The 250,830-nt window shown below is 43.2% G+C and overlaps 2 protein-coding genes across 5 annotated transcripts; both read right to left on the reverse strand.

Annotated features, from left to right (window-relative positions):
* Window positions 1-5,890: 5,890 nt before the first annotated feature.
* On the reverse strand, window positions 5,891-45,956 carry HMGXB3 (HMG-box containing 3). Of its 3 annotated transcripts, XR_011854799.1 has the most exons (21): window positions 45,836-45,956; window positions 32,932-33,073; window positions 30,911-31,085; window positions 28,058-28,534; window positions 26,597-26,695; window positions 23,520-23,651; window positions 21,071-21,426; window positions 20,155-20,315; window positions 19,922-20,019; window positions 19,185-19,280; window positions 17,658-17,804; window positions 15,699-16,003; window positions 14,434-14,564; window positions 13,058-13,189; window positions 12,238-12,422; window positions 11,190-11,409; window positions 10,599-10,732; window positions 8,633-8,749; window positions 7,442-7,651; window positions 6,229-6,850; window positions 5,891-6,197 (listed from the first exon to the last, which is right to left on the reverse strand). XR_011854799.1 is itself a non-coding variant. In XM_072145602.1 (20 exons), exons 2-20 carry the CDS (start codon window positions 33,069-33,071, stop codon window positions 6,371-6,373), a joined length of 3,792 nt encoding a protein of 1,263 aa, XP_072001703.1. In that variant the 5' UTR covers window positions 33,072-33,073; window positions 45,836-45,956; the 3' UTR covers window positions 5,891-6,370. The 3 variants fall into 3 exon arrangements, 2 of the variants coding, with proteins under 2 accessions (XP_072001703.1, XP_072001702.1); XM_072145602.1 differs by having other exon boundaries at window positions 5,891-6,850; window positions 14,434-14,561; XM_072145601.1 differs by having other exon boundaries at window positions 5,891-6,850.
* Window positions 45,957-52,811: 6,855 nt separating this feature from the next.
* LOC140126318 (E3 ubiquitin-protein ligase RNF213-like) lies at window positions 52,812-215,939 on the reverse strand. 2 transcript variants are annotated; one of them, XM_072145603.1, is made up of 64 exons: window positions 215,831-215,939; window positions 211,263-211,360; window positions 204,813-204,965; window positions 204,303-204,490; window positions 203,097-203,365; window positions 202,505-202,764; window positions 200,257-200,442; window positions 187,197-187,386; window positions 186,176-186,228; window positions 183,218-183,371; window positions 182,987-183,118; window positions 181,230-181,313; window positions 180,939-181,061; window positions 178,848-179,031; window positions 171,792-171,959; window positions 171,006-171,152; window positions 169,238-169,851; window positions 167,793-167,958; window positions 167,495-167,712; window positions 164,464-164,604; window positions 164,150-164,311; window positions 160,875-162,021; window positions 159,119-159,312; window positions 158,795-158,947; window positions 157,012-157,086; window positions 144,436-147,975; window positions 143,560-143,696; window positions 142,216-142,311; window positions 141,932-142,050; window positions 140,786-140,893; window positions 138,403-138,524; window positions 136,655-136,793; window positions 133,966-134,098; window positions 129,211-129,393; window positions 125,864-126,003; window positions 123,884-124,038; window positions 122,579-122,788; window positions 119,797-119,978; window positions 115,532-115,646; window positions 112,159-112,253; window positions 110,415-110,557; window positions 110,051-110,147; window positions 108,199-108,301; window positions 106,107-106,308; window positions 99,425-99,606; window positions 96,952-97,074; window positions 91,957-92,067; window positions 91,622-91,864; window positions 91,461-91,539; window positions 88,499-88,533; window positions 85,905-85,999; window positions 84,336-84,495; window positions 84,078-84,252; window positions 83,107-83,189; window positions 81,874-82,131; window positions 80,654-80,786; window positions 79,120-79,203; window positions 68,217-68,397; window positions 67,601-67,802; window positions 64,555-64,632; window positions 62,848-63,045; window positions 61,123-61,212; window positions 60,443-60,621; window positions 52,812-53,492 (listed from the first exon to the last, which is right to left on the reverse strand). In XM_072145603.1, the coding sequence occupies exons 2-64, from the start codon at window positions 211,352-211,354 to the stop codon at window positions 53,351-53,353; spliced, it is 14,103 nt and encodes a 4,700-aa protein (XP_072001704.1). In that variant the 5' UTR covers window positions 211,355-211,360; window positions 215,831-215,939; the 3' UTR covers window positions 52,812-53,350. The 2 variants fall into 2 exon arrangements, with proteins under 2 accessions (XP_072001704.1, XP_072001705.1); XM_072145604.1 differs by lacking the exons at window positions 186,176-186,228; window positions 187,197-187,386.
* Between the last annotated feature and the right edge of the window lie 34,891 nt (window positions 215,940-250,830).

The raw sequence follows: 250,830 nt of genomic DNA on the forward strand, positions 1-250,830 counted from the left end.
TCTTTGTGTAACCAATATAAGCTGATCATACTTTATACATAATGAGATGTGTGAGACATGTGAGGAGCCAGTTACAGTACGATTTTCATTCGAAATAAATTATAATCTCATACAACGGCTGAATATATTTCTTCTCATGTGGTTGGTTGGGGGAGGGGGCTGAAGCGTAATACTGTATTACACACTGACCATGGATGGGAGATTCTGGCCTAATTCTAGCTGCCAGAGAGCAATTTTTTACTCCACTATGGCCCATCTGTTATCAGCAGTATGGCTTCTTTTAATTACTTAAGTTTGGCAATCCCTTTAAAGGACATCTACCACCAGGATGAATGACTGTATGCAAATGAGCCTGAGGGGCTCCATAGGTGTTAATGAAGTCTGGAGCCCCTCAGGCTCATTTGCATACAGTCTTTCATCCTGGTGGTAGATGTCCTTTAACGAAGAAAAAAAAATATCATCATTAAGGAACACAAAGATATAGTTACACAGATCTCCAGGGACAATACCTGTCTGTATGGTCATAACCGCTGTTGTCTTTAAAGGAAATCTACCACCAAAATGCATCATGATAAACCAGGGACACTTACTCATATATCCAGGCACCGGGACTGTTGTAATCTTCTTATATTAGTTACCCATGGCCTCCTTCCTTTTAAAATCAACTTTTACAATTATGCTAATGAGCTCTGGGGGGGGGGGGTGTTACCAGAGCCCCTCCATGCTGTAGCTTCACAGGCTGCTACACTGTGCAAGAGCACTTCCCCTTCCACTTTGTGAGATTATAGCAGGAAGACAGAGATGGGAGTGCTGAGTGAACAGGGGGTGGGGGAGACAGTGTAACAGCCTGTGAGGCTGCAGCAGGCTGCAGGGTTCTGGTAACAGTCCTCTTACCCTTTAGGCTCTTTAGCATAACTATAAAAGTTGATTTTATAAGTAGGGAGACGATGGATAATAAATATAAGAAGATTACCTCAGTCACGGTGCCTGGATCTATGAGTAAGTGTCCCGTGTTTATCATGATGGATTTTCATGGTAGATTTCTTTTAAAGAAGTTTTCCAGATTAACCCACAGGACTGTTCATCAATAGGAGATCTGAAACCCAAGATAATAAGAGCTGAGCTGCACTTCCCAGGATTGGCCACTACACAGAGGATGGAGCTGGACTTCCGCCTCGGTTTTCTGTATTAATTCCGGCATCAGAGGTTTCTTAGTAGTTTGGACTAGATGGATCTTCAAATATTTTTTGTGTTGATCACAAGATTGTCACCAAATCCCTCATAAATCAAGATCCCTCAAGATCAAAAGTCCCAGTGCACCCTTTTATTTTAGAAACAAAAAGAAATATGATAAATCTAAAATGGGTGATGGAGTTTTTCCAATAGGAATTTGGTCATCAAAAAATGACCAGAATTCCCATGCAGGTTCATAACTATTGGATCCAGCGCCTTCAGAACTATGGACAGCACCATATAGCTGTACATCACAGGGAACGTTCCCGGTCGTTGTTGCAAACTTTCTGTGTTGAGAACTTTTGGAGCACAAGAGATATTACAAATCTGATTGCAGTTATCAACTTTCTGCATCAACACTTGTCTTGACATTGACCCAATATGGCGACTTTCAAGATGGCGGCCGTGCTCTGGACACAGACTAAAAGATAGACGTCCCTCGCCCATTACTTGCTGGGGTATCACTTATTTCATTACCCTTTGAATTTCGGGAAATAAAAGTTGGTCCTGGATTCATCTTCTCTTGTAGAAATAATCTAATGGATCGAAAAGGGAGCAAATATGAACGGACCCTTAAAGGGGTTTGTCCATGAAAGAAAATTCTCACATTTCTTTCCCCTAGTGAGGTTTACACAATAAAGATCACTTTTAACCCCTTACTTTACAATTTTACTCAGTGTTATTGCTGTTTTAGCTCCTATCACTCAGTGATGGTCAGTGTAATATTCGAGGGTGTGGGCGGGGACTAAGCAGACATTTCATGATCCCGCTGTGCTATGAAATGCAGTGTGCTGACAATGTGCTTAGATTATCAGGGTACAGGGTTTATATACACTTTTATTTAGCTTCTGAACATTATACTAGCATTTGACACATGGGGGCTTATTCACTAAGGGTCTGGGGATCACACTTTCGTCGGATTTTTGAAGTTTTGGGGATTTGCCCTGCTGTGACAGGTATTTAACTGGGGATTTCATGTGACTGAAATTTGGGGGAGCTGGGCATGCTGTCGATGTGACTAATTCGGACTGAGCGCAGGATTTAACTTTCAAACTGTGTTGCAAGATCAAGCACTTACATGCACCAGGAAGAAGAAGGTGAATTCTGTTGGACGTGAGCGGGGAAGTGACACATGCAGGATATCGGACGCACGATCTTAGTGAATAGCGGCACAGTATATTATCGTCGGACAATGCACTTTCGGTGAACTCCGGGAACGGGTTAAGTAAATTGCCCATAGAAAGAGAAATGGGAGAGATCAAAGATGAGATCCATTAAATACACATCACATTCTAAACTCATCTACAACATACACTGTTGCTGTGCCCCTCTCCCCTGAATAATGACCTTATCTGTCTGTAGCTTGCAGCTTTACTCTCCTCACTCTGCCCGCAGGAAGTCTCTGCGTGAGCTCGTCTTGGAATGCAGAGTGGGGAGAATGCATGGAATGCTATGGTGCAAAGAGCAGCTCAGTACAGCGTCAGACAGGAGAACAATATGTCCTCCCTGACCCTAAAGTAAGAAGATTAATGGTCAGAACCAGGGGCGACCGAAATTCTGTACACCTCATAGAGACAGGTTTGACTTCGATCTTAAACCTTGAGCCTTGTCTTCGTGAGAATACCCCTTTAAGGATGCCAGGAAAAAAATAAAAACTTTTCCGAAATAAATAAAAATTTATTTTCACACAACAAATATAAAACAAACAAAAAAAAAACATAAATAAATGTGCATGAAGAGATAACGTTGCGGCAACACGTACAATTTAAGAGAATTTAAATAACGATTCCGATGCAATTTGCACCTCGATAACAAATTACACTTAAGGCAAAAGTTAATAAATATTCAGCATCCATCCCATGGAATATTAATCAGTCGTGATGATCTCAGAGTCCCCAATGCAACCAGAATACCCCAGGGGGCGCTCTCTTTCTATGTTTAGAGAATTTTTTTAGTTTTTTTCTACCTCCATCATATCGCAGAATAGTCGTTTTTATTTGTAGATCTAATGAATCTAAGAAGAAAGCAATTGTTAGTGTGATACTTTTTGCGTCTGCAGCTCCTATGCAGCTTATGTGTCTCCATCAGTCAGCCCCAGACTACACTTGAGGGAGACTACATGGAGACACATAAGTCTGCACAGGAGCTGTATACACTGGGATTAATGGCAAGGTTTACAATTTATGTGACCAAGCAAATGCATAACTTCTCTAGAACATGAAACTTTATTGCATTGGACCTACGGTACATATTTAAGGTATGGGCCAGAATTAGGAAAGGATCCAATTCCTGTACCAGAAACCACCCCAATCATTTCCATGCGCAGTGCATGACATTATAGCAAAACTCTTATACAGGAGAAGCATGGTCCTTATAATTATGCTAATGATCCAGAAGGGCTTTGGGGGGTGTGTGGGGGGGGGGGTATTGTCAGAGCACCTCGGTGCTGTAGCTTCATAGGCTGTTACACTGCAGGAGCACTCTCCCCTTCCTACTGTGTGAGATTACAGTAGGAAGTGGCGAGGGAGCACAGTGTAACAGCCTGTGAAGCTACAGCATGGAGGGGCTAAAGTAACACACACCCCCACCAGAGCCCATGAGATGATTAGCATAATTGTAAACGTTGTTTGTAAAGGAAAGGGACCATGGATAATGAATATAAGAAGATTACCACAGTCACGGTGCCTGGATCTATGAGTAAGTGTCCCTGGTTTATCATGATAGATTTTGAAGGTAAATTTCACAGATTAATCCACAGGTCTGGTCATCAATATGAGATCTGAATCCAAAGTTGAAAAAAGCTGAGCTGCAGTTCCAAGGATTGGCCACTACACAGAAAATGGAGCTGGACTTCTGGCTCTGTTTTCTGTGTAAATTCCATCATCCGAGGCTTCCAGAATCAGCATCTTAGTAGGGATCCCGAGTGTGGGAACTCCACTGATCTAATATTGAGCAATATCCTACTGGACTGGGTGTAAAAACTCTTAAAGGAGTTTTCCAATCTTAAAGGGGTGTCCTTACGTTCAAAATGTACGTCATATCCACAGGATATATCATAACTGCATTATAGATGTGAGTCTTTCCGATTAAGGTCTATATAAAGAGTGAAATGTTTTTTGGGTGCTCCCATAGACTTGAATGAAGAGTGTCCATGTGAGTACGGGGTCAGTGCAGCTTCATTCTCTACTTAAAGGTCAGACCTGCATCTATTGTGTATTTATGACACATCATGCGGACATGTAGCGAGACGGAGTTACCGCACTCTCGCTGATGGATGGTGCTCATTATCCAATTCTCACCCCAGTCCTAAAAGGTTTGATACTCGGTGCCGTGTTTCAAATCTTCTACATCATAAGGATATGTCATAAATAGTGAACACCTATATGAGAATGGAAAACACCTTTAAGAGCTTTTATCCCAAGTCCACAGTGCTGGATTCCTACTAATTGAAGACCAAACAACATATAGAATGTTGAGGTCACTTTCATACTTGGCAGAAGATCCACAAACACTTTGGACTGACAAGTTGAATACAACAGGAACAATAATCTGGCGCAAATCGCATCCTGAACTATGCGCCTGCGACAAGTCGCCAATACAGAGAGAGAAGTTCTACGATAATCCATCAATAATAACTTAACTTAATAAACTCCAGAACTTTTGTTCCTTTTTGCTCCGCCTCTCTGGCACGTGACCCCGACCTGATCCAATAAGTGACTGAGCCGCGAAGGGTCCTATAAAGGACAAGTGTATACGGTAAGAACCAGCAATACTTAGTCACCTACGGACTGCAGTCCATCTTAAAGGGGTTGTCCGATTTTTTTTTAAATTCTGGAGGCCGGCTAGTAAGGGATTTTAAAAAATAAAAAAAAAAACCTGTACTCACCTCCTTTGTCGTCGGTGTGACAGAGAAGGTGAGTACAGGTTTGTTTTTGTTTTTTAAATCCCTCACCAGCTCACCCCCAGAATTTTAGACAACCCCTTTGCAGGAAATCTACCATCAAAATCCATCATAATAAAAAACCAGGGGCACTCACTCATAGATCCAGGAACCGTGACTGTGGTATTATTCTTATATTTGTTATCCATGGCCTCCTTCCTTCTAAAGTCTACTTATAAAATGATGCTTTTGAGCTAGAAGGGCTCTGGGGGCGGCAACAGAGCCCCTCTGTTCTGTGGCTTCAAAGGGTTTTCCACTGTGCAGCAGCACTTCCCCGCAGTCTGAGATTACAGTATGAGGGAGGGGATGGAAGTGCCGAGCAGGGGGCAGAGGAGACAGTGTAACAGCCTGTGCAGCCAGAGCACAGAGGGGCTCTGGTAACATCCCACAGAGCCCCTCAGACTTATTAAAACCATTTAAAAGTTGATTTTAGAATGATGGAGGCCATGGATAACTCGTATAAGAATATTGGAACAGTCACGGTGCCTGGATCTATAAGTAAGTGCCCCTAGTTTATCATGATGAATTTTTAGGGTAGATTTCCTTTAATAATTTAGACATAATTTATCCAAGTTTTTGACAAAACAGTTATTTCATATGACTCTCCAATGCACTTGCACACTCGGCTTGGCAAATTGTGCATTTCTTTTCAATAAAAAGAGGGTAGTAAGATGCTGACAGATGCTCTTGGATCCATGCTAATGGGTCGTGTTCGAATCCATCCGTATCCTGGCGCCTTTTTTTTTTTTAGGGTAAATGTTGGGAAATGTTGGACCAGTGGTGGCCTGACACACAGTGATTACATGGATCATGAAAGACACTTATAATTCTCATGTGCTCAAGCCAAGAAAATTCAAAGGGAGTGAATGAGACTAAAAATACATGGCCACTTTCTACCGATTTTGCACAATGGCTGCATTCAGGATCACATTCCCATTGAAGGGATGGAAACGGACATGGACTCTACGGGAAGATGGGTGCCATGTCTTGCTAGTTCCATACCATCCCTTTAAATGTCGATGATCTGTGCCACACAGGCCTTGCTGAGCTTGGACATGTACCAGACCAACATAACAAAGTGCTTTGTTTTGTCCATTTTCCGCCACGAAAGAGACGCTCTGCGGACACGTGATTGTCGCTATAGTCTGTAGGGGACCTATGGATCCTGTAGTGCTTAATACTGTATTACAGGCCGCATCACCCAGAACTCAGCTGTTCCAACAATACATCATCCTCCAGGACGCCGTCGCCTATTTCGGTCTTGATTTGGGCCACGCCGAGCCGGTACAGAGCGTCTCTGATCACCACTTCTCCGGGCTGACAGCTCTGGACAATGTCGTGAATCTGCCGGTTGACAATCTCGCGGCTGGTCAGGAAGTCGATCAACCGATTGTAGAGGTAATAGTGGGTGACGTTGTCAAAGTTAATGGGGAGGTGGCGGATGTTGCTGGTTTTGCTGTCTCCGATGGCTGTGATGATCGCGCTGTATGGCTCCATCTCCCGGCACAAGGACATTGAATGGTGGCGGGCGGTGGGGTCACAGGCTCCATTCTGCTCCGCCACCGCGTGGACAATTCTTCTCGACTCCGACTTTGTAACAGGATGTAGAATTGAAGGTTCATTGCCCATGATGTCCACGCTGTAATGTCTGTCGAGTAGTTCTGGGCAGGACACGTACTAAGACAAAGGAACATATTGTCACAATTTTGTTTTTTTTTAGGATCTCTGCTTGCTGTATTGCTCTAACCCAATGCAAGTCGGGAAATAAGAATCACCCTTACAGGGACTTTGCCAATTAAAGCCACCTTGCAAGTGGAATAAGAGAAACATTGCCTCTTCAGCTACCTTGTAAGGCAGCCCCCTTAACATCAAGTGACTTTCAGGAAGCCTAAAATGCAGACATTGAAACAGCGCTTCCAGTCGGGCATCGTTTACTATTAGAATAATCTTGATGATTCTGTCTTTTATCCTGCATCATTTAATTAGGCTTCCTAAAAGTCATGCTTAATGTTAAGAGGGCTGCCTTACAGGGTAGCCAAGAGGCAATGTTTTCCTTATTCCATCCTGGCAAATGTATTTGCAAATTTCCTTCAACATGAATCTTTACTGTTCACGTCAGGAGCTTGCAATATGGTGAAGGTTTGCTATAGTATAACTATGAGCTCCCCCTTGTAATAACCAGTTAAGGTTTGCATTCAATTAGGGCAAGCAGAGTTCTTAGATACCATCACGAATGATTAAGCAGGTTTATGAAGCGTATACACTTACCTTTGGTGACTCTAAAGGGTCAGAGAAACATCCCTGATTCTTCCCCCACATCTGTTTAGTGAGATCTGGATGGCAGAGATCGGCACAGAGAGCCACCTGGGTGGCCACATCCACCACATAGACTGGAGGCCAGTGCCGGGATGAGGCCAAGAGATCAACGTGATCCCGGGGGCTTTCTCCACGCACAATGTATTTGGATCCACAAACCACCTTAAAAATTAAGAAATAAGATACGTTCATATTAAAGTAAACCTGCCACCAGGAATGTCATTTTAAGCTGCTGAGATGTTCCAGTAGCCTATGCCACGCTGATTTTTTTAAAAATCCTTTGTCAGCATTCTGCATGGTTTCAGTACTTTATAAAACTTTATTTCACTTTACCTGGCTCCCAGCCAGCAGCTTGTGCCGAGTCCTGGGAAAGGAAGGGGGCAGCTGCAACCTGTGACCCCTCATGTATTCTTCCACTCCCCCACATCATCCCCCTCCCTCGACTGCACATCAGAGCGAGCTGGATGAGTGTGGAGAAGAGAGGACTGAGACACAGAGGCTAAAGCAGCTTCACGTCCCCCTCCCTCTGGACTAACCACTTCCTCCTGGCAGGGAGCCAGTTAATGTGAAATAAAGTTTTATAAAGTACTGAAATGATTCAGAATGTTGACAAAGGCAATTTTAACATCAGCATAAAATGGACTATTGGAACCTGTCAATGATATTCCTGGTGACAGGTCCAAGTTCTTTTACCACATTGTATACATTGTTTTCACAGGCAAGCCAACGGGTAATATATACCACTATACAATGTCATACACAGCAGGCGTCCTGTGGGGGCTATATGTCCGAGAATCTTCTCAACGTTTCCCTATATGGTGGAATTTATCATACGATAGCACTCTTGTGCACCGGCGTATGTTGGAAACCACACACCTCCCTGATGCGGAGGATACATCAGGAGGCTTAGACGTCCTGGCTCTGCCGGTCATAGTTTTGCAGAAAAAACATGTCAACAGTCAACAGTGAATGTTTGCAGGCTTTAAAGAGGTCAATAACGCCCCACACCGGCTCACTCTGCCCCCCGTCCAGCCCACTTGGCGTTGAGGTGCCACTTCGTAAGTAATTGTAATTATTCCAGGATGCACAAGCCCTGGTAAATCTGCCCCATAACGTGCAGGTATTTACAGCTACTTTTCTCACCTGATGGGGGCAGACTTTGTAGAGTTTCCCTCCGGTTAGCTGCGGCGGAGGTTGCTTAGTCTGGGTGCCGTTCTGTACAAACTCAGAAAGAGCCAAGATGGAGTAACACATGTTATCCTAAAATACAGAAAAAACATTATGCCATACATATACTATAAAGTTTTTTGCTAATGCAACAACTTTTTTTTTAATTTCAAGTTACCCCAAGGGCAACATCACAACTAGGGAGCTCGATCAGTAATCTAATACACCGCGACGACACATGCAACATAAACAACTCACAAAACCATACGGATTTTTGGCTGGTCGGTAAAATTTCGGGATCGACCTAAAATGAACCCTAACCTTTACAGGTGAACTTCCTCTTCTCTTTTACATGCACAGGTCCAATTGTTCTATATTACGAAACTTTTTGCACGTCTTGCTGTTCTCTGACAAGGAGCTGAACGGCAAAACTCACAAAGTGTGGATTGCCTGTTTCATTTAGAATTGGTATTTAGACAGTCCTCCTTATCATGCTGATCACATCTTAACATCATGAGACCAATAGGACGCCTAACAATTGATTAACATAACCTCAGAATTGCAAGGCTGGAAGCGTGATTCTCTCAGACGGAAATGGCCACCGACCTTAGAGAGTCGGAGAGAGTCATCAAAAGGTCGTAACAGAGGTATAAAGAGACCGGAAAAGGCATAAAAGTGGCCACATCCCTAACTGATGAACACTTCATTGTGAACATTGTGCCCTATGGGACCGGATGATGAATGCCAGACACTTCCAGGAACATTTAAGGGAGGTGAGACACACCCAAGTGACCAAACAAAATCGTTTACTTCAGTGTGCCCCGCGTATGAGATGACCTGCATTGGAACCTGATCACACCATCATCTCCCTGCATGGGCCAGGGAGCGTCTGTGCTGGGTAAGGAATCAACAATGTTGGAAATCACCATTATATGCTTCTAGTTATTTGCCCTACATTCATGATATAATATCACTTCAGTGTGAACTTTTTTATGATAACATACACTGCAATAGACTACAATCTTTAAAAAGAAAAAAAGCAGCTTTAAATGCTTTTTTTAAAAAAAAAAAAGCTTATGTAATTTTAAGCTGGTGACCTATCGCCTATGCTATGCTGATTTTAAAAATGCCTTTGTCAGCATTCTGAAACACTGTAGTACTTTATAAAACTTTATTTCACAATACCAGGCTCCCTACTAGCAGCATGTGGTGAGTTCTGTGTCTCAGTCTACTCATGCATTCTTCCTCTATTCCACCCTATCCCTCTGCCTGCTCCAGGCACATGTCCGTAAGAGGGGAGGGGCAAAGTGTGTTGGATAAGTGTGGAGGAGACAAGACTGACACAGACCCTCCTCTGGGGACTCACCACACGCTACTGACAGGGAGCCAGGTAATGAGAAATTATAAAGCTTTATTTCTCATTACCTGGCCCCCTGTCAGCAGCGTGTGGAGAGTCCCTGGGGGAAGGGGTCTGTGTCAATCTGGTCTCCACACTTATCCTACTCACTCCGCCTCTTCCCTCTTCTGGACATGTGCATTGAGCAGGCAGGGGTGAAATAGAGGAAGAATGCATGAGGAGACTGCGACACAGAACTCATCACTTGCTACCAGTAGGGAGCCAGGTAATGTTAAATAAAGTTTTATAAAGTATTGAAAAGATTGAGAATGCTGACAGAGGCATTTTTAAAATCAGCATAGCAGAGGCTATTGGAACCTGTCACCCGCTAAAATTGACATTCCTGGTGACAGGTTCGCTTTAATGTGTCTTCTCCCGTTTACTGACATGTGGTGGTGACAACTACCGAAATGCATCTGATCCTGCAATAAGAAACTCTTCCCTAGATATAACACCAGGAATGGGAGCAAAGCATGAGGAAGTACAGTATCACACATAACACAATCACCCCAAGGCCTCAGAGAGAGATGTGTGATTGGGCTTTACCTTTGTATCCGTGTTATCCCAAGGAATACCGCAAAGAGTCAGGATTTTTTGCAGCTCCTCAGTATTGAGCTTGTTCAGACTGTCCAGCTTCAGGGTCTCGTCATGAAGAAGCCTCGCAAGAGCACTGCCATTACCTGCACCCAACAAGAAGAGACAAGGTGCTACAAACCAGCTGTAGAGATGAGGCCTCCTCTACCGGAGCTCTCTGTTCCTGCACTGCTAGTCCAGGCCGATTTAGCTGTTGCCATATGGTGTTTGAGGGCAAAACAATGCTGCAGCCAATTACTGCTCTCAGTGGTGACCTATGAACAAGTTACATTGTTCTGATTGGCTGCAGCAGTGACCTGCCCTGAACAGCACACCATGTGACAACAAAGGCGGCTCCAGACCACAGGTGCTGGAACAGAGGAGTCACATTAATTATTTTGTATTAAAGCAGCTGTGTACTTATGTTTGTAACCCTATCAGTAACATTTTATTGCCATCTCCAAGAAAAAATTTTTTTTTTCGTAGGAACCTTCATTCAACGGAAAGTAACGGGAATAATTTGGATTTCATTTTCGGCATGGAATCCTTTTAGTATATTCTCACCTACAACTTTCTTTATTTCCAGATTCTTGTAGTTCTCGCTGTTCACCACCACAGCTCCTCTCATGAGCGGAGGGAAGAACGGGGAGATGATGGAGGCGTCAAACTTTGTGATGGGAATACTGGAAGGAAAGGCGGCCTGTTCCAAGACCTCATTTTCCAGCGTGGACCAGAAAGCTTCCATGCTCACCTCACTGGTTGTTAAGAACTCCGGCCACGTAAACTGGAGACAAAGCAACAAGAGAAACGGAGTCTAGTATTAGGAGAAAGTTATAAATCACCAAGTAATAATGCGTAAAGGAAATCTACCATCACAATCCATTATGATAAACCAGGGACACTTACTCATAGATCCAGGCACAGTGACTGTGGTAATATCCTTATATTTGTTATCCCTGGCCTCCTTCCTTCTAAAATCAACTTTTACATTTATGCCAATGAGCTCCTAATGGTGTTACCAGAGCCCTTTATCTGACTGATGTAATCTCACTGCAGCAGAGCATGGTCAAGCACACAGTGCGAAAGGGAAGTGTAACAGCCTGTAAATCTGCATCACAGAGGGGCTCTGGTAACAACTCTAGGAACCCTTCAGGCTCATTAGCATAATAGTAAAAGTTGATTTTAGAAGGAAGGAGGCCATGGATAACAAATATATGAAGTTTACCACAGTCCCGGTGCCTGGATCTATGAGTATGTAGCCCCTCTATGATGTGGCTTTACAGGCTGCTACACTGTCTCACCCTCAGCACTTGTGCAGTGAGCACTTCCTGCTGTAATCTCAGTTCTGAGGGAGCAGGGGGAAGGGTGAGACAGTGTAATAGCCTGTAAAGCCAGATCACAGCAAGGGTAGCCACTCAGACTAATTAGCATAAATGTAAAAGTAGATTTTTTTTACAAGGATGGAGGTCATGGATAACAAATATAAGCGGATTACCACAGTCACTGTGTCTGGATCTATGAGTAAGTGTCCCTGGTTTATCATGACAGATTTTCATGGTCGATTTCCTTTAAATAATAGGCCTAAGACAGACCGGGAGTAAAAGGTATTCACCTCAATGTTGGTTAATGTCAATGTATTTTCTACATTTCTCTGAGCAATTTCCACTTTTGGGGCCACTCCGCATACACCACAGATCATGTCATTGTAATCCCGAATAGTGAGACACTCAAAGGCCCAGTACCCACAGCTCAGCAGCTCCTGCACCGTCAGCAGCTCCTCTGCATTCAGAACCTTCTCTAGGGGTGACAAAAACAGAGAACAAAAATGACACATATGACACAAAACCAATCCACAAGGTTTACCAAAAATTAATTAGGAGCAAACGAAGCAGAAACCATCCACAAGGTTTACCAAAAATTCTTGCACTGCTCCCTAGCCCCTTCCCTCTGAGCTGTCGGGCTTGACCAGAATCCTGCTATAGCTTTATTCAGTGCACAACCCCAGTCCAGCTACAATCCCGGAATGTGAATGCATTTTTTACAGTAGAAGGGATCTAAGAACACAGCAGCGGTGCTGAGCTCTGAGTCCAGCTACAACCCTGGAATGTAAATGCATTTTTCACAATCCTTCAGCTACTAACGACTCATTCTATGGCTACTTAACACTATATGAAGCCCTGAATGGTCAAAATTGATACATTTCCTTTAAACGGTGAGAATGTTTATAGGTCATCCCCGTGACCCCTGTACAATACTGATGCATTTGCAAATAAACACACACACATATGGATATATAGATAGACTGATGATGACTGGCCCAGTAGTTTCAGTTCAGGTTCTGCAATACATCCCGGTCGCACGGTTGGACCTGAACCGATACTTCAGGTCTGCTCATCTCTATACACACTCCCCCTACATGTATTCTGTGTTACCTGCTTGTCTCTGCACTGACTCCAAGATGCCGCTGATGGATGTTTTAGGGTCTTCTCCTATTTTGATTTGGTTCCGGATGGAAAAAAGAAGATCCAGGCTCACCAGAAGCTTATTCCCCACATTGAAGAGGCCTGAATACCAGAAGGAAACATAAGAAAATATGAAAACGCCGCCATCCATGCACGGTGTCTGGTATTCCAATGAATAATAATAATAATCGTAATTTATCCAATATATTTTAATATTTTTTAAAACTAAAAGACAGATTTAAAGTCAATATCCACATTGAAAGCGGGTTTTAAGAACCATCACTTACTGAAAACGATAAAGGGGTTGGCCACTCTTTTAAATAAGTTGCACGCATGCCTTTACTACCTTAATAATAATCCCTGAATGTTCACGGAGTGATTCAGTACTCCTTCTACATACTTGTGCTCTGTGCAGACTCTCTGTGGATCTTTGTTTACATGTCCGAGCTCTGATGAATAGGAGGAGCTGTAGTAGGAGATTATGACTCATCTTGCCCCCTCCCCCTTCCCTATCCCTGTGTCTGTCCGTGAGGACGGACAATGAAAAGGGAAAAACAATGGAAGACACCATGAGGAAGGCTAGAGCAGTGGAGAGAGAGGAAGTTGTGTATATGCAGAGGGCAGCATAGTAAGAACAGGGAAAGGCTGAAGCTCTCAATGGAGGCAAAGACACAGGTGCATATACATGCAGAGACATAATGGAAGAGATTTATTTTATTCCAAGTCCAGTTACAATGCCTGTCTGTATGGTCACAACTTCTTTTGCCTTTTAAGGAAATCTATCATCAGAATGTAGCATGGATAAACCAGGGGCTCTTTCTCATAGATCCAGGCACTGAGATTGAGGTAATCTCCTTATATGGATTATCCAGGGCCTCCTCCTTCTAAAATCACCTTTTAAAATTATGCTTAAGTTTATCATGATTGATTTTGATGGTAGGTTTAGGACTCCTGTATTCTGCTGGTCCTAAACATTGGCCAATAAATTGACAACAGAGATTTTAGAAATTGGGGATCTCCATTGCTCATTCTAACACCAGCCAATCAGTGCTTCCTGATGGGATATGTAAAATCCTCTTGGATGAGAGGGTCAGGGTGCGGTCACACGTCGCGTTTACTGCATGCGTTTAAAAACGCATTGCTACAGCTATAGGGAGATTTGCTTAATTAAACAGCTGTTAACAGTTGCGTTTACAAAACGCAAGTGTTAACGCATGAACAAAGGAACAATTAACGAATTAACGAAGGAACAATAAAAAGTCGAGATGCAAGACAAGATGACATAAAGAGATAGCAGACAGGCCAGACTCCAAGTAAATATATGGCTTTACCATCATCATACATACCTGTGCAGATGTCATTGAAGCTGTGCAGTGCCAAACACTGCGGGTTCAGACACACCTTGACCTGAGCGGTCACCAGCTGCAGACGGGTAGCGGTAAGTAACCAGCAGTCCTGAGCTCCAGCCAATGAGCTGCTAGATAGAAATACCAAAATGTAAAATCACTGATAGAAGAAATACTTCACAGGTAAACCCACCACCAAGGTTTGATCATTCAGTGTTTGGTATCCACAGCCTTCATCCCTCTAAAATCAACTATTAAAATCATGTTAATATAGTGGTGTTACCAGAACACCTCAGTGTTTCATCGTTTTCCCCTTCCCTGGCTGCTCCCTCAGCACTTCCTCCTCCCTCTGCCTCATGTAATCACAAGCAGAAGAGGAAGTTTCAGCACACAGTTGGAGGGGAGGGTAGTGCTCCCGCACCATGTAACAGTCTGTGAATCTGCTGCATGGAGCAGAAGAGCTCCTGGGGTGTTCCCAGAGCCCCTCTATGCTTTAGAGTGTGTTATATGGTCCCTTTCATCTCCATCAGCAGCCCACCCCCCCCCACCTATAATATCACAGCAATAGAGGATGTTTCTACACACAGTGGGAGTGGAGAAGTGCTGATGCACAGTGTGACAGCCTGTGAAGCGGCAGCACATAGGGACTCTGGTAACACTCTTGTAGCCCTTCAGGCTCATTAGCATCATAATTGTAAAAGGAAGGAGGCCTTAGATAACATAGAAGGAAGGAGGCCATGGATAACAAAAGGGGCACATTTACTTACCCAGTCCATTCGCGATCCCACAGTGCGTTCTCCGACGTGGATTCGGAGCTTGCCGGGATTCACTAAGGTCGTGCGCCCGATATCCACTAGGTGTCGCTGTTGCGATGAAGTCCGCCGGAGTTCACCTTCTTCGTCCCAGTGTATATGAGCGCTATTCATGCGACACAGGGGTTTTTTTTTTAAATTCCGCGGTTTTTCCGAATCCGTCAGGTTTTCCGACAGCAACGCCCCCGATTTCTGTCACGTGAAAGCCGGCGCCGATGCGCCACAATCCGCTCGTGTGCGCCAAAATCCCGGGGCAATTCGGCGCAAATTGAAAATATTCGGGAAATCCAACGAAAATGCGCGATTCGGACCCTTAGTAAATGAGCCCCATTGTCTGGATCTATGAGTAAGTGTCCCTGGTTTATCATGATGGATTATAATGGCAAATTTCCTTTAAAATGGATCAAACATATGAAAAATAATCCAAATTAGAATAACAAAAAAACAACTTACTTCTTCTCACCCTTAAATAACTGGGTCCCGCACAGAAGACATTGGTCGGATGGCGACTCGTAGACGTTGGCCCAGGAGGTCTGCTCTATGGTGAAGGTTCCATCGCTGACATCGGAGAGAACTAAACAGGAATTATTGAGCCCTTGGATCAAGTTAAAGGTTTCCGATAATTCGGACTCGTTCTCTGGGATCAGGACAGTTTTACGGATCAGCTGGAGGGTGGAGTGTCGCTGGATTTCTTTTTGCGTCTGTGTAAGAGACTCGCGAGTGCTCAGATTGGAGGCCGAGATACAAACGGGAGCTTCCTGGAATAAAAAGAGTTAATGGTCCATTAGGAATTGGTAGCAAAGTGATGTGAATGTGACAGTGGGAATTACAGCATCCGGCAGAGGAGACTGATGGTGATCCTGTCTGATGTGGTTAGTTAGCTGGTTACAATGTCATGTTAAGAAAAAATTGGGGTCCAGAAACAGGGGGGGAAGGGTTTGGCAATTATTGTACAACTTTACCCGGGTGAATATGAATACATAAAGTAATGTACAGTCCTATACAATAATAATTCCTTTATCTATATATGGCACACAGATGACGCAGCGCTGCACAGAGATAAGTCCCTGTCCCCATGGGGCTCACAATCTAATCAACCTACCAGTATGTTTTTGGAGTGTGGGAGGAAACCGGAGGACCAGGAAGAAACGCACGCAAACACGGGGAGAACATACAAACTCTTTGCAGATGTTGACCCTGGGACTTGAACCCAGATCCCCAGTGCTGCAAGGCTGTAATGCTAACCACTAAGCCACCTATCTAGAATTTTCAACGATCCCATGTGAATCTAGGACCGGCTTGGCATCAGGAATGGTTTTAGCAAACAAGAGTTATTTAAAGGAAATCTACCATCAAAATCTATCATTATAAACCAGTGACACTTACTCATAGATCCAGGCACAGTGACTTTGCTAATCTACTTATATTTGTTATCCATGGCCTCCTTCCTTCTAAAATCAATTTTTAGAATTATGGTAAGGAGCTTGAAGACCTGGGAGTGTTACCAGAACCCCCTCTATTGTGCAGCTTCACAGGGTGTTACACTGTACATGAGCACTTCTCCACTCCCACTGTGTGCAGAAACATCCTCTACTGCAGTAATATTACAGGAAGGGGGAAAAATTATGATGGAGCAGAGAGGGACAGCGTGACAGACTGCAAAGTTGCAACACATAGGGACTCTGGTAACACCCCAGGAGCTCTTCAGACTCATTAGCATAATCATAAGGTTGATTTTAGAATCAAGAGCAGAGAGGGACAGTGTAACAGACTGCAAAGTTGCAACACAGAGGGGCTCTGGTACCCCCCCTCAGGAGCTCTTCAGGCTCATTAGCATAATTATAAGGTTGATTTTAGAATTAAAGGAAACCTACCACTTCTGAAGGTAGGTATGAGATGCAAACACCGGGCACCAGCTCAGGGTGAGCTGGTGCCGGTGCTTAGTCTCGTTAGTGTTAAAACCGCGGTATCGCGGTTTTAACACTTTTTAAACTTTATAGTAGAAACTGCTTCGGCGCTGCGCGCGACCGTGCGCGCGCAACGCCTGGCGGCATTTCCAATGTAGGTGCGCGCACGATCGTGCGCACGCAGCGCCGAAGCAGTTTCTGCTAGAAAGTTTAAAAAGTGTTAAAACCGCGATACCGCGGTTTTAACACTAACGAGACTAAGCACCGGCACCAGCTCACCCTGAGCTGGTGCCCGGTGTTTGCATCTCATACCTACCTTCAGAAGTGGTAGGTTTCCTTTAAGGAGGCCATGGTTAACAAATATAAGAAGTTACCACAGTCACGGTGCCTGGATCTATGAGTAAGTGTCCCCAGTTTATCATGCTTGAGTTTGATAGTTGATTTCCTTTAACTTTAATGCCACTAAAGTCACTATTTTATTTCTATGCAGGATACTGACACTCACAGGTTTGGCTGCTTTTTCTACTTTGTCCTTCATAAGACTGAATCCGCAATTGGGGCAGGTTTTCGGCTTATGCCTGTTGGTGTACATGAAGTTGCAGAAGGGGTTTTTACACTTCCCTCTTCCGCGCTGTGTGGCCAGGCCCAGGTCCTGTGGACAAGAGAAAGGACAGAAGGCGTTATGTTATGTTTTCTATACTAGACCATAGCAAAGTAGAAGATGCATTTATAGAAGCATTTTTCTCTCAATTCACCATCTTGGATTGAGAAATGTTGTGGCCGTCAGTAGGGGAGGCTGCAAAATACAACAATGACCTTATTCGCGCCTCTCTGCTCCCCTCCATTCCAGCACCACGGTTCCCGTTGCTAATCTCTAGGTGTATACAGCGGCTGTAGTGTCCCAAACACAGAATAGGGGGATAACCAGCTGATAGGCGAGGGTTCCTTTTCTGGGACCCTCACCGATCATGGGAACCAGACCCCCAGCAGTCAGGAGAATGAGGGTCCCATTGTCAGTAATGGATGAAGTGGTAGAATAATCGTCCGTCTGCTCCATCCCATAGCATGGGAGTGTCCGCTCCATCCCATAGCATGGGAGTGTCCGCTCCATCCCATAGCATGGGAGTGTCCGCTCCATCCCATAGCATGGGAGTGTCCGCTCCATCCCATAGCATGGGAGTGTCCGCTCCATCCCATAGCATGGGAGTGTCGGAAATTGCGGATAACAGTGAATGGGCATCTCCGGCACTCACAAATTCATTATTACAATTTGCCTTTGACTTGGTTGTCTATGTTCAATTCCATTTTAGTTGTATCTGAATTTATCAAGCGAGTCTATGGGGGAGATTTATCATCAAGTTTCTGAGGTAAAACTGCTCTATTTGCCCTTGGAAACCAATCAGAGCTCAGCTGGGAAGATGAAAGCTAAGATTGATTGGTTCCCATGGGCAACTAGAACAATTCTGCTATAAGAGGCCTATGATAAATCTCCCCCTATGTTTGTTATTGTATTTGTTTGGGGTTTTTTTTGGTTTGCCTCATAATAATGTTTTTTCTCTTTTTTTGCGTTTGTCTCCTTTTTGGCGCTCATGACCTTTTAAGGAACAATTGGTCTTGATAAATTTGCTAGTGGTTTTGTCCTTTTTGTTTACACCCGGGAAGGGGAGGGGGGTGACTGGAGTCAATTTGCGTCAAATCGCAAATCATGAATTTAGTTTAGTATTGTGAAAACTAGTCTAACCAAATAATTAAATTTGGGTCTGTGTCAAAGTGACTTTGCTCTGTCCCATGTTATTTTGGCGCAATGGAAAGTCGCGAAACAGCATTTTTACCACTACTGCGCCAAAACAACCCCAAACATAGACAAAATAGACAATGATGATTTCCCCCATTGATTAGGGATGGCGGCTGAGTGCTGTGCTCGGCTATTTCCGGCATTCCCATACAATTGAATTGAGCGGCGAGATGGATCATTATGGGTCCCAGCAGTTGGTACAACTCCTTTTCGGATGTGTCAGGGATAGGTACATACCAGCCCCGCAGGACAGCTGTACTTGTATGACGGAAAGGACTCAGTCACCACTTTAAGCTGCGGCTGTGATACCGGTGCTTGGAGGTCCGCTCGTACCTATCGATAAAGAACAAGCGACAATTCACGCCTTAGAATAAATTTCTGTGGAATACAATGATAGCAAACTCTTAGAATCACACAAAGAATTTTAAAAAAATTTAAAAAATAAATACACAGTATAACGTACATTTACGAAATTACCACCAAAATTAAGCATGAGAAACCAGGGACACTTACTCATAGATCCAGGCACCAGGACTGTGGTAATCTTATTATATTTAAAAAAAAATCCTCAACAAATTCTATGGAAATTTTTTGTTTTTGTCCCCATGTATCCAAAAGAATGTTACAAAAAGTGATCAAAAAGTTGCACAAATCCCCAGGTGCTACCAAGGAAAATTACAGCTAAAGATACAAAAAAATAAATAAACCTCTAAACTAGCTCAGCCCTTGGAAAAAAAAAAAAAAAAAAAATCAGACTTTAGGAAGATGGCGATGCAAAAACTAATGTTTTAATAAACATTTTGGATTCAGAACTTTTTTTTTTTGTAAGGAAAAGTATCATATCGGTATTGAGTACCATCATACCGTGCCAGGTATCGTATCGCACTCACAATTCTGGAACCCGATGCAACCCTACTTGGAAACCTGCATAACCCTGTCTGAACACGTAAGAGGTTTAGTATGTGGGGTCTTACCGTAATGTCTTGAGACGCGGGCTGCTGTAACACCACCTGACCCAGCTGCTTCAGTGTGCTGGCCTTTAGCCCGGCGGAGGAGAGAAGGTTGTGGGCATCTACAAAAAATATAAAAGGAAAGTTTAAAAAAGGAGCAGATTTTAAATAGACGGTCCATAGTCTATACTTCCGTTTGTTGGAACCATGTAGAATTAAACGTTGGACTTGGCACCTATGAATATAGTGCACATTACCAGGTTTGAGTATGGTCAGGGAACTGCCAGCACTGTCCACGCCAATTCCGCGATTTGCATTGGCTGGGGCTGGGAGGATGGCTCTTATGGGCCTGGAGGCAGCGGCGAGCGGTTTGGTGACGCACTTTGTCTCCGCTTTGTGGGCTGAAGATGGATGCGTCCTGTAAGAAAGAATACAAGATGAATACTAAATACAAAACCAAAATATAAAAAGTAATCCATATTATGTTAAGACCCCATATCACTGTAAGACCCCCTTATCAGTGTGTCTATGACAGATGATCAGCTCCATATGTTTGGCGTGCAGGCCATCTTTGGAGTCGACCACCATTTCGTTGCAAGTTCTCTATGAGGTTTTACTATATACTAATATAAAAGGCTTTGTCTTACAATACACTCATGGGATGAGTAATGGGGGGGAGGTATTATCCCACACATGTATAATGGAGAAGCAGGGATCATGTCTAGTGCAACTCAATTCATATAGGGGCAGCACGGTGGCTCAGTGGTTAGCATTACAGCCTTGCAGCACTGGGGACCTGGGTTCAAGTCCCAGGGTCAACATCTGCATACAGTTTGTATGTTCTCTCTGTGTTTGCGTGGATTTCCTCTGGATCCTCCGGTTTCCTCCCACACTCCAAAAGATACTGGTAGGCTGATTAGATTGTGAGCCCCATGGGGAGAGGGACTAATTTGGCAAGCGCTGAGGAATCTGTGTGCACTATATAAATAATAGAATTATTATTATTACTATTCCTGCAGTCATCAGTTTCAGTCATCTCCCATGGTCTAGGGTGGCCACCGATGGGCCATAGAGGGTCCAGTGACCACCCAAAACTTTTGACTGGGCAGAGGTGCCAAGGAACAGATGAAGGAGCAGGGTTAGTATCCCTGCCCAAAATTATGCTACACTCACTTGGAAGATGACAAGGCTTTTGGACGTCCATTTGCAGGAGGTTTCTCAGTTTTGCTGGGATCCCTCTCCGCCTCCTGTGCGCTCTTCTCCGGTTGTGCCTCCCCCTGACTGGACCCTTGCACCATTTCTCCATCTTCAGTAACAAAATGAGAGTCGGAAATGACCACCTCTTCCCATTCATCGCCCGGGTTGGCCGGGGTGGCCTGCAGAAGATGGCTGACCGCTTCATTGTTCTCCTTCTCTGTAGCTTTGGACTCTGTGGCAGGGATAGAAGGCGGCCGCTGAGCCTCCACACCATATGATGGCGCTGCAGCAGCAATTGATAAGACTGGGTACTTTTCTTTCGCTTGTTTCCCCTGGATAAATTTATGCAGAAAAAAGTAGAATTTAGGTCCATAAAGATTGACTTGGGTTTGGAGAAGGTATTGTACCAAATATGTAGGTCATCCCCTTACAGCAAAGTCCTCATCCTTATTGACTGTAAGCTCTTGTGTCACCCCCTCATCCTCATAGACTGTAAGCTCTTGTGTCACCCCCTCATCCTCATAGACTGTAAGCTCTTGTGTCACCCCCTCATCCTCATAGACTGTAAGCCCTTGTGTCACCCCTTATCCTCATAGACTGTAAGCTCTTGTGTCACCCCTCATCCTCATAGACTGTAAGCTCTTGTGTCACCCTCTCATCCTCATAGACTGTAAGCTCTTGTGTCACCCCCTCATCCTCATAGACTGTAAGCTCTTGTGTCACCCCCTCATCCTCATAGACTGTAAGCTCTTGTGTCACCCTCTCATCCTCATAGACTGTAAGCTCTTGTGTCCTCCCTTCATCCTCATACACTGTAAGCTCTTGTGTCACCCCCTCATCCTCATAGACTGTAAGCTCTTGTGTCACCCCCTCATCCTCATAGACTGTAAGCTCTTGTGTCACCCCCTCATCCTCATAGACTGTAAGCTCCTGTGTCACCTCCACATCCTTATAGTCTGTAAGCTCTTGTGTCACCCCCTCATCCTCATAGACTGTAAGCTCTTGTGTCACCCCCTCATCCTCATAGACTGTAAGCTCTTGTGTCACCCCCTCATCCTCATAGACTGTAAGCTCTTGTGTCACCCCCTCATCCTCATAGACTGTAAGCTCTTGTGTCACCCCCTCATCCTCATAGACTGTAAGCTCTTGTGTCACCCCCTCATCCTCATAGACTGTAAGCTCTTGTGTCACCCCCTCATCCTCATAGACTGTAAGCTCGTGTCACCCCCTCTTCCTCATAGACTGTAAGCTCTTGTGATCAGGGCCCTCACTCCTATTGTTCCATATGACGGTTTGTACTGTGTAATGTAATATTATATTTGTATATGTCCCCTATGATGTATAAAGCGTTGCGGAACATGGTGGCGCTATATAAAGATTATTATTAGATTATTATGTTTCCTTCTCTCTACTCTAACGTATGGGAGTGCTGGATATTGCAGAGCACAGCTCTCACTTATCTCTAGCACTCAGATTCACTGTCTGTGATGCATCCTCATCCTGCTGCCCCCCCTATTAGTGAGAATGGGACCATTCTTCTCTAAATCAGAGGGGGTCCATTCTCATGATTGCGAGAATCCCAACCATCAGCTTGATAACAAATAGTACAATCCCTTGACCCTTACTAACTTTAAGTTAAAATTGATTCTATTTTTATATTCCTCCCGAATAACGTATTTACGGATTTCAATACATTACGATCATGTAGAAGATTAAATAGCGTCAATGAAAAATGCAACATGTCCAACAAAAAACATGGCATCAAATGTCTTGATCAATGGAAAAGTAAGACAGTTGTGTGTGGAGAAAGGCAAAAACTAAAAGTCTCTACAGTCAGACGGTCGTGATTCAGCGGCGGATTCTCCGTCGAGGATTCGGGTCCGGCCGGGATTCACTAAGGTAGTGCGCCCAATGTCCACCAGGGGTTGCTGCTGCGGTGAAGTCCGCTGGAGTTCACCAAAGTTCACTATCCCATCCTGGGTGCAGGTAAGTGCGTATCCCGCGACACTTTTTTTTTTTTAATAAGCATCCGTCGGGTTTTTCCGACGGCCACGCCCCCCAATTTCCGTTGCATGCATGCGGGCGCCGATACACCACCATTAGATCGTGTGCGCCAAAAACCCGGGGCAATTGCGCGCAAAACGTTAATATTCGGGAAACCCGACATAAAAAACGCGATTCGGGCCCTTAGTAAATGACCCCCAGTATTACAATCCATTTGGGACACTCATATATAGGACCACTCCTTTATAGGGGGTTGTACTCACTTTTCAAGCTATCCCCTATCCTACGGAAAAGAATGGGACCCAGCGATTACAAGAAAGGGGACCCCTCAGTAATCTGGAGATGGGGGTGCTGCTCTCACTAGTGGGTGGCTTCTGTACTATCCTATAAGTAGCGGATACCTTGTATAGTTGGCTCTCACCTTTGGAATCCATTTTCCACCAAGGAACTGATCGCAGAGAGGACATTTAGGAGGTTTGTGTCTGGTCACATAAGTAAAAGTGCAATTAGGGTTAGTGCAACTCCCGCGCCCTCTTCTGGTGTAAGTGGATGCCTGCAAGATAGAAATTAAATATCCAGCACACTGAACAAGCGACAGATTTTTTGATCATTTGCGCAAATTCATCTTTTCTATGTGAGAAAACTTGCACAAACATAAAGGTTACTCTCCTCATACACGCTGCATGATGTTCATGTAGTGAGCGCTCCCTAGTGGAAGCTACAGGTATTGCTATGGCAAGGAAATGAACCAATTAAAAAAGGTCAGTGCTCAACTCTTTTAGGTAACAGTTCACATTCAATAGGTAATCTCACCACCTTCCCTTCAGTTAGAAATTGAGGATCTCCTAGGTTTCTTGCTCTTTTCTCTGTTCCCCAAACACCGGATTCCAGCGCCCCCCTGTGTCACTTCTGTGCCCGTGGTGCACTATTTAGTCCTGTGCCAGAACGGAATGGAGAAAAGAGCAAGAAACCTAGGAGATCCTCAATTTCTAACTGTAGGGAAGGTGGTGAGATTACCTACCGAATGTGAATGGTTACCTAAAAGAATTGTGCACTGACCTTTTTTAACCGGTTAAGGACCGAGCCCTTTCCTGGTTTTTCATTTCCATTTTTCACTTCCCACCTTCAAAAATCTATAACTTTTTTATTTTTACACGTAAAGAGCTGTGTGACGGCTTGTTTTCTGTGTAACACATTGCGCTCCATAGTGATGTTATTGAATATTCCATGCCATGTACTCGGAAGCGGGAAAAAAATTCCAAATGCAGTGAAAATGGTGAAAAAACGCATTTACGCCATTTTCTTGTGGGCTTGGATATTACGTTTTTCACTGAGCGCCCCAAATGACAGGTCTACTTTATTCTCTGGGTCGGTACGGTCACTGGGATACCAAATTTGTATAGGTTTTATAATGTTTTCATACATTTACAAAAATTAAAACCTCCAGTACAAAATTTTTCTGGCGCTAATAACATTTTTATACTTTGGTGTAAGGAGCTGTGGGTGGTGTCATTTTTTGCGACATTTAATAATATTTTCAATGATCTAATTTTTAAGACTGTGCGACCTTTTGATCACTTTTTATAGATTTTTTTTTATATTTTTCAAAATGGCAAAAAGGTGCCATTATCGACTTTGGGCGCGATTTTCCGTTACGGGGTTAAACGCATTAAAAAAGCGTTAATATATTTTGATAGATCGGGCATTTTCGGATGCGTCAATACCTAATGTGTTTATGATTTTTACTAATCATTTATATTTATGTCAGTTCTAGGGAAAGGGGGGTGATTTGAATTTTTAGGTTTTTTTATTATAATTTTTTTTTTACTATTTTTCAGACTCCCTAGGGTACTTTAACCCTAGATTGTCTGATCGATCCTATCATATACTGCCATACTTTCCTCCTCATTCATTACAATGTGCTATCAGCACATTGTAATGAAGGGGTTAAAACGAAATAGCCGCGGGTCTTCGGAAGACCGAGGCTACCATGGAGAGGGATCGCCGCTCCCCGTGACGTCACGATCCTAGGCAAGATGGCGCCACCCATGCCGTGCTGGCACCGATTGCAGGTGTTACCGGTAAGTCTTTGCTGCAATATGCCCGTGAGCCCTCTCCATGCAGCGGGACCCGACCGCCGCCATGAATACACGGCGGCCGGTCGTGAACCAGTTAATTGTGTGAATTGGTTGCTATAGTGGGAGAGCGCCGGCTCAGTGGCTCCTCGGATCTTGTTTTACCCAGTTTTTTCGGAAATCGATTTCTTTGCAGTATCTATCAAGGAAATGAACCAGTCCAATGCCAGGTCAGTTACTATCGCATGTGCAAAGCTGGCAAAGATAATGGGGCTTATTTACTGAAGGTCATGGATCGCACTTTTGTCGGACTTTCCAGCGTTTCCGGGGATTTGCACGGCTGTGACAGGTATTTAACAGGGGTTTGTGCTGGGATTGTGTTGAACGCGATCCCATTGTGACGCAGCTGCGCCGGCTTTCATGTGACAGAAATCGGGGGGCGTGCCTTTGGACACGGACTCAGCGCGGGATTTAAAGAGAACCCGTCATGCAAAATAACCCCCCTAAACTAAATATATTTTCATAGACTGCCATTAGAGAGCATTGCCTCTATTCCTTCATTGTCCCTCTACATGCCTGTAAACCTAAGCAATGAGGTCCTAAAGCTGTATGCAAATGACCTGTGAAATGTCCAATGAAGCATTAGCATATTCAAGCTGTCCACTCTATTCATGAGTGGGAGGTACAGCCACACCCCCAGTGCTTGACTGACAGCCTGTATAATGATGTGAGGCTGTATAATGATGTGCTTCCTGGTGCTGGTGGCCACGCCCCCTGCAGCCTGTGTGTGGATGTGTGTGTGTGTATAGGAGAGATACAGCAGCTCCAGGCAGCCATGTTATAGCAGAACATGTCAGATTCATGTGTAGCTGATGTCTTTGTCTCTGTGTATTAGGAGGATGCAGCATGTCAGCATATGCAGTACACACACTAGCCATGCTTTACTATACATTACACACAGACATGAGCAGGGGGAGGAGAGGGGAGGGGTAACAGGGGTGACATCACTGCCTCTGACCATGTGACCAGCCTCATTTACATGATAAAGAATAGATGATTTTACAATGAATAATGTATGAAATAACTAGATAAAGGCTGGGATGGGATCCTTGTGAGCTGCTCCAACAGGTAGAGGTGACAGGACAAGTGGCAGAAACCTGATGACAGGTGTCCTTTAAGATTCAAATTGTGTTGCAAGACAATGCACTTACATGCACCGGGAAGAAGAAGGTGAACTCCGGCAGACCTGAGCGGGGAAGCGACACATGCAGGAATCAGGCGCACGATCTTAGTGAATCGCGGCACAGTGCATTATCGTTGGACAATGCACTTTGGGGGAACTTTGCCGGACAGGTAAGTAAATGTGCCCCAGTGTTGACATGTGACCTCACTGGCTTAAAATAGAAGACCTGCCACTACTCACCAGCTTAATAGTCCGGGAGGGTTCTGTGATGGATCGACTCGCCAAAGGCATCATAATATACTGGGAGGCGGGGGACGCAGTGCAATGCTCATCAGTTTCCTATGTGAGCCGGGGAAGATGAAGAATTATGAGAAACAAATCAGAATTTTAAAAAAACAGCAAAGACATCGGCCTGCATTTATCAGAAGTCCTGCAAGCGTCACTGTGTGCAGATTACTGAATAATGGAGCACGTTCTTCGTAAATGTGGCGCATCCAAAACGCTCGGGAAGTGTGCACCATTTTTTTTTGGTGCACCTTTAACATAGAGCGTGGGACACAATTCTTTCAAGAAGACATTGGGGCAGATTTACTTACCCGGTCCATTCGCGATCCAGCAGCGCATTCTCTGCGCTGGATTCGGGTCCGGCCGGGATTCATTAAGGTAGTTCCTCCGGCGTCCACCAGGTGGCGCTGCTGCGCTGAAAAGCATCGGAACGCGCTGGAGTTCACCGAGCCGCCGCATTTTTTTAAATGCAGCGTTTTTTCCGAATCCGTCGGGTTTTCGTTCGGCCACGCCCCCCAATTTCTGTCGCATGCACGCCGGCACCGATGCGCCAAAATCCGATCGCGTGCGCCAAAATCCCGGGGCAATTCAGGGGAAATGGGCGCAAATCGGAAATATTCAGGTAACACGTCGGGAAAACGCGAATCGGGCCCTTAGTAAATGACCCCCATAGTGTCCTTTTTGCGGGCAGAACATTTTAGAGCAGGAGGAGCTGTGCGGATTGTACAAAGTGTCCTATCTGCATGCAGTATGTTATAGAGCAGGAGGGGCTGAACAGATTGCATATAGTGTCCTATCTGCAGGTAATCATTAACAAGTTTGCTATTGAACTCCAAACAATTACCAACTAATGAGCTACCCACTACATATCCTAAAACCTATGTAAAGGACATCTACCACCAGGAAGAAAGATTGTAAACCAAGCACACTGACATACTGATGTGTGCCCCCTCTGGCAGGATCCAATCTTCTTTTAGCTTCTTACACCCTGGTTTTTGCATTAAAAAGCTTTATAAATTATGCAAATAAGCCTGAGGGGCTCCAGGCTGCATTAACGCCTATGGAACCTGAAGCCCCTCGGGCTAATTTACATAATTTTAAAAGCTTTTTTGTAAAAAAAAAAAAAAAAAAACGGGCATAAGAAGCTAGAAGAAGAGGGGGCGCACACCAGTATGTCAGTGTGTTGGGTTTACAATCCTTCATCCTGGTAGTAGATGTCCTTTAAGCAAAAGAAAAGGAAAAACATTTCTATGGAGAGGGAGATAAGTGGCTGCCCACCTCTCCTGATGAAGCTTATCCTGAGGAACTACAGGGTATGTAGAAAATGTATTAAATTTATGGCATAAAAAAATGAGATTGTGGTTAAAAATAATACTAATCCGAAAAAATAAACTTCTCTCTACTTTCTCGCATTACCTGGATGGCCATGACTGTGAGCACGGACATCTCTGACTGTGTGAGGGCGATGCCTCCGTCTTCCTCGATGACCACATTGGCGGCCGGGTAGGTGCTGCTCTCCCCGATTTCTAAAGTGCCATCATTCAGGATGATCTCCCCTGCCAGCTTCTCAGAGAGCTGGGTGTATATACCCCCAGGGAGAACTTCTTGTACCGCTCTGGCCGGCGTGACCCTCGCCCGCTCCTCGGTCAGACCCTCCACCTCAGAGATGTTAATGTGTCCGGGCTCTAGAGTAATGATGCTCTGACCTCCATTATGTGACAGGGCAGTAGCTGGAGCCAGGACGGCCGCCTCTCGGGGCTGTGTGACACATATATCCACGCGCTGACGCTCCTCCTCCGGGATCCTCTTAGGTATCAGGATGTATTCAGACCGAGGAAGGATCTTCCTAAACCCTGGGACATCCGATATGGTGGACGTGCTGGATTTAATGTTCTGTTCAAACAAGAAAAACTTTAAGCACGTTAACAATTTTATACGCTTTCGTTATCCTCCGTTAAGCTCTGTTCAGACTGACATTCAGACGCCACATCTATTCTTTTTATAGAGAAATAATATGCGAAAGAGTAGTTCTTCAGATGGGATGCCTTTCTACGGCACCGCAACATCAGCAGCAGGACATAGAGTCCTGCTGCTGCCGTGCTTGGCAGTGTTATTACAGCCCAGATCGGAAAAGCTCAGATGACGGGTGTTTAACGCTATAGAAACTGTGGTCCCTCTTCCACCCATTGACACCCTGCATCTGTGATCCCGGGGTACCAATGATGTCACAGGCAGCCAGGGGTCCTCTGAGGGAAACCCTGGGCTGCCTGCAGTATCTTTAAATTCACCCATGCCAGAGATAAGGACTAATAGAAGGCCTGTCATTCACTCTACATGAGTGCGCTACTCATGTAGAGTGAATGACAAAAGATATAAAAAAAGATATTAAAAAAAATAATAAAAAAATAATAATAATAATAGCTAAAAAAAATAAAATAATAATAATCGTAAGTTTAATAAAGTTAGAACAAAAAAAAGACACACAAAAATTACTCACCTCTTTAAAAAAAAAAAAAAAAAAAGAAATAAAAGCACACATTTTCACACCCCTTCCAACCTAAGCTAAGAAAAACATGAAAGTATTTATTCATTTATCCCATACAAGCAAAAACTTTCAACCAATATAGGAGATATAGGTGAAATGTTGCCCACGTTGACATTTTTTTAATCATCCATCACAAAAAAAAATGATCAAGATTAAAAAAAAAAAAACTTTATGAGCCCCAATCTACAGGTCCTTCATGCAAAAAGATAAGTCCTCACACTGAGCCACACTGACAAAACCAAAAAAAAAATTGTCAAAAGTTACGGAGCTTGGGAGGAGATGATAGAAAAGGTTTTGTTTTCACTATGCAATTGGAAGGCAATTTAAGATAAAACCCTTTACATTTGGTATTGCTGCGTTCAACATTGACAAAAAATTATTATTATTTTTTTTAAAGATACTACACAGAAAGGGTTAAAGGGGTTTTACCATGAAACAAGTTAGGCCCTTTTTACAGGAAAGGTCCTAACTTGCTAATCAGTGGGGGTCTCCATGATGAGACTGCCACCTATCATGAGATGAGCGGGGGAGGCAGCCGCGCATGACCGTTCTGCTCCACTCATCTCTATGGAGCGCTTGCCAATCTCCATCGGGATAGAACCTGACTTGTTTTGTGGGACAATCCCTTTAATAAAAGTTCAGTAGAACATATGAAACCATGAAATTGTGCTATTAAAAACTACATTTCACTCCAAAAACAAAAACCTCATACATATATTGAACAACAAAAAAATTATTATTTGTAGAGGGCATTGATGAAAAAAAAAAAAAAAACCTGAAAAAAATCCTGGATATTAAGGTGGAAAACAGGTGCAGAAGAAATAAGAGGTTAAATGTTTTAAAACCATAAATATAAAAAAAAAAACTTATGTAAATACATTGAATTTCTTGCAAGGATCCCAAATTGCAGCCCACATTATGTATTGGAGCTGTATGAACGAGAGTTAATCTTTACATATAAGCAACAAATGCGTGGATTTCTAGCATTCTATGATCTGTGAGGGTCTGACTATGGAGCCCCCTGAGATCCTGAGACAGTACATCCAATGCAATGATAAGATGGGACATGGTCCTTTTCCTTGGAGGTCGTCTCCAACAAAGAACAAAGAGAAGAAGTTGTTGTTGTTGAATATTGTTTCACACCTTGTGCACAGGATAAGGATTATTTCCCCTTTAATAATGTGATCGCTGGGGGTCCGACCACTTGGGCATCAATCGATCACAAGGTCTTATTCTCAATAATGGATGAAGCAGCAAGTTCAGCATCCATCCTGCTGCTCCGTTCAGTACTATGGGAGCGCCAGAAATTGCCAAGCACAGCGCTGAGTTATCTCTAGCACTCTCATTGACTGTCTATTACAGATAATCGGATGCACCCAATCAGGTAGCTTTACGCCCCTAGCAAACTAGCATGAGCGGCCAGGTAGACCTGGTGGACACACATGGCCAATCACAGCCATGTCTAGTTGCTAAGGGCGTAAAGCTGCATGATTGGCTGGGTTAACCCTGTCTGAGTTAGGCGGAGCTGCTGAATGGAGGTCAGGTCTGCTCATCTTTACTGCCTATAAGAGTGCTGGAGATTACTAGAGCTCTGTGCTCAGCAATTTCTGATTGAATGGAGTCCGCATCAGTCAGATTGTTATCCCCCTATCCTGTGGTTGGAAAATACAATCAAAGTTGGTACATCCCCTTTAAGACTGCCCCAGTAATTGCTGACCACTCACAGAGTCCAGTCCTTCCTTCTCCAGCTTTGCGCGCTCCAGGTAATAGCTCTTTTCGGCCACACTGAGCAGTTTCCAGCTCTCGCTTATCTTCTTGTTGATCTCAGATTGGGGCAGGTGCGGCACCTCTTGCTGGACCTTCAGGTATATGTCATAGTAGTAGAGGAGATAGGCGGACCTGAAAAATATACAGTACAATACAATATACATTACATAGTACAGCCTCTAGGGATTGTGCTAATGGGAATTGCACTGTATGTGTCACAGTATCAGTCAAGTTTAACTTTCACTTTAAAGGGGTTGTCCAAGATCTGGATAGTGAAAGGGACTATGAGCAATGTGGTCTCTTAAAGGAAATTTACCATCAAAATCCATCATCATAAATCAGGGACACTTACTTATAGATCCAGGCACCATGACTGTGGTAATATCCTTATATATGTTGTCCATGGCCTCCTTCCTTCTAATATCAACTTTTGTAATTATGCTAATGAGATAGTAGGTTACTAGATACCTTCTGTGCTGTAGCTTCACAGGCTGTTACACTGCACAGGAACACTTCCCTGTCTCACTGTGTGAGATAACAGCAGGCAGAGGGAAGAGGAAGTACTGAGGAGGCTGGGCAACACAGTGTAACAGCCTCTGAATCATGGAGGGGCTATGGAAACATCTCCTAAAGCCCTTCAGGGTCATTAGCATAATTTTTTTTATGTATTTTGTGCATGTGAAGCTGCAGCACAGAAGGGCTGCGGTAACACTCCCAGAGGCCTTCACGTTCATTAGTATAATTTTAAAAGTTGATTTTTAGAAGGAAGGAGGCCATAAATAACAAATATAAGAAGATTACCACAGTCACGGGGCCTGGATCTATGAGTAAGTGTCCCTGGTTTATCATGATGGATTTTGATGGCAGGTTTCCTTTAACTCCCTACCACGGACAGCACCCTACGTTGTAGAGTGGCTGTGTTTGAATATGTATTAGCAGCAATATCAACCAAACCGGAACGAGCTGCCACCAGGCCAGGAGACAATTGGGCATGGTGTCACGATCCACCAAGGATTTTGGAATCTTCAATGATGTAACATACATGATAACATTTTATTAGAAAATGATTTGTTTAAAATCGAAACCCCTTTAAGTATTTTATCAGAACCAGCAGAAAACTTTAAAGGACATCTACCACCAGGATGAAGGATTGTAAACCAAGCACACCGACATACCGGAGTGTGCCCCTTCTGCTCTTCTTTTAGCTTCATATGCCTTTGTTTTTGAAAAAAAAAAGGCTTTTAAAATTATGCAAAGAAGCCTAAAGGGCTCCTGGCTCTTCAGGTGTTAATGGAGCCCCTGGGGGTTATTTGCATAATTGTTAAAGCTTTTTTTTTTTTTGTTAAAAACAACATAAGAAGCTAAAAGAAGAGTGGATCCTGCCAGTGGGGGAAACACACCAGTATGTCAGTGTTCTTGTTTTACAATCCTTCATCCTGGTGGTACATGTCACATTACAACCTTCAGCGTCTACTTAAAGGACGTTTCGACACAGACAGCTTTTGTGGAAGAGCTGTGAAGGAATATACATACTTAGGCTACATGGACACACACGTGTTCCCGCCGTAGCGTACCCAAGGCGGACACACATCGGTGCCGGGGAGAGGAGGTGCTCACCCCTTACCCTCTCCATAGAGGATCATGGCGCACAGCGCCATATGCTGAGAAAAGATAGGACATTTCCTATCTTTTCACGGCTATGGAATGGTATAGTATGGTGCCACACGTGTGCTGCACCATATCGCTCCATAAGGCGCTGCACGCCCATTGCCGTCTATGGGGGACATATAACAGACTTGTATAAGTCGCCGTATATACGTCCCCCAGCGGCCGTGTGAATGAGGCCTTAAAAGGAGTTTTTTGCAAGATCTCGTGTGGGGGTAGGATTCGTAGCGGTGATCACCCACAATTGCTGTAGTGCGGCCGTATAACTACACATCTCAGTAATGTGTCAGACGGTGGCAGAGATGCCACTTACCTTGGTTTCCTTGCGGTGTCTCCTTGCTCGGAGCAGCCTCTATATTTCTTCTTCTTTACTGGAGGCTTTGCCGGCGCGTAGCTTTCATCCATCTCTTCCGATACCACTGTCACCTCAGTACCATCGAAAGGATCATCCATTTCTAAAGAAATTATTTAAAAACCGTGTATTAATAAAAGAGACCTTGGGGCAGATGTGCTCATACTTGGCCGGGCTATGCAACGTAGAGGCCGGATGATAAGTCACAAGATTCCAGTTCAGTTCAATGTGTTTGCTTAACAAACAGCAAAAATGTAACCAAAAAATAAAATGTAGCAAAAAAACCCCCCGTAAGCCCCCTCTGCTGTGAATTAAAGGAGTTTTCCATCAACTGTGGGAAATCACTTCGGTTTGGGAAATGAATGGCAAAAGAAAGTGCTTCTACCACCGCTCCGGCCCAGTCCAATAATCAATAACCCCTCCAGCGAATGAGTGTATACCCCAGTATGCGATTTGGGCCAAGCTTCTCCCTACTGCCTTTCAAAATGCTATTCTAGCGCTATGTGTGAACTTGGCCTTAAAGCAAGCCTACCACTTAGTATGGCAGGGGTAAGCTGTAAGTACCGAGCACCAGCTCAGGGTGAGCTGGTGCCGGTACTTACTTTCGTTAGTGTTATAAACCGCGGTATCGCGGTTTTAACACTTTTTAAACTTTAGAGCAGAAGGGGCTTCGGCGCTGCGCGCGACCGTGCGCGCGCAACATCTCCGCTATTTCCTATGCAGGCGCACGCACGATACCACGGTTTATAACACTAATGAAAGTAAGTACCGGCACCAGCTCACCCTGAGCTGGTGCTCGGTACTTACAGCTTACCCCTGCCATACTAAGTGGTAGGTTTCCTTTAAAGAATAACTGAACTTTACCCCTCACACCAGTGATACCTGCTGGTAAAGGATTAGTCCCCCCCCCCCCCATATCACCTTAAATCATGTGCCACTGAGGCACTGTGCTTCAATCACAGCTGTTTTTATGACATGCAAATGAGTTGACATGAGTCAACTTCTGAAGAAAAGAGTCATGTTTTCTCCAGGCTGACAGTGAACCCCACCTCTTTCTTTTAATTGACAGCTCATTGTGCCAGATCTTGATGACAGGTTCCCTTTAAAGCCACTAGTTATTACCATGTGTGGAGACTATAGATAAGAGATCAGTTGTCCGGCTAGGTTCAGACTCATGGAGAGATCTGCAGCTGTTCTCAGCCCCCGGGATTTATCCGACAATCACCGATGCATAAAACTGATCCAAGTTTTTGTTTTGCAGTTTCCATTTAAGAACGGGTGAACAACAGATTCCATGTTTAGTCTTTTCGTTGCATCTTGTATTTCATATTAACGGTAAATTTTGGCTGATAAGTTTTGTGTTTATTTATGAAAAAATGGCGACATTTTTGAAATTCAAAATAATCTTCTTTTCAGGCTGATAGTACGGTAACTTATTTGGGTGGTAAAACTAACATTTCCCTCCCTCGAAGACAACTTTCTCATACGTACTCAGGATAACAAAATAACACATTCTCTAATTCACTATTATTAACAAAAATACAGAATTTCACAGATATACCGTAAATATACTCGTGTATAAGCTGAGTTTTTCAGCACAAAAAATGTGCTGAAAAACGTCCCCTCGGCTTATACACGAGTCACAAGTCACCAATAGTCACTTAAAAAATACTTAAAAAATAATAAACTTATATACTCACCCTCCGGTGGCCCCGATGTGCAGCGCTGCTCCCCCGATGTCCGTGCGGGTCCTCTTCTGGCTTCCGCGCCCGTCTTCTGACTTCTGTACATTGCGCTGGGCGCTGCCATTGCTCTCTCCCGGGCGCAATGGCGGCGCCCAGTGCGATGTACAGAGGACTTATATACTGGTGACTGTGGAGGCCATTTGAGTACAGTGAACTCATTGTCATGTTCAAGAAACCAGTCTGAGATGATTCCAGCTTTATGACATGGCGCATTATCCTGCTGAAAGTAGCCATCAGATGTTACAGGGTACTTTGTGGTCATAAAGGGATGGACATGGTCAGCAACAACACTCAGGTAGGCTGTGGCGTTGCAACGATGCTCAATTGGTACCAAGGGGCCCAAAAAGTGCCAAGAAAATATTCCCCACACCATGACACCACCACCACCAGCCTGAACCGTTGATACAAGGCAGGATGAATCCATGCTTTCATGTTGTTGACGCCAAATTCTGACCCTACCATCCGAATGTCGCAGCAGAAATCGAGACTCATCAGACCAGGAAACGTTTTTCCAATCTTCTACTGTCCAATTTCGATGAGCTTGTGCAAATTGTAGCCTCAGTTTCCTGTTCTTAGCTGAAAGGAGTGGCACCCGGTGTGATCTTCTGCTGCTGTAGCCCATCTGCCTCAAAGTTCGACGTACTGTGCGTTCAGAGATGCTCTTCTGCCTACCTTGGTTGTAACGGGTGGCGATTTGAGTCACTGTTGCCTTTCTATCAGCTCGAACCAGTCTGCCCATTCTCCTCTGACCTCTGGCATCAACAAGGCATTTCCGCCCACAGAACTGCCGGTCACTGGATGTTTTTTCTTTTTCGGACCATTCTCTGTAAACCCTAGAGATGGTTGTGCGTGAAAATCCCAGTAGATCAGCAGTTTCTGAAATACTCAGACCAGCCCTTCTGGCACCAACAACCATGCCACGTTCAAAGGCCTCAAATCACCTTTCTTCCCCATACTGATGCTCGGTTTGAACTGCAGGAGATTGTCTTGACCATGTCTACATGCCTAAATGCACTGAGTTAGAAATTAAGTGTTAACGAGCAGTTGGACAGGTGTACCTAATAAAGTGGCCTGTGAGTGTATATATATACACACACATAAATATGTATATCACTCCATTTTCAAATCTGCACTCCTAGAACTATTAGGCTTGATTCACATTACACATTCACAAAACATAAAAAGAGAAAACCCATCTTAAAATTTGTTATGCAATTTATCCAAAATACAGAGACCCCCACACACACACACACACGTGGCCGTTACTTGTTTCATAGGTGCACAACTATACATTTGATTGCGAGCCTTTTCTTTGTGGGATATGTTGTTCTCTACTATAGTACCATTTTCTTATAGATATGTTTTTTGAATCACTTTTTATTGTATTTTATGGGGGACAAGATAAGAAAAATCTTTTTTTTTTTAATGGACAGAAGGATTAGAAATGGATTATCCACTGATGACAAAAAGAGCCCCCCCCACCCCCCAAAAAAAGCCCCCGGATCACATTCGTATGTAGGTAGCCATGGAAATTGTGTGTGTAATACACTACTTATGTGGGCGCCCTTTGGCCACGTTCACACATGGTGACTGCGCTGTGTTCCAGAACGTAATGCACAGACTCCTCCGGTGATAAATCTCCCCCAATGTTCAGTAGGTTATCATAAGTCTCTTAGAGCAGAACTGTTCTAGTTGCCCATGGCAACCAATCAGAGCTCAGCTTTCTTTTCCCCACAGCGGTTTATAAAATTAAAGCTGAGCTCTGATTGGTTTCCATGGGCAACTAGAACAGATTTACCTCAGAAACTTGATGATAAATCTCCCCCATTGTGTTTGTATCACATTTACTAAGTGCAATTGTAGTTCTATAGGTGATCGCATGACGAGTCTGCACGGTGCGTTTTGAAACGCAAGATAATCACCACATGGAAACTCAGCATTAGGCCTCAAAAAGCAAATCCCCGGCTGGCCTGTAAGTCACATGAGAATTTACTGTAGATTCCACAGAGAAGTCGTCTATTGTCATGAAGAGGAGAAAATCAGCAATGCGTGTGGAAAGATCTAGAAGTTTTAGGAAAATGTATTCATACAATTTCACTCTCGCCTAGAAACTCCCTACTAATCGGTCACTCAGTATTCTCTCTACTCTCCAATCTATTCTTAGAGCAGCAGCCAGGCTTGTCTTTCAGACTAAACGCTACACAGATGCCTCCAGTCTGTGCCAGTCACTGCACTGGTTGTCCGTCTTCTTCCGAATGCAGTTTGAAATAATAACCCTCATCCACAAAGCTCTGTATGATGCCACACCTCCCTATTTCTCTTCTCTCATCTTGGTCTATCACCCAACTCAAGCCAGTGATTTTAGATTAACCTCTACCTTAATTTGAACCTTTGACGCACGTCTCAAGGACTTCTCCCGAGTTCCTTCAATTTTCTGTTATGTCCTTCCCCGGACCCTCAGACTAATACCCAACCTCCAAAGTTTCAAAACGCGCTCTTAAAACCAATCTCTTTAGGAAAGCCTATCACACTCTCTGACTGCATAACTTTCAACTATCTCTTATCCATCCTGTGTCCTCCTCCTGTCTGTTATCCAGCAAACACCAGATACCAAGCGCCAGGATTCTCTGCAGTGACATTCACCTTGGGCTTTGTATAGAAGATGCGGCTGATGGTTGGTTCAAGCAGCAGAATATTTATTTATTAAATTAATTTCTTCTCCCTTATAAAGAATGGATGGACCATTATACAAGCTCTTATATATCTTGTGTCATCCCCTCATTCTCATAGACTGTAAGCTCTTGTGTCACCCCTCATCCTCATAGACTGTAAGCTCTTGTGTCACCCCCTCATCCTCATAGACTGTAAGCTCTTGTGTCACCCCCTCATCCTCATAGACTGTAAGCTCTTGTGTCACCCCTCATCCTCATAGACTGTAAGCTCTTGTGTCACCTCCTCATTCTCATAGACTGTAAGCTCTTGTGTCACCCCCTCATCCTCATAGACTGTAAGCTCTTGCGTCACCCCTCATCCTCATAGACTGTAAGCTCTTGTGTCAACCCCTCATCCTCATAGACTGTTAGCTCTTGTGTCACCCCTCATCCTCATAGACTGTAAGCTCTTGTGTCACCACCTCATGTTCATAGACTGTAAGCTCTTGTGTCACCCCCTCATCCTCATAGACTGTAAGCTCTTGTGTCACCCCCTCATCCTCATAGACTGTAAGCTCTTGTGTCACCCCCTCATCCTCATAGACTGTAAGCTCTTGTGTCACCCCCTCATCCTCATAGACTGTAAGCTCTTGTGTCACCCCCTCATCCTCATAGACTGTAAGCTTGTGTCACCCCTCATCCTCAGACTGTAAGCTCTTGTGTCACCCCCTCATCCTCATACACTGTAAGCTTGTGTCACCCCCCATCCTCAGACTGTAAGCTCTTGTGTCACCCCCTCTTCCTCATACACTGTAAGCTCTTGTGTCACCCCCTCATCCTCATAGACTGTAAGCTCTTGTGTCACCCCCTCATCCTCATAGACTGTAAGCTCTTGTGTCACCCCCTCTTCCTCATACACTGTAAGCTCTTGTGTCACCCCCTCATCCTCATAGACTGTAAGCTCTTGTGTCACCCCCTCATCCTCATAGACTGTAAACTCTTGTGTCACTCCCCTCATCCTCATAGACTGTAAGCTCTTGTGTCACCCCCTCATCCTCATAGACTGTAAGCTCTTGTGTCACCACCTCATGTTCATAGACTGTAAGCTCTTGTGTCACCCCCTCATCCTCATAGACTGTAAGCTCTTGTGTCACCACCTCATGTTCATAGACTGTAAGCTCTTGTGTCACCCCCTCTTCCTCAGACTGTAAGCTCTTGTGTCACCCCCTCTTCATCATACACTGTAAGCTCTTGTGTCACCCCCTCTTCCTCATACACTGTAAGCTCTTGTGTCACCCCCTCTTCCTCATACACTGTAAGCTCTTGTGTCACCCCCTCATCCTCATAGACTGTAAGCTTTTGTGTCACCCCCTCATCATCATAGACTGTAAGCTCTTGTGTCAACCCCTCATCCTCATAGACTGTAAGCTCTTGTGTCACCACCTCATGTTCATAGACTGTAAGCTCTTGTGTCACCCCCTCATCCTCATAGACTGTAAGCTCTTGTGTCACCCCCTCATCCTCATAGACTGTAAGCTCTTGTGTCACCCCCTCATCCTCATAGACTGTAAGCTTGTGTCACCCCTCATCCTCAGACTGTAAGCTCTTGTGTCACCCCCTCTTCCTCATAAACTGTAAGCTCTTGTGTCACCCCCACATCCTCATACACTGTAAGCTCTTGTGTCACCCCCGCATCCTCATAGACTGTAAGCTCTTGTGTCACCCCCTCATCCTCATAGACTGTAAGCTCTTGTGTCACCCCCTCTTCCTCATACACTGTAAGCTCTTGTGTCACCCCCTCATCCTCATAGACTGTAAGCTCTTGTGTCACCCCCTCATCTTCATAGACTGGAAGCTCTTGTGTCACTCCCTCATCCTCATAGACTGTAAGCTCTTGTGTCACTCCCTCATCCTCATAGACTGTAAGCTCTTGTGTCACCCCTCATCCTCATAGACTGTAAGCACTTGTGTCACCCCCTCATCCTCATAGACTGTAAGCTCTTGTGTCATCCCCTCATCCTCATAGACTGTAAGCTCTTGTGTCACCACCTCATCCTCATAGACTGTAAGCTCTTGTGTCACCACCTCATGTTCATAGACTGTAAGCTCTTGTGTCACCACCTCATGTTCATAGACTGTAAGCTCTTGTGTCACCCCCTCATCCTCATAGACTGTAAGCTCTTGTGTCACCCCCTCTTCCTCAGACTGTAAGCTCTTGTGTCACCCCCTCTTCCTCAGACTGTAAGCTCTTGTGTCACCCCCTCTTCCTCAGACTGTAAGCTCTTGTGTCACCCCCTCTTCCTCAGACTGTAAGCTCTTGTGTCACCCCCTCATCCTCATAGACTATAAGCTCTTGTGTCACCCCCTCTTCCTCATACACTGTAAGCTCTTGTGTCACCCCCTCATCCTCATAGACTGTAAGCTCTTGTGTCACCCCCTCATCCTCATAGACTGTAAGCTCTTGTGTCACCCCCTCATCCTCATAGACTGTAAGCTCTTGTGTCACCCCCTCATCCTCATAGACTGTTAGCTCGTGTCCCTCCCTCATCCTCATAGACTGTAAGCTCTTGTGTCACCCGTCATCCTCATAGACTGTAAGCTCTTGTGTCACCCGTCATCCTCATAGACTGTAAGCTCTTGTGTCACCCCCTCATCCTCATAGACTGTAAGCTCTTGTGTCACCCCCTCATCCTCATAGACTGTAAGCTCGTGTCACCACCTCATGTTCATAGACTGTAAGCTCTTGTGTCACCCCCTCATCTTCATAGACTGTAAGCTCTTGTGTCACCCCCTCATCCTCATACACTGTAAGCTCTTGTGTCACCCCCTCTTCCTCATACACTGTAAGCTCTTGTGTCACCCCCTCATCCTCATAGACTGTAAGCTCTTGTGTCACCCCCTCATCCTCATAGACTGTAAGCTCTTGTGTCACCCCCTCATCCTCATAGACTGTAAGCTCTTGTGTCACCCCCTCATCCTCATAGACTGTAAGCTCTTGTGTCACCCCCTCATCCTCATAGACTGTAAGCTCTTGTGTCACCCCTCATCCTCAGAGTGTAAGCTCTTGTGTCACCCCCTCTTCCTCAGACTGTAAGCTCTTGTGTCACCCCCTCTTCCTCATACACTGTAAGCTCTTGTGTCACCCCCTCATCCTCATAGACTGTAAGCTCTTGTGTCACCCCCTCTTCCTCATACACTGTAAGCTCTTGTGTCACCCCCTCATCCTCATAGACTGTAAGCTCTTGTGTCAACCCCTCATCCTCATAGACTGTAAGCTCTTGTGTCACCCCCTCTTCCTCATACACTGTAAGCTCTTGTGTCACCCCCTCATCATCATAGACTGTAAGCTCTTGTGTCAACCCCTCATCCTCATAGACTGTAAGCTCTTGTGTCACCACCTCATGTTCATAGACTGTAAGCTCTTGTGTCACCCCCTCATCCTCATAGACTGTAAGCTCTTGTGTCACCCCCTCATCCTCATAGACTGTAAGCTCTTGTGTCACCCCCTCATCCTCATAGACTGTAAACTCTTGTGTCACCCCCTCATCCTCATAGACTGTAAGCTTGTGTCACCCCTCATCCTCATAGACTGTAAGCTCTTGTGTCACCACCTCATCCTCATAGACTGTAAGCTCTTGTGTCACCACCTCATGTTCATAGACTGTAAGCTCTTGTGTCACCCCCTCATCCTCATAGACTGTAAGCTCTTGTGTCACCCCCTCATCCTCATAGACTGTAAGCTCTTGTGTCACCACCTCATCCTCATAAACTGTAAGCTCTTGTGTCACCCCCTCATCCTCATAGACTGTAAGCTCTTGTGTCACCACCTCATCCTCATAAACTGTAAGCTCTTGTGTCACCACCTCATGTTCATAGACTGTAAGCTCTTGTGTCACCCCCTCATCCTCATAGACTGTAAGCTCTTGTGTCACCCCCTCATCCTCATAGACTGTAAGCTCTTGTGTCACCCCTCAGCCTCATAGACTGTAAGCTCTTGTTTCACCCCCTCATCCTCATACACTGTAAGCTCTTGTGTCATCCCCTCATCCGCATAGACTGTAAGCTCTTGTGTCACCCCCTCATCCTCATAGACTGTAAGCTCTTGTGTCACCCCCTCATCCTCATAGACTGTAAGCTCTTGTGTCACCTCCTCATTCTCATAGACTGTAAGCTCTTGTGTCCCCCCCTCATCCTCATAGACTGTAAGCCCTTGTGTCACCTCCACATCTTCATAGACTGTAAGCTCTTGTGTCACCCCCTCATCCTCATAGACTGTAAGCTCTTGTGTCATCCCCTCATCCTCATAGACTGTAAGCTCTTGTGTCACCTCCACATCTTCATAGACTGTAAGCTCTTGTGTCACCCCCTCATCCTCATAGACTGTAAGCTCTTGTGTCACCCCCTCATACTCATAGACTGTAAGCTCTTGTGTCACCACCTAATCCTCATATACTGTAAGCTCTTGTGTCACCCCCTCATTCTCATAGACTGTAAGCTCTTGTGTCACCCCCTCATCCTCATAGACTGTAAGCTCTTGTGTCACCCCTCATTCTCATAGACTGTAAGCTCTTGTGTCACCCCCTTCATCCTCATAGACTGTAAGCTCTTGTGTCACCACCTAATCCTCATATACTGTAAGCTCTTGTGTCACGCCTTCATCCTCATAGACTGTAAGCTCTTGTGTCCCCCCTCATCCTCAGACTGTAAGCTCTTGTATCACTCCCTCATCCTCATAGACTGTAAGCTCTTGTGTCACTCCCTCATTCTCATAGACTGTAAGCTCTTGTGTCACCCCCTTCATCCTCATAGACTGTAAGCTCTTGTGTCCCCCCTCATCCTCATAGACTGTAAGCTCTGGTGTCCCCCCCCCTCATCCTCATAGACTGTAAGCTCTTGTGTCAACCACTCATCCTCTTAGGCTGCATTCAATGAACAAATGCGAGTTGGGCCGTAGTCAAGCAGGCATGGAGAGGAGTGGTGACCCCCCCCCCCCCCCGATCCATTGCGCACGGCACCGTAACATGGGAAAAGATAGGACATGTCCCATCTTTTTCCCGTGTACAGAGCGGTACGGTGTGCACGTGTGCAGCACTGTATTGCTTTGCGCGTCCATTGCCGGCCTACGGTCCCCCTACAGTCATGCGAATGTAGTCTTACTGTAAGTTCCTGGGAGCAGGGACTCATCCTATTGTTCCATATGACTATATTTGTACTCTGTCAGGTCTTATTTTGTTTGTATACGGTCCATATGATTTGTAAAGCGCTACGGAATATGATAACCCTATAAAATAAAAAGTATTATGCAAATTATATCTACTAGGGGCGGGTTTACAATATAACGGCACATAGAGAATTTTCTTGGAATGTACAGATCACTAGGAAAAAAGTTAAAAGTATCTATGGATTGTGTGGAGCAGATTCCACAGTGTCTGTCCCTAAATATGTCATAAACTCCACGTTCCAACTTATCATGGAAATAGATATAAGATATTTATCTCTGATTTTCCAAAATGTTTGATGCAAATGACAGCAAGTTTGTTAAAAGTCATCACCCGTTAAAAAAAGTATAACTCGAATTTTATTGAACCAACCTCCCAATGATAAACAGGATATTTTTCAAAATAAAAAAAAAAAAAAAATTCTAAAAATTTTATAGGGTGTAAAGAACTGAAAATGGTCACTCCAAAGCTTCCCAACAGGCCAAGTTACATGTGACATAGGCCCCTTCTCTGACATCACCGTCACAGTTCTTGCATTTATTGAACTTTTGAGATTTTGGAAATTTTCCACTTTCATTTCTTTATGATGTCAGAGTCGCCTCCAGAGCTGCTGTTTTGATGTTAATGGCCTCCACCCTCATAGATATTTTGCTTGATGATCCCCCAAAGGTTCTCTATAGGGTTGAGCTCAGGGGAAGATGGTAGGGCAGCTCGGTGGCTTAGTGGTTAGCATTACAGCCTTGCAGCGCTGGGGACCTGGGTTCAACATCTGCAAAGAGTTTGTATGTTCTCTCCGTGTTTGCGTGGGTTTCTTCCAGGTCCTCCAGTTTCCTCCCACACTCCAAAACATACTGGTAGGTTGAATAGATTGTGAGCCCCATTGGGGACAGGAACCAACTTGGCAAGCTCTGTGCAGCGCTGCATAATCTGTGAGCCCTATACAAATAAAGAAGTTATAATTTATGGTGGCCACTCCATAAGATCCTCCCCTTTAAGCCCATAGCAGCCAATGACACAACAGTAGTCGTGCAGTATGAGATGGTGCATTGTCCTGCACGGAGAGGATTTGGCTCCATATTCTTCTTTTTGTACCATGGAAGAAAGTGGTCAGTCCGAAAATGTAGATTTGTGAAAGAAGAAAAAAGTGGTTCTGCTCATCTCCCTAGTGAGAGATGTCCTTGGATAACCGATGCAGGGAGAACCATGTGGGAACAGCAGGGTAGCCTTCAGAAAAATCCAAAAGGAAACTCCAGCATCCACGCAAAAATTATATACCGTATATACTCGAGCATAAGCAGAGATTTTCAGCACAGAAAAATGTGCTGAAAAACCGCACCTTGGCTTATACTCCAGTCAGAAAAAAAAAACTTGCATACTCACCTCCAACGCCCCCGATGCTCAGCGCGGCTCCTCTTCTGTCTTCTCCGCGACGCTCCCATCCCTGCGGCTCCTCTTCTGTAACAACCAGCAGAGACACGGCCATGCGCTCTGCCAGCCGGCACATACTATAACGTCATCAGGCAGACAGAGCGCATGGCTGCATCTCTGGTGGCTGTTACAGAAGAGGAGCCGCAGGGACCGGAGCGTCCCAGAGAAGACAGAAAAGGAACCGCACCGAGCATCATGGAGCCACGCCAAACATCAGGACCACCCGAAGGTGAGTATGTAAGTTTTTCTTTTTAAGTGCTGGGCAAACTGTATACTACAGGGGGCTGGGCAGGCTGTACACTACAGGGGGCTGGGCAGGCTGTACTCTACAGGGGGCTGGGCAGGCTGTACACTACAGGGGGCTGGGCAGGCTGTACACTACAGGGGGCTGGGCAGGCTGTACACTACAGGGGGCTGGGCAGGCTGTACACTACAGGGGGCTGGGCAGGCTGTACACTACAGGGGGCTGGGCAGGCTGTACACTACAGGGGGCTGGGCAGGCTGTACACTACAGGGGGCTGGGCAGGCTGTACACTACAGGGGGCTGGGCAGGCTGTACACTACAGGGGGCTGGGCAGGCTGTACTCTACAGGGGGCTGGGCAGGCTGTACACTACAGGGGGCTGGGCAGGCTGTACACTACAGGGGGCTGGGCAGGCTGTACACTACAGGGGGCTGGGCAGGCTGTACACTACAGGGGGCTGGGCAGGCTGTACACTACAGGGGGCTGGGCAGGCTGTACACTACAGGGGGCTGGGCAGGCTGTACACTACAGGGGGCTGTTACCAACGCATTTCCCACCCTTGGCTTAAACTAGAGTCAATGGGTTTTCCCAGTTTTTGGTGGTAAAATAAGAGACCTCGGCTTGTAGATGGCTCGGCTTTTACTTGAGTATATACAGTATATAAAATGCAGAATTTTATTAGTGGAAAAGGACTTAAAACATGTCTGGGCCCACTACAACCGCTTCTGCTTGTGAGCACCGCTTGGGGGTGGCCGAATAGTAGGTTTATGCGCCACAGCAAGTCCATGAAGGATCCTACACCTTGAGGTTCGCGGGACCCCAGAGGCGCCAGCAGCTTCGAATATCTGTTTGCTGGTTTGCAAAGGCATTTTAGCAGCCGCTTTCTTAATCCGACGAACTCGCTGGGCCGATATCTTCCTCACGCTCCCTTTATCCGCCCGGACCCGTCTGTGCTCCGAATCGGCCACATATTTCTTCACGGTACGATGATCGCGGTCGAGTTTCCGTGAAATGTCTAACGTTTTCATCCCTTGTTCGAGGCATCGCTCTATTTGACGCTTTTCGGCAGCAGAGAGGTCCTTTTTCTTTCCCATGTTACCACTTTTTATACTTTGGGAACATCCTTTTAAGCAGTTTTCCTTTATTTGGGCTCACTGGGCAAACTAATTATCATCTGTGATTGATGTCAGTGATCCCGAGAGCCCAGAGACACAAGACTATCCATGAGTTTCATTGAAAAACCAAAAAATTTGTAACATTTATGCTCCTTAAATCCAATTAGCATAACATTTTTTGGAAGTGGTGTAATCCCGGTGATCTATGACACCCGGTGCAATGCCTGCAGCTCTCCTCCATACACCCGGTGTTCTCTGTGTCTCTCCCCCCTCCCCCTCTGCCTATTCATGTCTCTTCATACTGACTCGGGCACTCCCCGACGTCCAATGAGCGTCCGCCTTATTAACTCCCTACCGGACTTCACCTCCCGGCGCCCTCAGGAGCTCATAAGATGAACCTTTATCGCGCCGGTTACACCCTGAATCATACGGTGCACCCCCGGAGCCCATTCTCTGTCGCTTACCTGTCTGCTACGACAAGCCGCGGTGTTTAGGGCTTTGCCGCTCCTCCATGCCCTCTCCAAGATGGCGGCGACGTTCCTAAGGCGGAGCAACCAATGGGTGCGTGGAATGAAAGGCGACGAGCCAATCAGCGGCGGCCTTTTAGCCACGTGTGTCCTGATGTAGTAGTGGATGGCGAAATGGATTATCACGTTCTTTTTCTTTTTATCTCCTGCGGGGCTATAGTATCCGTAATACGCAGACATGTATAGACACACCATTGCTATATCACAGTAACTGTGTGCGTTTTATTGCTGTGCAGAAGACACAGACACTTTGCAGGGTATTGGAGGTATATTCACACGTTCAGGTTTTTGTTTTAAGTGCGGTTATGGAAAATAAAACCAGGAGGGGAGTCAAAAACGTGATAGCTCCTCTGCCTTGTGTAATCTCCTTAAACACAGGATGCGGTTTTGGTGCAAATTATTTTGTTACAAGTGAAACAGTGGAGGTTGGGACAAGTGTGACAAAAGTAAAGTGTCATTAATCAGTTCCCATGCCCCTCTGGTCCTTGACCTCCCTCCAGCCAAGAAGGGGGAACACTTGTGAGTTGATAAGGCTGCATTCACAAAGGTCGCACGTAGCGCTAGAATTGTATTTGCAAACGCACTTTCGTATGCGGTGAAATGCATGCGATCGGTAAGCAATCACATGCGTTTTACTGAAACCACTAATGAAATCGTGCCGCAGCAAGGTCTGGTGCGCTTGTGGTGCGTGTGCTTGTTCTCATAGGGTGATGCCACACATGGTGTTTTGAAACCGTTTTTGGTCCGTTTTTAAGCAATCCGTTAAAAAAATGCATGCATTTTTTGAAAACGCTTCCAAATTTGCACAATAAAAACGGACAAAAACTGATGCATTTTCAAAAACCCCATGCGTTTTTAAAAAATGGATGCATTTTTTAATGCTTACGTTTTTTAATGGAATGCTTAAAAACGGACCAAAAACGGTTTCAAAACGCCATGTGTGGCATCAACCATAAGCTGCGGCGAGGAGCTAGGTCACAGCGCATATGCAATGAATCACTTGCAAACAAGTACTGAGTGCACACAAAACACTCAGTACTCATTAGGCTGCGGTCACACGTGGCGTTTTGAACCCGTTTTTTAAGCAGTCCGTTAAAAAACACATGCGTTTTTTAAAGCCACATCCGTTTTTAACCGGTTTTTCCAATTATCTTAATTAAAACCGATCAAAAACAGATGCTTTTTCAAAAACTGCATGCTTTTTTTAACGGACTGCTTAAAAACGGGCAAAAAACATGTTCAAAACGCCACTTGTGACCGCAGCCTCACCAATCGCATGTTTCATATATAACTCTCCCTGTGTGTCTCGGCTGCATTCAAACGTTCCAGAAAAGAGGAGATTTGACTTATTACATTGCTGTCAACATTGCATTAACGTGCGCATTTTGTGAACGCAATATTGACCCAAAGGTGTCAAAAGCATTTTTTTATTTCACCACAATCGGAATGTTTTTCCAACTTCCCAGTACACGGCATGGACAATAAAACACTGACACTAGGAAGTGCATTTTGTTGCACAGAAAACAAGTCCCCATGCTGCACTGTGCACAGAAAAATAAGAAAGTTGGGGATTTTTAAAGGCAAAAAATAGAAATGCATCATCCCCCCTTTCCTCCCCTTCATATTCTGGCCTCTCATCTCCCTCTCATATTGTGGTCCCCTCATCTCCCATCATAATGTCTGTTATCATCTCCCCCTCATATTCTGCCCTCTTATCTCCTCCCTTTATATTGTGGTCTATAATCTCCCCTCATAATGTGGCCCCCGTCATCTCCCCCTCATATTCTGGCCTCTCATCTGCTCCCATAATATGGCCCCCCTCATCTCCCCATAATAATAATTCTTTATTTATATGGCACACACAGATTATGCAGTGCTGCCCAGAGCTTGGCAAATCCATCCTGTCCCCATGGGCTCACAATCTAATCATCCTACCAGTATGTTTGGGAGGAAACCAGAGGACACGGAGGAAACTCATGCAAACACTGAGAAAACATACAAACTCTTTCATATTGTGTCCTGTTATCTCTCCATCATATTGTGGCCCTTCTCATTTCCCCCTCATATTCTGTCCTCCCTTATATTGTGGTCCCTGATCTCCTTTCATATTGTGGCACCATCATCTCTCCCTCACATTTTTGTCTTCTCCTTTTCTCTCATATTGTGGCACCTTATTTGTCCCTCACATTGTGGCCTCTCATTTCCCATTCACATTGTATCCGCCTCATATTGTGGCCCTTCTTATTTCCCCCTCATATTCTGTCCTCCCTTATATTGTGGTCCCTGATCTCCTTTCATATTGTGGCACCATCATCTCTCCCTCACATTGTTGTCTTCTCCTTTTCTCTCATATCGTGTAACCTTATTTGTCCCTCACATTGTGACTTCTCATTTCCCATTCACAATGTATCCACCTCATATTGTGTCCCCTCATTTCCACTTCATATTGTGTCCCCTCATTTCCCCTTCATATTGTGTCCCCTCATTTCCACTTCATATTGTGTCTCCTCCTTTCCCCTTCATATTGTGTCTTCTTATCACCCCGCATATTGTGGCCCCTCTTATCTTCCCTCATATTGGGGGATATTTACGCCGGCGTATGATAGCCCCGCCGCTGTCGCAGCGCAATACATCAAGAGGCTTCAGCCTGCCTGGCGTAGAAATAAATGCCGCTGACGACAGTCGCCGACAGCGTGAAGGTGGCGGATTAGGACAAATGATCGCAGGTGCTAACATTAAGTAGAGCAGAGGCCCTGATAAATATGCCCCATTGTGTCCCTTCATCTCTCCTTCATATTCTGTCCTCTAATCTCCCCTTCATATTGTGTCCTCTTATCTTGTGGCCCCTCTCATCTCCCCCTCATTTTGTGGCCTCCCCCCCCCCCTCTTTTTATTTGTGGCCTCTAATCTCTAATATTGTGTTCTCTAAACTCCCCTCATATTGTGGCCTCTCTCTCCCCATCTTTTTTGTGGCCCTGATCTCCACACTCTATTAGTGTGACTCCTCCTCTCCTCTTTGGATTGTAACAAAAAATAATAAACACTAGATACTCAGCTTTCCACATTCCCCAGCAACTCCTCTCCTATTCTTTCTTGCTGTGTACAAAAGGCCGGCAACAAAATGCTGACAACTCTCTGCAATATTAGTGATTTCAACTCTATCTGTTGATAGAGTTCAAGTTATTGACGGAGTCATTAGGGGCGGGGTCACTGACAACGGGGGTTGAGTCAGCGGCAATCATGGGGCAGAGTCTGTTGGTTCTAGGGCCCAACGGTAGATTTACGAGCACATTGGTAGGCAAGTCCAAAGTTGCATGGACCACTCCACGCTACAGTTTATACACAGTCCCTATATATTTCCCCATAGATGTCACTTGATGAAAATTTTCCCTTCTGATTATTATCCCAAATATGTTCAAGGGTGGGGGCAGGTAATTATCGTTTGTCGCTTTGATGTCAGATTCAAAGGTTTTGGACCTTGGTTAGGGATTTTACTTTCTCCCACCTGACCAATTTTGTGCCCATCACGCCCCAGTGGATGATCCTTTAGACCACCAATTCATGAGAGGTAAGACTTTTACACTGTGTGGCTGCACCAATGTTAAAGGCCATTCTGCAACATTGGATTATATTCCCCATGGATTGGGTTGGGTTCACATTAAAAGAAACAATGGTGGAAAGATTTTTTGAGACATGGAAGAGTTTTATCAAGATCTTACCAGTTAGGATACAGGATAAAATCTGACAACAGATCTGCCTAATCACCTGGTACTTGCATTGTGAACTGAGATCTAACCCCCCACCCCCGCCCTTTGAAGAGATTTACTGTTCAAACAATCCCTTCCATGGCATGACTAAAGCATGGGACCTCCAACATTTTTGGTGTTTGCCACTGTGAAGAAATGGAGTCTCTTTTTGACTGCAGATTTTGTTTTATGATGTTTGTTTATGTTCTGCCCTGCTGCATTGCTAATGACGAGCTTCTGCATCACAGGATACGTGACTGTGCAATTTTTACACACTATTATGCCTGCCAATCCACTCCATTCTCGTAGGGCTCTGAATTCCATCCAACATCTGTTACATTGGATAACATATGGATTGGATATTGTCCTGAGGAGTGGATATGGATCTCTGACAACGATCTGCATGCTCCACGCCTCCTCAGTGTAACATCCATGCCAAGATGTCCCTCTATCCTCCGTTGGCTGTCGTCTTGTTTACTATTCTGTGTTTTTTTACCTCTGCTACGCTCACCAACCATTCTATTGCTATACGATTCTGTACCTTTGCTGCCATTTGGGTTTTGATCTAGTTTTGTCCGACTCTGCTTCTCTGTCTGGATCTGTTAATTGTTCATCAGTGTTGTCTATTTCCAAGCGTGAACCCGCTTTTCCTGTTTCAGACTTGTGTTGGTTTTTGGTTTCTGTGTACCAGTGTGAACACTGCTCAATATCAGAATTCCTGTAACCTGTCCACTCCACCATCCAGCAGCTGCCAGACGAAGTCAGTCTTTCCTGTCACCTTGTAGGGTCGCTCAGGGACCGGTGGTTAGGTTCCTCATAGTGGGTTTTACCTTGTCAGGGCGGCTTATCTGCCACAGGCTGGGCCTTAGCCCCCAGGAATGTCGCAGGGTGAGGTCGCCACCACTTACCCAGTCTGACAGCTAGCGCCAAGCCTGGTTGTGCTGTTGCTGGACAGGTTCATTACTCTCAGGTTATACCATAACCAGAATCCTTTCAATCCTAGTGGGATTAATAAGGGTCCAGTGGCCCCTCATAAATGGGGGAGGGGGGGTTTACTGTAACATCTGTGTTGGTGTCATCTTCTATTTGTCTGATTGTGTCTTACTTGAACATTATCAGTGTGAATATGGGTTTAGGCTTGGTGGCTGTTAACATTGATTAACACCACCCTCATCACTTGCCTGCAGCTTGGGCTCTGCAGCAATCATAGAACCTGTTAATAACAGCGGGTTAACGAAGTCTGCTCCCTTTCTCCTATACTTTGTCCAGATTTTAGAGTCCTGGGCCTGGGACTCTGATATCACAAAATAGTTCTGCACAACCCTGCTTGCTATATAGGTATCTTAGTAAGCTCCAGACTATTCTTCTGATTCTGGTATCTCCTGGTATCCTGACTTTTTGCTTGTGTTTTGACCATTCTCTGCTCTTGTGATTTGGTACTGCATTTGTCCTTTTGCTTCTGACCCAACTTTGCTGACTCCTCTTATTTATTTGTATTGTCTTTCCTGTCTTTGTGATTTGCACTTTGATGCTAGGAGGGAACTTCTCCTAGTTGTCCCTTACCACTATGATTGCTAGGCAATCAGGTAGAGAAAATGGGGAAGTGAGTTATCTTTAGGGCCTACCGTCGTTGTCTACTGTTCTAGTCTGTGTCCAGAGTGTGCATTACACTGTCTTTATCTCCACTTCTGTAGGTGACAGAACCACGGGACGATGGCACAAGCCGACACCTGGGACCGGAATCTAAGTGACACCCGATTTTCACCAGAGTCCGCCACAAAGCAGGATGGTCTTGCTGCGGTGTGGTGCCACCATGTCGTTCCACCAGGCGCAAGGTCAAAGTACAGAAACACCAGGCAGTCTCAAGGTCGGGGACAGGCAGGTAGTCAGAACACGCGGCAATGATGCAGAAACAGGAACAGAGCAGGAGGTCAGGGCTGGCAGTGAAGTAGCAAAGTCAGGGTCAGGTCCTGGGTCACAACAGGAGGTCAGAGTACTGAATGCTTTCTCTTAGGCATAGGCTTACAGATCCGTCAGTGGTTACTGGGAGAAGCCGACACTGGTGTGCCCGCAATCTTAGATGTGGATCACTGGGGCACCCGTGACACTCATCTCAGGCAAATAGGACTTTTCACTGTTCATTGTAACATTAATTTTGAGCATTTTTTAATTGATAAACTGGTAAGATTTCCCATAAAATGAGGAGTTCTAGAAAGGACATTTCATTCCGTACCTGTAGGACCTAGTGGTTTTATGGGGTAAAGTGTAATGACAGATTCCCTTAAAGTAGTTCTAAACTTCCTGAACGATTCCCGAGTCCTTCTTTTTCCTCTGCCTTTCTTCCTTACTGTATTTAAGCAGTTTGTGTAAATCTGCTTTCTGATGCACCACTGGGAAAGGCAAACATGGCCCTGGCTCCAACAGATCGCAGGAGATCGGAAGTGCTGGGGGAGGTGAGTAAAGATTTCTTTTTTTTGAAAGCCCTCCCCAGCCTGCCTGCTAAGTTTTTAAATTGTTGGACAACCAATGACTTAGAAGACAGTCTGTGGATAGTTTAATCACCTAAGAGAGCGGAATCATCAAGGAAAATATTCTTTAGGTATGGTAAGAGTTAATCTAGCCTTCTGTCCTTCTCTCTATACTGTGTATGGGACTTCAGATACACTGCTCACTGCAGGAGAAAGAAGGGGCATACAAAGTCACAAAGATAAATTGAAGGATTTCCAACACAGGAGAAAAATTTAATTGAGTTCCGGCACTGGTTAAAAAAAAAACTTTAAAGTTTTATTAGAGTACATTAAAAGAGTGACTACATATATGCAGACAAGCTGACACATTTCGGGCAAGAAAATGCCTTTAGTCATAGCATGCTATGACTAAGGGGGTTTTTCGCTCCAAATCAGGTCAGTTTCTCTGCATGCATGTAGTCACTCTTTTATTGTACTCTAATAAAACATTAAAGTTTTTTTTTAACCAGTGCCGGAACTTCTTCAATTTTTCTCCTGTGTTTGTTTGTTGGTGTCCGGACAACTTGTTCCATGGCACGGACCTAAAATGTGATCAGACACACAGCTACAAGGATCTCCACGGGTGAGCTGAATTGGACTTTCAATATATTTGCCAAAGTCACAGAGAATCTGCTTTACATAATGAAGTTGATTACAAAGTTTACTATTATCATCCGCAATGTTTATGTCTGAAATAAAATCTGCTTCAAAGGTTATGCTTTAATCTGGAGCACAGATATTGTATTCTTGGGTAATATCCAACTATTTTAAAGATTAATATCTTATTGTAAAACTCTTTAGTGATGATTAAAAAGCATGTGTACACAAGAAGACACAGTTTTCTGGGATAAGAGCCCCAAAATAATCGCAAGGCCACCAGGCTTTGCGATTCTTTTCCACTTTACACCACCTATATGCCAAATGGGTGTAGAGGGGTGTAAAGGGGGCGGCCGGCACAATTCTACACCAGGCAAAATTGTAGAATTGTACACCAGGGGCGTCGCCCCTGATGTATCCGGAGGGGGCTGAATTTCATCATAGCGCCATCGCAGGATAAATGCCCCCCATAGTTTCAGAATTTTATTGTTTACATTAAAAATTTGTCCATCTTGCAGATTCAAATGAACAGAATTCATATGTGTACAACAGGGTACAAAGGCGATTAGTTCAGGGGAGCAGCAGCTATCACTTCCACATCTTTACAGACGATCCCATTTCTTAGCTGCAGCAAACTTCCATGCGTCAATGCATTGGGCAAGTAAAATACTAGCCGGAAAATCTTCAAATTTCTTGAAGTCCGCATCTTTCCATGAAAATAGAAGTTCCAGTGATTCCTGTATGCTGCATTCATGAAATACAGACAGTTTATCGTCAGGAGGAAATACAGCAAACTGGTATAATAAGACCTATAACTGCTGTCACTTATTCCAACGCTCAGATTTCATGTATAGTGGCAAATATTCCCTAATATCCCCTTTTTGTACAACTTCAAAGCCTCTGGAAGATACTGTACTTTTCAGATTATAAGACACACTTTTTAGCAAGAAAAAAAAATCTTGCTAAAAATTGTCTGCGTCTTATTGTCAGGAGGATCCAGCACTGCCAGACCCTCCAGACCGCTGTCCTGGAGATTGGTTGAGGGGCTGATCCCTGGCATCCCAACAAGTGTTTCTGCAGGACCAAGAGGGATGTCAAAAGCATGTGATTCATCAAGGTCTTTTAACTCTCTCATGTTCCCATTGATGGGGACAGGGAAGAAGGTGTGGTTGGGACTGGATAAGAATAAGAGGTTTGTGTGAGTATAGCAGCGCTGAGTTTGTTCGTGTGAGTGAATGTATGTAGTAGACCTAAGTGAATGAATGGATGAAGCAGAGCTGTGTGTGTGTGAATGAATGGATGAAGCAGAGCTTTGTGTGTGTGAATGAATGAATGGACGTAGCAGTACAGCAGATTTGGCTGTGCCTTTTAAGCAGTGGGTGGATAACTAGCTGCTGTAAATTGCTACTCTCCCTCCCCTCTTCATAAAGCTATTATGTTCTATGAAACCTCAGGGAGCTTCTGACTTGCTGCTTGTGAGACAGATCTTATAGAAAGAGTAGGGAAGATCAGTGGCGTAACTAGGAGAGGCTGGGCCCCACAGCAGATTTCTGCGTGGGGCCCCCTTCTCCTTAAAAAATATATATATATACATATTTGGCGCCAGTTGGCATATTCATGATTTTAATTGCAAATTCTTGCTTTGTGCAAGAATTCACAATTATGTCACTGCTTCTACACCAGAAAATTGGCATAGAAGCTGTGATAAATCTCCCCCATATAGAATTTATGTACATAATATACTTATACAAAAAATATATACTAACCCTATATATACACATACATACATACAGTATAAACACACCATATACACACATACTGCATAAACATACACATAGCAAATAAATCATGCATATAGTATATACACATCATACATCGTATACACACACACATATACAGCATATACAGACAAACATACAGTATATATACATCATTTACACAGATACAGACACTCATACATTATATACACACCATATCACTTACACACACAGATACAGACACATATACATATCATACATTATTTACACACAGATACATACAGTATATACACATCATGCATCATTTACACACAGATACAGACACACATACAGTATATACACATCATACATCATTTACACACACATACATACAGTATATACACAGCATACATCATTTACACACAGATACATACAGTATATACACATCATGCATCATTTACACACAGATACAGACACACATACAGTATATACACATCATGCATCATTTACACACAGATACAGACAGTATATACACATCATGCATCATTTACACACAGATACAGACACACATACAGTATATACAAATCATATATCATTTACACACATACATACAGTATATACACATCATACATCATTTACACACAGATACAGACAGTATATACACATCATGCATCATTTACACACATACATACAGTATATACACATCATACATCATTTACACACATATATACAGTATATACACATCATACATCATTTACACAGATACATACAGTATATACACATCATACATCATTTACACACAGATACATACAGTATATACACATCATACATCATTTACACACAGATACAGACAGTATATACACATCATACATCATTTACACACATACATACAGTATATACACATCATACATCATTTACACAGATACAGACAGTATATACACATCATGCATCATTTACACACATACATACAGTATATACACATCATACATCATTTACACACATATATACAGTATATACACATCATACATCATTTACACAGATACATACAGTATATACACATCATACATCATTTACACAGATACATACAGTATATACACATCATTTACATACAGTATATACACATCATGCATCATTTACACACAGATACATACAGTATATACACATACATCATTTACACACAGATACAGACATTATATACACATCATACATCATTTACACACATACATACAGTATATACACAGCATACATCATTTACACACATACATACAGTATATACACATCATACATCATTTACACACAGATACATACAGTATATACACAGCATACATCATTTACACACATACATACAGTATATACACATCATACATCATTTACCCACAGATACATACAGTATATACACATCATGCATCATTTACACACAGATACAGACAGTATATACACATCATACATCATTTACACACATACATACAGTATATACACATCATACATCATTTACACACAGATACAGACAGTATATACACATCATACATCATTTACACACAGATACAGACAGTATATACACATCATACATCATTTACACACAGATACAGACACACATACAGTATATACACATCATACATCATTTACACACAGATACATACAGTATATACACATCATGCATCATTTACACACAGATACAGACAGTATATACACAGCATACATCATTTACACACAGATACAGACAGTATATACACAGCATACATCATTTACACACATACATACAGTATATACACAGCATACATCATTTACACACAGATACATACAGTATATACACAGCATGCATCATTTACACACATACATACAGTATATACACATCATACATCATTTACACACAGATACATACAGCATATACACAGCATACATCATTTACACACAGATACAGACAGTATATACACATCATGCATCATTTACACACATACATACAGTATATACACATCATACATCATTTACACACATACATACAGTATATACACATCATACATCATTTACACACATACATACAGTATATACACATCATACATCATTTACACACATACATACAGTATATACACATCATACATCATTTACACACATACATACAGTATATACACATCATACATCATTTACACACACATACATACAGTATATACACAGCATACATCATTTACACACACATACATACAGTATATACACATCATACATCATTTACACACACATACATACAGTATATACACATCATACATCATTTACACACACATACATACAGTATATACACATCATACATCATTTACACACACATACATACAGTATATACACAGCATACATCATTTACACACACATACATACAGTATATACACAGCATACATCATTTACACACACATACATACAGTATATACACAGCATACATCATTTACACACACATACATACAGTATATACACAGCATACATCATTTACACACACATACATACAGTATATACACAGCATACATCATTTACACACACATACATACAGTATATACACAGCATACATCATTTACACACACATACATACAGTATATACACAGCATACATCATTTACACACACATACATACAGTATATACACAGCATACATCATTTACACACACATACATACAGTATATACACAGCATACATCATTTACACACACATACATACAGTATATACACAGCATACATCATTTACACACATACATACAGTATATACACAGCATACATCATTTACACACATACATACAGTATATACACAGCATACATCATTTACACACATACATACAGTATATACACATCATACATCATTTACACACATACATACAGTATATACACAGCATACATCATTTACACACATACATACAGTATATACACATCATACATCATTTACACACACATACATACAGTATATACACAGCATACATCATTTACACACACATACATACAGTATATACACAGCATACATCATTTACACACACATACATACAGTATATACACAGCATACATCATTTACACACACATACATACAGTATATACACAGCATACATCATTTACACACACATACATACAGTATATACACAGCATACATCATTTACACACACATACATACAGTATATACACAGCATACATCATTTACACACACATACATACAGTATATACACAGCATACATCATTTACACACACATACATACAGTATATACACAGCATACATCATTTACACACACATACATACAGTATATACACAGCATACATCATTTACACACACATACATACAGTATATACACAGCATACATCATTTACACACACATACATACAGTATATACACAGCATACATCATTTACACACACATACATACAGTATATACACAGCATACATCATTTACACACATACATACAGTATATACACAGCATACATCATTTACACACATACATACAGTATATACACAGCATACATCATTTACACACATACATACAGTATATACACATCATACATCATTTACACACATACATACAGTATATACACAGCATACATCATTTACACACATACATACAGTATATACACATCATACATCATTTACACACACATACATACAGTATATACACAGCATACATCATTTACACACACATACATACAGTATATACACAGCATACATCATTTACACACACATACATACAGTATATACACAGCATACATCATTTACACACACATACATACAGTATATACACAGCATACATCATTTACACACACATATAAAGCATATACATACACACACTCATAAATATACTTACCAGAAGATGTTTCCTCTCTGCAGCCTCCTCCGATGATAGTTTGTGCTGCTCGGGAACTCCATCCTCCTGGAGCCTGGTCTCTGCTCCTCACTCCCCGGGAGCCCATAGCTCTCTGCCCGGCCTGTGTTACCTGCTGTCTCCCTGGGGCTGCTGCTTCCTCGAGGTCCCAGAGGCTCAGCAGCCCTGTACCTATGCAGTACAGCAGCACTGTGTCCAGACAGTACAGCAGGGCAGGGAGCAGCCCGAGCCTCGCTGCTGCTGTATGAGCACTGGCCGGGAGAACAGTACTCTAAGGAGGAGGAGAGCCGGGTGCAGGAACTCTCGGGGACTTAGAGCATACGGACCGCCGGACCTGTGCCAATGTATGTGGCAGGGCAGGGACCATCATCCACCTCCAAAGTGAAGTTGTGAAGTCAGGAACGGGAGCGCGGGCCCCTGGACCTCCCGGGCCCCGTAGCAACCGCTACGGCTGCTACGGCTGTAGTTACGCCACTGGGGAAGATAGTAAATGGAGAAGGAAGACCTTTCCTCTGATAAGCAGTGGCAGATTAATCGTCTCATAAGCCCTGGGCTGTTCACAGGACTAGGGCCCCCCAGCTTCCAAACCAACATGTTCTCAGATGTTAGGACTTAAGTACTACTCTATATCCATAAAGGGGTTGTCCAATTTCAGCAAATATTTGATATGGTTTGTGTAAGGAAAAATTATAAAATTTTCCAATATACTTTCTGTATCAATTCCTTATGATTTTCTAGATCTCTGCTTGCTGTCCCACTATAGAAAGCTTCTTTGTTTACTTTCAGTGGATATAATCTGTCCATGTGATGTGATGGACATGCATGTGCACGAACCATTATTATTATCTCAGAGAGTAATAGGAGATGTGTTAAAATAATGGTTCGTGCACCTGCCTGTCCATCACATCACATGGTCAGATTATATCCACTGGAAGTAAACAAAGAAGCTTTCTATAGTGGGACAGCAAGCAGAGATCTAGAAAACCGTAAGGAATTGATACAGAAAGTATATTGGAAAATCTTATTGTTTTTACTCACACAAACCAAATCAAATATTTGCTGAAAGTGGACCACCCCTTTAATCTTGTACTGTTCCTAAAAGTAATTTGACACCATGAAACCCTCCACCTCGACTGCCATCCAGACCAGATCTGCCGGACAGTCCAGGATCTGGATTGCTGCCCCTGGTTGGTCCGGCCTCTGTGCACTCTGCAGCTGAACTCCCCCCACCCCCGGGATCATGCCCCCCTAACATCATGGTCCCCTGGAAAAAAATTGGTTGCCCTTAGAAATACCCCATAGCTAACCTCAACCCACATAAAGTGCCATTTCCAGCAGCCACCGCTCTAAAATGCCCCATTTCCTGCAGCTGCCCCCTTTTCTGTAGCCCCTGCTGATAGACAACAGAAAAAGCTGCACTGTCTATACAAAAATATATGGAATATAAGCCCTGGGGTAGGAAATGCAGCCGCTACTCTAATAAAATGTCCAGCAGCAGCCGCACTTCATTAATGAAATGTCCACAGCAGTGCCCCCCTTTAATGAAATGTCCATATCAGAACCCCCCTTTAATGAAATGTCCACAGTAGAGACCCCCTTTAAAGGGGTTTTCCCACGAAAGAAAATTCTCACATCTCAATCCCGTAATGATATTAAAACAATAAAGATCATTTTAACCCCTTACTTTACAATTTTACTCAGTGTTATTGCTGTTTTAGAGCTCCTATAACTCCCTAGGCTGCTCAGTGCAAAATCCCAGGTTGTGGGTGGGGACTCTCTAAGCAGACACATTATGATCCATCTAGTTTTGTGTGGTGACAATGTGGTTACATTATCAGGGTACAGGTGTATATACACTTTCGGCTTCTGACATTGTACCAACACGTAGAAAGAGAGAGAAGAGACAGATCAGAGATGATGACATGTATGAGATACCTATTACATAGAGGCTGACAGATTTTTACACTGTTACGCTTTTAGCTTTGCTACATCTCAAAGATATGTGTCTACCTTCCCCCGGATCACTTATCTCCTTGTAGTTTGTAGCTTCTCTCTGCTCACGATGTGCTGGCAGGAGGTGAATCAGTGTATGTGTCAGTGTAATAAAGTGGAGCAGGCTGTAACTTACCTCCAGAAGGGTCTCCAATCCTCAGTGCTGTCCTTTTTCTTTAGTTGCAAGATGATCATTTCATGCACTTCAAACAAAAAGGTATTCACTCCATGTTGCTCCAGGAAAATATTGAGTTGCTGCTGCATTTCCTTGTCCAATTCCATCTTATAGGCCTGGTCTACATCAGCAAAGGGGTCCTGAAGAATAAAGCATGGGGGCGGCGTTGGTCTCCAAAATTTAAAAGGGTGTAATGAAGAGAAAACCTTTTTAGTGTAGAACACGTTTTACATAAAGTGGCAAATTTACTTACCTGGTCCTGTTGCAATTACCGATCCGGACGGTCCGACGAGGATGAAGTCCGGCGCAATTCATAAAGATCGTGCGCCCGAGTTCCTGCATCCGTCGCTTCCCTGCCGAGGTCCGCGGGAGTTCACCTTCTTCTTCCCTGTGCTTGTAATTACTTGTCTTGCGACACAATTCTAAATGTTAAATCTTGTGCGTTGTCCGAATCTGTGGGATTGTCCGACGGCCCGCACCCCGATTTCTGTTGCGTGCAAGCCGGCGCCGATGCAGCAAAATCCGATCATGTGCAACACAATCCCCAGCGCAATGTGGCGCAAAACGGAAATCTTCGGGAAACCCAACTAAAAATGCGCTCCGCAGACCCTTAGTAAATGAGCACCAGTGTTTCGTCTTACTCTTTTCAGGTGTAGAAGATGTGCGGACTTCAGAGCGGTGAGTAGTTGCCAGAGAGCGATGGCGTTCTTCAGGCTACAGCGTTCTAACGCCTGCAAGCAATTCAGATTTAAAAAAGAAAAAAATTATTGAATTTCAAACTGCTTAAATGTAACTGGTCTATAATATATATACAAACAAAGTGCTTACTGGCGCAACTGAGTCTAATTGGTGCTGCAATATACTAAATACCTCCTATCATGGTATTGATAAGAAATGCAAATGAATGTGGGTTCTGTATATCGCGCTCCTCCAATATGAGGATGGTTATTTACCTTTTGCTGCGGTGTTCTGCTCCCGTTCACCAACCTGGGGTAAAGGATGAGGGATAGATGCACTTTTTCTTTTTCTTCTGCCACGGATTCGGAGCAGCCCCGGCCGGTGACCGCGTTCGGATGTGCGTGGACGCTGTTCGAAGTTCTCCGGTGTCTGCTTCGGTGACGTCACCACTGGAGCATGTGTGAACAGACCACATGGAACACGGAGTATTCAGGACCTGTTCACACATGCTCCGCAGCAAAAGGTAACTAACCATCTTCATATTGGAGGAGCGCGATATACAGAACCCACATTCATTTGGTCTATAATATTGGCACTGTACCTATTTTGAGTGTCTGAATTTATAATTTTGGTCTAGGTCTTCAAGCAAATCTACCATCTGGATTCTATCTACTGAAGTAAATCCAGTGGTAGACAAGTCTCTACTTCTCATGTACAGATGCTCCCTTGCGTGCCCACGATGTTGGGAAAGCCATCACATGCACAAAGCTTGGCCATACCAAGCTATGGAAACCAATGGATTTATGGATCACGCTGCCCAGGGGAAACTTCCAATGGATCTACTTTTGGTTAGTAGATTCAAGATGGTAGATTTCCTTGAATTAGTTTTTCATGATAGGAATGCAACATTTATTGGAAGCAGTCTGTGCTTGCTGGTCCGACAGTGGCCTGTGCTAAAAAGTTGTTGTATGCACAGGACTCCTCAAAACGCATTTTTAGCGTTCCTGTACCATGGCTTAGCCACTGTATTGTACATATTAAGGGTTGATTGAAGGTAGTTCTGGAATATTGGTTCTGGCCACTCACAGCCTGGTGAGTCTTCTAGAACTGTTGGGGTGGGGGTCCTTGTCTGCATGAATGGGTACTTTGCTAACACTTCATGGCCAAAAGTTTTCGTTCCTGTAACTGTTTCTACAACTATTGTGCGTAACCTCAGATGTAAAGAGATATTTTAGAACTTTATATAACTAAGGAACCCTTTTGTAGCCTTGGGTATTTGGGTCTACTGGCAGATGTGCCTAATCCGACACAGGGGAGGACTAGCTATGTCGGTTTCAATCTCTTCCTCTTCTGTACTTCATGAAATGTGCCTCCAAGAAGAAGAATAAACGTCTGTATCTGGTTTTCAACCCCTGTGTCCCTGTACTTCTGCCACACCACACCATGGTCTACCACATCTGCCACCAGCAAGGGAGCCCCAGGAATTGATCCCTACAGAGCTGTTACCACCCGCGACTGAGGGCTGGTACTGTTAAAATCCACCGTGTACAGCTCATAGACTCTGGAGGACCTGAATGACCCTCTTCACCTCTGTTGCTGTCATCCTCCACAGAACCACCTTCAATTATGTGGCCACCAGTTGCTGTTCTAATTAATATTACGACAAATAAAAATGGAAAACATAGTACCTTAAGAACATGATCACTGCCCTGGTCTTTCATTTGAAGGGTATCCTCTATGTATGTCGTAATTGGAAGTTCTGGATTTTCCTCTGACAAAGTAATGAATCCCAATGTGACCTCAACAATGTTTAGGGCCTCACACACATCGCTGAAGGTACTCAGGTCCTTGCTTACAAAATCTATTGTTGAGTTTGGTATGGCATCCTTTAAAACAGATTCATAGGGGAAAAGAGTAATTATTGCACATAGCAACCAATCACATTGCAGCTTTAAGGGTGCGGCAACTTAGTTCAACATGTTCTGTGGTTAGTAATAAAAAACTAAAACGTGGTGATTCTCAAAATTTTACATTTTTCTTTATAATATATTATTATATTTTATGTTAGGGCGTTTAATATTAGACTTCACATAATGTTAAAGACTTGTCATACCATAGCTTCCATACATTTTTGGAAAGCATCAGGATAGCCTCTCCCTTTATGCACTATTTGAGTATCAGAAAGTTTGCTCCAAATGAACAAAGTCGCCCTCTGGTGTTTCTCACTAAAAATAAAGACTCCCAAGGGAAGACTCTTTGGCATTTTTCTGTTCTGAAGCTTCTTGTCTGAAATCTTCCTCAGCAGCAGAGAAGTGGGCATAGACTGACCACCTACTGTCGTTGCCCAGAGCTGTCTGAACTTTAAGCTGCCCTTACTTCCCTTAATGTCTTTTGGTCTCTCTGCATAGTGTGTACATACAGGACTATATAGTGGGTATCCTAGCAGTTTTCATCATATGGAGGAGCTTGAATCATGGAATAAGTGGTGAAAACCAGCAGTGAAACAGTTATAAGAGGTGTATAATCTATGCTATGTGAGCTCCAAGGATCAACGCCTTCCCTGCTGTGATGATACAGTCAGAAGAGCAGGAGCTGGGTGGTGAGTTGCTACAGAGGAGAATATGACCCAGCTTGAGGTTCAGGTAAAGAGACAGAGAAAGTTCAGCAGAATCACAGACTGTGAAGGGGGAGGCCTGATATGGAACAGTGGAGATCTTGTACCTGACTATTCTTTGCAGGAGACTTCTGCCTTCACATAGCTAAAGACACAAGGCATTCCTGCAAGCTACACAATAGGAAAAAACTGCTGGGCCTAGGTTATAAAATGAATAGGGAAAGTTGTTCTCCATCCCATGAGTTACTGGTTTCTGAAAAAATATATATTATCAGAGTTGCACTTTAACCCCTTCGTACACCATGATGTACTATAACGCTGTGGTGCTGCAAGAGGTGTATGGAAAGAGCTCATGGGCTGAGCGCTCTCCATACACAGAGAGTGTCAGTTTTATTATGCAGCTGACACCCGCCTGTAACTGCCAAGGTCAGTGCTGACACCGATCACGGTAGTTAACCTGTGGTGAAACCCAACCATGGCACCTTAGAGCGTTGCCGGTGGGCGCCACCATAATAGATGGCCAATCGTCGCCCTTTGTGACATCATCGGAAGGCGCCTATCGGTTGCCACAGTCTCATAGAGACTCTTAGGCCTGCCACAGGTACTGGCAGGCTATTAGAGATCAGCAGTAAAATTTACTATATACTGCAATACTATAGTCCTCAGAACCTCCACGGTTAAAAGTACTCTAGGGGGTCTTAAATAATAGTAAAAAAAAAAATGATTAAGAAAATAGTATAGGGTTTGCAAAGCAGAAATTCATGGAACGCTAATACCATACCTGTTCAACCATAGCCCGTATATTTTTAAATAGGGTTTCATAGTTACGCTCTTGGGTAGATACAATTGTCGATAGGTCCTACAGTATTACAAAATAAAATTTGTGGTTAATATTTCTTCTTTTGCAAAACAAAAGATTTATCGGCAAAGTAGTATATAGGTTGAAGGAAATCTACCAATATTACAATATTACTCATGGGTCCAGACGTCATGACTGTGGTAATCTTCTTATATTTGTTATCCATGGCCTCCTTCCTTCTAAAATCTACTTTTATAACTATGTCAATGAGCCTGAAGGGTTCCTGTGGTTGCTGTTGCTTCTCAGGCTGTTATAATGAGCAAATCATGTTTCCTCTCTCTCTGCACATTCTGCTGCACCTAGATTATACAGGCAGACTGAGAAAGCAGGGAATTTGGTGAGAAATGTTCTGCTCATTGTAATAGCCTGTGAAGATACAGCTGGGAGGGGTTCTCTGTAACGCCCTCCAGAGCATAATTTAAAAAGTTAATTTTAGAAGGAAGGAGGCCATGGATAACAAATAAAAGAAGATTACCACAGTCACATTGTCTGATTCTATGGGTAAATGTCCCTGGTTTGCTGGATTTTGATGGTAGATTTCCTTTAAAGTAAATATAACAACTGGATGAAGGATTGTAAACCAAGTACACTTATATGCAGGTGTGTGCCCCCTCTGGCAGGATCCACTCTTTTTTAGCTTCGTATGCACTCATTTTTCCAAAAAAAAGGGGCTCTGGGCAACACAGCTGTTAATTAAGGCAGGAGTCCCTTAGGCTCATTTTTTAAGCATTTATTTGTAAAAACAAGGACTTATGAAGCTAAAAGAAAAGCGTGTACTGCCAGATGGGGATCACGCCTGCATGTCTGTGTGCTTGGTTTACTGCTTGGTTTTAGGTGAAGTGTCCTGCATTACAAACATTTGGCCTAACTGAAGGGTGGAGGCCTATCCCCAGTGTACGGCATCAATTTCTAATAGGTGTTGGACCGGGCGCTGTGATGGCCCAGCAAAATACAGAAATCGGGAAACAGATGACTCCACCTTCTCCAGAGTAGCTGAGCTTTGTAAATGCATAGACTGTGATTTGTTTTTTGAACAGTGGGGAATGATCATAAATTAAAGGGGATCTGTCATCAGTTTTTCTCCATTAAAGCAGTATTCTTGGAATAAGCATAATTCATATTCAAATAAGCCATTAAAATATAAGATAATATTTAATTTGCTGTTTAAACTTTGCTCCCCATAGCAGAAAAAAGTTGTGGACATACACTATAACTCAAATGCTGCTGGCCCTTTAATCAGTCCATTGATTTTGTCCCTGTGGAAGAGGCACAGGACAGAAGATGGCAGCTGGTCACATGTCCACATAGGCAGGTCAGGTGATCATCACTATGTTTGGCTGTAGTTGGTTGTTTGCAGTGCTTCCAGTATGGCCAATGTTGTGGTGAGACCCATCTAAGCGAGTTATGTGCAGTAATGGCAGTTTTACATAGTTATAGTAACAGAGGAAATAGTCTGTTAGAGCATAACTGGTAACAGAACATAAGCGGGAGGAGCTGTTACTGAGAACTGAGGGATCATGGGAGTTGTAGTTGTAGATGATGGCCCGTCTTGGAGATAACTCTGCCTACTTTAGATTCACAGAACTATGGATTTGTATAATAAAAACTGAATAGGAAACAGAAAGAAAGCCTGCATTCTGTCATTAGGTTTTATTGGTGAAAACCTGATGACAGTTTCCCTTTAAAGGGTTTTACCATGTTTGATTCATATTCCCTTTTCAGTTCAATAAGCTTTTATTGAAAAGCTTATAACATGCATGTGTAACAAGCAAAAGGATGAAGTGCTAACAATGTTTCAGAAATAACTCACAATTTCAGAGAAGACATTGCCAAGGTAGCAAACAATGAAAAAATCATCAGACAAAGCAGATCTCTTATGGAAAAAATAACACAAAACTACAATGTGAGGGCAATTGCCGACTCAAACCAACACATACGAAGCACACATGGACACCAAAATAACTGACAGGAAAAAACACAAGGGCAGAACAAGAGGTGGGAGGGGGGACAGTCCAGGGGTATGGGCGGAGCAACAGAAAGGGGGCAGAGCACAGAAAACGGTCACCGTGTGACCCAGGGGCCAAACTCATCAGAACTGTAGAAATTAATCCAAACTCGAAAATAATCCAAGCTTGAAATCTGCAGCTCTGCCAGACGCTCCGTGGGTCTCGTCTCCTCCATTCTCATAATACCATTCAAGGCCTCGTAGGGCATGTTGTAGATTTCCACAATCTGGGAATAATTTGTCTAATAGCAGAAAGGCAGTGTAATAAAAATGTCATTCTTTTTCATTAAAGAGATAGACCCCGGGAGCATGGAAGGAAGGGCAATCTCAGGTGTGGCAGGCACATGAGCAGACCACAAAGGCCAACGGTCCCTAAGCCCAGGGCACAACCCCCAAATATGCACCATGGGGCCCCGTGCTGCCTGACGATTCTTATTCCTTTCTACTTTACAGATACCTCTTGGAAATACAGAGTAGAGACTGTGGCGCACATTTATTAAAGCCCCTGCACCATTTTTTGTTTGACTTTGTACTTTCTTTTCAGTGCAAACTGCTTGCACTTGTATTTAAAAAATGTCTTGTGTGGCACCTGAACTATACCCGACCCATATGTTAAGGGTGCACCCAAAAAATGTTGGGGCACTCTGTCTGGGCAGTGCAGGGTGCACCAGATTCATGAAGAATGGGCGCCACAAATCCTGAATCTGGTGCCCTCTGCAGTTTGCACTGTTTTTGGTAAATGTGGGCCTGTATCTTCCATTTTGGATTCTACAGACCATTAATTAAAGCCATGACTTCTAATACAGGCAGTCCCTGTGTTAAGTACAAGATTGGTTCCATAGGTTTGTCGTTAAGTTGAATTATTATGCAAGTTGAAACTGTATATTTTATAATCGTCAATCCAGACAAAAATTTTTTGTGCCTCAGTGACAATTGGAGTTTCAAAATTTTTTTGCTACTTACATGCATGGAGATAAGGGGTTTTCCTTGGAAAAATCTCATGGCGATCTGATGCTGGATCTTTGGAAGATCAAATTCCTGTAAGGTCTCCTTACCGCTCTCTAGGGTGTACTGACAATTGGAGAGGATTATCGGCATAAAATCCTTCTCCATATCATAGCTGATGACGTGCAGATCTGTTACATCCGAGGTCTTAATGATATACCTGAGAATAAGGGTTGTACATCAGATCTCGGGCGTCACCGCCAGAACCCACACACACAACATAATGGGGCAAATTTACTTACCCTGCCCTGTCGCGATCGGGACAGTCTGATGAAGATGAAGTCCGGCGCGATTCACGTAGCTTGTGCGCCCGAGTTCCTGCATCTGTCGTTTCCCTGCCTGAGTTCACCTTCACCTTCTTCTTCCCAGTGCATGTAAGTGCGACACAATCTCGAGCGTAGTCCGATCAGTCGGATCGTACGTGTTGCGTGCAAGCCGGCGGCGATGCGCCAAAATCCGATCTCGTGCGACACAATCCCCGGCGCCACGTGGCGCGGATCGGAAATCGTCGGAATATCGAACCAAAGTGCGGCCGCAGGACCCTTAGTAAATGAGCCCCAATGATGTCACCTACTTCTGCTCATTGTTGGTGTATTTTTCCAGGGCGTATATGAAGCGGTTGTGTAGAGTAATGAGGTAGCTGACCAGGGCTGTCGCACATAAGCCGTCTCCTTGCCTCCGGGGCAGTAGGTAGGTGAACTTACTGTCCATGGTGAGGGGATTCTTACTCATGTCACCTGGAAGTTCTATTCCACCTAAAAGAGAAAAACAAAACCACAAAGATGGCATCAATATGGTAGCTCTCGGATCTAGTAGTAATATATATGATTTAAAGGGATTTTCCACGAGTAGGGGAAAACCTCCCAGGGGGTGGGGCTTCATGACCGATGGTCATTGGTGGCTGAATGTCCAGGTCAGTTTTTCACATTCTGCTATGCGCTTCTTTAAATGATGACATCTCTGGAAAAGCTTTACATATCATAACAATTTTTACTTTGTTTTTTTCATGACATGTGAGACTTTAACTTGATAGCATAGTTTTATTAATTACATATTTTTTTTTATAAAACTTGTCAACAATTCACTACAAATATGAAAAAATAAACTTTTTTGCCATTTTTCAGATTAAAGTTTTTTTTAATTAATTAGTAACTTTTACCAAACTATGTCATAAATATGTGCAGCATTATTCCCTTTCTCAAGTTCAGCTACAGATGCAGAGGGTGCGTGTACTTTTGCAAAGTGAAAGTCTTGCAGCTTCTTCTATATTCTGCCTTCAGACTGGAGGGGGCATACTTCTCGCTCTCCACCTTCAAAAATCCATAACTTTTTCATTTTTACGTGTACAGACCTGTGTTAGGGCTTATTTTGTGCGTAACAAATTTTACTTTCCCGTAATGTTATTTATTTTAACATGCCGTGTACTGCGAAGCTGAAAAAAATTCCAAATGTGGAAAAATTGAAAAAAAAACGCGTCAAGTTCTTGTGGGCTCAGTTTTTACGACTTTGACTGTGCGCTCCAAATAACACCTCAGCTTTATTCTTTGGTTCGGTGCGATCGCGGTGATACCAAATTTATACAGGTTTTATTGTGTTTTAATACATTTTCAAAAATTAAACGAATGTGTACAAAAAAGAAAAAAAAAATTTGCCATCTTCTGATGAAAATAACTTTTTCATACTTTGGCGCAAGGAGATGTGTGAGGTGTCATTTTTGCGAAATGAGCCGACGTTTGCATTGCTACCATTTTGAGGTCTCTGTGACATTTTGATCATTTTTAATTCCATTTTTTATGTGATGTAAAAAGGTGTAAAAGTCACATTTCGGACATTTGGGCGCCATTTCCCGTCTCGGAGGTCACCGCCGGCCATAACCGTTTTTATATTTTGATAGATCGGGCGTTTTGGGACGCGGCGATACCTAATTTGTCTGTGATTTTTACTGTTTATTATGTTTTATATAAGTTCTAGCGAAAGGGGGGGTGATTTGAATTTTTAATATTTTATAAAAATTTTTTATTTTTTTAAACTTTTTTTAAACTTTTTTTTTTCACTAATTCTTAGACCATCTAGTGTACATTAACCCTAGATGGTCAGATCGTTCCTACCATATACTGCAATACTTCTGTATTGCAATATATGGCATTTTTGCAGCTCATTCATTACAATGAGCCACTGGCTCATTGTAACGAATGTGCAGAAGCCATTAAGCCTCGGGTCAAACGAAGACCCGAGGCTACCATGGCAACCGATCGCCGCCGTCTTTTAAATGCCGCCGGCGACATTGCCGGCGGCAATCAAAGGGTTAATAGCCGCGATCGGTGCAAGCACCGACCGCGGTTATTAGCAGTGGGGGTTTGCTGCAATATGCAACAACCCCCACCTCTGTATGAAGAGGACTCAGCCCGTGAGCCCTCTTCATACATTCCCTGTACCTCTGCGCCGTAGAGCTACGGCGCAGAGCGTTAAGGGGTTAAACAGGAGAGTCTCCTCTCTAATAGGACTGTGTATGGATGCTTCACGCAATCAGAGATATCCATTCTTAAATTTAAAATCGGAAAGCTGGACATAAATATAAATTTTTTAGTACAACTTTAAGGGTGGATATCTCCGGTTCTTTTAAGCATCCATACACAATCCATAAATCATATTAAAAAATCTTTCTAGTTGCCATGGTTCAGAAGATATAGCAGCTTGAAGTTAGTCACTATCATAGCGTTGTTTCTCCGTATGGCAGCCATGAAGGGGTTAAGAAAAAAGTCGCTCCGGTAATTCCAGTTTCACACTAGTGTCTGACCATAAATTCCAGGAGTCAAGGGACCCACTTCATCCAATGAGCAGCTTTCTTGGACCAGGGGACAACACAAGAAGGGAAGTCACCTAGGAAAAGGGAAGTGACATCCCATGACCCACTGAAACTTCCAGTCTGGTTCAATTACGGAAGCGTAATTGCCGAAACAGTGGGGGTCATTTACTAAGGGTCCGATTCGCGTTTTCCCGACGTGTTACCCGAATATTTCCGATTTGTGCCGATTTCGCCTGAATTGCCCCAGGATTTTGGTGCACGCGATCGGATTGTGAGAAAACCAGCGGGTGTAGCACAGCTACAATATTGGCGAGCCAAATGCACAAAGACAAAGTCCAACCCCTGAGGAAGTTGCCCTCCTTGGCGACGAAACGCGTGGGGAGCCCGGTGCCCCTGTCCCTACTTACCTCCCGTCTTTCTATGCTGGTCTGCTTGTGGTAATCCTTCATCTTTTTTGTCCTGCATGGCTTTGACTTGTTACGCTTACCAGCATATTGATAGGCACCTTTACCGCAGGTTATGGTCATTGTTTTTCTCTCCAGCCTTGGAGATACGGAGCATTGTTTGATCTCTATGCACATAGCACTTTCTTGGCACCTTATATCTATGACATTTCCAGGCTGAGAACTTTGGGGAGGTACTCTATCACTAACTTAGTGATTGACAGTGGGCAGTTACGGTGCACCTATACCAGGTCACTGTACATTGCTTTTGATATGTACATTTTTGTATTTTAAATGTTTTTAGAGCACTGGTCATTGTCTGTTGTGTATTAATAAAATTTGATGATTGTTTTTGCACTACCTTATGAGCTCTTTTGAATGCATTCTTTCTCTTTTCGTTTTGGCGCGATCGGATTGTGGCGCATCGGCGCTGGCATGCACGCGACAGAAATCGGGGGGGCGTGGCCGAACGAAAACCCGACGGATTCGGAAAAAACGCCGCATTTAAAACAAAAAAATCTGTTGCGGAGCTTGCACTTACCTTCACTCAGCCTGGCTCGGTGAACTCCAGGGCGTTCCGATGCTTTTCAGCGCAGCAGCGCCACCTGGTGGACGGCGGAGGAACTACCTTAATAAATCCCGGCCGGACCCGAATCCAGCGCAGAGAACGCGCCGCTGGATCACGAATGGACCGGGTAAGTAAATCTGCCCCAGTGTGTTTTACTTTTCTCTCTACCCCAGGTCGGCCCCTTGGGGATTTTCATGCAAAATTGTGTAAAAGGGAATCTTTCCCCAGTCATTCTCTAGCTGTGAGAGGGCTACTTCCAACCATATAAGACTAAGGTTTTATTAATAAAATGCAGAAGGCGAACATCTCTTAAACTAGCTGTTCTTTTGTATGAGTGGCTTACTTTGTAAAGATATTCCATCTTTAAGATTTACAGATTTACATAGGACCACTGATGCGGGGACACTTGTTCTATGTATTAAGAGGTGCAACTGTCTCATTTCTCATAAAACTTAACTTGTACCATATTTGAACTCCATAATTCGGCAGCCATTTCTCAAGAAACAGTTTCTGCTGCTTTTTTATGACACATTTTTTTTTTTAATTTTTTTTAAATCAGATACTTTTTTATTTGGTGGTGTTTGTGGTGAACACAAACAAACAGATGGCCATGCATTGCAGTTCTGTTGACAAGGTATGTTACATGTGAGAAGTTGCACTAGTATTACAAAGAGCCTTAATCAGTCACAATAAAAAAATAAAAAAAAAACTTTACCAACAATATTTAGCAGTATTGGATCTATGTTTTAGAGCGAATTGCAATGACCAAGAAAATACCCCCCTGCCACCCCATAGTCAGCTCCCGAGGACTGGGCTATTACGCCCAAAGGCACTTCATTCCAGGTGTCCACTTAAGTGGCTAAAGACAGTTGGTATTTCAGGCTCGCTCTGAGTTGGAGCAAGGATCGTGATGGCAGTCCGGGTACATCCATCCATTTCCCCCATATTTTTTCGAATTTGGCTATAGAATTTCCTTTTCAAGTAAGTTCCATATTCAAGTCTAATAACATTATTAACCCTCTCTATATATTCCCTTAGCGCTGGAGGCTTTGGCTTAATCCAATGGGCAGCAATTCGCTTCCTAACCTGGTATAGAGACCGTTAAATCCCTATAATATTGGAGGACGAAATATTATTTATATCAAGGATTCCTAATAAACAAGCGAGGGGCGTTGCTGGTATGGCAGCTGAGTACACCTTACCCAGGCGTTCTAGCACCTCCTTCCAGAGTCCTTCTAACTCCCCACACTCCCAGATCATGTGTAGAATACCCGCCTCTTCAATCCCGCACCTTCAACCCCTATTTTACATAATAGTTGTGGCGACCTGTATGCTCTATGCAACATGAGTAGATGTGACATTTATGACACCTTTTAGATGTAGCATGAGGGAGGGGGGCGGAGCTGAACCTTTGCATTGTGATCTATGTGACAAGGGCATTCTAGTGGCCCCATTCCACAAACTAAACACTATCCCAAGGAAGACCCCCAAGGGTAATAGCTATACACTGGAGACCAAAATTAGAGAACACAAAATTTCCTAAATGTAAAGGTCATTTGGTTGTCCTATGTGAATATATAACATGAGTATTTTAAGCTTATTTCATAAACGGTAAATATTCTACAGAATAGAAATGTAAAGGAGACAATTGTTAAAGAACACTGATCAAAATTAGAGAACACTTTCAGTTATCAGTGTTAATCTGGCACCTGGTGCTAATTTCCTTAATTATCTGACAGACCCTATGTAACTGGCGGCCTGACTTTCCAGAGTTTACGGACTTTGCAAAAATGTTGTGCAGTTCCAAAGTGACTGAAACACTCCAGCAGCAGGTTGTCCAGATGAGGACCAAAGTTATCAGCCATAGCAGGAGAGGATGGTCATTCCAAATCTGTGATTTCTAGAATATAGAATCTTTACAACATCACAAACTCGTTCAAGTCCCCCAAAATGGCAGGTCTCCTCCCAAAGAAAAAAGCAAGAGAGGACAGGATAATGCGGAGAATCTCCATGGGTAATTGTTTCAACACTGCAACTGGAAATGCTCGCCAGTTCAGCACTAAACAGGGTAAGGATCTGTGTTACAACATTTAAAAGCATTTGGACTGAAAACCCACTCTACTGTGACCAAACCTCTTTTTAGCAGAAAGAATCAAAGGCTAGACTCATCTTTGCTAAGGAGCATGTTGTGGGGATAGAAGAGAAGTGTTCCCAGTTCATTTTACTGATCAAAGCAAGTATAATTTATTTGGATCTGATGAGAAACATAACGTTTGTCAACAAACTGGGAAAATACTGAACCCAAATTGTGTAAAGAAGTCAGTGAAAGGTGGTGTAGGAAGTGTCATGGTTTGGGGAATGTTTTGTGCAGCATGAAATTGACCTCTGATATAGCTACATAGCAAAGTGAATGCAAGTGTGTATCAGAATCTGGTTCCTATCTCAAATTCTTCACTAAGACTGCAATTTTCTTGCAAGACAATGGATAATCCTTGGAGACAAAGTTATGGCCATGAAAGTCACAGAACTATAGAGGAGACTTGAAGTAGAGTTGACCAAGATCACACCAGAGCAGTGTGAGAGTGTACACTTTTTAATGTTTTCCTTTTCTACTTTTTTTAAATCTTTTTTAAATTATTTTTAAAATATTAAAAATTTTTAAAAATGGAACATAAACTTTTTTACTGAGCTGGTCCTGAAGAATCCATATTTTTTCTATTTGCCGTTCCCACTTGGGACCGCACAAAGCCTTTTTTTTAGGTGTTCACAGTATTATAGTATCATAGTATATAAGGCTGGAAAAAGTCCATCAGTCCAACCTTTAAGAATTAAATAAATGTTTTATCCCCATAACCCGTGATATTTTTGCTCTCCAGAAAGTCATCCAGGCCTCTCTTGAACATGTACATAGAGTCGGCCATAACAACCTCCTGCGGCAGAGAGTTCCACAGTCTCACTGCTCTTACAGTAAAGAACCTTTGTCTATGTTGATGGTAAAATCGCCTCTCCTTAGGCGCAGAGGATGCCCCCTTGTCCTGGTCACAGGCCTAGGTATAAAAAGATCTTTGGAGAGATCCTTGTACTGTCCGTTCAGGTATTTGTACATTGTAATGAGGTCTCCCCTCAGTCGTCTTTTTTCTAAACTGAATAATCCCAAATTTTGTAATCTGTCAGTGTATTCTAATCCCCCCATTCCCCTAATAATCCTGGTTGCTCTCATCTGCACCCGTTCCAGCTCTACTATATCCTTTTTATACACTGGTGCCCAAAACTGTACACAATATTCCATGTGTGGTCTGACCAGGGATTTGTATAAGGGAAAAACTATGTCTTTATCATGAGAATCTATTCCTCTCTTGATACATCCCATAATTTTATTTGCTTTAGCAGCAGCTGCCTGGCTCTGGTCACTAAAATTAAGTTTACCATCCACCAATACCCCCAAGTCCTTTTCAGCTTCAGTTTTACTAAGTAATTGACCGTTTAGAACATAATTATACTTTTTGTTTCCATGGCCCAAGTGCATAACTTTACATTTATCTACACTAAACCTCATCAACCATTTCTCTGCCCACTCCTTAAGCTTCCACAAATCCCTCTGTAATGCTAAACTATCGACCTCAGTATTTATTACTTTACACAGCTTAGTATCATCTGCAAATATTGAAAATTGACTGTGTAAACCCACTACAAGGTCATTAATAAAAATATTAAAAAGAAGTGGCCCCAATACTGACCCCTGTGGCACTACTCTGGTAACGTCAACCCAATCTGAGAATGTGCCATTAATGACCCTCTGTTTTCTATCACTAAGCCAATTACTTACCCAAATACACAGATTTTCTCCTATTCCCAGCAGTCTCATTTTATATACCAACCTTTTATGTGGCACGGTGTCAAATGCCTTTGAAAAGTCCAGATATACAACATCCACAGCGTCCCCCAGATCCAGTCTTGAACTTACCTCCTTGTAGAAACCAATCAGATTAGTCTGACAGGACCGATCTCTCATAAACCCATTCTGACGCTGGGTTATAAGGTTGTGCACAGTGAGATACTCAAGGATAGCATCTCTAACAAACCCCTCAAATATTTTCCCCACCATAGCAGTTAGACTCACGGGTCTGTAGTTTCCAGGATCGCTTTTTGATCCTTTTTTGTATATTGGTACCACATTTGCTATGCGCCAGTCCTGTGGAACATAACCAGTCCTCAGTGAATCTTCAATTATTAAAAATAACGGTCTATCTATCACGGTACATAATTCATGCAGAACCCGGGGGTGTATGCCATCTGGTCCCGGTGATTTATCTATCTTAGTGGTTGCGAGGCGGCGTACCTCTTCCTGGGTTAAACTGTTGACATTCCAAAAAGAATTTACATTATTCCTCATTGTGTCTTCCACCAGGGGATTTTCCTGGGTAAAGACAGTTGAGAAGGCAACATTCAGTAGATTGGCCCTTTCCTCATCTCCTTCCACCATGACCCCCATGTTATTTTTAAGGGGACCCACAATCTCTGTTTTTAGTTTCTTATCATTTATATACTTGAAAAATAATTTGGGATTATTTTTGCTCTCCCTGGCAATATTTCTCTCAGTCTCTATTTTTGCGGCCTTTATCTGCTTTTTACAGGATTTATTTTTCTCTCTATAATCCTGTAATGCCTCATCGCTACCTTCACGTTTTAGCACCTTAAACACCTTATCTTTCTCGCTTATTGCTTTCCTTACAAGACTAGTTAGCCACATAGGCTTTTTCTTGTTCCTCTTTTTCCCATAAGGTATTTGTTTCTCACAGGACTTTTTCAGAATATATGAGAAAAAGTCCAATTTTTTTTTGGGGGGGGGGGGCTTTTGTCTTTAAGAACATTATCCCAGTCTATGCCTTTAAGGTCTTCCCTTAGTTGCAGAAAATTTGCCCTCCTGATGTTTAGAGTGTTGGTTGCCCCTTCCCTAACGCTCTTAGTAAAGCGTAATACAAAATCAATGATATTATGATCACTATTCCCCAGGTTCCCCCCAACCTGTAGTTTTGATACCCTATCAGGTCTGTTGGTAAGGATAAGGTCCAGCAGTGCCCCCCCTCTTGTTGGCTCCAGGACTAGTTGCGACAGGTAATTGTCTTTTGTTGTTGACAAGAACCTGCTACCTTTGAAGGACCTGCAGGTTTCTGCCCCCCAGTCAATATCTGGGTAATTGAAGTCCCCCATGATAAGTACTTCACCTTGCTTTGAAGCCGCATCCATTTCACTTATCAGCATTTCCTCTGCTGCCTCCATTATATTTGGAGCCTTATAACAAACCCCTAGTAATATTTTATTATTCTTTTTCCCTCCTCTTATCTCCACCCATAGGGACTCCACATTTGCGTTACTGATGTCATCTCGCAAGACGGGCTTGAGGAAAGAATTCACATATAAACAAACCCCTCCCCCTTTTTTATTTATACGATCCTTTCTAAAAAGACTATAACCATCTATAGTAACAGCCCAGTCATAGCTACTGTCCAGCCATGTCTCGCTGATACCCACTATATCATATTTCCGCTCCAACATCAAGAGTTCCAGTTCCTCCATTTTGTTTGTGAGGCTTCTGGCATTTGTGTACATGCACTTTATATGGTCCGTATTCCTTTTGTCCTTATTTTCCAATCTCATTCCAGCCCCCCTTCCTCCCCCATGGACTATGACTCTTCCCAGCTCTCTATATACACTGTCTATTTGCCCTGCACAAGTGTAGTTGCCCTCCCCCCAGGTCTCTAGTTTAAACACTCCTCCAACCTTCCAGCCATTTTTTCCCCCAAAACAGCGGCCCCCTCCCCATTGAGGTGCAGCCCATCCCTACTGTAGAGCCTGTAGCCGACAGAAAAGTCAGCCCAGTTCTCCATGAACCCAAAACCCTCCTTCCTACACCAACTTTTGAGACACTTATTTACCTCCCTGATCTCCCGCTGCCTTTCTGGTGTGGCACGTGGTACAGGCAGTATTTCGGAGAAAATTACCTTTGAGGTCCTTGCCCTGAGCTTATGGCCTAAATCCCTGAAGTCATTTTTAAGGACCTTCCACCTACCTCTTACTTTGTCATTAGTGCCAATGTGGACCATGACCGCTGGTTCCTCACCAGCCCCTACCGGTAATCTGTCAACCCGATCCGCAGCATGCCGAACCCGAGCACCCGGCAAACAACACACTGTTCGGTATGCCCGGTCTTTGTGACAGATTGCCCTGTGTGTTCCCCTAATAATGGAATCTCCCACTACCAGCACCTGTCTGACCTTGCCTGTGCTCCCATTACCCTTCTTAATGGAGCAGACAGTCCCCTGGTTGCTAGAGGCCATGTCTTTCTGCAGCATTGCTACCCCAGAGCTGATATCCCCCTCATCCACCAGCCTGGCAAACTTATTGGGGTGCACCAGATCAGGACTAGACTCCCTACAACTCTTCCCTCTACCCCGCCTTCTACATGTTACCCAACTAGCTGCCCCCTCATTCAGCACCTCCATACTTCCCTCCCCACACCCATCTTCCCCAGAGAGTTTGTGCTCCAGGAGCAGCAAACTTCGCTCCATATTGTCAATTGCCCTCAGCCTTGAAACTTGCTCATTTAGATCCAGAATCTGGGCTTCCAGATGAGCAATTTTCACACATCCCACACAGCAGTATTCCCCCTCGAATGGCTGGTCAAGGAAAGCATACATGGCACAGGATGTACACCGTGTAGCAATGCCACTTATGGAGTCCATTGTTCTAATGAGTTACAATAGAATTATGCACAGAAAGAAGAATTTACAGTCAAAGTAACACAAAATACAGCAGTTACCTGCTAAAGCCCCTCAAACTTAAGTCCCTTAAACGTAAGTCACACTTAAGACACTGTGCACACTTCGGATCAATGCACACTCGCCGCCAAGCTCCCACACTCGCTTTTCTGATGCTTTTTTTAAAGGTTATCTGCCACAAAAATGTGAAGATTTTGAAGATACAACTCATGTGTAAGCATACCCTGTATTTATTTATTTTTTTCTGTGTGAGAGATTAGTTGCCGCAGAGGTGCTGAAATCATTCACAGCAAAGGCCTGTTCAATTCCTACTGATCAGTGACTGGTGTAACCTTCAGAAAATTTAATTATAATCTTTCTCTATGCTACAGTCATTGCTGTTCTCTAATTATGAGTGTAACTTTTTTTTTTGCTAACTAAAGGTTTTATGTTGATATGACCATATATACTCGAGTATAAGCCTAGTTTTTCTGCACAAAAAAATGTGCTGAAAACCCAAACTCGGCTTATACTCGAGTAAAAAAATATAGGTTTTACCAGGTTTTTATGGTAAAATTAAGGGCCTCGGCTTATACTTGGGTCGGCTTATACTCGAGTGTATACGGTATATAGCCCTTACAAAAAATCCATCAAATGTTGATCAGGGAAGATAACAGCAGTGCTCCGGGTGCCGGGCATACGTCCTGTGTGCACCAACTGTCTCATTAACTTACGGATTTAACTGGGAAATGGCATAAGGTAAATTGGAAATCACAGTCAATTCCTCTAGAACATGCTGACCGCAGATTATAACACTTGGTGGAGGTGGTAGACTCATTTTAACACACTTTCCACAAGGGGCTGTCAAAAATTACATAAAATTTTCCAATTTGGTCACTTACCCTCTTTTTTAATGGAAAGCTGCAATTTATTCCACACGAATAGAAAATCCTCTATCCGCTTCTTCATTAAATGTTGAGCACTCGCTGTATCATGAAAAAAAAATGGTGTATGGATTACGAGCAATGTGATTAATACTAATACTAAAGACAACTAGACGAACTCTATGAATTGTCATCTGAGCCAACTTTATATCAGGTGGAAGATTTTGGAGAATTTTGGGGTTGCATTTGAAAAAAAAAATTTGAATCCTTATTTCTGTAAGGGAAAAGCAGTCAGATGGGTGTGATAGTTATAATAAATAAATAATAAAACATTTGAATGTGAATTTTTAGGCTAATCCTCGGTTTACAGTCACAGCATAGTAAAGGGATTTATACAATTCCCATCTTCACACAACACCATGGAAACTGATTTTAGATGTGGGTTTATTACTGTCCCTGGAGAATGAAAAATGTAATCAAAGAGTTTGATACACCCTAAATAGTGTCATTAAAAACTACAAGGCAATCCAAAAACGCAAGCCCTTCGTAGGGCTAACCATCTTACACCCACTTCTGGCTTTTGTTAGCCCCAGGTTGATGTTGCAAACCAACAGTACACAACTGTGTCGTTGGGTTATCATGGGCTTTTCTAGATTTCAGCAAAATAACAATGGGGGGGGGGGGGTGTATCCCTTCACCATCGTATTGCACCCGATTTACAAAGAGGAGGTGTGCTGTGCCACCAGAATGATGTAGTCATCACCAGTTTTCCGGTCTATAGTAAATACACGTGGACTCACCCCAGCCTGCCCACTTGGTGAAAGTATGCTCCTGCAGGGACGTACTATTACGCCCAAGTGCAGGAAGGGGTTAAAGAAAGTCTACCATCAAAATCCATCATGATAGACCAGGGACAATTACTCATAGATTCAGGCACCATGACTGTGGTAATCTTCTTATATTTGTTATCCATGGGCTTTTTCTTTCTAAAATCAACTTTCAAAATTATGCTTATGAGCCAGAAGGGTTCATTTCTCTGGTTTCACAAACTGTTACACTTTGAGGGGGCACATTTCACCCCCCCCCTACCCCCTCAGCACTTGATCCTTCTTCTATTTGCTGTAATCTCATGGCAGCAGGGAGAGGGGAAAGTACTCTGGGTACATTAATAGAGCCCCTTTGTGCTGTAGCTTCAGAAGCTGTTACAGTGTGCAGGAGCACTTCCCCCTCCCACTGTGTGCTAACACTCCTTGCTGCCGCGAGATAACAGCAGGTAGGGGAGTGCTGAGGGTGAAGAGGAGGCAGTGAAACAGCCTGTGAAGCCAAAGCCCTGATAATACCCTCAAAGTCCTTGTGGCTCTTTAGCATAATTTTAATCATTGATTTTAGAAGGAAGGAGGCCATGGATAACAAATATTAGAAGATTACAGCAGTCACAGTGCCTGGATCTATGAGTAATGTCCCTAGTTTATCATGCTTGGTTTTGATGGTAGATTTCCTATTATATCACATTTCTCAGTATATATTCAGTATGATGTACAGGCATACGTACCAGAGTGGATTGAGACTATAAAATCTTGTATTGTTTCATGCACAATCTCTCTGCAGTTCTGGAACCTCTTTACCAGCTCTTTTTGAAGGCTCAGAATTTCTGGCAGGAATTTCACCATCTTTAGTTCAGATTCCTGTGAAAAAAAAAAAATCAGCATTGGATTATGTTTTTTTTTTAGAGCAGGAGCCAGCTATATGATTAGGCATCTACCACCAGGATGAAGGATTGTAAACCCAGCACACTGACATACTGGTGTGCGCCCCATCTGGCAGGATCTGCTCTTCTTTTAGCTTCATATGCGCCCTGGTTTTTTGCAATATACACAAATTATTTTAATGACTTTGTAACGTACATCAAGATGTGGACCCACTTTGATATACAACTGGTTTGACCTTGGAATACACCAAAAGGAGATTTACCCCAAAACTCCCTGTTTTTCAATCTTTCAGGCCTATACAGGGATCTTGTCGTAGTGCTAAAATAACTCCTTTTGTAGTATTGTTGAATATTGTTGAGGAACCACCCCTAATATACAGTCAATACTTGGCACTCAAAACTATGGTTGAAATAGAATCTTCTTTTATTATTATGTTATCATTAATTGTCAGCAATCCAAATCACATTAAACAAAACGTTTCGGTCTGATTTCTAGTCCTTCCTCAGTTACGGATTGCTCTGGAAGAAACTGGAGAAAAGGTAGATGTACTTAGGCTTTGAGGCTGTAGGGTCAAGGGTCAGTGATGTTGCCACAAAGGAGAAGAGCGTATATAGAAGTCAACACAGTGGCCAAGTATCCAGAGCACGTGAAGTGTACAGTCTTCAGCTTCAATGGGTGCACTGTGCATGCGCTGGAGGAATCGTGTTGACCCATCTAAGCTAAACCCGCTGACCTTTCCACCAAGTTTTCTCTACGACGCAGTAATAGGCAGAGGTGAGCTATAAACCACAATGATTGCATCACCATGAGCTGTAGGGTCAAGGGTAAGCGGCATTGCCACACAAGAGAAGAGCATATATAGAAGTCAACGCAGTGGCCATGTATCCAGAGAATGTGTGGTGTACAGTCTTCGGCTTCAATGGATGCACTGCGCATGCGCTGGAGGAATCGTGTTGACCCATCTAAGCTAAACCCGCTGACCTTTCCACCAAGTTTTCTCTACGACGCAGTAATAGGCAGAGGTGAGCTATAAACCACAATGACTGCATCAACATGGGCTTACCTTCCTTAAGAACTCCCACAATAGTGACAGATCATCATTTCCACTTTTCTGCTCAACAATATGCATTAAATATTCGATAGAGATCCGTTCTCTGCAGCTCCACATTTTGGAACACTCTACCGGACTGTTATGAGGCAATTCTAGTTTCTCCCTGATGCTCAATGGGTCACCGTACACAATCCTTACTATAGGGTTTGAGCTTATTCTCTGATCCTGGCTGATGTCATTCTTCACATTCAAAAAATCCTTGTCTAGACTCTGCGTGTTCAGAAAAGAATTAGAATTAGCCGAATAATATTTAAAGGAATGATAATAAGCATTATTCTATAAATAATTCTTTAAATGGGTCATCCATTTCTTTTTTTTCCAAAATGAATCCCCTAGGAAAGATTATAAATTTGAGATATCTGGAGGGTCCCCTTCCACCATTAATTAACTACCTAGTGGTGCTGTATAATAGTAATTCAGAGGTAGGGTGTTTGTGTTTGCAGGGGGTACAAAATGATTATGATTTGTTTATTAAAAAATACTCCTTGCATAAGTGGTCAGTATTTTCAGGGGCGCAGTGTGGAATTGTGCAACAAAAGCTGAAGACATTTGGAGAGAAAACTCAGCATAAAATACTGGACCAGAAAGAGCACAGACGTCAACTTTATATTGCTAGAACCTCTGTCTGATTAGCACTGTTGTCACTGACTGACCTTCTAGCGTGTGAGACAACTGTGTATTGTCATTCACAGTGTATCTTCCTTTTATATGGAAGGCTCATCAGTTATTATTAATGTCAACGGGAGTCGGACTGAGGTCTCTTTAGTAAAAATTATTCTGGTGGCCAACCCTTTGTCATCCTGAAGGAAGTGGACCCTAGTAGGCTCCAAATTAGGGTGTCTTCTGATGTTTCTATGTGCTCCAATATAAGGTAAGAGTCTGACACCCCTGGAGGATCCTCTGGTGCTTTGCGGGGCCAGTCTGACACTGGTGTCATTAACATCTTTTGATCAAGGTATCCATAATCTGGATATTTTTGCAGACATGATATAGCAGGGGCTGGGAATTTTGGAGAAATAGGAGGTCTTGCACCAAGCGCCTTTAGCTAGGCCCTGTTATTTTATCAGAGTGTCAACAGGAAAAGTGAATAGAAATTTTTTATGAAAGGGATTGGAGTACTTGCTTTTGCTTGAGCTTGTGTTACAATACTGAATACGTTACATCTACAAAACAAAATTTTTTTACCATCAGCACAGGTGCAATGAAAGCTTTTGTAAACTGTTTCTCCCAATCGTTTCGTATTTCCTTTGTTGGCCAATTCACAGGTCCTGAAGGGATATATTAGAGCAAGATACATACATTTAGGTGTGGATGACAAATGCAGGAGAGTGTAACATATTTTTTAATATGTATTAAATGTATTTTTAATTTTTTTTAATTTATGTATGAAAACATTCTAAAACCTATACAAATATGGTATCTCCGTGATTGCACCAACCCAAAGAATAAAGTAGACATGTCATTTGGGGCGCACAGTGAAAGCCTAATATCCAAGCCCACAAGAATACGGTGCAAATGCGTTTTTTCACAATTTTCACTGCATTTGGAATTTTTTTCCCGCTTCCCAGTACATGGCATAGAATATTCAATACCGACACTATGAAGTGCAATTTGTTACGCAGAAAACTAGCCTATACGTGGAAAAATAAATAAGTTATAGATTTTTGAAAGTGTGGAGTAAAAAATGGAAACGAAAAAGGGTCTCAGCGGGAAGGGGTTAAAAGTTATGTTTTATACACTTCACCGTTTTGGATGTACACATTATTATGAGTATAGGAGAATTAGGTTGGGTACTGACTTTTCCCACCTATCCAGTTGTACCTATAAGTGGTTTGGGCAGCAGGCTTGGGCCCAAACCTTCTAAGGGGCCCATAGCCACCCAAACCACCCACCAAGTTTTATACTGAGAAGGACGCATCCTCCATTCTCCAAGTAGCTGATCCTAGCACCATATGTAGGAAGTGATTCCAGACTTGTAGGGGCAATAATATTCTTACAACCTGGGCTCATGGCAGTCTTGATCCGCCCCTGGGTCTATGGTGCTGGACCCTATTGACTACAATAGAGCTTCTGGTATGGGCTCATCCCGGGCAGCTAACGAAGACTTGTGGTTTCCAAGTTCTGATCACAGGGGGTCCATCAAAATAGTCCCTTACCTTGTCCTTGTTGATCTTGCTTCATGATTTCACAAAATATAAGATGTGCAATTGTAATGGTGTCATCTGTACTTTTTCCAAGAGAGTTTATCAAATTTTGTAAATTTTTTTCAATGTGACCAAAAAGGAAACTTCCAACATCTGTTGGGGGATTTTTCACAATTGCTTTCAGATTCTGACAAGGAAAACAGTAGTAAGAACATGCGTCTATAACATAACCCGCTTCCTTCAGCTATCCGAGGTACATGTCATCATTACCTCTAGGTCCTCCTCTGATCCCAGGAGCATGGCTAGATGTGTCACCAGCCGCAGAAAAATAAATGCAGAGGTAGGTACATTACGGTCTGGAGCTATAATTGGTTTTTCTTTTTCTGGAGAATCCAAGACGTGTCCAGTCTCTGTAGTATCCACCACTGGCCTTTTTACATATAGAAATGGAACAGAAACATACACTTTACTGTGTAGGCTCACAGGCTGGAAATGTACAAGCTACATGCAAAATGGATTACATTGAGGCACATTAACGGCATGGAGCCCCTGGCCATCACGTGTTAGAGGCGGGAAGGCTGCATTGTCTTACTAATGTGTTTGCTACCTTTAAAGGAAATCTACCATCGAAATCCATCATCATAACCAGGGACACTGGCACCGTGACTGTAGTAATCTTCTTATATTTGCCTCCATCCTTCTAAAATCAACTTTTATAATTATGATAAATAGCCTATAGGGCTCCTGGGGGTGTTACAGTAGCCCCTCCATGCTGTAGCTTTACATGTTGTTACACCATCCCCCCCTCCACTTATCTTCCCTTAGCACCCCCACCTTGGCCTAATAAGGACACCATATGTAATTTAATCAATTCTAAGGGGGTAGCTGCTGCTCTGATTTCTGGATAGATATTACAGAAGATTTAAAGGAGACCTATAATCAAGAACAGGCATAATGAAACTGTAAGAATAATCCGATGGTCCAGCCAAATTCCGAAGTGTATTCAAAATGTATTAAGTTCAATCTTTACATCCACAGTGTAATTCCTTGTCTCCACCAATGCGTTTCAAACGGTATAGCCGTTCTCAATCATGGTCTTTAACCTACCTTAGTGGCTCTTGCTACATACTTTTTGTAGGTGCATCATAGCGAGGCCAGCCTCTGCAGCTCCAGATATTCCCCACATTATTCTTAGAGTAAGATACTTACACCACACTTTGCCTTCAAGTCAGACACATGGGGGGTCATTTAAAAACCGAAAATGTGTCGCTTGGGAAGCGCTTACCTTCCCCTGGTCCAGCTCGGTTTATTCCGGCGCGTTCCGATGATTTTCAGCGCAGCAGCGCCACCGGGTGGACGGCGGAGGAACTACCTTCATAAATCCCGTCCGGACCCGAATCCTGTTTAGAGAACGCACCGCTGGATCGCGAATGGGACGGGTAAATAAATCTGGTGGGCAAACTACACATCCAGAACCCCAGCCCCATTCATCCAGCAACAGAATGTCCTCAAGCCTGTGCATGTGATTGTCATTAATCCACAAGTTTTTCATGTGTTTCATAGAGGTCCCTGTAAATCTACTGAGACAAATCTAAGGTATAAAGAGACTACCGGAAACAGACAGACAGTCACTGAAAGAGACTGCCGGCAACAGACAGACAGTCCCTGAAAGAGACTTCTGGCATCAGAGACAGTCTGAGAGTCTATAGATACACATAAAATATTTTTTGTTAACCCATTGTATTTTGTTGTAGCTAAGAGCAATTTATTTACTATCCCGGGCAACGCTGGGAGCTACAGCTAGTATAAAATATATAAACGTCTGAAATATTAACGTACCCAGATGCTGTGAAACCTTGCTCGGGATTATGGTTCTGACCACCGACTACAGCTCCACAGTCTAAGCATTTGCCCCTTTCCATCGGCCTACCACACTGAAAGACAACATATAGCACATAGGAAAACGCTGAATAGTTGGTTCTGAAATCGGGAGGCACTGTAGCCTTAATATTTGGATGACACAGAATAGAACAATGTAGAACTAACGTTACTTAGAGCTCCATATTGTAATGTTCCATCAAAAAGTGTAAGTTGCCACGATACACAGTGTTTTTCAATTTTTTTAAAAAATTCTGATGAAATAATTTCAGACAAAAAAAATAGGAAGTAAAAAAAAAATGTGTTACTCATGCTGTCTTAAAGTGAAATAAAATGGTCTTTTCATTGGTGGTCATCTTGTATAACCCATCCATGCCGGTATTTGGCTTTCGGTGCGTGTTCCTCGCCTTACAAGAGGTTTAGTTTAATTGCTGGTGACATGACACAAACAAAATCTGATAGCTCACAAATACAGCCACTGCATAGGGCCTTTATATATTTTTGGGGAGCCCTACTTTAAGGAAATGTACACACTATAGAGCTTCATATTTAAAGGACATCTACCATCAGGATCAAGTAATTTTAGACCAAGTACACTTACGTGCTGGTGTGTGTCCCCTCTGGCAGGATCCACTCTTCTTTTAGCTCTTTATGTCCTTGTTTTTACAAAATAGTCTTTAAAAATGATGCAAATGACCCTGAGGGGCTAGGGACTCAATTAACAGCTATGGAGCCCTAAGTCCCTAGGGTACTTTTGCATAATTTCTATAGCCTCTTTTTGCAAATACAACAGCATGAGAAGCTAACAGAGGAGCGGATCCTCCCACAGGGGGCAGACACCAGTATGTAAGTGCACTTGGTTTACAATACTTCATCCTGGTGATAGATTTCTTTTAGAATAGTTCTTTTTTAAGAGGGGATCAAAAATCTCATCAAATTCATCAAAAACAAATATGCAACAGTTCTTCATTATGACAACTAACTTTATTACAGGGTTTGGCCATGTTTCAATACATCTCTTCCATTATATGCACCTGTGTCTTTGCCTCCTTTGAGAGCTTCAGCCTTTCCCTGTTCTCACCATGCTGCCCTCTGCATATGTAGACAGCTTCCTCTATCACTGCTGTGGGCCGTCCTTATGGCGGTTCCCACTGTCCTCTTTCTCTCACAGTCCATTTCATTTACATACACAGGTAGAGGGGAGGCTGGAGAGGTCATAATCTCCTGCAACAGCTCCTCCTATTCATCAGAGCTCATACACGCACACCATGATCCACAGAAGGTTTGCAGACAGCTCTAAAGTAAGTAGCAGGAATGCTGAACCAGTCAGGGATTATTATTAAAGGACATCTACCACCAGGATGAAGGATTATAAACCAAGCACACTGGCATACTGGTGTGAGCTCCCTCTGGCAGTATCTGGTCTTCTTTAAGCTTCTTATGCCCTTGTTCTTTTTAAAAAGGCTTTAATAATTATACAAATGAGCCTGAGGGGCTCCAGGCTCCATTAACCTATGGAGCCTAGAGCCCCTTAGGCTTATTTGCATAATTTTAATAGTCTTTTTTTTTGTAAAAAAATAGGGCATAAGAAGCTAAAAGAAGAGTGGATCCTGCCTGAGGGGGCACACACCAGGATGTCAGTATGCTTGGTTTACAATCCTTTAAGGCAGTTAAGACACATGAGCAACTTATGGAAAAGAGTGGCCAAACCCTTTAAGTTTGTTGCACTGTATTATCTGTTACAATTTTTAAAAATGATTATTATTGTCTTCAATAATTATCATTAATACTATGATTATTGTCATTATTGAAGGGACTCTGTAGCCAAGTTTTACCCTACTACATTACCAGCACCCTCAGACAGGATATGAAATCGTCTCCAGCTTTGCATATTTTATGTGTAATCTTACCCATTTATCTATAAAAGTTACATCCAAAGTAATTTTCAAATGACCCGAGAAGAGTCACTTTTTGCCTTAGATGGGGGTTTTTTAGAGACTGACGTACATAGAGCCTTTTGGTGTCATGTTAAAGGTAAGAATCCCATCTTTCAGATCCATCAGACTTCTGGTCTTGGAAATACAGACAGTACAAAGTTTGAAATGTGAGCTGTAAATGAAAATCTAGTTCCCGCCTTTTTCTTTAACTACCTGTATCTTCTGTGGATCACAGAACCACAAGCCTGATGTAATTTGAAAGATTAGATTCTCATCTTTAATATAACACCAGCATGTGTCTAGTTTCTATAATACTGAACATAGGGACATCTGAAGTGTCACCCACCAGCCTCGGCTTGGGCAAAAGAAAACTCTTCTCTGCTCATTTGCATATGACTGTGGAAGGGATTTTTTTTTAAATAGGTAATCTGGGAAAGTGTTTTTTTTTAAAAAAAGGGTATGTCTTGTAGTCCCCTACATGATGGGGATAGTAGTTTTATGGGGTAAAATCTGTTGACAGGATCCATTCATTAGTATTATTAGAACTAATTATTAGTATTATTAGAACTAATTTCAATTTTAATACTGTATAAGTAAGGTAGCTGAAAAAAAACTCACCTGACCAACAAAGCAATAGTGACCATTTGGACAACCTATTGGAATGGAAAAAAAACATACATGTAAAATAGCAAGGGGTAAGAGTATTTAAATAGCTCTACAGGCTTATAGTTAAAGGAAATCTATCATCAAAATCCATCATGATAAACCAGGGACACTTACTCACAGATCCAGATCTATTTGTTAGCCGTGGCCTCCTTCCTTCTAAAATCAACTTTTAACATTATGTTAAGGAGCCTGGCGAGCTACTCTAGCTCCTGTGTGATCTGACTTTACAGGCTGGTACACCGTTTCACTTTCCCTCCTGCTCCCTCAGTACAGGCAGTACAATATAGGTCTGTAGGTTTGTTCTTAAGTTGAATTTGTATGTAAGTCGGAACTGTATATTTTATTGTTGTAGCTCCAGCCAAATTTTTTTTGGTCTCTGTGACAATTGTATTTTAAAAATGTTGAATTGTCATAAGAACCAGGATTAACAATAAAGCTTTATTGCAGACACCTGTGATAACTGTTATAGCTGATTATTGTAGCCTACGGCTAAAGTACAGTAAATTACCAATTACCAGAGGTCCGTTTGCAACTAGGGGTCGTCTGTAAGTCGGGTGTTCTTAAGTAAGGGACCGCCTGTATTTTTGAAGTGAAAAGTCCATTAGCATAATCTGTGGTAATCTTTTTATATTGGTTATCCATGACCTCATTCTTTCTAAAATAAACATAACATTATGCTAATGAGTCTGATGGGCTTCACACTGCATTAAATCACAGCCGCCTCCATGGACTTCTAATCCTCTCCATGCAGGCTGCTGTGATTTCATGTGCCCATATATCTGCATGGTGTACAGTTTGCTAATGTTAGGAGGCTAGAGGACCTGCGATGATGTCACCCTGGTCACATGACATTACAGCTGCATGCTGGGAAAGCATGGGGAGGAGCTGCTGGATTCAACCTGAGGAGGCCACACCCACCTCGACTCGCTATAGATGTCACTGGATACCAAGCAAGTTTATAACTTATTTTTTTGAAAAATGTGGTGATCGGTTTCCTTTAAGAATTAACCTTTCCATTAATATTTCCATGGCACATGTTGTCATACTCCAAAAACATTCACAGCACCAGTCTCTGAAGTGTTCATACATTACACACATTTTTAGATGGCTTATCATTAAAGTTACAATCAGAAATAGAAAGCTTTAAGGGTGGATATCTCTGGTGAAGTTGGTCACCGTCATGACTTTTATAAAGATCCTTTCTGCATGGGGCATGTGCAAACAGGACGTGTATATGGCAGTCGTGAAATGGTTAAGGAAACTATTAAAACCCCCAGGAATTATTTGTTGCATATTGCAGGAAACATATGTGGCCAACAAGCACCAATTGGTAGTGTTCACCCCTTAAATGCTTCTGGCATTGCTGCCAGATACATTTAAAAGCCAGTGGCGCATTGGCTCAAGGTTAAAGTACCCCCAGGGGGGGGGGGGTATCCCTGTCCTTGTACCAACCTGAAGAATAAAGGGGAGGAGTCCTTCAAAAGATTGCAGATTTCTAGTCTAGGTAGGAAATTTTAAGTAGTGTCACAAGGACGTACAGTTTGTGACACAGAACATGCCAGCGCTCATTCAGCTCTGTACACAGAAAAATAAAAAGGTAAAAAGCAAACCTACCATCAGGGATCGACCTAATAAAATAGATCCGGTGGCAAGTTTCTGTATTTATGGGCAGCCCAATGTTTTTTTTATTAAAAAATTTTAGCGCCCGAGATATATATATATATATACACACATACAGTACATATATAATGTTTATTTTAGAAATATGCTAATTTTCTATTAAGGTTACTGGGGCATGGAGTAGCTGCGGAGCTACAACTAGTCTACGCCACAGTAGCCTCTTTCGATACCTCCTACATTCATTCTTCAATGTGCAGCTTAATGGAGCTGCGCAGACTCATCTGTGAAGATGGAGTTCTGCGCATGTGCGGCAGCTCCGGATTTGCAGACGAGTGTGCGCAGCCACAGAGACACGGCCTGGTCTCCAAAGCCAGAGCCAACTGCGCATGCGCAGAGCTCCAGCTTCGGTGACAATGCTACATCGAGCTGCATGCTGAAGACTACCTATGGAAAGAGGCTACATTGGTTTGGAGTAGCCATAGCTCCTGCTCCAAAGTGCGGCTACTTCACGTCCCAGTATCCTTAAAAAAATTATAAAATAAACGTTATACTGTATGTATATGGATCTGGGGCACTAAAAAATTTAATTAAAAAGCATTGGGCTGCCCATAAATACAAGAACCTGCCACCAGATCTACCTTCATAGCTAGATCTGTAATGGTATGTTTCCTTAAACAGAGGAGAGCGAAACATGAAAACAAAAATGGGCATTTGAGGGATGGGGTTAAAGATCACCTAGTAAGATAACACAGGACCTTAGTTTCTTTGCTCAGTTGGAAAATAAATTTAAAAATGTACACCACGCTCTTCTTTAAAGAATTAAGAACTATAATCAGACCAGAGAGAGTGACCATGTTTAGGAGGGAAATCGTGGTGAATGTTTTACAAAGTAGTTTTCTGATATTATATTCCCTTTAATCATTTTCGGGAAGTGCCACAGTCAGGGGCGGAAGCCATGGACCCTGGGCTGTGAATATTATAGCACTTACAAGTCTAGAATTACTTCCTATATATGGTACTAGAATCGGATTCTTGGGGAATGGAGGATGTGTCCATTCTGCCTGCTTTCAATCAGCGGTTTCTGGACCTTTGGAGGACCTTCAAAGGTCCTAAAATGGCTCTTGTGTGCATGTGTATTGAGACTAGCTACAGATGTACAAAAATTTTGTGGGTGGTTTGGCTGGCCATGGGCCCCCAAGAAGGATCGGGCCCGGAGCTACCACCCAAACTGCCTATTTTATAATCCATTACTGGTCACAGTGTTATTATATCCTAGGAGATAGATTCCACTCACGGTACCACTGCCCTTGTTTCTCCAGGGCAGCTTTGGCATAGGTAAACAAGTCTTCTGGCATCGTTGGCAAATAGGAATTCTGGAAATCAAATATATGTTCATTATGAATACGTAAGGCTATTCAAAACAAAGGCTACATAAATTCTTGAGTAATTAAATACCTTCATTTTTGAAGGAGAAAAGGACAGGTTTCTCAGTTGTGAAATAAGTGGATTGTTACAATTTATTAGTACGGCAGCCAAATGTATGGCCAGTCCAAACACAGTGACTTGTAAACTTCTCGTGCCAGGATCCGCAAAAAGCATTGGCCGACTGTTTTCCAGCAACGTCTCCATAAAGCGTCTGTTTTCTCCACCTTGTAGGACCTTTATGTTCTTTATAAAATCCTTAATGCCTTCACGTTCCTATTTTGAACATACAAGTGAATATATTGTCCTTGTCAAGTAAATATTACACATCCAAAATAGTTGCTATATTTGTCCAAGCAAACACTTACCACCACTGTCCTAAGCTCTAGATCATTTGGGGCTCCATAAGATAAGGTTATTTCACGGAACACAGCAAGAAGCATGTAGAGGGCCACTTCATGATCGGGTCTTTTACACTCCTTAGGACAGAGGAAAAGGTTTACTGCCCAAGATTATTAGAAGTTAATAAAAAGAATCACATGAATCATAGAAATTCTAGAATACCCTGTGGGGGCTGGGGTACCAAAAAAGTGCATTTACCCTGCTCCCACTTACTGTGTCACTCCAGTCCTTGTGGTTTTTGACACCTCTGCTCTACCAGAAACTTATCAGTGTCCTCCTTGGACCAAAAGACCAAAAGAGGTCACTATTGTGAATTGGAATTGTGATCCATTGAGGCCACTGGGGTTGGAGTCAGGAGTTGGAGCAAAGCAAGTACTTTCTTCCTTTTTGGCATCCCTGCTCGGACCTAAATCTATATATATATATAACTAATCTATATGATAAACCCCTCCACTTATACATTCCATAAAAGTTGTGGGTGCAGTTAAAAACCTTTAATATAGCTGGTATGGCGCCACTGGGACATCACTCCACGGATTAAAGAAGAATGCTTTAATTTCCAAAAGTGTAAACGCGTTTCGGGCTAGAAAATCCCTTCTTCAAGTACAATTGGAATGAAGATAAGGAAACAGGAAGTCAGAGATAATGGGATGATCTCCTGTTTCCTGGTACTTGAAGAAGGGCTGTTCTAGCCCAAAAATCGTTTACCCTTTTGGAAATGAAAGCATTCTTCTATAATCTGTGGAGTGATGTCCTAGTAGTGCCGTACCAGCTATTTTAAGGTTTTTAACCGCACCCACAACTATATTCACCGATGTCCGATTCTATTATGAAGACGGTGCCGGAAAACTGAAGTGCGGCTACAATCTCCTTATATTTGCTATACGCTTCTAATAAAGCCTTTTTAAGGTGAGCATGTTTCTTTAGGGGGAGTGTTACTCCTTGTTCGCTATTTATTTGCCCTAATAATATTACATGAGGCGCCGTCCTCTTGTTGTCTCCATTTTATTTTTTAGCAACAAAATTCCCAACAGTTGTGGCCATTCGGGCTTCAGCTCCATTCTCTGTCTGTGGACAGCATTAAATAGCAGAACCCAAGGTAAGAAAACATATCTGGACATTAAAGGAGATCAACCACCCGGATGAAGGATTGTAAACCATGCTCACTGACATCCTGGTATGTGCCCCTTCTAGCAGGATCTGCGCTTCTTATGACCTTTTCAAAAAAAGAAATAGAAGACACAATGGAAGCGCCACATGTGTAAATCTGGTTTAAATAGTTGCGATGAGTTGTATTAGAAATGGAAATATGCTCACCTATTGTGGTTGTACAGCCGGTACAACACGAGAGAAGCGTTTGAGGTTATATCCAGAGTTGTATTAGGCAGCTCACCTGGTTGTCATTTGGACGGGTTGTCTTCATGAAAGGGATGCAGTGGTTGGGTAGGATGTTCCAGGGTAATGAAAGCGCCAATAACTCGTAGTGAGGAAGGTTGCTTTAAAATCGTATGGTATTTATTCCAGAAGGCTTTAAAAGGCTTTAAAAAGACGCGTTTCGAGCCCGGACCGGGCTCTTCATCAGTTAAAATAAAGCTTGGTATACAGAGAGCTCATGGGTTTAAATAGTAATTTTTGGCGCGAGTTTCCAGCATTAGTGTGACGTCAAGGTAAACAAAAACATATAGTAAAACATATAGTAGAAGTAGGTCCATTCATAAAATTCATAAAGTGACTGTAGCATAGTCTAAATGAACGGTTAAATACATAGATAATTGAATGACAGCCATTTAGAGGCAATTAGAAGAAAAATGGTTAATAAATTCATTGAGTATAAAATATAATTATAAATATTTGGTTATATAAAAACATAAATATAATATCACATGCTGAGGGTAAATGTTTTTAAAATTGATGAATAGTGTTACCGTTTTGGAGATATGTATCGGATCTGTAGCAGGATGGAAAGAATGTTGCCTGGTATAGCGGAGATCCAGTATATGACGATTTGGAAGCTACGGAAGCCGCTATGGGTCAGAATTCTCAGAGGGCGAAGGTGGGAGCATCGCCCTGTTAGGGGAGGGTAAGGACGAAAATGCATCTGGTGGCGAGTAGTAGGTAGTGTTGTTCTAGGTGAGTATGGTTTCTGTAATTTCATTTAAACCGGCCGGTTTGAGTGTATTTAATCGATATATCCAATATATCTCTTTCTTTTTCAGTTGTTCGAATCTATTATTCGCTTCAATATTTATATGATCAATAGGGGTGATTGTGATGGTGCCCTCGCCCTTGTGTTTAAGGGCACAATGTCTTGATAGGCCGTGTTTAAGGATTTTATGTTTGATATTATAACGGTGTTGATTGATCCTACAATGTAGGGGTTGGGTTGTTCGCCCTACATACTGCATGCTGCATTGGCATTCAATAAGGTATATGACATACCTGCTGCCGCAGTTTAATTGGTGATTGATTTTGAATGTTTCTTTTGTGCTATAGGATTGAAAGGTATCTCCTGTTTTTATTATGTTACAACATAGGCAGAGTGGTTTATTACATTTGGATATTCCTTTCAGGTTGGTCGCTCTGGTTGCAGAAAGTTTATATTGTTTGGGGATACTTGGAGCTAGAAGATTTTTAATTGTGGGTGCTCTTCTGTAGATACATGAAACATTGCTTGGCACGATTTTCTTTAGTATGGGGTCAGATTTCATCAAATCTGACCCCATACTAAAGAAAATCGTGCCAAGCAATGTTTCATGTATCTACAGAAGAGCACCCACAATTAAAAATCTTCTAGCTCCAAGTATCCCCAAACAATATAAACTTTCTGCAACCAGAGCGACCAACCTGAAAGGAATATCCAAATGTAATAAACCACTCTGCCTATGTTGTAACATAATAAAAACAGGAGATACCTTTCAATCCTATAGCACAAAAGAAACATTCAAAATCAATCACCAATTAAACTGCGGCAGCAGGTATGTCATATACCTTATTGAATGCCAATGCAGCATGCAGTATGTAGGGCGAACAACCCAACCCCTACATTGTAGGATCAATCAACACCGTTATAATATCAAACATAAAATCCTTAAACACGGCCTATCAAGACATTGTGCCCTTAAACACAAGGGCGAGGGCACCATCACAATCACCCCTATTGATCATATAAATATTGAAGCGAATAATAGATTCGAACAACTGAAAAAGAAAGAGATATATTGGATATATCGATTAAATACACTCAAACCGGCCGGTTTAAATGAAATTACAGAAACCATACTCACCTAGAACAACACTACCTACTACTCGCCACCAGATGCATTTTCGTCCTTACCCTCCCCTAACAGGGCGATGCTCCCACCTTCGCCCTCTGAGAATTCTGACCCATAGCGGCTTCCGTAGCTTCCAAATCGTCATATACTGGATCTCCGCTATACCAGGCAACATTCTTTCCATCCTGCTACAGATCCGATACATATCTCCAAAACGGTAACACTATTCATCAATTTTAAAAACATTTACCCTCAGCATGTGATATTATATTTATGTTTTTATATAACCAAATATTTATAATTATATTTTATACTCAATGAATTTATTAACCATTTTTCTTCTAATTGCCTCTAAATGGCTGTCATTCAATTATCTATGTATTTAACCGTTCATTTAGACTATGCTACAGTCACTTTATGAATTTTATGAATGGACCTACTTCTACTATATGTTTTACTATATGTTTTTGTTTACCTTGACGTCACACTAATGCTGGAAACTCGCGCCAAAAATTACTATTTAAACCCATGAGCTCTCTGTATACCAAGCTTTATTTTAACTGATGAAGAGCCCGGTCCGGGCTCGAAACGCGTCTTTTTAAAGCCTTTTAAAGCCTTCTGGAATAAATACCATACGATTTTAAAGCAACCTTCCTCACTACGAGTTATTGGCGCTTTCATTACCCTGGAACATCCTACCCAACCACTGCATGTCTTATGACCTTTTATCATAAAAAGGTTTTAAAACGTATGCAAATTAGCCTGAGGGGCTCCGGGCTCCATTGATATCTATGAACCCCCAAGCCTCTCAGACTCATTTGCAAAATTTGTAAAAAAAAAAATTTTCTGAAAAACCAGGTCCTAAGAAGCTAAAAGAAGAGCAGATCCTGCCGTAGCGAACACACACCAGCATGTAAGTCTGCTTGGTTTACAATCCATCATCCTGGTGGTAGAAGGATTTTGGCAGCTTTTACCTCTGCATGTTTTTTTATGTGACTTTCAGAGTTGATGGATAAAATTCTTGACCACACAGAGCTACAGACAGTGTTGTGTACTGTTCCCGGAGAGCTGTATTGCCATAACTCTGTGTGTGCTATTGTTAGTAGCAGCAGGACTATGAAAAATGTATTTATGTTTCTGGATTGTAGCTGAGTCTCCAAATTCCCTCCCAGCCCCTTCCCTCTACTATAAGACCTAACCAGAAGTCTACTACTCCTCTTACTTACAGCAGAAGGAGCGTTGCTTTGAGATCTAACACATGAGTTCACCAGGCCTAGAATATAAATGCATTTCTCATAGTCCTGCTTATACCAACAACACACACAAAGGTATGATTACACTGGTCTACAGGGCCAATATCCAATCTGCAGCTTTTTATGTTTATGACTGCTAGTAGGTTCCCTATGAGGCTGCATATTGACCTTGCAGATTTACATGCAAATTGTTTCATTAATTTGCTGAAAATTCAAAAATCTAGGTAGAAAGTACAACGCATTTCAGTCCATTTCCACATGTAACATCTCTGCCATGTGACTTGTAACGTAATTTAGGGATTTTCTTAAGAATAGGCCAATAGTTTTGGAGAAGCCCCTTTAAAAAGATGTGTGGTTTCTGAAAATATGTTAATTTTTATCAATAGTTATTTTTTCTTGTGTAAGTAACCAGTCTCTTGATATTGTTTCTAGTTACCTCTAGGGCTTTTTTAATAGCTTCCTTCTTGCCCTCTATCATCGCCTGCCCAATACCATCCCGGAGTTCTTTGTAGCTGTCACCACACACCAGGAACTGATCGATTTCACTTGTTTGATCATCCTACAGTGAAAAAAAAAAGAGAAAAGTTTGTTTTGTGTTTTTATATGTCATAGAAGCTGGGCCGGCTCCAGGTTTCAGTAGGCCCCTGGGCGACAGATCCTCAGTGGGCCCCTTTGCAGTCAGCTATTCCCTAAAATAGTCCCTAGTTTATCATACCAAACAGCCCCCTTGTGGTTATTTTATATAAGCCCCCATCACACCCTATGGATTCAGAGGATACAGTCCTCCCCCTCCCCCCTGGATTCCTTATGTACACCTTATGTGGGCCCCCCAGCAGCTATGGGCCCTGGCATTTACCCAGGTATGCCCAGTGCTGGAGCCGACCCTGCATAGAAGTTTATTAGGCTGTCCATGCAAGTGAATTAGAAGCCAGATACATGGATACATGGTGTATGCCCCTGATTCCTCTACAATCCAAATAAACAACTTAGATAGGTTGTCAGGGTATTGAAAAACATGGCTGCTTTCTTCCATAAACAGCGCCATACCTGCCCTTGGTTAGTGCTGTAACTGTGCTCCGTTCATCTCTACACAGTCTATAGAGCTGCAATTCATCCCACCACAAACCATGGTTTGGCACTGTTTATGATAGAAAGCAGCCATGTTTTTCAGCTATTGGACATCCCCTTTAAGTAGGACCTAATTGGTAGGGTTAGATGGAACGTTTGGTCTCTTTGGTCTTTTCCTTGTAAGTTTATCAGGGCAAAACTTAATAGGTAATGATCAATGTGTGATCAATTGTGAAGAGTAACTTGTATTTTGAGTGTGTACATAGCAGTATCAATGTGTTAAAGTGTAACAAACTTTTCACAAACTTTGTAGAATATCGGTAACCTGGTGTGTGTAATGCGTAATGAGCAATAGTACTTATGTCTGATCAGGGCCCGCGCCAGCACTGGGCATACCTGATCAAGTGCTGGGGCTGGGTGGAGCCCACTTAATGAATCCATAGGGGCTACCTACGAGGGAGCTGTTTGAGATGAACTAGGGAATATTTGAGGGAACAGGAGACTGTTTTAGCTTCAGAATTTTTAATTTCGCCATGTGGGTTCACTGCAAAGGGACCTACTGCCCAGGGGCTCTGCTGCCCAGGGGCCTACCGAAACCTGGAGCCGAACCTGTGTCTGGTCATGTGACTAGTCCTCTCATCTCTGCTGATTTTCGGTGCTGCTGGGTCCTGTAAGATACTATTAATATTAACCCCTTCACGCTCCGTGGGGGATATATCCGCCACGGAGCTATGAAGGGTGTATATAGAGGGCTCACGGGCTGAGCCCTCTTCATACAGAGATGGGCTTTGCTGAATATCGCAGTAAGGACCCATCGCTAACAAGCACCGACCGCGGGTGTTAATCTTTACTTTGCCGCCAGCAAAGTCGCGATCAGTTGCCATGACAGCCACGGGTCTTTATTTGACCCGAGGCTGAATGGCTTCTGCCTATTCATTACAATGAGCCAGTGGCTCATTGTAATGTATAGTGAGCAGAAATGCCATATACTGCGATACAGTTGTATTGCAATATATGGTAGGAACGATCTGACCATCTAGGGTTAATGTACCCTAGTGGGGCTAAGAAATAGTGGGAAAAAAAAGTTTAAAAAATGTAAAAAAATTAATATATTAAAATATAAAAAGTTTAAATCACCCCCCTCACAGTAAAAATCACAGACACATTAGGTATCGCCGCATCCCAAAATTCCTGGTATATCAAAATATAAAAACGGTTATTGACGGCGGTGACCTCCGAGACAGGAAATGGCGTCCAAATGTCCGAAACGCGATTTTTACACCTTTTTACATGACATAAAAAATGTAATAAAAAATTATCAAAATGTCGCACAGTCTTCAAAATGGTAGCAATGAAAACGTCGGCTCATTTCGCAAAAAATGACACCTCACACAGCTCCATGCGCCAAAGTATGAAAAAGTTATTAGAAAATTTTAGATTAATTTTTTGAAAATGTATTAAAACTCAATAAAACCTATATAAAATTGGTATCACCGCGATCGTACAGAAACAAAGAATAAAGTAGAGGTGTTATTTGGAGCGCAGAGTGAAAGTCGTAAAAACTGAGCCCACAAGAACGTGACGCACATGCAGTTTTTTTTCAATTTTTCCACATTTGGATTTTTTTTCGGCTTCCCACTACATGGCAGGGAATAATAAATAACATCACAGGAAAGTAAAATTTGTTACGCACAAAATAAGCCCTCAGACAGGTCTGTACACGGAAAAATGAAAAAGTTATGGATTTTTGAAGATGGAGAGTGAGAAATGAGCGAAAAGAACCCTGCGTCCTTAAGGGGTTAAATATAGACAGTGATAATGATGGATAGAGAGAGATTTACCTCATTCTGCAGAATTCCATGAGGGAAAAGCCATGCATATTTAGGGTCTTTAAAAAGGCCTCGGACAGCGTCTACACCATCTAAATTTGCCAGGGTACGAATTAAAAATATTCTATACCAGTCATTGCCAGACATCGAGCATAGCGTCTTCACAGAATGCAAGTAATTTTCGTTAGGGACGTCTGAAATATAGTATAGAAAAAGATTTAACAACCAGGAGATAATCTGTACAAAAGTTTATTGGTAATTTTAAAAAGTTTGGGCTAAAGTGAGGACAAGGATGCTGTCAGTAGTGGATTATAATGGCGGTAGCATTTGAGCCCAAGACTTCTAGGAGCCCATGGCCACCCAAACCACCCACCAAATTTTATACTAAGAAGGAGCTTTACCCATGAAATCCTTGTACATCTGTTCTTGCTCTCAATACACATGTACACAAGAGACATTTCAGGACCTTTAAAGTATAGGAGAGAGAGAGTTATAATGGAACTTCAACGCCGATATGAAGGTCCTCCAATGGTGCTTAAACCACAGACTGAAAGAAGGCAGAAGGGACACATCCTCCATTCCCCAAGAAGTGTGACTCTAGTACCATATGTGAATTTCGGACTTTAAGGGGCTATAATATTCATACAGCCAAGGGCCAATGACAGTCTTTATCCGGCCCTGATGCTAGATGTGCTGCCAATGTGCCACAACACAGTCTATAAGAAAAATATCAGTGTGTAGGCCGTTCCAGGTCAGGTTGGGAGTGAAGTATTTGGAGGTCTCTCAGCAGACTATAGAGAGACTTGTGACACTAGTTCACATTCATTTCTGAAAGAAAACGTAACATCAACTTCTATGAATTTGTAAAAGGAGACCTAAGGTACCAGTGGACCTTAGTTTCAGCAGCGAGGCTTTTGGTTCCATGTAGTACGAAATTACCTGGCTGTCACTGGCTGCTGTATATCGATCTCACCCAGAGAGCACTTTTTTTTTCCGATGAAGCATTTTAATTGTCTATTCGAAGATCCACCTGTTAAAGGTCCAAGTGCTGGACCGAAACGTCGTCTATCCACAATATCAATATCTTGTATGTAAGAAGTGCCTCTGGATTTTCCTTGTCCAATCTTGGCATAGATACATTGGATGGAATTCATCTTCTGGGGATGATTCTCCTTCACAGTAATTATAAGGCTTGCAACTCCCGTTCTTGATGTTTTACATGCTCTACTTCTTGAAGGTATCTGGTAGAAGATACAGGTAGTGGATGCGCTGCCTTAGTGACACCATAGGAAGGACGTAACCGTAAGTTCAAACACTTTATTGGGTGGGACTACTCTTTTCTGGAGATGACCACCACCTTCATCAGGTCCAAAAACACAAGGCACTATAAAATTATATACACATTCGTACAGTAAAGGCTACTCCACACCCCAGTAGCCCGATCTGCCCCCCTATTAGCACGTCTTCAGCTTCAGCTGGACGGCCTTCTCCCGAAGCTGATGATATGCGCATGCGCTAGATTCATCTTTTTCTACTGCGCATGCGCATATCGCCAGCTTCCAGATCAGACCGCTGGTAGGAGGGATCAACTCAGACTACTGGGACTTGGAGTAGCCTTTACTCATGCTCCACATTGAGGCTACCATGCTACCGAATGCAATGGTTATAGAAATTCACTATTGGGGTGAGAATTATAGCAGGAACCAACCATCGGATCTACCTTATTAGGTAGATTGGTGATGGTAGGTTTCCTTTAAACCTTTAATCCCATCTGATATATCTATTTATAGAAACTTAACCATTTACATACAATTATATCCATATTGCAACAAATTAGGGCCAAAATGTTAACCCTTTGTCTCCCCAATCCTTTTTGCTAAATATATCACAACTATCAATACCAATTCTATTAATACTAGTCTATGTAAGTTACTAATTGTAGTAGACTAGCAAGCCCCTTATCATGGGTTCACGCAATAATAAACATTATTATAAATGTCATACATTGAAGCAAATTTACTAAGGGTCCGCAGATCGCACTTTCGTCGGATTTTAGACGTTTTCGGGATTTGCGCCGCTGGGACAGGTATTTAACTGGGGATTGTGTTGCACGCGATCAAATTGTGGTGCAGCTGCACCGGCTTTCATGTGACAGAAATCGGGGGTGGGCCACCAGACGACCCGACTGATTCAGACTCAGCACGGGATTTAAGATTCAATTTGTGTTGCAAGACAATGCACTTACATACAACGGGAAGAAGAAGGTGAACTCCGGCGGACATGAGCGGGGAAGCGACACATGCAGGATATAGGGTGCACGATCTTAGTGAATCACGGCAGATGGGCATTTCGGTCGGACAATGCAGTTTCCGGGATCGCGCAGGACGGGTAAGTAAATATGTCCCATGTATTATGTATTACTTTTATTTTATATATTTCAGTTCTTTGTATTGCGCATTATTTTATTATATCGCTACATTTATTTTTTTTACTTTTATTGTATCGCTACATCTATCTCCCCTTTTTTGTTTTTATATTATATTAATTACTACCCATGTTTAGATGTACATAGACATATATGTGTGTATATTTTTAGAGTGCCTTGTTTTTTCAGACCTGATGAATTGGGTGGTCTGTCCCCGAAAAGAGTAGTCCTACCCAATAAAGTGTTTGAACTTACGGTTGCAGCCAACCTATTGGGTCATTAAGGCAGTGTGTCCACTACCTGTATCTTCTACCGTATACCTGTGCAACATGCCCCACCAGGGCTAGCCTTTTCTTGGGGCCTGGAGGCAGCTGGGGCCCAGAATACCGGAGTGGCTGGCAGTTGAGGCCTAGGCACGCTAGTGTCACGGCCTACAGCCTGGCAGGTCTCCAGCAGGTGGTGTATGCAAGAAATGATATGGAGGGAGAGGCTGTGATGCTGGTTCTCCCTGGGGCAGCCCTTAGAGTCTGTAGTGTGTGTCCCTGGTAGATGGATGGGGCGCCCTTGATGTTACAGCCGTAGCAGGGACCAGCCGGAGGCAACGTTGTGCAAAAATAACTTACAGTTCTTTATTCGAACCAACAGCGACAGCAGGCAACGTGCCCAACGATTCCTTACAGAGGTAGGATACTGGGAGTGCTCTTGGAGAGGGAACCACAGGAGTCTGTTCACCAGCCTGGATGCAGGGGCAAGCTGGGATGGAGCTGTGTTCAATGTAGGAAGCTTCAGCTTTATCCTGGAATGGTTCAGTGTTAGCCCTTAAGGTAGACTGACACTCTGTAGAGCTGCTGAGGCCTAGGAGGCCTGTGGTCAGAGCACGAGCTCTGAGGTGGTGCTTCTTAGTCAGAAGCTGGGTCTGAAGAGATCTGCCCTCTTCAGAAGTTTCTGAACTCTCTAACTCCTCCCCTGACTAAGGGTTTAGTTAATCCCTGGTCAGGTGGTCTCCTCCTCCAATCACACTCCAGTTCACAATTAAGTGCATTGAGGCATATCATTGGATGACAACAACAAATAACATTTAACTTTTACCTATCCAGGCAGAATCTACCGCTGCACAATGACCTAACTATATGTGTAGTGTCCTGCAGAGGAGCTGATCAGACTCTCTATCAGGGGAACACACATATTAGGGGCTTATTCGCAACAACTCCTCTGCCTTGCATTGGCAGGGATGTTGCACCTGCAAGAAATAGAGCATGTAATACATCAAGATAGGGAGCTGCAAGCGTCATCCGTCTACTGTGAAGGAGAATCTTCCCCAATAGAGGGGTAAATGGATCTATTCCACAAAGAAAAATTGGAAAATGGGGGTCATTTATCTTAACTCTGTTTGTTTTGGCTACTTTTTGCCTGTCCTTTTTTCCATCTGCTTCTTTGGTAATTTATCAATCTCAGTTTTTCTATGTGTTAAATGTTTTTTTTCAGACTTCATTTTGAGACATTTGTTAGAAATCTCGCAAAAAAATGTCCCACAAATGTCTCAAGTCACTTCTTTCCATTTTATGTTTTCTAAGTATGGCTTCATCTGGAGTTATTTGCGCCAAAAAATGTTGAAAATTTTAGACAATTTGAAATGATAAATGTCATTTACGACATTTAGCACATCTGGAGTAGAAGATAAATGTGTCTGAAGGAAAACAAATGTCCCCAAAAAGGCGCAAAAATTGCAATGCACCCAAAAAAGTCTCAAAAAAGACAGGAAAAACGGATAAAAATAAAGACAAATGACCCCTAGTGTGTTTCAGTCAGACACTGTGTATCTTCAGTATGTCTATCTTCTACAATATACCTTCTCTATCCTCATTCCCCTAGCCACAGATGACTAGGGATCATAGGAGCACTATGTAAGCTCTAATTAGAGTTGTGCCTAATTGGGCGCAACCACATAAGGTAAGCATACTCCGCCTGACTCCCAATTCTTAAGCTGACCATAATATTCTATGGAGCGCCGTTTGTTCCTTTATCTATACTCTATTTCTTCTACAACAAAGTGAGAGGCCAAGTGGTTATTTCAAATCAAATGCACAATTTTCAAAATGATTATAGGGACAACTTTTTGCTTAAACAGGCAGTTCCCAGTTTCCATACAAGATTGGTTCTGTAGGTTTGTTCTTGTCAGGCTCCAGGGGAAGTGGACCCACTGGACCACCCCGGGCGATGACGTAAGCCGACACCTGGGACCAGAATCTAAGTGGCTCCCGGTTTTCACCAGTGCCCGTCGCAAAGCGGGTTGGACTTGCTGCGGCGTGGTACCACCAGGTAGTTCCACAAGTGCGACTTTGTCCGTGGTGGCAGCCAAAGCAAGGTACATAGACGTAAAGCAGGATCGTAGTTGGGGACAGGCAGGAGGTCAGGATGGGCAGCTTGGTGTCGGAGACGAAGCAACAGGTCAGGGTAGGTGGAACAGGATCAAAGTCTAATACAGAACCGGGAAATCCAAACACAGGCACAAGGCAGGGACACAAGCTTTCTCAACGGCAAAAGCATAAAGATTCGGCAGGGAATGCTGGAAGAGGCTGACTTTTAACAATTTCCTGGAAATGGGCAGCACCAATTAGCGGTGCGCTGGCCCTTTAAATCTTCGTGAGCCGGCGCATGCGTGCCCTAGGAGTCGGGGACACGCGCACACAGCCACGGGAGCCGGAACAGGGACAGATGAGTGGTGTGGGTGATATGGGTCGTGGGAGCACCCGTTACAGTTCTTAAGTTGATTTTGTATGTTTGTATATTTTTTTATTGTAACCCCAGCCAAAATTTTTTTGGTCTCTGTGACAATTGGATTTAAAACTTTTGGATTGTCATAAGAACCAGTATAAATCTTAATTGCAGACACATTTGATAACTGTTACAGTCCGTTTGTAACCGTTTGTAACTATGGGTCGTCTGTAAGTCGGGTGTTTTTAAGTTGGGGAACACCTGTACATATAAAGCTTACTTGTGCTGACAAACTCGGCTTATACACGAGTATATATACGGTAAGTCAGCAAAAAATGTGCTGAAAAACCTCACCTCGAGTCAATAAAAAAAATCAAATCAAAATGTTCGGCGCGGCTCCCCGGTGTCCGTGCGGCTCCGCTTCTTTCTTCCTCGCGGCTCCTCTTCAATCTTCCATCTTCTTTAAAAGCCTGTAGGGAGCGGCCACGTTATCTCCGGGCAGGCGCATACTATGGCGTCAGCAGCGTCCACGTCATAGTATGCACCTGCCAGGCGGAAGACAAGATGGCTGCGCCCTGCAGGCTTTTAAAGACGACGGAAGATTGAAGAGGAGCCGCGGGGACATCGGTGGAGCCAAGCTGAACATCGGGGCCGCCAGAGGGTGAGTATATAAGTTTATTTTTTCATTATTAGGGTGGGCTGGCTGTATACTATAGGGGTCAGGCTGGGCTGGCTGTATACTATTGGGGGGCAGGCTGGGCTGGCTGCATACTACAGTGGGCAGGCTGGGCTGGCTGTATACTACAGGGGGCAGGCTGGGCTGGCTGTATACTATTGAGGGGCAGGTTGGGCTGACTGTATACTATTGGGGGGCAGGCTGGGCTGGCTGTATACTACAGTGGGCAGGCTGGGCTGGCTGTATACTACAGGGGGCAGGCTGTGCTGGCTGTATAATACAGGGGGCGGGCTGGGCTGGCTGTATACTACAGGGGGCAGGCTGGGCTGGCTGTATACTACAGGGGGCAGACTGGGCTGGCTGTATACTACAGGGGGCAGGCTGGGCTGGCTGTATACCACAGGGGGCAGGCTGGGCTGGCTGTATACTAGAAGGGGCAGGCTGGCTGTATGGTACATGGGGCAGGCTGGCTGTATACTACTTGGGGCAGGCTAGCTGTATACTACATGGGGCAGGCTGGCTGTATACTACTGGGGGCTGTCTAGCTATATACTACTGAGGGCTGTCTGGCTATATGCTACTGGGGGCTGGCTATATACTGGGAGGCTGTGACCAATGCATTTCCCACCCTTGGCTTACACTTGAGTCAATAGGTTTTCCCAGTTTTTGGTGGTAAAATTAGGGGTCTCGGCTTACACTCGAGTATATACGGTACATACACAATCAGAATCTACAGAATCTATTTTGTCCTTAACCCGGGGCTCGCCGGTATTTTATTTGATATATTTTAGGTTATGTGCTACATTAATATTAAAATAAGACATATTCTATAGCTAGTAATTTTTCATGTTTAGAAATGCTGCTCACTCCCCACTTACCTTTGAACCTCAGAGACAATAATTTGGCCGCTGTGTTTAGTCCTAGCCTTATCCTTGCCACATCCTGAAGAAACTGTACCGTCTCATCATTCTTTCCATTTCTTCTTTGGATGTATTGTTCCAGAAAAGATCCTTCTTCTTTAAGGTATTTTTCTTTGTCTATGGGATTACATTGGAGTTGCCATTTTTCGAAAAATAAGTCCTAGAGTGGAAAACATAATAAAGTCATATTTAACCATTTCCGGCAGATGCAGAGGTCGTTGTATAGTTTGTACACCACAAACCAGGTAGTAGACAATAATTTAAAGACACACAGAACAGTATATACAGTTCTCTAGGGATTATTCTAAACATTACTAATATGTTTCGGAGATTTTAATAATATAGCACAATGTAACACAAGGTACAGTTAGCTTAATCTAACAACGTAAAGTTTGTTTGGGGATTATTCATTGTAGGGAATTTAAGGATGCAGTGTTTTTATGTTCACCTTCCATCTTCTAAAATCTATAAAGGTTTCATTTTTCCTTGTACAGATCTGTGTGAGGCTTTTTTTCTGCATAACAAACTTTACTTCTCAGTGACTTTATTTATTATTCCATGCCGTGTACTGGGAAGCTGGAAAAAATTCCAAATCTGGGGAATTGTATTTTAATACATTTGCAAAGATGAAAACTTTTTCATACTATGGTGTTGGAGCTGTGTGTGGTGGCATTTTTTGTCAGATGAGCTGATATCTTCATTGCTACCATTTTGAGGACTGGGCGACTTTTTGATCACTTTTTATAAAAATTTTTATGTGATGTAAAATGATATAAAGGCGCCTTTTTGGATAATTGGGAGCTATGTTCCATTATTGGGTTCACCGTCAGGAATAACAGTTTTTATATTTTGATCAGACATTTTGAGACACAGTGATGCCTGTTTTTATGATTTTTACTGTTTACTTAGTTATATATCAGATAAATTAACCCTAGATGGCCTGATCACGCCTACCATATACTGCAATACTACTGTATTGCAGCATATGGCAATTTTACATAGGATTCGTTACAATGTGTACATGTAAGGTGTAGAGCGCTGGTTAATTCTTGGATCAGCTGACTAATTATTCATTAAATTGTGTGTTTCTAATGTCGCCACATGAGTTTACTTCTAAGGGGCCCACTGAGGCTCTGTCGCCCAGGGGCCCACTGATTCTTGGAGCCGGCCCTGTATTCGGCCATGCTTGGTTGAGGCAGATTTGTTTTTCATGAGTTTAATAACATTTTTGTTAAAAACTTAGTCATTGCTCCTATTTCCAAATTCAATCCACCAGTCACAGGGCACTACATTGTAATAAATAGGAGAAGAGAGTAGGACACTAGGAGTAACATCTCTTGCCATATTCCACAGCAGCTTTGTTTTGTTAATGATATCTTTACAAGGAATGAGACGACCCTTTCAGGTTTGGGTTTGCCGAGTTTGGCCAAACCCAATCTTGAAAGTTTGGTTTGGTACCTGAACCCGGATGCTCACTCCCAACAGTACTGCCACTGATCAAGGGAGTTACTCTTTCAATACCAGCTGAGCTTCTGCGCCACCATTTTCCTTAGGATTGTTGCTCCTGTGATGTCATCAGGGAGCGACAATCCAGGGAAAAATGGCAGTGTCTGAATGCGCTGCTGGTATTTTAACAGTTAACACCCACAATTAGTGCTAGCTCCGATCACGGTTCAGGTCCGCTCATCCCGAATCTTTAAATATTTTGTTGTTGATTTGGCACAGAAGCTTTATGGCTAGACACTGATTTTAATTTAGTCTCCGCTCCAGTCATGAGTTGGATGTTCTTGCCATATTCAAAAGTTTTCACCAAACTCTTTGATTTATGTACACAAACTGAACTGCTGTGAGACTTAAAATAGAAAGAAATAGAATAGAAAAGAAATAATAGAATAGAAAGAGAAGCTACAACTTGCAGATGTAATCTAGCTACAATGAATAGGACACAAAATATATCCAGTATATACTATTTCACCCCCATCCTGTATCCAAACTGAAAAACCAGAGGTTCCTTCTAGGTTTTTTATTATAGTAAGAAAATGTGCCTTACCTCTAGACAGTTTACAAACAGCAGATAGACTTCTGTGGTGTCCAGTTTGTTCTTCTCCATCGCACTGAAATACTTCTGAGCATATGCCATAAGGTCTGAAAAACTGATATACAGGGATAATACAAGAGTTTGTAAGCATATATTATACATAACACTCAACTGCATGTGAAAAGTCAAAACATGACTAATTAAGAAGTGTTACCAATAAAGTTTTTTATTCAAGTTTTAAATGTGTGTACGTTACTACATTTAATAAAAACTACTATATCCGGCAGCTTCTACTACTAGGATTAATAATAGACTGTTAGATGGTAATCCAGATGTTCTATAAAGCATTCCCCTCAATTGTATTTATTCCCAGGCAGAAGAATTGTAGATAACACATGACTCAACATTACATCACTACTGACAATAGATGATGTCACAGCTTATCTCCTCCCCCTCCCTGTACAATGACCTCTATATAGATAACACTGACCCATCATTACATCACTACTGCCAATAGATGATGTCACAGTTTATCTCCTCCCCCTCCCTGTACAATGACCTCTATATAGATAACACTGACCCATCATTACATCACTACTGCCAATAGATGATGTCACAGCTTATCTCCTCCCCCTCCCTGTACAATGACCTCTATATAGATAACACTGACCCATCATTACATCACTACTGATAATAGATGATGTCACATCTTATCTCCTCCCCCTCCCTGTATAATGACCTCTATATAGATAACACTGACCCATCATTACATCACTACTGACAATAGATGATGTCACAGCTTATCTCCTCCCCCTCCCTGTACAATGACCTCTATATAGATAACACTGACCCATCATTACATCACTACTGCCAATAGATGATGTCACAGCTTATCTCCTCCCCCTCCCTGTACAATGACCTCTGCATAGATAACACTGACCCATCATTACATCACTACTGCCAATAGATGATGTCACAGCTTATCTCCTCCCCCTCCCTGTACAATGACCTCTACATAGATTACACTGACCCATCTTTACATCACTACTGACAATAGATGATGTCACAGCTTATCTCCTCCCCCTCCCTGTACAATGACCTCTATATAAATTACACTGACCCATCATTACATCACTACTGACAATAGATGATGTCACAGCTTATCTACTCCCCCTCCCTGTACAATGGCCTCTGTATAGATAACACTAACCCATCATTACATCACTACTGCCAATAGATGATGTCACAGCTTACCTCCTCCCCCTCCCTGTACAATGACCTATATATAGATAACACTGACCCATCATTACATCACTACTGACAATAGATGATGTCAACGCTTATCTCCTCCCCCTCCCTGTACAATGACCTCTATATAGATAACACTGACCCATCATTACATCACTACTGACAATAGATGATGTCACAGCGTATCTCCTCCTCCCTGTACAATGACCTCTATATAGATAACACTGACCCATCATTACATCACTTCTGACAATAGCTGATGTCACAGCTTATCTCCTCCCCCTCCCTGTACAATGACCTCTATATAGATAACACTGACCCATCATTACATCACTTCTGACAATAGATTATGCCACAGCTTGACTACATGTCATATCAGCACTGTCCAGACTATTTCTACCTATGGCTAGAAGGCTGCAGGAAAGTAAAATACTCTATGTTGTTACTAGAGGTAAGGCAAGATGGCAGCACCCATAATCTGAGATAGGAAATAAAAGAAAAAACCTACAAACAGAAAATTAAAACACATTGTATTACATTTTGTTATCTGTTTTTAAAAATTGTAAAAAACAAAAATTGGTGACACATTCTCTTTAATATTGACTACTGAGTTTACCTGTATTTCAAAAGTAACTTGAGTATGACCGATCGAAGCACTGGGGTTTTGTCTACTACGTCCTCAAATGGGGAAAGAGATCTTGTGCTACTCCCTCCTGAGATTACAGAAATAAATTTAGAAATACAATTAATAAATTCTGCAGTAATTACCCCCCTTCAGACACAGTGAAGCAGATTTATCAAGCTGTCTGAAAGTCAGAATATTTTTTGGTTGCCCATGGCAAGCAATCACAGCTCCCCTTTGAAATTTTCATGAGCACTTGGAAAATGAAAGCTGAGCTGTGATTTGTTGCCATGGGCAACTAGAAATATTCTGACTTTCAGAAAGCTTGATAAATCTGCCCCAGTGTTTAACCACTTACCAATGTTTCCATAGAGTAAAGAGAGAAGATAGTCAATGACCTCCTTGTCAGGGGGAGTGTTGTCTTTGAAGCACATGGTGCATATAATATCGACAAAGAATCCATTACATTGTTTCTGAAACACATTGCGCTCTGCTGAATCCCTTCAAATAAATAGAGAAGAAATGTTAAAATAAGAAATATAATACTGTACATATCCACATAGAATTGTTTGTTATGAAAAAGCAATTTATATGATGGTCAAATAAAGAAAATGGCGCATGGTCTGGGTTTTGGAGTGGTTGAGCGTACAAAATGGCATATAACGTTTTAGAGGGGAAGTTCGGTCCCTTATTTGGGTATTATTAATAGAAAGGGGAGTGACCAACTTATGTGCATGGTGGAAATCATTTAAACTTTGGAAACTAAGGCTTGTACTAACAAAGGCTTGTAAGACTTGTATTAGAAAACCATGTCTGACCATATGGGAGCTGCCACCCGTAAAGGACAGCTGCATTGTTCTGTAATCATGTTTACAATCGGGAAATGGGGAGACTCCTTGCATCATATACACAGGCGGTCCCCTACTTAAGAACAAATGACTTACAGACGACCCCTAGTTACAAACGGGCCTCTGGAGGTTGGTAACTTACTGTACAGGCAGTCCCCAGGTTACGTACAAGATGGGGTCCGGAGGTTTGTTCTTATGTTAAATTTGTATGTAAGTCGAAACTGTATATTTTATACTTGTAGATCCAGACAAAAAATAATTTTCGCCCCAGTGACAATTGGAGTTTAAACATTTTTTGCTGTAATGGGACCAAGTATTATCAATAAAGCTTCATTACAGACACCTTACAGCTGCTTATTGCAGTCTGGGACTATAGTAAAGCATCCAGAGAGCTTCACCAGAGGTCAGAGGGGTCTGTCTGTAACTATGGGTTGTCTGTAAGTCGGGTGTCCTTAAGTAGGGGACCGCCTGTACTTTAGCCCCAGGCTTCAATAAACAGCTGTAACAGTTATCAGAGGTGTCTGCAATTGTGCTTTATTGTTAATCCGGGTTCTTATGACAACCCAACATTTTTAAAATCCAATTTTCACAGAGGCCAGAAACATTTTTCACTAGGGTTACAATACAAATTCCGACTTACATACAAATTCAACTTAAGAACAAACCTGCAGAACCTATCCTGTATGTAACCCGGGGACTGCCTGTAACCATGATTCTGGTAGTATCCAACCTTGGGGGTTGAAGCCTCTTGATGTATCCGGCGGGGTGCGAAAATTCGCTGGCTGCACCGAGTGTGCAGGTATGGGGACAATAACGCCCCACTACCAGCCGGCTGCGGCCTCCGCTCATTTGCGATTATTTCAGGGCTTCTACACCACTGACGTGGCGCAGAGGCCCTGATAAATATGCCCCACAGACTGTATGGTGGCCACATTTCACGAACCAATCACTGCACCAGGTTTCACTCATCCAAAACATGCACATACACAATAGATTACTGTCATAAGAGAGATCTATGGCACTGGCCCACTGTGACTTACCACATCATGACCTGGCCAGACGACTGCACCGAAAAAGATAGGTCATGTCCTATCTATTGCCAGTTTGCGGTGACTCAGCTTTCTATGGAGAGGGCAGGGGTGAGGAGCTCTCCCCCCTCTCCTCTTCTGTAGTTGGCCCGGAATCAGGCCTAGTCATTTGCATGTAGCCAAAATAAAAGCATAATGGAAATACTACAATGTAATTTTGAAATACCTTGAAATAGAAACTTCATCTCTGAACTCTTGAAGGACTTTTATTAACATGAAGAAAGCCTTGACAGACTTTATATCCTTAAACTTCCCCAGGCACTGAGAAGAAAAGTACCAAGAGCTTGTTAGCTGTTAAAGATCTTTCAATAAAAACCAACATGAAGTTTGCTGCTCTGTGATGCAGTGACCAGAGCAGGAGAGGATTAAGTGCTTGTCAGCTGTACTGTACTCATTGCTCCCAGGTCCTCTCATGCTCTGGGCGCTGCTCTTCTATGGGTCCTAATGTCACGACCCAGAGTAGAGCGATGCACAGATAAATAAAGAGTGCACACTGCGTGAAGGAAAAGAGGATGAGCAGTCAGAGATAAGTAATTTTGCAGATTTTTTCATCTCTTAATAAAAAGACTAGGTAAGAAGTGTTACATTCCAAAATAAATAAAAAGAAGAATGTTACTTACCACCCCCTGTCCTATCACCTTCAGCACCACATGTAACCCACAATATAATGATGTCATACACATCATAAAAAAACATTTACCCATCTTATATCAAGATAAAATTTTGTCTGAAGTTTTGGATAAAGGGGTACGATATGTCTCCAGAAATGCCCCATCTCTGGGAAAAAATTATAGCTCCTAATATGTTTGTCTCTCAAAATGCCATGTCTTCTTGTCTCCAGTATAAAGGCAGTACCATATGTGCAACATTTGCAAGTATATAGTAAAAACTTCTTCTTTCTCCTCTTTTGTTACCAAAAAATCTTTTCCTATACGCACCCAGCGATCACGTAGCATACTTAGCGTCTTGCTCATCATGCAGTGTTCAATATGTAGGTTGCACCATTAGACCGCTTAAAAAACGTATTGCTGAACATATAAATGGTGCCACCAAACACCAACTTACCTTGTCCTCAGGTTTATCTGGTCTTTCTTAACATTTTCAAGAGACTCATCGTGGTGACGTCTCTACATTGTTTGTCATTCCCATAGAGTGCATACCGCGCCCCCGTAGAGGAGGGGATTGGACCAGACAGCTGCGATCCCGCAAAGCCTTCTGGATCCTCACCCTCCAGACAAGGTTCCCACTTGGTTTAAATTATAAGACTGATCTAATGTATCTCTATTCTTTTAATACTATTGTGTTTTTCTTGTTCCTTACATTGTTGTTTTTTGCCGATTGCCAAAAGTGTTCTGCCATGTTGTACCATGTGATCCTTTCACTTATGCTTAAATACTCTGCACTATGTTCTATAGACTAGGCTACGACTAAGGACATTTTCTCGTCCGAAACGCGTCTCCTCTCATGGAAGTCCGTTGATGTTTTTACCATGATTTATTTTTTCTAATAAAAGTGGATTTTTAACTTACTCTTTTGCCTTTCATTGGAAGCTGGACTACACCTTCTTTTTTTTTTGCTGTCATTGACTGGTTCCCCAACCCAGGTGTCCGTGCAGCCACGAACCGCAATCCATATTACCAACATAGGTGAGCTGAAAACTGCACATTCTTTTTTGTATAATTTTTATCTGCTCTGCTTTGGATCTCCATTATTATCTACTCTGGGGTCTCCATTATTATCTACTCTGGGGTCTCCATTATTATCTACTCTGGGGTCTCCATTATTATCTACTCTGGGGTCTCCATTATTATCTACTCTGGGGTCTCCATTATTATCTACTCTGGGGTCTCCATTATTATCTACTCTGGGGTCTCCATTATTATCCACTCTGGGGTCTCCATTATTAATCATTTCTTTCCTCTGGTCTCAATCATTCCTGTGGTCTCATCATTAATATTTATTTGCTCTGGGGTCTCCATTTGTATTGTCTTCTCTGAGAGTGGTTCTCCATTATTATTTGTCTGCTCTAGCTTCTATATTGTTAATTGTCTGGTTTGGGCACTATTTTTATTGGTTGGTCTTAGGTCTATATAAGTATTTATTGGCTGGTGTGGAATCTGTATTAGTTATTGTCTGAATACAGTATTTGGCTTCTGATGTAGTATTGAATACCTTACTGTTTTTTTGTGGTGGCATTTTTGCTGTACAGTGGTAAATGCTAGGGTTACCAGTACAGTTCCTTGAAGTTAAGTGGCATGACAATGCAGTCCTTGGACCACCACCAAAGGTTGTGTACCATTGGTCTCATTGGTTAAGAGGCTACACCATGTCGGCTCAAGAGTTGGAGTCAAGTAGACATAATCTAAAAAATTCCAAGGAGTTCCAGGTATGGTCAAAATGTATGTAATTAGCAAGCACTTGTAGACCAGTGGTTGGACTCCCAGAGATCAGAGAACTTTCCCTTTTCATACATACATCTTAAAATAAATCAGATGTGTATTAGGTCCTCCTGGCTCTACCCTAATGTTGAAGAAGGATCAGGCAGTAGGAACTCAGTCTAAATGTCATAGCTGATCACCAACTTCACATTGAATACAATGGGGCACATTTACTTACCCGTCCCGTCGCGATCCCCGCTGTGCGTTGTCTGAAGAGGATTCAGATCTTCCGCGATTCACATAGCCAGGTAGCCCGATTTCCTGCATGTGTGGCATCCCCCTCTGAGGTCCGCCGGAGTTCACCTTCTTCTTCTTCCCTGTGTATGTAAGTGCTGATCTTGCAACACAATTTGGTTTTTAAATTCCGTGGTTTGTCCGAATCAGTCAGGTTGTCTGACGTCCACACCCCCCCATTTGTGTCACATGCAAGCCGGCGCCAGTGCGCCAGAATCTGATCGCGTGCTCCAAAAACTCGGGGCAATTCAGGACAAAATGTTAAAAAGTCGGGAAACCCGAAGAAAATGCAGTGTTTGGACCCTTAGTAAATATGCCCCATTATTTAGGAGGCACTCCATGTCCCATCTCATATTGGACACCACCAATTTTACATAGACCCCATTCAGCCTTATAATGGTGCAAAGGCACCATAAAAATCAGTGGATATGAATACAGCCCAACCTGTTTTACATTTCGGCTCTGTGTTTAGCCAGAGTCCTTGGTTCAAAAGAGATAAAGTATAATATCTACATGGAGTTTTTATTTTCTTCTGTTTACATGAGTTTCCTCTGGATGTTCTAGTTTTGTACCATGCTGGCTCCCAGGATCACACTAGTACGTCCGGTCTTCAGCACCGGTGCTCAGCTGGGGGTGGCTCATGGAACCCTCTTCAGCCAATCTGACCACACGGTATCACTTTCTCAGACTTAACATGTCATGGTCCAAGAAAGCTGTGGCTTGAGTGGATCCGATAACCCCCTGAAAATTATGACTGGATGCAGATTTTGATAGCCAGAAGTATGACCCAACCTGGGTAAGTAGTTCCCATTCTTTAGAGTGCATAAGATGTCATATGATGGTTACAAGAAACAGAAAATGTTTTACCTGTCCAAGTAAGTGTGCATGTTTTATTACAATAGATTCCAGGTCTCGACGCTTGCCATCCTCCAGCATATGCTCCATAAAAAGTGCCATGAGAAATACACAATTCCAGTCAGACCTGTGTTATTAGTACATAAAGATAAATGGTTATGATTACAGAATAGGTCATGTATCTTCACCTCATCTACAGCAAACAAAGAAAAGAAGGAGCCACCTTGTAGATGGAGGCCCTATGCAGAAATACAGGGTCACATTAAAAGGTTTTTAACTCATGAGCACTTTCAAGACTACTTTTGAGATTGCCCATGTATAGACTTGGACACAGAGTTTAATATTCTGATACTGGATCATCTCCAAAAAGTTGAGCCTGAAGCAAGAGACATCAAGTAGAAATGGCAACCGTAAAAAGATCCTGAATACTTAGGTCTCTTCACCACACTTGATTTGAGACCTAAGTAGCTTGCAAATTGTCATCATCCTTCTTTGTTAGCCAATATAAGGTATCAACAACTGCAAAATCTCAACTTTTATCTGTTGTAATGGATTTACTCCCTTTTGTCTAGCACGAACCTGCCTTGACAACTATTGCGAACTCTGTCTGAGGTTTTATTTCTTCCGAGACTTGTCCCTCATCCAACTTATCCATGTGTCCTTTGTTTTCGCCTGCCTGTGCACTTTTAGTCTGGCACCTTAAGCTGTAGCGTCAGCCTGCATCATTTTTGGCTTAGTTCAACCCTACTGGCGGGAGATAATGGTGAACCCTAAAAGGCAGATTAAGACTCACTTTTCCTGTGGACTTTTTCCAGTTTCAGTTTTCTGCAGACTTTAGAGAACCAGGGGATTACAGAACCAAGCTTATAGGTGGAGGTCCAACTACTGGGGATCACAAAAACAGACCCCCATAGTTCATAAGGAGGGAAGTCCCATTCTCAATAATTAAATGAAAGGTTGAGACTTTAGTTTTTGCAGGGCTAGGCAAAATATCTAGACCAACCTTTGAATGATTCCCTATGAAAACTTAAGCTCAAAACATAAAAATATAGAAAATGGAGTAAATGCTCATCTGTACATAAAATACAAAGTCTAATTCATAATAATTAAAATTTCATACAAAGGACACATATTGGATTACTATATAATTTAGTATATTAGTAAAATTATTGCGAATTACAATTCATATAATATGTATGGATGAATACAAACCCTTTTTATTTATTTTTGTAGCTTGAGCTCGTAATTATACAAGTGTCCTGGGCATGCATCCTGCCAGTCCGTTCACTGCTATAGAAGTGTCGGAAAGTGCAGAAACTACAAGCACTCATCTCTCTCTGTCACTCCTATGCAGTGTCTATAATAATGTAGGAGACAGTTGAGTGCTGTGCTTGGCTATTAACAACACTCCCATATTAATGAAGTGGCAAGATAAATGTGGCTCCACCCATTAGTATAACGGGACCCCCTTTCTCTGGATCGCTGGGGGTCCATGCTCATGATTAGTGGCCGTCCCAGCAGTTGAAACCAATAATAATTGTCAGGCTCCATGGGTAGTGGACCCACTGGACCATCGCGGACAATGATGTAAGCCGACACCTGGAACCGGAATCTAAGTGGCGGGTTGGACTTGCTGCGGTGTGGTACCAAAAGGTTGTTCCACAGCTGCGACTTTGTCCGCAGTGACAGCCAAGGCAAGGTACAAAGACGTTGAGCAAAATCGTAGTTGGGGACAGGCATGAGGTCAGGACGGGCAGCATGGGATCAGAGTCGGGGACGTAGGAATAGGCCAAGGCAGGCAGCGGAGCAGCGTAGTCAGGAACAGAGCCAGGTTCACAACGGGAAATCACAATAACAGCAGAGAGCATGGAACACAGCTTTCTCTAAGGCACAAGGCACGAAGATCAAGCAGGGTGTACAGGGAGAGGCAGATTTATATAGAATTCTGGGAAATTCTCAGCGCCAATTAACGATGCGCTAGGCGTTTAAATTTCCTGAAGCCGGCTCACACACGGCCGGAGGACTGGGAACAGGATCAGGGACAGGTAAGCACAGGCACCATGCTGGCAAACACAGATGGGCACGGGTGAGCACCCGTGACAATAAGAATGTTGTCCACTAATATATAAATATGACTTAATGATCTTAATGAGCTATCCCACTCAAGAAATGAATTTAATAGTTATTACTTGTGTGGAGCAAACTGAAACCGCAAAGTTCTGGTCCGTGCCAAACGCTACTGGTTTCGGTCACCCAGTGTCAACCTCAAATCGTTAGAGGTTTGAGTCCAACTCAAACCTCCAACCACCATCAATAACACCCAGGATCAGTGCTGGCACATTGCAGATGTTAACTGTTTAAATGCCGGAGGCAAAGTCACCCGTGGCATTCAAATCACTGTGGTACACTGTGGAGGTCCAACTACTGGGGATCACAAAAACAGACCCCCATAGTTCATAAGGAGGGAAGTCCCATTCTCAATAATTAAATGAAAGGTTGAGACTTTAGTTTTTGCAGGGCTAGGCAAAATATCTAGACCAACCTTTGACACTGGACCATCGCGGACAATGATGTAAGCCGACACCTGGAACCGGAATCTAAGTGGCGGGTTGGACTTGCTGCGGTGTGGTACCAAAAGGTTGTTCCACAGCTGCGACTTTGTCCGCAGTGACAGCCAAGGCAAGGTACAAAGACGTTGAGCAAAATCGTAGTTGGGGACAGGCATGAGGTCAGGACGGGCAGCATGGGATCAGAGTCGGGGACGTAGGAATAGGCCAAGGCAGGCAGCGGAGCAGCGTAGTCAGGAACAGAGCCAGGTTCACAACGGGAAATCACAATAACAGCAGAGAGCATGGAACACAGCTTTCTCTAAGGCACAAGGCACGAAGATCCAGCAGGGTGTACAGGGAGAGGCAGATTTATATAGAATTCTGGGAAATTCTCAGCGCCAATTAACGATGCGCTAGGCGTTTAAATTTCCTGAAGCCGGCTCACACACGGCCGGAGGACTGGGAACAGGATCAGGGACAGGTAAGCACAGGCACCATGCTGGCAAACACAGATGGGCACGGGTGAGCACCCGTGACAATAAGAATGTTGTCCACTAATATATAAATATGACTTAATGATCTTAATGAGCTATCCCACTCAAGAAATGAATTTAATAGTTATTACTTGTGTGGAGCAAACTGAAACCGCAAAGTTCTGGTCCGTGCCAAACGCTACTGGTTTCGGTCACCCAGTGTCAACCTCAAATCGTTAGAGGTTTGAGTCCAGCTCAAACCTCCAACCACCATCAATAACACCCAGGATCAGTGCTGGCACATTGCAGATGTTAACTGTTTAAATGCCGGAGGCAAAGTCACCCGTGGCATTCAAATCACTGTGGTACACTGGAGGATCATCAATCCCTGAATATCAGCACCAATTGCAGTTGTTACTGGTGGGGGGTGGGATTCGGGTTCAGTGCCCGAACCTGGATTCAAGCAGATTTTCAGGTTCAAAAGTTTAGGTTCAATCATCACTGGTCATTACATTACACCATGACCTTCCACCATATGGTCTTATACAATGACTGACAATCATAGCTGCCTGCTGAACCCCTAACTAACAAAAGAGCAGACATGTTAATTAATCATGAATAATAATTTTCCTCAATTTGTTTTACCTGCCTCTGCACTCTAACACTTTCAAAAATATTTAAAATAATGGGTTTTCTTTAAAAATAAATATGCAAGATAATGTAGCTTTGTAATCTAAATACTAATTTGGCAAATTACATTTAACCAAATTTATTAAAAGAAATCTACTCTGGAAATCAAGCATGATAAAACATGAGCACTTACTTGTAGATCCAGGCACTGTGACTGTGCTTCGGGGGGCATTTCCAGAGCCCCTCCATGGTGCAGTTTCATAGGCTGTTACATTGTTTCGGAGCACTTCCCCTCTGCCACTGTGTGCTAATAATCAATGCTGGAGTGAAAGTACATCAGGGGGTAAAGAAGAAGGGTTAAGGGAGTAGGGGAGGGTAAGACAGTGTAGCCGCCTGTGTAACTTCAGCACAAGGGCTTCTGTTAACACCCCCAGGAGCCCTTCTGACTTATTAGCATAATTGTAAAAGTTGATTTTAGAAGGAATGGGGCGATGAATACTAAATATAAGAAGATTACCACAGTCACGGTGCCTGGATCTATGAGTAAGTGCCCATTGTTTATCCTGATGGATTTTGATGGTAGGTTTCCTTTAATTTTTCTTTGCTTTAGTTTAGATAACTGTACCTGATTTGCTCAACTGCTGCTTTGCATCCAGGACTGTAGTCTTTCAGATATTCTTCTGAACATATAAGTTCGATAGGCATTTGCATTTCCTTCACTTTGCACATCCAGGCTTGTGGGCTTAGGTATTTCACGCTGTCTTTTAGTATCTCCATGCATACAATAGCAGCGAAGATATCAAGAGCCTAGAAACAAATGACATTTATTTCGTAGACAAATCTTTGTACCAACTAAACATTTATTTATGCCAAATAAAACATAAAATAAAAATTTATATAATATACTTGACTTGAGGTTATGGCAGACACAGCAATAATAATTTTGTGTTCTTATTTTTCTGTTTCCATTCCAAGTGAAAAGGGGATTTACATTTTTTTTTTCTATTTTAATTTTTTGTATTTAGCCCTGTGTAGGGGTATATTAAAGGAAACCTACCACTTGTAGTGGCAGGTTTCCGATGGCAATACCGGGCACCAGCTCAGGGTGAGCTGGTGCCGGAGCATATTTTAGTTAGTGTTTTAAACCGCGGTATCGCGGTTTAAAACACTTTTTAAACGTTATAGCCGACGCAGGCAGGTACGCGCTCGGCGCTTACCGTGCACGCGGCTCTCATTCACTTCCTATGTAGCCGCGCGCACGGTAAGCGCCGAGCGCGTACCTGCCTGCGCCGGCTATAACGTTTAAAAAGTGTTTTAAACCGCGATACAGCGGTTTAAAACACTAACTAAAATAAGCTCCGGCACCAGCTCACCCTGAGCTGGTGCCCGGTATTTCCATCGGAAACCTGCCACTACAAGCATAGTTTTTAGGACATATTGTAAATATTGAGCACCTATATTGATAACAGGGTATGCCGATACCTGTCCCGTGGCTGGGCCTAATGAAGAGGTGGACGCACATGGGTGGGTGTCACCATTTGTCATACTCTATTCCAGTTTATAGAAGGGCCCTACCATGTAGCCTGGCAAAATGGGAGCCAGCAGACCACAGTTATCTAGAAAAGTGCATATCCTGAGGATATGTCATACCACTGATGGGAAAACCCCTTAAAACATACAATATATGCTCATAATGAATCATTTTCCTGGATTTCAAGGCCATTACTTTAATACTTTTTCATTGATCCAGATGTAAAAGGACTCAATTTTGTGATAGAAGTTGTATGTTTATACTAGAATTAAAAATTGAGTAAAAATATATGTGGGGTAAAGAGCAAGAAAATGCAATTATTTTTTTCTGGGTTTCATATTATCGTAATAGGGTTAACTCTACAGTTGAAATTACTTTTTAACTTTGTGCTTTTTGTTATGTCTTACTACTTTTAAAAAATATAGAAACCCATAACTTTTTAATGGGGATGTGTGAAGATTCATAGTTATCCCATGTCCACAGTATAAGCCTATGTGAATAGAGGAAAACAATCAATCAATCAATCTTCATGTAGACTTTTTAGGTCTTTGTGATATATATATTTTTTGTTTAACAAATATAATTTTTAGTGCTGCCTTTATGGGATACATATAACAATATTGATATCAATTTTTTATCAAACATATTTTCCATATTATGTTTTGACATTTTGGGACATTGTAATACACTTTTTAAAATTTATGTGTAAAGTTTTAATCTCTAAATTCCTTTTTTTTATTTATTTTTTTTAAACTTTTTTTTAGCTTTTCTAATTTCTTTAGTTCCCCTAGCTGGCTTCACTTTTATAAAGAACTAGAATGTTTTATATTCATGACTTAGGCCTGACAAACACACCCATTTTTGGGGGCTCTGAGTTACCCGCAAAAACAGGAACTAATTTACCATCACCCCCTCACCCGCCTATGTTCACCTGTCTGAAACGGGCTGCAAAAAGGGGATCATTTTCCCCTGATTGCGGCCAACGGTCGTATGCATGAGGCTTACTTTGCCACATTTGGACTCGAACCATGTGTTTTCAGCTTCCATACTAGCCAACCAGCAATCTTGTCGCAGCCTGTTTGGGATATTTATATTTGTACAGCGCTGCAGAATATGACAGCGCTATATAAATAAAGCTTTTTTGAAAATTATTATTAAAAACTTAAGATTCAAAACTATGAACAGATCTGGACCCAGAATAAAGCACTGGCACCAAGCAGAATTAAAATTTGGGATATGTGGTGTGATTAAAGTTAGGAGGGCGTTTTTTTTCTCTCTTTTACCCTACCAGCGGGACAAATTGTGGAAGGGTGGGAAGGTTGGGGTATTGTGTTAGAACTGGAAGAAGAAAATATGCAAATAAGATCAAAATGATAACTAATAGAGATATTGGGCTATTGTTTTAGTAGAATATATATATTGTATTTTTCGGACTATAAGGCGCACAGGAATATAAGGTGCACCATAAATAAATGCCTGCTAAAATGTCTAGTTTCATATATAAGGCGCACCGGATTATAAGGGGCACCTGATTATAAGGATGAATAACCAGCAGGTGGCAGACCTGTGCACAGTTCAAGGCAGCTGTTGTCTGTAAATATGGTTCATATATGAGGCGCACTGGACTATAAGGCGCACCTTTGATTTCTGAGAAAATCAAAGAATATTTTGTGCGCCTTATAGTCTGAAAGATACGGTAAATATCTGTATTTGTAAAGGATGTACTATTTGAACTACTAGCCTTATGTAACAATTTTCTTAACATATAAATATAAGAACAAATTCTTCTTTTGAATTGTATTGTTAAAAATCAATAAAAAGTTTTTCTATATAAAAAAAGAATAAAAATAATATTAATATTAGTACTAATACTTACCATTTGATCTCTAATCATAGGATGCTGTTCCTCAATTTTTTCACAAAGAACATCAAGTATGGAAGGAATAAGTGCCAAAATCCTGCTTAGGTTTTGTAGTCTGTACTGAAATATATTGTATCCAATGTGCACCCATGGAAGAGTCAGCTTCTCTTCAGTTTTATCACCTCTTAAGTCCTGAATACTTGTTGATAGAGCATGTTCCATCACCTGCAACATATAGGAAGTAAGTGGAATGTAACATGTAACTTACAGGGGGAGATGTACTTACTAGAGATGAGCGAGCACTAAAATGCTCGGGTGCTCGTTACTCGAACCGAACATTTCCCGATGCTCGAGTGCTCGTTTCGAGTAACGAGCCCCATTGAAATCAATGGGAGACCCGAGCATTTTTCAGCAAAATTACAAACTGACCGAGCACAGTGAAATAACACAGTGCAGAACAGATTGCAGATGTTCGGGAACATCTGCGATCTGCTCCGGAGACACCCGTGCAGAACGGTGTTCTCCGCAATAGTATTTGAAGAACAATATGTGTGAAGAACAACTTGCAGATGTTTCCAAACATCTGCAAGTTGTTCTCTACACATATTGTTCTTCAAATACTATTGCGGAGAACACCGTTCTGCACGCGTGTCTCCGGAACAGATCGCAGATGTTCCTGAACATCTGCAATCTATTCTGCACTGTGTTATTTCACTGTTTTCTTCAATTAAACGATTAAATTAAATGTTTTATTTGTATTTTTTTATTGTTCTTCACTTCTATTTTTTTAATTAAATGCTCGTTATCGAGCAGGGCAAATACTCGTCCGAGCAACGAGCCGGTCCGAGTATGCTAATACTCGACCGAGCATCAAGCTCGGACGAGTATACTCGCTCATCACTAGTACTTACCCATCCGACTGAGTTTAGCTAAAGTGCATTGTCCGACGATCATGCACTGTGCCGCAATTCACTAGGATCGAGCGCCCGATATCCTGCATGTGTCACTTTCCCGCTCAGGTCCGCCGAAGTTCACCTTCTTTTTCCTGGTGCATATAAGTTCTTTGTCTTGCGAAACAATTTTAAAGTTAAATCCCGCGCTCAATCCGAATCAGTGGGATTGTCCGACGGCACGTGCCCCGATTTCTGTCACATGAAAGCCAGCGCCGCTGTGCCACAATCCGATCTTGTGCGACACAATCCCAGCGCAGACGTCTGTCAAAGCCGCGCAAATCCCAAAAACGGTGAACAGTCTGAGGAAAGTGCGATCAATGACCCTTAGTAAATAAGCACCACAGTCTTTAAAGGTTGCTAATCTCACCATCAACTCTTTAGGAGAGGATATATTCACGCTCATAAGGATGAAGTCTCGGCAATATTTGGAGAACAGGCTCTGCTGCTCATCTGTTTCTTTTGAAGTAATAAAATCGCTAAATGGAGTCTGTGAGAAGATTTTTAGGAATTGTATTTCAGGACCTAAAAATGAGGGAAAAAAATTACTTTAAAATTTCAACACAATCCAAATGTATTGCCACAGTTATTTGATTCCTCTACTTTCTGGTTTGCTAATGGTCATTTTAAAATTTGACCAGATATTCATAAGATCCACACTAAGGTTACACATCAACTTAGATGGAACCTTAGATGTTTTAGAATATTTTTCCTAAAGTACAGTTTATAGTTGTTTATGGACAGATGCTTCATATGTCAACCACAGCTTCCACTATGTGCCATAGTGACAAGTCCAAGTAGCGGCCAACGTTTCCCACCATGAGAGTTTACATGGAACACCTTATTTGGAGAAAATGTGGCAGCTAGGTATTATCGAGGCTGGGAAGTTACCACCTTTAGGCGGAGAAATCCATTAAGGTGACTTCAGTTTGCGGACAAGCAGATGACTCAATACATATAGTTTATTCCCGCCCATACATTCTATTCTGGATGACTGTCACTGGAGGACGAGATGAAGAGGAAGTTAATGCTCATGACAATACAGATCTTCTACTAGAAGTGGATGAGGCCTGGTTACTAAAGTGGCTTCAGGGAGGTGAGAGAGGTCCTAGCTCGCAGTAGTGGCCAATTCTTGTTTAGCATGTGTGCTGATGATGCTGCCTCGTGGACAGAAGTAGAGGCGTTCTTACATTAGATCACATTTGTCTTCTAGCAACGTTATTACAAATTCTCACATCGGAAATAGCTGCACACATCCACCGCCATCTGGCACATACAGGGGGTCATTTACTAAGGGCCTGAATCACGTTTTTTCATAGGGTTGCCCGAAAATTACTGTTCCGGGTTTTTGGCGCACGTGATCGGATTGTGACGCATCGGCGCCGGCATGCACGCGACGGAAATCAGGGGGCGTGACCGACGGAAAACTTGACGGATTCGGAAAAAACGCCAATTTTTTTAAAAAAAATGTGTCGCTTGACACACACTTACCTGCACCCAGCATAGCTTGGTGAACTTCAGTGAACTCCGATTGACTTCAGCGCAGCAGCGACACCTGGTGGACATCGGGCCTTAGTGAATTTCCGTCGGAGTTCACTGAAGTTCACCGCCCTACTCTGGGTGCAGGTAAATACAGTGGTTTTTCCAAATCTGTCGGGTTTGCTTATGGCCACGCCCCCCCCCCCACGGATTTTCGTTGCGTGCATGCTGGCGCCGATGCGCCACAATCCGATAGCGTGCGCCAAAATCCCGGGGCAATTCAGAGAAAATCGCTGCAAAACGGAAATATTCGGGTAACGTGACGGAGAAACGTGATTCAGGCCCTTAGTAAATGTCCCCCAATGTCGGAAACAGCAAAACCCTATTCCATTTGTATTTGTCTTGTCATAAATGTGGCTGATGACACCAGTGCAGAGATGATCAAGATGACGGAGAAACTCGTCATTGTGGTTGATGCGGCCCCTTGCCCACTACACAGGGGGTTACAATAATCTCGCTGAGAAATACATTGCCCAGCACCACTACATCACCATGTGATTTTGGCTATCTTGCATGTGTCTCCCCTTGGTCTCGTTTTTGAAGGGACAAGACACCTACATGTGAACCCAGCCCAACATAGCAACGTGACAATTACACTGATTGTTGAGACTTGTCTGTAAAAAGTCACAGTTAACTCTTACACCATTATAAAACATTTTTGTCATGCCTCATGTAAACAGATTTTCTCTTAGGGGACTTTCCAAGAATTATGCAAAACTCCGTGAGGACTGGAGGACAGGTGTCCAAAAAAAAAACATTCCATGGTCTGAGGAGGCCATTTTAAAAACATTGCATGCAGCATAAAGATTACCTTCAATACAACCAATGTACCGAGCCTGAGTATACATTTCTTCTAAATAACCTTTAATAGCCCAGCTGAAAGGCAAGAGGTTTTCTCCGAAATCATCAATATTCATTGTATTCTTCACCGGAATTGTTTGAGTCTTTGAGCTGTATTTAAAGGAAAAATAGCTAGTTACATGCACACAAAGAAATTTCTGAAAACCTAAAATTATAAAGAACATGGAATATATAAAATGTCAGTCCCAGGTATAACCCATACTGCTGCATATTTGTTACACTGTTTGGTTTTATCCACTCATGATCTCAACTAAACCCTCACCCGAATGCTCATCCGCATGGGTTATTACCATTAAATTGCCATGCACCAACATTTTCCACCTGTCACCGGGGAGCGAAGATGCTAGAGTAAATGGCGGAAAGCATGCCGGCAGTTAAATGGTAATGCCTTGCCAATGGCACTTCAAAAGTTAATACCTACCTGTTAACAGTGGTGGGTTAAGCCTCTACGCTGAGCCCAAACTTCTGCTTGAAGCTTTGTTTGGTGACCAAAAACTGCAATGTTTGGGTCCACTCCTCACTAATATCAACATTTCGACCACTGGTGGTGAACCTATAGAATGGACGGGTGGCTGATGTGGCACTCAGAGCCCTCTTTGTGGGCACCCGGGCTATTAACCCCCTCCTGCAGTCTGAGGCAGCCGAGGAAGTGCCATGCTAATTGATATTTCTAAAAGGTTTGCCATCACCGCACTAGACTTTCATCAACGCACCTACCTATATTGAAAGCACATAGAGAGTAGAGGGATGAAGCGGCACTGTGAATCCGGATTAAATCCAAGGGTAGGGTGCAGACTTGTGGAGGTCCGACTCAGGGATTCCAAAATTCCAATAGGCAAAAAATAGAAAAGCAGCACTCCGTGACAAATGGGTGTTTATTTCACCAGTGGGGATTACAACGTTTCAGCTATCTCAATGTTCTCATTTTCAAGTATATTGAAAGCACACATGCCATCTGACTTGTAAGTATGAAACATTAAAGGGAACCTGTCAGCAGAAAATGGCATAGCAATAGCTACCACTATGTTGACAAGTAGCTCAACACCTTTCAGTTCATGGCCCAGTGTGTCGACCTCATCTAAAAAAGTCAACTTTAAAGTCGTTGTATAAAGTCAAAGGGGGCGGAGAGCTCAGCACTGAAGTCAAGCTTTCCTCACCTTAGAACACTCCTCTGCTGTGATCGATAGCCCTGTATTAAGGGACATCACTTATTGGCTCTCCTGAAGTCCAGTGTATGATGATCACAACAGTGGGGATGTTCTGAGATGGGGAGAGCTTGGCTTCAAAACTAAACTCTCCACCTCCTTAACTTGATAAAACACATTTATGCCTGACTTTAAAGTTGATTTTCTAGATGATGCCACCATACTGGATCATGAAAGACACATGGTCTGGGACGTGTTACGATATTTGACAACATACTTGTAAGGGTTTACTAGAGCAATATCTACCAACAGGTTTCTTTTAGGTTTCTGCTACTAAATTCTCATGCCTTCGCTACAGCTAATTAATTAATAAAAGTATCTTGAAATATATTTGGGAATGCTAAGGGTCTCTGAACTAAGAAATCAAATCTAAAACATTCTGGAGTCACCATATTCGTCAGAACTACCAATTTGTAAAGTTTTTATTTCATTTTTTGACCCTATGAAACAATTTTAATGGCAACAATTTTCTAAAATCCCCTGCTTTCAGAGTTACTCTGTGAGGTAGGGGGGGGGGGGGTTAATGCTTGAATGGTTTGCTCGGCTTTCATTCAGCATCCTATAAAACACCTATTCTGCTTCATCTCCCTGTCTGAGACTTCCTGCCGCTCATTCAGCGTTACCATGTGGTCTATTGGTTATTTGTTTGCTTGCTGCCTGACTGTGACCATTTGACTATTGTCTTGTATTCTCGATTTTGTACCTCTTCTGATATTTTGTTGTGAACTATATGCATTGTACTATTCACCCATCTGCTCCATCAAAGAGCAGCTACCAGGTAAAAGCAAGTTCTCTTCTTGGCCCTGCAAGATGACTCAGGCTCTGTAGTCAAGTTCCAGATAATGGGTATGCCTCTATCTTTGTTGTAAATCCTCTGCAGGAAGGGCTCTAGACTGCAGGATCATTACAGGGTGAGTTTTACACAAAATTATGGATGAAAAAAATTTCAAAAAACCCTCAAAAAAATTCAAGATAAAATATTATGCTACTGATATCTACATTCTATACATGGGCATAACTACCACCAAAACCATAACAGCTGCTACTAAGCCCATGTGTCAGAGAACCCAGCCCGACCTGACAAACTAAAGAACGGAAGATGTGCAGTATTATCAAGGGGAGGCGACAGCAGAACTAGGAATCTCTAACTTTCTGCTGTCTACTTCCTCCATCTCTACTAAGCAGAATACAGTCTCATCTCTGGCCCCCTGACACCCTGGGCTAAAAAGATGTCAGCATGAGTGAGAAGTATATGTGTATAAATATATTTGTCTGTATAAATGTGTAGATGTGTATATACTTTATGTGTGTATACTGTATGTGTGCATATAAATAATGTGTATATTCACTGCATGTGTGCATATATGGTGTGTATATTTACTGCATGTGTGCATATATGTTGTGCATTTAATGCATGTGTGTGTATATATATTGTGTATATACAGTATTTATGCATATGTGTATAGACTGTATGTGTGTATATATGAAGTGTATATGCTTTATGTATGTATATGAGTGTATAAATGTATACATGTGTATGTTATGGTATAAATGTACATACAAGTGTATATGCTATACCAATATATATATCTATATAGTGTATATAAATACAGAATTTTTTGATCTTTAAATAGTGTATATGCTATATAAATTCATACACGTGTGTATTAGGTTATAAATGTATTTATGAGTGTATTTATATATGATTTGTTATCATGGCTTTTATAATAAATATTAAATACAGAAATGTATTTTACCATTAATATTGTTTTCTTTTTTATGTTTTTACTTTGTTATCATGTTAACCCACAGAAAAAATAGTTGGCATGTTAATTATATTGAACAGCACAAAATTTTTAATTCAAAAGCAAGTGTCAGATTTTGTTTTCCTTTCATTCTCTGCCCAAGAGAGTTGATAAATGTTGTTTATGATACACAACATTTATGAGCTGCAATGCCAGCAGAAACCATAGTCAGGTGTGGCGCAGTTTTTAGAGGAAAGCAGACATGTTTTTTTAACCTCTGGACAACCCCTTTAAGGTTGTGTACCCAAAGGGGTTGAATAAATAGTTTTTCTTAAATCAAAGGATACCTGGCATCGCTGGACAAAGGCAGAAGTTTGTCATCAGAAAAAATGAACATCCAAAGTGATTTTGACAATTCCTTCTCTTGATCATTCACAAGAATTTCTAGGTTGCCGTTGCAATCAATAATAGACAGAATGTAGGCGAAAAATGGCTTCACATCTTTTTGAACACACCTCCAGAGGCTTTGCCTGCATAGAAAAGTATAGTTATTATTTCTACTAATACCCCAAGGACCGCCTCCCTGTCATTCAACTCCCACAATAACACCAAGCTCATTAAAAATGTTCACAAAAATTTTACTTTAATGATCAAAAAGTCAGGTCTATTTCTGCAACACTGAAATATATCTTGTAAGCTGAAAAGGCTGGAAACCAAGTGGATTGTTCTCTTGACAAAGCACAATTTTTTGTATTTTTTGCCACATTCATGAATGTCAAACAGTTTAAAATAATAACCTTCATCCACAAAGCTCTGCATAATGCTGCAACTCGCTATCTTTCTTCTCTCAACCAACCTGTGCTCTTCTATCTGCCAGTGATATTAGATTAATCTCTACCTTAATTTAAACCTCTCACACATGTCGCCAGGACTTCTCCCGGGCTGCACCTATTCTCTGGAATGCCCTTACTTGGACTCTCAGACTAATACCCACCCTCCAAAGTTTCAAACTTGCTCTTTAAGCCCATCTTAAAACCCATATCTTTAAGCAAGCCTATCACACTCGCTAACAGCATAAAAAGTCAACTCTCTCTTTGATAATCCATCCTATGTCCCCCTCCGTCTGTTATCCAGCAAACACCAGATACCAGGCTCCAGGATTCTCTGCAGTCATATTCAGCTTGGACTATTGTTTATTAAATTATTTTATACTGTTCCTTTATAAAGAATGGCTGGACCATTATACAAGCTCTTATATCTCTTGTGTCACCGCCTTCATCCTCATAGACTGTAAGCTCTTGTGTCACCCCCTCATCCTTATAGACTGTAAGCTCTTGTGTCACCCCCTCATCCTTATAGACTGTAAGCTCTTGTGTCACCCCCTCATCCTTACAGACTGTAAGCTCTTGTGTCACCGCCTTCATGCTCATAGACTGTAAGCTCTTGTCACCCCATTAATCCTCATAGACTGTAAGCTTTTGTGTCACCCCCTCATCCTCATAGACTGTAAGCTCTTGTGTCACCCCCTCATCCTCATAGACTGTAAGCTCTTGTGTCACCCCTTCATCCTCATAGACTGTAAGCTCTTGTGTCACCCCCTCATCCTCATAGACTGTAAGCTCTTGTGTCACCCCCTCATCCTCATAGACTGTAAGCTCTTGTGTCACCCCTCATCCTCATAGACTGTAAGCTCTTGTGTCACCCCCTCATCCTCATAGACTGTAAGCTCTTGTGTCACCCCTCATCCTCATAGACTGTAAGCTCTTGTGTCACCCCCTCATCCTCATACACTGTAAGCTCTTGTGTCACCCCTCATCCTCATACTGTAAGCTCTTGTGTCACCCCCTCATCCTCATACACTGTAAGCGCTTGTGTCACCCCGTCATCCTCATAGACTGTAAGCTCTTGTGTCACCCCTCATCCTCATAGACTGTAAGCTCTTGTGTCACCCCCTCATCCTCATACACTGTAAGCTCTTGTGTCACCCCTTCATCCTCATAGACTGTAAGCTCTTGTGTCACCCCCTCATCCTCATAGACTGTAAGCTCTTGTGTCTCCCCTCATCCTCATAGACTGTAAGCTCTTGTGTCACCCCCTCATCCTCATAGACTGTAAGCTCTTGTGTCACCCCCTCATCCTCATACACTGTAAGCTCTTGTGTCACCCCCTTCATCCTCATAGACTGTAAGCTCTTGTGTCACCCCTTCATCCTCATAGACTGTAAGCTCTTGTGTCACCCCCTCATCCTCATACACTGTAAGCTCTTGTGTCACCCCTTCATCCTCATAGACTGTAAGCTCTTGTGTCACCCCCTCATCCTCATAGACTGTAAGCTCTTGTGAGCAGGGACATCACTCCTATAATAACATATGACTGTTAGTACTTTGTAATTTCTCATTATTTTTGTATATGTTCCCTATGAGTTGTAAAGCGCTACAGAATATGATGCCGCTATGTAAAGATATAAAGATGCATAGGATATAGGATACAAGCTGGCATTAGTGGGAGTCCGATTGCTGACAAGACCCATCAATCATGAGAATGGACCCCAATGTTGTCCTTCTGACCTATTCAACCCTTAGGCCCATTTCACACAAGCATTTTCCACGCGCAGAACTCTGTCCAATTGTATTCAATTGGTTTGTTCATATTTGCAAGTATCACGCAAGTTTTTTGCATGTCAATGCATGTTTTCACATGCATAAACACACACACACACACAACAGGTACACGAAAAATACTAGTGTGAGGGGGGCCTTACTTCTCTAAGAATAGATATTGTACCATCTTCAGCTTGTACTCCAAGCTACACACTTCCCCCTTAATTGCTAAAATAACAACTGTAAAGTATAAAAACTTTTTCCTAACTCTGCGCTAAGCAAAAAAAGCAATTTTCTAATTTACTCTAATTAGCTATGTGCAAGTGTTTAGCAGCTAGCAGGGGTTTTACCTTGTCCCCCCAGTCTGCTCTCCTTTTGCCATGCTTTCTAGTAACTGTGGGAAACCATATAGTATGGCTGGAGAAGAGAAGAGGCTTGGTAAGAGGGGCAGTAGTAGAGGAATGCAAGAAAATAGGACCTGGAGTGATGAGGCAAGCATGTGATGAGTCAAGTTGTCCAATTACAAGTATGCTGCCCTGATTCATGTGAAAGACCTTAGGACCTTGAGTGATGTCACAAACACTTTACTTATCACATGCTTCAGGTCATCCAATTACAAACATGCTTTCTTGATTTGCCCTCAGTGCTCAGGCCTCACTGCCCTTAGCTGATGTCACAACAAGGAGGTGCCGCCCACTTCAGGAATAGCGGAATATGATTTTATAAGTAGGGATGATAGATATATCAACCCTTCTATATATATTTCAAGATAGGAAGAAGCCAAAAGCATAATGGATGCATCATTGGCATTGTTCTCAAACTCTCTCTCCAGCTGTGCTAAAACAGCAACACTTTAAGCTTCATCATTAGTTTTAAGAGAGCACTAATGTAGCAGTATGTGAACTGTTCTGTGAACTTAGGGTGCGTTCACATGTTCAGTATTTCAGATGCAGTTTTTGATGCCTAAACAAGAAGTCGGATGAAAAAAAGAGGAAGAGCAGCTTCTCTCAATGATATGTTCACACTCATTATCATCCACACCTGCTTTTGGCTTCAAAAACTGCATCTGAAAAACTGAACGTGTGAACGTACCCTGATGTTTAGCCTATAAGGGACAGACTCAGGATTTAACTATGAAGTAACTTGGATGTTCTCAGAGAGGTGGAGCAGCAAGATATCACTTGTCTTTCTGTTGCTCTTCCCAACCACCCCCCTATACCTCCTCTATCTCTGTTTGTTACAATTTCACACCCATAGACAACCGGTCAAGTTTCTTTCAACAACAACAGCATAAGAAGTTGTCCAGCACAGCATTCAGCTATCTCTGCCATCATCATACACAGTTGGGCAGATTTACTTACCCGGTCCATTCGCGATCCATCGGCGCGTTCTCTGCGCTGGATTCGGGTCCGGACGGGATTCATTAAGGTAGTTCCTCCGCCGTCCACCAGGTGGTGCTGCTGCGCTGAAAAGCATCGGTACACACTGGAGTTTACCGAGCCGGGCTGAGTGAAGGTAAGTGCAAGCTCCGCGACAGATTTTTTGTTTTAAATGCGGCGGTTTTCCCGACTCCATCGGGTTTTCGTTTGGCCACGCCCCCCGATTTCCATCGCGTGCATGCCAGCGCTGATGCGCCAGAATCCGATCGCATGCGCCAAAATTCCGGGGCAATTCAGGGGAAATCGGCGCAAATCGGAAATATTCGGGTAACACGTCGGGAAAACGCGAATTGGGCCCTTAGTAAATGACCCCCAGTGAATTGTAGTGCCAGAGATAGCCAGCACGGTGCTGAGCAATTTCCAACACTTCAATAGTGGTGAATAGAGCATAACAACTCACCATCTGACTGCCGTTCCATCAGTTTGTGAGAACGAGGCCCCAATTTTTAATAAGAGTAGGGGTCCATTCTGGTACAACCCTTTAAAGGAAACCGACCATTTGAGTTCATGCATTATGAACCAAGCATACCTTGAGAATGACCTAGCTACACTGATGCAGAAACATATCTTGTTTAATCCCTGAACCGAGTGGTTTTGCTCAAAAAACAAACATAAAATGAGTATAATGAGGTTCTGTCGCTCCTGTGGCTGCTCTGGAGCTTCTTTTTTCACGCTAAATATGTACTGCTCCAGAGAATGATGTAATCACTGTGTTGTGCCTGACAGGCAGAAGTAATCAATCGATGCACCATGCCCCCAGCTGCTGTGTATGAGGCTCAAGTTTATTAGTCCTGTCTGGACAGTTCAGGGAGCTCTGTGTAATGTATTTATGTAAGCAGCATGCATGCAACCGAGCTTTCCCAAGGGCCTGAATTTTAGTTTTTTGAGCAAAGCCAGTTGGATGAGGGACTAAACAAGATATGTTTCTGCATCAGTGTCGCTACAGCATCCACAGGATATATGATATAATTCTTATGATTTCTACCTCCAATCTGTCATGTAAAGTAGATAATTGTTAAATGAAATGCAGAACTGAACCAGCAGACACTTTTCCTTGCAGTACCTGAACGTTCCGGCTTTCTGCAGTGCGTCCAGGTTTTCAGCTGCTCGTATAACCCAATTTCTAAGTGGCAATTTCTCTTCTTTAGCTTTCAACAATTTGTATAGATGAAATGTAAGATGTTTTAGGAAGACGTCTGAAAAAAAAAGGAATCATTTAAGAGAGTATAAAAATGTTTGCTGAGACAGAAAATAATTTATGGCAATATAATAATATTGACGGATCAGTGGGGGTGAGAGAATGGATTTTGCCAAATACAATCCTGGAGGAAAACCTGTTAGTATTTATAAAAAAAACCCCTGAGATTGTGGTAGGTTCACCCTCCAACAGGACAACAACCTGCGCCCGAAACCTGTCACCTTTCTTCTGCTATAAGATGTGATTGCTCGCTAATTTTTTCATTGTTTTAACGCCTTTATGTGTTAAATTTATTTTTATACCTACCTTATCATTGTTTTCCAACCTCTCCTCTCGATACATCAAGAAGCTTAAATGGGTTTGCCCATGAAACTAAATTCTCAAATTTCAATCCCCTAGTGAGGTTTACACAATGAAGAACATTTTTAACCCCTTACTTTACAATTTTACTCTGTTTTTTGCTCTTTTAGCTCCTATCACTCAGGTCAGTGTAAGTTTCCAGAGTGTGAGCAGGGAATCTCTAAGCAGACACTTCATGATCCCTCTAGTGCTGTGAGATGCCTTGTGTTGACAATGTGCATAGATTATCAGGGTACCGGATTCATATACACTTTCATTTACCTTCTGAACATTCAATAGTATCTGACACATAGAAACAGAGATGAGACAGATCAGAGATGAGATGATGAGTTCCATGAGATGCATATTACACACAATGACACAGCCAGCGTTGCTACATCAGATCTGCTGTGCCTCCCTCCCCCTCCTGGATAAAGAACTTATTTGCCTGAAGCTTGTAGCCCTCCTCAGGCTGTGATGTGTTTGCCAGCAGGAAGTCAGAGTGTGTGTATAAGTGTGAGCTCATCCTAGAATGCAAAGGAGGGGCCCCTGCAGAGAGCAGAGAGAGAAAGAAGCTCCACAGTGTCAGGCAAGATGGCTGCCGATGTTGGACTTATATTTATTAAACACTTTTTTTTAAATTAATAACATTGAATTAGAGAATGTGCTATTTTGTTATCCTCAGAGTATTTAAGAAAGTTGTCTTCGTGGGAGGAATACCCCTTTATGCATCTTGATGTATCCGTCGGGTGGTGCTTCCACTAGGCAAAACTATGTCACGTCTGACCTGGCGTAGATTGGTATTAAGGAATACAGGCATAGGGCAGAAGTGACCCGTGTCTCTCCACTCCACTGGCCGCTGCGCAGATTTATGCCACCTCCACACCCACTGCTTGTACTCCTCACCTCCCTGATTGAGTGTGCGCAAAAAAAATTGCCATACACCCAAAGATACAATGAAATGGTTTACATTAAATCATATTCATGTGTTAAGAGGACCAAATTACACTCCAGACCTAAATCACATTGAGAATCTGTCTTGACATAAAAAATCTACCATCAAAATCCACCATGATAAACCAGGGACATTTACTCATAAATCCAGGCACCGTGACTGTGGTAATCTTCTTATATTTGTTATCCATGGCCTCTTTCCTTCTAAATTCAATAAAAATTTATGCAAATGAACCACAAGGGCCCACAAGGTCTCCCCTCTCCCCTGCTCCCTCAGCACTTTCCCCTCCGGATTTAATCTCATGGCACTAGGGGAAGTTTCAGCACAGGGGGAAGTGCTAATTGCACTGTGAATCTGTAGCCTGGGGGGTCTCTGGTAATGCTCCCAGAGCCCTTCTGGTTCATTAGCATAATTTAACCGTTTATTTCAGAAGGAAGGAGGCCATGGATAACAAATATAAGAAGATTACTTTTCTTTAAAAATGTTGACAAATATTCATCAACCCATGCTAGAGCCATGCTGCAAATGAGAAAAAGCAAAAATTGCTCTAGAGCCCCCTCATGTGCGAAGCTAGCAAAGGCAGCTAAAGGTGATCCTAAAAAATATTAACACAGGGGGCTAATTACCTACTTGCACATGTCACTTTTCAGAGTTTTATAGTAAAAAATTTTGTAGGTATCATTTTCTATACCCTTTACAAATACAGACAGTCCCAAGGTTAAGTGCAAGATTTGTTCTTTAGGTTTGTACTTTAGTTGAATTTGTATGTAAGTTGGAACTGGTATATTTTAGAATTGTAGATCCAGACAAAATAGTTTTTTGTTCAAGTGACAATTGGATTTTCCAAATGTTTTTCTGCCATGGGAACAAGCATTATCAATAAAGCTTCATTACAGACACCTTACAGCTGATCATTGCAGTCTGGGACTAAAGTTACATCCAGAGACTTCACCAGAGGTCACAGTGGGCAGAGGGGTCCTCCTGTAACTAGGGGTCATCTTCTGGGTGTCTTAATAATTTGAATTTCTCTATCACATAAAATGTTGCAGTATTTTAGAAATAAGAAAAAGTCAGGGGTAATCACATGGTTACTTCTTTACTGATAAACATTGGCTTTTACCTCCTTTCTTTTGAATACCCCTTTTTCTCTTTATTCTATGATTTTAACCCTCTTCATGGTATTAGATTATTGGTGCGTGCCCTCCTCTAGTTGGGCTGATTTATCAGAAGGCTTTGGGAGAGGAAAGGCAGTAACTTTACCTTTCAAGTCGTTCTCTGCACTTAATAATCCCATGAGAATTTCGATCCTCCTGGTGTTGCGGCTTTGAATCTTCTCATCGTTTAACAAACCTATAGCATTCTGGAGGCAACTTCTGATAAGAGTGGTAATATCCAACATCTGCAAACATGTGGAAGGGTTTAACATCACATTAAACATTTTGTCAGTTATCCTTATTTATATGTAAATCAGTTTTGATCTATAACTTGCAGTGTGGTGTGGTGAGACACGTTGTACTCAACACACCAGGACCGTACACAATGGGGCAGATTTACTTACCCGGTCCATTCGCGATCCAACGGCACGTTCTCTGCGGTGGATTCGGGTCTTCCGGCGATTCACTAAGGCAGTTCCTCCGACATCCACCAGGTGTCACTGCTACGCTGAAGTCCGCCGAGGAGTTCACGATCCTATTCCTGGTGAAGGTAAGCGCATGTCCAGCGACACTTTTTTTTTAAATGCGGCGGTTTCTCCGAATCCGTCAGGTTTTCGCTCGGCCACACCCCCCGATTTCCATCGTGTGCACGCCGGCGCCGATGCGCCACAATCCGATCCCGTGCGCCAAAAACCTGGGGCAATTCAGGGAAAATCGGCGCAAATCGGAAATATTCGGGTAAGACGTCAGGAAAACGCAAATCGGGCCCTTAGTAAATGACCCCCAATAGGTCTCAATGAAGCTTGTGAGTTAACTCCTATTTTTCTGACTATTTCATGGCCCTCATTTACAGTTGTGTTCATGAGGCCCAAATGAGGTACTTAAAAAATGCAATCTTCACTTCCATAGACATAACAAGAGGTTTCTTGCGTCTGCACTCATAACCCTTCAGTGCACCATCTTGGCTTCCATATTTCCTTTTCTCAGTGCTCTGTTATTAAACACAGCATATTTTAGCACAGCATCACATGGGCAGCTATCTTCTGGAAAGGGTACATTTATTTCTCTTTGTATTTTTTTCTATGTATTAAGCAAACAATGGGCCACATGTATCAACAGTGAGATGTGCAATGATAAGCTGAGTGCAAATTTTTTTTTGTACTCTCAGTTTGACGGACGTGCACCACAATTCTGTTAGACTTTTGACAGAATGTGGCACACGGTCCAAATCGGCACCGGGATGACCTTTAAGGTGAAGAGTTTTGTTTGAGCTACAACTGGAGCAACTTCACAACTTCATAAATACATGTGAAAACTGCATTTGCATCAGTGACCCCCATCCCACAAGACACACAAGACCTTTTCTCTTCCTGAAGAGAATTCCTGAGGGAGGGATAAATGAAGGAGTTGAGAGAGATGTTGGCTGTGTGTGACTCGCTGAAGAGAATTCCTGAGGAATTGGGGAATGAGAGAGCTGATTTCTATTCAGTGACTCACGCAGAGCCAATGTCTCTCTCAACTCCCTTATTCCTGAGGGGGGTGGGTTTGCAGTGTCAGCATCAATTAGGAAGTGGGTTAGCTTGACTGTGTGCTGGAGCTCTCCCCCGTCTCCATTACTGGATTTTTAGTAACAGAGGGCATCAATAAAAGGGCATCAGTGAAACATGTATAATTACATCTAAATGGTACCGTGTGTGGTTTGTGGGAGGGGTTTCTAATGACAAGTTCCCTTTAACTCATATTCAATACAGTATGTAATTCTATACCCAACTGTCCTTTCGATCTTTTCAGTATGCTACAATTTTAAGGATTTTTTTTTTAACTGTAATTTTAACATGATATAAATTTTCATACACTTTCAGAAGTGTCTGTTGAGATATCTGTCTGCTTTTCATCGTCTTCACCGGTTTCATCTATGATCTCTTCGTTTTCTCCTTGATCTGATTCCATTGAATTATTATCCTTCGCAAGATTTGCTAAGACAAAAAGAAAAGTTAGAGCTCACATGTGAACATAAAAAAAAAAAAATACCCAACTGGAGCTGTGTATCATGTGAGGTGTCAGTGCATAAGATTTAACCCTTTAACTATGAGGCCTAAAAAAGTTTTAATAACTGGGGATCTTTAGCTAATTTTTGAACGCAATGGTTCAAGGACCATTACGTCATTTTTTGTGAGCTACCATAATTCTTTTTGCAGTGTTTTTTTGTGACACCTAGGGCTAGTAAAATATTAAAAAATGTCATCAGAAACCCCTGGGGGGCATAACTGGGGCATCTAGAGGTGGAAACAACCCCCTGTGGGGACAGATGTAAGGATTAGAGCTGTACTGATCAGACCCAGCAACTTTGATTTTGACCCGATGAGCACTGTCTCCTCTATAACCGCTTCTACCTTCTCCCCATGGTCTCTGACTGTCCTGTTCCTGCAATCTGTGCAAGCGCAGGAGAAACTGCAGTGATGCAAAAAGACATTGCTTTAGACTCGGGAACTGCACTCCCACTATCAGTAGACAGTCTTTATGTTATGAGTAACATCAGATTGCTTATGTTCTTATTAGTTTTTAGTCATGATTTGGAGTTGCTAGCATCTTTTTCATCAGCAGAAAAAAATATAGGGTACCACATTCTCACAAATACAGCCATTGACAAGTCCCCATAGAGCCCTATAGAGTAAGAACTAACTTACTATTAACTAACTTCTTTTACATAAAAATTGCTTCTCTTAGATCCCCATAAATCAACTTTTTTTATATAATCTTGCAGCAGAGGGAACCTATCCTGCTCGCCAAGTCCCTCCCATCTTCTCCTCCACATGTCCCATGCCTCTTCTCAGCATGTCATGTGACAAGGGCTATGTCATCTAAGGTCCTTTACAAAGTTACGTTTGCAACGTCTACCCCATTTATGTATCTGATCACATGAAGTCCATGAATTTAACATACATAGGGTAGACATTGCAAATGTAACAGTGCCTAACATGACATCATATAATAAGGGAACAATGCTCTACTCCTTTTTAACAATCAACAATAAGTTAGATTGAACGCTTCTCTCACCGCACCAATGTAGTCAGGGATGGATAATTTCCTTGTGGTGTTTCATGCACCTCATGCACTAGTAGTCCTGAGGTGCATGAAACGCCACAAGGAAATTATCCATCCCTGACTACATTGGTACAGTGAGAGAAGCGTGCAATCTAATTAGAGCATTGTTCTCTTATTATATGGTCTAAAAAAGCACTCATTTTGAGAGCATGTTTTTCTGTTCAATTGCTCATCCAAAAAACTAAGTTTCTAGAAAAAAAACTAAGATGACATCACCTTGGTCACATGACATGAAGTGCCTAATGATGTAACAGAGCTCTCTCAATGAGAGCTGAAACGAGTGGCAGGAAAGTACAGTGAACACTGAATATAACGGACCCCATTACTATCTTTGGACTCACATCAGATGATTTGGATATAAATTTACAATTTTTTTAAATTGCAGTCATGGAAAGGAACAATTTAGGGATAAGGCAATGCTTATTAATTTGGGTATTTATTTTGGGTGAGTTAATTTAAGTGAAAGATTCTCTTTAAGAATACATAATTAAAAGCCTAGACATGCAAAAGTTACCGGTTAGACCTTGGTGCTGCACCTACTTAGAGAAGAGTGGGGTGAGCTGTTTCTGGTTTCCTCCAACACTGTGCTTGGTGTGACCTCGCCCAGAAAACACCAGCCACATATCTTGCACAGAAAATTAACTCCTTTTTCGGATGCTTCGGGCTTGCCCTTGTGAGGGTCTGAGCTTCCCTCTTCTTGGGTCGGGTAGATAAAATACCCCAAATCAAGGATGGATAAGAAGGTCGTTACTGCTGCAACCATAGCTGGTCGGGTGCCCATCACGTTTGGAGATAAAACACTAGTATGCTTCAACTAGGAGCTTTGCATATTTCCCCAACCCATGGTCCTGGGACATATCGAGACTCAGAATTAAGAAATGAGGGGTCCCTTTGAAGGGCTCACTTTAAAGTAGGGCTGTTTTTCACAGAAAGATCCTAGTTCCATCTAGGCTGCTAAATTGTATGAGTATTCCCACTTTGAGTTTTTGAAGTTGGACCACCTTCTAATCCAAGCGTCCTGCGTTCAGTAAGCATTTTAAATGAGACTATAATCCCTGACATGATGTTATATCCCTCATACCTCCATAGATATTGTTTAACTGTTTTACTATTTGACATTTGTCTCACTTACCTGCAGTATAAAACAAATGGCTCATGGGGAACTTCATAAATGTTGCCAAATCTGCAACCATATTTTTTGACTTCCTCAAATCGTCAATGTGCACAGACTGCCACAAACCTAACAAAAAAGATATTTTTAAAAGTTTTTTTCAAGGTTGTCCAAATTTTTTGATTTGATCTGACCTCTGGGGATCCAATGCACCGATCAGCTGTTTGTGCCCGTTACTTGTTATAAAACACCAAAGATTTCCTTCTACCCAGTCAAAAACTGCCTACATGTTCTGACAATTATCCCATTATTTAGCAGCGCTAAAATGGGAAAAACAACCCTTCATATTAATGTAGCACAAAATACTAAAATACCAATAAATATACAATATTTTTTTATGTACAGTTTGCTTAAATTGGGTATGGAGTAGAAATATTTTGCTAACAAACATTTATGACCAGAAGGCCATGTAGGTCTACTCTGTAACGTCCAACTATGAAGGGGGGTAAATTACATGCAGGGATGTACCATCCATGAAGTGAGTTGAGCCTCCTACCTCAGGCAGCACCATTTGCACAAAGATGGGGGCAGCATCAGAGGCTCGGTCATGTACTACCCTGGGACATCCAGCCATAAAGGGGGGTTAATTATATGCAGCGATGCACCATCTGTAAGCCGAGTTGAGCCTGTTACCTCAGGCAGCACCATTTCCACAAAGATGGGGGCAGCATCAGAGGCTCACTCACCTGCTACCCTGTGACATCCAGCCATAAAGGGGGATAAATTACATGCAGGGATGCACCATCCATGAGGCGAGTTGAGCCTCTTACCTAAGGCAGCACCATTTGCACAAAGTTGGGGGCAGCATCAGGGGCGCAGTCACCTGCTATAAATCAGGACCAGACACCTTCTTCGCACCTGATGTCAACATGGGTGTGAGACACTGCATGGAGAACCCACTTACTTAAAAAAATAACCAGATATGCTACTCTGAGTTGGGGTAGAGGGCACCATTCTACTGGTATATCTCGCCTCAGGCAGCAGAGACTTTCGATTCAGCTCTGATTAAATGGTCTCCCACCTGGATGAACCTTTTTTCCCCCTCTCTACTTACCTCTGATCATATTGTGTAATCCTTTTGTAAGAATCCCTCTAACCATGACTTACCGCCCTGGAAGCCCACATAGGAGGTTCCTCCATTGATTCTTGGTAGATGCGTTATGAAGTAGACGAAGACACACTTTCCATGCAGATGTAACTTGCTTATTTCATTTACAGCAGAATATCTAAGGGTAAAAGATTATAAGTAGGATCCGAACAAATATTACAAAGCCATGTCCATAATATGCTGTGTTACTAGATCAGTTTTCTAATGATACAATTCTCGTCAAATATTAAATGCTAAGTATTAGAGAAAACATTTTTATTATACACACGTCAGATGAACGTACTTGGCAGATGCAACGAGACTTGCTCCCTGAGGCCCTTCTTCCAAATTAGTTTGTATAATCAGTATGATATTGCCTGGAGAAGATCCTAGAGAACTCCTAAATTGGGGAATAAAAGCATTTTATTTTAAAAAGTCATGGTGCTTTGTAGTCCTTGCTTGGGCCAGATCTTTAGCCTTAAAGGGGTTGTCCACTTTCATGAAATAATTGATATTACTTGTGAAATGAATAATGAGATAGGTTTCCCGAATGCTTCCTATAGCAATTCCTCATGGTTACCTACTTCCCCTCTGTTTGTTTTATTCATTCTTTTAATTCATAACAGAGCATTATTATTTACCATCTGTAGATACAAACCTATCCATGGTTCATACAGGTGAATGTCTCATTACTGCACATCACTCTAATTACTATCTGTGATTTTAACGAGCCTTGCACCTGTAACCCCATAATTAAAAGGAAACTGTCAAAAGGGAGGACATTTTTACTTAAAGACAGGTTCCAATAGCCCATGGCATGTTCATTTCAAAAATGCCTTAAAGGGGTTGTCCAAGACATATGGGGGCGGGGGCTGGCTAAAAAAATAAACTTGTACTTACCTCTGGGGTTGCTCCCAGTGTCCCACACTGCTGTCTTCCCGGGTACAAGCTGTGCCCAGACCAGCTTCCAGCCGGGCGAGGTGGCCGGCCATGCCCACCTGACACCATTCCAAGTGCTGTATACGGCGCTTAGATATGGAGACGGTGGTTGTGGCCATACACCACGGGTGGCCGGCAGCTGGTCTGAGCACAGCTTCCAAAACAAACAGGGGCACGGCACGGAGAGAGCGCAGCGCGGGACAGCGAAACCTACTGCGGAGGTAAGTACAAGTTAATTTTATTATGTATCCAACCCCACCCCAGCCACATATCTGTATTTCAATGGTCTTGGGCATCCCCTTTAATATGAAAAAAATCCAGTGCTCTTTAATTGATTATTTTACACGTGTGGTGAGTCAAGGGGGAGGGCAGTTCAAATGAAACAAGTCATCTTCTCCTCAATCCCTCCTCCCCTTCTCTTCAGGGAGCAGAGGAGAGGAAGGACCTTAAGTGAGGTGGAGAGATTGAGGTGTTTGAACTGCCCCTCCTGGGGGCATGTACATTTGTGGGTATTACTATGTTGGTGTTATTTATTGATACTTTTTCTTGATAATAACTACGTGTTGTATTATGTGGGTAAGTGAAAGTGTTCCAGCAGCAAAAGGATGACAGGAAATCTAATCTATCTGGTGGCACTACATGCTATGTCCTTATCCATCCTATTATGTCACATCCATTTATCCAGCCATCCAATGATGTTACAACTTACCTGATTTTTTTCAAGAATGAGAGTTCTGTGTCAAACTGCTGAAGGGACAATATTTCAATGTTGCGGATACTGTTTTGTAAATCAACTTCCAAAACCTCTTTGTCAACCGAGGTGAGAAGACGTGAAAAGGTTGTGATCTAAACAAAGAGTTAGTGTACCATATGTTCAGATACATGTTAAAATCTCTGTCTGCTTAAAGGGATATTACCACTAAAAATGCCTAGACAAAAACAAAAACATTCTAAAGCTACTGTAGATAAATTCTATGACGTTGTCCTAATATGAATAAATCATTGCTTTTTAGTTGATTATTTTACATACCTTGATCATACCTTGGCTGAAACTTAACCACCCACACATACCCTACCTAACATTTGCAATGCTTGCTACAATTGTTATTTCATATCCTTTTATTGCTCATAAGTGTAGCTATGTTGTTCCTTAGAAACAAGTTAGATGTCCTTGGATATGATCATCCCCGCACCCTGGACACGGTGGCCAGACATGCACTATTGAGGCGCCTGACCCCATTTAATCAGCGTTCATTACCACAGAATGGCTGTGGGGCATGCCATAACTCTCAGACATTACATATGCAAAAACAATTTGCTTTAATGTGCAAGCACGCCAACAGAGGTGGCCGTATCCAAGGACAACAGTCTTTTCAAGGAACCATATGACTACATTTATCGTAAATTATCTTCACACAGGTACATTTTTTAATAACATCCAAATGAAGAAATGTTTCTGTATGGCAGGTGAATTAAATTAAATGCCAATGTCCAGATGAGAATACCCCTTTAGTTATAACTGCAGTCAGTACTACTAAAGATGTAATATTTAACTCCTAAATACAATATATATAATAAATGTTACCTCTGTGAAAATGATGTGATTGTCACGGACAGCAATTGTGTGTGAACAGATCAAATCTTGTAAAGATCCATGATATTGCATCTTGAAGTACTCGTCAATGAGATCTTGGCTGCCTGATCTAATGACAGAATCTGGTGTGGCACAATTAAGCAAAGCACTTCTTGCCTTCTTCCTGACATCTTGTAAATCTTCAAGATCAGACTGTGTTTGATTCATATTCTCTAATAAGTGTAGAAGCACAGAGGAACATGTGTCTGAGTGGTAGCCAATAAAGACATCTGAAGGACTGTATTCATGATCTTCTCCTTTTTGTGTTTGTAATTTTATACAAGCGAACATTTCTACCCAGTTCTCAAGTTCTTGAACAATGCCCATATGTTCTCTTTTCAAAAATGTGCTTATATCCAGATAATGTTTTTCCAGTCTGTTGATGAGTGGGATTGGAAAGTCTTTGTACACAATATCTTTTTCTTCAATGACGATCAGTCTGAATTTTGGATGAACTCTGCACTTTACACGATGGGTACCAAGGCCTAAGTCTACATACTTCTGGCCAGCTAGGTAGACATAATATTGGTTTAATGCATCATAGAGGCTTTCATACAAGTTTTGGAGATTGAGAAGAATGACCATCTGGCCAGTTTCCATACAGATTTTAACGCGGTTAATATTTCGGCAAATCTGAGTGTATTCCTGGTCCTTTGGAAAGCTGGATCCAAAAATGATTTCATGTTGTTGATTTTCTTTTAGAAATTCTTGCTGTAATATCTGTAATGCTGCATAGTTTTTGGTCAGAATTAAAAGGTAACGGGATTCCAAGTCCTCACTGTTACTTTTAATATTTTCCATCACTAGATCTATTGTATTGACTGCTAGACGTTTATGCTCATCTTTCATAAAAATTTGCAAAGCATTTACATCTTCTCTCCCACTAAAATTCCGGAGGACAGCTCGGGCAATTTTAGGCCGTGTTAAGACTCCTTGAGACTCTTTGGTGAAAGAAAATACCATTTTTATCAAACTGTAAAAGTCACGTAAACCAAAAAATTCCTTACCCTGTGTCTTACAAACTTGCTGATAGGCCTCTACAAAGTTTTGGAAATAGATGGAGACCCTCTTAAGAATAAGTTGATCAGATGAACAGATTCCCTGTGCAGTTTCAATAAGTTCTTGAACATTTGGATCACCCCGAGATACAAAGATTCCTCTGTTCATTTTTGCAGGGTCTAAGGCCCAGTTAGAGATGCCGATAAATCCAACCTTTTTATGTGGCAAAGGGTCATCGTCAATGCAACCATCCTCCAGCAAAGGGTGAAGTGTCTTTAAAGCCATCTTTGCCGACTCTTCAGCGAGACCTATTTCGTCAAGTACAACCACGGACACATACTCTTTCAAATTTTTGCTTTCCTGAAAGCGAGCACACTGCTTAAATGTGCCAATTATGCCTTCCGGAGTTGAGTGAGGGCTACACTGAAAAGATACCAAGTGGATCTGCTTAAGGTCCTTGTACAGTTCTGTATGCGATGCTTGACCTTGCATTGCGTCTGCTACAATGGTCTTTGCAAGCGACTTTGAGCTTCCAGGTTTTCCAACAAGAAATAATGGGATTTTAAGTTCAATACAAATGACCATCATGAACAAGTTTTCCTTTAAGGCAAGGTTTCTTGCAATGGCGTTTCTCAGTGGAACACCGGATAAAAAGAGATCCTGAATGACACTTATTTCATGTAAAATAGCAGCTTGTTCTTTGTATGGCTGAGGGAAATGTTTACATATGGCCTTTCTGTACAAATCCTTTCTTTCTAAAGATGCATGATAGCATACACCGACAGCTAGCACCAAAGACCAGGGTACTTTATCTTCTCCAATAGTAGTGCTCTTTAACATGTTTTTCTGGTTCTTGAGAAGCTTTTCATGATGGTTATAAAACCACTTGAAGACTTCTATACAGCGTTCAACATCCCTTAGGCTCACAAAGCTGCATTCATCATTTTTCAACCTCATGTGGGTCTGAGAAGCTGAGAGCACATCTGTTAGCATCTGGACATCACTAGCGGAAAGCTGAATCTCTTCTACTAAACGCTGAACAATTTGCTGTATATATTGCTTCTCAGTTTCATTATTCAGTTGTCCAAAGTCCCAGACAAGTGGCATCATGCTAGGAGGCAAAGCGTGGACCCGGTACACAAGCTGCCTCAACGGGATGGACCCAAGTCTTTGTTTGGTCTCATCTGCAGAGACTCTGTAACCAAGACCAGCAGATTCTAAGCGTTTGATCATTTCATCTGTGTGCTTTCGATACGGGTTGCAGGCTGCAATAATGTGTAATCCAGAATCTTCCTCTAATGGTTCTCCATCTACAGTGTGATCACAGAGAACTTCCTTGATACTACTTATGGCCTCAGTTGTATTAGCTTCATCGAAAAACAACACAGTATCACATCCTTTGGTTTTGTTAGAACGCGCAATTGCTTGAGCCTCCAAAACTTTTTGGTAGATCATCTCAGCTGTGGTACCTCCATGAACTTTCACAAGCTTCATATTTTCAGTATCAACAACAGAGCCCTTGCACAAATGGCATAAGAACTTAATTAGCCGTGTTTTGCCACAACCTGTTTCTCCCATAACGACAACAGGAATTCCACATCGGAATCTCATCTTAATGGCTAAAATCTTGAGATAATTGTCCATGGTAAGCTGATATGTTTCATCAGGATCAAATGGCTCGTTGATTCCTAGGACCCTGCACAATCTGCTTATTTTCTCCTTTCTGGGCAGGTTGTCAAAGTCACTATTGAATGGAACCTTTTGAAGCACCAAACCATTATAGAGCTGCATGGTCATGACATTCTGTTCAATTATAGAATGATCTCTGGGATTGATGGCATCTAAACCTCCTGCATTATTTGTTTGTAAGTGAAATCCAATAAATGTTATGGAAGTACGATCATTATTGAAGAAGATATAGGGATGTGGTTCAGTCTCCCACCTTTTGCGTAATAACAAGCCTGCCAGTTCTTTTTCCTTAGGTCCATCAATTTTAACATTTTTCCCTCCAAGACTTTGATCTGTAACACTCAACGATGGTGTGGCAAAGTCTTTTGCCATGATTATCATAAACTTGACAACAAACTGTTTGAATCCTGGCAATGAATCCCCAACATGCTCAAATTTACAAAAAACGGAAGATTCGCAATCTTTGAGTTGAAGATTTAAAAACCAGGCAAAATTTCTGAGTTCAGACCAAGCAGGATCAGCAATATCACAATACAAAAGGAACATCTTCAGACAATTGAGTGGATCCCCTTCTACATTTCCATGTGTATATGTAAATGTATCTAGATTCTCCCCCCTATCAAAACGTATTAAATATTGGTATGTTCTCTGGAAACATTCACTGCAGAATTCCTCAAAATCCATTCCCCGACTCTTGGTGACATCTGCCACATCTTCTGTGTACTTTTTTAGAACTTCTTGTGGTGAAACACATGATATTTTGGGAAAGAAGTCAATGCAAATTTGCTGAGCCTCTTGTGGAGCCTGTATAAAAAATTAAATATATTCAGTAAAATGCAGATGAAAGAATTACACTTTATATTAAGGATAACATATAACTTCATATGCATATAAAGTACATTTTAGAAAGGTTTATTTTTATTTTTTACATTGTGTTGCCCCATCTCCACCGTATTGCTTTGTTAGCGCTAAAAAAATCTACCATTACATTTTATATGTATTCATGCTGATTGCAACTATATATTTATCTAGAGCTTGGCTCAAGAACTTATGTTAGAAAATAAAGTTTTATGCTTGATGTTAATGAAGCATAAGTGCTTTGGGCATGTCACCAAAGCTCCAGGCTCCGAGAATCATTCTATTTCCAATGGCGTTTTTGGGACACTTTGAACTTTGTATCCCATGTACCGATTGGTGGATAGTGTGGAATGAATTGGAGTTAAATGTGCAAACTAAGAGTATTTTAGAAAATATAATACAGAATAAAGAGTTCTTGTCTTTCGAAAAGCAAATGTCAACTCATCTAGAGATTGGAAAGTGATTTGGAATTCAGCCCATGAAAACTTCGATTAATCACAAATTTCAGAGACAATCTGTGGACTGATGACTAACATACAGCTGAACGCCAAAATGAAAAGCCTGGTAACACTACATCACACGTCAGTACCTGCAGATATTCTATTGATACAAATCAGCATTAAAATCCCCATACACAGAAATATATGTTACCGTATATGGTAGGATTGTTCAGATACCCTAGGGTTCAAGTACCGTAGCGGGGCCAAAAATAAAGCAAAACATTTTTTTCTTTAACTCCTTGCCACCAAAGCTACTTTTCACCTTTCACAGCCTGACATGTGTCACTATAAGTGGTTATACCTTTGGAACACTTAGGCCCCTTTCACACTTGTGTTGCAGAACACGTCAGAGTCTGATCAGGGTGCGATCAGGGTTTGGTCATTTTTCAAAAACATTTTTCATCAGAGATCAATCAGTTTTCAGCCAGAATTTGTTCAGTGTTTCAGTATTTCACACAATTTTTTTTGGTGTTTTCAATGCATTTCCAATGTGTTTTTCAAGCGGCGATATCATGCATGAAAAAAAACACACTTGAATTGGACTTGCATGTGTCTCAGAGTGCAATGCGTTTTTGATGCATCTCCATATACGTGCACATGAAGTCTGAAGTGTGAAAGGGGCCTCAAAAGGGGCCTCAAGGGGCCAGATGATTTTAACCCCTTAAGGACGCAGCCATTTTACAGCTTAAGGCTCAGCCCCATTTTTTGGATTCTGACTTGCGTCGCTTTATATGGTTATAACTTTTGAACACTGTTACTTATCAAAGCGATTCTGAGATTGTTTTTTCCCCACATGTTGTACTTCATTTTAGTGGTAAATGTTGACTGATAAGTTTTGCGTTTATTTTCCAAAAAAAGAAAAAATGATGAATTTTTTGAAAAATCTCACTTTTTTGAAATTCAAAATCATTACATTTTCATGCAGATAGATTTACCACCTAAATAACTTGCTGAATAACATTTCCCATATGTCTACTTTACATTTTCATAATTTTTGAAATGTCTGGATAATTTATTTTGATGTCACGCGGCATACAAATCGAATAGCGATTTTCCGTATTTTCAGAATTTACTCTTTTGCGGATAAATACAGTTTTGAATGAAATGTTACATATTTAGTATCAAAACCCCCGTATATAATCAACCCATTTTCAAATCTGCACCCCTCAAACTATCAGAAACAGCTTTTAGGAAGATTGTTAACCCCTTGAGATCTTCATAGTAATTGAATCAAAATGGAGGTGAAATTTAGATTGGTCAAATTGTTCCGGTTATATGCTCATTTAGCCCTAAAATTTACACATTTCCAAAAGATAAAAATAGAAAACCCACCATACAATTTGTTCTGCAATTTCTCCCGAGTACATAGACCCCCCACATGTGGACGTTACTTGTTTTATGGGGGCACAGTGAGGCGCAGAATGGAAGGAGGGACCTGCAGCTGCCAGGATTTTAGTTTCCTCTTTGGTCCCTTTTGTAGGCTATAAATTTTCGCTTTTTCGTTATTGGGGCCATGTGATGCCATTTTTTTTTGCGGGATGAGATGCTTTTTCCAGTGTTGCCATTTTGGGGTTGGTATCACCTATTGTTGAAAATTTAGGAACTCGTTTTTGAGGGTATGAGTAGAAAAGCATCAATTCTGTACTGGATTTTTGACTTTTTTTTTTTCGTGTTCACCGTTTAGCCTAATAATCATGTTATCTTTATTCTATGGGATGATACGATTACGGGGATACCAGACTTGAATATATTTTCTTACATTTTACTAAATTTGTCAAATAAAACCGTAATGTGGGAAAAAAATCTATCATTTTTGCATTGCCGTCTTCCAAGTGGCATAACATTTTTACTTTTTTGGCTACGGAGCTGGTTGATGGCTTGTTTTTTGCGGGAGATGTTGTACTTTGCAGCAGTATCATTATGGAGTACATATGTTTTTTTGATCACTTTTGATGGCATTTTTTGTAAGATTGAATAGGTAAAAATGTTAATTTTTGGTGGGTTTTCAATAGTTTTTTTTAACGGCGTTCATCGTACGGGTTCAATAATGATTTACTTTTATTCTACGGGTTGTTACGGACGCGGTGATACTATATATGTGGGGTTTTTGTTATGATTTAGACTTTTTTGGGGTTATATGTCTCTTTATATGTTATGGGGCTTATAGGCATTTTTATTGATTTATTACTTTATTTTTTATTGAATAACATTTTTTTTTTACTTTTTCACTTTTTCCACCATGGGAAATGACCAAGCAATCATCTGATTGCTTGTTCATGATAATACTCTGCAATAATCATGTATTGCAGGGTATTATCAATGTTAGCCTATGCACTTGCATAGGCTGGCACTGTGCCAGTAAGATGACGTCACAGACGCCATCTTACTGGCAGTGCCTGCAGGCAGTGCTGGGGACCAGATCGGACCCCAGCACTTCCATAGCAGCGATCGGTGCCCCCCGAAAACGGTTCGGGGGGGCCGATCGTGGGGGAAAGACCCCCCAGAGACATGTTAGATGCCGCGGTCGTGCTGACCGCGGCATTTAACGGGTTACACACCCGCGATCGAAGCCCACTCCGACCGCGGGTGTTACACTGGGGTGCCGGCTATTAGTTACAGCCGGCACCCTGTGTTTCCCGATGCCGGTTCGGCTCTGATCCAGAGCCGAGCCGGCATAAGCGCCGTGGCGGATATATCCGCCACTGAGCGCTAAGTCATTGCGCTCCGTGGCGGATATATCCGCCACGGAGCGTGAAGGGGTTAAGATTGTTTTTTGGTGACACATTGTACTTCATGTTAGTTTAAAAATTTGGGTGATATGTTTTTCCCGTGACACAATGGGGCACATTTACTTACCCGGTCCTGTTGCGATCCCCGATCCGGACTGTCCGACGAGGATGAAGTCCGGCACGATTCACCAAGATCATGCGCCGGATATCCTGCATGTGTCGCTGGAGTTCACCTTCTTCTTCCGGGTGTATGTCAGTGTATTGTCTTGAGACACAATTTGAATTTTAAATTCCCGTGCTCAGGCCGAATCAGTCGGGTTGTCCGATGGTCCACCCCCCGATTTGTGTCGCATGAAAGTCGGTGCGATTGCGCTTAAATCCAATCGTGTGCGCCAAAAACCCCTGTTAAATGCAGCCCAAAACGGAAATAGTCGGGAAACCCGCCGGAAATGTGGTCCGCGGACCCTTAGTAAATGTGCCCCTTTGTACTTCATGTTAGTTGAATGTTTTGGGTGATATGTTTGGTGTTAATTTATAAAAAAAAAAACAATATTTGGCAAATATTTTGAAACATTCTCGATTTTTGAAATTCAAAATTTTCAACTTTTTCAAAACATAGTCATTACAGCAAAATAACTTGATAACTAACATTTACCAAATGTCTTCTTTATGTTGACCTGTTTTTTTTTATACGTGTCCAGGGCCGGATTATAGGCGGGGCTCCCGGGGCTCGAGCCCCGGGGCCCCCACCATCCTGCCCCCACAGGGGGCCCCCACCAGTTCGCGCCCCCCGGGCCCTGACTCCTGAGCCGCCACCTTCCTGAGCCGTCCGCCGGACCCCGGCACAGGTGACCGCCTCCCCGCATATCCCCCTGCATGGCCGAGCCGTCCGCCCCCCGGCAAAGGTTCCCGCCTCCCTGCCCGCCCATCCCGCTGCATGGTTAAACCTTCCCGCCCGCTCGTAACCCCGCTCGCGCTACCTCCTCCCCTGCCCGAACAAGCGGCCGTCCTCTGCTCTCTCCCCCAACCCCCCCCCCCTGCCCAAACAAACGGCCGTCCTCCGCTCGCCAACCCCGCCTGAAAAGCGGCCGTTCTCCGCTCCCCAACCCCCCACCGGCGGAACAATCGCCCGTTCTCCACTCAACCCCCTCCCCGGCACTAGCGGGCGTCCTACGCTCGTCCTCCCCGCCGGAACAGGTGTCCGTCCTCCGCTCAGCACAGCGCCCAGCCCAACCCCCGCCGCCGCCGCTGAAAGAAGCGTCGATCCTCTGCTCGTCCCGCCCCCCCCCCGGCGGAACAAGCAGCCGTCCTCCGCTCCTAACGCCCCGCCCCCCACCGGAACAACCGCCCTCCTCCCCCCCCCCCCTGAAACAAGCGGCCGTCCTCCACTCCTAACGCCCCCCCCCCCCCCGTCGGAACAAGCGCCGTCCTCCGTCCCCCCTGCTCTCCCCGGCCTAACGGGTGATTCCCCCCCCTTCAGTCCAAACCAGCAACTGACCGACCCCACGCCGAACAAGATCCACCCCGAACACCCGCCTGACGCGACTGTTGGTAAGTATACTACATATGTATTTATCTGTGTGCATATATGATGTATATTCTATGTATATACAGTGTATGTACAGTGTATATACTGTGTGTATATATGCATCTACTGTCTATATATTTATATACTGTTTATATATGCATTTACTGTGTATATACTGTGTATATGTGTATAAACTGTGTATATGTGTATATATGCATCTACTGTCTATATATATAATTTATATACTGTGTATATATTCATTTACTGTGTATATATGTATATACTGTGTATATATGCATTTACTGTCTATATATGTATATACTGTGTATATATGCATTTACTGTATTTATTCACACATATTTTTGTATAAGCATATATATATATATGATGTATGTTTATGTTTATATGCTGTGTATGTGGTATGTATGTATATGTTCTGTATACTGAATGTGTGTGTATTTCCCGTATGTGTGTGAACATACTGTATATACTGAACGTGTGTGTATTTGCTGTATGTGTGTATATTCTGTATGTATATGCAGCATGTGTATATATGGTCAGTGTATACTGTATGTTTGTGTATATATATACTGTATATAATGTGTATGCCGTATGTGTTATGTATATATACTGTATGTGTGTATATACTTTATGAGTTTGTGTTTTAGTGTATAAATGTATATGGGTACATAAATGTGTGTGTATACTTGTATTTATATGACTGCAAGCATACGAGTGTAGAACTTTATGTGTGTATATAAAGGTGTGTATAAATGAGTGTAATTGTATAAACTGTGGGACTGCACGTCTGGTGTGGGCTGAGGTGTATGTTAATTGGGACTGCATATCTGTTAGGAGAGAAGGTAGATACAAAGATGTGTTACTGGGGATGAGGCGGCTGTATGTAGCTGTGTTACTGGGGGCGAGGGGGCTGTATGTAGCTGTGTTACTGGGGGCGAGGCGGCTGTATGTAGCTGTGATCCTGGGGATGAGGCGGCTGTATGTAGCTGTGTTACTGGGGGTGAGGTGGCTGTATGTAGCTGTGTTACTGGGGGTGAGGCGGCTGTATGTAGCTGTGTTACTGGAGGCACGGCGCCTGTATTTAGCTGTGTTACTGGGGGAGAGGCGGCTGTTTGTAGCTGTGTTACTGGGGGTGAGGCGGCTGTATGTAGCGGTGTTACTGGGGGCGAGCCGGCTGTATGTAGCTGTGTTACTGGGGGTGAGGCGGCTGTATGTAGCTGTGTTACTGGGGATGAGGCGGCTGTATGTAGCTGTGTTACTGGGGGCGAGGCGGCTGTATGTAGCGGTGTTACTGGGGGTGAGGCGGCTGTATGTAGCTGTGTTACTGGGGATGAGGGGGCTGTATATAGCTGTGTTACTGGGGATGAGGCGGCTGTATGTAGCGGTGTTACTGGGGGCGAGGCGGCTGTATGTAGCTGTGTTACTGGGGGCGAGGCTACTGTATGTAGCTGTGTTACTGGGGGCGAGGCTGCTGTATGTAGATGTGTTACTGGGGGTGAGGCGGCTGTATGTAGCTGTGTTACTGGGGATGAGGCTGCTGTATGTAGCTGTGTTACTGGGGGCGAGGCTGCTGTATGTAGATGTGTTACTGGGGGTGACGCGGCTGTATGTAGCTGTGTTACTGGGGATGAGGCGGCTGTTTGTAGCTGTGTTACTGGGAGTGAGGCTGCTGTATGTAGCTGTGTTACTGGGGGTGAGGTGGCTGTATGTAGCTGTGTTACTGGGGGTGAGGCGGCTGTATGTGGCTGTGTTACTGGGGGTGAGGCGGCTGTATGTAGCTGTGTTACTGGGGGCGAGGCGGCTGTTTGTAGCTGTGTTACTGGAGAGGCATCTGTATGTAGCGGTGTTACTGGGGATGAGGTGGCTGTTTGTAGCTGTGTTACTGGGGTTGAGGCGGCTGTATGTAGCTGTGTTACTGGGGATGAGGTGGCTGTTTGTAGCTGTGTTACTGGGGTTGAGGCGGCTGTATGTAGCTGTGTTACTGGGGGCGAGGCTGCTGTATGTAGATGTGTTACTGGGGGTGAGGCGGCTGTATGTAGCTGTGTTACTGGGGATGAGGCGGCTGTTTGTAGCTGTGTTACTGGGAGTGAGGCTGCTGTATGTAGCTGTGTTACTGGGGGTGAGGCGGCTGTATGTAGCTGTGTTACTGGGGGTGAGGCGGCTGTATGTGGCTGTGTTACTGGGGGTGAGGCGGCTGTATGTAGCTGTGTTACTGGGGGCGAGGCGGCTGTTTGTAGCTGTGTTACTGGAGAGGCATGTGTATGTAGCGGTGTTACTGGGGATGAGGTGGCTGTTTGTAGCTGTGTTACTGGGGTTGAGGCGGCTGTATGTAGCTGTGTTACTGGGGATGAGGTGGCTGTTTGTAGCTGTGTTACTGGGGTTGAGGCGCCTGTATGTAGCTGTGTTACTGGGGATGAGGTGGCTGTATGTAGCTGTGTTACTAGGGATAAGGTGGCTGTATGTATCTGTGTTACTGGGGGTGAGGCGGCTGTATGTGGCTGTGTTACTGGGGGTGAGGCGGCTGTATGTAGCTGTGTTACTGGGGGCGAGGCGGCTGTTTGTAGCTGTGTTACTGGAGAGGCATGTGTATGTAGCGGTGTTACTGGGGATGAGGTGGCTGTTTGTAGCTGTGTTACTGGGGTTGAGGCGGCTGTATGTAGCTGTGTTACTGGGGATGAGGTGGCTGTTTGTAGCTGTGTTACTGGGGTTGAGGCGGCTGTATGTAGCTGTGTTACTGGGTATGAGGTGGCTGTATGTAGCTGTGTTACTAGGGATAAGGTGGCTGTATGTATCTGTGTTACTGGGGGTGAGGTGGGTGTATGTAGCGGTGTTACTGGGGGGATAGTGGATAGTGAGCAGGAGGACGTGTATGCACGCTACACTCAGTTGGGGCCTCCACCAGATTTTGCGCCCAGGGGCCCCCACCAACCTTAATCCGGCCCTGTACGTGTCCTCTCATTTTTGTAGGATGTTATGGGGCTTAGAACCTTAGGTACAATAGTAAAACTCCATAAATTACATCACTTAAAAAAACTATACCCCTCCATGTACGTAAAACAACTTTTATGAAGTTTGTTAAACCTTTAATTGTTTTATAGGGGTAAAAACAAAAATGGGTGCAATTTTGAAATTTTTTTTTTGGCTACATGAAAGGATTTTTTAAAATATTTACACATTCTCAGTGGATAAAATACCAAAACTATCCACAAAGTTTGATACCCAATTTCTCTTGAGTGTAACAATACCCCATATGTGGTGGTAACCTGCGCCATTCAGAGCAGATTTGCATTGTTACTTACAAATGTACGTTTTTTTGTCAATTTGAACAAATAATACTTATTTTCCAAGAGATTAGATGCACCTTACGAATACTTCATTTTCGTGGATCTTTAGCTTATTGATGAGATTGTATTAACTCTTGAATGTATGGAGGAAAAGAAAATCGCCAATTCTGGATTCCTATTTCCTATATAAAAACTATATGTTACATTTATTCTATAGATCACTATGATTATGGTGATATGTAATTTATATAGTTTTTCATTTATTTTTACAATTTTATTGAGGAAAATCTCTTTTGCTTCTCATCGCCCTCTTTTCATAGCTGGTTTAGGGCTTTTATAAACAATGAACATTTTTGGCAAGTTTTTTTTTTTTTTTTTTTTTTTTACGGCATTCACCGAGCAGGTCCAGTAATGTTTCCGATTTATTGTACAGATTGTTACGGATGTGGTGATATGTGGGTATGTGGTATGGGAGTATGGGTATATGTAGATATTTGGGTTTTTTTTTTGTGATTTTGCATTTTGGTTATATGTATGTATATGTATAGGGAATGTTGGTGTTTAGGGGAATTTTACTTTATTTAATTTATTATTTACTAAAAAAATGTATGTTACAGCCGGGTCCTGCCTAGAGGCAGTGTCTGGCTCTCAGAGGACATCACGTAGATCCGGGGGTTCAGTGGGTGGATCCATTTCCCCGGTAAGCAACGCGGGGGTGGGGAGCGATTCAATCCACTTCAGAATCCCCTTAAATGCCATGTAAGGGATTAACACCAACTATCAGAGCAATCTTTGAATGCGGGTGATAGAGGTAGGTGTCAGCTGTAATATACAGTTGACACCAGCAGCCTCTGGAACCAGCTCTGCTCATGGGTTCTTTGCACTAATAAGTGTACAATACAGTTCATCCTATGACTCACCTGTAATGTCTTTTCTGATTGGATACTTTCACCTTCCTTTGATCCTTCATCTGAAATCCCTGCATCTGCGTCCACCTTAAAAATGAAAAAGACATTAGATAAGTAAAAATATCTTAACCAGTCATTGAATACCAATCACCCAGAATACCAGTTACCAACATTTAGCCAGTTTTGAGTTTATTACCTTTGGAATCTGCACCCCGAACCCCCCCCCCCCCACCACCACCACCACCACACACACATCGCTGGCACACAAGAAGTTGCCACTAAGAAAGGACACGGCTGTTGACAACGCTCACGTATTGGTGACAAGAGGTGAGAGTCCATTCATTTACCTGTCACCACTTAATAATAAATGGCCGCAAGATTCCTATGCCGCCAACACACTTTGGTGCGCAGTTGGAAATCTCCGGCACTCCTAAAAAAAATAGTAAGTCTCCTCTACACCTTTTTCCCTATACTCCATCATCCTGATTCCTTCAACATCCCTAATCCGACCACCTTTTCCTCCAGGTCCCCCATTTTTAAAGAATCGAAGGACTTTACAAACGGAACCATAAGTCCCTTCAGTTCACCATCGCCACAGTTACCTTAAATACGCTCCCACTTACCCATCACGCGACATCCTCTGCCAGCAGGTCCCCTTACCTTCCCAACTCTATTATGGGACTACCCCTATCACCTTATCACCACATGTACATATTATTCCCTAGAGACATTACTAATTACCATTCTCACCTATGCATTTACTATATCCTCCCCGTGTGTCCCACCATCCCTCTCACCCTGGCCCACCACCCTGACCCTACCCTCAGGTCAACTACACCCTACTAGCAGGTCTATTTGCATCCACTCACTCTTCCGATTCTTAGCCTATCTCTACTGCTCCCAGGTAAGCCGAACCCCCCCCCCCTTCTCTTTCCCATGTACCCCACCCTCCCCTCCCCTTCTAACTCTCTCTGTTGGCTCACATTCTTCAATGTAATTTATTTACTTTATTAATTAATTATGACTAAGGAATATGCTTTTTCATCTTGTATATGTGTGTATATATATGAACTGTTATGTTTATATTTATTAATTCTGCTAACCATGATACTTTACACCGACCATTGCCTGTTCATTTATCATCTTTTGTCCACCATGTTTCATGCTTATGGTTTTTTAAGTTTTTGTCATTATAATTTCATTTTAGTGCGCTTTTTTAATCTATATTGGACCTGATGAAGAGGACGATATGTCTTTGAAACGTGTTGCCCACTCAAAGATTCCAATAAAAACTACTTCTTACCTACTGATTTGGTCTCACATTTCAGTCTTAGGGATAGCGAGCAAACAAAAGTGGAAAAAATTAGCTTTAAGAGAGACACTAGCTGTGTGTTTCGCTAAAGAGAATTCCTGAGGGAGGGGGAATGAGGGAGTTTATAGAGAAGCTGGCTGTGTTTACTTGCTGAAGAGAAATCAGCTCCACCATGCTATAGGCAAGCCTGTGGAGGAAAATGTATGTAGAATTTTTAGAAAACGAAGACCTTTTTCAATCACGCTGCTCAAGAGAGAATTCTTTGTAACACGGCTTATAAATCAATTGGGAATGTGGTCTGTAAATAAACATCCAATGATATATCACGATTATATAGCTGGTGTAGCACCAGACTAGTGTTGTCAAGGCCCGCAACACACTTAATGAATCCCCCCCCATGTCTGTTTCTTTAACAAAGCTACAATGTGTTCCCAATCTCTTTAAAGCAACCAAATAATACTTAAATAAATTATGTCATCTCACCTCTTTAAGCAGTTTTGTAATTCTTCTTTCCGATTCCAAAATTTCAACAATGTACAGGTGATTCGGCAGCCGTTTCCATATTCTTCCCTCTGAATCCATGAGATATTGCAGCACCAAAAGCTTAAACAGGAATTCTGGAATACCTCTTTTCACCTGTAGCAAACGAAAATATGATAAGTACTAGTCCTTAATAATCTGCAAATGTGTCACCTCACCTGACATGTCTGTTTTTAAATACTTCTATTCCCAATTAAATCGTAGTCCATCTTTTTAGCTCTATGTTAATTTTTTTACAAATTTATTCTATAAGTATTCTATACTCACAGAAGATGTAATATCGATGTGGAATATGATAGGGCTATTCTTTACATTGCGATCAAGAAAAGGAAGCAAGGTGTTCAATAATTTTCTTTCATTTACATCGGAGTTATTAAGCCGGATAGTTTTTAGAATTGGATTTTCAGTGTCCAGTGTTGACACAAGCTTTTGATAAATCCGTTTCACATACAAAGATTTTCCTGGAAATAAATGAAAGTTATAGTTTCACTATTACTCATGAATAAAACTAAACATTCACTATTAAATTTCATTGAAAACAAATGTAAAGTTTTGAATTAGAATCTGCTAAAATGTAGTCCTTGATCAAGGGGGTTGGCAAATGGTTGGACCACATGTGGACAGGGGTGTAGTAGTCATACCAGCTACTACAGGGGCTGCAGTGTCAGGGGGCCCGGACACACTGAAGAAGTGCACATCTTCCACAGTAAACAGCTGAACCAGCAGCACAGATAAGAAATGTTGGGGTAGGGACAGCAGGACGACAGGAATAACTATCTCTCATCTCTACCTTCTACTGTCTACTTCTCCCACGTGGTCAGAAGCCACTGGGCTGTATTTAGTAATATCTGTGGCCTCTTCATGTGATTAAGACTGGCTGGCATTAAATATATACTTGTGTATGGATGAATGTGCATATGTCATGTGTATATTGTGTGTGTATGCTGTATATATGTGTATATGGTGTGTGTATGCTATATGTTTGTGTATATGGTATGTGTATGCTGTATGTATGTGTTTATGGTGTGTGTATGTTGTATGTTTGTGTATATGTTGTGTGTATGCTGTATGTATGTGTATATGTATATGGTGTGCGTATGCTGTATGTATGTGTATATGGTGTGTGTATGCTATATGTTTGTGTATGCTATATGTATGTGTATATGGTGTGTGTATGCTGTATGTATGTGTTTATGGTGTGTGTATGTTGTATGTTTGTGTATATGTTGTGTGTATGCTGTATGTATGTGTATATGTATATGGTGTGCGTATGCTGTATGTATGTGTATATGGTGTGTGTACGCTGTATGTTTGTGTATATGTTGTGTGTATGCTGTATGTATGTGTATATGGTGTGCGTATGCTGTATGCTTGTGTATATGGTGTGTATGCTGTATGTATGTATATATGGTGTGCGTATGCTGTATGTATGTGTATATGGTGTGCGTATGCTGTATGTTTGCGTGAATAGGTTGTATGGGTTGTGTGAGTGTATGACTAAGGGCAGTATATCTGCTTGAAACGCATAAGCTGCTGTTGTCCACCACCATGGGATGTTTTGTATTATACATGCAACAATAAAGGATTGAAAATGCAAGTGTTCGGAGCCTGGCTGGACCGTGTACTATTTTCGTCTTAGTGTGTGAGTGTATACACTGCTTCTGTGTATATAGTGTGTTTATACTGTACGTATGTGTGTATATTCTGTTTGTGTTTGGATATTGTGTATAAATGTATATATAAGTGTATAACTGTAATTGTATAAACATGTGTGAGTGTATAAATATGTATATTTTCATAAGGAAAAGGGGGGGGGGGGCATGCATAGGTCAAACTGGGGTCCATCCTCTCCTAATTACACCCCTGAGTATGGAGGTAATATTTAGGCCTTACGTTATCATTTATAAACATTTTAAGTATATAATGTCTTAGAACATGCTACTTAATTGACAGTCATAATAATTATTGAAAAGTACAGTATATATAATTAAAATCATACAGACTCACCCATACGTTAACTTACCCATTCCTGCCCGTTTGGATGCCACAATGCCAGCACTGAGTCCATTCTCAAATACGTGAGCGGCTGAAATAACTGTAGGATCCACAGCAAAGTGAGTACGTAGATATTGTTTTATCTCATGAAGGGGATTTTGAGGAATCACATGCAGCTTGTGCTGGCTGAAGACAGAGGGAATGTAGCAATGTTCTCGATCAGAATTACAGATGATCACCAGGCAGTAGTCATCATTCCCTGCCTGCAGCTGCTGGAATAGCTGCTCGGATTTGTATGCTGTGTCATAGTTTAGTTCATCTGCATAGATTAGACTGTAAATCTTTTTCCCTTTGTAACCCGGTGTTACACATCTTCTGAAAAACAAGGCGACTTCTTCGAAGGAAGTCTGAGGCGTGCACAGCAGCACTTCATCATAGGATGGCAAAGGCTCCGTAGCGCTGTGCATATACATTGCCAGAGCACAGGACAAGATCTGGGATGAGGGGCATAAAACCAAATTAGGGCGACCTTTACGCAAACCAGGATGGAATTTGCGCGAAACCCATTTTTTATTTTGTTTTGCTAAAGAGGCTAAGCGAGTACCTAGAGCATCTAAATCTAAGCATCCTGGGAACAGGGAATTCATATGAGACATTAAATACTCCCAAACCATCTCTAACTTCTCCAATATACTTTTACATCTTGCTAATTTTAAAGCAAAATGTGTCTTGCTTGGATCCTTTTCAGTCGAATAAGCTGTAGAACGTTTTGTACGACAGGCGTTAGTGTCAATTTTTTGACAGTGCGGCTTAATAAAAGATAACATGACAAGCGCCTCCTCGCTGATGTCTTCTTTCTGAAATTCTTGGCTAAGGAAAACCAGCTGCTCTGCCGTGTAATAGTTTAGGTAGTAATGCTGAGACCGCTTCTTCTTCATGAACTCCAGCCAATGGTCCAATAAATTCTCCATGGTCCTGCAGATATCTGGAAGTAGACTGGTAAGAGGTCCTTCTTCCTCAAAGTCATTGATACCGCTGTCACCAAATTTCATGCAAATACTGACAAGTGCATTGTCTAAACAATAGATTTCTGCTTTCCAGGATCTAAATAACATATTTCCAGCTAAATAGAGGTTAATAAAGGATCTGGCCAACCTCTGCACATTGGAGAAAGTCTGTCAGAAATAAGAAAAAAGATGGAATTAATGGCTGTATGTGGACATCTATAATATCGAGAGTAGGGTGTTTGTAAAAATGTCATAGTGCTCCTACATTAATTGTATAAAAATATAGAATGAAACCAAAACATCACCTGGAATATAAGGTATAAGGGTATAAAGTGCACCTTAAAGGAAATCTATCATGTACTTTGACATCAACAAAAATCATCCACTGCTTTATAGATGTCAGCAGCTACATTGGAGCCATACCTTAAAGGAAACCTACCATCTCGGATCTACCTATTAAGGTAGATCCGGTGGCAGGTTCAACTAATGAATGACATGGGAGCCCTTTTTATGGCTAATCCTTGAGTGGCCTGTAACTTTATAAATTACCTAATATCCAAATATCTAAAAGAGGCTACTGGGGCGTGGAGTTGCCGGAGCTGAAGCTACACGGCACGGCTACTCCACACCCTAGTAGCCTCTTTGGATCCTCCTGCTACGAGATCTTCAGCGCTTAGCTCCTGGTAGCTGCGCGCACTCGTCCGCGCTCTACATAGACTCTCTATGCTGAGCCGGCGGCTGCGCGTACTCGGCTGCAAAGCAGGAGCTTTTGCGCATGTTTAATAGCTCCGGCTTCGGTGGCAAGTATGCCCAGCCGCTAGCTCTGCATGGCTCTGAAAATCTCATAGTAGGAGGATCCAAAGAGGCTACTAGGGCGTGGAGTAGCCACGCCGTGTAGCTTCAGCTCCGGCTACTCCACGCCCCAGTAGCCCCATACCTCGGACCCCACTGGCACCACCGATAGCTCTAAAGTGTGTGGTCTGGGAAATTCTGAAGAGCCAAGACTCTGGACGCAAAACAGACCATTTACACCAAAACTTGGTATTCCTACTCTCATAAATGGAAACCAGGATGGGATTTTCGGATCGGAGCCACGTAATAATGTTTTTAAGGAGAAATCAATTGAGTCTTCCCACAGTAAGGTCGATTTTCCAATGGACGTGTGCAAACCTGCGGTTCCGTTGTTGTATGGGTTGCATACGTTACCATGCCTTGCAATGGGTAATATCCATTTTGATGGACATATTACCCACCATGCCGTACCGTACCTGGGAGGGGGGGGATAGAGCAGGCTTTCTTCCACCATAATGGAGAAGCGCTGCCATATTCTTACCTGGGCTACGGCCAGGTGAGCACACGTTAGTGTAAAAGGAGCCTAAAGGCAGAAAAGGCTTTTCATAAAGTGAGTTGGGCTTTTCTCAAGGCATCTCTTGTTAATTGCAAAAGAACTTTAGCTGTATGTGACCTCACCTACAGTTTTACTGCCTTCCATTATGTACGAATTCCAAAAATACAGCATGGTCAGAAACTTAAACACCTACAATTCCAAACTATCAAAAAATTACTTGCCAAAAAGTTGAATTAACTGAAACATTAATTTCCTTTCAGATAGTCCTGGTTGTCTATACAATACTTAGGGATTAATTTTTTGGCAAACTTTAAAGACCTATATGATATCAGTTACAGCCCATTGCTACAGAAAATTGAGGAGCACCTCAAAAAAATGGTCTTCTCTCACGCTTTTGTGGTATGGCATCCTCAAAATGACATATTGTCATATTTTTTTTATATCCATTCCAACTTTACCAATCCCAAATCCATACTTTGACAAAGTACGTTGACAACCTTAATTCTTTACCTGGCATTTCTCCAAAATGCTCAACACTGATATTGCCTAAGCACAGAGGTGGTGCAGGAGGTCCCGATTCTAACCCTCTACTTATAGGGCTACTATCTGTGCATTCATTCTATATTCATTCACCATCAAGCGTAAAACTGTGGGTAGACAAGGAGCTAACCCTAACCTCCCTATTAGGCTAGGCCAACATGGATTACCAACCCCACACAAGACACCTCCCCTATTATAACCATGTTACTGATCATTTGGCACAGATTTGCAGTGACCCAAACATTCTGCTACTCAAAACTTATGCTATTCACACAACAAAAATAATGTTTGGTCATCTTTGATAGATTTTGTTACCTTATGTATTTTTGGGACAGCTGTCTTTATTATCTAGAAACTGTGAGAAAATGTTGCAACATGTAAAGACCATTGAGGTTTTTGTTTTCTTACCTCTGAAATCTCTTCAATATCCTCATTTCTCTGGTCTTTTTTTGCTGACATCAGCATAAGTTTATTCAGTAATTCCTTCAACTCCTCCAATGTGTAAATGTGATTATTTATGCTGTCTCCTTCTTCAGGAAGATTCAGTTGTATCACATTGTCTAGGGCAATCTGGACAAAGTTAGAGTATCGTGTCAATAGTTGTATTTGAAATTATTAAGTCGCGTCATCTGAAATCCTTATTATTAGGGACATCATGAGCCATACTTTACTCGATGAATGGATAACAGATAACATGAACCTGTTGTTTCCAGAATATTTACCTTTTTGTTTTCTTTTGGTGATTGGATAATGTACACCCCCCTTTTGTTTATTTTAGTTGCTAATGACAAGGAGGACAATTCCACTGATCCATGACTTTCTTTTACAGTTTTCAACCACTCGATGTGGCGAGCAGAGTCTCTCTAAAGAAGTAAAATCAAAAACATCTAATTAATGATTCATTTTCACATATTAACTTAGTTATATAGTTTGTATCACCAAAACCCCTTGAAGCAATCACCAATTTGCATCATATTCGCAAAAATCTTGGACTTTTATTTTTGGAGGGTTGGTCTGATCTAGACAGCCACTAGTCAATAGCATGTGATCTTGAGAAAAAGATGCTATTCACAACGGAGGTTGGCCCCAGTCCCTTCTGTTATGGTAGAGGATATTGGGAACAAAATACAGAAAAAGAACAAATGCCCAAGACACAAACCCTCAAGTGCCAAATGGTAAACATGGCCTTTACTGTTGCCAACACTATTTTCCTCTAATTTTATTCCCTTAGACACACCCAATCCAGTTACTAGGTCCTATTAAACACTAAATCCTTATTGTCATCATCATGATCATGAGGTCCTCTAGATGCTTTTCTTTTTGCTCTCCTCACCATGGATTCCAGTTTCCTTGCCACCGGCAAGACTACCTATTCCACTGAAACTACTACCAGTGATGACCTCTCCCATGTACACCTGCTTATTCGGTTCTTAAACACACTGTACACTTTGTAGTTTTCCTAGTACTGTACTAGACAACACTTGTTACAGAATTACTATGTTTGGGCATCTAGTATACTGTATTAGGAAAGCTGGTTTGGTAATGCTTGCACATTAACACAGAGCTTCCTGAACTGTCCAGACAGGACTAATCAACCTAAGCTCGATCACTCACACACAGCAGCTGGGGGATGGTGCAGCGATTGATTACTTCTGCCTGTCAGGCACAACACGGTGATTACATCATTTTCTTGTGCAGGGCATATTTAATGTGAGAGGAGAAGTGCTGTAGCAGCCACAGGAGCAACAGAACTTCATTATCATAATTTTATAATTGTTTTTTCAGCAAAACCACTCAGCTCAGGAATTAAACAAGATATGTTTCTGCATCAGTGTGGCTACAGCATTCTCAAGGTATGTTTGGTTCATAATTCATGAAATCAAATGGTAGGTTTCCTTTAAACACTACAAATAACTTAGCATCTTCAACTGTGCAAATATGCTAAAACTATATATACACTTTTTAATTTTCCCAAAACTGCAGTAAGAGGCAAAGTTCAGCAGTACATTTTATCAATATACCTGAAACAAATCCAAAATGTTCAGATTCACTGAAATACAACTTTTGAGAGGCTTCAAGTTTAACCTTAAAGAGAACCCGTCATGCAAAATAACCCCCCTAAACTAAATATATTTTCATAAACTGCCATAAGAGAGCATTGCCTCTATCCCTTCTTTGTCCCTCTACATGCCTGTAAACCTAAGCAATGAGGTCCTAAAGCTGTATGCAAATGACCTGTGAAATGTCCAATGAAGCATTAGCATATTCAAGCTGTCCACCTTATTCATGAGCGGGAGGCACAGCCACACCCCCAGTGCATGACTGACAGCCTGTATAATGGTGCGAGGCTGTATAATGATGTGCTTCCTGGTGCTGGTGGCCACGCCCCCTGCAGCCTGTGTGTGCATGTGTGTGTATAGGAGAGATACAGCAGCTCCAGGCAGCCATGTTACAGCAGAACATGTCAGGTACTTGTGTAGCTGATGTCTGTGTCTCTCACCTGTATATTAGGAGGATGCAGCATGTCAGCAGATGCAGCACACAAACTAGCAATGCTTTACTATACATTGAAATAACAACAACAGAGTCCGACAGATGGTGTAATTACCGTCTGAAGGGAAACGTCGGCACTACCAGGCTCGCATGGGAAATTCTTGGACAGCCTCGTATTGTGGCGTTCAGGTGGGGGATAAAAAATCCTAGTACACGGGTGGTGCTCAACCAGGAAGATGTGTACATATAAGCAAAAAGGTAAAAAAGAAGAGGCGGCACTCACCCAACTAGGAAAATCTTCTTTTATTCAACACCAAGGCATGGGGCAGAGAGGTGCTACACGCTGTGCAATCGGCAACGGGCCGTTTCGCGCTCTCTTGCGCTTCGTCTGGCACCTCCCTGCCCCATGCCTTGGTGTTGAATAAAAGAAGATTTTCCTAGTTGGGTGAGTGCCGCCTCTTCTTCTTTTTTACATTTTTGCTTATATTAACTTTACTATACATTACACACAGACATGAGCAGGGGGAGGAGAGGGGAGGGTGACATCACTGCCTCCCACCATGTGACCAGCCTCATTTACATGATAAAAAATAGATGATTTTACAATGAATAATGTATGAAATAACTAGATAAAGGCTGGGATGGGATCCTTGTGAGCTGCTCCAACAGGTAGAGGTGACAGGACAAGTGACACAGACCTGATGACAGGTGTCCTTTAACTTATATCAACTGATTCACTCATCTTTATTCCCTGTCCTTATGCTTCATGGTTATGAATAGAAACATAATTTTAAAATACAGTACTCTATGCCATATGGGGGTAATGTTCAAGGCTCATAGGCTGAAGGCACCATGCCGCACTCCCCAATCTGGTACATTATGTCTACCAGCCACTAATAACAGGCTAATATAAAAAAGTGAAGACTACAATTAAAAAATATAATAATAACAGATAATAACCCCCACACCACCACCAACATGGCGTCAATGGCGTCAATGGCTTGCATACAGAGGACTTGGTGCACTGTCACCCTATAAATTAACTAGGCATACGGAGAGTTCTCTCTCATACTAGAAAAATACCGTAGTGACTACAGTACTGATAGGACACATGATAATAACATTAAGGAGATAAGGAATCTACTTCATCAGGTGCAGAACTTCCTGGTGACTTCTTCCAGCCATTTTTACCTCATGTGATTTGAGGGATTACTTGGTTTCTTGTTTTTGACTTTCTGTAAACACATCTAATATACTTACCAGTTTTTTGGGGAGTCTTGGGTCATTTTCTAAAGCTTTCCACAGTTTTTTCAAACATTCCATTAAGTCATTAAATCCCGAACGTGAATCAAGTTCATATAGTAAAGATTTATAACCCAGAACTGTGTCATGGAAGCAGGCGACACGATCCACGTCCATGTCATTCTCACCAGCGGAGATGGTGGCCAGGTCAACAAACACTTTCAATTCATTGACATCTAAAAAAAAAGTTCAGAACCAATAATGATATTTGAAACTGTAGATGAATTACTACATATTTACCAAATGTGTACAATACCTGTCAATGCTTCTTTCACCCATAGGAAAAAGTCCTTTCCTAATAGAACTTCCTTAAGACATACGATGTGTTCATCTTTTATTTCTGACAGAAGTTTTCTTGTTTCTACAACTTCATTACTCATGAAAGAAAGAGTCTTTTGTTTACAGTTCTCAAAGTCGTCAGCCTAAAGTATGCAATAAAAATGCAATAAGATTAACTACTTCGGTATGTTGGTGTCAGTCTGAAGATACTAAATTTGTATGGATTTTACAAAAGCAGTTTTTTTCTCATTGTTTGTTTGGGCTTGTTTTTATTTATGTGCATTTGTCTTTTTTTAACTCCTTAAGTACGCAGCCACGGACGGTGCTGGGAATAACAGACGATGGAGGGGGGAGGGGTGGTGTAATAGTGATTGTGCAACAGTATATATGTGGTGCAGGACAGATCCCACTTATCTCTCCAACACCATCAATTGGCCACAAATGGTGGTGTCGGAGAGCAGCAGATCTGTCCTGACTTACAATATGTCATGACATGATCTGTCATGACTTGCATCACTGAAACAGGCCAGTCTGCATTGTCTGGCCAGTTTCAGCGATCAACATCGTAGGACCAATGAAATTGGTCCTGTTATGTCAGCGGGTAGGTGTCGCCTTGCGATCCCCACCCGCATAATACACTCGTCACCCTGTCGCGAGACAGGGTGACATCACAAAACCAAGAAACACTTGCGACCGATATATTGGACGCTGAGTGCTAAGTCACTGCGCTTTGTGTCCGATATAACGGGCGCAGAGCGTGAACAGGTCCATGTGTCCAGCTTCCCTGTCAGATGTGTCTGTAAATGGCCACTGACACTCCCCTTTCACTGCCCTGGACCTAATGGTGGGAGCATGTCTGAGGCAGACAATTTCCTTAAAGAAGTCTGAAGACATTTTACAACAGACCCAACGGGGGAGCCATTTAAACAATGGGCTTAACAGAAGTAAAACGGAGGGTGCTAGGTAAGGTGACTATTTATACCTAATATTTTGCAGTCAGGGGTAAGAAGGAACCCCTCAAGGAAGTATCCTGCTGGAGACAATATGTGTGGGGAACTCTACACCTCCCTTTGACCATTGTCCCTCCGATGTTTTAAACTTGAAATATTGATGATGTAACCGCTGGAATGTTTGTGGGTATATTACTTTCACTTATCATTTACCATTCCCCTATTTTACATCCTTTTTATACTTGTACTTTGTTATTTATTATCTTTTGGATGTGACATTTTTTGGGGTTCTTGTACTCCTGCCTGGATCTATGAGTAAGTGTCCCTGGTTTATCCATGCTGGACTTTGATGGTAGATTTTCTTTAAAGAATGCCTATGCTCCAAAATGATACACTGAATATACTGAACAAAGACAAATAACAGTCTAGAATCTATTTACATTCTTAAAAGTTATGATTAAAAAATACTTACGAATTCCAGCAGTGTTGTCAAGGTTTGAAAATCTCCGGAAAGCTTTAATAAAGTTTTTATTTCATCTATGACTTTTGCTGAGCGGAAAGCCAAGTCAAGCTGGTGATACTGCTCGATCTGCTTCACACGCTGAGATATCCATCTACCGCTGTCATTGTGGTCAAGACGACACAAGTATTTCAATTCATCTTCTAATTGTTTGGATCGATTTTTGAAATCTTTCAAAAAATTGTCAATAACTTCAAATGTAACCTCCCCTGTCTTTAAATTATTGTAGATTGTTTTACAGAGATCAAGGCAGGGGGAATAGAGTTTATCCTTTAATTCTTCTAATGTTATTGCAGGTCCTTCCGCAGATTCACTTTCATCGCTGCCTGAAGCTTGTAAACTTTTCACTAATAAATTCTCTTGTTGCTCCCAACAAGTCATGAAAACATGGCTGTTCTGGAAATTGTGCACATGGCAAGCCATGTTCATTAGGTCAGGTGAAAGTCTATAGTGGGACACAGCATCTGCTTCACCGTCTTTACCGAGAATCTTTACCGGTATGAGATCATTGAGTTTCTCTGGTCCTAGATTTTTTAAATATTTCCCGTAAATTTCAGAAGTATTTACTGCAAAAAATAAAAATAAAATCTGCCTTAATTTAATGTAAACCTGTAGCCAAAAACTATATAAATATTGATATTTCATATACTGACCAATGAAAAGTGGAATAGGTCTCTGGACCGAAATCCACATTATAATGTTAACCTCATCTACATGTTCTGCTGACATACTGTATACGATGGCCTATAGGTTGCTCGTTTGACTCATTCTGAGTCAAGGACACAACACAAATGAAATCTTACTTCATCATCTGCATTATTTTGTTATACAGGGTGAAACAAAAATGTTGGGACAGTGGAATATCTCGTAAAATACACATTGGTAATTTCTCTCATTTACTATATTTAGCAGCTAGCAGAGGTTTTAACTTGTCCCCCTAGGCTGCTCTCCTTTTGTCATGTACTGACCAATGAAAAGTGGAATAGTTCAATGGACCGAAATCCACATTACATCTTTAACCTCATCTACATGTTCTGCTGACATACTGTATATGATGGCCAATAGGTTGCTCATTTGACTCATTCTGAGTCAAGGACACAACACAAATGAAATCTTACTTCATCATCTGCATTATTTTGTTATACAGAGTGAAACAAAAATGTTGGGACAGTGGAATATCTCGTAAAATACACATTAGTAATTTCTCTCATTTACTATATTTAGCAGCTAGCAGAGGTTTTACCTTGTCCCCCTAGGCTGCTCTCCTTTTGTCATGCTTTCTGGTAACAATGGGAAACTGTATAGAACAGCTAGAGAAAAGAGGAGACTAGTTGGGAGGGGCTGTATGAGAGCACTGCAAAAAAATAAGACCTGGAGAGATTTCACAAGCATGTGACTCATCACATGCTTCAGGTTGTCCAATTACAAACATGCTGTCCTGATTCATATGAATAATGAGGCTTCACCGTCCTTAGCTCATTTCACACCAAGCAAGTGACGCCCACTTCAGTAATAATTGAATATGATTTATAAAAAGGGATGAAAGCTACATGAGGCTTATTAGCAATTATTATTTAACAATTTGTAGAGAAGGGATACATTGTTGTGTCCTTCTCTTTAAGAGGTTACTACTCTACTACTGTTTTTTTCCTGGGACCTCAATTTGGGCAAACCCAGCCCTTTGAAAGGAATATAGGCTAGTATTAAAAAAAATCAGTACCTTTAACACGCAAGGAAATTCTCCGCACCAATTTGAGGAGGCTGTCCAGCCATTCATGTTCTTCCTTCAGAGTGTTTAATTCTTTCTCCCTCCACTCCAGAACTTTTTGGATTTCCATCAGTGAAATGCCGTCTCCTTTTTCCACATCTGAAAACAAAGATGAATTTATTATTACATTTCTTGCTAAAAAAAAAAAGGTAATCAACTAAAACTAAGTGCAATCCGTCGTCTTGTTCTATACTGAAAGACAGTGTCGGACTGGCCCACCAGAGTACCAGAGGATCCTCCGGTGGGCCCAGGCTTTTCATCAGAAAACAACACAATTTGAAGGCTGCTAGAGTATATTTCCTGGGGGATAATGAAGAGTGGGCCCCTAGATTGATTTTCTCTGGCGAGCCTAATGAAACCCAGTCTGACACTGCTGAAAGAAGAGAAACAACTGAAAATTTAGACTACAGGCAGTTGAATTTGTATGTAAGTCAAAACTGCATATTTTATAATTGTAGATCCAGACAAAAAATTTTTTTTGCCCCAGTGACAATTACTTTTTCAAAATTTTGTGCTGTCATGGGAACAAGAATTATAAATAAAGCTTCATTACAGACACTTTACAGCTGCTCATTGGGAATAAGGTAACATCCAGAGACCTTCACCAGAGGTCACAATGGGTAGAGGGGTCTGTGTTTAAATAGGGGTCATCTGTAATTTGGGTGTCCTTAAGTAGGGAACCACCTGTACTAAATATACAAGCAGTGGCTTACAGCAAAGGGCATTCCAATCACTTACTGTGTTTACATATATCCAAAAACTTTTTTTTGTTATTCAAAATGTGTTCCAAATGCTTAACAATCACAGATCCGTCAATGAGGCTTTTTCTACATTCAAGAAACACAGATTTTGAGATCTCCACCAGCTCCTGAATCTCCTTTTCAGAATGCCCAATGATACTCGAGTCTGTTCATATAAAAAATAATTAATAAGTTAATATTGCTTTAATTTGCAGAGAATAATCTGCAATTTGCATTCGAGAGAACAGTATCAATCCTTTTTTTTGTATTATTTGATATCAGAACCTCCTTACCATTTTATATGCCTTTCCTCCTCCTGTTTTATGTATTTGCATTACAGCCCATCCTATTGTTTATTCCATGAAAACTTGGTTACACAAATATAGGGGTTGGTCACTTTTTTACATAAGTTGCCCATGTGCCTTTATAATTACAATCCCTATTCATTCAGCATTCTTGCTTCCTACTTTAGTGCTGTCTGTAAACTCTCTGTGGATCTTTTTTACATGTCTGTGTACTGATGAATAGGAGGAGCTGCAGCAGTCGATTATAACTCTGCACTCCGCCCTCCCCTCTTCCTGTGTCTGTCAGTGAGACAGACTGTGAGAGTGAGGCACAGTGGGAGATGCCATTAGGATGGACTAGAAGTGAAAAAGAAGAAGTTGTGTAGAGGGCAGTATGGTGCGAACAGGGGAAAAGCTGAAGCTCTCAAAGGAAGCAAAGACACATGTACATATACATGGAGGGACATGTCTAATGCAAGAGATTCATTGAAAGGCAGCCAACTCCTTGCCACCGATGGCTTTTTCAATTTTACTTTTCCATTTTTTTGCTCCTCTCCTTCAAAATTCCATAACTTTTTCAATTTTCAGTGTATAGAGCTGTTTGGCAGCTTGTTTTGTACTACACATAAAGCATTTCATAGTAACAGTATAAAATATTCTATGTCCTGCACTGGGAAGCTGGAAAAAATTGGTGAAAATGATGAAAAAACATTCACATTATTTTCTTGTGTGCTCTGTTTTTATGGCTTTTACTGTGCGCTCCAAATGAAACTTATTAAGAATTAAAACCTTTTGTACTGAAAAATATTTCTTTGTATCACCATATTCTGAGACTAATAACTTTTTCATACTTTGCTGTATGTAAGGGAAAAGCCATTTTTAATGCCTCCATTTTGGCGACTTTACAAGCTTTTGAGATTTTTTGGTACATCTGTTACAAAATGGCAAAAATTTGGCCAATTTGGACATTTGGGTGATTTTTCCCTTATGGGATTCACTGACAGAAGTAGTTCTTTTTATAGATTTATAGATAGGGACTTGTGGTATGTGTCATTGTTTTAAAACTGTATGATTTTCTTTGTTTTATTTGTGATCTAGGGAAAGAAGTATGATTTGAACTTTTAATTTTTTTTTAATTACCGTATATTCCGGCGTATATATGAAATATGAAATATGAAAAAGAAATCATTGACGGTAAAAAACAAAAATTTATGAGGGATAAGGAAGACTACCGTCTGGACAGGGCGTATAAATGGACACATCATGGAAACAGACGTATCCCCTATAGAGGCAATGCCAGGCAAACACAAAAACAACACAGGGATAGCTCAAATCCCACTGAATCAGCTACAAGTGATTTTTTGTCCACGGATACCAGCGACCAGGACACTGGGCAGGAAAGGGTCAATACAAGAAAACGAGGCTTCAAACAAGGGGAAAATTCACCAACTCACAGGAAATACAGGAGAACTTACAAACGCCGTCAGTAATACATGACACATCAGGAGTCAAAACAGATGAACATCAACTACAGGTGATCAATTTGTCTGATTATGTCCTGTCTGAAACCGAGCAAACTGTACTACAGAGGCCTGACCTTCTCCCCCACCAATAAACTGGACAAATTTGAACTTATCAAAGACCTTTATCTCTTTTGTAGGAATCTAACTTTCAAGAAGTTTTTTCACCAACCATCGACAATAGACACGCTACCTGAAAACGATCGGAGGGTTTTTAGGGACCTCTTGGATCTATTAGAGGAAAACGAAGACAGCACAGGTAAGAAAAACAGATTCCCTAGGCGGACACCTTCACAAGCCACACCCTCATTCAATTTATGCCCAGCCATCAATATCTTCTTTCAGAGCACCTATAGGGACATTCTGGCGTTACCACTAGACAGATGCAAAAACAGCAATCTCACACAACAAGAACAACAGGTGATAAGAACACTACAAAATAACCAGTCCTTCCTCATCAAAGAGGCGGACAAAGGAGGTAACATAGTCCTTTGGCCGGCACACATGTATTTGGCGGAGGCCAAAAGGCAGTTGGGCAATCAGTGCTTCTACTCTGTTCTACCCTCAGATCCCACTGATGTATTTAAAAGAAAACTGGATCGACTGATTGACGAGGCCCTCATGCAAAATATAATCTCCAAGCAGGAGGCAAAATACCTTACAGTGGACCATCCGGTCATACCAACTTTTTACCTTGTCCCTAAGGTACATAAATCCCTTGAGTCTCCACCTGGAAGACCAATAGTGGCAGGTATCGGTAGCATAAGTGAGAAGGCATGTACTTACTTGGATCATTTCTTGCAGCCCTTCGTACTCGAATTGGATTCGTACCTGCGTGACTCCATGCACCTTATGGAACGTTTGAATAACATACAGATTCCCACAGGTACGTTGATTGTAACAATGGATGTAGAGTCCCTCTACACCAACATCTCGCATGATGTTGGTGTGGGGGCAACCACCTATTTTTTGGACAAGCAGACCAATTCAGATAGGGGACATGACTCTTTTTTATTGGAGCTATTGGACTTCGTCCTTAGGCATAACTATTTCACTTTTGACAGGACATTCTACCGCCAGGTCTCGGGGACCGCAATGGGGGCGCGTTGTGCTCCTTCCTACGCTAACCTCTTTTTGGGGTGGTGGGAGGAGACCAGGGTGTTCCCATTGCAGTCCTTTCAGACAAAGGTACTACATTGGTACCGTTTTATTGACGACATTGTGTTGTTCTGGCAAGGTACACATCAGGAATGCCTAGAATTCGTGATGGAACTCAATGATAACCCGTACAATATCTACTTGGTTCCACAGATTTCGGAAATAACGGCTGACTTCCTGGATCTTAAATTGACAATTCAAGACTCGAGTATTACAACCACACTATTCAGGAAGAAAACAGCCACCAATAACCTACTGCATTTTATGAGCTTTCATCCAACACACCAAAAAAACGGCATCCCAGTGGGGCAATTCATGAGGATACGAAGGAATTGCAGCGACGACAAGGAATTCAAGAAAAACGCGCTAGAATTATCAACGAGACTAAAAGCGAGGGGCTACCCTAAGAAAGTAATCTCTAAAGCCTATATGCGAGCCAAAAATGCCCACAGAGAGGAGATTCTAAAACCAAGATACCGAGTACCGGAGAAGAAAACAAGACTCATCACCACATACAATAACCAGTGGCAGGACATATATCGCATATTGGGCAAAAACTGGAATATACTCCTGACCGAACCCAAATTGGAGTCCTACATCGACGTGAGTCCAACAATAACATCGAGGAGGGCACGTAACCTTAAAGACATCCTGGTGAAAAGCCACTACACCCGCCGGGGAGATTCAACGGGTGGAAAGAAGTTAACAGGCTCATATGCATGTGGAAATTGCAATATATGCCAATATATGTTACCATCCAACGACTTTGAAGATCCTATAGACGGTAAGAGACATCATCTCAAACATTACATTAATTGTCGTACAAGGAACGTGGTATATGCAATTACATGTTCTTGCCCCAAGGTCTATATAGGGCAGACATCACAGGAGCTGCGCAAAAGAATCCAGAAACATCTTTCCACAATCTCCACAGCAAGACGGGATATCAGCAAAGACAGAAGCTTGACCTCAATTGCCTCACATTTTCATCATTTCCACGGAGGTAAGTGTGGAGGAATTAAAATCACGGGTCTGGAAAAAGTTTTTTCTAATATAAGAGGAGGAAGTGTAGTTCCACAACTACTACAAAAAGAGACCAAGTGGATCTTCCTAACTCAGGCCATGACCCCCAGAGGACTAAACGAGGAATTCCTCTTCACTGGTTTCTACAAAAAATAACAATAATGGGAATCAAAAAATTGCATCACGTTTAATTAAAACAACTTCACACACTCACTAATTATATGATCGTTGACATATATGGAGGGCATTGAATTTTCAATGCAACTATATGTCAACACTCATACATACACTTACACGGATAAGCACACCCAAGTCACCGTGTGGTTTTTTCTTTTTTATGAAGGTCCTATGAATTTATTTTGTTTTTCTTCCTTCTCTTCCCCCCTCTCCCTTATTCACTATAGGTGGTCCCTTTCGACACCATGAAGTTCATGCACAACTTACACCTTGCCTATACACATCTTTATCCACTGCCAACTCCAGAGAATGGTCCTGAGAAGTAAAAGACAAAGGAAAGGAAGAAAACAACTGGAGCCACAGATATAAATTTATTAATATATTTTTCTCTGCACAGGTCACTTTAATTTGCACAAGATTCCGATTATATATGAATTATTATAACATTGTCATCAATTTGAGTACCGATCTCTTTGTATATTTTTATATATATGTCATAACTATATGTATCCCCATCAACTCTTTTATACCACATGACTGTTCCCCCTTCCATGCATACTATGATACGTATCTATACTCCTACCTGTGGTGTGGCGATCGCGGCACTACTCTCGCGATCGTCGCTCGACCCGCGCGTGCGCAGTCCCCCGTATTGGAGGAGGAGGAACGGGGTGACTGCGCATGCGCGTGGTTTGAGTGACGGCGCGGCAGGTTCGCGGTCGCCGCAATTGCAGGCGGAAGTCAGGTAAGAACGGCCGCAATTGGCGGACAACTTAATTAGGGTTTTATATAAATATCCCCGACACCCCAGTGTTTAATCACCCCTGAGGAAGCCACACATTGTGGCGATACGCGTGGGGCTCGCAGCCACATACCCCCTGAATGCAGTCCCAATTGGGTAATATTTGGCTTTGATGTCAGCATGATATGGCTTATGCATTGATCGGCTATTTGTGCCTTTAATCTAGATTGTGATCCGTATACCTACCTGCTTTCTCTCAGCCATTCTTACATCTGTACTTGTACGTCTGTGATTTGCTTTTTCTGCATTGTTATACCCAGGGGGTAATGTGGAGGGCTTTCTTTGGTTGCATCATAACCATTCCCTCTGTATGCATGAATCTTTTCATGCTGTTTTAAATGTTTTTAATGGTGTCTTCAATAAACTTTGTACTTACTATTTGAACCAATTCGAATTTTCTTGAGGATCTTTCATACACACCACACTGGTTTGCTTTTGACATTGTTGTTGTTTTTGGTGTGGATCCTCCTCTACATGCTATTATTCGCACATCCTGCCACCCTCCTTCTATATCATATTCCGGCGTATAAGACGACCTGGTGTATAAGACGACCCCCCTACTTTCCTGTTTAAAATATAGAGTTTAAGATATATTTGCCGTATAAGACTACCCCTTTTCCAACGCATACAAAACACCGGTAAAAATTTAAAAAAAAACAGATTTGAATTTAACATGGTCCTTTTTTTAATGTAAATTCTTATGACATGCAGGTATATAGCAGGAAAACTGTCGCTCATAAACATAAGGCATACAACAACAACATTACCATTACAGCACAGCCCCCAGTAGTATACAGCACAGACCCCAGTAGTATACAGCACTGCCCCCAGTAGTATACAGCCTGCCCCCGGTAGTATACAGCACTGCCCCCGGTAGTATACAGCACTGCCCCCGGTAGTATACGCCTGCCCCCAGTAGTATACAGCACAGCCCAGCATTAAAAAAAAAAAAAAAAAATTTACTCACCCTCCGGTGGCCCCGATGTCTGCGCGGCTCGTCTTCAGTCTTCCGCGCCGTCTTCTTTCTTCTGCTGGGCGCCGCAATTGATCTTCCCCGGCAGGGGCCTAGTATGACGCGCCGCTGCTGACGTCATACTAGGCGCCGCCCCGGGGAAAAACATGGCGGCGCCCAGCAGAAGAAAGAAGACGGCGCGGAAGACTGAAGACGAGCCGCGCAGACATCGGGGCCACCGGAGGGTGAGTATGCGCCCCGATGTCTTTTTGAGGCTGCCGGCAGCTTTTTGAGGCTGCCGGCAGCGCACGCTGTGAAAGCACCCCGGGTGTTACCGGTAAGCCTTTGCTGCAATATGCAGCAAAGACTTACCGGCTATGGAGAGGGCTCAGCCCATGGACGGGATTACCGGCGTATAAGACGACCCCAGACAAGACAGAAGATTTTTCTGTCTTCAAAAGTCGTCTTATACGCCGGAATATACGGTATTTTTACATCTTTTAATTACTGTTTATTTAGCCCCTTAGGGTACTTGAACCTTAGGGGGACTGATCTCTCATAGAATGTAAAACTGTTGTAAAACTACTAGAGATCTTTATCATTCTGCCATAGACAGACTGTTAGAGACTTATCTAAATGACATTCATGGGTGTCTCACATATACTCTGGGCTGTCATGGACATGGATAGTCATTCCCGGACATCACTGCAGAGACAGTGGGAGGCAGCAATGCCTAGAAGCCTTTGGTGGTGGCATTTAAAGAGTTCACACCCATGGTTGGTGCCAACGCTGACCGTGGGTGTTACTGATGGGTGTTTGCTGCATTATGCAAACACCCTTACTGTATATAGAGCATTCAGAGGACTTAGCCTGTGATCCCTCTACATGCAACCTTAACAGTCATGTGATGTAACTGTATGTCACATGTTATTAAGGTGTTAAAAAGGAACACAAAGTGAGGCCCTATTTGTGGTAAATGATTTCTATGACCATTTATCTACACAATATTATAATCACACCTCAACCAGATACATAACACTCATAACACCATACCAGACAGACAATGTAGGGTAGTGAATGAGAAATACACAGCATATATTTTATTATGAACTGGTGGTGAAAAAACAAAACAACTTACCATAAAGTTTGAATATATATATTGCATCGTCCCACTGTAACAGATGCTCCAAGACTCTATCATTGTCCTTAACACATCTTCCAAGGTTATCTCTGGGCCAACAATTCAGTATGATACATGATGCAAGTCGTGGAAAATTTTTCAAGTTATATGTATCCAGTTTACGGAGGATGTTATTTTCTGACTATAAAAAAAGTGGGAAAACAACAGTTAAGACCTGTCCTGACAGAAGAACAGAAAAACTGGACTGACCTACCGCAAGCGCACCCAGTGTAACTGTAGCAAGGCATAGTTATCATTTCCATTAGGACATTTGTTTAGATATTTTTTACTATTTTATTGATACTATTTTGCAACTTAAGTACAGTAAATGTATCATCTAGGGTTGGGTCTTAATTGAGACTACCACTGTCCAACTCAACCGCATGTAAAACCAGCATTATGTAGGGCATTGTATAAGCTTCTATACATAAATTTCATGTTTCTAGGTCATCTGTTATTGCACTGAAACTTCAGTTTTAATATTTAACCAAAGTAGCTTGCGGATGCACCAAGTGTAAGTTGTGGTTTCTTCTTTTTATGTTGTCCAGCACCATAAAATGACATTCGTTGCAGAAAGGAAATATATGTGCACCAGCAAATGTGTGCCCACCTTGGTGCACCTAGAAGCCAATTTGTATAAAGATTAATAAATAATAACACACTAGAGAAAAAGCAAAGTGTCAAGACAGAAGTGCTGTGCTTCCCACAACCTCTGTCCATGCCTACTTGCCAACCCTGTGCTAATGTAGGCAACAACTGAATGATGTTCCCTTCTCTTGGTATACGCACAGAACAGTAGGACAGACAAGAGACAAGACAAACAACTAGACAATATCAGACAAACTGTCCAGAAACAAGATGGCGGCGAGATATAGAATCATAAGGGAAAAGAATGGTCAGGTCTAGGCAAAAGGTCAGAATCACAGCAGAGTAACACAGAATCACACAAGCTAAAAGGATAAAGCAATTAGCTAAAAGTGACATCACTGGTGAGTTAAATAGAGTATCTGGACACTGATTGATGTAGCCATCTCATTCCAACTGCAACCTGTGACACACCCCCAGTCAAAGTGAAGCTACAGGCTGTCAAAGCTTCCTGCACATGATCGTTGTTTCCTAAGGTAATATGGCTGAGGTATTTGCGGCTGTTTTACGGCTCCATGTATTTCCATCCTCAGCCTAGTGGCACATAGCCAGGTGCAGGAGAGAGGAGGGGTGAGCCAAGTAGCTAAGACACAGGGGCAAATTTAGTTACCTGATCCTGTCGCGATCCCCGATTCGGACGGTCCAGCGAAGTTGAAATCCGGCGCGATTCACGATGCCCGTACGCCCAGGTTCCTGCATCCGTCGCTTCCCCGCAGAGGTCCGCCGGAGTTCACCTTCTTCTTCCTGATGCATGTAAGTACATTGTCTTGCGACACAATTCTAGAGCCGAGACCGGAGGGGAGTATGCGGGGAGTGGGGGAACCCGGAGCAGACAGGTGGGGCTGCACTTTGGCCTGGGGCCGGAGGATTGATGTGCTGGCTGGCGGGAGGTTGCAAGTTCCAGCAGGCGAGTGGATGTGTCGGCGGGAGCACAACGCCGCCACCTCATCCAGCAGGAGGCACGCCGCCTGAGGCGAGATTCACAACTCGCCTCATGGCAGGTGCGCCCCTGTATATGAGGGCCGTGATTTGACCACCAATTTTGCGGCCTCCATAACGATGTGCATCAGGCCTAAGACAGTATAATTACCAGTTTTGCACATTCTGCCCATTGTTAACAAATTCAAAATGGCAAAAACCATTATATATTATCATCAGGCCTCTTTTATTGAACACATAAAGTCACAAAAATCCTACCGTAGTAAAACCTACCAAAGTCACCAAATTCTACCGTATGAATGGGATTCTTTAAAATTAAAATTCTTGAAAAAGAATGTAATACTATTTCCACCAATTGAATTTATTGTATTGAGTAAAATCTGATTTGCATATCTCATTGTGCGCTATTTCTGAATTGTATTTTGATGTTCTCCTTTTTATGTCATTAAGTATGGCTGAATGTACCTGACATGCCAAAGGCACTGCTTCGACAGCACAGTCCTCGAAACAATTACGTATTGATGGAAGAAGGTTTTTAAAGAGCCTCTGCTCTCTGCAGTAGATCATAATCTGATTTATTGGCTCCTCCTGTAACAATTAAAAGAGAAACAATATAAAAAAAAGATGAATTACAGACAGAAGCCTAACATGCTCCATTTGGCTGTTCGCCAGGACACCTCGTATGTTAACATAGAGGTCGCCTTTATAAGACAATCTCTTTAACAATATTAATAGTTACAATTTATTTTTTGTTACCTGCTTAATTTTTCTGTACAGCATTGGCAGGAAAGAGTCTGACCACCTCATATTGTTTCCAGCCTTTAAGATCTCATTCCATTCCTAAAAGAATAAATATATTTGATAATGTATTTGGTAATTTCCGTCAGCTCCATTTAGATGTATGGAGCAGAATCTTCATGCGCGGCCGTCTGCTCCATTAATCTCCGGGAGCGACAAGAGGTCCGAAAGAGGGACCCCATCAGACCCCTCGTTCTTGAGACCCCCACCGATCATCAAGTTAGACCCTATCCACAGGATAGGGCCTAACTTGGTTTGTGGGAAAAACCCTTTAAGTTATGGGAAAAAAAATCAGAAGCATAGACATTTGTTATTTTGTGCTGGAAGTAAAGAAAAAAATACTAAATAACAAAATTACAAAAATAAACAATTCCCCCAAAAATGCAGGAGTGGATTATGTGCTTGACTACTTGCTCTCGATCTTTTCCTGAGACCATATGGAATAGTGAGCATTCAAGACCTGTTCACAGTGCAGTACGGCATGGTGCATCCATTGTAGTGCAGTTTGTGTGGGGTGCTAGAGCCATAGGGACTTTGTCAGTAGGGGTACTGCAAGGCTTCTGTTGGTGCTGAGTTCCAGCAGTGGTCGACACCATGACCCACGAAAAAGGAGGTCACCATAATGAGGTTATTAGGCTTACGCAGTTTGATCAAAATGTAATCAAGGCCCCTTTCACACTTGTATGTTTCATGCGTGAGTTCTGCGCATGTTTTTGCGTGCAGAACTCACAGTACACCAGGGGCGTAACTACAGCAGTCATAGCACCTGCTATGGGGCCAGCAGTGTCAGGGGGCCTTGGAATGTTACCTGCCAATCTATAGAATGGAGGATATATATATATATTATACTGCACATTGGACAACATAAGATGTATATGACATAACGTGTCGCTTCCCCAATCAGGTCCGCCGGAGTTCACCTTCTTCTTCCTGGTGTATGTGAGTGCTTGGTCTTGCCACACAAATTCAAAGTTAAATCCCGCGGTTTGTCCTAATCCGTCGGATCGTCTGACGGCCCGCCCCCCAATTTCTGTTGCATGAAAACCGGCACCAATGCACCAAAATCCGATCGCGTGCGACACGGGAGGGGGTGCTATTTTCAGTCAGCATCTGGCAGGAAATAGACAGGTTCTCTCTATACACAACTGTCTATCATATTGTTTAATTGTTTGTAAAGTGTGTTTTATTGTTTCATTGTTTTTCATCATGCCGTTGTTAGTCCATGGACTGTTCACGGACCAACAGCACTGCTTGGCACGGGACTCCTTACATCATTGCGATATATGATGCAAGGAGCCCCTGTTTCAGTGCTAAATAGCAGCGCTGGCCTGCAATCATCTTTACAGGGTTGAGTCTTGTATTATATTTCGCTATGATGCAGAGTCTCATCCTCAGCAGTGTTGTCGATCCGTAAAACAGGACATTGCACACTCCGTGGTTCGGGGACCATCAGGGGCGTAACTTGAGGAGGTGCAGAGGTTGTGATCGCACCCGGGTCCAAGAGGTTTAGGGGGCCCATATGGTGTCACTTTCCCATATGAGAAGACTATTACTGTAAACCATACATTATAGTCGGGGGCCTGGGACAAACTTTGCACTGGGGCCCATCAGCTTCTAGTTACGCCACTGGGGACCATTTACGCCACTGGGGACCATTTATGACAGTGTGAAACTGCTCTATGGTTGAATTGAACAATATGGAAGCAAAAGATTACCTGCAGTTCAACCGAAAAAGTTACACGTTGATGAAATTTATCTCCATATGAATCTTCAAGCCAATCTTTTGTTAGCCGGACGGTGGTGTCAAAGACTTTCTCTATTTGAGGTTTCACCGATTTTGGTTCATCCTATAGCATTAAAAATAATTAAGACAACCCAATAAAATACTTTGTCATTTCAAATAGTGAATCTTTATACTGTGTCACTTATACAATGTGTACACTTACCGACAAACCGGCATATGATAGTAAAGTTAAGACAATCGACGCAGACACAACCACTAGTTCAACGCAGTTCTTCAGTGATCTGTTCGTGAGGATAACACGGTGCAGGTCTACAGCGACTTGACAACACAACTGAAGCAAGTCATCCCTCAAAAGCCTGCAAATGGAAAGATAAAAACACAACAACAAAATGGAATATGACTCAATCTAGCCAATCATTAATTATAGATCACTTACAAAATGCCAACTTTTGGGCCATATTGTCATGTTATCTAAGGAGATTTTGATAAAATTTGGCATAAGAAGTTCTGCATAAGAAGTCCCATGATTTTTTGGGGATGTTTTGCAAGAATCATTCCATTCTTCTGGTTTACATCTCCCCAACCATGCCGATTATCACGGCTGACTCAATTCATTTAGTATCATATTTGCAGTGATCCTCATAAATATGTGGGATTTATGGTACACTGGTACATCAGGGGTTCTTTTGTTGGCTGCATCTGGCTCTCAGACATATCTTTAATAAATAGTGATGGCTGCTGTGTGTCTCTTAGACTGTTCACTGGACACGGACAGCGATGTTACCTCTGCCTACGTCCTTTGTACGACCCAGGCGCCATCTCCACCATCGTCTAAGCCTGGGTCAAAGAGAAGAGCGTGGGAGCGATGAGGAGCTGGCTGCAGGGACCGCTGGTAAGTGAATATTCTTTTTTTTTTTTGCTGTGGCTACCTATCTACTGGGAGTATGTGCTGTGGCTACCTAGCTACTGGGAGTATGTGCTGTGGCTACCTATCTACTGGGGGGGCATGTGCTGTGTCTACCTATCTACTGGGAGTATATGCTGTGTCTACCTATCTACTGGGAGTATGTGCTAGGGATACCTATCTACTGGGGGGGCATGTGCTGTGTCTACCTATCTACTGGGAGTATATGCTGTGTCTACCTATCTACTGGTAGTATGTGCTAGGGCTACCCATTTACTGGGAGTATGTGCTGTGGCTACCTATCTACTGGGAGTATGTGCTGTGGCTACCTAGCTACTGGGAGTATGTGCTGTGGCTACCTATCTACTGGGAGTATATGCTGTGTCTACCTATCTACTGGGAGTATGTGCTAGGGCTACCCATCTACTGGGAGTATGTGCTGGGGCTAGCTATCTAATGTGGGGATGTGCTGTGGCTACCTATATCCTGGGGGCATGTGCTGTGGCTACCTATCTATTTGGGGGCATGTGCTTTGGCTACCTATATACTGGGGGACATGTGCTAGGGCTACCGATATGGCAGTGATGGCGAACCTATGGCACTGGTGCCAGAGGTGGCACTCAGAGCCCTTTCTGTGGGCACTCAGGCCATCAACCTAGGACAGAGTTCACCAAACAGGACCAAATCCATTAAATCTTCCTGTAGTCCTAGGCAACTTATGAGATGCTGCGCTCGGCACTATTTTACAACGACACTTCATTGACTGTTTGGAACTGCTTGAAAAGTGAGAAGGTGTTAAAAGAAGTGCATTATCTTTGTGGTCCTCCTGCTGGACCCACCATTCTTCCTAAACAGAGAGAACCTGGAGAGAAGCTACAATGATAGTCTGAATTTGCCCACCTTCTTTCAACTGTATTGGTGGCCTCATGGGGCCGATACAATTAAAAGATGCTTAATATGGCACATTGGCACATCAGGGTAAATAAGTGGGTTTTGGTTGTAGTTTGGGCACTCAGTCTCTAAAAGGTTCGCCATCACTGCTATATGGTATCCGCTGATCTTTATAAGAACCCAGGAAGTGGGTAGCGCCAATCGGTGGCGCACTGCCCCTTTAAATCTGTGAGTGCCCGTGTGCGTGCTGGACAGCCGGAACGGGAGCCGGAAAGTGGTGGGTTGAGTGAGCTCTGAAAGGGGCGCCACCACGGAGACCTAGATTGCAGGGGCACCTGTGACACTGGGAATACCTATCTACTGGGGGGCATGTGTATATGGTACAGCTCTTAAAGAATAACATTTCAAAATATGTTGCGTTCATGGCTCCCTCAGCCAAAAAGGTTCCTGACCCCTGGTCTAATGCAACGCCCATTGCGGCCCCCTTCATGCCCTTCCTGAATGTAGTTTCGGGATGTGTACTAGCTCTGGTTTCCATGAGCTGACTGCTGGAGCTGAAGCATTTCTTACTCCTGGTTAATGGCTTGGCCAGTCTTTTCTCCTCTCATCGGCATGTGAATGGACCTCATGTGCTATTGACACAAAGGCAGAAAAGAGCCGAACAGCGTTTGCACCCGGAGTGTGCATGATGCCTTAGCGAGAGAATTTTGGCAAGAGCTTAGCCGGAATATTTATAATAAGGGGAGCGCTGCATATATCATTTATTTAGTGGGGGGAAATATATACTATATATATATATATATATATATATATATATATATATATATATATATATATATTATATATTCAGGGGATATTATATAATAATTTATTCAGGAGTTATTTTATATATACTATTGTAATGAGGGATCACATATACAGATGAGACAATCTATTAGTTGATTTGTAGATTTTTTGGAAGGAGTCGAATCCAAAATTATTCTGATTCTGTTTGGACAAACCAAGTTCTCTAAAACACTGATTTTTTTCAGTCCTCTCTCTTTTCATACTGTTTTGGCTAATTATTTCGTTAGGGTTTTAGTGTTATACTTGGGAAAGAAAAATGCCAAAGCAAACATTTGGTTTCATTTACATTTTTGCAGCACAATGGGGCAGATTTATCAAGCAGTCTGAAAGTCAGAATATTTCCAGTTGCCCATGGCAACCAATCACAGCTCAGCTTTCATTTTACCAGTGCTCATGAATATTTTAAAGGGGAGCTGTGATTGGTTGCCATGGGCAATTAGAAATATTCTGACTTTCAGACAGCTTGATAAATCTGCCCCAATATGTCACCCTGATAAATGCCAAATGCACAGTACTTACTCGTCTTGGTTATCTATAATCTCGAGTATTTTTGTTAAAATCTTTTCAATGTTCTAAAAAAAGAGAGAAAGTTTTATTAATGTTTTTCCATCAACATTCAATCAGTTTTCAGTGTTTGTTCAGTGTGTCAGATTTTCACATGTTTTTTGTTTAGTCCAATGCAAGACCCCCACATCAGAATCAAACACATGGTAAACGCAAATGTTAAATGGGCCTAAAACTCAGGTCATATAGGCAACTCAAGTCGCAAAACAATGCAGTATGTTTGGTAATTCAGTTTATATAAAATATGAATGTACGAAAATAAAGGAAGAAAATGTTCATGGCCCTGATCAGCATTAAAGAAAGGGGTTTTCCAGTAATAGTGGAAAATCCCTTTAGGGATTGGGCAGGCGTGGAAAATAAACAAACAAAGTGTACTTACCTTGCACAGGCTCCTGGTTTCTGGGTTGCCAGGTGTATTCAGTCATTTGTCGAAAGAGGACGCTAACCAAACCAATATACAGTATGTAGTGTAGCTGATCATTATTTATTTGAAAATACATAATATAATAATGACTACTATAAAAAAAAGGGCAAATAGAGATGAGAGGACCTGCTGTTCCTGTTCGCTGTTCGGGTTTGGCCGTCCCACCCGGATGTATTGCCAGATTGGCGGCAATCCAGCATATAAATACCCCTGACTACTAGTCATGGCTGTGATTGGTCAGGGGAACTAGCCATGGCTGTTATTGGTCAGGGGAACTAGCCATGGCTGTGATTGGTCAGGGGAACTAGCCATGGCTGTGATTGGTCAGGGGAACTAGCCATGGCTGTCATTGGTCAGGGGAACTAGCCATTGCTGTGATTGGTCAGGGGAATCAGCCATGGCTAGTTGTTGGGGGCATTCATTTGCCAGATTGGCTCTTCAGCCGCCAATCGGGCAATACGTCTTGGTTAGGCAGCTGGACCCAAACGTGACCGGGATTGGCCGATCTCATCTCTAGTAGTAAATTAAAAGTTACAATATTAAGGAACTAACCTGTGTGTCTTTAAATTCAACACCATGAATTTTGAAGTAACAAGCTTTAATGACACCGACAATTGGTATTGAAGGTTCATCCAAAAATCTCAACATTTGGTCAAGTGGGATGAAACACAGCCATGACTGGATCACCATTGGATGTGACTGAAGCAGATACTTCTTTTTAAGCATATATCCTAAAACGTCCCTGTTACAGAATAAAGAAAGAAGTTAAAGGTTGTCAATGTAGCTCCGAACTAATGCTTTACTTTATAGGGTTCAGTTTTTTCTATAAATTGTGCCATGCCTGACCATGGCCAGTGTTGGTATTGCAGCTCAGCTGTGTATAAATGAATGTAGCTAAGCTGCAATAGCACAGTCATGTTTTTCAAATATCGGACAACCCCTTTAAGACACAGTCCGCTTTATTTTTTTTGCAGGAGTCAGTGTAATAGTATCATTATGGAATGCAATAACTATTGCACAATCTTCTCCTAACTGAGAGGTAAAAGAAGAAAAAACATTTTAACAAAACATTATTTACATTTTTGTCATTTGTTTTTAAATCTTTTGAAGACTTACATAAATATTGCACCCCTGCGCCGAAATGTAGTGCAATGTATTATGCTATCAGTTCAGCACTGACAGTCTCTCCCTTTACAGACAGTCCCTGAATTACATACAAGATAGGTTCCTTAGATTTGTACTTAAGTTGAATTTATATGTAAGTCGGGACTGTGTATTTTATAATTATAGCTAAAGACAAAAAAAATTTTTGTCCCAGTGACAATTCGATTTTCAATATTTTTCTCTGTAATGGGACCAAGGATTATCAATAAAGCTTCATTACAGACACCTTACAGCTGATCATTGCAGTCTGGGACTAAAGTAATGGATCCAGAGAGCTTCACCAGAGGTCGCAGTGGTCAGAGGGGTTCTTCTGTAACTAGGGGTCATCCGTAAGTCGGGTGTCCCTAAATAGGGGACCGCCTGTACTGTCATTGACATCATTGTGCCAATGCCCCAAGGAGGTTGAGATCTTTTTCCTTTTAGACCCATCATTGTAATGGTTCATAGCACCTAAACAGTGCATTATGTCTTTCTGTCTTTGCTTCCCACTAATGAACTTGCAGTGGGTGGTAAACGGAGTAAGAGGAGAAACCTTCTCCCAGAGGTGTGCCCCAAATAGAAGCAGACCACACATTTGGTTTGGGGCCTGTTGGTCCAGGAGGCTTGCGGGTAAGTACAGAGTGGCCAAACGTTATATAATTAACTATGATTGCATTTATCCAGTACAACAAAAATTTGTTAAAAAAATAAAGGAAAAACAATAGCCAAACTAACATTTTTAAATCAACCATCAAATAAAAAAAAAAATTTAAAGGGTCGTGAATAGAGATGAGCGAACACTAAAATGCTCGGGTACTCGTTATTCGAGACGAACTTTTCCCGATGCTCGAGTGCTCGTCTCGAATAACGAACCCCATTGAAGTCAATGGGAGACTCGAGCATTTTTCAAGGGGACCAAGGCTCTGCACAGGGAAGCTTGGCCAAACACCTGGGAACCTCAGAAAAGGATGGAAACACCACGGAAATGGACAGGAAACAGCAGGGGCAGCATGCATGGATGCCTCTGAGGCTGCTTAATCGCACCATTATGCCGAAATTATGGGCAACAGCATGGCCATGACAGAGTGACAGAATGAAGCTAGATAGCATGTAAAACATCCAATAATTGACCCTGACACTATAGGGGACGGCATGCAGAGGCAGAGGCAGCGGCAGCAGGCTAGAGAGTGGCATGGCGACATACCCTAATTGGACTCAGGCTTCAAACCAATGGGTGTCAGAGAGGAACCAAAGGAGGTGAGCAAGAAGCGCTCAAATAATATCGGTACATGATAAAAGTTTGCCAGTATATTTTGTGGATTACACAGCAGGGTGGCGACAAAGTTAACATGGAAGCCATGAAAACAACCCAAAATTCTGCCTGACACAGCTCGTTTGATAAGGGGACCATGTATGCTTACAGTTCATGCCAGTCGCTGCACTGGCTGCCAGTCTCCTTTCGAATACAGTTTAAAATAATAATAACCCTCATCCATAAAGCTCTGTATAATGCTGCACCCCCCTACCTCTCCTCTCTTATCTCAGTCTATCGCCCAACCCGTGCTCTTAGATCCGCCAGTGATCTTAGATTAACCTCTACCCTAGTGCGGACCTCCCACTCGCGTCTCCAAGACTTCTCTAGAGCTGCACCAATTCTATGGAATGCTCTGCCCTGGACTATCAGACTAATACCTAACCTCCAAAGTTTCAAACGTGCTCTTAAAACCCATTTCTTTAGGCAAGCCTATAACACTCATTAACTGCATGAAGTTTTAACTCTTCTACTAACCCGTCCTGTGTCGTCCTCCCATCTGTTATCCAGCAACCAACAGGCACCAGACTTCTCTGCAGTCCCATTCACCCTGGACCTGGTATATAAGATGACGGCTGAGTGGTTCAAGCGACAGCAATTCCATTTATTATATTTTGTTCTATTCCCTAAGAAGAATGGCTTGACCGTTAAATATTCTTTTACCTCGTGTTACCCCATCATCTTCATAAACCGTAAGCTCTGGCGAGCAGGGACCTCACTCCTGTTGTTCCATACAAATGTTGTGCTCTGTTACAATACATTTGTATTTGTTTCCTATGATTTGTAAAGCGCTACGGAATATGATGGCGCTATATAAATAAAGATTATTATTATTATTATTATGGAGGCAGTGAACTAGTAGTAGATTAAAGGTGCTGCAACTATGTTAGTTGGATCTTGGCATGGAGCTGGCGCTCCGCTGCCAGGCGAGCTTTCGCCAATCCAAGCCCCTGTCTCTAGGCTACTCCCCAAACAGCACTTCTAAGAACCTTTTGTATAAGATCAAGTGTAGTAGCGTTCTTATAAGTTTAGGATATGGCGGGTGAGGGGAATGTAAACAGATGCGCAAGAAGCGCTGAAATAATATCCCTAAATGGTAAAAGTTTGCAAGTATATTTTGTGGATTACACAGCAGGGTGGCGACAAAGTTAACAACTTTGATGTGGAATGCCCTGTAATAGCTCTTGGGCGGTGTGCCTTTTATCGCCTAGGCTCAGCAGTTTCAGCACCGCCTGCTGTCGCTTAGCGACGGCACTGCTGCTGTGCCTAGAGCTACCGACTGATGGCGCCATGCCCACGGATGGTAATTCGGAGGAGGAGGAGGTGGAGGAGGGGTGGGAGGAGGTATAGTAGGCCTTTGAGACCTGGACCGAGGTAGGCCCCGCAATTCTCTGCGTCGGCAGTATATGACCAGCCCCAGGGTCAGACTCGGTCCCAGCCTGCACCAAGTTAAGTGTAGTAGCGTTCTTATAAGTTTGGGATATGGCGGGTGAGGGGAATGTAAACAGATGCGCAAGAAGCGCATGATGCGCATGGAGCTGGCGCTCCGCTGCCAGGCGAGCTTTCGCCAATTCAAGCCCCTGTCTCTAGGCTACTCCCCAAACAGCACTTCTAAGAACCTTTTGTATAAGATCAAGTGTAGTAGCGTTCTTATAAGTTTAGGATATGGCGGGTGAGGGGAATGTAAACAGATGCGCAAGAAGCGCATGATGCGCATGGAGCTGGCGCTCCGCTGCCAGGCGAGCTTTCGCCAATTCAAGCCCCTGTCTCTAGGCTACTCCCCAAACAGCACTTCTAAGAACCTTTTGTATAAGATCAAGTGTAGTAGCGTTCTTATAAGTTTAGGATATGCCGGGTGAGGGGAATGTAAACAGATGCGCAAGAAGCGCATGATGCGCATGGAGCTGGCGCTCCGCTGCCAGGCGAGCTTTCGCCAATTCAAGCCCCTGTCTCTAGGCTACTCCCCAAACAGCACTTCTAAGAACCTTTTGTATAAGATCAAGTGTAGTAGCGTTCTTATAAGTTTAGGATATGCCGGGTGAGGGGAATGTAAACAGATGCGCAAGAAGCGCTGAAATAATATCCCTAAATGGTAAAAGTTTGCCAGTATATTTTGTGGATAACACAGCAGGGTGGCGACAAAGTTAACAACTTTGATGTGGAATCCATGAAAACAACCCAAATTTCTGCCTGACACACCTCGTTTGATAAAGGGACGATGTATGGAGGCAGCTATATGGACGACTTTTGGAGGTAGCAATGGAGACAACGTGTGGAGGCTGCTATGGAGACAATTTAATTTGGATAGTGCCTGTATGTGGCAGTCCCAAACATTTTTCAAACCAGAGGAGCAGGTAGGTGGCCCTCCAGTAAAATGGAATAGATTGAGTGCCTGTATGTGGCAGTCCCAAAAATGTTTCAAACCAGAGGAGCAGGTAGGTGGCCCTGCAGTAAAATGGAATAGATTGAGTGCCTGTATGTGGCAGTCCCAAAAATTTTTCAAACCAGAGGAGCAGGTAGGTGGCCCTCCAGTAAAATGGAATAGATTGAGTGCCTGTATGTGGCAGTCCCAAAAATGTTTCAAACCAGAGGAGCAGGTAGGTGGCCCTGCAGTAAAATGGAATAGATTGAGTGCCTGTATGTGGCAGTCCCAAAAATTTTTCAAACCAGAGGAGCAGGTAGGTGGCCCTCCAGTAAAATGGAATAGATTGAGTGCCTGTATGTGGCAGTCCCAAAAATGTTTCAAACCAGAGGAGCAGGTAGGTGGCCCTGCAGTAAAATGGAATAGATTGAGTGCCTGTATGTGGCACTCACAAAAATTGTTTCAAACAGAGGACCGGGTAGGTGGCCCTCCAGAAAAATTAAATGCATGAAGTACTATAGCAAGAGCCAGTGGGCCCTGTCAAAAAATAGCCATTTTCCTCTGCTTTACTGTACAAAGAGGAGGAGAAGGAGGAAAATGAGGAGGAGGAGGAGTGGATCAATTATTCAGGTTGAGCTTCCTTCACCTGGTGGAGATTGGAAATTCTGAGAAATCCAGCCTTTATTCATTTTAATAAGCGTCAGCCTGTCAGCGCTGTCAGTCGACAGGCGTGTACGCTTATCGGTGATGATGCCACCAGCTGCACTGAAAACCCGCTCGGACAAGACGCTAGCGGCAGGGCAGGCAAGAACCTCCAAGGCGTACAGCGCCAGTTCGTGCCACATGTCCAGCTTTGAAACCCAGTAGTTGTAGGGAGCTGTGTGATCATTTAGGACGATGGTATGGTCAGCTACGTACTCCCTCACCATCTTTCTGTAAAGATCAGCCCTACTCTGCCGAGACTGGGGACAGGTGACAGTGTCTTGCTGGGGTGACATAAAGCTGGCAAAAGCCTTGTAAAGCGTACCCTTGCCAGTGCTGGACAAGCTGCCTGCTCGCCTACTCTCCCTCGCTACTTGTCCCGCAGAACTACGCACTCTGCCGCTAGCGCTGTCAGAAGGGAAATACTGTTTCAGCTTGTGCACCAGGGCCTGCTGGTATTCATGCATTCTCACACTCCTTTCCTCTGCAGGGATGAGAGTGGAAAGATTTTGCTTGTACCGTGGGTCCAGGAGAGTGAACACCCAGTAATCGGTGCTGGAATAAATTCTTTGAACGCGAGGGTCACGGGATAGGCAGCCTAGCATGAAATCTGCCATATGCGCCAGAGTACCAACGCGTAAGAATTCACTCCCCTCACTGGCCTGACTGTCCATTTCCTCCTCCTCCAACTCCTCCAACTCCTCTTCTTCTGCCCATACACGCTGAACAGTAAAGGACTCAACAATGGTCCCCTCTTGTGTCTCACCAACATTCTCCTCCTCTTCCTCCTCATCCTCCTCCACCTCCACCTCCTCCGATATGCGCTGAGAAACAGACCTGAGGGTGCTTTGGCTATCAACAAGGGAATATTCTTCCCCTGTCTCTTGTGACGAGCGCAAAGCTTCCGACTTCATGCTGACCAGAGAGTTTTTCAACAGGCCAAGCAGCGGGATGGTGAGGCTGATGATGGCGGCATCGCCACTGACCATCTGTGTTGACTCCTCAAAGTTACTCAGCACCTGACAGATATCAGACATCCACGTCCACTCCTCATTGTAGACTTGAGGAAGCTGACTGACCTGACTACCAGTTCTGGTGGAAGTTGACATCTGGCAGTCTACAATCGCTCTGCGCTGCTGGTAAACTCTGGATAACATGGTCAGTGTTGAATTCCACCTCGTGGGCACGTCGCACAACAGTCGGTGAGCGGGCAGTTGGAGGCGGCGCTGCGCTGCCCTGAGAGTGGCAGCATCTGGGCTGGACTTCCTGAAATGCGCACAGATGCGGCGCACCTTCGTGAGCAAATCAGACAGATTGGGGTATGTCTTGAGGAAACGCTGAACTATCAGATTTAACACATGGGCCAGGCATGGCACATGTGTCAGTCTGCCGAGTTGCAGAGCCGCCACCAGGTTACGGCCGTTGTCACACACAACCATTCCCGGCTTGAGGTTCAGCGGTGCCAGCCACAGATCAGTCTGCGCCGTGATGCCCTGTAATAGCTCTTGGGCGGTGTGCCTTTTGTCGCCTAGGCTCAGCAGTTTGAGCACCGCCTGCTGTCGCTTAGCGACGGCACTGCTGCTGTGCCTAGAGCTACCGACTGATGGCGCCGTGCCCACGGATGGTAGTTCGGAGGAGGAGGTGGAGGAGGGGTGGGAGGAGGAGGAGGCATAGTAGGCCTGAAACACCTGGACCGAGGTAGGCCCCGCAATCCTCGGCGTCGGCAGTATATGAGCAGCCCCAGTGTCAGACTCGGTCCCAGCCTCCACCAAGTTAACCCAATGTGCCGTCAGCGATATATAGTGGCCCTGCCCGGCAGCACTCGTCCACGTGTCCGTGGTCAGGTGGACCTTGTCAGAAACGGCGTTGGTCAGGGCACGGATGATGTTGTCTGACACGTGCTGGTGCAGGGCTGGGACGGCACATCGGGAAAAGTAGTGGCGGCTGGGGACCGAATACCGAGGGGCGGCCGCCGCCATGAGGTTGCGAAAGGCCTCGGTCTCTACTAGCCTATAGGGCAGCATCTCCAGGCTAAGCAATCTGGAGATGTGCACATTAAGGGCTTGGGCGTGCGGGTGGGTTGCACTATATTTGCGTTTCCGCTCCAGCGTCTGGGGTATGGAGAGCTGAACGCTGGTGGATGCTGTGGAGGATCGTGGAGGCGACGATGGGGTTTTTGTGGCAGGGTCCTGGGCAGGGGGCTGACTAGCAGCTGACACAGGGGAAGGAGCAGTGGTGTGCACGGCCGGAGGTGAACGGGCTTGTTGCCACTGAGTGGGGTGTTTAGCATTCATATGCCTGCGCATACTGGTGGTAGTTAAGCTAGTAGTGGTGGAACCCCTGCTGAGCCTGGTTTGGCAAATGTTGCACACCACAGTCCGTCGGTCATCCGGTGTTTCCTTAAAGAACCTCCAGACTTCTGAAGATCTAGCCCTCGCCGCAGGAGCCCTCGCCACGGGAGCTTCACTAGTTGACACATTTGGCGCTGATGCACCAGCTCTGGCCCTGCCTCTCCGTCTGGCCCCACCACTGCCTCTTCCAACCTGTTCTGGTCGAGGACTCTCCTCCGTCTCAGAAGCACTGTGTTCACCCGGCCTCTCAACCCAGCTTGGGTCTGTCACCTCATCATCCTCCGATCCCTCAGTCTGCTCCCCCCTCGGACTTCCTGCCCTGACAACAACTTCCCCACTGTCTGACAACCGTGTCTCCTCATCGTCGGACACCTCTTTACACACTTCCACTACGTCAAGAAGGTCATCATCACCCACAGACTGTGACTGTTGGAAAACCTGGGCATCGGAAAATTGCTCAGCAGCAACCGGACAAGTGGTTTGTGACTGTGGGAAGGGTCCAGAAAACAGTTCCTCAGAGTATGCCGGTTCAAATGCCAAATTTTCCTGGGAGGGGGCAGACTGGGGGGGAGGAGGCTGAGGTGCAGGAGCTGGAGGAGTGGCGATTTCGGTGACATGGGTGGACTGCGTGGAAGACTGACTGGTGGTGGACAAATTGCTCGAAGCATTGTCGGCAATCCACGACATCACCTGTTCGCACTGTTCTGGCCTCAACAGTGCTCTACCACGAGTCCCAGTAACTTCAGACATGAACCTAGGGAGTGTAGCTCTGCGGCGTTCCCCTGCTCCCTCATCAGCAGGTGGTGTCTCACCCCGCCCAGGACCACGGCCTCTGACCCCTGCAGTAGTTGGACGCCCACGTCCCCGCCCTCGTCCTCTACCCCTAGCCCTCGGGTTAAACATTTTTAAAATGAGAGTTATAACTTTATTTTTTTTTTTACTTTTTTTTGTTTTTTTTGTGTTTTTTTTTTTTTTTTGTGTTTTTTGTGTTTTTTTGAGTTTTTAAAACCAAACAATGCTATCCTATTGCTATGGCTATTTTCTAGCCAAGTATCAAAGCACACTACTATGCCAGATGAGATGACACTGAGTTAGTGCCTAATTGAAATCCAACCCCTACTAAATTTTCCCACTTCGGTCTTTGCTATGGATATGTGCGTCACTAAGCGCAGAACACAGCGGTCGCAAGTCTCACTACAAATTGCTCAGAATTGGCTAGTACATGCACTGCAGAAAGTACAGCCACCAGCAGATCAACCAGAAATCAAATATATAGAACGCTACTGTATGCGTAAGTAAGCTCTTTGTATTCTCCTATGGCTATTTTCTAGCCAAGTATCAAAGCACACTACTATGCCAGATGAGATGACACTGAGTTAGTGCCTAATTGAAATCCAACCCCTACTAAATTTTCCCACTTCGGTCTTTGCTATGGATATGTGCGTCACTAAGCGCAGAACACAGCGGTCGCAAGTCTCACTACAAATTGCTCAGAATTGGCTAGTACATGCACTGCAGAAAGTACAGCCACCAGCAGATCAACCAGAAATCAAATATATAGAACGCTACTGTATGCGTAAGTAAGCTCTTTGTATTCTCCTATGGCTATTTTCTAGCCAAGTATCAAAGCACACTACTATGCCAGATGAGATGACACTGAGTTAGTGCCTAATTGAAATCCAACCCCTACTAAATTTTCCCACTTCGGTCTTTGCTATGGATATGTGCGTCACTAAGCGCAGAACACAGCGGTCGCAAGTCTCACTACAAATTGCTCAGAATTGGCTAGTACATGCACTGCAGAAAGTACAGCCACCAGCAGATCAACCAGAAATCAAATATATAGAACGCTACTGTATGCGTAAGTAAGCTCTTTGTATTCTCCTATGGCTATTTTCTAGCCAAGTATCAAAGCACACTACTATGCCAGATGAGATGACACTGAGTTAGTGCCTAATTGAAATCCAACCCCTACTAAATTTTCCCACTTCGGTCTTTGCTATGGATATGTGTGCCACTAAGAGCTAAACACAACGGTAGCAAGTCCCCCTGCTAATTCCTCACAAAATGGTACTAGATGCAAATTAAAATAAAAAAAGTATAACGTTATTGTAGCCCTAAGAAGGGCTGTTGGGTTCTTCTTGAATCACTCCTGCCTAACAGTAATCTACTAGCACCCTAACGCTGTCCCTGACCAGCAGCAGCTCTCTCCCTAGCGGCATCCAGACACAGAATGATCCGAGCAGCGCGGGCAGCGGCTAGTCTATCCCAGGGTCACCTGATCTGGCCAGCCAACCACTGCTATCGACGTGTAAGGGTACCACGTCATGCTGGGTGGAGTGCAGAGTCTCCTGGCTTGTGATTGGCTCTGTTTCTGGCCGCCAAAAAGCAAAACGGCGGGAGCTGCCATTTTCTCGAGCGGGCGAAGTATTCGTCCGAGCAACGAGCAGTTTCGAGTACCCTAATGCTCGACCGAGCATCAAGCTCGGACGAGCATGTTCGCTCATCTCTAGTCGTGAACCCAGAGGTTATACAAATGGAAACTATTGGTCTTTACACAAAAAAATAATCCTTCACACAGCTACATTGACAGAAATGTTTAAAAGTTATAGCTACTAGAAGGCCAGCCATACCAAAAAAAAATGTTCAAAAAGTATTTCATTAAATAGATTTGAACATTAAACATATTTTTTTAAATATACAAAAAGCTTTAATAAAAGTTTATCAGTAGGACATGGGCAACCCAAAATGTGCTATTAGAATCTACATTTTACCCCGCAAAAAAACAAGATCCCATGCAGCTATAGAGACAGAAACATGAAAATTGTAGCTTGTAGAAGGCATTCACAGTCGAAACTAAGAAACACCTTTTTCATTTAGGTGGAAAAAAGGTGAATATCTAAGGGGTTAATTTACAACTCTCCGCTGGTTACCTTATGGCATAAATAACATCTTACCTTCCTTCTGCAGTTCAGTACGGATGGTAAATAAAAATAAATAAATATATATATATAGTATTTTGGGAAGAATGGGGAATAAATATACCAAGAATATGAATATCGTGTCACACATCTAAAAAACAACTGAAATAAGATATAAGACAAGAGATGTGCAAAATAGACACTAAGAATTTTATTGAGTACAACATTAAAACACACTTAAAAAGCCCAGTGAAGGGTACAAACCACATAACAATCCCCAGTACAAAATTAATAGATAAATCTAAAGGTAAGTAGTTAAATATTAAAGTGCACAGTGTATATGTCACACATGAATCCGGACCATAAATATATATATATAATAGAAATTGAATATGCATAGGTAGCTGTCATAGACAATGGTACATATAATGGGTCCAGACCTAAATAAAGTGCAGTGCATAGACATACAAACGGCTACATTACCATAAATAAGCAATTGAATCTGGGGATGGATGAACGCCCCACGCGTATCGCCCGGCTTGCGGGCTTCGTCAGGGGATATTGACATTTGTGTGGTGGCCTGTTTATATATGCCGGCCGTATCACCGCAGCCCAGCCCTCTCCACTGTCATAGTGAGGTAACATCCGGTCACATGGGCCGGAAGTATCAGTATGCGTGTCACCTAGCCGGAAATACTCAGGGAAACCAAAATACAGGCAGTCCCCGGGTTACGTACAAGATAGGGTCCGGAGGTTTGTTCTTAAGTTGAATTTGTATGTAAGTCAAAACTGTATATTTTATAATTGTAGGTCCAGGTAAAAAAAAAATTTGGCCCCAGTGATAATTGGAGTTTAAACATTTTTTGCTGTAGTGGGACCAAGGATTATGAATAAAGCTTCATTACAGACACCTCACAGCTGATTATTGCAATTTGGGACTATAATAAAGCATTCAGAAAGCTTCACCAGAGGTCAGAGGGGTCTGTCTGTAATTATGGGTTGTCTGTAAGTCGGGTGTCCTTAAGTAGGGGACCACCTGTATATATATATATATATATATATTTTTTTTTTTTTTTTTTTTTTGGGGGGGGGGGGGTTGATAGTGTTATACAATAAAACAGTGTTACAAAACATCATGCTTTAAAAAAACATTCATTTTTGCATTACTGTCTTCTTAAAGGGAACCTGTCACCAGGAGACCCATTTTTAGCATTCCCCCAGTCCCCACAGAGCATAGTACATACACTGCCAAGGTGTTTTTGTATTAAAAATTGGTTTTTCAGAAAAAAAAGATATGTTATATTGTACCTTTCATTAGCATCAGCTGTGTGACCAGGCAGTTGCCCACTGGGAGTGGCTGGAAAGGAGCAGTCCCCCCCACCCTTGGGAAACAGCTTCTCCATGTGACCTTTTCAAATATATGAAAACACCCATCACTGGGCTTAGTGACGCCCCCTGCTCCTCTACAGCCAATCCCGAGTGTGGGGAGTTATTCATATATTTGAAAAGGTCACATGTTTCCGAAGGGTGAGGGGGGAACTGCTCCTTTCCACCCCTCCCAATTGGCATGAAAAGCCTCCTGGTAACAGGTTCCCTTTAAAGTCGAGACTTTTCCACCAATGGAGCTAGGTAAGAACTTTTTTTTTGTGTGATGTGCTCTAATTTTAATTGTTACCATTTAGGGTTATGTGTGACTTTTTGATCACTTTTTGCTAAGTTTTTTTTTTTTTACAAAACCACCACTATTTATGTTAGGAATTTTTTATATGGCGCTCACTAAGCAGCTTAAATGATGGATTATCTTAAGATATTGGGTTGTTACGAATGCAGCAATATCAAATATTGTGAATGTTGGTAATTTTTTTAAAATGTTTGGCATAATCAAATTATTTAAATGCATAAGGGGGATTTGTAGTTTTCTTTTTCTTTATTAGATTTTTGACAATTTTTAACATTTACTTTTTCATTTTGTCCCAGTAGGGGACTAGAAGGTTAATGGCACCATAAAACCTTTATTTCACCTTCAATATACTGCTATACTATGGTGTTGCAGTGTATTATAGACGTCTGCAAGACCTAAAACATGGTTAACAATGGCAGGCCATGACAATCTCTCCCTGCCAATCGTGGTGCAGGGAGTTGTCAATGTGGGGGAAATCGGTGAACATCTTCAATCAGAACACCACAACATGTTGTGCCAAAACAGGTCTCGCCAAGACGTACGCATCCTTCCATCGTACGGCTAGGGGTTTCTTTTTATTTCAGGAATTAATACTATAGGTGTAAAAATTAAACATATTAGTATACTTATTAATGAAAACGGCTTATCTGTCCATTTTTTCTGCTTCTATCTTCCCCTGTAGTAATAGGGAAAGGAGACTAAAGATTAACTCCTTATATACCTAGAGAATATTTGACTGGATTCAGCTATGTGAGGAGATAACAATACAGAGTTTCTGAAGCACATTTATGATGAGCCTCTTGATGTATCGGGCTGCACAGAAGGGCCATATCCTGTCGCACAAGCATTGGCGTTTGATAAATAACCCCCTGCTGTCTGTAAAGAGTCAAGTCATTTAAAGCTTTATCAGCTTCTCCTTATTTGTAAGCTATCAATATGAGTAAAGAATGGAAAGCTGAATCACACACATTACTAGAAGCAGTTAGAAAGGAGGGGGAAAAATTGGACAAACGAAAAACTCTCTCCTACCAAGTTTACTATTATAATCTGAACTATTGATTTATGCAATTTGCAAGTTTAGTCGCTGAACACTGATATTTACTATATCAATTGCCGTATATAAAAAATTAGCATTGTTACCTTGGACGTCTCTTAATCTTATCGTAGACTAGGCCTTCAAGACCTGCCCAGATGTTTTCTTGTTTTGATAAGGAGGTTTCGGTGTTGGGTATAGAAAATGTATGTAGGACTGGAAGGACCCATACCCACTGCTCCACATTTTCATCTATACATTGCTGGCACAGCTGCCTCAACAGTTCCTCTATTCTGTAAGAGAAACAGAATTAAGAGAATATAAAGGAGAAACAGAACATTTGCTCATATCCCTTAGCTATTCACTATAACTGCATTAGAGCTGTGGACCAATAGCCACCAAAAAACTGCACTACATATTGTACCTTACTTTTACAATGGGGAGGGGCTTAGCAGTATAGAAAAAGCTCCATATTCTGCTTTTGTCATTATATCTTTTACCTTTTATAGATCATGTGCTTTAAAGCTAAGAGTTTGCGCCCCATTGTTCAAGACAAGGGTGAGGCAAGGTACGGATCATAAATTGTTGAGCTGTCTTGAAACTAAGGACACCGGAAGAATTGATTTGGATGTCATGTCTATTTTATGATCAAGGCAAGAAAGCAAATAAACAGTACGCTGATGTATTGATATTGAAATGTCTTTACAACACCAATAGTTCTGAGGGAAGAGTTGGAACGGGTCATGTTAGTAGTAGTAGTAGTTAGTTACTGTAGAGGGTGGTGTAATGTATGAGAACAATTACCTGGAGGTCAAGTCAGTGCTGAAATGTTACAAAATATATTTCATATCGTGACCTGTGCTGTGACTTTCACAGTTAACAAAACCTCTCTTGTGCCGTGATCATATTTGAACCATGGGACCTAAGGGGTTAATGACTTCAGCAGAGATCTGGAAGGCAAGATATTTGCTCAGCTCAATAGTGGGTACTATCTATTAATAACTTGCTATCTGTCATACATGTATTATGGTAGACCCCTGGAAATGGTTAATGCAAATAGTGTCAGCTTTATGTGTTAAAGTTTACTATATGAGTACGATTTCATGGTGGGTGCTTCATCTTCAGGAATCAATTTTTGGAGTTCGCATTCTGTGTCTACAAGACGTAAAGGTGTTTTCCTTCTGTACTACAGGCAGTCCCCGGGTTACGTACAAGATCAGTTCTTTGGATTTGTTCTTAAGTTGAATTTGTATGTTGGTCGGGACTGTATATTTTATAATTGTAGCTCCAGACAAAAAATTTTTTGTCCCTGTGACAATTGGAATTTCCAAATTTTGTGCTGTAATGAGAACAAGGATTATCTATAAAGCTTCATTACAGAAACGTTACAGCTGATCATTGCAGCCTGGGACTAAAGTAACACAATGAGAGAGGTCAACGGAGGTCACAGGGGGCAGAGAGGTCCTTCTGTAACTAGGGGTCTTCTGTATGTCAAGTGTCCTTAAGTTGGGGACCACCTGTACTAATGGTCTATAATAGTACATTGCTGAGAATGTGAATCGATGTGGCGATCAACTGATGAGATCAAATATAATGTTTAGTAAAGTTTAACACCATAAGAGTTATGTGGTGAAGTCTGCATGAACACAACACATTTACTTACCCGGTCCTGTCGCGATCCCCGATCCGGACGGTCCAATGAAGATGAAGCCCGGCCCGATGCACCAACATAGTGCGCCCGAGATCCTGCATGTGTCGCTTCCCCGCTGAGGTCCGCCGGAGTTCACCTTCTTCTTCCCGGTGTATGTGAGTGAATGGCTTGTGACACAATTTGCGATGTTAACTCCCGCGCATTGTCGGATCGTCCGACGGCCTGCCCCCCTGATTTATGTTGCGTGAAAGCTGGCCCAGATACGCCAAAATCACAATCCCCTTCTAAATGAGTTGCAACACGAAAATGCGGTCCGCGGACCCTTAGTAAATGAGCCCCATAGTTTTATGTGTCCCATACATAGTCCCATAGTTTTGCATCTCTTGTTGTCATAGGGTATGCGCCTATTTTTTTATTTTTATAGTTGGTTACTCCATGCAGTGTATTACACCTTTGGGTTTGAAAAGACAGTGTCAGGACTTTCTTTGTAGCAGGTGACTGCACCCCTGATTCTGCCCCCACCCACCCCCAACCTCACTGCAGGTGGCGATGCCTAAGAGGAAAGGTTCAACTCGCCTCATGAACCCCTGAGCTGAAGTATCTCTTACTAACTTGATGGGGTGAGATCCCAATCAGGTAGCTTCCACATCCTCAACCTAAGAGTGCATCCGAAACTTGCAGCTAAAGAAATATGAAAAACTTACCCTGGGACATTACTAAACAGAGTCTTTGCCTGATGAAGTTCCCCAATCAGGTTTTCTTTTGGCATCTCATCCAAGCACAGAACACGGCAGATGTTTGTTAACAACTCTTTAGTAAGATGAACTGAATATGTCACAACAATCCGAAGGCAGATTAATCCGGCTATTATTCTTTTCAGCTTTACACCGCTTTCCCGCTGCACATTTTTCTTAATGAAGGGGTCACAGATTTTATAGAGCAAAGTCATCATGAGATCAATCACCTACATGGCAGAAATAATTTCATTACTACAAATAAATTGTTCATCAAAAATTCTTGTTTCAAAAATAATATTTTTTTTATGCACCCTATGACACCAAATCAGCAAGAATATTTTTTGGTTTTAATCATTAGAGGAAAAACGAGCAAAACTTGTTTTAAAAAAAACCCTCTTTCATGATTTTTTCATTAGTTTTTTAGTACACTAGATCCGATAGCATAACATTATACTAAAAAAAAAAAAAAAAAAAAATCACTCTCCTGTGTAGAAAAATGCCAAACCGGTGGCAATAAATTTTTAAAAAAATATTTCAATATTTCACAGCTTATAAATACCTTTTCCTTTTCTTTGTTGTACTCCTGCCTGTGCCATATAGATGATCTGTCCGCATTCAGACAAGGCTGCATCGCCACATAGTAATATTGCTCCAATTGTTGAAAAAAGCTGGACAGGTTGATCTCATCGCAGATCCCAAGGATGCTGTAAATGCTGCTGAGCATGGCCTCGCCCGCTTTCCTTTTGATAACTTTTTTGTCATCTCTCATAAACCCCAAAAAACCACTTTTTCCTTCTTTTAGGCACGCACCATCATACTGATGCCACTCTGAGAAGGATAATAAAACCAATATCAATACACAAAACAATGTCAGCTATTCTACTTTAAAGGGTTTGTACAGATTAATTCTTTTTCACTGTAGGTCCCAGTTGGTGTAAAACTAATAAAGAATTTACCCCCCCCCCATCCTTACCTTTGGTTCAGCTTGGCTACTCATCTGTTGGTATACCTGAGCTTAGCTATGAAGCTACACCAACAGCTCCCTCTGGCTGCGGCAAGTATTAGGCAAAATCGGGTGTGTACTGTCAATTTGATGTCACCCCTAAGTCTCTGTTTACCAATAAAGGTCAATGGTGACAAGAGGATCCATGCTGGAGATAAGGTTCTAATTTTTACAGCACCTGGAAGCCACTTTGAACATATAAACAAATCATACATAAATTTCCAGCCATCAATTACAGCTCAGCTTTCATTTTACCATTGCTCATGAATATTTTAAAGCGGAGCTGTAATTGGTTGCCATGGGCAACTAAGCACATTCTTACTATTAGGCAGCTTGAAAAATCTCTCCCTCTAATGTCTAAGTCTACATTCAGACGATGTATGCCTGCCGTACCGTAGCACAGGGGGCATACATCGCCGCTGCGGAGAGGAGCAGGGGATGAGCGCAGCTCACCCCCGCCCCTCTCCAAAGGCATATACAGCGCACTGTGCCGTATCACGTAGAAAGATAGGACATGTCTTATCTTTCTACCGGCTACGGAGTGGTACGGTGCTGCATGTGTGCTGCACCGTACCACTCCCGTACGGTGCCGTGAGCCCATAGAAGTGTATGGGGACGTATATCGGCTGTATATACGTCGGCCGTATATACGTCCCCCATACATGTGTGTGAAAGTAGCCTAAATGTGGGTTTTACTCCAGAGAAATGGTATCAATATGACAATGAAATTATGCAAGAAAATATATTATTTAGTGATCTTACCATTTGTGTTCTTTGATGGAATATCAAGATGGCGGTTGTTGATTGAATCTTGTGCTGTAGGCTCAATGTATTCATACTCTTCACGTCCACCACTCAGAACAACATACTTGTATGGGATCCTTCGTTCTAGATTGTCCTTAGAAAGATTTATTTGCCCCTCGTAAAAAAATCCTATATCCTTGAGCTCTCTATAAAAAAAACGATGACTTTATTATTAATGATATTTTAAAGAGGCTGTCCATTCTAACTGCGGGAGAACTAAAAATAGGTACAAGTACCTCCCCCTGGGCCCCCAAGTGTTACTGTCTCTTGTTGACCCCATGTGCTTGTTGAGGTATCAAAAGAACACTGGATCAAGGTGCCACTTGAATGGGCAGCATGAGGGATGTAAGTACCCTTTTTTACCCAACCCTCCCTCCCCCCATTTCCCATGCATTATAGTTTCTTGTAAACTTTTGGATAAAAACAAATACATTTACCCCCAATATTTATGCCATAAATGTAACTTACTTTATAAAATGCATCTCACACACAACACTTTTCCATGATTCATATCCCTTCAGATTTCCAGCTCTAATAATAACTCTGTCTTGATGCACTTTGAGTCCAAAATCCTTAGACACAACCACATGAAAGTATACTGTGATGCGATTTTCATGTTCCCTACAAAGAATAGAAATGAAAGTTAACTATAAAAAATGTACACAATGATTTTTTGAACTTTTTTTTTAAGCAATTGGTTTACACTTATGCATGGTCTCATGCAAGGCCACCAAAAGGACATTGCTGGTGGACAGCAACAAGTTGAGTTCCAGTTACAGAACACCACGGGTGAGTTGAAGTACTGACTATCATCATTCTCTACTAACGGCTGGGCCTCCATGAGGGACATATTTTGAGTGCTGCATTGCTTCCAATACGCCACCAATAAAAAATACTTTAAGCCATGATGGAGGATGTAAAGGTGGCACAAGAGGACACAGAGGAGGATGAGGTGTCAGGCCAGTCCACACATGGCTTGCAGTGAGGGTTGCTGGTCCAACCAGGGGGCAGTTTTGGAGGAGGAAGAGGAGAAGGAGTTTGAAACCTGGTGCAGCTCCACTGGAACATGCCTGGGGGATGTGAAGGGGGAGGAGACACCAATAAAGGTAAAAAAATATAGTTGATTACACGTTTGGAGCTCATGATACAAGAATGAGAGACATGGACTTTCCAACGAGCTGTAGTGTCTCCTGGCCGTAATGGCACTGGGACATGTGACCAACTGATTTCTTGAATCTACTGAATTAAAGCTGAAAGTCTGAACTTCACCTGCATCTAAAATCTTAAATTTAGAGACCAGAGCCAGGCAGCTACTGTTAAAGCAAATAAAATGATGGGATGTGTCAGAGAGGAATCAATTCTCATAGGTTTGCTCTTAGAGAAATTACTGGTCAGATACATGGACTATTGTGTACAGTTTCAGGCACTATTACTATAGACAGAGGACATCCTCTACACCTAGAGGAGAGGTAGTTCTACCATCAACATCGATTTGGGGCATCCTCTACACCTACAGGAGAGGCGGTTCGATCATTGCTATAGACAGGGGATATTCTCTACACCTAGAAGAGAGGAGGTTCTACCATCGCCATAGACAGGGGGCATCCACTACACCTAGAGCAGAAGTAGTTCTATCATCACCATAGACAGGGGGCAGGCATCCTCTACACCTAGAGCAGAAGCAGTTCTATCATCACCATAGACAGGGGGCATCCTCTACACCTAGAGTAGAGGCAGTTCTACCATCAACTTAGCCAGGGGACATCCTCTACACATAGAGGAGAGGCAGTTCTACCATCACCATAGACAGTGGGTGTCATATACACCTAGAGGAGAGGCAGTTCTACCATCACCATGGACAGGGGGCATCCTCTACACCTAGAGGAGAGGCGGTTCTACTATTACCATAGACAGGGGGCATCATCTACACCTAGAAGAGAGGCAGTTCTACCATAATCATAAACAGGGGGGATCCTCTACACCTAGAGGAGAGGCAGTTCTACTATGACCATAAACAGGGGGCTTCCTCTACACCTAGAGGAGAGGCAGTTCTACCATCACCATAGACAGAGGGCATCCTCTACACCCAGAGGAGAGGGGATTCTACCATCACCATAGATAGGGACATCCTCTACACCTAGAAGAGAGGCGGCTCTACCATCACCATAGACAGGGGACATCCTCTACACCTAGAGGAGAGGTGGTTCTACCATCACCATAGACAGGGGGCATCCTCTACACCTAGAGGAGAGGTGGTTCTACTATCACCATAGACAGGGGGCATCCTCTACACCTAGATGAGAGGTGGTTCTACCATCACCATAGACAGGGGGCATCCTCTACACCTAGAGGAGAGGTGGTTCTACTATCACCATAGACAGGGGACATCCTCTACACCTAGAGGAGAGGCGGTTCTACCATCACCATAGACAGGGGGCATCCTCTACACCTAGAGGAGAGGGGATTCTACCATCACCATAGACAGGGGGCATCCTCTACACCTAGAGGAGAGGCGGTTCTACCATCACCATAGACAGGGGGCATCCTCTACACCTAGAGGAGAGGTGGTTCTACCATCACCATAGACAGAGGACATCATCTACACCTAGAGGAGAGGGGATTCTACCATCACCATAGATAGGGACATCCTCTGCACCTAGAAGAGAGGCGGCTCTACCATCACCATAGACAGGGAGCATCCTCTACACCTAGAAGAGAGGCGGCTCTACCATCACCATAGACAGGGGGCATCCTCCTTGTCTGGAGAAGTTACTACCATCACCATTGCCTTTCTTGATATTCCCAAATATCATTGGTTATGGAAAAAAAACATTTGTTTGATTCTTATAGGTTGGATTTGATGAAACTTTTTCCAACCTCATATGCTATGAATTGTTTTGTTCAAAATTCATTGTGGTAATGTACAAAACCAAAATTAGAAAATTATCTGTCCAAATATTTTTTAACCTAATTGTATGTATGTATACATACATCCCAATGACTGGCAAGTCTGTGCTACCTGAAAAATAAATTACATCGGTGCCGATGTAATTTATAGGCAGAGCAGCGCAGAACATTGCACCTGTGTGCACTGCTCTGCAGGGCACAAGCTGGCGTGCATGATGACCATCAAACGCCACTCCACCTGAGCCGGCACATAGACTACAACTAAGATCGGGCTTGACAAAGGTCGATTGAGACCGAAACGTCGCTAAGAATAACCTATGATCTGTTGTCTCATTATATGATTTTTGTAAAACCTTTTTGGTGGAGCTGTAAATATTAAACACATGCATTAAAAGATGAAAGCATAAAAACCAACATAGGATGTGTGCTATGTTTTCCTTCTCTATATATTGGGGCTGAGTACCCGACGTAAGCACCATCCACATTCTATCAGGAGTGCGGTACCCCTGTTTCCTAGAGTGTATACAGAGAGGTCTGTGTATACATGGGGGAGGCTGTGTATACAGGGGATGGCTGTGCATGCAGGGGGATAAAGGCTGTGTATACAGGTGGAGAGAGGCTATGTATACAGGGGGGGTGAGGCTGTGTATACAGGGGGGTGAGGCTGTGTATACAGGTGGAGAAAGGCTATGTGTATGGGGGAGATAGGTTGTGTATACAGGGGGGGGAAAGGCTGTGTATACAGGGGGAGAGAGGAAGTGTATACAGCGGGGGGTGAAGCACTGTATACAGGGGGACAGAGGCAGTGTATATAGGTTGGAGAGAGATAGTGTATACAGGGGCAGAGAAGCTGTGAATACAGGGGCAGAGAGGCTGTGTATACAGGGGGGGCTGTGTATACAGGGGGAAGCTGTGTATACAGTGGGGAGAGAGGCAGTGTATAAAGGGGGGGAGGCAGTGTATACAGGGGGGAGAGAGGCTGTGTATACAGGGGGTGGTTGTGTATACAGGGAAGGAGGCTGTATATACAGGGGGGAGAGAGGCAGTGTATACAGGGGGAGAGAGGCAGTGTATACAGGAGGGAGAGGCAGTGTATACATGGGGAAGACAGGCAGTGTAAACAGGGGGAGACAGGCAGTGTATACAGGGGGAGACTGTGTATACAGGGGGGAGGAGGCTGTGTATACAGGAGGGGATGAGGCTGTGTATACAGGGTGGAAAGAGGCAGTTTTTTCTGGGGGGGAAGAGGCAATATATACAGTGGGGGGAGAGGCAGTGTATACGGGGGAGAGAGGCAGTGTATACGGGGGGCTTTGTATACATGGTGTCGGGAGAGGCTGTGTATAGAGGTGGGTTGGAGAGAGGCCATGTATAGATGGGGGGTGGCTGTGTACACAGCGGAGAGAGGATATGTATACAAGGGGAGAGAGGCTGTTTATACAGGGGGGAAAGAGGCAGTGTATACAGGGGGGGGGAGGCTGTGTATACTGGGGGAGAGAGGTGGTGTATACAGGGGAGGCTATGTCAACAGGGGGGCTGTGTATACATGGGGAGAGTGGCTGTGTATACAGGGGGGAGAGTGGCTATGTATACAGGGGAGAGAGGCTGTGTATACAGGGGGAGAGAGGCTGTGTATACAAGGGGGGGCTGTTCATTTCTGGGGGGAGGCTGTGTGTTGCTGGGGGAGGCTAAATTAGGGCACCTAATAAATTGTGGGTGCTGTGTCTACTATATATTGGATGACTATGTAAAGAATGTTTTATGTGGGGAATAGTTGGTTCAGTCATGTTGTGAAAATAATATATATTAGAAACACGCTCCATTATATTGTAAGCGACTGAGGTATTTTTAGGGACGCAGTGTGGAGATGTGCTGCATAGAGCTGAAGACGTTTGATTGTGAATGCAGCAGAGAAAAACCATGGCTGGGAGAAATCGTAAAGAAATACCCTTCCTGATGGAGCAGATAGTCACCTGTACAGTACTAGATACTAGATGACACTAATGTCTGTGTCTAATGACTGACTACTAGTGTGTAAGGTAGCATCATCGGGCGTGCGGGGTAGCAGCATTTTCAAGTTTCACCTCAGGCAGTAAAAAGAATTGGCCCTGGTCACATACATTATCCCTAAGAGGTCTCCCATGCTGAGCTTTCTCCATACAGGGCAGGTGTATACACAGAGAACCATTTCTTATACCCATGATTATTGCTGGCATGCATTGTTCCCCCAGGCACCCATTGGTGTCATAGAATGATCTGAATACACACATATATATATAATATATTACATATTATAATATATAAAGCTGAGTGCATGTGTGTTTATGTATGTATGTATGTATGTACGTCCGCTAAAGGAATCTGCACCGTCGTGTTTACTATCACCAAACTTTGGACAGGGAACATTATAGACTAGTCACATTCATAGCTGCAATCATCTATCGACCGTTATTTAATCTCCGATTACTTCGGCTCTGGCTGTGACTGGAGTATCAATCTGATTGAGGTAATATGTAAGGTAATATGTTAAGTAATATGCGAGTTTATATGAGGTAATATTTGAGTTAATACGTGATGTAATATGAGATAATATATTCTTAATTCCTATGCTTATATTATCTGATACTCCAGTCACAGAGCTGCAGTCTTATCATTGCCATTAAATACTGAAGTCACATCCAGAGCTGTAATTATCTATCTATGGTAAGATCATTTCGGATACACCATCTGTGTCTCATATCTGTGGTTTTGAATATAAGATTTGAAAAGCCTCTATTATTTTTTGATTTTTCATAGTAAAATGACTGTCTTTGTGATCTTTACTATTTTTTTGTTAACCCATTCTTTTTTGGTAAGAGTAGTTATTTACTATCCTGGTCTATGCTGGGGGTTACAGCTAGTATTATATATTAACAATATACTGCAGTACAATAATATTGCAGTTTTTTGGATGAGCTATCAGACCCATTATTGGGTTTGAAAAAATAGCAACAAATAATTAAAAAGAAACGTTAAAAAAATGATAAAAGTTCAAATTTTATATACTTACCTGGGATTTTCACCTCAAAAAAACACTTAATTACTTGCCAACAACACTATCCGCAGCTTGTCTTCTTCCTGCGGCTCCGGCTCTGCTGGACATTTTATTAATGGGGGCACTTTGCTAAAGATTTTGTTAATGGGGCACCCTACAGGACATTTTATTAATCAGGGGAGGCTTCTGGACATTTTATTAATGAAGGGATGCTGTTGGACATTTCATTGATGAGGGGATGCTGCTGGGCATTTCATTGATGAGGGGATGCTGCTGGGCATTTTAATAATGAGGGGATGCTGCTGGACATTTTATTACATTGTAGCAGTTGTATTTCCCACCTTAGGCTTACACTTGAGTCAATAATTTTCCCATATTTTTGTGGTAAAATAAGGGGCCTCGGCTTATACTCTGGTAAGCTTATACTCGAGTATATATACGTTAAACATATTAATAAACTTGGTATGTAACCCAGCATTACAAAATACCTGCAATGATTGCTGTAACAGAGAGTATATAAATATGTTCAAAACCTTTTCACCAGACCTAAAATTTCTAATGATAAGTCATCATAAGGTCAGACAATCCTTAAAATGATGTCAAATAAAACATTAGCTCATCCTGCAAAAAAGACACCTTATCCATTTCTGTACAATAAAGGAAATTCTATGGCCATCAGAATAAGGCAATATAGTGAACATTTGACAAGAAAATAAAAATGTTGTCAAAAATAATAATAATAATTGTTATTTAATTAGCGCCATAATATAACGTAGCCCTTTACACATCATAGGGGACATATACAAATATTATATTACATTACAGAGAACAAACAGTCATATGGAACAATAGGAGTGAGAGCCCTGCTCAAGGGAGCTTACAGTCTATGAAGAACTTAAATGCAGCCCAAACTACAAACCCAGAAAAGTCTGTAAATAAATTAAAAGTTTAAAATAGAGGTAAAAGAATAAACATACCTTACAAATCCATAAATATCTGGATCTTTCATACTTGATGCCTTTCTTTTCTCTTTATTTTGTTGGTTCTCAGTTTCCTCCATATTTTGCATATGTAACTGTCAATGATAAAACATAAAATAAATGTTTTTGGGTTTTTTTTGCAAACAATATATACAAAAAGTAAATGTTAATTTCAATAAAAACGAACAACCATAACAGAATGTCTATAAGAATGTGCACCCTTTGAATTCTGTGGTTTTACATTGCTAGATTAAAAAACAACATCCACTAGGGCAGTGGTGGCGAACCTTTGGCACGGGTGCCAGAGGTGGCACTCGGAGCCATTTCTGTGGGCACTCACCAGACAGGAACAAATCTTCCTGCAGTCCCAGGCAACTTAAGAGACACTTAAAGCGACACTTCATTGGCTCTTTGGAACTGTGGGAAAAGTGAGAAGGTGTGGACAGGGCTGCATTATCTTTGAAGCTCATCCTGCTGGACCCACCATTCTTCCTGTACAGAGAGACCCTGGTGAGAAGTTACAATGAGAGTCTGAATGTGCCCTCCTTCTTTCAACTGTATATGTGGCCTCAGGTGCTAATACGATTGATAGATGTGGAAGAACAGGTAGCAATAAGTTACTGCTTAAAAAGCCATGTTGGCACTTCACGTTAAAGAAGTGGATTTTGGTTATAGTTTGGGCACTCGGTCTCTTAAAGGTTCGCCATCACTGCACTAGGGCATCCAATAGTGTAGGGCACATAAATGGTTAATGGGCAGCTGCTTCTCCAATTCTGTGCTATCCAGTAGTAGCGATGCCTTTCTCTGTTATCAAAAGCCTAAAGGGTCCCTGCGGGTGTTACCAGAGCTGCTCCATGCTGCAGATTCAAAGGACGTTACACTGTCTAAGGATCACTTCCCCCTCCCATTGTGTGCTGAAACTTACTTCACTGCCATGAAGGCAGAGGGAGGGGAAGTGCTGAGGAAGAAGAGGGGGAGACAGTGTAACAGCCTGTGAAGCTGCAGCATGGAGGGGCTCTTTATGTATTATGCTTGATTTTGATGGTCGCTTTCCTCTTACTAGATGTGGCCTGAAACTCAAATCTTGTTTTCCAAACATAAGATTGGATTTTTTTATTTAAATCTAGATTTACTTCGTTTTTGCTATTTTGTATTTAGTAAACAATCCTACATAATATAAACACACATTTTTTGGACCCAATACAATACTGGAATTTTACTATATACAAGTTGACCCCTAGTTACAGACAGACCCCTCTGCCCACTGTGACCTCTGGTGAAGCTCTCTGGATGTTACTTTACTCCCAGGCTGCAATGATCAGCTGTAAGGTGTCTGTAATGAATCTTTATTGATAATCCTTGTCCCCATGACAGTTTAAAAATCCAATGTCATATTTGTCTGGTGTTACAATGATAAAACAAGACTACAAATTCAACTTAAGTACAAGCCAAAAGAAACCTAATAAAAAATCCTACAGAATTAGACACTGTACAGCGAAGCCTTATCAAAGGAAAGTCCCAGAAATGATACTGAACATGTACAACACCATAAAAAAGTATTATAAATCTGAATATCAAGCATCAAATCTAGTATGTCATTAACTCCAATAGAGGGTCCACTTGTCAATCAAAATGCAGCCTTTGTGCTGCTATCAAATCACTAGTGGATTATCCATTGCATTGCCTTATATATAAAACTCACTTTACTTTCACTTTCTTCTTCAATCTATCCTGCCCATGTGTGCACGGATCATTGCAGTTACTGGCAAGTCATCCCAGTGTTGTGAATGAAAAAATGGTTTCCAACATGAGGCCAAATAAGGATAGAAAATATAAAAACTATTATAAACAAATAACTTTTTTTTTTAAAGTTTTTATTTTTCAATTTTTCAAGTACAATAAACAAAACTGAAAGGATATCTACTATCAAAATCCATCATGATAAACCAGGGACATTACTCATAGATCCAGGCACTGTGACTATGGTAACTTCTTTCATATGTGTTTTATATGTGGTCTCATTCCTTCTAAAAATCTACTTTTAAAATTATGTTAATGAGCCAGAAAGGCTCTGGTCATTTTATCAGAGACTCTCTGTACTGTAGCTACATAGGCTATTACTGTACATTCTTAAGGAGCACTCCCCGCCCTTCTACTGTGTGCTCACTGCTCCTGAGATCTAAGAAAGTGCAAGGGGGAGCATGAGACTGAGACCCTCTACTGCAGTGTAACAATAGCTGTGAGTAAAGAGGGTTTCTGTAGCTTTCCCATGGCCCTTCAGGTTCATTAGCATAAGAAGAAGTGTTGAGAGAGCAGGGGGAAGGGTAGACAGTGTAACAACCTGTGAAGTGACACCAAAAAGGGGTTCTGGTAACACCCCCCCCCCAGAACCCTTCATTAGTATAATTTTATAAGTTGATTTTAGAAGGAAGGAAGCCATGAATAACAAATATAAGAAGATTACCACAGTCAAAGTGCCCGGATCTATGATTAAGTGTCCCTGTCTATCATGATGGATCTTGTAGGTAGATTTCCTTTAAAGAGAACCCGTCATGCAAAATAACCCCCCTAAACTAAATATATTTTCATATTCTGCCATTAGAGAGCATTGCCTCTATCCCTTCATTGTCCCTCTACGTGCCTGTAAACCTAAGCAATGAGGTCCTAAAGCTGTATGCAAATGACCTGTGAAATGTCCAATGAAGCATTAGCATATTCAAGCTTTCCACTCTATTCATGAGTGGGAGGCACAGCCACACCCCCAGTGCATGACTGACTGCCTGTATAATGATGTGCTACCTGGTGCTGGTGGCCACGCCCCCTGCAGCCTGTGTGTGCATGTGTGTGTGTATATAGGAGAGATACAGCAGCTCCAGGCAGCCATGTTACAGCAGAACATGTCAGATTCATGTGTAGCTGATGTCTGTGTCTCTCACCTGTATATTAGGAGGATGCAGCATGTCAGCAGATGCAGCACACACACTAGCCATGCTTTACTATACATTACACACAGACCTGAGCAGGGGGAGGAGAGGGGAGGGGTAACAGGGGTGACATCACTGCCTCTGACCATGTGACCAGCCTCATTTACATGATAAAAATAGATGATTTTACAATGATTAATGTATGAAATAACTAGATAAAGGCTGGGATGGGATCCTTGTGAGCTGCTCCAACAGGTAGTAGTGACAGGACTAGTGACACAGACCTGATGACAGGTGTCCTTTAAGATATATTCATTATCTGATTACAATTGCAACAATTGCTTTCATTTGTCCAAAAAATATTATGCAAAAAGAGACACAGTAAGAAAAATAGTGAAAAAACAAAGACTACAGCTCAGCACATCTGCCATCAGAGGGGAATCTGGTGCCAGGAGTTTACCCGACCACCCGCAGACCTCTACAACCATGATTCCATAAAAAATTCAAAGTTCGAAAAAAAAAAAATCAACATTTACTGTGGAACAAAACAATGAAAAAAGGGGTTGTAGAGGGATGTACACTAGGACCGACTAACATGCGATTTCCACCACTAATATTCTAAGTAATAGAATTGTGTCAGTCTGTTCCCAAATTAAACACCAGATACCCCCCCCCTATTGTCTGTTCTACAAATCTTATCTCATGAATTTTTGATTGAAAAGTTTTCATGTATATCAATTCTATACAGTGATTGTCTCCTTCGTATCCTTGGTATAATAAAGTTCCTTTGTGCTATAATCCAATGTAAATATTTAGTATTTCTCACTTTTTCCTTAGAAATTTGTTTTTATCTCTTGTTCAGGACAATGGAAAAATCCACAAAATCCACACTTCTTATAGATAAGCCATGTCTGGTGCGGGTAGAAGTTAGGAGAAAGGGTTTGTCCTACTGTGGGACCTGGTTTTCTCATTTTGCTACATAAGGAAACCCTCTTTCAATATGTCCTGTAGTACAAGGTCTTGATATAGAATTGGGAGGTTATTCCTGAAGATGGAACTGATGTTTTTAGAGTGTCTACTATATGGGGTGTCCTCCACTTACACTCATTGGGGCACATTTACTTACCCGTCCCGTTGACGTCGCCGATCCGGGAATGTCCGACGAGGATTCGGAGCTGCGGCAATTCACTAAGATTGTGCATCCAATTTCCTGCATGTGTCGCTTCCCCCACTGAGGTCCGCCGGAGTTCACCTTCTTCTTCCTGGTGCATGTAAGTGCTGATCTTGCGACACAATTTGGTTTTTAAATTCTGCAGTTTGTCCGAATCAGTCGGGTTGTCCGACGTCCACGCCCCCCCGATTTGTGTCGCATGCAAGCCAGTGATGAGGCGCCACAATCCGATTGCGTGTGGCAAAAACCCGGGACAATTCAGGGCAAATCGGAAACCCGACGAAAATGCGTCTGACGGACCCTTAGTAAATGTGCTCCAATATTTCCACTGTCAATTATAAGATGGAGAGGCTCGGCGGATGGTTGGACTCAATGTTTCATCCACTGGAAAGTCATGTCCAGGAGATATTAAAGAATTCATAAAAACCCATGGAACAATTGCAATAGACATTGGGTATCCCTTGGCTTACCTGTACAGCCTGTTACTTGTACACGACTATTCCCCAGCCACAGGTATTGACTGCAGTTTCTTTTTATTTGAAGCAATACAGGAACTAACATGCAGGTAATACACACAGGACACACCTCTGCCTAAAGTGCCAGGGTGACAAATTTCTTAGGAAAAAGGGAGCAATATAATGACAATATTTACATTAGATTAAAATCAGAGAAACTTTATCCATGAGATTAAAGGAAATCTACCATCAAAATCCATGATAAACCAGCGACACTTACTCATAGATCCAGGCACCGTGACTGGGGTAATATCCTTATATTTGTTATTAATGGCCTCTGTCCTTCTAAATATCAAGATTATGATAGTGAAACAGAAGGACACTGGGGATGTTTTCAGAGCCCCTCCATGTGGCTGCCTCACAGCTTCCCTCTCCATCTGCCTGCTATATTCCCACACAGTGCGTCTGCACAGTTTAACAGCCTGTGGAGCTACAGCACAGAGGGGCTCTGATAACACCTCCAAAGCCCTACTGGTTTATTAACATAATTGTAAAAGTTGATTTGAGCAGAAAGGAGGACAAGAATAACAAATAAAAGAAGTTTCTGGAGTTTTAATAAAATCATCTATAAAAGTATACCTCAATAAAGGGAGGGGTAGACACAGGGCTGGCGTTATGGGGCGGCAAACTGGGCATTTGCCTGGGGCCCCCTGCATTTGGACTTGTGTGGGCAGAGGATGTATTGCTCCTTTAATTCCCCTTGGTCGAATGCCAGGGTGAAGATGCTTATCATCTATCTCCTGTCTATCAACATATCAATCTCCGATCTATGATCTATCTATCAATCTTCTATCTCTCTTCTACTGCATCTATATATCTCTCACATCTATCTATCTATTTTATATCATCCAACTTTCTATCTATATATAATCTACTTTATATTTCTGCATCTATAAATCTCTCATCTATCTATAAATCTATATGATCCTTCATATTTATCTTCTATCATCAATCTCGTTATCATCTGTCTTTCTCCTATACAATTCTCCTCCAGTCCCATATTACAGACACTTACCTACTACTGTGTGTAACTCCAAAGTGTTATTATTGTGCAGGGCTACAGGCGCCTCTTACTGAATGTGACTGTTTATAAAATAGTTTTATTTTGGGGCCCCACTTTTAGTTTTGCCCAAGGTCCCACTTTGTCTAAAACTGAACCTGGGTAGGCAATACTAACATGTGAACCTCCCCTTTCAGTGACATCCACAGTCAGGGGGTGGATGCAAAAACCCACTGCAATTAAAGAAGTGAATCCAGGGAACCCTCTTTTCCAGTCTTGGGTTAGCCATCTGACTGGAAGGCTGCCCGAATCATCTTTGCTGAGTTTCCCCGGCCAAATTAATTCAAATTTTTGCATAGTAAGGTTATTTCATTTTTTTATTGTATTTTCAGAACTGTTTTTGTGCATTGAGTATATATATTGTTTTATAACCTTTTTACCTGACAAGTGTGTATTTTATGTGTGCACTGTACATTTTGTATATTAAATCTTAAAACTTAATAAGTCTCTACTTGTAGCCTTAAAGGATCTTATTTTTCTAAAGAGATTTACGTTACCCAGTTTCTTAAAGAATAGCATATTTAATTATTGTAAGTACTGTGTGACTTAGTATAAGCAAATTGTTGGTGGTGGCAGCTTTTGTGGAAGCCGTGAGCTCTAGTGAGTAGATTTATGTTGTAAATAGGGGGGGGGGGCTTCCTAGTGTAATCTGTCTATGAGAATTAAACAAATTTAACCCTCTGAAAGAAAGGGATCACAAGAGGAAATTGCTTATTAGAGAAAAATACCTGATATTCACATTGGGCACATCTTTGAACCTTAGAAGGGATGGTATTCTGTGCTACTAAAATGTATTACATTAATAACCATGTCAGTCAGTATGGATATCTGTTCCTAATAAAAAAAAATTTAACAACAAATAAATTAATGAAAAATCAAGGTGGAACATACATTATTTAAAAATACAATAGCAAATAATAGAATATAACTACTACAGGGGTTAGCCACTCATAGAAAACTTTACCATGGTAAGTATAAAACCATAATAGAGTCACCCCTACTTTACTTACACTGGTAAAGTTTCTCATAAGACCTCAGGAGATGTGGGTCACGTGACTTCCCCGGAAGCAGGACTCAGAACTTCCTGTGACATTAGCAAAATTTTTTGGGTTGATTTTAGAAGGAAGGAGTCCATGAATAACAAATATAAGAAGATTACCACAGTCACAGTGTCTGGATCTATGAGTAACGGCATAACATGAGAGCGTATATCATATCAATCAGTAGAACAACAGCCTGCACCCCTGGGGTGCCGTCATGTAGCACATGTGACCAGTAACCAGCACCAGGTGCTACCGGTAGTTACCAATCACAGGGGCATTGTGCTTTAACATGCTTTGGTTTGCTTCAGTCTTTATGCCTGAAAAATGTACCAGACATCTGTGACCGTGTGAATTAGTTTTATCAACATCACTGAATAAGAGTTAATGTTTTATGGACTTTTCATTTGCTGTATTAACTGTTTCTGATGTTTGTGCTACAATCACCACTCGATTGGAATCCGTGAACCTTGATCCATTGGAGCAGCAACATATTGTAAAAGAGTTTCTGCAGAAATCTGAAAAATAAAGTTACAGGAGCTTTATGGCATGACGCCTAGAAGTAGCCAACTAGAACAAGTCCAACTACTCAACTCCCAGGCTGAAGGCATAGAAAAAAACTTCATTCTGAATCCAAAACCAATATTCTTTGGAAGGATTGTGAGTTACTTAAGGTTAATGAATAACAGAGTAATAGCAGTCTGTAATCCCCACCAACCAAACAACTTGAACTATTCATTGTAACATAACATATATATATTTTTATATTTTTTCTTAAAGGGAACATTCACCACATCACATCACATTAACTAAATGCCACCCTTTTTTTTAGCAAAAAGTTGTTTCCCTCACATCCCCCCAAAAATCTACTTTATCATCTTACCTGGCATACAGCCAGATCTAGCAGTGAGTCAGAGGTGATGTGCCCAGCAGCCCCTCCAATCCTCATGCACTTCTTTTCCTTACCATATGCCTCCTCACCATTCAGCACTTCATGTCATGTGAGCTTTACCCACTAACATTTGCAATATTTATACTATGTATGTATCTGATCACATGAAATCACAGCATGCCTCCATGGACTTCTACTCCTCCCCTTGCCTCTTGTGATTGCAAATGTCAGAGGGTAAAGGACCTTAGATTACATCACCATGGTCTCATGACATGAAATGCTGAATGATGCAACAGTCTCTTAACATCCCAGCAAGCCACTGTATAAAACATTTGACACTGTGGGGCACATTTACTTACCCCGTCCCCGGAGTTTACTGAAAGCGTATTGTCCGATGATCATGCACCGTGCCACGATTCACTAAGATCATGCTCCCGATATCCTGCATGTGTCGCTTCCCTGCTCAGGTCCAATAGAGTCCACCATCTTCTTCCCGGTGCATGTAAGTGCTTGATCTTGGACACAATTTGAAAGTTAAATCCCGCGCTCAGTCTGAATCAGTTGGATCGTCCAACGGCACGCCCCTAAAGTGTGTCGTAAGGAAGCCAGCGCAGCTGCGCCAAAAAAGGATTGCGTGCGCCAAAATCCTGGCACAGACACTTCTTAAATACTCATGCAAGCTGTGTAATCCCCGAAAAAGGTGCACAGTATTTCCTACCTCTAATAATAAGTGAACAGGGCTGTATATGTCTGTAGTTGTAGGCAGACGGTCCCTAAGTACGAGTTTCATGGTAACAGCAATGAGACCTGTCAATCAGGACTAAAGATTCAGGACAGTTCAGGGAATATTGAATATGCAGAACTTTATTACTTTTATTGGTCCCACCCCAGGTGAGTTGCAAATATTTTTACAAAATTATTAACATTGCAGCCATGGAGAGGAACCCTTTAGGGACAAGGGCAAGGGTTTTTAATACTTTTTTAATGAAGTATTTATTTTCGGTGGGTTAATTTGAATGCCATATTCCCTTTAAGGAGGTTGGCCACTTATACCAAACATTAAAAGGGTCACTCATATTGTACCTACCTTGTTGAAGTTACTCGTTTTCTATAAGAAGATGATGGTCAAGTAACCCCCAGGCAGTAATTCTTCCTGTGACAACCTGTGTCCTATTGGCTTCTGGCAGATGGAGGGGACTGAACCGTAGGTTTGCCCCTTCCATTAAAACCACTCCCACATTAGTGGTTGGAGGAGGCTCAGGCGGTCACATGACCCATGGTTCAAGAAACAAGTATTTTCATCAAGTTAAGTATAATTTGGGTGCAAAAAATGAGAACTCCAACACTTCGCTTCCAGTGGGGTAAAATCAATTCTTCCTTTATTATGCACATCTTTTTACAGGTGTAATTAAGGAATGCAGCCCAATGATCAATGTGTTTTGGCAAATTCTTCCACATTCATCATCTGTCTAGTAACATTGTGATAATCCATATAAACCACATTCTGATTATTCCCAAGGCGACCGCACACCATAAAAGCTTTAGAACTTATCTCTGAAATGAAAAACAAGTTTAAGATAAATCTAAGTTCTGAGGAAAAGCTTTTATGGTGTAGTGTGGTTATCACCAGGAGAGGAAGTCATGTGACTTCTCAGGATGTGCTGTATACGGATCATTGCATTGGCACTAGTCTCATCATGAATCAGGCAGAACTTGCTGAAATGGGTTGATAGGTGGGCTCCATCCCCTGCTTACACCTGTATGTGATAAGATATGAACGGTAAAGGAAGAATTGATTGTATTTATCTATCTGACTTCAAGTACTGGTGCAGTTGTAACTATGGTGGGGCACCTTCCCACTTTGAGTTTATGCTTATATCTCTGTAGCACAAGTTCTAGAGCCATTGTCCATCGCAGAATCTCCAAAGCACAATTCCTTGACTTTCTTTCATGACTCCATCACTAGCAGCACATTGGTTTGGAGGCAATGACCCACATTTATTAAAGCCCCTGCGCCAGTTACCTGTCTGATGGTTCTTTTCAGTTCTTTTGGTTCTTTTCAGTGCAAACTGTATTTATAAAGTGGCCATGACACATTTGTGTTGCGACTGCACTGGATGCACAACATAAAATTCTGCACTAAAAGGGGCATTCCGGTGCACAGTCGGAGCGTGTACCACATTTATCATGCAAAGTCTAACAGAAGTGTGTCACTCAGCCCATGTTAAAGGTGCACCAAAGAACGTTGGTGCACTCTGTTGGAGCAGTGCAGGGGGCCCCAGATTCATCACATCCAGCATTGTTCCCACCTCCCACACACCTCTGACATCATGTTACCGATGATGTGCTTCCTATCATCACAGGAGGCAGGACACCTGCGCGTGTCCCACCGATCACATGACTATGGCCTAGAACTACTAAAAACAGTGTAGTCTGTGCTATGTGCAGTGTCCTGTGTATTGTGAAGAGGGCGCCAGATTCAAGAGTGCACAAACTTTTTTTGGTGCACCTTTAAATGTGTCACAAAGTCCGTCTGAGCACTGTAATGCTCAGTGCAGGAATTTGTGCCACGTGAAGAATAGTGCAGCCACGACACAAAAGGGCCACGTGCGACACATTTGTGGCGTGGACACTTCTTATATACACGTGCAAGCAGTTGAAGAGAACGTGCAAAGTCCAATAGAAAACTGGCGCAAGCACCTTAATAAATGTCAGCCTGTGTGTCAGGGAGATCGGAGGATCACTGTGAAGTCACCCCTCCTTCCTATTGGCCACAGAGGGGTAAATATCTAAATCTGGAAAGAGGCATATAGTTTCCAAAGGGATTCAAGGAGTGCTTTCTGTACACTCGCATTATGCACACTGGAATCTGAAATTAAAGATGTTGGCCATTTTTCGATAAATGTGCTCCATTAGACACATCTCTACATATATGTACCTGTGCCTCTGCCTCCTTGGATAGCTTCAGACTTTCCAGCTTTTACCATGCTGCTCTCTACATATATACACAACTTTCTCTCAATGCTCTGGGCTGTCCTAATGGTGTCTCCCACTGTGTCTCCCTTTTCACTGTCCATCTTCACTGACAGAGACTGGGAGAGGGGGTGGGAGCAGGACTAGTCATAAATCTAATGCTACAGCTCCTCCTATTCATCAGTGCTCACACATGTGAACAAAGGATTATGGCGTGCAGGCAGCACAAAACTACATATTAGGAATGCTAAATAACTTGATGAATATTCAAGGATTTTTATTAAGGCAGTAAAGGCAATGAGCAACTTATGCAAAACAGTGGCCAACCCCTTTAATTATTCATACTTGTAATAGTGACAATTCCTATAATGAGAAAATATGAATTAAGGAAAAAATAATACAAATTGTTGGTAAATGAATAAGAATGGTGTTAATACTTTTACATCTTATGTAAACCATTATGATTTAAACCATCCTTTCATAATTCTCCTAGATCCGAGCAACACTATCCTGTTTTCATGGCCGCACCCGCGATCCTCGGTACTGATCGCGGGTACACCCGTGCCCTTTCATGTGACGCGGCAGCCCCCGGTCCAGACTTACCTCTCCAATGCTCCTGCTTCCCGACTAGGACGTATCCTCGATCCCTAGGCCACGCGCGTCCCTGCTCTCTAGGGCGTGCGTGCGCCGGCTCTCCTAGCCTTAACCCCTTAACACCGCAGCCCTTTTTCGCCGCAGCTGTGTGATGGCTTATTTTCTGCGTAACAAATTACACTTCAAAATGGCAGTATTTAATATTCCATGCCGTGTACTGGGATGCGGGAAAAAAATTCCAAATGCAATGAAATTGGTAAAAAAACGCATTTGTGCCGTATTCTTGTGGGTTTTGATTCTACGGATTTCACTGTATGCGCCAAATGAAATGTCAACTTTATTGTTTGGGTCGGTACGATAACGGGGATACCAAATTTGTATAGATTTTATAATGTTTTTATACATTAAAAAAAATTAAAACCTCCTTTTGCGGATTTTGATGACGTTTACAATGTTATCATTTTAAGGACTGTGCAATCTTTTGATCACTTTTTATAGGATTTTAAATTTTTTTTAAAATGGCAAAAAAGTGCCATTTTCGACTTTGGGCGCAATTTTCAGTTACGAGGCTAAACACAGTGAAAAACCGTTGTTATATTTTGATAGATCGGGCATTTTCAGATGCGCTGATACCTAATGTGTTTATGATTTTTACTGTTTATTTATATTTATGTCAGTTCTAGGGAAAGGGGGCTGATTTGAGTTTTTAGGTTTTTTTATTATAATTTTTTTTTTAACTTTTTTTATTTTTACTATTTTTCAGACTCCCTTCGGAAGACCAGAGGCCACCATAACGACGGATTGCCGCTCCCCGATGACACCGCCATCTTTTTGAAGCCGCCGGCAGCTTTGCTGGCGGCAATCAGGGGGAAAACACCCGCGATCAGTGCTTGCACCGATCTCGGGTGTTACCGGTAAGCCTTTGCTGCAATATGCAGCAAAGACATACCGGCTATGGAAAGCGCTCAGTCCGTGGGCCCTCTCCATGCACACGCACCCGGCATGTGACGTAATACTACGTCACATGTCGGTAAGGGGTTAAAGGACCAGCTTCCTCCTGATTGGCGCTGGCTAATCCGGCCTCACCCTTATAATCCTGCACCTCCCTTCCTGCCTTGCCGGATCAATTCCTCCATCCCCTCCATCTTAGCCACTCCCATATCAACTGTTGGAGAGGAATGACCCCCCAAGTCCTCCTACCAAGGTGTCACCTTACTCACGGCTCCTGGCTGTGAATGAAAAACCTTAACATGGTAAGTGTAATATGGGTGCAAAAAGAGATAAATTCAGCAATTCACACATCTGGTGGGATAAAATAAATTCTCCCTCTGTTATAACATACAGGTGTAAGTAGGGAACAAAGTCCAACAATCAATGTGTTTGTGCAAGTTCTGCCTAATTCATGATCAGACTGGTGACATATCCATATTCAACACTTTCTGAGTAGTCACACGTCTACCACATCTGTAAACACGTCTAGTGATAACCACACACTGTAAAAGCCGTTCCCTGGAACTTATCTTAAATTTAAAAACAAATATAAATTGTAAAGGACATTTTGAAAGGGTTTTATACATAACTTTTTAAAGTTTCCAGATCATGTTTCTTTCATGGGCTGTCGTGGTGGCATCATCCAGACAATTGACTTTGAATTGAGAAGTGAGATTGTTTGTAAAAAGTCACCTAGACTGAGTACTGAGGTCAAGCTCTCCCTGTCTGAGAATATCCCTTCTGCTATAATGGACATCATAAACCAGACATCTGGGGAGTCCGTTATCATGTCCCTGGACACAGGGGCTTCAATTACAGTGGAGGAGGATTCTGAGATGGGAAATAGCCTAATTTCCATGTAAAATTTTCCACTTCTGTGACTTTATACAAACAATTTACATTTCACTTAAAGGAAACCTACCACCACGGATCTACCTATTAAGCTACATCCAGTGGTAGGTGCCTCTAATGCATGTAAGGATTTTTAGGGTTAATCCTTTACTCAACCCTAGATTGTGCAGCCGCCGACCCGCGTTCTGCGCATGCACAGAACTCCGGTTTCGCGGACGAGTGCGCGCAGCTCCTCGTAGCTGTGTAGCCTCAACTCAGGCTACTCTACGACCCAGTAGCCTCTTTAGAAAATGAGCATATTCCCAGATTATAGATAATAAAAGATATAGTGGAGTAAAGGACTAGCACTATGAAAGGAATATCCTTACATACATTAGATGCACCTACCACCGGATCTACCTTAATAGGTAGATCCGCGGTGGTAGGTTTCCTTTAAAACTAAATTTTCTGGGTGTTGTCACCCCACTGGGTCATGAGAGAAACATGAACATGAAGGTGTTAATCTGCTACAAAACATACTGCTAGTGGTTTCTTAGGTCAATTTCTGCTTGAAGGTTCTTTCAGTGTAAGTCAATTTATTGTCTTTAGGATCCCTTTACAAACCTCAACACTAATACTGCAAAATAACCCATAGTAAACGTACTGGTGGTGTTGGAGCCAAAGTGGGCTACCTTCCCACTTTCGGGTAATGATTACATTATAGCTTTAGCATAAGAATAAAATAGATTCCAAAATATAAGGGGGGGTCCTGCAGGACCTCAGCACTTGAGCATAATAGCATCGAGATATTACTGAGGGAGATTTATTATGGCATTTCTTCTCTCCGTCCAACTAGCACTAAGCTCCACAAAAAAATAGATTTTCCACCTCCTCCAACATTGGTCCCAAAGGGAGAGTGATTTTCAACATGGAGGAAGCAGCTCCACAAATAATAAAGTCATCAGCTATTTTTCGGGTGCTCCAAAGTGGCAGTGGCTAGAACAAAAGAAAAATGGTCCACTAGTTAGTCGAAACACTCCGCTCACCTGACCCTCACTTGTCCAGAGTGTGCACGGACTTACTCCCCAAAGCAGGGGCCAAATTGTAAATAAAATCTTTTATTCAGAACTTGTTAAAATGGAATTGCATATTGCCTTTAAACCAGCGTGTTTCGACCAATCATAGTATTACACTATGGATTTTAACAAGCTTTGAATAAAAGAAGAGTTTATTTATCCTTGGAGGGCTAATATATTTTCTCTTTGAGTCCAGTAGTTGTGCTGAGCGCCAGAAAAATAAAACCTCATAGTACAGCCAATAGCTGGTCGGAAAAAAAAAAAGAACTGATGGAAGCAAGTGCACCATTGCTGCAAATATTATTGGCTGATTGGAAGATAAATAAATCCTAGCGGTGTTGCCAACATCTGAAAATTAACTGACTGTGGGAGTGACACTTTTTATACATCTCCATCATTGTCCCTCTCAGAAACTCTTTCATGACAAAATCAGTAGCATCACATTTACCATATCATAGCACTAGACCCTACATGTTTCAGTGAACAGCAGTTCATAAGGGTATCCTGTAAAAAGCGCATTGGTTCGGTTACTTAGCTACCGACCATTTGTAGGTCTCTACTTTTCCTAACAGGCAGTTTCACCCTTCTTCAGTTCTGTTTGTCTGCTAACTACAAATGTCCATTACATAGCCAGCACCATAGGTCCCAGGATCCAATTAATACCTACACCACTGTCACATCCTTGTTTTTTACACTGGCATTTGAAGCTAAGTATTTACCGGTATTTACCATAAACCACTTCTACTTTCTTTCCATGGTCTCTGGCTTTCTCTAAAAGTTGGAGACCCTTTTCTGCTCCTACGATCTGTGTAGGAGCAGGAGAAACTGCAGTGATGCCAGGTGACGTCACTGCAGACTAGGGACCTACACCACACAATGACTAAAGTCAGTAAGTGGTCAGGGCCTAGTTAAACCACACTTTCATAATTCTCCATGATGCAAGTAATGCTGTCCTGTATATCTGTGCTTCATGGCCTAATGAGCACTTTATGGGCCTAATGAGTCATGAAACGGAACACCTTAGACCAATTTTGGTCAGACATAGAGAATAGATTTTCCCTGGAGAGCAGATAAGGTGCCGTTAACTTAAACATGTTAAATATTAAATAGTCTTAAATCAACTTTAATAGGGTAAGTATAAGATCTTAATAGGGTCACTCATATTATGCTTACCTCGTTAAAGTTTGTTGTTTGCCACCAGAAGACACAGGTCACATGAACCCCTGGCAGTAGGACTGGGGACTTTCTGTGACACCCGTGTCCTGCTAGATTCTGGCAAGTGGAGGGGGCGATGCAGCCATTATTGTATGCATGTCCTCTTCATCATAACCACTTCAATATCAGTGGTTGGAGCAGATACATGACCCCTCACATGATCTGCGGCCCCCGTGAGCGAATGAGAAACTTTAAATGGGTAAGTATGGAACAGATCCCAATGATCAATATGTTTTGGAGTGTTCTGTCTCCTTCAATCTCACTTAGCTTACTGACATTTCTAAAGATGTTCATTTTCTAATAGACAGTTTCAACATGTTTATCTGCTTACTAGCAATATCCAAAGCATAGCCTTAATTATTATATCAGTCATGCCTAGACATGCCACTTAGAGTGGATGTCTAGGTCATGGGATTTTATTATAGGGAACCTACCACCTGGGATGTCATTTTTAGCTGGTGATAGGTTCATATAGTCTTTGCAGATTTTAAAAACACCTTTCATATGATCATAGTATAAAAGATTAGAAAAAGAAATCGGTCCAACACATACATTATATTGTATAGAACCAGGAGAAGGCAAAAAAAATTCCCGACCCCTAATATAACCATTTATAAAAACCAATGTCCATCAAACGTAAGTGCATTTCTGCTTAAAATGAAATTCAGATAGACGAGGAAGACACCGTCCACTTTACTGTAGAAGGAAGAAAGAAATTTCAGAAATTGATATTCATGGAAAACACATATACATTTTCCCATACAGCTAGGAACATATTGACCAGGGTATAGGTGACGGGCATACCCATTGCTTCCCCTGCATTCTCCATTACTGAGCAAACTGCTGTTATACCATCCATGTTGTGATTTGAGTATACAAGTTTTCAACATTGATAAAAGCTAATGGATAAATTGGGATAATGGATCAGACATTGGGGCAGATTTACTTACACGATCCATTTGCGATCCAGCGGCGCGTTCTCTGCGGTGGATTCGGGTCCAGCCGGGATTTATTAAGGTAGTTCCTCCGCCGTCCACCAGGTGGCGCTGCAGCGCTGAAAAGCATTGGAACGCACTGGAGTTCAACGGCTCGGGCTGAGTGAAGCTAAGTGCAAGCTCCGCGACAGATTTTTTGTTTTAAATGCGGCGGTTTTTCCGAATCCGTCGGGTTTTCATTCGGCCACGCCCCCCCCCCCCGATTTCCGTCGCATGCATGCCAGTGCCGATGCGCCACAATCCGATCGCATGCGCCAAAATCCCGGGGCAATTCAGGGAAAATCGTCGCAAATCGGAAATAGTCGGGTAACACGTCGGGAAAACGCAAATCGGGCCCTTAGTAAATGACCCCCATTGAGCCTCTTTCTGCCAGGTGACCTGGAGGAGCAGTCAAAGATTTGTGCACCTTGGGGAGGAAATACCAACATGGTTTACGGGGAAAAATAGGAAAATTTTTTGGCTATTTTACTTGATAGAACACCTTCCTCAACATACTTCCTTAGTGAAGATTGAAGTTTACTCTTACATTTTTGTGTGGGATCACTATCTAGGTGGACATAAAATTCAATATTTTCTAATTGCCTCATTGCTTCAGTGCCATTGACTTTCTTCTGATTTTCTTGATGTTTATGTTATCTACTATTCTTTGCACATCAATATGGAGAGGACTACAGCAGACGCTGATATCATGGAGACAAAACCAAGGATAAGAGTGGACAGCAGTGTAACAGTGTTAAATAAGAGATGACACCAACACGTTTTTTTGAATTGAGTAACTTCAGATGTGCACTATAGGTGATCAGTGTAAAGACTTTGGATTAGAAAGTTACTACACTAGCAGAAAAGGAATCTGCTTATTTTGGACTAATAAATCACTTAAGTCATACAGAGATCATAGCCGGGTCCCCAGAGGCTTGAGATCACTTAAATAATCATCATTATATCAAGATGACCCTGCGTTTGTTAAAGAATTTGCTATGGACACTTATCTAATGAAGGTCAGTTTCAGGCCTTCATTAAAAGATCGGAGAGAAGATTAATTGCAGTCCAGACAGAGACTAAAAAGAAAAAGCGGGACACATTCCTACAAGATAAGCAGGACTATAAAGGTAATCAGATTTTTACCTGGAAAAATATTAGATCTGGAAATTAAAAAAAAATAGGGGTCACGCCGGAAAAGAAGATCATCAGTCTATTGGATGACGGAAACAGATTCAAGGACCTCTGAAGACCATAGTGCACCTAAACGTCCACAGCAAAAGAATGATGCAAGGGCTGCAATTTTGGATGACATACAAGATACAGAAAAAACCATCCCTTTAAGAGAAAGATCAGAAGAGGGAGAGGAAAAAAGTCAAAAAAAGAAAAGGTACGGCTTCAAAAGGAAGCAGGTGTCATGGAGACAGTAAGATCACCAATTCGCAGCCATGTAAAGTCATCAATTTGTCTCCTATCCCTTATTCAGAGGGGTCAGAAAATGGACTTTTTATAGATGGTTCAAAGAGACTCCTAGCTCTTCTCAACCACCTAAGGAAGGCTTGATACCTACTATTGTAGGTCCTTGGGCTTTAGGCCCGTTCCACACTTGCGAGTGTGATGCGATGAACTCGCATCACACTAGCAACGCATGCTGCCGGGAATGCATGGCCCGAACGCTGCACACCGGGAGTGAACTGACATGCTGAGTTCACTCCCGGTGTGCAGCGTTCGGGCCGTGCGTTCCCGGCAGCATGCGTTGCGAGTGTGATGTGAGTTCATCGCATCACACTCGCAAGTGTGGAACGGGCCTTAATGTTCCTACTGAGTACCACTAATCTATTGATGTCTATGCAAAGATGCTTTTCGGAATTACAGGGCAAAATAGGCCAGACAAAAATATTAAAGAAATCAGATACAATGGGCAAAAAATTGCTTCCTATTTTTCCCGGTAAACCATGTTGGTATTTCCTCCCCAAGATGCACAAATCTTTGACTGCTCCTCCAGGTCACCGCGGCAGGAATAGTCTCTAGAGGAGATACCATCTTACCTTAAGGTCACATGTTTTTGAAAACCCTTGATGGAATCACATGGCAGGAAGATTACACTTTAGTCTCTATTCATGTTGAAAACTTGTATACTCCAATCCCCCATATGGATGGTATAAAAGCAGTTTGCTCAGTAATGGAGAATGCAGGGAAACTTCTTATGTCAATTTCGTCCAAGACTCCATGAATTTCATTTTAACCAGAATTGCATTTATGTTTGATGGAAAATGGTTTTTACAAACCCTGGGTATAGCGATGGGTACGCCTGTCACCTATACTCTGGTCAATTTGTTCCTAGCTGTATAGGAAAATGTGTATGTGTTTTCCATAAATAATCAATTTCCGAAATTCCTTTGTTCCTTCTTCAGTAAAGTGGACGGTATCTTCCTCGTTTGGTCAGGCACGTCTCAGGACTTTGAGGACTTTGTCACATACCTGAATATGAACCATATGAATATGAAGTTCACTGCTAAGTTTGCACAGTATGAATTGGAATTCCTGGACGTAACAGTATGTATACAGGATCTTCAGATTGTGAGTAAGGGATGTAGGAAATCTACTACTACAAATTCTCTGTTACACTTCCTCAACATATCAAGAGATGAGTCAGATTCTGAGACTTAGGTGCATTAATAATGCTGACACTATATTTGATGCTCAGGCAGCCGAACTTAGATCGAGATTTGTTGAGAGATGCTATCCCAATACGGTTTAGATCAAAGTGTTGGAGAGAGTAGAAACGATTTATTGTACAGGAGTGAAGGAAGAAAAAAACTTTAGCTTCAAGCATATTAAAAAGCCATTAGGACTGCTATTGTAAGCAATTGGGCCATAATATGTACTGATCCATATCTTTAAAAATGTGTCAATGAGAAACCCCTCACCTCCTTCAAACGCATCAGGACCGTCAGGATACTACGAATGAACTTGTTCGTAGTAGGTTTGTCATTAGTGATGAGCGAGTATACTCGTCCGAGCTTGATGCTCGGTCGAGTATTAGCATACTCTGACCGGCTCGTTGCTCGGACGAGTATTTGCCCTGCTCGATAACGAGCATTTAATTTAAAAAAAAAAAGTAAAGAACAGTAAAAAAAAATACAATTAAAACATTTAATTTAATCATTTAATTGAAGAGCACAGTGAAAGAACACAGTGCAGAATAGATTGCAGATGTTCGCGAACATCTGCGATCTGCTCCGGAGACACGCGTGCAGAACGGTGTTCTCCGCAATAGTATTCGAAGAACAATATGTGTGAAGAACAACTTGCAGATGTTTCCAAACATCTGCAAGTTGTTCTTCACACATATTGTTCTTCAAATACTATTGCAGAGAACATCGTTCTGCACGCGTCTCCGAAACAGATCGCAGATGTTCCCGAACATCTGCAATCTGTTCTGCACTGTGTTCTTTCACAGTGCTCGTTCAGTTTTTAATTTTACTAAAAAATGCTAGGGTCTCCCATTGATTTCAATGGGGCTCGTTACTCGAAACGAGCACTCGAGCATCAGGAAATGTTCGGCTCGAGTAACGAGTACCCGAGCATTTTAGTGCTCGCTCATCTCTATTTGTCATTCATCTAGTACCTGGCTGGATTTGATGAGATTTGCAGGAATAGAACACGTTAAAATGCTACCAGGAGGGGGAGAGAGAAATAAAGATTTAATGAAATGCTAAAAACCAAATGGAACAGGATCTCTAGGACGTAACGGTACGGATAGTTTATATAGTTTACCCACTGAAATTGGTTGAGGTAGGAATGCTGAATCACCTTGTCACACAGGGGAGTGGTTTTGGTATAAATAGGATCTCGGGACCTACAACTTTAGTTACAACAGAGCAGTGCTCCTATTAATTGGACTTACTTTAACCTCTTAATGACCCAGAACATGCATGTTGATCCTAATTAGGTCATCATATCGCACCCAAGGATGAACATGCACGTCCTGGTGATCTTGCGGGTAATGGTCATGTACCCATCGGCAGCAGCATGACGACTATATCACACAGGCAGCATCTTACAGGCAGAAATGTTGCATGTGGGGGAACAAGAATTCGGCTACTGTGGCAGGCACTGCTGTCCCTCATACCTACTTACTGTACCCCTTTTCCCACTGCTGTGCCTCCTACCTCCTTACCCCACCACTGTGCCACATAGCTCCTCACCCAATGGCTTACCCCACTGCTGTGCTTCATAACTCCCGCTCTACTCCTCATCCAACTGCTGTGCCTCATACCTCCTCACTATACCCCTTATCCCACTGCTGTGCCTCATACCTCCTAACTGTATCCCTTATTGACTGCTGTGCCTCATACCTTCTCACTGCTGTGCCTCATACCTCCTAACTGTATCCCTTATTGACTGCTGTGCCTCATACCTTCTCACTGTACCCCTTATCCCACTGCTGTGCCTCATACCTCCTCACTATACCCCTTATCCCACTGCTGTGCCTCATACCTCCTCACTTTAACCCTTATTGACTGCTGTGCCTCATACCTTCTCACTGTATCCCTTATCCCACTGCTGTGCCTCATACCTCCTCACTATACCCCTTATCCCACTGCTGTGCCTCATACCTCCTCACTATACCCCTTATCCCACTGCTGTGCCTCATACCTTCTCACTGTACCCCTTATCCCACTGCTGTGCCTCATACCTCCTCACTGTACCCCTTATCCAACTGCTGTGCCTCATACCTCCTCACTATACCCCTAATCCCACTGCTGTGCCTCATACCTCCTCACTGCACCCCTTATCCCACTGCTGTGCCTCATACCTTCTCACTGTACCCCTTATCCCACTGCTGTGCCTCATACCTCCTCACTGTACCCCTTATCCCACTGCTGTGCCTCATACCTTCTCACTGTATCCCTTATCCCACTGCTGTGCCTCATACCTCCTCACTGTACCCCTTATCCCACTGCTGTGCCTCATACCTTCTCACTGTACCCCTTATCCCACTGCTGTGCCTCATACCTCCTCACTGTACCCCTTATCCCACTGCTGTGCCTCATACCTTCTCACTGTACCCCTTATCCAACTGCTGTGCCTCATACCTCCTCACTGTACCCCTTATCCCACTGCTGTGCCTCATACCTTCTCATTGTATCCCTTATCCCACTGCTGTACCTCATACCTCCTCACTGTACCCCTTATCCCACTGCTGTGCCTCATACCTCCTCACTATACCCCTTATCCCACTGCTGTGCCTCATACCTCCTAACTATACCCCTTATCCCACTGCTGTGCCTCATACCTCCTCACTGTACCCCTTATCCCACTGCTGTGCCTCATACCTCCTCACTGTACCCCTTATCCCACTGCTGTGCCTCATACCTCCTCACTATACCCCTTATCCCACTGCTGTGCCTCATACCTCCTCACTGTATCCCTTATCTCAATGCTGTGCCTCATACCTCCTCACTGTACCCCTTATCCCACTGCTGTGCCTCATACCTCCTCACTGTACCCCTTATCCCACTGCTCTGCCTCATACCTCCTCACTATACCCCTTATCCAACTGCTGTACCCCTTATCTCACTGCTGTGCCTCATACCTCCTCACTGTACCCCTTATCCCACTGCTGTACCCCTTATCTCACTGCTGTGCCTCATACCTCCTCACTGTACCCCATATCTCACTGCTGTGCCTCATACCTCCTCACTATACCCCTTATCCCACTGCTGTGCCTCATACCTCCTCACTGTACCCCTTATCCCACTGCTGTGCCTCATACCTTCTCACTGTACCCCTTATCTCACTGCTGTGCCTCATACCTCCTCACTGTACCCCTTATCACACTGCTGTGCCTCATACCTTCTCACTGTTCCCCTTATCCCACTGCTGTGCCTCATACCTCCTCACTGTATCCCTTATCTCAATGCTGTGCCTCATACCTCCTCACTGTACCCCTTATTCCACTGCTGTGCCTCATACCTCCTCACTGTACCCCTTATCCCACTGCTCTGCCTCATACCTCCTCAATATACCCCTTATCCAACTGCTGTAACCTTATCTCACTGCTGTGCCTCATACCTCCTCACTGTACCCCTTATCCCACTGCTGTGCCTCACACCTCACTTTAACCCTTATCCCACTGCTGTGCCTCATACCTCCTCACTGTACCCCTTATCTCACTGCTGTGCCTCATACCTCCTCACTGTACCCCTTATCCCACTGCTGTGCCTCACACCTCACTTTAACCCTTATCCCACTGCTGTGCCTCATACCTCCTCACTATACCCCTTATCCCACTGCTGTGCCTCATACCTTCTCACTGTACCCCTTATCCCACTGCTGTGCCTCATACCTCCTCACTGTACCCCTTATCTCACTGCTGTGCCTCATACCTCCTCACTATACCCCTTATCCAACTGCTGTGCCTCATACCTTCTCACTGTATCCCTTATCCCACTGCTGTGCCTCATACCTCCTCACTGTACCCCTTATCCCACTGCTGTGCCTCATACCTCCTCACTATACCCCTTATCCCACTGCTGTACCTCATACCTCCTCACTGTACCCCTTATCCCACTGCCGTTCCTCATACCTCCTCACTATACCCCTTATCACACTGCTGTACCTCATACCTCCTCACTGTATCCCTTATCCCACTGCTCTGCCTCATACCTCCTCACTGTACCCCTTATCCCACTGCTGTGCCTCATACCTCCTCACTGTACCCCTTATCCCACTGCTGTGCCTCATACCTCCTCACTGTACCCTTATCTCACTGCTGTGCCTCACACCTCCTCACTGTACCCCTTATCCCTCTTCTGTGCCTCATACCTCCTCACTATACCCCTTATCACACTGCTGTACCTCATACCTCCTCACTGTATCCCTTATCCCACTGCTCTGCCTCATACCTCCTCACTGTATCCCTTATCCCACTGCTGTGCCTCATACCTCCTCACTGTACCCCTTATCCCACTGCTGTGCCTCATACCTCCTCACTGTACCCCTTATCCCACTGCTCTGCCTCATACCTCCTCACTGTACCCCTTATCCCACTGCTGTGCCTCATACCTCCTCACCGTACCCCTTATCCCACTGCTGTGCCTCATACCTTCTCACTGTACCCCTTATCCAACTGCTGTGCCTCATACCTCCTCACTGTACCCCTTATCCCACTGCTGTGCCTCATACCTTCTCATTGTATCCCTTATCCCACTGCTGTACCTCATACCTCCTCACTGTACCCCTTATCCCACTGCTGTGCCTCATACCTCCTCACTATACCCCTTATCCCACTGCTGTGCCTCATACCTCCTAACTATACCCCTTATCCCACTGCTGTGCCTCATACCTCCTCACTGTACCCCTTATCCCACTGCTGTGCCTCATACCTCCTCACTGTACCCCTTATCCCACTGCTGTGCCTCATACCTCCTCACTATACCCCTTATCCCACTGCTGTGCCTCATACCTCCTCACTGTATCCCTTATCTCAATGCTGTGCCTCATACCTCCTCACTGTACCCCTTATCCCACTGCTGTGCCTCATACCTCCTCACTGTACCCCTTATCCCACTGCTCTGCCTCATACCTCCTCACTATACCCCTTATCCAACTGCTGTACCCCTTATCTCACTGCTGTGCCTCATACCTCCTCACTGTACCCCTTATCCCACTGCTGTACCCCTTATCTCACTGCTGTGCCTCATACCTCCTCACTGTACCCCTTATCTCACTGCTGTGCCTCATACCTCCTCACTATACCCCTTATCCCACTGCTGTGCCTCATACCTCCTCACTGTACCCCTTATCCCACTGCTGTGCCTCATACCTTCTCACTGTACCCCTTATCTCACTGCTGTGCCTCATACCTCCTCACTGTACCCCTTATCACACTGCTGTGCCTCATACCTTCTCACTGTTCCCCTTATCCCACTGCTGTGCCTCATACCTCCTCACTGTATCCCTTATCTCAATGCTGTGCCTCATACCTCCTCACTGTACCCCTTATTCCACTGCTGTGCCTCATACCTCCTCACTGTACCCCTTATCCCACTGCTCTGCCTCATACCTCCTCAATATACCCCTTATCCAACTGCTGTAACCTTATCTCACTGCTGTGCCTCATACCTCCTCACTGTACCCCTTATCCCACTGCTGTGCCTCACACCTCACTTTAACCCTTATCCCACTGCTGTGCCTCATACCTCCTCACTGTACCCCTTATCTCACTGCTGTGCCTCATACCTCCTCACTGTACCCCTTATCCCACTGCTGTGCCTCACACCTCACTTTAACCCTTATCCCACTGCTGTGCCTCATACCTCCTCACTATACCCCTTATCCCACTGCTGTGCCTCATACCTTCTCACTGTACCCCTTATCCCACTGCTGTGCCTCATACCTCCTCACTGTACCCCTTATCTCACTGCTGTGCCTCATACCTCCTCACTATACCCCTTATCCAACTGCTGTGCCTCATACCTTCTCACTGTATCCCTTATCCCACTGCTGTGCCTCATACCTCCTCACTGTACCCCTTATCCCACTGCTGTGCCTCATACCTCCTCACTATACCCCTTATCCCACTGCTGTACCTCATACCTCCTCACTGTACCCCTTATCCCACTGCCGTTCCTCATACCTCCTCACTATACCCCTTATCACACTGCTGTACCTCATACCTCCTCACTGTATCCCTTATCCCACTGCTCTGCCTCATACCTCCTCACTGTACCCCTTATCCCACTGCTGTGCCTCATACCTCCTCACTGTACCCCTTATCCCACTGCTGTGCCTCATACCTCCTCACTGTACCCTTATCTCACTGCTGTGCCTCACACCTCCTCACTGTACCCCTTATCCCTCTTCTGTGCCTCATACCTCCTCACTATACCCCTTATCACACTGCTGTACCTCATACCTCCTCACTGTATCCCTTATCCCACTGCTCTGCCTCATACCTCCTCACTGTATCCCTTATCCCACTGCTGTGCCTCATACCTCCTCACTCTACCCCTTATCCCACTGCTGTGCCTCATACCTCCTCACTGTACCTCTTATCCCACTGCTGTGCCTCATACCTTCTCACTGTACCCCTTATCCCACTGCTGTGCCTCATACCTCCTCACTGTACCCCTTATCCCACTGCTGTGCCTCATACCTCCTCACTGTACCCCTTATCCCTCTGCTGTGCCTCATACCTCCTCACTGTACCCCTTATCCCACTGCTGTGCCTCATACCTCCTCACTGTATCCCTTATCTCACTGCTGTGCCTCATACCTCCTCACTGTATCCCTTATCTCACTGCTGTGCCACTTACCTCCTCACTGTACCCCTTATCCCTCTGCTGTGCCTTATACCTCCTCACTGTACCCCTTATCCCTCTGTTGTGCCTCATACCTCCTCACTGTATCCCTTATCCCACTGCTGTACCTCATACCTCCTCATGTACCCCTTATCCCACTGCTGTGCCTCATACCTCCTCACTATACCCCTTATCCCACTGCTGTGCCTCATACCTCCTCACTATACCCCTTATCCCACTGCTGTGCCTCATACCTCCTCACTATACCCCTTATCCAACTGCTGTGCCTCACACCTCCTCACTGTACCCCTTATCCCACTGCTGTGCCTCATACCTCCTTACTGTACCCCTTATCCCATTGTGGTGTCTCATACCCCACCCCTTTATCCCACTGCTGCGCCTCATGCCTTCCCTTTTAACACTGCTGTGTCTGTGTCCTCATGTCTCCTCCATGTGCCCCTTATCCCACTGCTCTGCCTCATACCTCCTAACTCTACCCCTTATCCCACTGTTGTGCCTCATACCTCCTCACTGCATCCCTTATCACATTGCTGTGCCTCATAGCTCCTCACAGACCCCTTATCACATTGCTGTGCCTCATACCTCCTCACTGTACCCCTTATCCCACTGCTGTGCCTCATACCTCCTCACTGTACCCCTAATCCCACTGCTGTACCTCATAGCTACTCACAGACCCCTTATCCCACTGCTGTACCTCATACCTCCTCACTGTACCCCTTATCACACTGCTGTGCCTCATACCTCCTCACTGTACCCCTTATCCCACTGCTGTGCCTCATACCTTCTCACTGTACCCCTTATCCCACTGCTGTGCCTCATACCTCCTCACTGTACCCCTTATCTCACTGCTGTGCCTCATACCTCCTCACTATACCCCTTATCCCACTGCTGTGCCTCATACCTCCTCACTATACCCCTTATCACACTGCTGTACCTCATACCTCCTCACTATACCCCTTATCCCACTGCTGTGCCACTTACCTCCTCACTGTACCCCTTATCCCTCTGTTGTGCCTCATACCTCCTCACTGTACCCCTTATCTCACTGCTGTGCCTCACACCTCCTCACTGTACCCCTTATCCCACTGCTGTGCCTCATACTACCTCACTGTACCCCTTATCCCTCTGCTGTGCCTCATACCTCCTCACTGTACCTCTTATCCCACTGCTGTGCCTCATACCGCCTCACTGTATCCCTTATCTCACTGCTGTGCCTCATACCTCCTCACTGTACCCCTTATCCCTCTGCTGTGCCTCATACCTCCTCACTATACCCCTTATCACACTGCTGTACCTCATACCTCCTCACTGTATCCCTTATCCCACTGCTGTGCCTCATACCTCCTCACTGTATCCCTTATCCCACTTCTGTACCTCATACCTCCTCATGTACCCTTTATCCCACTGCTGTGCCTCATACCTCCTCACTATACCCCTTATCCCACTGCTGTGCCTCATGCCTCCTCACTATACCCCTTATCCAACTGCTGTGCCTCATACCTTCTCACTGTACCCCTTATCCCACTGCTGTGCCTCATACCTCCTCACTGTATCCCTTATCCCACTGCTGTACCTCATACCTCCTCATGTACCCCTTATCCCACTGCTGTGCCTCATACCTCCTCACTATACCCCTTATCCCACTGCTGTGCCTCATGCCTCCTCACTATACCCCTTATCCAACTGCTGTGCCTCACACCTCCTCACTGTACCCCTTATCCCACTGCTGTGCCTCATACCTCCTCACTGTACCCCTTATCTCACTGCTGTGCCTCATACCTCCTTACTGTACCCCTTATCCCATTGTGGTGTCTCATATACCCCACCCCTTTATCCCACTGCTGCGCCTCATGCCTTCCCTTTTAACACTGCTGTGTCTGTGTCCTCATGTCTCCTCCATGTGCCCCTTATCCCACTGCTCTGCCTCATACCTCCTAACTCTATCCCTTATCCCACTGTTATGCCTCATACCTCCTCACAGACCCCTTATCACATGGCTGTGCCTCATACCTCCTCACTGTACCCCTTATCCCACTGCTGTGCCTCATACCTCCTCACTGTACCCCTTATCACATTGCTTTGCCTCATGCCACCTCACTGTGCCCCTTATCCCACTGCTGTACCTCATAGCTACTCACAGACCCCTTATCCCACTGCTGTACCTCATACCTCCTCACTGTACCCCTTATCACACTGCTGTGCCTCATACCTCCTCACTGTACCCCTTATCTCACTGCTGTGCCTCATACCTCCTCACTGTACCCCTTATCCCTCTGCTGTGCCTCATACCTCCTCACTGTACCCCTTATCCCTCTGCTGTGCCTCATACCTCCTCACTGTATACCTTATCCCTCTGCTGTGTCTCATACCTCCTCACTGTACCCCTTATCCCACTGCTGTGCCTCATACCTACTCCCAGACCCCTTATCCCACTGCTGTGCTTCATACCTCAACACTCTACCCCTTATCCTACTGCTGTGCCTCATACCACCTCTCATACTCCTTATCACACTGCTGTGCCTTATACCTCCTCACTGTACCCCTTATCCCACTTCTGTGCCTCATACCTCCTCACTGTACCCCTTATCCCACTTCTGTGCCTCATACCACCTCAATGTACCCCTTATCCCACTGCTGTGCCTCATACCTCCTCACTGTACCCCTTATCCCACTTCTGTGCCTCATACCTCCTCACTGTACCCCTTATCTCACTGCTGTGCCTCATACCTCCTCCCTGTATCCCTTATCCCACTGATGTGCTTCACACCTCCCCTCTTTTTTTATAGCCAATCATATTGCAGCTTTCATTTCCATCCTTGCTAAGTGAAAGCAGTGCTGTGATTGGTTGCTATGGTCGTCTATGACACGTTCTACATTCCATTTCCAACGGCCGTTTCATCCAACTGTCTCCTGGAAGGAGAAGGAGAGGACGAGCTCCAGCGGCCGCCACAATGAGGAGACTCCTGCCTGGACCCCCAAATATGTGCCGAAAACACCACGAAAACGTAAAGGTCAGATTTGGGGCTTGAGGTTCAGATCAGTATAGAAAGAAGAGGTGCATCAGTGGGCGTATCTAAGAGAGATATAGGACTGATATAGGGGAGGAGGGGGCACAAAACATGGGTGTATACCACCCAAGTGCTCATGCAACTTTTTGGGTTGTGGGTCGGGTTGTTTAATAACATGTAATTGGAGAAATATACGAATTACATGACTTGTGTGACCAGATGGGAATTGCACTAGACCTCAGGTAGGGTATGGGGTGTCGTTCCTAGAATTGCCTCTTTTGTGTAAAATCTCACCATTTACTGATAAAAAATCTCACCCAAAGTCTGGCAAATATGACTCTTCTCATCCTGTTTTCACATAAGATGAGTCAAGTTTAGTGGATGCAGGGTGAGGGTCACCTGAGAAGCCCCTATCTTCTGTTCTATAGCACCTAGAAACATGCTGTCTGTGTCATATAAAAGATAAAAATCTCACCTTTTAGGCTCCAGCTTATGCTTCTGTGATTTAAATAACTGGACATACAGGCCGCTTAAAGATAGGCAGGAACTTTATCTTTATCAGCAGCTTGTAGTCCCAACTATGTATTTAGCTGCCTGTATCTCACAAAACCATTAACCTTATGGGATCTGAAAGGCCATATATTATATATATATATATATATATATATATATATATATATATATATATATATATATATATATATATATATATATATATATATATATATATATATATATATATATATATATATATATATATGTATATATACACTCTGAGGTATAATCTAGCATAGGCCATTATAACCCGGGGTATAGTCTGGACTGGGGTTATTCTCTGACCCGTTACACAAGGGTACATGCCCCTTATGGAGGCTGGATGGTAAAATAACAGCCCCCTTCACTCATCTAGTGTATCAGGTGTCTGCAACAGCCAGAATAACAATGAATAATATCCCATCAAGCCCCGCCCACATGTCTTATAGGGATAGGAAGAGCTTTCATAGGGTCGGGTAAGGCTCGGTGTATGGCGGCTGTAATATGTCTGTGCTCTAATTCCCAGGAATCCTCACACTGGAGAAGACGTGGCCGGTTATTCCTGGAGCCTGTGACGGAGCGAAGCATCTGCACCCGATAACGAATGTGAACACTGATCAAGTGGCTGTAACTATATTCTGGGGGTGAATGGGGCTTTGTTACCCGGATGTGTGAGGGTGCGGCTGTGAGTCTCCTGCCCTGTGCGTGTGCGGTCTGTAAGTGGGTCAGGCCAGAAGTGACCCAATTGTGTGAGGTTGAGGCTGCGGGTCTCCTGTCCTGTGAGTGTGCGGTCTGTAATTGGGTCCGGCCAGAAGTGACCCAATTGTGTGAGGATGAGGCTGTGAGTCTCCTGTCCTGTGAGTGTGCGGTCTGTAAGTGGGTCAGGCCAGAAGTGACCCAATTGTGTGAGGTTGAGGCTGCGGGTCTCCTGTCCTGTGAGTGTGCGGTCTGTAAGTGGGTCCGGCCAGAAGTGACCCAATTGTGTGAGGGTGAGGCTGCGAGTCTCCTGTCCTGTGAGTGAGGGGTCTGTAAGTGGGTCCGGCCAGAAGTGACCCAATTGTGTGAGGTTGAGGCTGTGAGTCTCCTGTCCTGTGAGTGTGCGGTCTGTAAGTGGGTCCGGCCAGAAGTGACCCAATTGTGTGAGGGTGAGGCTGCGAGTCTCCTGTCCTGTGAGTGAGGGGTCTGTAAGTGGGTCCGGCCAGAAGTGACCCAATTGTGTGAGGTTGAGGCTGCAGTTCTCCTGTCCTGTGAGTGTGCGGTCTGTAAGTGGGTCCGGCCAGAAGTGACCTGATTGTGTGAGGTTGAGGCTGTGAGTCCCTTGTCCTGTGCGTGTGCGGTCTGTATGTGGGTCCGGCCAGACATGACCCAATTGTGTGAGGGTGAGGCTGCGAGTCTCAAGTCCTGTGAGTTAGTGGGTTGTAAGTGGGTAAGACCAGATGTGACCCAATTGTGTGAGGGTGAGGCTGTAAATCTCCTGTCCTGTGAGTGTGCAGTCTGTAAGTGGGTCCGGCCAGAAGTGACCCGATTGTGTGAGGGTGAGGCTGCGAGTCTCCTGTCCTGTGAGTGTGCGGTCTGTAAGTGGGTCCGGCCAGAAGTGACCCAATTGTGTGAAGGTGAGGCTGCAAGTCTCCTGTCCTGTGAGTGTGCGGTCTGTAAGTGGGTCCGGCCAGAAGTGACCCAATTGTGTGAGGGTGAGGCTGCGGATTATCTGTCCTATGATTGTGTGGTCTGTAAGTGGGTCCGGCCAGAAGTGACCCGATTGTGTGAGGGTGAGGCTGTGAGTCTCCTGTCCTGTGAGTGTGCGGTCTGTAAGTGGGTCCGGCCAGAAGTGACCCGATTGTGTGATGGTGAGGCTGCGGTTCTCCTGTCCAGTGAGTGTGCGGTCTGTAAGTGGGTCCGGCCAGAAGTGACCTGATTGTGTGAGGTTGAGGCTGTGAGTCTCCTGTCCTGTGAGTGTGCGGTCTGTAAGTGGGTCCGGCCAGAAGTGACCCAATTGTGTGAGGGTGAGGCTGCGGTTCTCCTGTCCAGTGAGTGTGCGGTCTGTAAGTGGGTCCGGCCAGAAGTGACCCAATTGTGTGAGGGTGACGCTGTGAGTCCCTTGTCCTGTGAGTGTGCGGGTTGTAAGTGGGTAAGACCAGATGTGACCCAATTGTGTGAGGGTGAGGCTGCGAGTCTCAAGTCCTGTGAGTTAGTGGTCTGTAAGTGGGTCCGGCCAGAAGTGACCCAATTGTGTGAGGGTGAGGCTGCAGATTATCTGTCCTATGATTGTGTGGTCTGTGAGTGGGTCCGGCCAGAAGTGACCCGATTGTGTGAGGGTGAGGCTGCGAGTCTCCTGTCCCTTGAATGTGCGGTCTGTAAGTGGGTCCGGCCAGAAGTGACCCGATTGTGTGAGGGTGAGGCTGCGAGTCTCCTGTCCTGTGAGTGTGCGGTCTGTAAGTGGGTCCGGCCAGAAGTGACCCAATTGTGTGAGGGTGAGGCTGTGAGTCTCTTGTCCTGTGAGTGAGGGGTCTGTAAGTGGGTCCGGCCAGAAGTGACCCAATTGTGTGAGGGTGAGGCTGTGAGTCTCCTGTCCTGTGAATGTGCGGTCTGTAAGTGGGTCCGGCCAGAAGTGACCCAATTGTGTGAGGGTGAGGCTGCAGATTATCTGTCCTATGATTGTGTGGTCTGTAAGTGGGTCCGGCCAGAAGTGACCCAATTGTGTGAGGGTGACGCTGTGAGTCCCTTGTCCTGTGAGTGTGCGGGTTGTAAGTGGGTAAGACCAGATGTGACCCAATTGTGTGAGGGTGAGGCTGTGAGTCTCCTGTCCTGTGAGTGTGCGGTCTGTAAGTGGGTCCGGCCAGAAGTGACCCGATTGTGTGAGGGTGAGGCTGTGAGTCTCCTGTCCTGTGAGTGTGCGGTCTGTAAGTGGGTCCGGCCAGAAGTGACCCAATTGTGTGAGGGTGAGGCTGCGAGTCTTCTGTCCTGTGAGTGTGTGGTCTGTAAGTGGGTCCGGCCAGAAGTGACCCAATTGTGTGAGGGTGAGGCTGTGAGTCTCCTGTCATGTGAGTGTGCGGTCTGTAAGTGGGTCCGGCCAGAAGTGACCCAATTGTGTGAGGGTGAGGCTGTGAGTCTCCTGTCCTGTGAGTGTGAGGTCTGTAAGTGGGTCCGGCCAGAAGTGACCCGATTGTGTGAGGGTGAGGCTGTGAGTCTCCTGTCCTGTGAGTGTGCGGTCTGTAAGTGGGTCCGGCCAGAAGTGACCCGATTGTGTGAAGGTGAGGCTGCAAGTCTCCTGTCCTGTGAGTGTGCGGTCTGTAAGTGGGTCCGGCCAGAAGTGACCCGATTGTGTGAGGGTGAGGCTGCGAGTCTCCTGTCCTGTGATTGTGCGGTCTGTAAGTGGGTCCGGCCAGAAGTGACCCAATTGTGTGAGGGTGAGGCTGCAGATTATCTGTCCTATGATTGTGTGGTCTGTAAGTGGGTCCGGCCAGAAGTGACCCGATTGTGTGAGGGTGAGGCTGCGAGTCTCCTGTCCCTTGAATGTGCGGTCTGTAAGTGGGTCCGGCCAGAAGTGACCCGATTGTGTGAGGGTGAGGCTGCGAGTCTCCTGTCCTGTGAGTGTGCGGTCTGTAAGTGGGTCCGGCCAGAAGTGACCCAATTGTGTGAGGGTGAGGCTGTGAGTCTCCTGTCATGTGAGTGTGCGGTCTGTAAGTGGGTCCGGCCAGAAGTGACCCAATTGTGTGAGGGTGAGGCTGTGAGTCTCCTGTCCTGTGAGTGTGAGGTCTGTAAGTGGGTCCGGCCAGAAGTGACCCGATTGTGTGAAGGTGAGGCTGCAAGTCTCCTGTCCTGTGAGTGTGCGGTCTGTAAGTGGGTCCGGCCAGAAGTGACCCGATTGTGTGAGGGTGAGGCTGCGAGTCTTCTGTCCTGTGATTGTGCGGTCTGTAAGTGGGTCCGGCCAGAAGTGACCCAATTGTGTGAGGGTGAGGCTGCAGATTATCTGTCCTATGATTGTGTGGTCTGTAAGTGGGTCCGGCCAGAAGTGACCCGATTGTGTGAGGGTGAGGCTGCGAGTCTCCTGTCCCTTGAATGTGCGGTCTGTAAGTGGGTCCGGCCAGAAGTGACCCGATTGTGTGAGGGTGAGGCTGCGAGTCTCCTGTCCTGTGAGTGTGCGGTCTGTAAGTGGGTCCGGCCAGAAGTGACCCAATTGTGTGAGGGTGAGGCTGTGAGTCTCTTGTCCTGTGAGTGAGGGGTCTGTAAGTGGGTCCGGCCAGAAGTGACCCAATTGTGTGAGGGTGAGGCTGTGAGTCTCCTGTCCTGTGAATGTGCGGTCTGTAAGTGGGTCCGGCCAGAAGTGACCCAATTGTGTGAGGGTGAGGCTGCAGATTATCTGTCCTATGATTGTGTGGTCTGTAAGTGGGTCCGGCCAGATGTGACCCGATTGTGTGAAGGTGAGGCTGTGAGTCTCCTGTCCTGTGAGTGTGCGGTCTGTAAGTGGGTCCGGCCAGAAGTGACCCAATTGTGTGAGGGTGAGGCTGCGAGTCTTCTGTCCTGTGAGTGTGTGGTCTGTAAGTGGGTCCGGCCAGAAGTGACCCAATTGTGTGAGGGTGAGGCTGTGAGTCTCCTGTCATGTGAGTGTGCGGTCTGTAAGTGGGTCCGGCCAGAAGTGACCCAATTGTGTGAGGGTGAGGCTGTGAGTCTCCTGTCCTGTGAGTGTGAGGTCTGTAAGTGGGTCCGGCCAGAAGTGACCCGATTGTGTGAGGGTGTGGCTGTGAGTCTCCTGTCCTGTGAGTGTGCGGTCTGTAAGTGGGTCCGGCCAGAAGTGACCCGATTGTGTGAAGGTGAGGCTGCAAGTCTCCTGTCCTGTGAGTGTGCGGTCTGTAAGTGGGTCCGGCCAGAAGTGACCCGATTGTGTGAGGGTGAGGCTGTGAGTCTCCTGTCCTGTGAGTGTGCGGTCTGTAAGTGGGTCCGGCCAGAAGTGACCCAATTGTGTGAGGGTGAGGCTGCGAGTCTTCTGTCCTGTGAGTGTGTGGTCTGTAAGTGGGTCCGGCCAGAAGTGACCCAATTGTGTGAGGGTGAGGCTGTGAGTCTCCTGTCATGTGAGTGTGCGGTCTGTAAGTGGGTCCGGCCAGAAGTGACCCAATTGTGTGAGGGTGAGGCTGTGAGTCTCCTGTCCTGTGAGTGTGAGGTCTGTAAGTGGGTCCGGCCAGAAGTGACCCGATTGTGTGAGGGTGAGGCTGTGAGTCTCCTGTCCTGTGAGTGTGCGGTCTGTAAGTGGGTCCGGCCAGAAGTGACCCGATTGTGTGAAGGTGAGGCTGCAAGTCTCCTGTCCTGTGAGTGTGCGGTCTGTAAGTGGGTCCGGCCAGAAGTGACCCGATTGTGTGAGGGTGAGGCTGCGAGTCTCCTGTCCTGTGATTGTGCGGTCTGTAAGTGGGTCCGGCCAGAAGTGACCCAATTGTGTGAGGGTGAGGCTGCAGATTATCTGTCCTATGATTGTGTGGTCTGTAAGTGGGTCCGGCCAGAAGTGACCCGATTGTGTGAGGGTGAGGCTGCGAGTCTCCTGTCCCTTGAATGTGCGGTCTGTAAGTGGGTCCGGCCAGAAGTGACCCGATTGTGTGAGGGTGAGGCTGCGAGTCTCCTGTCCTGTGAGTGTGCGGTCTGTAAGTGGGTCCGGCCAGAAGTGACCCAATTGTGTGAGGGTGAGGCTGTGAGTCTCCTGTCATGTGAGTGTGCGGTCTGTAAGTGGGTCCGGCCAGAAGTGACCCAATTGTGTGAGGGTGAGGCTGTGAGTCTCCTGTCCTGTGAGTGTGAGGTCTGTAAGTGGGTCCGGCCAGAAGTGACCCGATTGTGTGAGGGTGAGGCTGTGAGTCTCCTGTCCTGTGAGTGTGCGGTCTGTAAGTGGGTCCGGCCAGAAGTGACCCGATTGTGTGAAGGTGAGGCTGCAAGTCTCCTGTCCTGTGAGTGTGCGGTCTGTAAGTGGGTCCGGCCAGAAGTGACCCGATTGTGTGAGGGTGAGGCTGCGAGTCTTCTGTCCTGTGATTGTGCGGTCTGTAAGTGGGTCCGGCCAGAAGTGACCCAATTGTGTGAGGGTGAGGCTGCAGATTATCTGTCCTATGATTGTGTGGTCTGTAAGTGGGTCCGGCCAGAAGTGACCCGATTGTGTGAGGGTGAGGCTGCGAGTCTCCTGTCCCTTGAATGTGCGGTCTGTAAGTGGGTCCGGCCAGAAGTGACCCGATTGTGTGAGGGTGAGGCTGCGAGTCTCCTGTCCTGTGAGTGTGCGGTCTGTAAGTGGGTCCGGCCAGAAGTGACCCAATTGTGTGAGGGTGAGGCTGTGAGTCTCTTGTCCTGTGAGTGAGGGGTCTGTAAGTGGGTCCGGCCAGAAGTGACCCAATTGTGTGAGGGTGAGGCTGTGAGTCTCCTGTCCTGTGAATGTGCGGTCTGTAAGTGGGTCCGGCCAGAAGTGACCCAATTGTGTGAGGGTGAGGCTGCAGATTATCTGTCCTATGATTGTGTGGTCTGTAAGTGGGTCCGGCCAGATGTGACCCGATTGTGTGAAGGTGAGGCTGTGAGTCTCCTGTCCTGTGAGTGTGCGGTCTGTAAGTGGGTCCGGCCAGAAGTGACCCAATTGTGTGAGGGTGAGGCTGCGAGTCTTCTGTCCTGTGAGTGTGTGGTCTGTAAGTGGGTCCGGCCAGAAGTGACCCAATTGTGTGAGGGTGAGGCTGTGAGTCTCCTGTCATGTGAGTGTGCGGTCTGTAAGTGGGTCCGGCCAGAAGTGACCCAATTGTGTGAGGGTGAGGCTGTGAGTCTCCTGTCCTGTGAGTGTGAGGTCTGTAAGTGGGTCCGGCCAGAAGTGACCCGATTGTGTGAGGGTGTGGCTGTGAGTCTCCTGTCCTGTGAGTGTGCGGTCTGTAAGTGGGTCCGGCCAGAAGTGACCCGATTGTGTGAAGGTGAGGCTGCAAGTCTCCTGTCCTGTGAGTGTGCGGTCTGTAAGTGGGTCCGGCCAGAAGTGACCCGATTGTGTGAGGGTGAGGCTGCAGATTATCTGTCCTATGATTGTGTGGTCTGTAAGTGGGTCCGGCCAGAAGTGACCCGATTGTGTGAGGGTGAGGCTGTGAGTCTCCTGTCCTGTGAGTGTGCGGTCTGTAAGTGGGTCTGGCCAGAAGTGACCCGATTGTGTGAGGGTGAGGCTGTGAGTCTCCTGTCCTGTGAGTGTGTGGTCTGTAAGTGGGTCCGGCCAGAAGTGACCCAATTGTGTGAGCATGAGGCTGTGAGTCTTTTTTCCTTTGAATGTGCGGGTCGTTAGTGGGTTCGGCCAGAAGTGACCCGATTGTGTGAGGGTGAGGCTGCGAGTCCCTTGTCCTATGATTGTGTGGGTTGTAAGTGGGTCCGGCCAGAAGTGACCCAATTGTGTGAGGGTGAGGCTGCGAGTCTCCTGTCATGTGAGTGTGCGGTCTGTAAGTGGGTCCGGCCAGACATGACCCAATTGTGTGAGGTTGAGGCTGCGGATTACCTGTCCTATGAATGTGCGGTCTGTAAGTGGGTCCGGCCAGAAGTGACCCAATTGTGTGAGGGTGAGACTGTGAGTCTCCTGTCCTGTGAGTGTGCGGTCTGTAAGTGGGTCCGGCCAGACATGACCCGATCGTGTGAGGTTGAGGCTGCGGGTCGCATATTTTTTTGAATGTTCGGTCTGTAAGTGGGTCCGGCCAGAAGTGACCCAATTGTGTGAGGGTGAGGCTGTGAGTCTCCTGTCCTGTGAGTGTGCGGTCTGTAAGTGGAATGACTAGATTACTGTGTTCATGTACCGGAGGTTACTTACCTATGAGAGGACAGGCCAGTGGTGACCCGGCTTTTATAGATCCAGTCTGTGCGATCTTCAACCCTTAAATGCCAAGTCTGTGAATGAGGAGAGAGAGAAGTTATTCTGAGATTAAAGAATGAGAAATCATACACAGTCATAATAATTATATGTACATGGGATGTATTGTGCCCCAAGTCTCTATTTTATCCTTTGTATTTGGTACTATTAGTAACAGTCCCCAGGCTCTCCTATAGGGGGCAGTGTGTGTTCTCTCTTTCAGCATTGGAGATGAATAACGTCCGGCCTGTGAGGTCCAGAGGAGACGATGGTACCGGGAGCCTCCCCCATGTTCTGCAGTACTGGACTTATATTGTGGCCTTGGTCCAGGGTTTTAGAACTGATCGCCTTTTCCGGGGGTCGAGAAGGAATTTTTTCCTGTGGCACAAATTGTCCAGGTTTTTCACCTTCTTCTGGATCAACAGCTTTAGGTATAGGACGAGGGTTGTATATAATAAACCATGTTTAACCCTCCACGTTCTTTGTCCTGTTATTTTTCGGTGATACGTAACTCTCAGGTCACTCTGTATACTGGTTCCTGGTATAACACCACAGATATATGGGAGGGAATTATGGATCAGGTCTATTATCAGTCTGCGCCACTTTTCTGTCTGAATTTGCACTAGAGACAACGTGCAAACTGGTTTCATATGTATTTAAAGGAAATCCACAACCAGTTCCATGACGGTAGATGTGTCGCACTTACCTGTGTGTTTATTTATGCAATAAGTGGCACTGATCTTAGTGAGTAAAGAGAAATGTAAAAAAAAAAAAAAAAAAAGAAAAATGTTCCCCTAAAGGGGCGTATTAGCGCTCAGTTGGAGTTTATGACACGTTTAATACAGTGACTCAACAGAAATGTGGAGGGCGCTGTATAGTAAAGGTGCACCCAAAAAAGTTGGTGCTTTCCGAGCCGCGCAGGGGGCGCCAGATAATTATAGACCGTGAGCCAGTATTCAATATCCTGCTGCCCCCTGCACATTAGTGAGGCAAACTGCATTACATACGGGTCACACTACACCCCCACATTACATAACTTCACATACCTGCAGCAAATGGCAGTTCTCCTGTGTAGCTCCTCCCCGCACAGGAGTCACATGATAATGACCTCATCACAGGTCCTTTACCATTATACAGTGATGTGGAGCCAGTACAGCCGTCAGCCCACCCCAATCACCCCCCCCCCCCCACATCCATCTAGCGGGGGAGGCGCGCGGTCATTGCCGTATTTTTTTTAAATAAAAAAAAGGTTTCTTTCCCCTTACCATGGGGGCCCCACCAGTGTATAAAACCAGCCCAACAACAAAGAGGACATTTTGTGCCTTGTGCCTCCTGAAATAACGTTAGATGCAACGAAAAATGGTAACTAGAAAAACTATAGCCAGTCCCTCAAAAAACAAGTCATAATCTCTCTCTTTTGACGAAAAAAAGTGTATGCTTCTTCAAATACTGGAGAATTCCCAAGAGAGTTTTTTGGGGGCAAAAGTAAACCTAAGAATAAAATGGTTTTCTATTTCGTGGCTCATAAAGTGCTGGGAAGTAGAGATCACGCATATCGCTTTTATTGGCCATAATGATCAAATAAACATCACACTGAAATATTTTAGTTGCAGAACAGATAAGAGCGCTGCCTGAACACTATTCCTTTGTTCTCGTGGACTTAAGTAGTAACAGGAGTTGGCACTGACAAAGCACCAGCTCCAATGGTACTGAGTGTAAATCACAGCACTATCTGCCCTCCTGTAAATGAGTTACAGTCTGGTAATATTCGCAATTTCCTACTGAGAGAACTGCCCTGTACAGGCCAACGCGATCTCAAGGGTAAAGCCGAAAGTCTACTGCATCAGGTTTTATAATGGCAATTTGCATATACTCCAGAATGTTATAAAGAGTGATCAGAATAACAGCAATTAATTGCAAAGTCAATATTTGCCTAGAAAATGAACTTTTGCCCCCAAAACACATTTCAACTTCATTGCAGGCCTGTATTAAAAGGAGCAGCTATCATGGTTCCAGTGATTGCTCCGGTAACACAGGTGTGGGTGTGGATGAGGACAGGGCTGGAGATCAATCTGTCATGATTAAGTAAGAATCACACCACTGGACACTTTAAAAGGAGTCTGCTGCTTGACATCATTGTTTCTCTTCTGTTAACCATGGTTATCTCTAAAGAAAGATGTGAAGTCATCATTGCACTGCACAAAACTGGCCTAACAGGGAAGACTATCGCAGCTAGAAAGATTGCACCTCAGTCACCAATCAATCGCATCATCAAGGAATTCAAGGAGAGAGGTTCCATTGTTGCCAAAAAGGCTCCAGGGCGCCCAAGAAGGACCAGCAAGTGCCGAGACCGTCTCTTAAAAGTGTTTCAGCTTCAGGATCGGGCAGAGCTTGCTCAGGAATGGCAGCAGGCAGGTGTGCGTGCATCTGCGGAGACTCTTGGAGGGCAGCAAAGAAGCCACTTGAGAAACATTGTTTGGAACATCTGGAAAACAGATTCATCACTTAGTGACCGGAAATTGCCCTTTAATATTAGAACCTTCATATCCAGGGTATTATGGCCAGGACTGCAAAAGTGTTTTGCCACAGATAGATGTTTCTGCTCCTCTTA

This window comes from Engystomops pustulosus, chromosome 4 (genome assembly GCF_040894005.1).
Source record: "Engystomops pustulosus chromosome 4, aEngPut4.maternal, whole genome shotgun sequence".
Lineage (NCBI taxonomy): Eukaryota > Metazoa > Chordata > Amphibia > Anura > Leptodactylidae > Engystomops > Engystomops pustulosus.

Coding starts and splice junctions, on each gene's coding strand:
- HMGXB3 (XM_072145601.1), bottom strand. CDS start 33,071: ATGGATGATCCTTTCGATGGTACTGAGGTGACAGTGGTATCGGAAGAG. Junction 26,696..28,057: donor TCACAGTCATGGCCATCCAG/GTAATGCGAGAA, acceptor CGGCTCACATAG/GAAACTGATGAGCATTGCAC. Junction 21,427..23,519: donor GTGGAAAATGGATTCCAAAG/GTGAGAGCCAAC, acceptor AAATTTATCCAG/GGGAAACAAGCGAAAGAAAA.
- LOC140126318 (XM_072145603.1), bottom strand. CDS start 211,354: ATGCAAAATATGGAGGAAACTGAGAACCAACAAAATAAAGAGAAAAGA. Junction 181,062..181,229: donor TGTACAGAAAAATTAAGCAG/GTAACAAAAAAT, acceptor TAATTGTTACAG/GAGGAGCCAATAAATCAGAT. Junction 84,253..84,335: donor GATCAGAGGAGGACCTAGAG/GTAATGATGACA, acceptor TTTCCTTGTCAG/AATCTGAAAGCAATTGTGAA.